The sequence below is a fragment of the Macrobrachium nipponense genome, chromosome 4 (assembly GCF_015104395.2).
Source record: "Macrobrachium nipponense isolate FS-2020 chromosome 4, ASM1510439v2, whole genome shotgun sequence".
Classification (NCBI taxonomy): domain Eukaryota; kingdom Metazoa; phylum Arthropoda; class Malacostraca; order Decapoda; family Palaemonidae; genus Macrobrachium; species Macrobrachium nipponense.
The window spans coordinates 28,424,758-28,713,115 of record NC_061100.1 but is presented as its reverse complement, the minus strand read 5'-3'; the positions used below and the strand labels follow the sequence as shown (position 1 = coordinate 28,713,115).

General features: G+C 40.0%; 7 protein-coding genes across 15 annotated transcripts; 1 reads left to right on the top strand and 6 right to left on the bottom strand.

The window, feature by feature from the left end:
- Positions 1–37,196: 37,196 nt before the first annotated feature.
- On the bottom strand, positions 37,197–70,991 carry LOC135210829 (oocyte zinc finger protein XlCOF15-like). The gene is made up of 2 exons (XM_064243702.1): positions 70,821–70,991; positions 37,197–45,448 (listed from the first exon to the last, which is right to left on the bottom strand). The coding sequence occupies exon 2, from the start codon at positions 44,681–44,683 to the stop codon at positions 44,162–44,164; it is 522 nt and encodes a 173-aa protein (XP_064099772.1). The 5' UTR covers positions 44,684–45,448; positions 70,821–70,991; the 3' UTR covers positions 37,197–44,161.
- On the bottom strand, positions 43,510–44,115 carry LOC135211321 (gastrula zinc finger protein XlCGF57.1-like). Its single transcript, XM_064244638.1, has one exon. It carries the CDS (start codon positions 44,113–44,115, stop codon positions 43,510–43,512), a length of 606 nt encoding a protein of 201 aa, XP_064100708.1.
- A 12,381-nt stretch (positions 70,992–83,372) lies between the features above and the next one.
- Positions 83,373–85,021, bottom strand: LOC135211320 (gastrula zinc finger protein XlCGF52.1-like). The gene has a single exon (XM_064244637.1). The coding sequence runs from the start codon at positions 84,384–84,386 to the stop codon at positions 83,373–83,375; it is 1,014 nt and encodes a 337-aa protein (XP_064100707.1). The 5' UTR covers positions 84,387–85,021.
- A 51,674-nt stretch (positions 85,022–136,695) lies between these two features.
- On the bottom strand, positions 136,696–164,955 carry LOC135210828 (transmembrane protease serine 9-like). The gene is made up of 18 exons (XM_064243701.1): positions 164,783–164,955; positions 158,416–158,456; positions 149,596–149,723; positions 148,320–148,441; positions 147,908–148,011; positions 146,454–146,569; positions 145,350–145,616; positions 144,779–144,950; positions 144,196–144,464; positions 143,089–143,228; positions 142,171–142,291; positions 141,878–142,009; positions 140,290–140,458; positions 139,837–139,930; positions 139,259–139,439; positions 138,577–138,719; positions 138,113–138,242; positions 136,696–137,131 (listed from the first exon to the last, which is right to left on the bottom strand). Exons 1-18 carry the CDS (start codon positions 164,813–164,815, stop codon positions 137,073–137,075), a joined length of 2,421 nt encoding a protein of 806 aa, XP_064099771.1. The 5' UTR covers positions 164,816–164,955; the 3' UTR covers positions 136,696–137,072.
- Positions 164,956–167,727: 2,772 nt separating this feature from the next.
- LOC135210827 (complement factor I-like) lies at positions 167,728–188,172 on the bottom strand. The gene is made up of 11 exons (XM_064243700.1): positions 188,057–188,172; positions 186,879–186,919; positions 185,853–185,941; positions 174,885–174,988; positions 173,615–173,730; positions 172,913–173,093; positions 172,266–172,357; positions 171,970–172,153; positions 169,257–169,396; positions 168,815–168,933; positions 167,728–168,050 (listed from the first exon to the last, which is right to left on the bottom strand). Exons 2-8 carry the CDS (start codon positions 186,883–186,885, stop codon positions 172,140–172,142), a joined length of 603 nt encoding a protein of 200 aa, XP_064099770.1. The 5' UTR covers positions 186,886–186,919; positions 188,057–188,172; the 3' UTR covers positions 167,728–168,050; positions 168,815–168,933; positions 169,257–169,396; positions 171,970–172,139.
- A 2,453-nt stretch (positions 188,173–190,625) lies between these two features.
- Positions 190,626–204,065, bottom strand: LOC135210825 (corrinoid adenosyltransferase MMAB-like). 3 transcript variants are annotated; one of them, XM_064243697.1, is made up of 7 exons: positions 203,966–204,065; positions 202,298–202,486; positions 201,745–201,876; positions 200,620–200,741; positions 199,864–199,991; positions 198,546–198,670; positions 190,626–196,875 (listed from the first exon to the last, which is right to left on the bottom strand). In XM_064243697.1, the coding sequence occupies exons 2-7, from the start codon at positions 202,405–202,407 to the stop codon at positions 196,722–196,724; spliced, it is 771 nt and encodes a 256-aa protein (XP_064099767.1). In that variant the 5' UTR covers positions 202,408–202,486; positions 203,966–204,065; the 3' UTR covers positions 190,626–196,721. The 3 variants fall into 3 exon arrangements, with proteins under 3 accessions (XP_064099767.1, XP_064099769.1, XP_064099768.1); XM_064243699.1 differs by having other exon boundaries at positions 203,982–204,018; XM_064243698.1 differs by lacking the exon at positions 203,966–204,065 and adding an exon at positions 203,827–203,953.
- A 446-nt stretch (positions 204,066–204,511) lies between these two features.
- On the top strand, positions 204,512–264,140 carry LOC135210824 (acylamino-acid-releasing enzyme-like). Of its 7 annotated transcripts, none has more exons than XM_064243693.1 (18): positions 204,533–204,708; positions 209,132–209,348; positions 211,688–211,788; positions 213,807–213,926; positions 214,549–214,664; positions 215,497–215,644; positions 219,463–219,578; positions 220,622–220,700; positions 221,015–221,222; positions 227,896–228,038; positions 247,384–247,558; positions 258,682–258,845; positions 259,725–259,869; positions 260,500–260,731; positions 261,160–261,250; positions 262,004–262,083; positions 263,005–263,214; positions 263,864–264,140. In XM_064243693.1, the coding sequence occupies exons 3-18, from the start codon at positions 211,708–211,710 to the stop codon at positions 263,964–263,966; spliced, it is 2,211 nt and encodes a 736-aa protein (XP_064099763.1). In that variant the 5' UTR covers positions 204,533–204,708; positions 209,132–209,348; positions 211,688–211,707; the 3' UTR covers positions 263,967–264,140. The 7 variants fall into 7 exon arrangements, with proteins under 7 accessions (XP_064099766.1, XP_064099763.1, XP_064099764.1 ...); XM_064243694.1 differs by lacking the exon at positions 262,004–262,083 and adding an exon at positions 261,887–261,966 and having other exon boundaries at positions 204,534–204,708; positions 220,625–220,700; XM_064243690.1 differs by lacking the exon at positions 262,004–262,083 and adding an exon at positions 261,887–261,966 and having other exon boundaries at positions 204,535–204,708.
- Positions 264,141–288,358: the final 24,218 nt, after the last annotated feature.

The following is a 288,358-nucleotide window of genomic DNA, read 5'->3' as shown; positions in this document are numbered from 1 at the left end:
GTTGGCGTGCTGCTGCTGATGTTGGAGGAAGTGTAGCTAGATCAAATTTGGCATGTACAGGCTGTTTAGCTATCGTCCTTAAGTAATTAAAGTACCTTTGTTTATCAAGACTACCTTCTGGCTTTCCTCCATACAGGACCAGAGAAATGCTTCTCCAGCAGCAGCTATATCATCTGCAGAGGCCTGGGGGTCATTAAAAATTCGCATCTTGTGACTTAGTACAGGATCCTCATGTAAACTTTTATAAGAAACCCTTTTACCCTTGCGATACAGAGCAGAGGTTGTATCGCAACCTGTTATTGCATGCAGGAAGAGCAAGCTGTCAGTCATGTCCCCCATTTTGCTCTGAATTCTTTCACTGCTGAATATTTTATCAGGATGTGCTTTGTTTGCTGGGATCATCATTTTGATATCAGTCTGAGGTTTGGCAAGTGCAATTAAGAGGACAAGAAGATCAGTGTCCTCCCCCACAATAACTGATTCCTGTCCTGAATCTCGTAAATGAGTTGCTGTTGTTACTATCAATCTGTCAGCATCTGCCTCTGCCTGATGGACCTTACAGCCAGCAGCTTCCAGATGGGTAGATAGGAGTTTGATCAATTCTATCTTGTTTTTAATATTTCCTAAGAACTCCTGCTGAGACACCGGGACTTGTATGTGGCTTTCTACAGCTATAACTCTAGATGATTGTGTCCTTCCTCGACGAAAGTGTTCTTCATCTTTTGTACTGTGAGTGTCATATCCATCAAATACTGTGTGAGCGTTCCTGTACTTCTGTTTAATGAACGATGTATACTGAGAACATATCTGACTGAATGTAGCAGGACGTTGCCACACAACATGATGTAGAAGGTACCCACCATCTAAAATATACACTGCTCCAGCTGGAGGAACATTTTCACAGGGTGCCAATGCCTCAATGACTGGTACTAGCGCAGATTTTTTTGCTTTTCTCATAGAAAAATCACCAAAGAGGGAGGGTGGTTGAGGTGCAAGTTCATACCCCAGATATGATGCAAGGTCAGAATCACTTCTAGCAACGCATATTATTCGATGGAATAACTGGTTTGCATTGACAGTAATTTGTGTATCATTAATCATAATTGATTTTGTTACAGATGACAACGACCTGATGTTGTTTCTTCGCTGTAGGTGAATATCTCCGAATGCTTTTCCTTCCATTGTTTTCATTGATGCTCTTCCGACAGTATAGGCTTCATCACAATTCACTTTTTCATTGGCAACAATACCACTTGATATGGAGATTAGGATAGATGTTGGTCGGTTGTATGGGTTGTGTACAGCCAGCCAATTTTTGAAGGTATTCATGTCAGTAAGATCACGAGTCTGCCGAGATTCACGAAGGTCAATATGCTGTTCTGAAGTGGTAGCAGTAACTCCACTAACAGACTCAACAGCATTAATGATACTGGCTGTTGCGGGCATTGACTTAACCCATTTAGCGATAACTGATGGCGTTATTCCACGTCCTCAGGTGAGACCTCCAGATGTTTTGATGAGGACTTGCTCAATTGTCATATCGGTCCAGATCCCTGACCAGAACTTGTCAGATCTTCTAATTGTGAAATATCCCTCTGTTGCAAACTTTTCAAACTCCTCTGGTTTCATGACTTTTTCCAGTTTATGCATTTGCTGTAGATAGACTTGAGCAGACTTTGCATAATTCAGGTGTCCTGCTGCATGCAAGTAAGGTAGCATGAGTTTTACACTGTAGAGGTGAAGATTCCAATCACCACAACGCTCTGCCCTTATAAAGAGTTTCACAATTGTAATACACCTAAAATACTGTACCCATAGCTTTTCGGTTCTTCCACATGATTCAACATCTGTAAACTTCATTTCAAGTTGATTCATGATGGACTTTACAGCACTTGAATTTGCTGTTACCTCCAGTCTGCTGCATGTCTTTGTCAAACAAAGACATGCAGCAGGTTTGTAAGTCTTTCTTAAGGGTTTCATTAACCGAAGATGACTCCAACAATAGTACTGCTAATGCAAGTTGAGTTAGGAAATGAGCTCGAAGACTCCTGGCATAAGCACGTCCAGTCATCATATGAACAACACTGTTCTTTGCATACACTGTCTCCCACAGTTCTTCAAGGCCACTTCCAGCCATTATGGTCCCTATAGCTCCTAAAAATGACATAAAAAGATGAAACCCTCCAAGGCGTACAGTGACACGGGAAAGAGGGCTACTGCGACCAGCAGCAAGAACCATATCACAAGCTTTAGAGTAAAGTGGTTGGTCAAAGGTTTCCATGACTGTAGACTGTCTACTCTTTAGACCTTCTTCTGCAGCATTCAGGAGGCAAGTGTAAATCGTAGAAAGGTTGGTAGGATCAAGATTAACAAATGGTACAGGTAGTACAGCTGATGTCTTGTAAGATGAGCTTTTACTGTATATTTTGCTCATAAATCCACTCTAATTCGGGCATGGGAGACCTTGAAGCCATGTGCTACATATCCACAATGTGTCAATTTGTTGGGCTAGTTTGACACTTGCAGGTTCTTGTACAAGTGTTTCTATGTCTTCAGCAGTTAAAAGTGAATAGCCCTTTGCCATAGGCATATGGTACACAATTAATTTGCGAAGTCCCTGAGTTGCTAATGCCTCACTGTCAATTCTCTCAGCCCTGGAAATGGGCGTGTTTTCATGAACTTGATCTACCGGTGTCACACACTTGATTCCTCCCATTGAGTGGAATGTATTATGACCATCTAAAGTTGCAACATTATAGTCAGCATTATCATATACAAATTGGATATATGACCGTGGATCTACTGCAGTTGATGGGTTCATCGTAGCTGATGCTTCATACAGCAATACTTCTCTATATGGGGCACAGAATCCTAGGTTAGAAACGATGTCAATCAGTACTCTAGATCCATACTTTCTGTGTATATGAACACCCAGACCAGTTTGTATGGGCGAGACAAATGATCTAGGACGAACAGCAGCAATGATAGCATGCTGTATACTGATTGACTTTCTTTGTATTTGATTATCATTTTTTTTTCGGTTTCAAGATTCCATCAATTAACATACGAAGATAATCTGGAACAAGCTCACAATTTCCAGAAATGACTTGCTCTGCTGAAGGGAATACCTCACAATTGTAAGCTTTTGAACGAATGGCATTTCGAATGATTAGAGCAGCAGTTTCTATCAGTCTTCTAGCATCTTCAGCAGGATCACTTTTTCGTGCATCATACCATTCATCTGTTAAAATATCTTTCATACATTCAGTGAAACACACCACTCCGCTCTTACCTGTCTTATCAACTATTGTTATTTGATTTCCATAATGTTTCTTGAGTTTCTTCTTCAAGTATTGATTACCGTAATTAATATCAGCGTTTTCATAGGTACTCATAATTGACGTTAATTCATCAATAGAATACTGGCATTCATCATTTTCTTCCAAATACTCGCACAGTTTGATAAATGCTATTGACTTTTCCTTATCCATTTTTCGTCCCTGTAGTGTAGCTGTTCCTGGCTTTGCACTGCCTGGCCTCAAGAAGTATTTGTAGCATGTACGATGGTACCGTCCCTCAGCTGCGACAAGGTCAATGACATTGGACACTCGGAGAAGAACCCCTCTTCCCCAGTTACCATTTCGTTTTTCAGCACTTGTGCGAATGTTGTTAACAAATTCTAGTGTTTCCACGACACTAAAATCATAAGAAGTTGTCTTCCTAAATTTTCTCACATCCACAGCAATTTTCTTCTTGCAAAATATACACTGGGTTTTAAAATCGAACTCTTGCCTGATCTCATGGGTCGTGTGAACTTTTCTAGGTGCGGACTCCAAGCGACGTGTGTAGTCTTTTCTACATTTCACATGGACAACAACGGAGCTCTTGTTTTTCAGTTATTCTTTTACATTGTCCCCTTTTGAAGGACTACTCTCAATTATTTTATCCAAACCTCTAATGACGTGCACAGTTTCACCAAAACAGATATTGCCAGTGGGCTCGCACAATATGCAAAATTTCGATTTGTCTTCCATTTCTGTGCCTTTTCAATAGCTGAATTCGCTGTGTTTCACTCTACCTGAAAAAAATAGAAACATTAATGATCATACAGTACAAAATATTGTATAGTATGTATTATATATTATACTGATTTGTCACATACACGGAAAAAAGTACACCTGCAGATGTAAGTATATGCATATATTCAAACAAAGATACTATGGCAGTGATATGTCATAGAAATGTCCTTTTGGTGTCATTTAAAAGACAAGAAAATTCTGCAGATGATTTATTTAAATAATAATTTTGATATACCAATTATTTTTCCAATAGCAGGAACGGGAATATTCCTGTCAACTGCTAGTAACGGAAATTTTTAAAAATAAAGGCACATAATTTCACACTGATGCTGTCAGTACTCAAGAAATTTATGTAAATAGCTTCTACAAGTATCATATAATAAAAACCTGATGTGTATTTCATTTACAAATTCAATACTTTACCCTTTAGGAGCAATAAATGAGAAAAATTGAAAATTCCAAAATGGCCGCCATTTTGTGGCCTTAACTCAAAAACCCGTCACTGGATTTTTTGGGACTTTTTGGATGAAGATAACACAATTCACCTCTACATATTCCCAAAGTTTCAGTTTGTCATTCTAAATTTTGAGGTTAAACCCTAATTGTACTGTACTAAATGGGAAGCAGCCGTTCTTTTCTCTCTCTCTCTCTCTCTCTCAGAGCACCGAACACTGACTCGAGCAAGCGTTTGTATACCGTATTGCATTTATTTTCATGTTTTATCATTATATTAAATTTATTGTGAAATATGGTTTTTATGTGAATTGGTACTGCTTTTACGTACGTATAATAGAAAAGATTTTACTGTCTCTTCTTCTCTCCTCAACAATACCACAATGCACGATAACTTAAAATCATTCATTCATTATTCCTAAAAAAAAAATATAAACGCTACCTCCCTCTACATCAAGTTAGCTGTGCATCACCGCAATGATGAATGATTTTGTTAATATTGTTCAACTAGACCGTCTCACTCGGAGCACAGAACACTGGCTCAATTAAGACTTTTTTTCTCTTTTTTTCTGTATTGCATTAAATTGTTTTCATATTTTATCATTACGATTGAATTTATAGAGAAATTTTCCTCAACATATCAACACTCCCTCATTCAGGCTCAAGTCAGCTACGTACGATTTTATACATCTTTTATGCTGAATGTTATATTGAAAGCTAAATTTTATATAAAATGCTTTACACTTTTATGTATTTTGTCGAATATTGTTATCATTAAACTATATATTGTTAATGAAGTTTAACTTGTATGACCCTAGTAGGCCATCGAATACAAGTCTAAACTGGATAATCAGTAATATATATACATATATATATATATATATATATATATATATATATATATATATATATATATATATATATATACATATACATACAGTGGGCCCCCTGTATTCATGTTCTCTGGATTCGTGGACTCACTGATTCGTGGATTTCTCTCTGGACCATATCTACCCATTATTTGTGGGTAATTCGTCTATTCGTGGGGTTTTCTGACAATAAATAATCACTAATTAGTGTATTTTGATCTTATTTTCATGCATAAATACATTTTTATGATACAAAAATAATTTACTTATTTTAAAATATTAATACTGATCAATGCTGTATTAGTAAGTTTAATAAGATTAAATGATATCACATAATAACAATAATAATTCTCTCTCTCTCTCTCTCTCTCTCTCTCTCTCTCTCTCTCTCTCTCTCTCTCTTTCTCTCTCTTACAGAGATATGTGTTTTTTGTATGATAAATAAATTATTTACTAATTTTCAAATATTAATATTAATGTAAAGAGCAATCAATTCACTAAAGAAAATACTACAGTGAATTAGGAAGATTTTACTTTATAAATTTTAAAAATTATGTAAGAATGAAGGAAATCCCAGTCTTCACGCATCTTTCTTTCGAACTCCAGGTCCAAGCTGAGGTCCAACAACTGTTAAATATATTAAGTAATGTGACAGGAGGGGAGGGAGTGTGTAAAAATCTCTCTCTCTCTCTCTCTCTCTCTCTCTCTCTCTCTCTCTCTCTCTCTCTTTACAGAGATGAGAGATTTTTATGGTGCATGTATATATAATATGTTTATTAATATTTTCAAATAATAATAATAATAACTGCAGTTACCAAAAATCATATGTGAAAGTATTTTACAGAAATACTACCCTAAAATTTCCATTTCTCTCTCTCGCTTCTCTCTGTATTCTAATGTTTTCTTTAATAATGCTTCCTCTAAAGAGACTACAGCCATGTTTTATTTTTTTGTATGATAAATGATTTACTAATTTTCAGATATCAATATTGATGTAAACAGCAATAATATAAATTCATTAAAGAAAATACTAAAGTGAATTAGCAAGATTTTAGTTTATAAATAAAAAAATTGTGTAAGAATGAAAGAAATCCATTCTACCCCACATCTTGTCTTTGAACTCCAGTTAGCCAAGCTGAGATGGCTGGGGTCCAACAGCTGTCAAATATATCAAGTAATGTCACAGGAGGGGGAGTGTGTTGCCCACACCAGATCATGCAATTTCTCTCTCTCTCTCTCTCTCTCTCTCTCTCTCTCTCTCTCTCTCTCTCTCTCTCTCTTTTACTGAGATGAGAGAATTTCTATTTTACATGTGTATATGTTTATTAATATTTTCTCATAATAATAATAATATAACTAATTTCAAAATTCATTCTTTTGCCACACGAAATACACGTATGTCATAGTGGTAACTCTTGCCCTCTGTTTGGGGAGGAAGTGTATGTATATTTTTAAGGGCATTACTACATTTTATGGTAAAATAATAACACAGTACTAGTTTTCAAATAATATTAAGTTTAGTGAGATTAAACAATAACAATAACATTTTCTCTCTCTCTCTCTCTCTCTCTCTCTCTCTCTCTCTCTCTCTCTCTCTTACATAAGTAGGGAAAAGACCCCATTTCGGCTCAACCTCAACACCCGCCCCCAATTTGGCTCACAGGTGATAAACCCCATAAGCTTTCCTTTATTTTAACCTCACGTAAGTTGACCATTAACGACTCCACAGGAAAACCACCAAATATTTCACTCTAGTTCAGAAAAGAACCCCAAAATCGCTCATGAAGAGAATGGGGAGACCCCATTTCGGTTCATCCTCAACACCTGACCCCCAATTCGACTCACAGGCGATAAACCCCATAAGCTTGCCTTTATTTTAACCTCACGTACGTTGACCATTAACGACTCCACGGGAAAACCACTAAATATTTCACTCTAGTTCAGAAAAAAAGCCCCAAAATCGCCCATGAAGAGAGTAGGGTGAAAAAATTTAAGTCCCTTAACCAAACCTAACATCGCCATTCAAATTCAGATAAGCAGCTGATAAGCACCCACAACAGTCACCGTTTCTGTCACTTGCTGCCAGGTGCACAACATGTCATTTCACGTGATGGTATGAATACGAAAATATTTCTAAACTCCATCCAAATTCAGATGAGCACCTGATAAACACCCACAACAGTCACCCTTTCCCTGTGACTCAGCTGATAAGCACCCTCACCATTTCTCTGTAACTCACTGCCAGGTGCACAACATGTCATATCACGATGATGCGCATTCACACGAGACACCAACACGACACGACTATCACAGCTCAATAATCCGTCTCCATGTCCAGTGACGTATACACACACACACACACACACACAACACGATATACTGCTTTAGCGAAACCTTATACGAGGGTGATAAAAGACGATTGTAACCACCTGCACACATATGCACTGATAATTCCACAGGTTTCGCTGACGTGAGTTAATCCCCGAGACCCGATGTGAAAAGACATTTACGATTGCTACCGCCGGTATATTAACTCGAACGGCAGCAAGACCCACATCAGTTCGCCAACAGGCTGCTCTACCCCACAACATCTCCACAAGCAGACATGGGTAATTCCACCAGCAACAGCAGCGATGAAACTACAAGTGACAGCTCTATTGAAATTCCTTTGCCGTGGCATATATATACGGCACCGAAGGCTCGGACTAGCCAGAAAGAAGAGGAGCGAAAAGGGGCGGAAACAGACCCGACCCGGGATGATCTTTAAAAGGAGGTGCAGCAGGGAGCGTCACTCCCCAGGATAGTGAGAATAATTCTTTTTATTTAGAAGTTTGTCAAGATGTGACATGCTGTAAAAAGAAAAAATGCACAATGTCACCACTGCATTTACATATAAAACAACCTGTTTATTTTTCTTAAATTCTCTACTTGTTATGCCTATTTTTTTGCAGGTTCCACCGTGAACGCTATAACAGCACTAACAAGTGGGGAAAATGCAAGGGAAGCATTGCCAAGAGGAGGTCACTGTCTAGTAGGAGGTGCCAAACAAAAGCAGACACTGCTTAACAGGGAGGGAGAGGAGGCAAACTGAATTGTGAGTACTATCACTTATTCAACTGCAGTAGGAACGCACATTGATGTGAAGGGTGCTCAGAATTAACAGAACGCAGCTCGCCAAAGACGTCTTGCGAACACTCTGAGAGGGGTATAAATTCTGTCATGTTATACCTGTGCATCATCATCACCAGGCAGAAAATGGTGGGTGACAGCGTACCACCCGTGAAACGTTTTTTTTTTACGTTAATATGCAACCTGCGCTAACATTAGTGGACACAGTGCATGAATCGCTAGACGAAGGTATTGAATACGTAGCAAGCAACTTGAAGACAGGCTCAACTTAAGCGAGGGTTCGGGTTGGTGCATCATGTCGCTACACAGTGTACAAATCAACATCTCGCTGCGAGAAATGCTGAACATAGCAAACTTTAAAGAGTATCCCACAGGAATCAGGGGCGGCAACCAAGTCGTCAACATCGAATCCGGGTACAACTGCATCGTTACAGCGCTAGAAGCATATGTGCTACTCAGAAAAAACTGCAATGCACCAGGTAAAAACCTCACCAGGGATGTGAAAAACTGGATAAGGACAAATCAGATCAGCATTAAACACACACCCAAGATGCCACTGAACAGCGACTCCTTCAAGACATTGGAAAAAGACAACAACCTTAACATCTATGTGTACAAATTGTGTGAACTGGTCATGGGAAAACATCAGAAAAAACGATGGACTGTGCATCTCGTTAGAAAGGGGGTTAACACATCATGTCCCCGACTGGTCACTCTACTGTTAATCACAGATGACCACCTCACACTCATCAAAGACATGTACGCCTATGTGAAGACATTCCACCAAGGGGGTAAAGACAATGAGGAGAGAATACACAGGTGGCATGTGTTATCATTGTCTAACTTTGCTTAATACCCCCGCCATTCGCGATGCCCACACCCGAAGTTGTTCAACCCAAAGCACAGTTCTAAACCCAGAGCCTGACCAATTTAAACAGTTTGAAAAAGCGAAAGCACTGAATAAAGCCTCGCATATCGCCTTCTTAGATTTTGAAGCATACAACAGACAGCCTGACACGGATGAAGACCAGAGAGTTGTGTCAAAGCAGAAAGCGTACGCATATTGCTGCGCAATTGTCGAGGCAGAAACAATGAATACTTTATGCACAGAGTAGGTGTAGGTGAACGTTGTGTCGATGATTTTCTGGTAAAAATAGCCGAAGACTGGGCCAGGATACGTGAGACGATGGTGGCACACAAAATCAGTATGATCTCTGAAACAACCCGCCAGTTTGAACAGGCTACACACTGTAAAAGTTGCAACACTACGTTCACCGATAACACTATCAAAGTGCAGCATCACACGCACTACATATTGACGGACAACTATGTGTGTGTATTATGCAAGAAGTGCAATTTTAGTTTGAAATATGCAGACAGAGCCCTACCAGTGTTAGTACACAATTTATCTTACAATGCAGCACTCATCTTCAAAGAAACGGCCACCAAGCATAACTTTGGAATCTTGAAACGTGATGGAGGTACATTTTATTCGCTTAAAACTGGCAAAATCAGATTGATGGACAGTGCCCACATGATCAGAGGATCACTTTCCAGTCTCGCGTTGAGTCACATCAAGCAGAAAGGAGCTTTGGAAATCACACGCCAGATGTTATCTAAATATCCCAACGAGTGCACCAAAATAGTTTTGAGCAGAGGTAAACAGTATTACCTTTATGACTACATCACAGGCTTCGAAGTGTTGCAAAAACCCGGCATCCCTCCCAAAGTGTGTTTCAGTTCCTCACTGACAGGGGAAAGCATACCCTGTGAAGGATATGAACACGTCTGCAAAGTGTGGAATGCTGCAAACTGTTCTAACTTACTGGATTACACGTTTTATACCTTCTCATGGACGTGGGATTATTGGGGGATGTTTACTTAGCTTGGAGGAAGGCTGCTTATACACAGTTTAGACTGGACCCAGTTTACTATTTAATGTCTACCTCCCTCTGATTCCGATGGGGAAACTTACCTACTGATCGCTAACAACATCAGAGGCGGTTTCTGCAGTCTAGTCCAAAGGCACGCTATAGCGAACAACCCCGAGTTAAACACACAATTTAAAGCTGGTGACAACAATCATATATACTGTATGTCAATTTTACCAGTCTTTATCCTACGGTGATGAGCAGATATAAAATGCCTTTGGATGAAATAACGGAGCTCTCCCCCACTGAACTAGAGAGGTTTACCGCCAGCAATATCACATCCATCAATTCGCAGGGGGAACACGGTTATTTCATCCTCCTTGATACTAAGAAGGTTAGAGATGATGTCGCTGTTAGGACGGATGAGTTCCCTCTAGCTATACATCACATGAACGTAACCCTCCAGGATCTATCCCCTTACACTAAAAGCCTATTGGAAATGTTTAATGTGAAGCTCCCTAAACATTAATAAGACTCGGTCTATAAGTCGACGTTATAAGAAAAGTTTACAAGTTCAAACAAGGATTTTATTTAAGGGAATACATCACAGAGAATGCAGAGATGAAAGTGAAAGAATCAGACCCTGACAAGAGGAACACCATCAAAATCTTGATGAACGATCTTTTTGGCATGACCATTAAAAACCCTTTGAACTATTCCACCAGGACAGTTGTCACCACCGATGAACACTCACTACTTAGAAATGTGTCTAAACATACATACAAGTCCTTTGAAAGGTTGAACAATCAATGATACACTGTGAATCACTGCAGAGAGACCGTTACAGCAGAATCCGCGATCTATGTCAAGTTCGGCATGCTGGACCTGGCTAAGGACATGATGTATAAGTTCCGTTATGACGTCCTTCAAAAACTGTATGGTGATGGAGTTAAGCTCCTGTACACTGACACTGGCAGTTTGATCTTCTCCCTGGAGACTGAAAACCTTGCACGCAAACTGAAAGTGTACTTAAACCATATTTGGATTTGAGCAACTTTCCCAAAACTCACGAAGTGTATGATGATACGTGCAAGGGGAACTTGGACTCGTCAAAGTTGAAGCAGGTGTCGAACTTATCAGAGTTCATCGGTGTAAAACCCAAAGTTAATTCATATGAAATGCAAAACAGTCGGTGTGACACTTTAAAGGGGATTCAAAGATGTCGCCAAAAGACTATTAGTCATAGCCAATACCGAGATGTAATTGAGAATAATGAGATTACTTACACCAAGGTTCACAATTTGCAGATGGCGGGAGGAACGATGTGTAACACCCGACAGAGGAAGGTAGCTCTATGTCCTTTAGAAGATAAGAGGTATTATATCCCCCCTTATAAATCCCTCGCCTACGGTCACCCTCAGATCCTGGTGAATGAACGACCTGGGGGAGTGGAAAGAGTTGACAAAGAAGAAGATGAGGAGGTCCTGGCATCCCGCCACCACCACCAGCCATGGCAAGCACATCTAAAGCCTCCACCCAACCTTATGACTTTCAACCCCCAACTCCTTCACACTGCTTCCCCAAGATAAAAGGTTATTCCAAAAGACAGAGAGTGGACAGCAAATTGGAGGTTAAGCAGCAGCAGCAGCGTTCGATAACTGCCTTCGCAAATTCTTGGGTGAAGTTGATGTTTTCTCCCCCTGCTAAGAAAAGTCGACTCGGTCTGAGTAGACGTGTCACACACTAAAATGTGTCCCTTTATATACAAATTTATGTATGAATTTATAGTTTAAATTATTGTGAATGTATGTAAAAAATTATAACTCATAAAATCAATGCACAATCAAATTTGTTTCTCTACAACCCTCACCTGTACATAAAAAAAAATTATGATGAATAAAAAGATTGCACAATCAAATTCATTTCTCAGCAACCCTCACCTGTATATAACGCTTAGGTAAACGTCGCATCTGCTCAGTAGTGTATTAACTGCAACCCTGAAAATGGGTCCCTTCCAGGGAGAAATCTTAAACCTTTTTGCTGTTCCTGCATGAATTATCATAGCGGGTTTCAGCAGCAGTGGAAAATCAATCCTGTCAGAACATAATTGAAATGTATGAGGCCAACTTTCACTGGGGTGAGTGAACACCCTCTGGAAAGACATCACACCATAATGCTAAATTCAAAGTATCCAAAGAGATACTAAACCCATTTGATTACACAGAAAGAGGAATGGAGGATGGAAAAGGTCTATTATTTGTACTGGACGACTGTTTTCTTGAAGCCAGTGACAATAAATTCGTCACCCAGGCATTCACTGCAAGACGGCATTTGGGCATATCGGTGACTTTCATAAGCCAGAACATGTTCCACTCAGGTAAATTCAGCAGAAACATGTCTCAATTGCTCCCATTACATCCTCATGAAGAACCGTGACATTGGACAGATTGGAGCTTTGGGTAGACAGTTGTTCGGCTGGCGAAGGAGTGCGGAGTTTTCGGGCACATACAAAAGAGCTTTAACACATAATCGGTACGGTTATCTGTTACTGGACTTCACTCCGTCAACTGTTACAGTTCAGAACGAATATCCTCAGAGAGACCGAATACCAAATCACGAACAAATATGACTGAAGAACAGTTCCAACTGCTCAGGAATTTATATGAGAATGTAACGCAACCTAGCTGTTTTAGTGGTGTGAATACGCTACTCAAAGCAGCAAAGAATGAGGACAGAAACATAACTAAAGCGGACATCACAGGTTTTTTATGGGGTCAGCCATCATACACCCTACATAAAACCACACGCAAGTGTTTCCTTAGGAGGAAAACCTCGAGCTGTGGCCAGGACAGATCTGGCCGACATGTCAAAACTTGCTCCACACAATGAAGGTTATAAACATCTGCTATTCTTCATCGACCAATTTTCAAGGTATTTACACATCCTCCCTCTGAAAAAAAAAAAGACGGTTTCATAGTACGTGATGCTCTGAAAATGCTTCTAGAATCTAGCAATTTTTCAGGACTGTTCCGTCTGTACAGCGACGAAGGTAGGGAATATTATAACAAACATGTGAGGAAATATCTAAAAAGTAGGAACGTCTTGTTATATAGCATCTATTCGCGGGAAATTAAAGCTTCTATAGCTGAAAGGGTAATAAGAACCATTAAAAACCGAATATACAGAGACCTTACACACAAGAACACATTGAAATATATCAACGTTCTGCAGGACATAGTCGAAAGCTGTAACAACTCACCGCACAAGAGCTTAGGGAATGGGCAGACGCCCAAGGAGGTGCACGCGATGAAGACTAAAGCGGACATTAAAAGTCAGTTCTCGAGAATGTATAAAAACGCCTTTCCAACAACGGGTCGCATCAGTTCAACCTTGAACGTTGGAGACACTGTACGCATAGCTGACGAAAACTGGAACGCTGCTGTCAGGAGAGGATACACAGTTCAAAACACTCTAGAAATTTTTAAAATGAAGAAGCTTGTCACTCTGCAAAATCCCACAGTTTACATCTTAAAAGATTTAGCGGGAGAAGACATAAAAGGTACATTCTACAGAGAAGAATTAATACCTACCGAATTGCCTGAAACCTATGACATTGCCATCTTAGGGGGTAGGAGTAGAGGCAACAGAATGCAATATTATGTTAATTGGAAGGGTTATCCTGTTCAATTTAATTCGTGGGTCGAGGAATCCCAAATTCTGCTGACATGAGTTGTAAAAAGGAAGCTTTGATACGTAAAAACAAAGATTTTAATTTATTCATCTCCCGTTTGTCCCCCTCCGAGAGGAGTAGAGTAATTCCAACATTAAGCAGAGGGTTTATTGCTACCATATCCGAAATATTTAGAAATTTTCTTCACGGTAATCTAACCAGAGAAACAACCCTCATTAAAAAGCTCACAAGGTGTAAGAGGGAAATCCGTCAAGTATCCTTGAAAACGACAACGTAAGCGGGGAAGAAAAACATATTGAAGAGTCGCAAAGGGGGGCACTATTCTGTCCGTATTACTTCTTTTAGCAGTCAGTTTGATAGGAAGTATTTTTAAATAAGAAAATTTTAAAAAATGAGGTTCTACATTTTACCGGCCATCATGTATGAGGTCAGGAAACTTGTGGTAACAGCGTTGGCAATAACAACAACAACAACAACATTAATAACCATAGCATCAATAGTGACTACAATAACAATAATAATAATAATGTTAACAGCATCAATGCAGGCGGTGAAGACAGTAGTGGGGGAGGTAGGGTAAACACAGGTGCGGGTGATGCATACATTCCTCTTAACATGCAGAGAAGCGCAAATTTTCCCACGAATGCTAAAACATTTACACCTCCACCTCCTTTAACCCCCGTTGGGGATGACTGTGCGAAGAAGAAGGGAGAACCGCTAATTTTGAATGTGCTCAACCGCGAAGTTACCCGCAAAAGAGTAAATCCCGACCTGACTAGTGTTATTCCTAGTTAATCATCTGCGAAATTCAGGTGCAATTGAATGGAATGAAGAAGGAGACCTGTCCCACCCGCTTAACGGATATAACATTTTAGATGTGGCTACAGAATTTCAAGCGAATAAGAGGACAGAAGATAGCAACATACCCAGTTATAATTATTTAATCGAACATGGAGGTATTAGTGAACGGATGGTGAGAAATACCGCTATAAAAAGACAAATAGAAACATGGCACAATTCGGTTAAGAAAGGAGGTAGCAGAACAATGAAGAACAGGGTAGCAAAGAAAAAGGGGGATGTTTGGCTGCCGTATTGATGAATCACGAAATTATCAGAGGTGGACCTGTTCATTCCTATGGGTGTGATAAACTTTCGAAGGGGGAGCAGTTGTATCGGCACATCGCAAAATTATCAGAGAAGAACCAGTTCAATCGTGTGGGCACAATAAAATTTCGAAGGGGGGCGGACTTAGAAAGAATCATGGCGATGCAATGGGGAGGAGAGGATGTGGAAACCCTGGCAAATTTAAGAGTGCATTAGCGTATTTAGGCTCGCTGAGTGTTGATGTGCACACTCCCATTCACTGTTCGAGATCACTTTTTCACCCTGCAAGCTGGTTTTGGGAAGTTTATCTGAGACCAAGTTCAAGAAGGAGTGTTGCCTGGTTGTAGCCACTAACTGTGTAACATGTCGAAATTATGGATTAGTTGAAGACTTCGTGAGGGTTTACCCCTACGCTGACATCATGGGTCACTGTTACAACAGAGCCGGGACTAGTTATGCTTCACTCTATCACCGTGGGAGAGAAGGTACTGCCATTCTGACAACACCCGAGGGGGAGAATACATTCAATGCTGAAGAACCCGACCTTCCCATCATCTTCACTTTGTTAACCCAATATGGAAATGGTGTGCCCTTGGAAGACAATGAATTTGCCAAATCGAGTATAATGTATTCTAAGGATGAAGATCATGTGGAAAGGTTGCAGAACGATATGAGAGAAATGAGATACAATAATTTCTATTCAGTGTTGAAGAGTTTAAGAATTCAATTAAAAAAAGTATCGTTTGAAGATGTGAAATACATCCTATTCCCCGCAGGGATAGGACAAAGTGGTCGTGTGAACTGTGTCTGGTTAAATCAATACCTACCCATGATTATCTCCTTTGGCAAGGAGATGAAACACCACGGAAAGGTCACATGTATAGTTGTCCAGGAATCAGTTTTATCCTTCATGGAAGAGAAGTGTGTGGGAGATGTGTGGTTGGAGGATTCATTTTCCAAATGGAGACGTTTGGAAGTGATGGACACAGAGAAATTAAGCCTTGGGATTGAACTAAGCATAGCTGTGTGACCCTCTTATGTAAAAAAAAAAAATAAATGTTTGCCAACCTGTATATGTACATGTGTATGTATGTATGTACCATTATTTTATATAATAAATACCAATGAAATAAATCCCTTCTAAGCTGTGTGGTATATATGACCTTAATAACGTGTATTACCAGCATTGTGTTCAGCATGTGTAGCGATCACACCATATATGTGAATAGCGGAGTGTGTCTAGATTTATTTCCCAAACACCAACCGTGTAAATTTATAAACAGGTTGGCCACTCCCATAGCTCTATCAAAAGATGTAGAATATGAATTAGGTGTCATAGGGGTTACACTCCCAAACGAATACTACGCCGTCACACCAGAAGAGGAAGATTTCACACTTCAGTTTAAAGTCACCTTTAGTCAGAGTTCGACAACTCGCATATGCTTTCACGTATGTTTCCGCTGTTGGCTTATTAGCGGGGGATATGAACAGATTGACTAGAGCACTCAATACAGACATTACAGAACAACTGGGAACGTTTTACGGTGCATTCATTCGGGGTGTTATGTGTAGGGATGGGTTATTTTCATGGGATGAGCCTCACATACGTGAATGCTGAGGTTGCAAAAGTAGAAGGAGTTGTTTCAGTTGTAAAGTTTAATGTTAGGGCTGCACGTTTATTGGGGTTTAACATAGGACTGCAATACATGATTTATGGTGTGAGGGTGTTAAGAAGTAATTGCTCTAAAACTCCCTATCTCGATGATCACAGTATTGGTTACGTTTACTTATATTCCAACATTATTCAACCCCCATCACTGGGTGATAAAACGGTAAATATCCTGGACTGTTTCACGCTGGAATGTGGACAGGGTAAAGGTTCGCATAACGCAGTTTCTAAATCTTTAACGAAAAATGTGGTAGATTACATTTCCATTGGTGTGACGAATCAGAAGGGGGATGATATTAAGTTTATTGAAGGTAAAAGCATGTCATGCACCCTTCATATAAGACCTAGATGAGCGAAATTGTGCAGTACTTCACCAGTATGACAGGCGAACACATCATATATGTGAGCAGTCTAGGCTGCTTGGACAAGTACGTGAATAACTCGGCATCCGCGTTTGTGAATAGGTTACCCACTCCTATATTCCTACCAAAAAGAAGCAAATATGAAGTGGGTCTAGCTTCCATCAAGTTGCCGGGAGTTTATTATGCTGTATTATCAAGAGATGAAGAATTCTCCCTCCAGTTTGTTACTAAAAGTGGTAAAAATAATAAGCACGCCTATATCTATAGACCAGCGACAGCTGTGTTAGAGGGGGACATGAAAAGAGTGGTGAGGGCGCTTAAAAAGGATATTTTTGAATGTTTAAAAGTATATTTTGACAGCGAATACAAAAACGTTTTCAACAGTAACAATGTATTTGGTTGGGATGAAGACAGCAGGAGAATTATTATCCCTCACGTTAAGAGAGGGAAGATTGGGGTGGGGGACATTAAAAGTGTGTCCGTCAAATTTAGTAATAAAGCGGCCAGATTGCTGGGTTTTAAAAATAAAACAGCGTACGAAGTTTACGGCCTTGATGCGGTGAATGCACATCTATTGGTTGATTCCCTACCCGATAATTACGGTGTAGATTATATGTATGTGTACACCGATATTGTTCAACCGACTGTTTTTGGAGGGAAACTAGTAAATATATAAGATTGTTTTACACTAGAGAGCAGCAAAGGGAAGGGGATACACAATATGATATACAAAGTGCTGAACACGAACATTCTAGAGCAAATTTCAATCATCATCACCGACCAGAATGGAAGGCGCATTCATTTCAATAACGACTCGAGCGTTACCTGTGTGCTTCATATAAGGCCAAGATAGGGAGGCATGTATAAAAAATACATTTTTTTCCACCATTACGTTATTCACTTTCATGAGCTCGTGTAATCAAGAATGCTCAAACGAGCGCTCTGCATAATATTCAAACGAGGGATTAAAGGTTTTTTAACAGGTATGAGGGTCATATTCACCCTACCCTCGGAGGTGGAATTTAAAACGTTGTTCTTGTCTGAACCCTTAAGAAAGGGAGCGGGTCTAGAGGACATTTCGGTTTTCTATCCAAGTCATAGAAGAGGTGGAGGTGTATTTTTAGCCATGGCCAGCATTGCACGCAGGGTACTCCCTTTCCTGTTCAATGTTGCTAAACCTTCAGGTAAAGAGTTTTGTAGATCGGTGCTTTCGGATGTAGTGAACGATCAGCGGCCCCTGAGGGAATCTTTAAAAAGGCACAGAGTGACAGCTCTCAAAAGTACGGGTAGACGCATTCTAAGCGGTAGTGGGAGGGTCGACAGGAAAAGGTTGGGTGGAGTGAAACGCACACTCGCTCGGTTGACTACGAAGATGAGGAAGAAGAGGAGAAAGAAGAATGGACGGATTAAATCGAGAAGTAAATATATAACAAGGATGAGTATGATCTTTAATTCATTCACCCTTTCTCAGTGGGAGCGCACATGCATTTCCACCCTCTCGCAATTTTGTGAAATGGCGGGTGTGGTTCCAAATGTGCCAGGGACGGGAAACAAGGTGCCCCATCTCTTCATATATCGTGGGCATTTTAGAATTGTTCCCAAATGTGAACAAGTGTAGGATTATAGAAAGTTTGATTAATTCAAAGGAAAAGTTGGATTTCACACCTAGCAACAATTCTATAGATCAAATCCTTAGTGATAACTATATCGAGTTTCGTATTAACGGTGTCGCAGGCTCCTTGGATGTCGAGTATATCTTTGGAATTATACATCACAGTGGTTAAGGGCGGTGCTCACCTGCTGGATGATGCACATGTTGCACTCGTTAACGGTATAAGAAATACGCTTTTTAAATCCGTCTCTGTGTTCTTGAATGAAAAGTTGGTAGAATCGTGTCCTGTTTTTAACTATCAATCATACATAAAAATGCTCAAGAGTGAAAACCAGCGCGCTACCGACTTTTTTCCACGATGATTTTCACGTCACGCATGGTGTTACACAAACCTATACAGCCACTTCTTTCGGACAGATGAGTAGGTGCGAAACTCAGGTGATGAGCTCCATTAAGACGAGAGGTTCACACATACTTTCCATTCCTTATAGACCTAGTGAGTATAGACATGTATTTGTTGGATTCCGCGGATTTGAGGATAAGGTTCGAAATGGCCAATAACAACTGGGTGATGGGCGCCCACACCAACGCTCACTTAACCGATCTGAATATAGAAAAGTCAAGTTGTGGATTAATTGGGTTACCCCCATTATAATGCCATGTCCGCGGTTAGCTCTATACAATATTTATTTGATAAGACTTTACATATAACATATGCTATTGAGCAGAATGAGGATTCCATTTTAATAGATCAACCTTTCAACACCTGTATACCTGAAAAGATTAAGTTAGCTATGATTGGTATGCAAACGTTTTTAGGGAATTACGCGGCCAATAGTTTGTACTTTGGCACATACGACTTGAATAGCTTACACATCACTGTTAATGGGAATACACTGTATAATATCAACTGTCATTTTCCTAATACTGTCACACAATTGATTTACAAGATACAGAAGTCAATAGGGGGTGGTCATGACAACCTTATCATCTACGAGAGTTTTAAAAACAGAAGGGCTGTCTATTGTTCTAGCTTCGTCACGGAAGAGGTGGACGATTCAATGCCGGTTGAAATTTCAGCAGGTTTGAGAATATATATAAAGCTGGGAACAATCGCGGCTCATCCTTGCATAATTTTATTGTTCGGAGACACCAAGGGTATTTTAATAACTGATTCGGATAGTCGTTTAGTGTGATGTTATGGGTTAGGAGTGATGGATACAAAAGAAATTGAGACTGCTTTACAAGGTTCGCTAAGGAGTGTTATTAAATATTTAGGTGTGTTCGCTTTGGATGAAGTGGTCACGTTCATAATACCTGCGAATAGGAATAAACCGTTAGTTTTTTTATCTAATACTCTGCCTTCAGCTTCAAGTATCAATGTTGTCGGACGCTGGGTGTGTTTTTATATTGACTGTTCACCTAGGTATATAATCTAATTTTTTTACAGTTATGGTATAAACCCTAAAATTTATTCAGGCGGCTTCTTGACTTTTCTCTGAGCAAATTTGGGATTTGCCCTTCGCCAGTTCGTAAGGCAGATACAGCCAGATAATTCTTACAAGTGCGGTCTTTACACTGTTTTCTTCGTTCACTGTATGAGTCATAGAGGGTTAAAACCGGTTTTGTCATTAATAAACGTTGTTTTCTCACCATGTCATTTGGAAAGTAATGACAGGTGGTTAACGGAATACTATTTCAAGTATTTCAAAGGGGTGAAATGTTCTCATTGGAATTCTGGTGGTAAACGGGCTGTCACATACAAGGAGTGTATGCATTCACTAAATAAAAGGTAATAATATACATCATATAATTATTTTTTGTTTCATGCAAGTGTTCGGTTCTTCTAAGTCCCGTTATTTCTCTTCCTTAGGATGAGCAGGAAAGGAGGGGCTGTTCCACACGGCGCACAGGCAGAGGATGTACGTCAAGCGGTACAAGGTAATGAATTTAGAAGATTGTGGTTTTTTATTGTAAAATTGTTAAGGAGTTTGAGGTTGGTGATAAGGAGTCGTAGCAGTATTGTTTTTTAATGCGTCTCGGGAGAAACGTGTGAATCTGACACTTGTTAATGTGTACCAGTTTATGTAATGAAAATATGTGAATGTTCATGATTGGTTTTTATTACCCTCATTCTTTATTGTCCAACCTTCCATAGAATTTCATTATGTTAGGTTATGGAGTTTAGAAAGCTTTTCGCATTCATACTATCACGTGAAATTAAATGTTGTGCACCTGGCAGCGAGTGACAGAAAACCGGTGACTGTTGTGGGTGCTTATCAGCTGTTTATCTGAATTTGAATAGAAATGTTAGGTTAGGTTAGGTTTGGTTAAGGGACTTAGAATTTTTTTCACTCGGTGGGTTAGGTTAGGTTGAGGGACTTAGAATTTTTGGTTTTCCCATGGAGTTATATATACCCTACTCTCTTCATGAACGATTTTGGGGTTCTTTTCTGAACTAGAGTGAAATTTTTGGTGGTTTTCCCGTGGAGTCGTTAATGGTCAACGTACGTGAGGTTAAAATAAAGGCAAGCTTGTGGGGTTTATCGCCTGTGAGCCAAATTGGGGGTCGGGTGTTGAGGTCGAGCCAAAATGGGGTGTTTCTCCCTACTCTTTTCATGAGCAATTTTGGGGTTCTTTTCTGAACTAGAGTGAAATATTTGGTGGTTTTCCCGTGGAGTTGTTAATGGTCAACGTTTTGTAGTATTAATAAATGATTTACCTTATAACTAATTTTCAAATATTAATAAGATTAATAACAAAAATAGCGATTCCCAGTCCTTTTATCCATTTGGAGGAAGGTGGGCTGGGGAGTAAATGACAGTTTGATATACGAATTGGCGGAGGGAAAGGAGTCGGAGTCTAGGAGTTATTCTCTCTCTCTCTCTCCATTATTATTCACTCTGTCTCAGAAATAATTCATAATTTCACTCTTGATGGTCAGATATATGATGTTGCCATTCAATGGTCTCTCTCTCTCTCTCTCTCTGTTATTCGCTGCAGGTATATATTTTTGATGGTAAAATGTTTAAGATGACTTTGAAATTATATTAATAATAAAACCTCAAAGATTAATACAGTAATACGTTAGTAATTTTAGGTATATTTGAAGTAGGATGTTATTTACGGTATATATTTGGTAACTGAACTTTCAAGATAGGCAGTTATAGCATTTTTTGTGGTGGTTTGAACTATTCGCGGGTTTTAACTATTCACGGGGGAGTCTGGTACACATCCCCTGTGAATACAGGGGGAACACTGTATGTGTGTATATATATATGCATATGTAAGTTATATCACATTTCCGTGATTCATATACATATATCTAGCTACAATGTCCTTTAATATCTAATTCACTCTACCTCGGAATTAATATATTTTCATATATGCTTAACCGAAGGGGAATTTTTTTCTCGATAATAGACTTGCCTGGACCGGGGTGCGAACCCAAGGAGCCTTTCAAATCCAGGAACGTCAGTGAAGCTTTACCTACTACACCACCGCAAGAGGCTCTGGCAGTGGTGTAGTAGGTAAAGCTTCACTGACGTTCCTGGATTTTAAAGGCTCCTTGGGTTCGCACCCCAGTCCAGGCAAGTCTATTATCGAGAAAAAAATTCCCCTTAGATTAAGCATATATGAAAATATATTAATTCCGAGGTAGAGCGAATTAGATATTAAAGGACATTGTAGCTCGATATATATATAAATATATATATATATATATATATATATATATATATATATATATATATATATATATATATATGTATATATATATATATAATATATATATATCTATATCCATATCTCTATCGTCTATCTATTATCTCTATATCTCTATATCTAATCTCTATATCTCTAGTATATTCTATAAATATGAATATGTAATATAATATATCATATATATATATATTATATATATATATATATAGTAATATATATATATATATTATAGATATATATTTAATATAATATGTAAATATAATATATTATATATATATAGTATAATAGTATATATATATATATCTATATATATCTATATATATATATATATATATATAATATTATAATATAATATATATATATATATATATATATATATATATATGTATAGCTATAATATATATATAATATATATATACTATAGATATTATATATATATATAATATATTATATATATATTATATATATAAATATATATATACGATATTCTATATATACTACAATATATGGTATTCTATATATATATATATTATATTATATATAGAATATATTATATATATATTATATATATATATATATAATTATGTTATTCATATATATATCTATATAATATATATATAATATATATGTATAGTTCTACTAGATATAATCTATAAATATACTGTATATATATATATATTATACATATATAGATAATAATATCTAATAAGAGGACCCCATAAAACCCACCAAAATGTAGAGAGGAAAAGTACTATATTTCAGAGACTGCTGTCTCTCTCTTCAGGTATAGATGAGAAAAGTTTACAGAAAAGGTGGTATTTATACCAAGAGATCCGTCCACAAGTAAGCCAATTTAGGTCACCCCCGCTGTTAATCTTCCTTTAATCTTCTTAAGCGTTGGTTGAATGAACGCTTAAGAAGATTAAAGGAAGATTATCAGCGGGGGTGACCTAAATTGGCTTCTTACTTGTGGACGGATCTCTTGGTATAAATACCACCTTTTCTGTAAACTTTTCTCATTCATATACCTGAAGAGAGAGACAGCAGTCTCTGAAATATAGTACTTTTCTCTCTACATTTTGGTGTTTTTATGGGCTCCTTTTATTAGATGGAATTCTGTTGTTACAGAACATTTTTACCAGTCATATCATATATATATATATATATATATATATATATATATATATATATAGATATATATCTATATATATAGTATATATATATATAATATATATATAATATAATATATATATGTATCTATATATATAAAATATATATATATATATATATATATATATATATATATATACTATATAATATATATCTATATATATACTCTATATATATATCTATATATTTATCATATATATATATATCTATCATATATATATATATAGTATATATCTATATATATATATATATATATATATATAATATAACATATATATATATATATATCTATATATATATATATATATATATATATATATATATATATATATATATATATATATCTATATATATATATATATATCTATATATATATATATATATATATATATATATATATATATATATATATATATATATATATATATATATATATATATATATATATATATATATATGATATATATATATATATATATATATATATATATATATATATATATATATATATATATATATATATACAGTAGTACCTCGAGATACGAAAGGCTCAACTTACGAAAAATCCAAGTTACGAAAGCCAATGCGAAAAATTTTACTGCTCTACATACGAAAAGTTTTCAAGATACGAAAGGTTTCTGAAAGTCCGAGATTCGCCGCCATCTTAGTGCTAGTAGACTCGCCACCATCCTCCTGCTCTCCCATTGGTTCCTGATGCTAGCCAAGCCATGAGATCCTTCTCTCTGATTGGACAGCATCCCTCCCATCATGCATCTTCTATACGTACGCGCTGGCGTCCCTTAGCTCGGCCACTCCGCACCCGAAACTTTACCGTACGCAATCGGCATTCGTTCGCTCCAACGATTATCGTGTTGTGTGAAGACTGTATTATTACGTATTTGTGTAACTTTACGTAAATTAACGTAGTCATGGGTCCCAAGAAAGTTGAAATTCACGGAAAGAAGCGCATGCTGTCTCTGGAGACAAAGATGGAGATCATAAAGAAGTACGAAGCTGGTATGCGATTAAGTGTGATCGCAAAGGAATACGGCCGTAATCCGTCGACAATAGGCACCATCCTTAAACAGAAGGATGCCATCAAAGCAACTACACCATCGAAGGGCTTCACTATTTTGTCCAGCAAGAGGAGCCATGTGCACGACGAGATGGAACGGCTGCTCCTCATCTGGATAAAAGACAAAGAAATCGCTGGCGATACAGTAACGGAGACAGCAATCGCTCACAAGGCCAGTGCTATTTTCGGCGATTTGATTGCGCAGGCGGAAGACGAGGGAGGGGAAGGGACTTCAACGCCAACCCCAGAGTTCAAGGCTTCGCATGGCTGGTTCGAGAAATTTCGTAAACGGACTGGCATCCATTCCGTGGTGCGTCATGGGGAGGCTGCCAGCTCGGACACGAAAGCGGCCGAAGCATTTAAGAAGACTTTCGACGAGATGATGACCAAGGAAGGCTACAGTTCTCAGCAAGTCTTCAATTGTGATGAGACTGGCCTTTTTTGGAAAAAAATGCCTCATCACGGAGGAAGAGAAGAAGCTACCCGGGCATAAGCCTATGAAAGACAGGCTTACGCTCGCACTTTGTTCAAATGCCAGTGGGGATTGCAAGGTGAAGCCCCTACTGGTGTATCATTCTGAGACTCCTTGAGCCTTCAAGGCCCACAAGGTGCGAAGGAGAAGCTTCCAGTGATGTGGAGGGCTAATGCCAAAAGCCTGGGTAACGAGGCTTTTTGTTCACGGAGTTGGCTAAATCTGTGTTTCGGCCCGACTGTGAAGAGTTTTTTGGAAGAGAAGCGCCTCCCCCTGAAATGTCTGCTGGTGTTGGACAATGGCCCTCCCCACCCTCCTGGCCTCGAGGAAGATATCCTAGCGGAGTATTCCTTCGTTAAGATTCTTTTTCTTCTGCCCAACACCACCCCTCTCCTCCAGCCCATGGACCAGCAAGTGATAGCGAACTTTAAGTAGCTGTACACGAAACATCTTTTCAAGAGATGTTTCGACATCACCGATACCACAAACCTCACCTTGCGTCAATTTTGGAAGGAGCATTTCGACATCGTCATTTGCATCCGACTCATTGACCTAGCTTGGCAGGAGGTTTCGAGGCGAACCTTGAATTCCTCGTGGAGGAAACTCTGGCCTGATGCCGTATCCGCCAGAGACTTCGAGGGATTCGACGTGGGCGAAGCTGGTACTGCAGAGTCGGAAACAGTTGATGATCCCGAAACTGTTTTGGAACCAGATCTTGATGAGATCGTTGCACTCAGCAAGTCCATGGAGCTGGTCGTCGACGAGGACGACATCAACGACCTTCTCGAGGAGCACCAAGAGGAGCTTACGACGGATGACCTGAAGGAGTTGGAGGCCATGCAACTTAACGTCGTTCAAGAGGAGTTCTCTAGCAGCGGCGAGGAAGAGGAGGAGGAGCCTATGACAACAGCAGAAATTAAGGATATTCTAGGCGCTTTCATAAAATGCAAATGTTTATCGAAAAAAGACACCCCGAAAAGGCTCACACAGGTCGTATGCTTGCGCAGTTCGATGACGTTTGCTTGAGTTGTTTCAGGAACATTGTGAAAAGTAGGCAGAAGCAATCTTCCTTGGATCGTTATTTTTTAAAGAGGCCTTCAGCATTAGCAGGAGTAAGCAAAAAGGAAGAACCAAGTGATAAAAAACAGAAAGTTGAAAGCAAAAAGGAAGAACCAAGTGATGAAAAACAGAACGTTGAAAGTGGTGATGAAGTTGAAATTCTGTAAAAAAAAAAAAAAAAAAAAAAGCCTACGTAAAAGTAAAAAAAAAATTAAAAATAAAAAAAAATTAAAAAAAAATGTTTACGTAATTTCTAGATTTTTGTAAGTTAAGTGTTACAGTTTTGTTAAGGTGTTCCGAAATTTTAGTTTTATGGTTTTCCTTAAATTTTTTGTGTTTTCATAAAGTTAAGTGTACGTACGTACGTACGTTATCTGCCGTTTGTCCTCCTCCTCCTCTGCCGCCACTATCGGAGATAGCCTCACTCGAAAGGTAAGCTTCCACATTTTACGTTACAGTAATAATATTTCTTGTACACTAATATACACTTTATTTACAGGTTTTCGATTTTTATTCTTAATTTAGGTATTGAATGGTCCAAATTGTTGTAGTATTTCATTGTTTATAGGTCAATTTAGCTTTATTATGAAATTTAATGGGGTGTTTTTGGAGGGCTTGGAACGGATTAGCCATTTTACATGTAAAATGTGTTCCAAGATACGAAAAACTCATTATACGAAGGCCGCCTCGGAACGGATTAATTTCGTATCTCGAGGTACCACTGTATATATACATATATATATACATATATATGTATAGTGGGCCCCCTTATTCGCGATATCCAGATTCACGGATTTTTCTCTAACCATATCTACCCATTATTTGCCGTGAATTCACCTATTCGCGGGATTTTCCGACGATAAATAATCACTAATTAGTGTATTTTGTTGTTATTTTTAAATACATTTTTATCATACAAAAATGATTTACTAATTTTAAAATATTTATATTGATCAATACTGTATTAGTAAGTTTAATAAGATTAAATGATATAACATAATAACTAATAATTCTCTCTCTCTTTCTCTCTCTCTCTCTCTCTCTTACAGAGATGTATGCTTTTTGTATGATAAATGATTTACTAATTTTAAAATATTAATATTAATGTAAAGAGCAATCACTACAATAAAGAAAATACTACAGTGAATTAGTAAGATTTTAGTTCTTTTGAACTCCAGGTCTCTCTCTCTCTCTCTCTCTCTCTCTCTCTCTCTCTCTCTCTCTCTCTATCTCTCTTTTACTGAGATGAGAGATTTTTATGGTATACGTATGTCTAATATATTTATTAATATTTTCATATGATAATAATAATAATAATAATAATAATAATATAATAATAATAATAATAATAATAATAATAACTGTAATTTCAAAAATCATATGTGAAAGTATTTTACAAATACTACAATAATCTTTCCATTTTTCTCTCTCTCTCTCTCTTAGAGATGTGTTTCTTGGATGATGATTTATTAATTTTCAAATATTAATATTAATGTAAACAGCAATAATATAAATTCATTAAAGAAAATACTAAAGTGAATTAGCAAGATTTTAGTTTATTAAATAAAAAGAATTATGTAAGAATGCATTTTACCCCACGTCTTGTCTTTGAAATCCAAGTAGCCAAGCTGAGTTGGCTGGGGTCCAACAACTGTCAAGTCAGGAGGGGGAGTGTGTGTTGCCAATTCTCAGGATCATGAAAATTCTCTCTCTCTCTCTCTCTCTTTTACTGAGATGAGAGAATTTCTATGGTACGTGTATGTTTATTAATATTTTCGTGTAATAATAATAGTAATATAACTAATTTCAGAATTCATATGTGATAGTATTTTAAAGAAGTACAATAATCTATCCATTTCACTCTTTTAAATAAGGATAACCTCTCTCTCTCTCTCTTTTGCCACACGAGATACTAGTATGTACTAGTGGTAACTCTCGCCCTCTGTTTGGGCTGGAAGTGTATGTATAAGTATATCTTTAAGGACATTACTACATTTTATGGTAAAATAATAATATACAGTACTAGTTTACAAATAATATTAAGTTTAATGAGATTAAACAGTAACAATAACATCTCTCTCTCTCTCTCTCTCTTACGTATGTTTATTTGTTTTGTAGTGTAAATAAATTATTTACCTTATAACTAATTTTCAAATATTAATAAGATTAATTAAAAATAGCAATTACCAGTCTTTTTATCCAATTGGAGGAAGGTGGGCGGGGGAGTAAATGACAGTCTGATATACAAATTGGGGGAGGGGAGGAAGGAGTCAGAGTCTAGGAGTTATTCTCTCTCTATCTCTCCATTATTATTCTCTCTGTCTCAGAAATAATTCATAATTTCACTCTTGATGGTCAGATATATGATGTTGCCCTTCATTGGTCTCTCTCCTCTCTCTCTCTCTCTCTCTCTCTCTCTCTCTGTTATTTGCTGTAGGTATATATTTTTAATGGTAAAATGTTTAAGATTATTTTGAAATGATATTAATAATATAACCTCAAAGATTAATGCAGTAATAGGTTTGTAATTTTAGGTACCATATATACTCGCATATTATGCGACTTTTGAAACCTAATTTTGAAGCTAATTTTAAAGGGGTCGCATCATACACGCGGTATAAAATTAGCGTACCGTCTATGCTTTCCCAAATCGGCAGATTGCGATAGTTACTACTGGAGGAAAACAGTAGATCTTTTAAAAAGTTATGCTTTACTTGTACTTCACTATATCCAATAATATTGTATGCATTCTCATATTACTATTGTATTTTAAAATACAAAAGAGCGATCGTGCGCCATTTGCATTATTTTGGTTTATACAGCATGTTTAACTGTTCTAGACTAACCATCTATAATTTCCAAATCAGTTGATTAAGGCACAATACCGAAGGAATTTTTACTTTTTGTTTTACTCGGTAAAAGAAACATTTGTTACTTGAACTATTATTTTTATTTTAGGATACGCAGTTAAGTGAAAATTTATTAAAGTAAAAAAAATGCATAAAATTAATTAACTATAATCCTCCAAAGTCGCTCTCCGTGTCCGTATCATCAAATACTGCTCTGAATTCTTCGCCATCAAGGCAGTCATATTCGTCATCTTCCAGATCTTTGATAATTTCATCTTCATATGGGAGGTATAGTCTTGTCACCGTGGCGAGCTCTCTGGCGTGGCTTTTAAAGATCTGCCCTTATGCTAATTTTACAAAAACAACAACTGCCCGTGTTTGACAGACCTTTGAATGTCCTTGAGACAAACCCTGAGGCTATAATTATAAGATTATAAGGGGTTTTCATTCCCAGGTACTTTAATCTCCTTCCTATTCGGCCCTGCTCCTGCTCTCTCTCTCTCTCTCTCTCTCTCTCTCTCTCTCTCTCTCTCTCTCTCTCTCTCCTAAATCTTCAGCTGTCCGAGCGAAAGCTTTTTTTATGGGACAACATAGGCCCGCATTTCGCATTTTCCATACCTAATTATTTTGTATATGATTGCCCTTTCTCGGCTGTGAAGTTGATGTTTATCCATGGCTGTGAGATGACCAGGAATAACTTGTAAGTCGATGTCAAAGTCACTCCACACTTCAGTCAGGTCAAAACTTTGCCATATCGCATTCAAGCAATATTCAGTCATTGTTTCCTATCTATTATTTTTGTCAGAGAGAGAAGAGGATGACGAGACGATGAGAGAAGAGACGAGCGAGAGAGAGAGAGAGAGAGAGAGAGAGAGAGAGAGAGAGAGAGAGAGAGCTATACCTACGATATTAAGAAATCAAGATATGTGTAGAAGGGAGATCTGCCTCCAGACTGTACAGTCAGTATGGATTTAAACGCACGTGGAAGTGGTTGAAATATTCGCAACAGCACCAAAATGAGATGCCATGGTGATAGAAAATCTGACTCCGTTTCTTGTTATTGCATAAAAAAACTTTATCAATCGTGAACCTACGTAATTTATTTAGAATTCTGCGTAACGGAAAAGATAATATTTGATATCTGTAATGGGAGAAATGGTTTTATCTCTGTTGTTGTTATAAATTTGGCAGATATGCGAACAAACACGTGGGAGGACCAAAACAGCCAGCCAGAGAGCTCAGCTCATTTTGTAAATACTATTGTTTGGCGTGCTAGGCTTACCCGATTCATTTGGATGTGCGCGGCAGCTGCTGCTACTGCTACTCAAATAATCGCATTTTTCTTACTAATCCCAAGAATTGACCATGGAAACTCCCAAGATTAACCAAAAATCCCAAGATAATAAAATAATTGACACATGCCATGCCTTGGAGTCCTTAATATTTACTCTGTCTGTCTATCAGGAAAAGATACTGATAAATTGAATTGACGGTATCTTTTCTGAGAGAGAGAGAGAGAGAGAGAGAGAGAGAGAGAGAGAGAGAGAGAGAGAGAGTATTGCAGTGTGTTCATGCTTGTTAAAAATGTGCAGTACGGGTAATTCATATCTGGAAGAAAAAAAAAATGAATTTTGTTGCTGTCAGTCGCATGGACTAAATTTACAAAGAGCAAGGAACAAATCTTGACATTCCTCGAGAGATAGAGAGATGAACCTAAGCCATCTAGGATGAACTCTCTCCCCCCTCTCAACTATACTGTAAGTGTTAACTTGAGTCTGAAACCAATAGGTATTAATTAGCACACGCGCAACTGTATGTGTGTGCGTGCGCGTGTGTGTATGGGCATACTGTTAAAAAATGTGCTGTACCTACAGGTAATAAATACCTACATCTTGGAAGATAAAACAAACAAACAAATTTTGTTGTTGTTAGTCGCCGGGGATATAAAGAGTGTGACCAGCAGACAGAAATATTAACATTTTTCCAGAGATTAAAGGGCTGAATTTTGTTTTGAAGCTGTCAACCGCGTTAGTAAATAGGTATCATCTTCTAAAGTTTCTTTTCTTTTTGCGGAAGAATCTTCAAACCATTTTGCATTCAAAGTAATGAGAAGGAATCATTCTATTCTTCATGTAATCAGTAAAATACTTACACTAATAAAAGCTAAAACTACGTATTGTATACAAAACACACACATCATCGTTAGATTCGCGTGTGTAAACGTTCATTCTAAGAAATTCTCAGAGTAGTATAACTAACACCTGATTGGTTGGTTGGTAGCCATGGAGATCTGTTATCCAATGAGTGCCCTCTGCTTCTGTTCTATTTATAGACATGCCGTGGATGGCACTAGTTTTGAACGTTACCATGTTCGTGATTTTCTGACTGCTGACGGCAAAAATTACTCAATAATTTTCTTTATATCATTATTTCTTCGTGAAAACAACGACATAATATGATCATTTCAACTTTAATGTATAGTGGTATGAAAAATACCAGTGTGTCGTAGCGATGCGTCATCAATATAGTGGTATGAAAATACCACATGGTGTTGTAGCGATACGTAATCACGAAGTACAAATCCTTTTCCCGGACCATCATCAAAATTTTACGACTCTTCAACGTCAAGATCGATATGGTGAAATATATTATATATTCATACTTATTGTTAAAATTCACAAGTTGAACTGCAAAACATTATTATATTTTGATTGTCATGGACATATATTTTTTGCGTTTTACGGAATGTTTGTTTTGAAAATAATAGCTATTAGTGAACATATGGTATTAATTGTCCCACTATTTTGTTATAGGTGATCTTAGTTATCTCACATTCATTTAACAGTATTATATTAATATTTATTTAAATAAACTGTAATTAATAAATAACAATAATGAAAAACATAAAGGGAAAAAATGTTTTTGCTGCAGTAGTGATGTTTGTTTGATTATGCATCTGACCTCACATTTCCGAAATCTGAAAAATTCCAAAAACCGAAACATCGGAATGTGTGTGTACTGCACATTTTTTTAAACACGCACACAATGTCTCCACATTTACTGATACCCGTTGGTGAAAGACTCAAATTACAGTATTTATTCCTGAGAGAGAGAGAGAGAAAGAGAGAGAGAATGATTTAGGACTCCAAGGCGTGTTATTTTTACAATTATTTTATTATCTTGGGATTCTTTTTTAATCTTGAGATTTTCTATTCAATTCTCGAGATTAGTAAGAAAATTACCGTAACTTGACTAGCAGCAGCACACATCTGAATGACTCTGCCATTAGCACGCTAAACCACCAACCTTATGAACTGACGCTCTCGGAAAAGGAACTCGCATGATACATGAGATACATGACAAAACCATTGTTTATTGGTGAAAATTTGGGGGTCGCATGATATGCGAATGCGAGATCGCACGTTACTCGAGTATATATGGTATATTTGAAGTAGGATGTTATTAAAGGTATACTACATTTGGTATCTGAACTTTCAAGATAGGCAGTTATAAGCATTTTTAGTGGTGGTTTTAACTATTCATGGGGGTGTCTGGTACACATCCCCGCAAATACGGGGGGAACACTGTATGTATATATAGTTAATTATATATATATATTTATAATATATATATATATATATTTTAATAATATAAATATATATATATAAATTATAATAATTATAATATATATATATATATATATATATATATATATATATATATATATATATATATATATATATATATATATATATATATATATATATATATATATATATATATATAGTATATATATATATATATATATATATATATATATATATGTATATATATAGTATATATATATAGATAATAATAATAGATATATATATATATATATATATATATATAGACAAATATATATATACATATATATATATATATAATAGATATATATATCTATATATATTATATATATATATATATATATATATATATAGATATATATATATATATATATATATATATATATATATTATATATATATATATATATATGTTATATATATATATATATATATATATATAATATATAGTATATATATATATATATATATATATATGTAGATATATATATATATATATATATATATATATATATATATATATATATATATATATATATATATATATAATATATTATATACAGGCGATCCCCGGGTTACAACGGGTCCGGCTTACGACGTTCCGAGGTTACGACGCTTTTTCTTAAATATTCATTGAAAAATCCGCCCTAGGTTACGACGCTTGTTCCGAGGTTACGACGCTGACGCTTCCGACACTCAGAGTTTACGATGCCTTTAAAAAACACATACTATGATAAGATAAGAATCCTTTATAGTTTAGCACAGTTTCTCTCTCTCTCTCTCTCTTTGTATTTTCCAACGAAAATAATCACTATAATTCTCTCTCTCTCTCTCTCTCTCTATACTACAAAGATGTATGTTTTTTAGTATATAAATAAATGATTTACTATTTTCAAATATTAATATTAATTTATACGGCAATAATATCAATTCATTAAAGAAAATACCATAGTGAATTAGTAAGATTTTAGCTTATATTTAAAAAATTATGGAAGAATGAAGGAAATCCCAGCCTTCAAGTAACTTCCAGTAACCTTTTCTCGAGATTCAGGTACTAAAACTGTCAGATATATCAAGTTCTGTGACAGCCAGGAGGGGGAAAATCTGGGGGAAGAGCTGCAGTGTTGCAATCACGTGGTCCTGACATTTTCCCCCCCTTCTCTCTCTCTCTCTCTCTCATTTACTGAGACTCGAGATTTTTTATGTACTTGTACTATTTGTTTTTAATACTTTCAAATAATAATAATAATAATAATAATTAATAATAATAATAATAATAATAATAACTGTAATTACAAAATTCATATGTGATAGTATTTTAAAGAAATACAATACGTACTAATCTATCCATGTCACTTTTAATTAAGGTTAACTCTCTCTCTCTCTTTTGCCACACAAGATAATAATGGGTCATAGTGGTAACTCCCTCCCTCTCTTTTGCTGGAAGCATTATAAGTATTTTTTGAGAGAACAGAGAGAGATAAACACTCTCTCTCTCTCTTTTACCGAGATGAAAGAATTTTTATGGTACTAGTATGTAAAATGTTTATTGATAATTTCGTATTTTAAAGAGATGAAAATGACCTTTCCATTTCACTTGTAAGGATAATTCCTCTTTCTTACTGAGATGAGAGAATTTTTATGGTAGATGCACGTGTTTATTATATTTTCAAATAATAATAATAATAATAATAATAGAAGTAGTAATAATACGATAACTAATTTCAAAAGAAAATTCTTCCCTTTGTCTTTTTCTGTATCAATTTCCCCACCTCAACTGAGTGACACTCGAGCTTAACAATGCCATACAATGGTCAACGAATTTAATGGTTTTATGTAATCTCTCTCTCTCTCTCTCTCTCTCTCTCTTACTGAGATGAGATCATTTTCATGGACGTGTATGTAATAAGTTTATCATTAATATTTTCCAATAATAATACTATAAGTACAAAATTCATATCTGAGTATTTTAAATACAATAATCATTCCATTTCTCTCTTTTAAATACTGTAAGGACAACTCTCTCTCTCTCTCTCTCTCCACAAGATACTTGTCATGCATTTGGTGTTTCTATTTCTTCCTTTTATCTCTCTTGCTCTCAGCAAAAGAATTGATGGACAGACAAACATAATTGCACAGTCCTCTCTTTCTCTCTTCTCTGGAGAAATATATGTATTTATGGGAGGGGGAAAAAGTTGCCTACAGACATTCATTTCAATCTATTGAAACCGTAAGGAGTTATTTCTCTCTCTCTCTCTCTCTTGTATTTTAATGAAAATATACAGTAATTTGTGAATACACAGTGTTGCACATGAAAAAAGTAAATTAGTGATAATTTTAGAGATACGGCCCTAAGAAAAATTGCAAATTAGTAGTGAAATTTTCCCTGTGGACATGTTTTCAAGAACGTCATTCCGGCTTACGACGATTTTCGGGTTACGACGCGTCTTAAGAACGGAACCCCCGTCATAACCCGGGGACCGCCTGTATATATATATATATATTATATATATATATATATATATATATATATATATATAAATATGTATATATATAAATCAACCAAAGGGAAGCTATATAAATATATATATCTTCTTTTTTCCCACCGTTATCCTTACATTAAGGGGTCGGTTGCCTGATGCACCTTCTTTACTGCTTTCTATCAGTGGCATCATGCTCCACCAAACATCTTCTCTCCAGATCTTCCTTCACTTTTATCTCGCCATCTAATTCTCTGTCTCCCTCTCGTTCTTCTTCCTCTAATAGTATCCTCCCAAGCCCTCATCACTCCCTCCTTGTTATCCATCCTCAACACATGGCCATACCATCTTAATTATGACTCTTATCACCTTTGTAATTTTACTAAGCCTACCCTTCTTCTTATTTCATCATTTTCCAATCTCTCAAGCAGTGATATTCCCATAATCCACTTCAACATTCTCATTTCTGTTCTCTCAAGCTTTACTTCCTCTTTTCTTCTTAAAGCCCATGTTTCTGCTCCATATATTAACACTGGTCTTATCACTGTGTTATATATCTTGACTTTTAGCTTGATTGGCATTTTCTTATCACATATTACTCCAGCTACCTCTCTCCACTTCCCCTACTGTCAACTTCAGCCTCACATCCTCCCTCTTGGCTTAAAGTAGATCCTAATTATTTAAACTTTTCTGCCTGTTTTATAACTGAGTCACTTCTTTCTTGTATTACTATTTTGTCTCTTATCTTCAATACTGCTCAGCCAAACCTCTGTTTTATTCACACTAACCTTTAAGCCACCCCTCTCTAAAGACTCCTTCCACTCTCCAACCCTTATCTGTAGGTCCTGATGTTTTTCAGCAGTAATCACCAGATCATCAGCGTACAACTCCCACAGCTCTTCATTCCTGATCTCTTCACTTAACGCATCCATGACGAGCACAAACAAATTGTCTTAATGCTGACCCCTGGTGTAATCCAACACTAACTTCAAAGTTTTCTGTTTCTCCAACTGCTGTTTTTACTCTTGTGCTTGTTCATTGATATATCATCTCAACCAGCCTAACCAACTTTTCTGGGACTTTCCTTTTCCTCATACGCCAGAACTTTACTTCTCTTGGGTTTCTATCGTATGCTTTTTCTAGATCTATAAATGCACACTAGTTTCTGGTATGCAGCCAATCAGGAATATTTACATTTTCTTTCACAATACAAAAAGAATCGGCTACATATCTAACCCAAAGCATCTTAGAAAATAAATTTCTTGGAACAAGTCTAGATTAAACAAAATTGCATGTAAATATTGGACAAGAGTGGCAAAAGAGGGTTACCCATTGCCATGCCAAATATTTGTTCATAAAAATTATCACTGAAAGTGAATTTACAATTTTTTATACAAAGGAATACCAAATTAATAATGGTATTAGTAGGTACGGTAATTCTAGATTATACGAGACCAAATGTTGAAGTAAGTCATCAATAGGTACTATATAGTAAATAAAGGTTGAAGTAAGTCATCAATAGGAACTATATAGTAAATAAAGATATTACAAAACTGTTTTTGTAAATGGGAATTAATCAAGACCCATAAAGAGATTTCCCTATTCATCCCATTATCAGTTCAACTGGTTCTGTTAGCTATAAACTTTCTAAATATCTAATTAAATTACTATCACCTATCCTGGGAAACATTTCAAATTCCCATTTACAAAAGTCTGTTGATTTCAGTGCTAGACTCTCCCATGCTGATTTACCGGGCACTGACAAATTCTGAAGTAAAAGTTGCACCGATATCCAAATAATCTGTGGACAGAACAGACCCCACTTTCTCTATCAATCTGATATTTAAGAGCTTGCTAATATTACCTACCTACAAGAATCATCTATTATAGGATCTAAAATTACATTTTCCATTTTATACATAATTTATTTGTGTGTTTGCAGTACATACAAAACAGTCAGTATGGCTAGCATGAAATAACAATTCAGTATTAGTATTTTTATTGATTAAAGCACTGCCACTGGAGTTTAGTAAAAGGGACAGTTATGACTCGTTAGAATCTTGTCCTGATGTTGTTGCATCTAACAGTATTAACACAATAGTGGATGGAACTGGGGCCCTTTCTTCTTATGGTAGAGCCTTGTTCAAGTAGCACTGTAACATCTGGGCTTCTGCATTGTTTCAGCAAACACTGCTTCCAACCTCCAAGTTTGGCAAATTTTAGTCTGGGAAGAATTGGTGAACGGACATTTTGTCTAAGAAGTTAACAAAAAATGTCACTGAGACTAAAGACATTAGATGTGGTACTGTCCCGAGATGCTTTTGATAACTGCTCACTTAAGTCCTGATATGTGCAACACACATGGTTTCACAAGCAGTCAGTTCCTCAGCATAAGTCAGAATTTTCAAGATTTTCATATGGAATTTTTTAGTTCTCTGTTTGGAAATGACTGGGTCTGCCACAATTTCTCACCAAATAGGTCATTAAAGAGTAACAAAGTGTCCTGAACATGAGTAGTTGGCTATACACTTAAAATTTAAAGGGTAACACAAGGTACATAAAAGAAATACTGTACGGATATATTAATGTGACACAACTTCACACAGGTGAGAAGAGTCAAGTAGTGACTAATACTAGTTATGACAGCTAACTTTCATATGTGTGATAAGAGTCTACAGACCATGTCTCACAGACAATGATAACAACAGATGTTTCAAGGAGTCTGACATCAGTGCCCCTAGGCAAAATGGTGTTCTATCAAAAACTCTTTACTTCATCAATAATAATAATAATAATATTAATAATAATAAAAAAAAACCAGAAACAGAATGCTTTTGTTTTACAATGAGATCCAGATAGTACCTCCCAAATTCTAAAGAAAGAAGATTTTGAGACTAGCTGCACTATCAAGTAGTGGATTTGGCAAACAATAATGTTACTCATTAACCCCCACTGATGGCTTGATGTCATACTGCAAGAAGCACAGGGTGGCTCTGCTTTTCATACACGTGGTTTCTGACCCAAACAGCCATGTGACAGAGACGAGTACTACTGCCAATACATTAGCAATACAAGTCTTGTGAGAACTTGAACACAGAAAATGTAGCAACAATTTTCTTACCAGCAATAGATAAAAAAATTCTTAAGATAAAAAAAAGCTTCTAATTGCCATTGAAACTAAAATAAGTGGAATCATAAAATCAAGACTTTGTAACCTGAAGTTAGGACTCTCTTCTACACAGAACACTTAGTAGGCTGTTGGCCAATACCCACTGGCTGTCTCTTGGCTTTACACAATCTGTAAGTAGTATATGGCCAGACACCTTACAAGTACAAATGGGACCAACTAACTCTTGAAACACCTTTTGATGAAAATGTAAAACGGACTTTTAACTTGTTATATTATACTAATTTGGTACCCTAAATGAGGAAAACAAGGATTTACTGTTACCTTTCTACACAATCTCCTACCAGTCACTTACCAGTGGAACCTCGGTTTTCATACATAATCCGTTCCAGAACCCCCACGAAATTCGAAACGTGCGAAAACTGAAACAAATGACTAATGAAATGAATAAATTAACATTTAACATAACTTTGAACCTTTATGCAAAACAATTGAGGAGGGGAGAGGGAGGAGGAGAGGTTATTGTTTGGAAGGGCAATTTCCCTCCAGAAGGACTTCAGGTATCAAGGAAATATCTGGGGTTACTTCTCTTCGTTTTTTACTGGCACTATCTGACGTTACTTCCCCTCTTCGTTTTTTACTGACACTAGGACCAGCTTGAGTTACTGGACCCCTGTCGCACAACAAAACTGTCCAGAGACATTTGTTTCTGGCGTTTCTATAAAATTTGCCTAAAGTTAAACGGCATTGTCATTAAACATGTTGGAAACACAGATTACAATTTCTTTGTTGGGATGATAATCTCCACAAAATTTTTTACAGCATTGAACTTTGCAAACATTTCCTTAATCCCTGAATTGGCACATTATGTATGCCCATTCGTTTTATGAATTTTCCAAACCAGCCTCTGTTGGCCTTAAATTCACTAACAGCAGTGCTTGTTGTAGGCATTTTCTCACTGAGATCAGCATGCAACTTCTTCCAACACTTAGCTACAAGTTTCTTAAATTCTAGCGTTTCTTGCCTTATTTAGCATTTGCACTCAAATAAAAAAAAGAAGCAAAAAGCACAAAAATAAAAAACACAAAAGCAGATTGGGTAACAAAAGAAAGGATGCTTTGTTTTGACACCTGATACGGGGGTTGGTCATGCGCTGGGCCCTGGCTGGAGCGTTTCCTAGTGTATAATAACTGAGGAAACATATGATAACCAAGACAAAATTTTGTATATCAAAAAGTCTACTTAAAACCGAAAAGTATGAAATGAGAGGTGTACGAAAACCGAGGTTTGACTACATATTTCTTAATAAATATGACTGAAATGATAATGCAAGTCCTGACACAGTTACAATTTTTTCTAAGACATTTAAACTATAAAAAAGTTCCTAACTTTTTATGATCTGTCACATAATTCTTTTTCTCTAGTACATTCTAAATAAATCTGACTGGTATTCTGACGTGCTTTCTAATTACTGTTAATTTAAGTAACCTTGCTGCCAACATTCATTGTAATGGAGTAGGCAAAATTGTTTGGGACAATTATAAAAAATCTGCTGTTTTCAAAATACAGCACATTTTAAAAGTTATTTGTGCATGTATTTCTAACATACAAATCTGAAGTTCATTACATAATTATTTAGCTGGTAAACATAAGATCGAACAGCCGTTCAAACTTACTGAGAAGGCAGTAACTGCCGACAGGCATAGGGAAGCCCCGCCCACCTGTCAGTCTGCATTCCACTTTGCCTTCTGGCCCAGGTAACAGTAAACGTTGGTTGAAGTGGTCCATTGATATAAATTAACTTTTAGAATTTGCTATTTGTTCCTATACAAGAACCAACCTTTGTTCATTACATAGGAGACCTGTCCACAGGTGAGAGGAATCTGGGTATTCTCTGAAACAACTGGTAGGTTCACCCAACTTGGGATGTTACCTTAGTTGTCCATTCAGGAGAAGAGGAAGGTACCCCATAACTCTAGCACACTGCATCTATGGGATGTGGGAATTGCTAGACTTCCAGGCCATTATGTAAAGGGTTTGTAATGCGGTAGGATTCTGAAAAGGCATTGGTTTGTGTAGAGGAATATAAAGTTTTTCTTTTGTTCAGTTGTGTTGTGTTTTTGTGCGTTTGAATTTTGTGGTTGGTTGTTGTAATAGATTTTTTCTTTTTCTGTTTGTTTGATGATCCTGTTTAGAGGCCCTTCTGTGTTCTGTTCTGCTTGCACAAGAGAGGTGGAGGACCAGCGTAAGCAGTATCCTGTTTGTCATAAAAGGCTAACCAAAAAGCAGTATCACACTTTATTCATTTAGGAATCCAGCCAAGCAAGTGTCACAGATGGAGAGTTAGCCACCCTTTATTTATTTAGGAATCCAGCCAATCAAGTGTCACAGATGAAGAGTTTGGCCAAATTATAGGAATACAAACTCCCAGTAGTTAGAAGTTTAAAGTTGATACCTTTTCAAGTACTGTACTGTAAACATACTATACGGAAAACAGAATGAAACCAATGGAAGATAAGACTTCTTTGCCTTGAAATGAACAAAACCCCTAATGTTGGTTGTTTATAATTTGTTTCAGTGGAGTGAATTTGATAGAGAAAGCTTAATCATCATTTTGTTTACATGCTGCAGGAAATATTTAAGTAAAGAAAATGCCACAGAAAACTAATAATGATATTTGTTACCCAGAACTACTTAAAGCTTTACTCTTTGAGAACACAAGTAACAGAATATTACATTAATCATGTTAGTTGCAGTGGTGTTGAAAGTGCTGTGGTTGTTCTACATATGTAAGTGTTTTCGTAGTTTAAGTCTAAAATAAGGTAGTTATTGTGTGTGTATGTGGATTGAATAGGAATTGATTTTGTTGTGTACATATACTGTAAGTTTTCATATATTATAAATATAGAGATTGTGAAGTAATTAGGGAATAAAATAGTTCTAAGAGGTTGGGTTTTTGTGTAAACCTTCTGTATTTCTGGCTCGAGTCATAAACCACAGTTTCTTTTTTGTGAAGCCCCAAAATTACTATGCTATTACTCAATCACGTTCTAAGAACCCCTACTGAAGTGTTGGAGAATAAATTAGACAAATATGATCTACAAGTTGCTTTTATTGCCTGTCCTCCTCTCCATTTGCCAAGAGAGGAGGGGACTTGCATCCCTTCATTGCCAATGAAAAGGATATCTGGGTGTACATTTGCAACTGAGAAGTGTTTTAATAATTTACGGTATGCGAATTATAATATTCAAAATAGGATATTTTTTAAAGCCCAGGGATGCAGTGTTACCATGCGCAAACACCACAGCCGGATGGACAGATGGAAAAAAACTGAGTGTAGTTGAGGTGCTACCTATCCTAAAGGGAGCTACGGTATCCAACTTGTTAGCAGCCACCACTGGTCATTAGAAAGTGTGTCCAAGGCCATTGGGCAATATTCTGTCGGTAAAATATTGCGCAGGTGATCATACCTGATCATGTCTCTGTAAATAATACCTTATAGCCCACAAGTTTCTACTGAAAGTATGGGGTGATGTGCCTACATCATGAGTTGGGCTGCAATTCTCCTTCCACACTAGAGGAGACAATGACTGAGGATCAACTTACAGAGCTGAGAGAAGTATACAAGGTAAACTCCTCATCTCTATTACTACTAACCGAAGAGTTAGTCTGATGTGTTGCATTCCTTAAGGATAGTATTGCTCCACTCAAACAAAACTCAATAGTATCTTGCAAGAGTCACTACTTATTGAAAAGTCCTTCAGAGAGGATAATGAGAAAGATTCAAACTTATTGACTGACAGTCCAGAATGTTGTTACAAAGTTTTGGACATCTCTGAACAAAAAGATCTCCATCCAACCAAGTGCCATACATACATGAGTACAGATGACTTGCCTATAACTATGCTAATGTTCGGGCTAAACGAGACAGTCTCTGGGTTCAGTCCTGTATCTGTCTACCATTGAAAAAACTTGTATAGGCTATGAGTCAAACTCCTAAAGGTGAGAGTCATGAAGATAGAAGGACCGTAATAGCTTCTCAGATATACAAAAGATCTCCCTCAAAAAGCAGAGATCTTCTCCTGGAATCAAACCCTGGTTGAAGGCTGACCAAGTCTGCCACAAGCCAGGGCAGAGAAAAGTTTCACTGCCAAGGTAGGTAAGAACTCTTGTTACCTGCTGACAAGCAGCTATGACCAGAGAGATATCCTGTCTCTACCACCAATGACTGGAGATGATTCTAGTCTTGAAGACAGCCACTCAAGGAATTGAATTACTCCATTCCCTACCCTAAATGGAAAGCTACATAGAAAGAAGCTTAATAAGCCTTCTAATAAGGGGCAGACTCTCTCCCTCTAAACTCACAGGCACAGTCAGAGTAGAGTTGAGGTTCAGAAGAACAATACACAAAAGAATGTCTCTAATCCATTCCAACACTTTTTTTACATTCATTGTCCACTGTTGAAACTTGCCTCGTCTGCCGAGTTATCAAGGTCACAAAGACTAAGCCATAGAAATCAAGAGGAGTAAGGCTACATAGTTTACTCCCAATGAATACAAAGGCAGATCATGCTACCAGGATTATACCGTTAAATAAGGTAAACTTTAACATCACAGAACTTCCAAGTGGCTAAAAATATACCGCACTGTAACTGTAAGGTAAATATACTGTATTAGGAAATACATTAGAGGATGATACATACTTAATTCCTTGCAAGAAAACTTAATAGAATGATGTTTAAAAAACTGCAAAAGAAACATATAGTCCACAATCAAAAAAAAGGAAAAGAATACACAAATCTAATAAAAAAAAATTTGAATGGCAAAATATGGGAAGAGAGTTGTGGAAGATATCTGAACTCGACAGCAGCCAGAAGCAAAGTAGAGTGCAGACCGACAGGTGGAAAGGGCTTCCCCTTGCCTGTCTGTTGTTTACTACCTTCCAAATAAGTTTGAATGGGCATTCCAGCTCAAGTTCAAAACTAAATTCCTATGTAAAATATGAAGGTTTGTATTTGTGGAAACAAAACTTAGTAATTTATTAATAACTTGAATTTAAACAAATATTCAGCACAAGAGAGCAAAATCTCTTACATATGCTTTCTCATGTGACCTTTTAGACCATGTGACTGGGAAAAACTCATATGACATTCACTGCATTTGTAAGGCTTCTCTCCGGTGTGGACTCTCATATGCCTTTTCAGATGACTTGAACTATAAAAACTACTTTGACATTCATTACAAGTATATGGCTTTTCTCCCGTATGAACTTTCATGTGCAATTTGAGACCAATTTTCTGGGCAAAAGCACGTGAACATTCATTGCAAGCATACGGTTTCTCTCCTGTATGAATCCTAATGTGTTTTTTTAAAATGTCAAAGTTAGAAAACCTTTGCTGACATTCCTCGCAAGTGTATGGTTTCTCTCCTGTATGAGTTCTCATATGTGCTTTGAGATGACCAGAGTGTCTAAAGGTAGCCTGACATACAGTGCAAGCAAACGGCTTCTCTCCTGTATGAGTCCTCATGTGTATTTTGAGATGACATGCATAGGAAAACCGACTGGGACATTCCACGCATGCATAAGGCCTTTCTCCAGAATGAGTTCTCATGTGCCTTTTAAAATGAGTTGAGTCAGCAAAAGAAATGTCACACAGTGTGCAAACATATGGCTTCTCCCCAGTATGAGACCTCATGTGTATTTCCAGACCATCTGCTTCACAAAAACTTTTCCCACATTCGTTACAATGGAATAGGCTCTTCTTTTTGTGAGTTCTCATGTGCCTTTTGAGACCATGTGGCTGAGAAAAAATTTTTTTCACATACAGTACAGTTAAATGACTTCTCTCTTGGATGATTTCTCAAGTGTGCTTTGAGACTACTTGATGAGGAAAAGCTTCTCTGACATTCATCACAAGTGTAAGGTTGCTCCCCCGTATGACCCATCATATGCACTTGAAGCTTCTGTGACTGTGAAAAGCCCCTTCCACATTCAGGACAAGTGAATTGATTTTCTTCTTTGTGAATACCAACTTCCACAATCACTTTCTTATCAAGTTCTTCATCGGTAATTGCCGAGTCCTTCTCAATGTCTTCAATTTCATCAAACAAATAATCTTCTGGGTCAGCCTTGACCTCAACCTCAACTGATGGGCCTGAATACAATGAGCCTTCATTATAATCTGTAACTGCAGCTGGGTTATCCAAAAGATTTTCATATTCCTGCTTGACTGGAGAAAATGATAATGGGTCCATAGCTTCCATTTTTGCCTTGATGTTCTGACTTACAACTTCTGAGTCTAGCTTAACCAAAAGGGATGGGCCTAAATACAAAGATTACGTGTTATAAAGTATGTACTCAAAATGTTTTAAGTTCACTGTTCAACTGTCTGAATACCACTCTAAATGAAACTTCAATTATAGTACGTAATGACTCCTTAGCTTTCCTGCTGCTATATAATACAGTGTATTCCCACAGATACTTCCAAACAGGACCAACTTAATCTTGAATTTCACATAATACACATCACTTTTTAACTGAATTGTAACTGTATAGCACTCTCCTCACATTCTCTGTAATCACAAGATTCTACATTTCTCTCACATATGTACAAAAATATCTGGTTTTATTTTGAATATTCTTATAACAAATAATCACCTTCACAGTAAAAGTAACTGCTTTACCAGACATACAAAATAAAATTACAGTTTACCAAATAAAAACCTAAATTTCATGTAGCTATTTACATATGCAACATTCATTAATAATTATACTGTCAGAACTTTAACAGCATTGGAATAATTGAGTCTGATATCTGTAATGGTATCTGATGAGCATTTTCTGTACACCAAATCCTGTATTAAGTCTACAAATTATTACAATTGTACAACAGAAATTTAACGACCTTACACTAGTATTTAGAATATGTCAAGGTTATCCAACTGTTCTTTTCTTGAAGTTTTCCAAGCACTCTGCCTTGCCAACGTTACTAGCTTGCTTACCTCACACTGGTGTCAGGTAGTTTCAACCTGGTCAGAGGGAAGAGAGGAGAAATTAGGCTTCCTGGTTAATACTGAAACAAACAAGTAATAAATTTCATCATGAAATATGATTTCCATATCAGGAGATAAAAAATTATTCACATTTCTACAACTACCCTACATACCACATATCCTGTAGTACCTTAATCTATAGGAAAGTCTCTTATCAGAGTTTTGGTTGATACTACAAACTGTGACCACTTGCCAAGACATCAGCACTGTAAATGTATTATTAAATAACCAATTCAGTGTCTACAAAATTTCTTATAAAATACTATTTACACAATTCAAGAATATCTACTCAACACAGAGTATTTCACCATCTTGGAACCATACAGTTTTATTGGATAAAACTAAATGGGAATATCAATTGCACACATGTAAAATAAATATGTTTATCTTATGAAGAAGACAAAGTTCTTCAACCAACTTGACAGATATTACCTTCAAGAAATCATCCAAGCAATCCAAGAGGAAACTTATTCATCTCCCAAAATAAAAATCTGACCAACATGAACCATACAGTTAAGAGGATCAAGTAATCACATATTGCAAATTGCATTGGCTGACCTGCACTAAAAACCCTCATGTTTTGTATGTGAGACTTTAATATTTACAGTCAGTAACCTTTTATTATTTTTAGTCTACTAGCAACAAGTTTGTTGGATATGAAATGAGAATTATCAAGTAGTTTAATATGACCACTGGACTAATTTACAGCAATCTCCCAATGAACAGCATTGATAGAGCCAAGCCCAGTCATAGAAGGTCAAATAAAACTACATATTGGAGTAGAACGGCAACTCCATACCCTTATTCATCCTAGATGGCTTGATGTCAAGTATGCATGAAGCAAAGGGTGGCTCTGATTTTCACACAATGTGTGGCTACTGACACAATCAGCTTTGTGACATAGAGGAGTGTTACCAATATCTGAACCATAGAAGTCTTGTGAAAATGGCATACATGAACATACAATAAATCTAGTGCTGTTGATGATGCTAACGGCAAGAAGAGGCATCAAGCTGAAAGGGCTTACTGTACTGTAAATTGATACAGCATCATGTTATGGTACCAATAACAGTGATGCAGTAACTTGTGGTGAAAATCAACTTACGCTTGGAGCTGGAACAGATCCTTGTATAAGTTGAGGATGCACTAACAAGTGACAAGTCACAAGAAATCCTCTATTAGAGGATAACTTTGAACTCTCGGGTTTTATGGGCTTTTCCATCTCCCATGTGCACTTCCAGCTGCCTTCAGATGGTCCAGAGTCTTCTAGCCCTTTCGTCTTGCTAGGCTCAACAGGGAATGAGCATACTGGAGAGACTGGCATCTATAGAGATGTTTGTCAGATTAGGCACACTTCATATGAGAATTCTCCAGCTTTATCTGAAGGCCAACTGGGACAGAAAGACACAGCCAGACACTTTTCAGATCACCCAGGAGATCGAATTGGACCTAGAGTGGTGACTGTCATAAGAAAGGCTGTCAACATCTGAGCCTCCACCAAGACTTTTATTCCGATGCTTTACGGTGCTGTAAAATACCACCGGCACTGAAAAGCATCGTAATGATTGGACTGCCGTAAGTCAAGGATGCACTGTAATTACTTTGTTACCAAGCTTTGATGACTTTTAACAAATTTTTCTGAATGTTTAATCATATGAAAAATGTTATTGTTAGTATACAATAAGGTTTTGTACATACTTACCTGGCAGATATATACTTAGCTATACGTCTCTGACGTCACGACAGAATTCAAAACTCGCGGCACACGCGACAGGTAGGTCAGGTGATCTACCTTACCCGCCGCTGGGTGGCGGCTGTAAGAACCAATCTCCCTTTCCAGCCAGAATTTTTCCTTCCACCGGTCTCCTGAGGGGAGGCTGGGCGGGCCATCAATCGTATATATCTGCCAGGTAAGTATGTACAAAACCTTATTGTATACTAACAATAACATTTTTGTACATGACTAATTTCCTGTCAGTATATACTTAGCTGATTGACACCCTTGGTGGAGGGAAAAAGACAGCAATATAAATATGGAAAAAAGGGGAAAAAACACACTAGTTGTAGGATGTAAATACAACCTTGGTTCTTACCTGTTTAGGCAGAAGACTTCGTAGTTACTGTCTATGAGTCTGCGTTGCCTTAAGAGCTTCAGCGAGGGCGTGACCTACAGCTGACAGACTCTTTGGGTCTATAAAAGGGATTTGGTTATCCGCTTACTTGATAGAATCCGAGCAGGATCTGTCAACGGGGATTCGCCCACTTATATGACAGAACCTAACCACTATCATTGCAAGGAGCTCAAACATAAACCGATCACCTAACCAATCTAATCATTGTTAGACTACGAAATGAAAAACATGCGTAACCGCATGTTCTTTCAAACAACCAAAAACTTACAACCTAACAAGGGGAAAAATATATACTACTAAGGATATGTCTCAGCTCCCTGCCCCAGCACCGAATCCGCCGATACGTACGGGCCTAACCCGAAGCACTTTTCATACGTAATTTTGACGTCTCTCAGATAGTGGTTTGCAAAGACTGAGTTGCAACGCCAGAATGTTGCCTTCATAATATTACTCAGGGATATGTTTTTGTTAAAAGTCAATGACGTGGCAATAGCTCTTACCTCATGAGCTTTGACCTTAAGAACTTTGAATTGACTTTCATCACATATCGCATGCGCTTCTTTCACCAGGCTTCTGATAAAGAAAGAAAGCGCATTCTTCGAAAGAGTCCTCCTTGGATCTCTTACAGAGCACCAAAGGTTGACATCATTGCCCTTAAGTTTTTCTTTCTCTGTAGATAGAATTTTAAACTTCGTACTGGGCAAAGCGACCTCTCTGCTTCCTCGCCTACTAATGCAGACAAGCCTTGTACTGCAAAGCTCCTAGGCCAAGGATTTGAGGGGTTTCTCGTTCTGGCCAAGAACGAAGGAAGGAACGAACAGATAGCTGCATCTCCTCTGAATCCCACATTTCCTTCTAGTGCATGGAGTTCACTAACCCTCTTTGCGGAAGCCAATGCCATGAGAAAAATTGTCTTCTTCGTGAGGTCTCTAAACGAGGCAGACTGAGGCGGTTCGAACTTATTGGACCTCAGGTAACGTAGCACTACATCCAGATTCCAACTCGGAATCCCTGGAGAAACCTTCTTGGATGTTTCAAACGATCTTATTAGATCATGAAGGTCCTTATCTTCTGAAATGTTTAAGTTTCTGTGCCTAAACACTGCAGATAGCATGCTACGATAGCCTTTAATGGTTGATACCGCCAATCCACTTTCTTCCCTAAGGAAAAGTAAGAAGTCTGCTATTTGGGTCACAGAGGTACTGGAAGAGGAAAAGTGATGGTTCCTACACCATCGCCGAAAGACGTCCCACTTCGATTGGTAGACTCTAAGGGTAGAAGGCCTTCTTGCTGCTGCGATAGCCGTTGCAACTCTTGCAGAAAAGCCTCTCGTTCTGACCAAACTTTTGACAGTCTGAAGCCAGTCAGATCTAGCGGCGGGGAGGTTTTTTGTGATACCTCTCGAAGTGGGGGTTGTCTGAGCAGATCGATCCTCTGTGGTAATGTTCTCGGAAGATCTACTAACCATTCCAGTACCTCTGTGAACCATACTTGTGCGGGCCAGAACGGGGCTACCAGCGTCATCCTTGCTTGTCCCTTCCGATTCTGCAAATTTCTTTAGAGTCTCTCCCAGTATCTTGAATGGAGGAAAAGCATACATGTCTAGACCCTTCCAATCTAGTAGAAACTCGTCTATCGACACTGCCCTCGGGTCCGATATCGGAGAGCAGTAGTTGGCTATCCTCGCATTCTTGGCTGTGGCGAAGAGGTCTATATGAGGTTTGCCCCAAAGCTTCCACAGGTCCTGGCAAACATCCTCGTGAAGAGTCCACTCTGCAGGCAGGACTTGATCTTTCCTGCTTAGGAGGTCTGCTCTGACGTTCTTTTCTCCCTGTACGAACCTGGTAAGGAGACAAATCTTCCTTTGCTCTGCCCAAAGCAGAAGTTCTTTTGCTGTCTCATACAGGGAGAAAGAGTGAGTCCCCCCTGCTTCCTGATGTAAGCCAGGGCCGTGGTGTTGTCCGAGTTGATCTGTACTGCTGAAGCTAGGACGTGGGGCTCAAAAGCTTTCAAAGCTAGCCAAACCGCCATCAGCTCCTTCTTGTTGATGTGCCAGGTCGCCTGTTCCTTCTTCCAGGTGCCTGACACTTCTCTTGAGCCGAGCGTTGCTCCCCAACCTGTTTCCGAGGCGTCGGAATACAACACTTGGTTGGGGTTCGGAATGTGAAGGGACATCCCTTCTGCAAACCTGAGAGGGTTGGCCCACCAAGAGAGGTCCTTCTTGATTTCCCTTGAGATCTCGAAGGAGAACTCTAGGTTTTGCGAACGACACCTCCAGTTTCGATGTAGAAAGAACTGGAGAGGTCTGAGGTGCAACCTTCCTAGAGAAAGGAATTGCTCCAACGAGGAGAGTGTCCCCAACAAACTCATCCACTCCCTCGCTGTGCATACTTCTTTCTCTAGGAAGGCTTTGACTTTCTCTGACCCTCGGGCTATCCTTTCTGGAGACGGAAAAGCCCGAAAATCCAGAGAAGCCATCCGAATCCCCAGATAGATATGATCTTGACTGGGGATCAACTGAGACTTTGAAAGTTCACAAAAGTCCCAGAGAACTTGCCATGAAAAGGGTCTTTTGTAGGTCCTCCAAACATCTTTTCTGCGACTTGGCTCTGATTAGCCAGTCGTCCAAGTAAAGGGACACTCTGACTCCCTCCAAATGTAGCCATCTTGCTACATTTTTTCATTAGGGCCTTGTTGCAAGACCTGAGAGGGGCTGTTGAAAGGCCGAAGCACAAAGCCCTGAACTGGAATATCCTTCCTCCCATCATGAACCTGAGGTATTTCCTTGAAGAAGGATGGATAGGCACATGGAAGTAAGCGTCCTGAAGATCTAGGGACACCATCCAGTCCCCTGGCCGAAGGGCCGCCAACACTGAGGATGTCGTCTCCATGGCGAACTTCCTCTTTTCTACAAAGAAATTCAGGGCGCTTACATCCAGAACCGGTCTCCATCCTCCTGAGGCTTTTGGAACTAGAAAAAGGCGGTTGTAAAAGCCCGCTGAGCAAGGGTCGCTCACTAGCTCTATAGCCTCTTTCTCGAACATTTGTTCCACTGCTTGTGTTAAAGCAAGGTTCATGATGGGATCCCTGTACCTGGCCACCAACTCCCTCGGAGTCGTTGTCAACGGTGGTCTTTCCGTAAAGGGAATCAGATATCCTTTCCGGATAATCGAGAGGGACCAGTTGTCCGCTCCTCTCTTTGCCCAGGCTTCCGAGAATCTTAGAAGTCTGGCACCTACTGGTGTTTGGAGGACTACTTCCCTACTTCTTAGCTCTGGCAGAGCGTGAGAAGGATCTACCTCTCTTGAAAGGTCTATTACCTCTCGAGGTAGAGGCTCTAGAAGGAGGGCCCCTCGAAAGGGCTCCTGTCTAGCTGGAGTCTCCTTCTTCGTCTTCGTCTGAAGGAGGTCCTAGGCTTCCGTGCCGACTGCGCGAGCATGTCCTGAGTCGCCTTCGCAGAGATAGATCCTGAGATGTCCTGTATTAGCTTCTTCGGAAATAGCAGAGGCGAGAGCTGCGAATACAGAAGAGAGGCTCTTTGGGCATGCGAAACAGACTTAGTCAGAAAAGAGCAGAAGACTGATCTCTTCTTAAGGATCCCTGCTCCAAACAGGGAGGCTATTTCGCTCGATCCATCTCTAACTGCTTTATCAATGCACGTTAGAACACTGTTGAGATCTTCTGGCGAAATAGCATCCGGGTTCTGAGTCTTCTTAGCCAAGACCCCCAAAGACCAGTCAAGGAAGTTGAAGACTTCCAAGATCTAAACATTCCCTTCAGCAGGTGGTCAAGCTCGTTCATAGCCCAGGTAGTCTTAGCAGACAAAAGAGCCGAGCGTCATGCTGCATCTACCAGAGAAGAGAAGTCCGCATCCGCCGATGAAGGAAGACCCAGGCCTAGGGGTTCTCCAGACTCGTACCAAAACCCCAGTCTGCCCGTAAGCTTGGAAGGAGGGAAAGAAAACACAGTCTTCCCTTTCTCTTCCTTAGAAAGCAGCCAATCACCAAAACCTCTCAAAGCCTTCTTCATTGAGATGGTTGGCTTCATCCTCACACAAGAGGAAACTTTCGTCTTCTTCGAAGTCGAGAATAAAGAGAGAGGAGACGGAGGAGCGACGGGAGTAAGGGAGTCTCCAAACTCTTGAAGAAGGAGATCTGTAAGGATCTTATAGGACGAAACTGACGAGTCCTTCACCAAGTCCTCTTCTGAAGGTTCAACTTCATCCACTGAAGAACCCTCCGCTTCTTTACGAGGGCAGTTAGCCTTCTCTAAAGAAGTGCGCCTGTCCAGAGAGTGCCTCGTAGCAGACTGGCGCCTATCAGGGGAAGCCAAAGTTTCTGGAGAGCTCCTCTCAAATGAGTCCTTCCTACTCTGATGAGTGCGTGCTCTTTGATCCTTAATCCTACTCCTAGAAAGCCGGGCTTCCAAAGGGGAGCGCCTGCTAGGAGAGGAGAGCCTACTATGCTCAAGGCGCTTCTCAGGATCCATGCGCCTGTTCAAAGGAGAGCGGCTGCTAGGCGAGCTGCGCCTACCATGAGGTGAACGCCTACTAGGCTCTTGGCGCCTACTTACAGGAGAGCGAAGCCCTGGAGAAGGTCGCCTACTAGGTGACCGGTGTCTACCATGCTCCACAAACTTCGATCCAGACTTGTGTGTCTCTTCAAAAGGTAGTCTCCCAGAAGAGACATATCTTTCAGGCTCTACACGCCTGTCCTGAACAGAGCGGCTAAAAGGAGAGCCGCGCCTATCAGGAGAAAAGCGCCTATCCTCCGCACCACGCTTGGGAGCGGGAGAGCGTCTACTTGGGGAGTAGCGCCTACTAGGCTCAAGGCGCCTAACAAAAGGCGAGATCCTGTCTCTTGACGAATCCATCAAAGAGTAGGCTCTCTTATCCGGAGAATGAAGGATCTTCGGAAATGCGCGAGAAGACGAGGCTGTACGCCTGTCTTTAGACGAACGCCTACTAGGCGCTAGATCCCTTCCTACTGGAGAGATGAAGTCACCAGGAGAAAGCTTCTTGGGCGATTGACGCCTGGAAGACGACAAGCGTCTGCCGAGGGAAGAGCGCCTCCTTCCATCCGCTGATACAGGAGAGAGAACCAACTCTGACTGCGACGGTAACACAGGCGAAGGAATCCTAGACTTCTTGACAGGGAGAGAGACGTCTTTCCGACGCGTTCCTCCTGCCAAGGAGCCCGCCAGAGCCGAAATCTGCGCTTGCAGTCCAGCAAGAATTCGAGCTGGAGATCTTGCAAAATCCTCCACCGGAGAAGAGGCTCGAAGCCTACTATGAGGCGAGAACTCCTGCTCCATCCTGGGTTTCTTGATCTCTACTTCCGGCTCTTCTGGAAAAACTTCCGGGCTGGAAGGAAAGGCGCCAGGAGCCTTCCAGGCTCTCTTCAGCGGACGCGAAGAATCCGAGGCGCTCCATCCTCTTCTAGGCGAAGGTGAGGAAGAAGAAGAGAAGCATTGGCGCAATACCTCCTTCTTCGCGCGAACAAGGGCAGCCTGGGTACGAGCATCAGGATCTACCGAGGGGACGCCTGATCGGTGGGAGTTCTCCCTAAACCTTCCTGCGGCTGTTGACTTTCCTCCTCCACTGGGACTGGGAGTCTGGAAGAGGTCTAGGCCTGGAAGCTTAAGGAGCCGATCAGACGCACCCTCCACTGCACTGGGCGGGGTCACTGCACAATTCACCTTCACTACTCTTACCTTGCAACGAACGAATCTTCTTTTCCATGCTAAGGATCGTGGCTCTCATGGTTGCCACTTCCGTAGTCGTATCCTTAGGTTCGATGCAGGGCGCAGGAGCTGAAACTGGAGAAGGTTCTAATGCTACAACAGGATTTTCTTCTACCTCGCTAATACGAGACTTACTAGAACTCCTAGACGAAGCCTTTCTCACCCTGTCTTTCTCTAACTTCCTCAAGTAGGAAGAAAGAGCCTTCCATTCACCCTCATCCAACTTCTCACACTCATTACACGGGTTAACAAAAGAACATTCTTTCCCTCTACATTTAAAGCAAACTGTGTGAGGATCTACCGTAGCTTTCGGTAGTCTCACCTTGCATTCATCCATAGAGCACACCCTAAACATAGAAGATTTCTTAACCTCTAACTCAGACATCTCGAAATCAAAGAAAAATCCAAATCAATATCCAAAAACAATCCACAAATGCGTATGCCAAGCCAACAAGATCAGGTACTTCACCAAAAGTCAGTCCAAATAAATCCACGGCAACGAGAATCGAAAAAGCTGTCAGGAGGTAACAACCACAGGTGTAGTCGTCACCGGCGACAGAAAAATTCTGGCTGGAAAGGGAGATTGGTTCTTACAGCCGCCACCCAGCGGCGGGTAAGGTAGATCACCTGACCTACCTGTCGCGTGTGCCGCGAGTTTTGAATTCTGTCGTGACGTCAGAGACGTATAGCTAAGTATATATCTGACAGGAAAGTTCATGTACAAAAACCAAAAAACAAAGGTTATATTTTTGTATAAACACATAACCTAGGTACACCAATTGTACCACTTAACCAATGTGATTTTGTTATAGCTTTTATAGCCTTCAAGGTAATATTTCACCTTGAAGTGCTGATAAAAGATAAACATTTACGCAACAGACTTCTAATGTTGGTATACATCTTCTATATAATTAATTGTTAGAGTAATTATTCTTATAACACAAGTACTTACAACTCCGAATATTTAGAAGATTGACGCCATCTTGATGCTTGCGGATCGCTTGTGTCAACAAACTTCCCATTCCATGTGCTAAATCCGCACACCACTTGTACCCATAGACGCTGGGGTACTTTCTTAATAAAAATCGTAAACAATGACTTCCACCCACGACTTATCCAAGGAAACTACGATTTTTTGGTAGAAGAAGAAAAAAAGGCATGCACTAGATAATTATTTAAATAAATAGATAAACGGCAGTATAAGATCATGAACTGCATAAATTTTTTACATATTCATGATTATTAATTTGAAAATATTCGTTGTTGAGAAAGTAACTAGATTTCTGACTCAAATATCAACAATTTTGCTGTGAACGGTATCTACAGCATTCTTCGCGCTCTTCTATTGTTTATCATTGTTTATCAGAGTTGCCACTTGGTAAGTGTTTACCCTCCAAACTGGGTATAAGACTTACACAAAACCAGGGAAATAAGTGAAATTAGCATATCTTTTTGTAGTATATATACATATTAGAGCAATTTTATCATTATTGCATTACGTACTATGACAACTAGAATTCATGGAGTTTGTAAATGCATCGGCATATGTGTGAAAAGTAATTTGGTTGCAAAAACAGGATAATAGACATGAATTACCATGAACATTTTGAAGTAACAAAGTCAAGTTAAACTAAATAATGAGTAAAGTAAACAATTAAGGGAATAAAGCTTTGCACCTCAAAAACCATGTACTCGTGTGCTGCCTGCAACTGTGTTTGTGGAGTGAGCGCTTGGGAACCAGGAACAGCAACGTAGTTCACATGCAACTTGGAGTGAATTAAGACCAAAATGTGAGCACCTCAGTGGCGTGGTTGGTATGGTGTTTGCGTCCCAACTCAGTGGTTGCGGGTTTGATTCTCGGCCATTCCATTGAGGAGTGAGAGATATGTATTTCTGGTGATAGAAGTTCACTCTCGACGTGGTTCGGAAGTCACGTAAAGCCATTGGTCCTGTTGCTGAATAACCACTGGTTCCATGCAACATAAAAACACCTTACAAACAAACAAACAAACAAACAAGACCAAAATAATTTCAGTTCAAACCATAACCTCGGGAATAAGAAGTTTCATACTTTCACTAGTATAGGAAACAAAATGAAGTTTTTATGTTAAAACAAAGTTTAATGTATACTTACCTGGCAGGTATATATATAGCTATATTCTCTGTTCCACCTGGCAGAAATTTTCAAAACTCGCGGCAAACGCTAGTAACCTATTAGTAGTTCAGGCAACCACCACCCCGTTACCGTGGCGCTAGCGCTAGGAACCGTTCCCAATTGGGCCAGATTTTCTCTGAACCCTGTCTCCTGAGGGGAGGAGGGTGGGAATTAAATTATATATACCTGCCAGGTAAGTATACATTAAACTTTGTTTTAACATAGAAACTTCATTTTAATGTATGACACTTACCTGGCAGGTATATATATAGCTGATTGACACATTTGGAGGTGGGTCAAAGACAGCAACATTATTAGAGTATAAAAATATTATTAAAATATTATTAAAACTCTAGGTTCCTTACCTGCTAAGGTAGCTGACTTCATAGGTCCTGCCTCTAAGCCTGCTTAAACCTTAGGAGCTCTCAACAAGGAAGTGTCCTGTATGTTGAAGAAGCTAAGACTGGAACTGACAACTGGACGTGACCAATGTGTTGACAGAACCGTACAGCCCTCTTATGCCACGGCATTCAAGCTAGTAATAGATCATTTACCTGAACTACACACACACCATCACAAGATAATACTAACAAGACTGATAAAAGTACCGAACACTTTTCTCAGACGACCAAAAACACAAACACCATCACCTAATAAAATCAACTAGCTTAAAAGAAGGTTATGGGGTAGTAACTCCTTTGCCCAATACTGTACCAGAGGACACGTTATGGACCTAGCATCTGACAATTATCAAAGGTTGTCTGAATATCCCTAAGATAATGAGACGCAAATATTGAATTAGTTCTCCAATATGTGGATTCAATAATTTCCTTGAGGGCTAAATTCTTTTTAAAAGCTAATGAAGTCGCAACTGCCCTGACTTCATGAGCCTTCACTTTCAAAATACCAAAGCTCTGCTCTTGACACAACATATGAGCTTCTCTAATCAACTCTCTCATGAAGAAGGCTAGAGCGTCTTCGTCATGGGTCTACTGGGGTCTTTAACTGAACACCACAGAGCATCAGAATTCCCTCTGATATCTCTTGTTCTTTCCATATAAAAACGCATGCTCGCACTGGGCAGAGAACTCTTTCTTGCTCGTGACCCACTAACTCAGACAGACCCAAAACTTCAAAGGATCTTGGCCAAGGATTAGCTGGATTCTCATTCTTGGCCAAGAAACCTTCTTGGAATGAACACACTGCGTTGCCATGTCTCCATCCCACCTTCTTCGATATGGCTGAAGCTCACTAGCTCTCTTTTAGCGGTTGCCCAAGCTACTAAAAAGTAGTTTTCCTTTTTTAGGCAACACTCTCATAGAGGATTTCTCTAAAGGCTCGAATTTGCTAGAGGTTAAATACTTCAAGACACATCGAGGTTCCAAGCAGGTGGCCTGCATTGTGGTTGTTTCTTTGTACCAAATGACCTAATCAGATTTCTAAGGTCTAAGTTATTCGAGATGTCTAGATCTCTGTGTCTAAACACTGAGGTTAGCATACTTTATAACCTTTGATTGTCGAAACTGACAACCCAATTCCTTCCTCAAGTATGAAGGAAATCTGCGATTTGGGTCACAGATGGTTTACTGGATGAAGACACTTTTCCTGTTCTTACACCACTTCCGGAAATTCTCCCACTTCGACTGATATACTGTGATTGTGGAGGTTCTTCTGGCTCTAGCCACTGCACTGGCACCTCTCTAGAATATCCCCTCGCTCTGACAAGACTTTCGATAGTCTGAACGCAGTCAGACCCAGAGCGAGGGTATTCTTGTGAAACCTGTCGAAGTGGGGTTGTCTGAGTAAATCTACTCTTAGAGGAAGAGTCCTTGGCGTATCTATTGTCCATTCCAGTACCTCTGTGAACCAACTTTGGGCCAGGCCAAAACGGGGCTATTAAGGTCATCCTCGTTCCTTGGCTCTCTCTGAACTTCTTCATAACTTTCCCCCAGTACCTTGAACGGAGGAAAAAGCGTACACATCTAAGTTTGTCCAATCCATCAGGAATGCGTCGACCGCCACTGCTTCCTGATCTGGAACCGGAGAGCAATAGGTTGGTAACCTTTTTTGTTCTGGCTGTCGCAAACAGATCTACCTACCGGGACGGCCCCACAACTTCCACAGGCTCTGGCAAACCTCCATGTGCAACGTCCACTCCGTCGAGAGAAGTTGTTCTCTTCTGAATCAACAGGTCCGCACTCACATTTTTCTCTCCTTGTATAAACCTGGTGAGCAGCACGACACTTTCCTCTTCCGCCCAAAGCAGAACTTCCTTTGCCAGCTTGTAAAGGGGAAAAGAATGAGTCCCTCCTTGTTTGCGGATGTATGCCAGAGCCGTGGTGTTGTCCGAGTTGATCTGCACTGTCTTGTCTCGAATCAACTCTCTGAAGTGCTTCAAGGCCAAGAAAATTGCCATCAGTTCCTTCCTGTTTATGTGCCAACTTGTTTCTTCCTTGCTCCAAAGTCCCGACACCTCTTGAGGCCTAATGTCGCTCCCCAACCCGCGTCCGACGCGTCGGAATACAAGACGAGGTCTGGGCTCTTCTGCTGAAGCGACATCCCTCTTTCTAACCTGCCTGGAGTTAGCCACCACTTTAATTCCTCCTTCACTTCGGCAGGAATTAGAAACTGGAAGGAATCCGGTTGCAATTTTCTTGGCCATGAATCCTTCAGGAAAAACTGTAGAGGTCTCATGTGCAGTCTTCCTAAAGAAATGAACCTCTCTAGCGAAGAGAGTGTGCCCAGTAGACTCATCCACTCTCTTGCTGAGCATCGGTCTTTCTTTAGAAAGTCCTGCACCTTCCGAATGCATAGGGCTTGCCTTTTCGGGGGACGGAAAAGCCCGAAAAGTCACTGACGATATCTGAATCCCCAAATAAACTATCTGTTGTTGGGGATTCAATTGAGACTTCCCCATGTTTACCACAAGACCTAGGTCTTTTGCTAAGTTCAATGTTTGCTTCAAGTCCTCCAGACATTGACTTCTTGATTGGGATCTTATCAACCAGTCGTCCAGATAAAAAGACACTCTGATCCCTCTTAAATGCAACCATCTCGCCACATTGGACATCATCCTCGGTGAACACTTGGGGGCTGTGCAAAGGCCGAAGCACAGGGCCTTGAACTGAAAGACCCTGTCCTGAATCACAAACCTTAAATACTTCCTGCTTCCTGGATGAATCGGAATATGAAAGTATGCGTCTTGTAAGTCCAGGGTCACCATCCAGTCCCCTGGACGTACCGCTGCCAGTACTGAATCGTTCGTCTCCATAGTGAACTTGGTCTTTTCTACGAAAAGATTCAGTTGACTTACATCCAGAACTGGCCTCCAACCTCCCGAGGACTTTGCAACCAGGAACAACCGGTGTAAAATCCCGGAGATTCGTGATCCAGAACAGGCTCTATGGCTCCTTTCTCTAGCATGGAAGCTACTTGCTCCCACAGAGCCGCTTTCTTCACTAAATCGTTGTAATTTGCCCCGAGGGCTCTCGGAGATGTTGCGAGAGGAGGTCTCTTCAAGAAAGGAATCTTGTACCCTTCCCGAGCTACGTTGACAGCCCAGGGATCTGCCTTCATGTTCTGCCAAACTTCCCAAAAACCTTGAAGTCTGGCTCCCACTGTCGTCTGGAGGACTGATATCTCATTCTTTAGAGGTGGTCTTGGCTCCTCTTTTAGTGGGTACTCTCTTACCCCTAAAGCGGGTCGCGCGAATGGTTCTGCCTCGAAAGGGCTGTTGCGAAGGCCATAGTTTCCTTTGGAGTTTTCTTAACCAACTTGGATGGTAAGAACTTCTTAACTGAAGACGAGAGAAGATCTTGAGTGGCCTTCTGAAGAAAGGGAGAGAGCTATATCCCTAATCACCTCTGAAGGAAACAGCTGTTTCGAAAGGGAGAGAACAGCAACTCCGATTTCTGAGAGTTAGAAACTCCTTTTGAAGCGAAAGAACACACAGCGATCTCTTCTTTAGTACTCCTGCTGTGAACAAAGAAGCCAGTTCATTCATTCCGTCTCTCAGAGCCTTGTCCATGCAGGACATAATGCTCTTAGCTGTTTCTATATCCTGCGAATCCTCTTCTTCTAGGAGTTCGCCAGTGCTCCCAAAGACCAATCTAGGAAATTGAAGACTTCGAAAGTCCTAAAAATCCCTTTAAAAAGATGGTCAAACTCGGACGAAGTCCACCAGACCTTAGCAGACTGTAACGCCTGTCTGCGTGAGCTGTCTACTATACTGGAGAAGTCCCCCTGGGAGGAGGCAGGTACTCCCAGGCCTAGACTTTCTCCAGTAGCGTACCATACTCCTGACTTCGATGCTAACTTAGCTGGTGGAAAAGCAAAAGAGTATTTTCACGCTTCTTTCTTATCCTTCATCCAGTCATTCACACGTTGAAGAGGGCCTTCTTCGCCGAAATTGACAGAGTCATCTTAAGGAAAGAGGACTTCTTTGGAGTCCTAGTCTTGGAAACTGCGATAAGGGAGATAAAGGAGCTGTCGGTTTGAATTCCCCTTCAAAAATAGAAAGAAGACGTGAAGTCAGAACCTTGTACTCTGAAGAAGGTTCCGTATTCTTTTCCTCAACTAATTCCAATTCCTCTTCTGCTGAAGAAATGTCTTGCAAATCACTGTCGTGTTGACGCTTCGCTGACTGAATAACGTCCTGCCGCCTCCTGCCGCCTGCGTCTGCGGTAACGAAGAATCGGCGTCCTGCCGCCTCTCGATGTCCTGCCGCCTGCGTCCTGCGTCCATCGTAGACACCATCTGCTTCCTGTCGCCTGCGTCTTTGCGTCCACAATTGATCCTCGAGTCCTGACGTTTGCGTCCTGCTTCTTCCGAAACCATTTTCTTCTTCCTGCGTTCTGCGTCCTGAATAACCAAGCGATCGCCTGTCCACGTAGCGCCAGTGCGTCCTGCGTCCGCGGCGAACGCGTCCTTGTCTTCCCTCTTAGAAGACTTAACGGGAAGGAAATCGTCCTTCCGCCTCGAAGATGCCTGCACAGGCGCATCCCAAGACTTCACAAGAAACTGCCAGCGTTAGACTGCATTTCCCTTAAGAAACCCTTCATACTATCTTCCTGAATGGCAGAGGACGAAGGAGGAGGATTACGAGCGGGACTGCAACGTAACGGAGAGCGATCTTGTACTCTACCCGACAAAGGAGATAGACTGCAGGGGAAGATAAACAAGAAGATGGAGGAGAGTCTCTCATCGAAATCCAAGGACGAGAAGGCCGTACTAAGTCCTCCTTTAGCACGAAAAAACCTCTTCCTCTTGATCGGAACTGCGTCCCCGTCTTCCGAGGAGGACAACACCTCAGGACTACTCCAAGCCTCACGATCTTGAGCATGTCTCTGCGGAGCGGTCGATGTCCTGAAAGTCCTCTGAGGGGGCGAGACACAACTGCATACCGACGTTCCCGCTCGGAAGTCGAACCATCCGAGGACGCACACTTCCCAGTTACGCCTTTTCTGCGGCGAACTGCAACAGCCTGGGAACTTGCAACAGGACTGTTCGAAGGGACGCCTGACCGCGACAAAACCTCTCTCGCCTCCCTTCGACTGTCGACATGCCTTCTCCCTTGGGGTCTGGGAGCTTGACAGAGGTCTAGGTCTAGGAGCACGAGAGAGACGATCAGACGCCCCCTCCGCTACACTTTCACTGACAATCAAAAGCACTAACCTTTATCCGTAAGTCGCTGTATCTGGTCGCCCATGACGCAAGGGCAGCGAACACCTTCACAATTTGTGTATCGTTCGCCTCCTCCGTACAGCAGCGGGCGCAGGAGATACCTGGGGAGAAGGAACACTACCAATTCTTACGTTAGAAGGAGCTGGAGAGGAAATACATTCACTCCTTTTACTAGAAGAATTCGACTTCTCACTACGAGAAACAGATCTCCTTACACGATCTTTCTCAAGCCTTTCAACATATTTCATAAATATCTTCCATTCCTTCTCTGATAAATTCTCACATTCAAAACACCTATTCTCCCAAGTACACACATTCTCTCTACACTTCTTACAAATGGTATGAGGGTCGACCGAAGCTTTCGGCAACCTTACCTTCACACCTCTTTTACACAAACTCTAAACATACATTCCAGTATCAGACATCTTTAAAGAACAATCCAAAGCGAATGCCAAGCTAACGTTTCCGAGTACAATACCAAAGATCCATGAAAAGTCAGCAACGAGAATGAAAATCCTAGCAGGGAACCACCAACAATGTTGCCGGTTCGGCTGGCAGAGAAAATCTGGCCAATTGGGGAACGGTTCCTAGCGCTAGCGCCACGGTAACGGGGTGGTGGTTGCCTGAACTACTAATAGGTTACTAGCGTTTGCCGCGAGTTTTGAAAATTTCTGCCAGGTGGAACAGAGAATATAGCTATATATATACCTGTCAGGTAAGTGTCATACATTAAAATGTTTTATTGTGCTGATTACAACTGCAATCTGGAGTAAGATCAATAAATGTTACATACATATATACACTAACATTGTTCAAATGAGTGCTGGGAAAGATGGTGGCTCCTCTGTGCCTACGAATGGCACCTCACGCAGGTGCCACCATATTAGATTTCAAAACTGCCTTGAAAACCACAATTTTTGGAAGTAAATTGTATTTCTCCTAACTACATAAACCTGAGGTCCTTTACATAAGAAATTACTTTCAGTAGCTGGAATTACGGCCGTTAAATCTTGAACAAGGTGGTTAGGCAGTAACTACCGTGTGGCAGGTGGGTAGGCTAGCCTGCCCTGGTGTAAACACTCCACTTTGCCTTTCGGCCCAGGTTCAGATTGAGGGGTGGCATAAGGTGGGCATGTATGTAAAGGACCTCAGGTTTGTATAGTTAGGAAAAATGATATTGTTATGATACAATAAAGTTTCATACATACTTACCTGGCAGATATATACTTAGCTATAGACTCCGTCGTCCCCGACAGAAATTCAAATTTCGCGGCACTCGCTACAGGTAGGTCAGGTGATCTACCGCCCTGCCCTGGGTGGCAGGACTAGGAACCATTCCCGTTTTCTATCAGATTTTCTCTCTTCCACCTGTCTCCTGCGGGGAGGCTGGGTGGGCCATTAATCGTATATATCTGCCAGGTAAGTATGTATGAAACTTTATTGTATCATAACAATATCATTTTCATACATTCAACTTCCCTGTCAGATATATACTTAGCTGATTGGCACCCTTTGGTGGAGGGTAAGAGACAGCTAACTACTGAAATAGACAGGTAAACAAAACATATGTTGTAGGTAAATGTAATTTTATAGACCTTGTTCCTACCTGATTAGGCAGAAGACTTCGTGGCTACTGCCTAGGAGTCTGCTTCGCCTCAAGAGCCTTAGCGAGATATTGATCTGTGGCCAAGAGTTCTTGTGGGTCTGTCGATGGGGTCTTATCCACTTACTCAGCAGAGCCTAAACTGGCATTGTCAATGGATGCTAATCCACTAACATGACAACACGCCTTATTTAAGGACACACAATGATCCCGATCACCCGATCCTAACACCCCTGTGTTAGTTCTAAGATGTCAAGAGTTATCCCCCAAACTCCTCACAAACAACCAATAACTCAAATCACACCAGCGGAAGGACCCACCCCGTCCCACCGAGGTGAGACGGGTCCCGAGAAGCTCCTGAGGGAGACTTCTTAGGAGGGAGGAGGCAACCTTCTTCTTCCTCGGCTGTGAAGCCTTGGAAGTTGAAGGGGAAGAGGCGGCAGCCGACGACCATGAAGAAGATGAAGACGATGACGACGACACCTTCCTCCTCTTCTTCGTTAGCTTCCTCAGGACAGACGTAAGATCTGCCACAGGGCCGGACGCACCTGTATAGACAGACCAAATTCTGGGGCAGCACCACCACGAACAGGGACGACGTCAGCAGGTATGGGCATCTCAGGAATGGCAGGAACAGCAGGCACAGCCAGCACAGCATCGGCAGGGACAGCAGCACAGCAACTGAAAGGACAGCTAGCACAGCAACGGCAGGGACAACCAGCACAGTATCGGCAGGTACGGCAGGCAGCACCGGTAACACAGGAGGTGGAGCAGCAGCCAGAGACATCCTGGTACCGGCGGCAGGTCCAGGGGCGAGCTCTAGGCAGTGAAAGTCTGGTCGCGGCAGCGCGGCAACCCCCAGCGGCGGCAGCACGCCCCCCCTCGGTACGGCGAATGGCCCTGCCCAGCGGTTGTAGGCGAGTATACCAGGTGAGGAGGGCAGCATACCTGGAGTCGACAAGGTCGTTGTCGTGGTCACCGCTCCATGTGACCACAGCAGGTCCAGGCAGATAAAGCAGCAGCCCCTGGGACACTAGGCACGCCCTGCAGACCGAAGGACGCCCACACCTGACCAAGGTTATCCCTCGTGGCACTAGTACCTGCGGAAACAATAGTAGAGTGATTGAAGGGGAGACCCCTCGCGGGGGGGGGGGGAGCCCCACCTAGAACGAGCGGCAGACCCCGATACATTGTACGTCGGGGCACCGAGCCCTCCTCCGCGCTCGACAGATTGGGCAAGGAGAAGAACCCGGATACCCCCCCCCCGAAGGGGAAGGGCCATCTGCGGGAGCTGAGGGGGGGGCAGGCCCCGCTCCCCACCCCCGCACAGCACCCATTGCATCCAAAAACAATATACGGCACAGCCCGAGAGCAATCGTGCCCTAGGCACCGAGTGCAAGGGCATAAGGATCAATTCCCGGTCTGAGCGGAATCTTGATCCAAAATGAATATTGATGCAATAATAATATATGAAAATGAAAAAGAATACTGCAATTGCAATTCCATTTCACACAAAAATAAGTGCTCGTGCCGAGCGCATTCGTGCCCTCGGCACCGAGCGCACAGGGCAAAAATATAAATGAAAAAGAGTACTTACTTACAATTTTCACTCACACATTTCCACCCAAATTTTCACATAAATAAAGGGCTCGGGTCGAGCGCATTCGCGCCCTCGGCACCGAGCACAAGGGGAAAGGATCCATCCCGATTATGAGCGGAAACCTTGATCCATGATGAATTGATGCAATCAAAATAATATATGAAAATGAAAAAGAATACTGCACTTGCAATTTCACTTTCACACAAATTTAAAGGGGGAAGGATCAATTCCCGGGTAAGAGCGGAAACCTTGATCCAATAAATATGATGCAATCAAAATAATATATGAAAATGAAAAACAATACTGCACTTGCGATTTCACTTTCATACAAAATAACGGGCTCATGCCGAGCGCATTCGCGCCCTCAGCACCGAGCCGACAGGGCAAAAATATAAATGAAAAAGAGTACTTACTTACAATTTTCACTTACACATTTCACCCAAAAATACACGGTTAGGCGCCGCGGAGGCGCTGGTCTCGCCCTCGGCACCGAGCACACAAAAAATAAGGATCAATTCTGGGAAACTTCTGAATTTCCCGCACTTACGCCCTTCAGTCCCTGCAATCGTCGGTACCGGAGGGCGTAAAGAACTCATGATCCAAAACAAATCACTTCAATGTAATTGAATAATAAAAAAAGAGTGAATAATTGTACTTACAATTTTCAGTTACACAATGTAAACAGAAAAAGAAACACAACTATATGAAAAGCAAACGACGAAAAAGCGGGCAGAGAGCGAAGATAAACACGTCTATCCACCAGCAGGCCGAAAGCAAAAGTGATTCTTCACCTCTCAGTCGCGCAGCGCACACACTGTCGGACAAGCAGTTAACTACCGAACCCCTTGTTCGAAAGCTTACGACTATCCAGCTGCCGCTAGTAACCTTCCTTTGTAAAAGGACGAAAGGTTGTATCCCCTGTCGGAACAATAGGCTATGTATTGGAAGTATATACGTATACATAAATATTAAAGCAATTTTATCATTATTGCATTACTATGACAACTAGAACTCATGGAAACAGTTTATAATAATGCATCGGCGTATGTGTGAAGCCCCACTAATGTGGCAACGATGATTTTGCCATTCTTAGCATGCAAACATTAAAGGTTACATTTATTTCTGGCATACAGTTATTAAAAAAATCAAAATACTAATATAGACTTAAATCAATGAAAAGTCCTAGCAGAAAAAACATTATAATCCACTTATCCGTAGTCTGCTCCTCTATAGTTTTTGGCAGCCAGATGTACGACAAGGTTAGAAACATTGGATTGTATCTGCTTTAGAAATATCTGTAATTTTTCGGGGTAATTTGGTTGCAAAAAAGGGATAATAGACATGAATTAAATTAACATTTTTAAATAACAAAGTAAAGTTGAACTAAATAACGAGTAAAATAAACAATTTAGGGAATAAAACTTTGCAGTGTCGTCGTCTGCTGTTCGTAACTGTGTTTGTGGTGCGTGCACTTAGGAACCAGGAACAGCAACTTAGTTAAAGTGCAATGTGGAGTGAGTTGAGACCAAAATGTGTATAATAACACTCAAATAAGCACTGTGGAGTTTCAGTTGTGATGGCAGTAAGGATAAAAACCACCGATTACAAGGTAAAAATGAATTCAGTTCAAACCATGACCCCGGGAATAACAAGTTTCATACTTTCACTAATATAGGCAACAAAATGTGTTTATTGTGCTGATTACAACTGCAATCTTGAGTAAGATCAACAAACGTTACATATATATGCTAACATTGTTCAAATGAGTGCTGGGAAGGCTGGGAAAGATGGTTTCCATTAGTGAACAGACCCGTCCATCCACACGATAGCCGCCATATTGGATTTCAAAACTGCCTTGAAAACATATTTTACGAAGAGCGTCACGAGCTTATTTTAGTTCGTATGGGGCTTTCATATATCACATTATATGTTGACGAAACTTCAATCTTTTGAATGGTAAGCTTAGAGTTGTAGCTAAATGTATTCTTGTTTCACCAATTAAATATAGTAGAGTAAATAAGACCCGTCCAGTGTGATGATGGTGGGGGATCGTCCGTGATTTAGTACCCTAATAACATTTCCTACCTGAAAATTCACTGGTATTATTTCAGTTTCAACCATTATGGGAAATCTATTATATTGATATTTTTCCCGAGTAAAGCACGTGATAACAAAACACTTCTTCTCAATACATTATTGTCGCTAATGCATACTTACAGAGAAAAAAAAAGATTAAGTTTTTACTCCTTCGAAATTTTTCCTAAAGTCGGGAGAGGTGTTTCCTCTACGGTAATGTTTACTTTAATGAGCCCTCTAACTTACTTTCTTACGCAAACAAAAGCAGTTCCAGTTACTCATTATTGGCTGAGAGGTGTGACATCGTTATGACGTCATGGGTTTCATAACCAATTACGAATGACTTGAGTCGAAAACTAAGTTTCACTAGCATTTCAGCGGAGTAATACAGTTACCTGTCTAGTGTCCACTGGTATCCTTGTTTGACTGAATACTCGAATAATGAAGCAAAAAAACGGCATTTTGTCTTCCTGTACCTATGGCAGAGGTAGGTGGCTGGCCCTTCTGGCATTTAATTTTTGACAGACCTTCGATTTCCTACCGATTGTTTGCAGTGCAATGTGGTCGTCGGGTACCTGGCCACTTCCTACTTTAAGTTGCATGTCAGGGAACCTTGCAACGGCTTCACGTTTTCCTCAAAGCACCAGCACATTTTTATCAACCAACAGTTTAAGGTAAGCTTTCATTAATTTATAGAGTATATTATAATGGTGGTAGTATAACGATGTATACAGCAGTACCATCACTTTGGATTTGGTTTGATGGATGTTAGGTAGTGGCCTTAAGGGGGGGTCGCAGGGGGGGCGGAAGCCCCCCCGCTATGCCTAGGTAGGGGTACAGGGCCCTAGGTAAGGTTAGGTGGTTGTATTAGGTTCGGTAGTGCCCCGAAAATCACTGTGGCCTTAAGGGGGGGTCGCAGGGGGCCCCCCCGCTAGGCCTAGGTAGGGGTACAGGGCCCTAGGTAAGGTTAGGTGGTTGTATTAGGTTCGGTAGTGCCCCGAAAATCACTGTGGCCTTAAGGGGGGGTCGCAGGGGGGCGGAGCCCCCCCGCTAGGCCTAGGTAGGGGTACAGGGCCCTAGGTAAGGTTATTGGGGTGTATTAGGTTCGGTAGTGCCCCGAAAATCACTTTTCTCCTCCTCCCCCCACCCAAAAACCCCGTTTCCCACTGGGATCCCCATAATTGAAGTAGTAGTAGGTTTATGCTTAGATTTTGTGTGTAAGAGTAACTCTCTTTCTTTTTTATTCATTTCCTCATGTTTCTATGCGATGTGCAACACCAATCTGGTCGTTTTTTTGCCGTTTTTCGTCGTAATACTTGAAAACGGGTGCGGCCTTCTCCTGGACATTTACCTTTTCTGGAAAAAAACTTTTTTTTTTTTTTAACTCCAATTAGTACATAGGGGGAAACATCAGTTCAGGCCAACCCTCATCACGGTGGACGGGTCTTATTCACTCGATATTTAATTGGTGAAACATGAATACAATTGCAACTCTAAGCATACCATTTAAAAGACTGAAGTTTCGTCAACATATTGTGATATATGAAAGCCCCATACGAACTAAAATAAGCATGTGAGCTCTTCGTAAAATATGTTTTCAAGGCAGTTTTGAAATCCAATATGGCGGCTACGTTTTTCATGGACGGTTCTCATCAGTGACGGACACCATCTTTCCCCAGCCTTCCCAGCACTCATTTGAACAATGTTAGCGTATGGTATTGTAACGTTTATGATCTTACTCAAGATTGCAGTTGTAATCAGCACAATAAAACAACATTTTGTTGCCTATATTAGTGAAAGTATGAAACTTGTTATTCCCGGGGTTATGGTTGGAACTGAATTCATTCTTACCTTGTAATCGGCGGTTTTTATCCTTACTGCCATCACAACTGAAACTCCACAGTGCTTATTTGATTGTTATTATACACATTTTGGTCTCAGTTCACTCCACATTGCACTTTAAACCCGTTGCTGTTCCTGGTTTCTAAGCAGCTGCGCGCCATAAACACAATTACAAACAGCAGACGACGAAACTGCAAAGTTTTATTCCCTAAACTGTTTACTTTACTCGTTATTTAGTTTAAATTTACATTGTTATTTAAAAATTTTGATTTAATTCATGTATATTATCCCGTTTTTTTAGCAACCAAATTACCCCGAAAAATTACAGATATTTCTAACGTAGATAAAATCAAATGTTTCTAACGTTTTCGTACATCCTTGGCTGCCGAAAACCATAGAGGAACGAATACGGAAAAAGTGCATAGAGGAACGACTACGTTTTTTTTTTTTTTTTTGTTTTTGCTAGCACTTTTCATTGATTTCAGTCTTTATTAGTATTTTGAATTCTTAAATAATCGTATGCCAGAAATAAATGTAACCTTTAATGTTTTTGCATGCTTTAATGTTTGCATGCTAAGAATGGCAAAATCATCGTTGCCACATTAGTGGAGGCTTCACACATACGCCGTTCCATTATTATAAACTGTTTCCATGAATTCTAGTTGTCATAGTAATGCAATAATGATAAAATTGCTTAATATTTATGTATATATACTTCCAATACATAGCCTAATTTCACCAATTTCAACGTTTTTGTGTGTAGTCTTATACCCAGTTTGGAGGGTCAACACATACCGAATGGCAACAGAGAGAGAGAGAAAGGAAGGCGGAGGAACGAAAGAAGAAAAGGGATGGCGGTGGAGGGGGGGGGGGGGGGTGGGGGGGGAGAGGGGTAGGTGGAGCTTTATACGCGTGTTCGTATCCATTTCTGCATAATGGAGTTTTTGTCTCTTGGTACAAGGACAAGTGTCGTTATTCTTTACGATTAGTGATTCACGATACCCTTATAATTACGGCACTGGGTGTAATGCACTATAGCAAAATCTCGTTCTGTTACGAGTGTTCGTTACAGAAATAGGTATTGCCCAAAAAACGTGCTTGCACTGTCTCTGAAACCCATAGTAGACATGCTGCTTAGTGTCAATCAAGTTTTTATAAACCAAGTATTTTTTACAAGCTAGCTATTGAATAAATTTGTATTTTTCTCAGTCAAAAACAAATATGCCCCTCAATGCTAACTTTCCTCTTTTAACGACTTTTCTGGTCATTTGCAAATTCGGCCCCATAATTTCTTATGGTGCGAAAACAGACAGAGGGCCCATGGACCGAAAACGATTGCGTCACACTACGGCGATAATCCAGCAGTAAAACATCTTCATATATCCAAAAAGTAAATAATAAAGATATATATGCGCATTACGATTATAACAATTACATGTATAGCTGATAACAATCTGCACGAATAACTGGTAAACTGTTCTGCAATGACAGTTGAGTATAGCAATTATTTACAATAGGTACGAAAGTCAAGATGTCGTGACGTCATAATACAGAACTTGAAAGAACGTTCTAATTCAGAAAAATAATTACTTAAATTTGAGTCAGAGGCGAGTTACTTTTTCAATAACGAATATTTTCAAATTAATCATCATAAATATGTAAAATATTGATGTTTTACTACTTATTAAAAATTAAGCCAAGAGAACGCTTTTTTTTTCTAGTCATCTTCTACCCCAAACAAAGCTGTTTACGCCTGGCTTGTTGTTGATGAGAAATACGTGTTTCGATTGTTGTGATAAAAGTGCTCCAGCGTCTGTGGGTACAAGTGGTGTGCGGATTTATCACAGGAAATGGTTAGTTTATTGACACAAGCTACTCGTAAACATCGAGATGGCGTCAATCTTCGAAACATTTTTAGTTGTAAGTAAAAATTTCTAAAGCGTTTTTGGTGGGGGATTTCCACTGCCGTGGGCGCCATTTTCAGTACCCTCTGTTTAAATCTGTTTAAATCTTAAAATTTGGCCTTAATTTCTAACTTTGGGGAAAATACTTACTTCGAAAGGAGAGTAGAGGTCTTTAGCTCCGTTTCTCACCAACAACAAGTCGCGACTGATGCCCATCTCGGGTGTCAGGACGCGTTATAATGTACTTTTTCGGAGGGTGGCTTGCACTGATGGTAGCTGGCCTGCGTGGCCTGCTTTGATGTTTTACCCTAGGTAGTAAATCTCTAAATCGGATGGTTTGCAGTCAAAATAAATGTTAAATCCGTTGGAACTACATTATTTCTGATGCAACAAATATATTTTTATTGCATTTTTCCAAATTTGGCTGAAACTAAAAATTTACCAATTCACTTATAGCTAGTTCTCTGATTCTGATTAAGATCAGTTAATGAGGACTTGCACCTTGTGTTAGGCTAGCTAGTACGTCAGGTTGATCAGCTTAGATTTGCTAACACAATAAACATCAGAAAAACATTCAAAGCATACATTAAAATAAAGAAAAACGGTAATTACCAACTTGGTAAAAGGTTTCGGCACCTTATTGTTGTTCCTGTTGGTATTTATCCTTTAGAAGTTCACATATTCTACCTGTAGTGTGTGTGTATGATGCCTTTAATGAGGTGACGTAAAAAGGTAGTAGTAGTAGTAGTAGTAATGGGTGGGATGTACCTTTGAAACGTCTCTTTCCCTTGCTCGTTTTATTTCTCATTTTGTAGGAAAGCTTGACAGTAGTAGTAGTAGTAGCAAATGAGCAATGTCATGTCCCTCGTTCTACTTTGCATACGATTGTGTTCGTTTATTAATAATGATGGAAATAAGATTATTATTAGGCAATCCTACAGTTGCAGGGACCAAAATTCACTGCTCCCTTCTGTGTTAGATTAACTCTGCAGGGAAAAAAATAAAGTATTCCGTTAATGAAGAAAACAGCTGCAGCAAAATCTCAGAAGTGAGGAAAGATTTTTATGTTAATTTATTTTTACCTTAATTTCATTTTCACCCTTTTTCAATCACTCGGTTTATTTCTTCATTGTATTTATTTATTTCATGATTCTATTTATTCTTAATTATTACAATTCTAATCTATCATCTTTAGATATTATTTAGTTTGAAATGATATCAGTAGCAGTTATATCATGATTAAGCAGTGTGGCCAGAACGTTACGCAATTTTGTGAATCTTGCCTGACAAGGATTTTCATATCACAAAAACAAATGGAAATGAAAGTTTTTGTTAAACTCTGTTAACCAAAACGAAAATATTTTCCTCAAATCAATAAATTGAATAAGTCTTTAACAATAATCACAAGTATTTGAGCAAGATGCGTTAAATTTGCTGAATATTGCAATTCAGCCTTGTAATATATATCATAAGTTTAATTAATTGTAAACCAAGCAACTCCATTCACATGAGGAATGAGTTTGTTTACACAAAGGATGAGGTTACAATCCTTTAAGTACCTTTTTGACCGTTTATCCAAAGACAGTATTGAGCTTCTATCTTTTTCCTGTAGGAAAGATGGTCGTTATTGTCGTTTTTGCTGCCTTTCCTGTTTGCGTTTTCAAACATCCCATTCTTTATGCACACAAATTAAGCAACTAGGAGTGATATGGTATATAAAACTTATGCCTTGGGCCAAGTACTGGGAACTATGAGGTCACTCAGTGCCGAGAGGGAAATTAGGAGTAAAAAAAGTTAAATTTAAAGGTTTAACAGAAAAAACATTAGCAGTTGCAATATGATATACAGACTTCCCCCATATCGGTGAGGGATGCGTAACGGAACCCCGCCGAACAGTTGAAACTCCTAAAACAATGCTTAAAACTGTCTATGTACTGTATTTTGTTAGTTAGTACTCAAGAAAAATCCACTGAAAACATTTATATAAACCTGATTTTTTAAACAGTTTTATCACAAAAACTGCATTTTTTGGTGAAATTGATAAAAAGACAAGAGTTTGTGGACATTCCTCATAAAAAAAATACCGCGAATACGTGAATTTCACACAAGTAATGTGTAAATATGGTCCACAGAGGAATCCGTGAATACGCGAGTCCGTGAATGCGATTATACCACTTTTCTGTATCTGCATCTATGTCTCATCCTTTCATCTTATCTTATGCTGCAAATACAATGCAAAAATTACACTTAAAGTTTGTTTTTTTATCCTGTCATTCATATTTAGGATCGACCATTCACTTCCGTAAAGGACTGGTGGCTAAACTCTGTTATATGTCATCCAAACTACATAAGTGTGAAGGATAATGCCTTCTGTTTCTTTCACCATCCATATTAGCATTCATTGCTTCATCTTCCCAGTTTCCATATATAGTGGGCCCCTGTATTCACATTCTCCGGATTCGCGGACTCACACATTCGCGGATTTTTCTTTAGAACATATTCACCCATTATTTGCTAGAAATTTGTATAGTTGTGGTATTTTTCTATGAGAAATATACTATCCACAAATTCCAGGGATTTCTTTTATCAATTTTGTCATGAAATGCACTTTTTGTGATAAAACTTTAAAAATCCAGGTATAAACATTTTTAGTGGAGTTTTCTTGAGTTTTAACTAACAAAATAGGCCATTTTCAGCATTTTTATATGGCCTTGAAACTTAAGTAACCAAGGACTTTTGTAGATGTGGCATGGAAAAGAGATAGAAAAACATTTTATTTAATGAGCTGGAAAAAATTTTATTTAACAAATGACAAAGTTGAATTTACTAAGAATAAAATTCTAAAATTGCTGTATGATGACAGTTTTTTTTTTAGAAATTCCTAGAACTTTAAAGCTTTTTAATATAAATGTCGTTTTCAGTAATATTAATGTCAAGAGTTTAGTCATAAAAAATTCTCCTAAAAATCTTCCCAGCCACATACAGGGAAGGGTTGAAGAGCCTTCCAAGGCAGCCAAAATTTCAGAATGTTTCCATACCTGAGTTGATCCACGATTCTGAAGTAAAAGTTGCACTGATATCCAAATAATCTGTGGACCAAACAGACCCACATTCTCTTTTAATCTGATATTTACAAGCCTGCAAATATTACCTCCCTACAAGGATCATTTATTATAGGATTTGAAATTACATTTTTACATTCTATACATCATTTATTTGAGTATGCTTGCACTACATATGAAACACTGTGACCGACATGAAATAACAATTCGAAATAACAATATATTAGTATTTTTATTGATTAAAGTACTACCAATGGAGTTAAGTGAAAGGGACAGTTATGACTCTTTAAGAATCTCCCAGTTATCACAATTCGGCAAACACTGCTTCCAACCTCCAAGTTTGGCAAATTTCAGTCTGGGAAGATTTGGTGAACGGACATCTTGTCTAAGAAGTTAACAAAAAATGTCACTGAGGCTAAAGACATTAGATTTGGTACTGTCCTGAGATGCTTTTGATAACTGCTCACTTCAGTCCCGATATGTACAACACACATGGTTTCATAAGCAGTCAGTTCCTCAGCATAAGGCAGAATTTTCAAGATTTTCATAAGGAATTTTTTAGTTCTCTGTTTGGAAATGACTGGGTCTGCCACAATTTCTCACCAAACAGGTCATTAAAGAGTAACAAAGTGTCCTGAACATGAGTAGTTGGCTATACACCTAAAACTTAAAGGGTAACACAAGATAAATGAAATGCTGTACAGAAATATTAATGTGACACAACTTCACACAGGTGAGGAGAAGAGTCAAGTAGTGACTAATAGTAGTTATGACAGCTAACTTTCATATGTGTGATAAGAGTCTACAGACCATGTCTCACAAACAATGATGACAACAGATGTTTCAAGAAGTCTGACATCAGTGCCTCCGGGCAAAATGGTCTATTAAAAACCCTTTACTTCAACAACAACAACAACAATAATAATAATAATGCTTTTCTGACCCAAACAGCCATGTGACAGAGATGAGTACTACTGCCAACACCTTAGCAATCCAACAGAAAGGCTGCAGAAGGAAGTGTAGGGGCACAAAAGACCAGCTCCTGATAGACAAAATGGTAATGAAGAACAGTAGGAGAAGGAAAACCAACCTAAGCATGGCATGGATAGACTATAAGAAAGCCTTCGACATGATACCACACACATGGCTAATAGAATGCCTGAAAATATAGGGGGCAGAGGAAAATACCATCAGCTTCCTCAAAAATACAATGCGCAACTGGAATACAATACTTACAAGCTCTGGAATAAGACTAGCAGAGGTTAATATCAGGAGAGGGATCTTCCAGGGCGACTCACTGTCCCCACTACTCTTCGTAGTAGCCATGATTCCCATGACAAAAGTACTACAGAAGATGGATGCCGGGTACCAACTCAAGAAAAGAGGCAACAGAATCAACCATCTGATGTTCATGGACGACATCAAGCTGTATGGTAAGAGCATCAAGGAAATAGATACCCTAATCCAGACTGTAAGGATTGTATCTGGGGACATCAGGATGGAGTTTGGAATAGAAATATGCGCCTTAGTCAACATACAAAAAGGCAAAGTAACGAGAACTGAAGGGATAAAGCTACCAGATGGGAGCAACATCAAACACATAGATGAGACAGGATACAAATACCTGGGAATAATGGAAGGAGGGGATATAAAACACCAAGAGATGAAGGACACAATCAGGAAAGAATATATGCAGAGACTCAAGGCGATACTCAAGTCAAAACTCAACGCCAGAAATATGATAAAAGCCATAAACACATGGGCAGTGCCAGTAATCAGATACAGCGCAGGAATAGTGGAATGCACGAAGGCAGAACTCCGCAGCATAGATCAGAAAACCCGGAAACATATGACAATACACAAAGCACTACACCCAAGAGCAAATACGGACAGACTATACATAACACAAAAGGAAGGAGGGAGAGGACTACTAAGTATAGAGGACTGCGTCAATATCGAGAACAGAGCACTGGGGCAATATCTGAAAACCAGTGAAGACGAGTGGCTAAAGAGTGCATGGGAAGAAGGACTAATAAAAGTAGACAAAGACCCAGAAATATACAGAGACAGGAGAATGACAGACAGAACAGTGGACTGGCACAACAAACCAATGCACGGACAATACATGAGACAGACTAAAGAACTAGCCAGCGATGACACATGGCAATGGCTACAGAGGGGAGAGCTAAAGAAGGAAACTGAAGGAATGATAACAGCGGCACAAGATCAGGCCCTAAGAACCAGATATGTTCAAAGAACGATAGACGGAAATAACATCTCTCCCATATGTAAGAAGTGCAATACGAGAAATGAAACCATAAACCACATAGCAAGTGAATGCCCGGCACTTGCACAGAACCAGTACAAAAAGAGGCATGATTCAGTGGCAAAAGCCCTCCACTGGAGCCTGTGCAAGAAACATCAGCTACCTTGCAGTAATAAGTGGTACGAGCACCAACCTGAGGGAGTGATAGAAAACCATCAGGCAAAGATCCTCTGGGACTATGGTATCAGAACGGATAGAGTGATACGTGCAAACAGACCAGACTTGACGTTGATTGACAAAGTCAAGAAGAAAGTATCACTCATTGATGTCGCAATACCATGGGACACCAGAGTTGAAGAGAAAGAGAGGGAAAAAAATGGATAAAGTATCAAGATCTGAAAATAGAAATAAGAAGGATATGGGATATGCCAGTGGAAATCGTACCCATAATCATAGGAGCACTAGGCACGATCCCAAGATCCCTGAAAAGGAATCTAGAAAAACTAGAGGCTGAAGTAGCTCCAGGACTCATGCAGAAGTGTGGTCCTAGAAACGGCACACATAGTAAGAAAAGTGATGGACTCCTAAGGAGGCAGGATGCAACCCGGAACCCCACACTATAAATACCACCCAGTCGAATTGGAGGACTGTGATAGAGCACAAAAATAAAAAAAAAATGATAATAATAATAATAATAATAATAATAATAATAATAATAATAATAATAATAATAATAATAATAATAAACCCAGTGAACAGAATGCTTTTGTTTTACAATGAGATCCAGATAGTACCTCCCAAATTCTAAAGAAAGAAGATTTTGAGACTAGCTGCATTATCAAGTAAATGGATTTGGAAAACAATAATGTTACTCGTTAACCCCCACTGATGGCTTGATGTCATATTGCAAGAAGCACAGGGTGGCTCTGCTTTTCATACACGTGGTTTCTGACCCAAACAGCCATGTGACAGAGATGAGTACTACTGCCAACACCTTAGCAATCCAAGTCTTGTGAGAATTACATACATCAACACTTGAATATTTGTGAGGGATGATTTTTTAAAAAATGTGACAACAATTTTCTTACCAACAATAGATAAAAATTCTTAAGATAAAAAAGCTTCTAATTGCCATTAAAAAATTAAAATAAATGGAATAATAAAATCAAGACTGTAGCCTGAAGTTAGGACTACAGTATATGAGGATCTCCCTTCTACACAGAAAACTTTGTAGGCTGTAGGCCAATAGCCACTGGCTGTCTCTTGGCTTCACACAATCTGTAAGTAGTATATGGCCAGACACCTTACAAGTACAAATGGGACCAACTAACTCTTTAAACACCTTTTGATTAAAATGTTAAACGGACTTTTAACTTGCTATACTATACTTATTTGGTACCCTAAATGGGACAAACAATGATTCACTGTTACCATTCTAACCAGTCTCCTACCAGTGACGCAGTGGAACCTCGGTTTTCGTACACAATCCGTTCCAGAACCTCCCACGAAATCAGAAACATACGAAAACCAAAATAATAATTCCCATAAGGAGTAATGTAAATACAATTAATATGTTCTAGACCCCAAAATTATTAACAAAAAATACATTTTATAGGGAATAAACACCTTTTTACATAAAGAAAATAATAAGAAATAAATATAAATAACTAATGAAACTAATGGAATAAATAAATTAACATTTAACATAACTCTTACCTTTACGCAAAACACTTGTTAGCATTTGGAAGACAGAGAGGAGGGGAGAGGGAGGAGGAGAGGTTATTGTTTGAAAGGGCAATTTCCCTCCAGAAGGACTTCAGGTATCAAGGAAATGTCTGGGGTTACTTCTCTTCATTTTTTACTGGCACTATCTGAGGTTACTTCCCCTCTTCGATTTTTACTGGTACTAGGACCAGCTTGGGAATTACTGGATCCCTGTCATTTGTTTTCTGAATTTTTCATACCAGCCTCTGTTGGCCTTAAATTCACTAACAGCAGTGCTTCTTGTGGGCATTTTCTCAGAGATCAGCATGCAACTTCTTCCAAAACTTTGCTACGAGTTCTTTCTTAAATTCTAGTCTTTCTCACCTTATTTTACAGGAAGGGCTAGCACTTGGAACCTTCTTTGGCCCAATATGATGGCTTATTTAGCAGTTGCACTTGAACAAAAACGCACATAAAACACAAAAACAATGAACACAAAAGCAAAATGGGCCACGAAAGAAGATGACATGCTTTGTTTAGACACTCGATACAGGGGCCAGTCATGCGCTGGGCCCCGGATGGAGTTTCCTAGTGTTGTATATAAAAAAAGTCTACTTAAAACCGAATAAAAGTACGAAAAGAGAGGTGTACCAAAACTGAGGTTTGACTGTATATATTTCTTAACAAATATGACTAAATGATAATGCAAGTCCTAATACAGTTACAATCTTTTCTAAGACATTTAAACTATAAAAAAGTTCCTAACTTTTTATGATGTCACATAATTCTTTTTCTCTAGCACATTCTAAATAAATCTGACTGGTATTCTGACATGCTTTCTAATTACTCTTAATTTAAGTAACCTTGCTGCCAACATTCATTGTAATGGAGTACACAAAATTGTTTGGGACAATTTTAAAAAATCAGCTGCTTTTCAAAATATACCACATTTTAAAAGTTATTTGTACATGTATTTCTAACATACAAATCTGAAGTTCATTACATAGTTATTTAGCTGGTGAACATACGATTGAACAGCCGTTCAAACTTACTGAGAAGGTAGTAACTGCCGATAGGCATAGGGAAGCCCTGCCCACCTGTCAGTCTACATTCCACTTTGCCTTCTGGCCCAGGTAACAGTGAACGTTGGTTGAAGTGGTCCATTGATATAAATTAACTTTTAGAATTTGCTATTTGTTCCTATACAAGAACAAACATTTGCTCTTCACATAGGAGATCTGCCCACAGGTGAGAAGAATCTGTGGTATTCTCTGTACCAACTCGTAGGTTCACTCAACCTGGGATGTTATCTTACTTGTCCATTTAGGAGCAGAGGAAGGTACCCCATAACTCTAGCATACTGCGTATATGGGATGTGTGAATTGCTAGACTTTGAGGCCATTATGTAAAGGGTTTGTATTGCAGTAGGTTTCTGAAAAGGCGTTGGTTTGTGCAGAGGAATATAAATTTTTTCTTTTGTTCAGTTGTGTTTTTGTGGTTGGTTGTTGTAATAGATTTTTTCTTTTTCTGTTTGTTTGATGATCCTGTTTAGAGGCCCTTCTGTGTTCGGTTCTGCTTGCATAAGAGAGGTGGAGGAGCAGCGTAAGCAATATCCTGCTTGTTGTAAAAGGCAAATCAAAAAGCAGTATCACCCTTTATTCATTTAGGAATCCAGCCAATCAAGAGTCACAGATGAAGAGTTTGGCCAGATTATAGGAATACAAACTGCCAATAGTTAAAAATTTAAAGTTGATACCTCTACAAGTACTCTACTGTAAACATACTAAATGGAAAACAGAATGAAACCAACAGAAGATAAGACTTCTTAGCGTAGAAATGAAGGAAACCCCTAATGGTGGTTGTTTATTACTTGTTTAAGTTGAGTGAATTTGATAATGAAAGATTCATCATTTTGTTTACATGCTGCAGACAATATTTAAGTAAAGAATATGCCACAGAAAATTAATAAAGATATTTGTTACTCAAAACTACTTAAAGCTTTACTCTTTGAGAACACAAGTAACAGAATATTACATTAATCATGTTAGTTGCATTGGTGTTGAAAGTGCTGTGGTTGTTCTACATATGTAAGTGGTTTTGTAGTTTAAGTCTAAAATAAGGTAGTTATTGTGTGTGTGTATGTGGATTTAATAGGAATTGATTTTGTTGTGTTTGTGTACATATACTGTAAGTTTTCATGTATAAATATAGAGATTGTGAAGTAATTAGGGAATAAAATAGTTATAAGAGGTTGGGTTTTTGTGTAAACCTTCTGTATTTCTGGCTCGAGTCATAAACCACAGTTCCTTTCTCGTGAAGCCCAAAAAGTACTATGCTATCACTCAATCAGGCTTTAAGAACCCCTATTGAAGTGTTGGAAAATAAATTAGACAAATATGATCCACAAGTTGCTTTTATTGCCTGTCCTGCTCTCCATTTGCCAAGAGAGGAGGGGACTTGCATACCTTCATTTCCAATGAAAAGACTGGTGTCGAGTTGGTAGTTTAAACAGGAAGTCCCCGTATTACAACGGGTTCGGCTTACTACGTTCCGAGGTTAAAGCTTTTTTCAATTATATTCATCAGAAATTATTTTCAGGGTTACGACGCATGTTCCAGGGTTACGACGACTACAACACTGATCTGGCAGATGAAATATGACACCAAAAATGCAAAATAATCAATATTTGAAGGTTTTTTTAATGAAAAATGCAATAAGAATGCAGTTTACAAAGTTTTCAATGCACCCAAAGCATTAAAAGTAAGGTTTTCTTTGGATTTTTGACGAAATTCCGGCTTACGACGCGTCTCAAGAACGGAACCCCCGTCGTAACCTGGAGACTGCCTGTATATACGGAATGGCATTTCTGACTCTCCATACTAGAGAGGAAGGAAGGAAAGAGAGAGGGAGGAGAACCAGTCACTACTTTCCTCATATGCCAACTGGATACGTACCCAGTCGAGGTGCTACCTATCCCAAAGGGAGATAGGGTATCCAACTTGTTAGCAGCCACCACTGGTCATTAGAAAGTGTGTCCAAGGCCATTCTGTAGGTAAAATATTGCGCAGGTGATCATACCTGATCATGTCTCTGTAAATAATACCTGATAGCCGACAAGTTTCTACTGAAAGTATGGGGTGATGTGCCTACATCATGAGTTGGGCTGCAATTCTCCTTCCACACTAGAGGAGACAATGACTGAGGATCAACTTACAGAGCTGAGAGAAGTATACAAGGAAAACTCCTCATCTCTATTAGTACTAACCGAAGAGTTAGTCTGAGGTGTTGCGTTCCTTAAGGATAGTATTGCTCCTCTCAAAAAAAAACTCAGTAGTATCTTGCAAGAGTCACTACTTATTGAAAAGTCCTTCAGAGAGGATAACGAGAAAGATTCAAACTTATTGACTGACAGTCCAGAATGTTGTTACAAAGTTTTGGACATCTCTGAACAAAAAGATCTCCATCCAACCAAGTGCCATACATACTATCAAGAGCACAGATGACTTGCCTAAACTATCTAAGTTACGGATAAACGAGACAGTCTCTGGGTTCAGTCCTATACCTGTCTACCATAAAAAATCTTGTATAGGCTATGAGTCAAACTCCTAAAGGTGAGAGTCATGAAGAGAGAAGGACCAAAATAACTTCTCAAGATATACAAAAGATCTCCCTCAAAAAGCAGAGATCTTCTCCTGGAATCAAACCCTGGTTGAAGGCTGACCAAGTCTGCCACAAGCCAGGGCAGAGAAAAGTTTCACAGCCAAGGTAGGTAAGACGAACTCTTGTTACCTGCTGACTAGCAGCCTATGACCAGAGAGATATCCTGTTTCTACTGCCAATACTGGAGGATGATTCCAGTATTGTAGACAGCCACTCAAGGAACTGAATGACTCCATTCCCTACCCTGAAGGGTTGGTTGGTTTTATAAAGTTTAGGTGTAACACCAAGCACTGGGGCAGCAAAGGCCATTCAGCGCTTACTGTATAAACTGTGAAATGATAAGACGTTATATCATATAAAGCAGGTTTATTTCTTTGAGATATTTTACTATATTTTGAAGTGGGGCATTTTCTCCCAATAGTTCTTCAAGTGGTATGTTATATATGTTGTTGGATCTTCGTTTTCTTTCGAATTTATTGCATTTAGTTAGTAGATGACGGATTGTGACCAGAGTACGACAATGGTCACAGTAAGGAGCCTGTCTTTCCTCGCCTTGCAACATCAAGTATTTGTGTGTCAAGTATGTATGTCCTATTCTTAATCTTGTTAATATGACATCTTCCCTTCTTTGACATTGTTGTCTATTCCAAGGTTTTACAGATGGTTTAATATGCTTTAATTTATGATTCAATTCTAGCCATTCTTTTTCCCATTTTGATTGACAGTATTCATTTATTGTTGTTTTAATGTCATTGTAAGGTATTTGTATTTTTTTTGATAGACTCCTTTTTTACTGCCTTTTTGGCTTCTTTATCCACCTCTTCATTACCCTTTATGCCCACATGGGAAGGGACCCAACATAGTTTTATATTTATAGATTTCCGTTTTACTATTATATCTATCCACTCCCTTATTTCTTCAATTACGGGATGAGAAACTGTGTATTGTCTTAGCGCTTCTAAAGCACTGTAAGAATCCGTGTATATTACAAAGGTATCGTTTGCCTTTCCCACCATAAAGGTATGTTTTATAGCCTCTAATATAGCATTTATCTCTGCAGTGAATATCGAGCATATTTTTGGAATTTTTTCCCTTATCTTTTATTTATTTTTTTGTTACTACAGCATAGCCTACACCCTCCTTCGACTTGGAACCATCTGTATAAATACTAATATCCCGTTTATGTTTTTCCTGGTGTGAAAGAAATTCACTCTTTAATTGTGCATCTGTTACCTTCTTATTAAATGATTTTTCACAGATTTCTATTTTAGCATGTCTCCACGGAGGTATTTTAGGAGTGGTTATTTTTGATATGCTACTTGTTCCTAATTTTAGATGTTCTATATCAGGTTTTAATCTATTCTCCTACCCTGAAGGGAAAGGCACACAGAAAGAATCTTAATAACCCTTCTAATATGTAGCAGACTCCTCTCCAGCGTGAGCTGAAGTTCAGAAGAACAATACACATTTTGGAGAACAGAAGAATGCCTCTAATCCCTTCCAACACTTTTTTGTTTTTTTTACATTCATTGTCCACTGCTGAAACTTGCTTCGTCTGCTGAGTTATCACGACTCACAAAAACTAAGCCATAGAAATCAAGAGGAATAAGGCTACATAGTTTACTCCCAATGAATACAAAGAATTTCCAAGTGGCTAAAAATATACCACACTGTAACTTAAGATCAATATACTGTATTAGGAAATACATTGGAGGATGATACATACTTAATTCCTTGTAAGAAAACTTAATAGAAGGATGTGTTTAAAAAATTGCAAAAGAAACATACAGTGATCCACCCCCTGTATTCGTGGGGGATGCGTACCAGACCCTCCCATGAATAGTTAGAACCAGCGAATGGTTGGAACCCATATAAAAATGCTAAAAACAGCCTATTTTGTTAGTTAAAACTCAAGAAAAGCCCACTAAAAATTTTTATACTTGGTTTTTTTAATAATTTTATCACAAAAAGTGCATTTTATGATGAAATTGATAAAAAAAACCAGGAATTTGTAGATATTTCTCAAAGGAAAATACCGCGAATGTGCAAATTTTCTGCGAATATTGCGGGGAAACGTTCCCGAGAGAAATCCGCGAATGTGTGAGTCCACGAATCCAGAGAATGCGAATACAGTGGGTCCACTGTAGTCCACAATCAAAAAGAGGAAAGAAATACACAAGTCTAATAAAAAAAAATTTGAATGGCAAAATAAGGGAAGAGAGTTGTGGAAGACATCTGAACTCGACAGCAGCCAGACGCAAAGTGGAGTGCAGACCGACAGGTGGAAAGGGCTTCCCCTTGCCTGTCTGTTGTTTACTACCTTCCAAATAAGTTTGAATGGGCGTTCCAGCTCAAGTTCACAAACTAAATTCCTATGTAAAATATGAAGGTTTGTATTTGTGGAAACAAAATTTAGTAATTTATTAACAACTTGAATCTAAACAAATATTCAGCACAAGAGAGCAAAATCTCTTACAAATGCTTTCTCATGTGACCTTTTAGACCATGTGATTGGGAAAAACTCATATGACATTCACTGCATTTGTAAGGCTTCTCTCCGGTGTGGACTCTCATATGCCTTTTCAAATGACTTGAACTTGAAAAACTACTTTGACATTCATTACAAGTATATGGCTTTTCTCCCGTATGAACTTTCATGTGCAGAAATTTGAGTACTACCATGGAACTGGGCAAAAAAGCACGTGAACATTCATTGCAAGCATACGGTTTCTCTCCTGTATGAATCCTCAAGTGTTTTTTTAAAATTTCAAAGTGAGAAAAACTTCGATGACATTCCTCGCAAGTGTATGGTTTCTCACCTGTATGAGTTCTCATATGCGCTTTGAGATGACCAGAGTTTTTAAAGCTAGCTTGACATACAGTGCAAGCAAATGGCTTCTCTCCTGTATGAGTCCTCATGTGTACTTTGAGATGACATGAATAATAAAACCGACTAGGACATTCCGTGCAAGCATAGGGCCTTTCTCCAGTATGAATTCTCATATGCCTTTTAAGACTATGTGGCTCTGAAAATTTTTTTCCACATTCACTACAGTTAAATGGCTTCTCTCTCAGATGATTTCTCATGTGTGCTTTGAGACTACTTAGTAAGGAAAAGCTCCTCTGACATTCATCACAAGTGTAAGGTTGCTCTCCCGTATGAGTTCTCATGTGCACTTGAAGTTTCTGTGACTGTGAAAAGCCCCTTCCACATTCAAGACAAGTGAATTGATTTTCTTCTTTGTGAATACCAACTTCCACAATCACTTTCTTAGCCAGTTCTTCATCAGTAATCGCCGAGTCCTTCTCAATGTCTTCAATTTCATCAAACGTATAATCTTCTGGGTCACTCTTGACCTCAACCTCAACTGATGGGCCTGAATACAATGAGCCATCACTATCATCTGTAACTGCAGTTGGGTTATCCAAAAGATTTTCATATTCCTGCTTGACAGGAGAAAATGATAATGGGTCCTTAGCTTCCATTTTTGCCTTGATGTTCTGACTTACAACTTCTGGGTCTAGATGAACCAACAGGGATGGGCCTAAATACAAAGATTACATATGCTATACAGTATGTAATAAAAAATTTTTGTTCCCCATCCAACTGTCTGAATACCACACTAATGACATCTTAATTTTAGTAATGACTCCTTGGCTTGCCTGCCACTATATATTTCAGTGTTCCCACAGATACTTCCAAACAGGACCAGCTTAATCTTAAATTTTACATAATACGCATCACTTTTTAACTGAAATGTAGCTGTATTGCACTCTCCTCACATTCTCTGAAATCACAAGATTCTACATTTCTCTCACATATGTAGAAACAATCACCATCACAGTAAAAGTAACTAGTTTCCCAGACATATAAAATACAATTACAGTTTACCCAATGAAAACCTGAATTTCATGTAACAATATACATATGCAACATTCATCAACAATTATACTCTCAGAACTTTAAAAGTATCAGAATAATTGAGTCTGTTATCTTTAATAGTACTGATGAGTATTTTCTGTACACCAAATCCTGTATTAACATTTGGGACAATGAATATATACCTTCAAATAAATACAAAAGTCTACAAATTACTACAACTGCACAACAGAAATTATGACCTTACACTCTAGTATTTAGAATATGTCAAGCTTATCCAACTGTTCTTTTCTTGAAGTTTTCCAAGCACTCTGCTTTGCCAACATTATAGCTTGCTTACCTCACACCGGTGTCAGGTAGTTTCAACCTGGTCAGAGGGAAGGGAGGAGAAATTAGTCTTCCTAGTTAATACTGAAACAAACAAGTAATAAATTTCATCATAAAATATGATTTCCATATCCGGAGATAAAAAAAGTTCACATTTCTACAACTAACCTACATACCACATATCCTGCCGTACCATAATCTATAGGAAAGTCTCTTATCAGAGTTTTGGTTGATACTACAAACTGTGACCACTTGCCAAGACATCAGCACTGTAAATGTATTATTAAATTACATGATGTTTTATACAAATTCAGTGTCTACAAAATTTCTTATAAAATACTATTCACACAATTCAAGAATATCTACATAACACAGAGTATTTTCACCTCTTGGACCATACAGTTTTTATTGGATAACTGAATGGCAATATCAATTGGACACATGTAAAAATGATATTGTTATGTTACAATAAAGTTTATACATACTTACCTGGCAGAGATATACATAGCTAAGACTCCGTCGTCCCCGACAGAAATTCAAATTTCGCGCCACTCGCTACAGGTAGGTCAGGTGATCTACCGGCCTGCCCTTGGGTCTGGCAGGACTAGGAAACCATCCCCGTTTTCTATCATATTTCTCTCTTCCACCTGTCTCCTGCGGGGCGGCTGGGTGGGCCTTTAATTGTATATATCTGCCAGGTAAGTATGTATGAAACTTTATTGTAACATAACAATATCATTTTCATACAATCAACTTACCTGTCAGATATATACATAGCTGATTGGCACCCTTCGGTGGAGGGTAAGAGACAGCTTCTATATGGAATAGACAGGTAAACAACATATGTTGTAGGTATAAATAAAACCTTGGTTCCTACCTGATAGGTGGTAGACTTCGTGGGTGTTTGCCCAGTAGTCTGCATCACCTCAAGAAACTTTAGCGAGATATATGATCTATGGCCAAGAGTTCTTGTGGGTCTGCCGATGGGGTCTTACCCACTTACTCGGCAGAGCCTAAAAGGACTTTGTCAATGGGTGCTGATCCACTTATATGGACAATACACCTTATGAAGGAGCACACAACCAATCCCGACCACCTGATCCTAACCATACGTTAGAACTACAGATTGTTAAGAGTTATCCCCGAACTCGTCACAACAATCGTAACTCAAAATCACTACGCACACATACATAATTTTCAAAAATTATACTCAACTAATTGGATATGACAAGAATTTTACTGAACAACATAGACGGCCGCCCGTGCTAGCCTAAGTCCTCTATTGTTAGAAGAGACTCGACCATATCCAAAAAGAAGAAAAGTATAAACATTTAAGGATTGGTGTCTGCTCCCGTACCCAGAATCGTATCCGCTGATACGAAAGGACCTAGAGAAAAACACTTCTCATATGTCACACGCACGTCTTTCAAGTAATGAGATGCAAATACTGAGTTGCATCTCCAAAATGTCGTATCTATTATGTTTTTAACGACATATTCTTATGAAACAAGAGAGACGTCGCTATAGCTCTAACTTCATGAGCTTCTATTCTCAACAGTTGTAACTGTTCGTCAGGACAGGCCTTATTGCTGACGTCTCGATGACGCTTCGCGCTTGGAAGATGCTCAGCTCTCCAAAGGCGTCCTCCTTGGCGTCATAATATTGGACGGAGCGTCATGTCTATGCTCCGTTTCCAATGACGCTTCGCTTCTAAAAGACGTCTTACTTCTCTCTGGCGTTACGAAACTCTCGTAAGCACCTGTTCTCTCTCTCGCACTAGACGCTTCTGTAAGACGTTTAGCCGTTTCCCGTCTGTATGACGCTTGTCGTTGAACAGGTAAGAGAGGACGAGACTTCTTAATTGGAAGCGACACGTCCTTCCGACGTTGCGTTCGAGATGACAGTTGCTCTTGAACTGCTATAAATGATTCTCTTTGGACGCTTCTCCCACGCCAGTGCCATGACGTCTTTCGTCATCACTTCGGTGGGGAAAAAAGGAAAGGGTACTTCCGCGTACACTTCAGGTGACGCTGACGCCCCCTTCGCTTTCTTGCTAGAAGACGGAGAGTCATCTGAGTGTCTGTAATGACGTTTCTTACAACGAATGCCAGCGCATTCTTGGACATCAGTCTTGTGGGGTCTTTTACCGCGCACCAAAGACCTTGTCTAGAGCCTCCCATTCGATGCTTTCTCTGAAGGTAGAACTTCAGAGCTCTAACAGGGCAGAGAGACCTCTCTGTTTCTCTGCCTACGAGACTTGACATGCCTTTGACTTCGAATGACTTAGGCCAGGGATTCGTAGGATTCTCGTTTTCCGCTAAAACAGGGTCTGAAACGAGCAAATCTCTGATCTCCCTTGAATGCACTTCTCCTGCAGAGCATGCAATGCCCTAATTCTCTTTGCCGTAGCTAAAGATAATAGGAATAGGCATTTTCGGGTAATCGTCTCTAACGATGCCCGATGAGGAGGTTCGAATCTTTCCGATGACAGATACTTTAGAACTACGTCTAGGTTCCAGTTCGGAGGTACTGGTTTCCTTATACTTTTGAAGTCTCAAAAGACCTTATGAGATCGTGGAGATCTTCATTATCTGCCCGATCTAATCCTCTGTTCCTGAATACAGCCGAGAGCATACTTCTATATCCCTCTATTGTGGATACGGCTAGATGAGATTTTCCTCTCAGGAATAGCCGGAAATCCGCAAATTTCCGCTATAGAGGTAGTGGAGGAGGACAACTTCTTGGATCTACACCTCCTTCTAAATACCTTCCACTTCGACTGGTATACTTCGTAGTGGAGGTTCTGCGTTCTCTCGCGATCGCGCTTGCTACTTCGCGAGAAAAGGCTCTCGCTCTGACAAGTCTTTCGATAGTCGAAAGGCAGTCAGAGCGAGAGCGGAGAGGTTTGATGGTTGTATGAGAAGATCCGTCCTTCCGGGTAGGGATCTTGGAAAGTCTACGCTTCACTCTACACCTCCTTGAACCATTCCTGGGCCGGCCAAAAGGTGCTATTAACGTCATTCTCGTCTCCTTTGACGCCACAAAAAACTTTTCATTACTCCCCAACCCCCGGATTTTGAATGGGGGAGAAGCATAAAACGTCTCTCAGACCAATTTAGCAGGAAGGCATCTACCATAAGTGCTCTGGGATCTTCCACGACCGAGCAAAACACTGTGAGCCTTTTTTGAAATAAATGTTGCGAAGAACTCCACCTGAGGAGTTACCCACAGAGACCAGAGATCGAGACACACTTCTTCGTGTAAAGTCCATTCTGTATGAAGGACCTGGTTCCTCCTGCTGAGCCTGTCCGCCCTCACATTCCTTTCTCCCTGTAAGAACCTTGTCATCAGGGAGATGTTACTGTGATACGTCCAAAGTAATAGGTCTCTCGTGAGCTCGTAAAGGAACGAGGAGTGCGTCCCTCCCTGTTTCCGAATGTAGGCAAGAGGGGTGGTGTTGGGCGTCAACTCGTCCCCGTACTCCTCAAGAAGAAGGTTAGTCAATCCCTTCTAGTTAGACAAACCTTCTCTTGCCCACTAATATTCGGTATCCGAGTTTTCCTCTAACTCGGGATCTAAAAGCGTCTCCGCTCTCCTTTCCGAACATTCTTCTTCTTGCGGAAACAAACTCCTAACAGGAGAGGGGCTAAGGGAATGATAATCCTTCCTCTTTGCTCTAATATTCTTGGAAGGCGTCATAAGCTTCGGCTTCTCTAGAATTTTAGAAGACTCTTCATGCTTACATGACGCTTCCCGTTTGCCAAGCGTCATGGATGACGTCTTTGAGAAACTCTCCGGACTAGAATCCCTGTCAGGCGTCATATGGCGCTTCAGCGGTTTTCGACAAGTTCGATTCCCTCCACCCTCGTTTAGGTGAGGGAGAGGGAGAGGACGAGAAACACTCGCGAAGGACGCTTTCTATAGTGGCCCTTGAGCCGCCTGCAACTAAGCAGAGCTAGCTTAAGGAACGTCTGACTGTTGGGGATTCCCCCACAACCTCCTTAAGGCTTTCGACTTTCCTTCTCCTCTGTGTTCGTGAGCTTGGAAGAGGTCTAGGCTTGGGAGTGTCGCAGGAGCCTGGCACCTACTGGTGCTTGGAGGAGAAATGTTTCATTTTCCCTTTTTAAAGGGACGAAAGGGGGACCTACCTCTCTTCTCTGGAGCCTTCCTTCTTGCGGGAGGTCTGGAGATCGGACCACCTCGAAAGGGCTGCGTAGAAGTGCTAGGTCCTTTCTTGTCCGATACTAAAGCAGGTTTCTTCTTCCTAGCTGATTGCGTCAGAAGATCCTGCGTCGCCATTCTCAGTTTAAAGAGTGAGCCACGTCCTTCACTAACTTAGAAGGGAACAAAATAGTTCGAAAGAGGTGCATATAGTAGAGCTGCCCTCTGCGCATGCGAGACTGCTTTGTTAAGAAGGCGCCCTACACTGTCCTTTTCTTCAAAGACCTGCTCCAAATAATGCAGAGACTTCCAAAGATCCATCTTGTACTGCTTTGTCGATGCACGACAAAATGCATAACAGGCTTCAGGTTCGATTCCCTGCGAATCGTGAGCTTTCTTGGACATCACCCCAAGGGACCAATCCAAGAAGTTGAAGACTTCCAATACATGGAAAAGTCCCTTGAGGAGATGATCTGAGTTTCCGAATACTCCAAGTAATGCGGGCAAGAATTAAGACTAGGACGCCTTGAAGCGTCAACTAACGTCGAAAAGTCTGCCTCTGTAGTAGAAGGGAGAGCGATACCCATATCCTCCCCCGTCTTGTACCATAGCCTCTTTTCCCAGCTAACTTGGCTGGAGGCATGCAAAATACTGTCCCTGGTTAAGTCTTTCTTCGACTTCATCCAGGCGTCTAAGGCGTGTAAAGCCCGCTTCATCGAGATGGTGGGCTTCATCTTCAGAAAAGACGAAGTCTTCTTCACCTTCGCACTCGAAAGAGCGAGAGCGGAGAAGGAGGAGCAGCCGGAGTCAACTCGTCTCCGTATTCCTCCAGAAGCAGGGTAGTCAACACCTTATAGTTGGACAAGCCCTCTCTTCCAAGATCGTCATCCTCCGAGTTTCGTTCGAACTCGTGATAATGCTGAGTTTCTGTTCTCCTTTCAGAACTTTCCTCTTCTGGGGGTGGGGAGACAAACTCCTGATCGGAGAGGGGCTAAGGGAATGAAAGTCTTTCCTTTTTCCCGTTCTGATCGACTTGGAAAGGCGTCACAACCTGCGGCTTCTCTCGCGCTTTAGAAGACGTCATGTATGACGCTTCCCGCTCTCCGAGCGTCATGTATGACGTCTCTTGTTGACGTTTAGATGACGCTTCGCGTTTGGAGACGCTTCGCTTTCTAAGGGCTCCTACTCGGCGTCACAATCTTGGACGGAGCGTCACGTCTAAGCTCCTCTTGATTTGACGCTTCACTTCTACAAGACGACTTCCGAGCAGGTGCGAGAGGACGAGACTTCTTAATAGGAAGCGTCACGTCCTTCCGACGGGGCGCTAAAACTCCCACAAGAGATGACAGTTGTTCCTGCACCGCCATAATGATCTTCCTTGACGCTTCTCCTACGTCTAGTGCCTGACGCCTTTCGTCATCACTCGGGAAGAAGCATGATGGGGTACTTCCTCGTAAGCGTCAGGTGACGTTGACGCCACCTTCGCCTTCTTAATAGCCGACGGGGCGTCATCCGAGAAGCGCTCCGGGCTAGAATCAATGTCTTGCTTCATATGACGCTTCAGCGGTCTCGATAAGTTCGACTCCTTCCACCCTCGTTTAGGTGAGGGAGAGGGAGAGGACGAGAAACACTCGCGAAGGACGCTTTTTCTATAGCGCCCTTGAGCTGGCTGCCATGAAGCAAAGCTAGCTGAAGGGACGTCCCCCCCCCTGAACGTTGGGGGATTCCTCCGACCTCCTTAGGCTTCGACTTTCCTTCTCCTCTGGGCATGTGAGCTTGAAAAGTCTAGGCCTGGGAGCGCCGCAGGGACGATCAAACGCCCCCTCCACAACACTGATAGGGCACTTCACTTCACTAAAATTTTCACTAGCCTTACCTTTCGAGTCCGCCATCTTGGACTTCATGTCTCGAATCGTCGCTTTAAGATGGCGATTTCCGATGCCGAATCCGAAAAGACACTCTGAGAATGAGATTTATAGGGAGAATCTACAGTAGTAGGTTTAGAATTATTATTGAAAGGCTCAATAGGCCTGAATTCACACCTTTCAGCCTTCTAACTCTATCCCTCTCTAATTCTTCAAATCAAATAAGAAGTCAAAGTCTTCCATTCTTCTGCATTCAAACTCTCGCATTCCTTACAAGTGTTAATAGCAGAACACTGCACCCCCCTACATTTACGGCATACAGTGTGAGGATCAACCGAACTTTCGGTATCCTCACCCTGCAGCCTACATTCACACACATTCTCACACTAACATTAGAATCAGACATACTGAGAAAAAAATCCAAAAGAGTTATTCCAAAAACAATCCACAGTAGCGAATGCCAAAACACGATCCAAATACGTCACCAAAAGTCGAAAAACGCTGATCAAAAAGTGTTGAAAAAGAATCCAAGTTCAGGAGGTAATACAACAATGTTGATACCACCGGCGACAGAGGAAAATTATGATAGAAAAACGGGGATGGTTCTAGTCCTGACCACCCAGGGCAGGCCGGTAGATCACCTGACCCCTACCTGTAGCGAGTGGCGCGAAATTTGAATTTCTGTCGGGGACGACGGAGTCTTAGCTATGTATATCTGACAGGTAAGTTGATTGTATGAAAATGATATTGTAATGATACAAACAATTAAGTTTGTTCATACTTTACCTGGCAGATATATATATAGCTGTATTTTCTGAAGTCCGACAGAATTTTAAAAACCTACGACACACGCAGTGGGAGTCAGGTGGTTAGTACCCATTCCACCCGCGCTGGGAGTTCGGGTATCAGGAATCATTCCCATTTTCTATTCATAATTTTTATTTCCACTGTCTCCTGAGGGGAGGTGGGTGGGTACTTGATTATATATATCTGCCAGGTAAGTATGAACAAACTTAATTGTATCATTACAATATCATTTTGTTCATGAAACTTACCTGTCAGATATATATATAGCTGAATCCCACCTTTGGTGGTGGGAGTAGACAGAATAGAAGATTTTAGGAAACCATATATATGCAGATAATTGATATCTTGATTCCTTACCTGTTAGCATAGCTGACTTCGTGGTTACTGCCGCGTAAGTCTGCTGTGCTACTAGAGTTGCCAGCGAGGTAGAGACCTATATAGCTGGTGCACTCCATGATTATCTGTCACAGGGGCGAGGGACCACGACGTGACTAGACCATATTGACCATCCATGAGGGCTAAGAAAGTAAAATAAAATATATATATAAAAATTATATCACCACCTGACCCACCTAGCCAAAGTAATGTGTGTTAACTAAGGCTTAGAGTTAAGAAGTCACCGTTATCGGCGACTCAACTACTAAATTAAGAGCTCTTCCTAACCATTTTCTACAGGATAGGATGAGTGGTACTTCTTCCTTGCCCCAAGATTGATTTGTCTGCAGACACGTATGGCCCTAGCGAGCAGCAGATCTCATATGCCATCCTTCACATCTCGCAGGGAGTGTGAATTGAACACAGAGTTGCTTCGCTAAAACATGGTACTCAGGATGTTGCTGAGTGCCATGCTCTGTTGAAATGCTTCCGAGGCCGCGCCCTCACCTCGTGGATCAATTCAAATCCAAAGATTTCAAATCTTTGTGAAACACAAAGAAGAGCTTTTTTTTTTTTGAAAGACCTCCTTAACAATAAAGCCAGGGTGTTCTTCGATATGGGCAAGTCTGGTCTTTTTCGGAACACTGCAGATTGTCCGTACGACTTCGCTTTCTTGAGTTTTTATGTAGATAAAACTTGAGAGACCTGACAGGGCACAGGACTCTCTCTGGCTCCTGCCCCACTAACTTGTGCCATTCCTTGCTTCCAAGCTCCTGGCCCAAGGATAAAACGGGTTTCCATTCTTAGGCCATAACGAAAAGCTTAGAGAGCACACCGCCTTGTGTTCTCTAAAGCCAAAACTTGTGACGATGGCTTAAAATCTCACTAACCCTCCTTTTGTCGTATCTAGGGATGGTTAGAAAAATGCCTTCACTGATCACATGCCAAGAAGTTAACAGGTAGGAGATGTTCGAATGCTTTGACATCAAGAACTTCAGACTATGTCTAAGTTCCATATTGAAAGCTTCGATCTGGACATGCACAGTCAGTCCGTCTGTACTAACGTCAGGTGACCGACCCAGTTTTGACCAGTCAGACGAATCAAGGACAGCAAGGCTGTACCCTGAAGACCATAAGGCACTATTTCTTCGCTGAAGGATGAGTGTTTGGACTGCCTGGGCGATTCAAGCTAAGCAAACCTTGGGGGGTGTATCAACGCAACCCAACGTCGTTAGCGAATCAACTCCTGAGCCACTCCTGACTCGAGCTTCTGGTGCCAGGAGAAAGGAGCGAGGAGCAAAAAGGCGATTCAGTCCCGAAGGACGAATGCCTGACAGTCCAACCTGGTCTCATGTTAAACGATCATCGGGGGTGTATAAAACGCAACCGACTTCGTCAACAAGAAACTCAGAGGGCTACATATGTCTCCTGATCTCGCACGAGTGTCTGACTACGAGAAAACAGGTGAGACAAAAAGTAGATGGTGAGCGAGTTTCGAGATTTCACAGAACTCCAAGATCGTGAAGGGCTTTGGTTTGTGTTTGACAGACGCAAATCTCCTGGCCAAAGCACAAAAGGAACGTCAACACTATTTGCGTATTCTTTAATAAGTTGTGACTGCCAGCTTATCCCATTCTTCAGACGGAAAAGGAAGACGGTAATCTTATTCCTGTCAACATCTCGATAGTCTGAACGTAGTCAGATCAGAGCGGAGAGGTTATAGGTACCTTTCGAGTTAGAGTAGACCGACTCTCTCGTAAAAGGTCCTTGGAAAGTGAACTAGGAAGTATGTGACCTCTGTGAATCCAGGATCCTGAAGGCCAACATGGGGCGATCAGCGTCTTGTCGCTCCCTGTGACGTCATAAATCCTCTTATTACATTTCCTAAGCGATTGAAAAAGGGGAAAAAAGACTAAAGCATCCATCCCCGTTCAATATCATAGGATGGCGTTTAATGGTACCGATCCCGGATCGAGATAAGGGAGCAGAGAAGAAGAAGCCTCTTCGTCCTCAACATATCGAAGAGAAGAATGAAAGGGCGTCCCTAAAGTCTCCACAACTCTCAACTTACTTCTAAAGAAATATTCCACTCGGAAGTCAATAGTTGCTGCCGTCGATCGAGACGATTCGTACGGACTTTTGCAATCCTGTAACGAACCTCTAGAGGATCGTTACATTCTACGCCTGTTGTTATAATAGGCTCCTTCTCGTAAACTCGAACAGGGACCGAGAGAAGATACTTCTTAAGATATGAGAGAGCTGTGGAATATCAGAGTTTGATCTGGACCACTGTTCCCACAAAACTCGTTTCGAGGACTGGAGGGACTACCGAATCGCTTTACTTCTTTCAGATTAAGATGCAGGACATTTGAAAAACCCTATCCAGATATCCGGCACCTTCTTTCCATCAACTCAGGTGATTAGACGCACTGAGAGATGTTCAGAAATCATTCCTAGATCTTGATATATTTCAGTTTCCCGGTCGGAAAAAACTGTGATCTTAATTGCAGTCTATTCGGGGAACAAAACTTCTTCAGGAAGGAAATGGTCCCCCAGCAAGCTCATCCATTCCCTCCCCGAGTATGCTTACTTCCCTAATAAGGCTGCGCTTTGCCTAAGCAGGAGAGCATATAAAAGTGCAATGTTGCGGTAGACTCGTAGTTCTATACCGTGCGGTAACGAGCACCGAAAGGATTAAGAGATAACTCTTGTTGAACATAGTAAGGCAAAACGAATGCAACGTTTATTCATTCACGTAAGAAATCCCTTCAATCTTAGGCTAAAGTCCGTGATTGTAGGACAGAGATACAGTTAGTCAGTCAATCCCGCAGGAGAGACGTAACCGCCAGCACAGAGATACGGTTAGTCAGCCAATCCCGCAAGAGAGAGAGACGTAACCTACCGCGCATGACAGCGCACGATCTGTTACTGGTGGCTCAGTTGGACTGGAGGACAGAGACAGCGTGACAGCAGCAGCCAAGCAGCTTACGAATGTCGTCTCTTAACTTTATGTCTGGGTTGCCAGCTACCCTATTCTACGAAGAAATAGGTCCCGTTATTTTTTGAGCAGATAGACTCTCAAGCTGGTATATTTTATGCGAAACAGAAAATGATATTGTAATGATACAATTAAGTTTGTTCATACTTACCTGGCAGATATATATATAGCTGTATTTTTTCTGAAGTCCGACAGAATTTTAAAAACCTACGACACACGCAGTGGGAGGTCTACGGTGGGTTTAGTACCATTCCCGCCGCTGGGAGGCGGGTATCAGGAATCATTCCCATTTCTATTCATATTTTTATTTTTTCCACTGTCTCCTGAGGGGAGGTGGGTGGGTACTTGATTATATATATCTGCCAGGTAAGTATGAACAAACTTAATTGTATCATTACAATATCATTTTGTTCATGAAACTTACCTGTCAGATATATATATAGCTGAATCCCACCTTTGGTGGTGGGAGTAGACAGAATAGAAGATTTTATGAAACATATATATGCAGATAATTGATATCTTGATTCCTTTACCTGTTAGCATAGCTGACTTCGTGGTTACTGCCGCCGCGTAAGTCTGCTTGTGCTACTAGAGTGCCAGCGGAGGTAGAGACCTAATATAGCTTGGTGCACTCCAAGATGATCTGTCAACAGGGGCGAGACCACGACGTGGACTAGACCATATTGACCATACCATGAGGGCTAAGAAGTAAAATAAATATATATATAAAATATATATCACCACCTGACCCACCTAGCCAAAGTTAGGTGTGTTAACTAAGGCTTAAGAGTTAAGAAGTCACCGTTATCGGCGACTCAACTGCTAAATTAAGAGCTCTTCCTAAACCATTTTCTACAGGATAGGATGAGTGGTACTTCTTGCCCCCAAGATTGTGTCTGCAGACACGTATGGCCCTAGCGAGCAGCAGATCTCATATGCCATCTTCACATCTCGCAGGGAGTGTGAATTGAACACAGAGTTGCTTCGCTAAAACAGTACTCAGGAGTTGCTGAGTGCCATGCTCTGTTGAAATGCTTCCGAGGCCGCGCCCTCACCTCGTGAGCATTCAAATCCAAAGATTTCAAATCTTTGTGCAAACACAAAGAAGGAGCTTTTTTTTTTTTTTTGAAAGACCTCCTTAACAATAAAGCCAGGGTGTTCTTCGATATTGGGCAAGTCTGGGTCTTTTCAGGAACACTGCAGATTGTCCGTACGACTTCGACTTTCTTGAGTTTTATGTAGATAAAAACTTGAGAGACCTGACAGGGCACAGGACTCTCTCTGGCTCCTGCCCACTAACTTGTGCCATCCTTGCTTCCAAGCTCCTGGCCCAAGGATAAAACGGGTTTCCATTCTTAGGCCATACGAAAAAGCTTAGAGAGCACACCGCCTTGTGTTCTCTAAAGCCAAAACTTGTGACGATGGCTTAAAATCTCACTAACCCTCTTTGTCGTATCTAGGGTAGGTTAGAAAAATGCCTTCCTGATCACATGCAAAGAAGTTAACAGGTAGGAGATGTTCGAATGCTTTGACATCAAGAACTTCAGACTATGTCTAAGTTCCATATTGAAAGCTTCGATCTGGACATGCACAGTCAGTCCGTCTGTACTAACGTTCAGGTGACCGACCAGTTTGACCAGTCAGACGAATCAAGGACAGCAAGGCTGTACCCTGAAGACCATAAGGCACTATTCTTCGCTGAAGGATGAGTGTTTGGACTGCCTGGGCGATTCAAGCTAAGCAAACCTTGGGGGGTGTATCAACGCAAACCAACGTCGTTAGCGATCAACTCCTGAGCCACTCCTGACTCGAGCTTCTGGTGCCAGGAGAAAGGAGCGAGGAGCAAAAAGGCGATTCAGTCCCGAAGGACGAATGCCTGACAGTCCAACCTGGTCTCATGTTAAACGATCATCGGGGGTGTATAAACGCAACCGACTTCGTCAACAAGAAACTCAGGGCTACTATATGTCTCCTGATCTCGCACGAGTGTCTGACTCCGAGAAACAGGTGAGACAAAAAGTAGATGGTGAGCGAGTTTTTTCGAGATTTCACAGAACTCAAAGATCGTGAAGGGCTTTGTTGTTTGCAGACGCAAATCTCTGAGCCCAAAGGCCCTCAACAACATATTTGCGTATTCTTAATAGTTGTGACTGCCAGCTTATCCCATTCTTCAGACGGAAAAGGAAGACGGTAATCTTATTCCTGTCAACATCTCGATAGTCTGAACGTAGTCAGACTCAGAGCGGAGAGGTTATAGGTACCTTTCGAGTAGAGTAGACCGACTCTCTCGGAAAAGGTCCTTGGAAAGTGAACTAGGAAGTATGTGACCTCTGTGAATCCAGGATCCTGAAGGCCAACATGGGGCGATCAGCGTCATTGTCGCTCCCTGTGACGTCATAAAGTCCTCTTATTACATTTCCTAAGCGATTGAAAAGGGGAAAAAAGACTAAAACATCCATGCCCCGTTCAATATCATAGGATGGCGTTTAATGGTACCGATCCCGGATCGAGAATAAGGGAGCAGAGAAGAAGAAGCCTCTTCGTCCTCAACATATCGAAGAGAAGAATGAAAGGGCGTCCCTAAAGTCTCCACAACTCTCAACTTACTTCTAAAGAAATATTCCACTCGGAAGTCAATAGTTGCTGCCGTCGATCGAGACGATTCGTACGGACTTTTGCAATCCTGTAACGAACCTCTAGAGGATCGTTACATTCTACGCCTGTTGTTATAATAGGCTCCTTCTCGTAAACTCGAACAGGGACCGAGAGAGATACTTCTTAAGATATGAGAGAGCTGTGGAATATCAGAGTTGATCTGGACCACTGGTTCCCAAAAACTCGTTTCGAGGACTGGAGGGACTACCGAATCGCTTTACTTCTTTCAGATTTAAGATCCAGGACATTTGAAACCCTATCCAGATATCCGGCACCTTCTTTCCATCACCTCAGGGGATGAAGACGCACTGAGAGATGTTTCAGAATCATTCCTAGATCTTGAATAATATTTCAGTTTCCCGGTCGGAAAAAACTGTGATCTTAATTGCAGTCTATTCGGGGAAACAAAACTTCTTCAGGAAGGAAATGGTCCCCAGCAAGCTCATCCATTCCCTCCCCGAGTATGCTTACTTCCCTAATAAGCTGCGCTTTGCCTAAGCAGGAGAGCATATAAAAGTGCAATGTTGCGGTAGACTCGTAGTTCTATACCGTGCGGTAACGAGCACCGAAAGGATTAAGAGATAACTCTGTTGAACATAGTAAGGCAAAACGAATGCAACGTTTATTCATTCACGTAAGAAATCCCTTCAATCTTAGGCTAAAGTCCGTGATTGTAGGACAGAGATACAGTTAGTCAGTCAATCCCGCAGGAGAGACGTAACCGCCAGCACAGAGATACGGTTAGTCAGCCAATCCCGCAAGAGAGAGAGACGTAACCTACCGCGCATGACAGCGCACGATCTGTTACTGGTGGCTCAGTTGGACTGGAGGACAGAGACAGCGTGACAGCAAGCAGCCAGCAAGCCTTACGCAATGTCGTCTCTTAACTTTATGTCTGGGTTGCCAGCTACCCTATTCTACGAAGAAATAGGTCGCCGTTATTTTTTGAGCAGATAGACTCTCAAGCTGGTATATTTAGGCGAAACAGAAAACGCTAAATATATAGATGCGTTTGTGTCGTCAGAACACTACCCTACAACGGTAAAAGATAAATCGGAAACTCCTGGAAGGCTGCAGGGAGTAACGATTAAATGTCCTTAAAATAGACAATAGACCTCTCGGTTTGCCATTCGAAGAGGTAACTACAGCAAGCGTATATGACTTGAACCAACCAGAATAAAATAACGCAAAGCAAAATGATATTGTTATGATACAATAAAGTTTGTTCATACTTACCTGGCAGATATATATAATATATATATATATATATATATATATATATATATATATATAGCTGAATTCGGAAATACAGCTACATACATATCTGACAGGCAAGTTTCATGAACAAAACTTAAGAGAATCGAAGCAGTCAGCTCAAGCTTCTTATGTTATTGGACATAAGCGTTCATTGACGTAGTCTACAAGTCTATTTCTTGTACGAGGTCTGCGAATGACGAATGAGAGCTCTTCCGAATCTTGTCAATAAGAGCTTATTCGCTTACGCAATATCAAGTTAATGAGATGTTTGTCAATGAGAACTAATCCATTTACGGGACAAAGAGATATTTTGTCAAGAGAGGGGGATACCCACTTACTTGACAAAACGATAGTATATGTTTCAATGGGGAAAGTCACTGAATTGACAAAACGTAATCCAGGAAATCGAGCATTTTATTTTTCCGATTCCCGTCTCAAACGAGGAAGGGGCAAGAATCCTGTTAAGAGACTAGGCTTACGGCAGGGTGAACGACGATGTTCAATTCGGCAGCGTAGTCCCGACTAGAAACTAACAAACCTATCATCTGAAAAACCCTTTCAGATGGGCTAAAAAGCTTGCAAAATTATCCTGGGAAGAGAAGAAATTCTCCAACCAGCTTCCTCTCCCGTATCACACAACTAAAGCCTGCTAAAGCTTAAAATTTATTGCAGTATGGCAAAAGAAGTCCTATCTTGCGCTTTCCTGAAGAGCGTCCTTTTGATGAGTACCTTTGCAGAATCCTACTGAACATTGCCGAGAGTCCTGACGTGCAGGACATCGAGCCTTTACCTAACCGTAACTGCCTTATCGCAAAGTCTTGACTGCGGTAGAGAAAACGAGATCTTCCCTATAGCTTTTCCTTATCCATCCACCTTTGCGAAAAGCAATAAAATATTGACAGAGATCTCTTGAATTCACGAACCCAGGTCTTGCTGGGTTTCGAAGACGAAGTTGTCTGTTCACTTTAAGCTTCCTCCGAAGCACTGCTTACTTCACATTCTTTGCATGTGAGGTATAAGGTATCACCGAAGGTAGAGGTAAAAATTCTTGAGGCCCAAATCGTAAACAAGAGCTTGAAGAGTTCAATAGAAACGTTCAGCCAGACGACACACCTGGCGTGCGCTGCGCGCAGCGTGGCGTCCACTGGCGAGCAGTGAGCACGCTCGGCGTCCACTGGCCAGCAGCGAGCACGACTCGGCGTCCACTGGCGCGCGCGGATTTTATGCGCTCGGCGTCCACTGGTGCGCGCATTGGCGTGCACACCGCGCGCGCCTGGCGTCCATCCGAACGTCCCGTCCAAGCCGAGCGTCAAAAAAGAAGCGTGCAGAAAAGCGTCACGCTCCTGACAGGCGTCAAAACAAGCGAGATACATCTCGGAGAGAAATCCGACTGCACGAAACAGTCTCAGGAGAAGGGTCGATCGTGCGAGAATACGAGGGGCGACTGGCGAGGGAACGCCTTCTTATTCTCACAGTAACAAAACTCGGACGTCCGCTCTCAAAAGCGTTCGCGTCCTGCTACTAAGACTTCCATTTCATATTTCTCGGTGGAAAGACGTACACGTGATCAGGCGACGTTCGCCTTCTTACTTCTCACTGGAACGCATAACGAGAGAGAGAGAGAGGACGTTGAAGCGTCCTCCTCTACAAAGCTTCTATTTAGAGGGCGCGAGTCCTTCCGAAAGCTCCAACCCCTGCGCGGGGAGGACGCTTCGGAGGACGAGAAGCAATCCTTCAGGATTCGTGCACGTGCACGCACTTAGGCAGTCTGGGGATTTTCATCAGAAAACTGCGAAGGCACGCCAGATCGGTGGGGGTTCCTCGTACCCTCCTTCGGCTTTCGACATGCTCTCTCCCCGGGTCCTGGGAGTCAAGCAGAGGTCCCGGCCTAGAGGCGAAATAAGGCCGATCTGACGCACCTCACTACACAAGGGGCACTGTCACTGCACTTAGCCACTTTCGCTATTGCTCTCTAAAGCAAGCACTTTCGATTCTAAGATACGAATCGAAAGAGTATTAGAGAAAGGGCAATAACCTCTACAGACACTGTTTAGGGCCCGAAGGCAACATTACAGGGTTATGAGAAACAATAACAGAAGTAGCACTCTTCACAACAATGAAGGAGAGCGATCACCTCTCGCAGACAAATTCATAACCCGTAGGCCATACTCAGGGTTAGGCAAAAAAAAAAAAAAAAAAACCTTCTACAGGAAGGTTAGCAGGTTCACTACCCTGACTTTTGTTTACTGATTAATTGCGTACATACGAATCATAACGTTTTTTCCTTACGGAATTAGACATGTGTTTACTGATTAATTGCGTACATACAATCGAATCATACGTCTTCCTTACGGAATAGACAGTATCACACTCCTCACATGACAAATCTCAACCAAGAAGCAAGACTCATACCCCTCGTGCATACCAAGTGCGGATCTACCGAAGCTTTCGGTAGCCACACCCTATCTTTGCAGACAACACCCTCTGAAACTAGCCTAACTAGATTCAGATATCTTATGCAAAAATGAATCAAATTCAAATCAATTTAAGATAGCGTATGTCTAGCCACAAAATCCAAGTAAATAAATTAAAAGACAATAGGATACTTAGCGGCAATGAAGTTTCCAAAATCTAAGACGGAGGTACTGGAAACAGGTGTTTCCAGCACCGGCGACAGAAAAATTATGAATAGAAAATGGGAATGATTCCTGATACCCGCCTCCCAGCGGCGGGAATGGGTACTAACCACCTGACTCCCACTGCGTGTGTCGTAAGTTTTTAAAATTCTGTCGGACTTCAGAAATACAGGCTATATATATATCTGACAGGTAAGTTTCATGAAACAAAACGCTAAATATATAGATGCGTTTGTGTCGTCAGAACACTACCCTACAACGGTAAAAGATAAATCGGAAACTCCTGGAAGGCTGCAGGGAGGATAACGATTTAAATGGTCCTTAAAATAGACCAATAGACCTCTCGGTTGCCATTCGAAGAGGTAACTACAGCAAGCGTATATGACTTTGAACCAACCAGAAATAAAATAACGCAAAGCAAAATGATATTGTTATGATACAATTAAATTTCGTTTCCATACTTACCTGGCCAGATAATATATATTATATATATATATTATATATATTATATATATATATGATTATATCTATATATATATAATATATATATATATATATATATATATATATATATATATATATATATATAGCTGAATTCGGAAATACAGCTACATACATATCTGACAGGCAAGTTTCATGAACAAAACTTAAGAGAAATCGAAGCAAGGTCAGCTCAAGCTTCTTATGTTTATTGGACATAAGCGTTCATTGACGTAGTCTACAAGTCTATATTTCTTGTACGAGTCTGCGAATGACGAATGAGAGCTCTTCCGAATCTTGTCAATAAGAGCTTATTCGCTTACGCAATATCAAGTTAATGAGATGTTTGTCAATGAGAACTAATCCATTTATTTACGGGACAAAGAGATATTTTGTCAATGAGGGGATACCCACTTACTTGACAAAACGATAGTATATTGTCAATGGGGAAAGTCACTGAATTGACAAAACGTAATCCAGGAAATCGAGCATTTTATTTTTCGATTCCCAGTCTCAAACGAGGAAGGGGCAAGAATCCTGTTAAGAGACTAGGCTTACGGCAGGGTGAACGACGATGTTCAATTCGGCAGCGTAGTCCCGACTAGAAACTAACAAAACCTATCATCTGAAAAAACCCTTTCAGATGGGCTAAAAAGCTTGCAAAATTATCCTGGGAAGAGGAAGAAATTCTCCAACCAGCTTCCTCTCCCGTATCACAACTAAAGCCTGCTAAAGCTTAAAATTTATTGGCAGTATGGCAAAAGAAGTCCTATCTTGCGCTTTCCTGAAGAGCGTCCTTTTGATGAGTACCTTTGCAAGAATCCTACTGAACATTGCCGAGAGTCCTGACGTGCAGGACATCGAGCCTTTACCTAACCCGTAACTGCCTTATCGCAAAGTCTTGACTGCGGTAGAGAAAACGAGATCTTCCCTAGAGCTTTCCTTAACTCCATCCACCTTTGCGAAAAGCAATAAAATATTGACAGAGATCTCTTGAATTCACGAAACCCAGGTCTTGCTGGGTTTCGAAGACGAAGTTGTCTGTTCACTTTAAGCTTCCTCCGAAGCACTGCTTACTTCACATTCTTTGCATGTGAGGTATAAGGTATCACCGAAGGTAGAGGTAAAAATTCTTGAGGCCCAAAATCGTAAACAAGAGCTTGAAGAGTTCAATAGAAACGTTCAAGCCAGACGACACACCTGGCGTGCGCTGGCGCGCAGCGCTCGGCGTCCACTGGCGAGCAGTGAGCACGCTCGGCGTCCACTGGCCAGCAGCAGCACGCTCGGCGTCCACTGGGCGCGCGCGGAGTGCGCTCGGCGTCCACTGGTGCGCGCTTGGCGTGCACCCGCGCGCGCCTGGCGTCCATCCGAACGTCCCGTCCAAGACCGAGCGTCAAAAGAAGCGTGCAGAAAAGCGTCACGCTCCTGACAGCGTCAAAAACAAGCGAGATACATCTCGGAGAGAAATCCGACTGCACGAAACAGTCCTCAGGAGAAGGGTCGATGATCGTGCGAGAATACGAGGGGCGACTGGCGAGGGAACGCCTTCTTATTCTCACAGTAACAAAACTCGGACGTCCGCTCTCAAAAGCGTTCGCGTCCTGCTACTAAGACTTCCATTTCATATTTCTCGGTGGAAAGACGTACACGTGATCAGGCGACGTTCGCCTTCTTACTTCTCACTGGAACGCATAACGAGAGAGAGAGAGAGGACGTGGAAGCGGTCCTCCTCGAACAAAAGCTTATATTTAGAGGGCGCGAGTCCTTCCGAAAGCTCCAACCCCTGCGCGGGGAGGACGCTTCGGAGGACGAGAAGCAATCCTTCAGGATTCGTGCACGTGCACGCACTTAGGCAGTCTGGGGATTTTCATCAGAAACTGCCGAAGGCACGCCAGATCGGTGGGGGTTCCTCGTAACCCTCCTTCGGCTTTCGACATGCTCTCTCCCCGGGTCCTGGGAGTCAAGCAGAGGTCCCGGCCTAGAGGCGAAATAAGGCCGATCTGACGCACCCTCCACCACTACACAAGGGGCACTGTCACTGCACTTAGCACTTCGCTATGCTCTCTAAAGCAAGCACTTTCGATTCTAAGATACGAATCGAAAGAGTATTAGAGAAAGGGCAATAACCTCTACAGACACTGTTTAGGGCCCGAAGGCAACATTACAGGGTTATGAGAAACAATAACAGAAGTAGCACTCTTCACAACAATGAAGGAGAGCGATCACCTCTCGCAGACAAATTCATAACCCGTAGGCCATTACTACAGGGTTAGGCAAAAAAAAAAAAAAAAAGTCTACAGGAAGGTTGAGCAGGTTCACTACCCTGACTTTTGTTTACTGATTAATTGCGTACCTACGAATCATACGTTTTCCTTACGGAATTAGACATGTTTACTGAATTAATTGCGTACATACGAATCATACGTCTTCCTTACGGAATAGACAGTCTCACACTCCTCACATGACAAATCTCAACCAAGAAGCAAGACTCATACCCCTCGTGCATACCAAGTGCGGATCTACCGAACGCTTTGCGGTTAGCCAACACCCCATCTTTGCAGACAACCACCCTCTGAAACTAGCCTCTAACTAGATTCAGATATCTTATGCAAAATGAATCAAATTCAAATCAATTTAAGATAGCGTATGTCTAGCCACAAATCCAAGTAAATAAATTAAAAGACAATAGGATACTTAGCGGCAATGAAGTTTCCAAAATCTACGAACGGAGGTACTGATAACAGGTGTTTCCAGCACCGGCGACAGAAAAATTATGAATAGAAAATGGGAAATGATTCCTGATAACCCGCCTCCCAGCGGCGGGAATGGGTACTAACCACCTGACTCCCACTGCGTGTGTCGTAGGTTTTTAAAATTCTGTCGGACTTCAGAAAATACAGCTATATATATATCTGACAGGTAAGTTTCATGAACAAATAAATGTGTTTATCTTATGAAGATGACCAAGTTCTTCAACCAACTTGACAGATATTACCTTCAAGAAATCATCCAAGCATCAAGAGGAAACTTATTCATCTCTCAAAATAAAAATCTGACCGACACATGAACCATACAGTTAAGAGGATCAAGTAATCACATATTGCAAATTGCATTGGCTGACCTGTACTAAAAACCCAGTCATAGAAGGTCAAATAAAACTACGTATTAGAGTAGAACGGCAACTCCTTACCCTTATTCCCCCTAGATGGCTTCCTGTCAAGTATGCATGAAGCAAAGGGTGGCTCTGATTTTCACAAAATGTGTGGCTACTGACCCAATTAGCTTTGTGACAAAGGAGTGCTACCAATATCTTAACCACAGAAGTCTTGTGAGAATGGCATACATGAACATACAATAACTCCAGCGCTGTTGACGATGCTAACAGCAAGAATAGGCATCAAGTTGAAAGGGCTTACTGTGCTGTAAATTGATACAACATCATGTTATGGAGCCAGTGATGCAGCAACTTACGGCTAAAATCAACTTATGCATGGTGCTGGAACAGATCCCTGTGCAAGTCAAGGACGCACTAACAAGTAACAAGTCACAAGAAATCCTTTATTTAAGGATAACTTTGAACTCTTGGGTTTTTCGGGCCTTTCTATCTCCCATCGTGAATTTCCAGCTGCCTTCATATGGCAGAGGCTGCTAGCCCTTTCACTTGCTAGGCTCAACAGGGAATGAGGCATACTGGAGACTCTGGCATCCATAGAGATGTTTGTCAGATTAGGCACACTTCATATGAAAATTCTCCAGCTTTATCTGAAGGCCAACTGGGACAGAAAGACACAGCCAAACACTTTTCAGATCACCCATGATATCAAATTGGACCTAGAGTGGTAGCTGTCATAGGAAAGGCTGTCAACCTCTGAACCCCCATCTAGAATTTTATTCCAATGCTTTACGGTGCTGAAAAGCATTGAAAGATTGGACTGCCGTAAGCTGAGGATGCACTGTAATTATATTTTGTTACCAAGCTTTGATGAATCGACCAAATTTTTTATAAGTTTTATTCATGTGAAAAACAAAGGTTTGTATTTTTGTACAAATATAACAATTTGTCGAAAATTGTATTTTTCCTTTAACAATAGGAAGATACTTAGCAGCAGCTGAACTGGTCGTAAACTTCAAACAAGGGGGTTCGGTAGTTAACTACTTGTCCGGCAGTTGGCGGTCAGCTCGACTGTGAGGAGAGGAGTCACTTTGCTTTAGGCCCAGGAAATCCAGAGTGAGGGGTGGCATGAGGTGGGACTATGTGTAAAGGACCTCAGGTTTGTATAGTTAGGAAAAATGATATTGTTATGATACAATAAAGTTTTATTTTTTACACACTTACCTGCAGAATATATACTTAGCTTTAGACTCCGTCGTCCCGACAGAAATTCAAATTTCGCGCCACACGCTACAGGTAGGTCAGGTGATCTACCGTCCTGCCGCTGGGTGCAGGAATGGAACCATTCCCGTTTTCTATCAGATTCTTTCTCTCTACCACCTGTCTCCTGCGGGGAGGCTGGGTGGGCCATTAATCGTATATATCTGCAGGTAAGTATGTATAAAACTTAATTGTATCATAACAATATCATTTTTATACATTCAACTTACCTGTCAGATATATACTTAGCTGATTGGCACCCTCAGTGGTGGGTAAGAGACAGCTAAATACTGAAATAGACAGGTAAACAACATATGTTGTAGGTACAAATAAACCTTGGTTCCTACCTGATTAAGCGGAAGACTTCGTGGCTACTGCCCAGGAGTCTGCTTCGCTTCAAGAGCCTCAGCGAGATAGTGATCTATGGCTAAGAGATCTTGTGGGTCTGCCAAAGGGGTCTTATCCTTACTCGGCAGAGCCTAAATGGCCTTTGTCAATGGGTGCTAATCCACTAATATGACAATACACCTGCTTTAAAAGCATATACGAGGAGCAAAAACATACATCCCGACCACCTGATCCTAACACCTGTGTTAGTTCTAAAGATTGTAAGGAGTATCCCCAACTCCTGACAACAACCCAAAAACTCAACACCACCATATACGCACACACACAAGTACCAAAAAAAAATTTTGTACACCCTTATTTGTCGGATATTCCTCAGTTCCTTCTGACAAAAAGCAACGGTCGCCTGTGCGACGCCTAGTGCCCTTGACAGTCGAAAACCAAGAACATCTCTAACTATAGGGTTTACGTACATACACAATAATTAAGGACCAGTCTTTGCTCCAAGTCCCAGCACCGTATCCGCTGACACAAACGGACCGAGAGAGAAGCACTTCTCATAAGTTACCCTGACATCCTTCAGGTAATGAGATGCAAAAACTGAATTGCATCTCCAATATGTTGCTTCAAGAATATTCTTCAGCGACATATTACTTTGAAAAGCTAGAGACGTAGCAACCGCTCGAACTTCATGAGCTTTAACTCTAAGAAGTTTGAAGGAGTCATCTGGGCAATCATTGTGAGCCTCAGTAATTACACTTCTACAAAGAAGGCTAAAAGGCGTTCTTAGACATGGGTCTTTTAGGATCCTTTACAGAACACCATAGACCCTGTTGACAACCTCCCAGCTGCTTCTTTTTACTTCAGGTAAAATTTTAAGGCTCTGACCGGGCAAAGGGACCTCTCAATTTCTTTGCCTACTAAGTTCAACAGGCCCTTTACTTCAAAGTCCTGGGCCAGGCTTGAAGGATTTTTCATTTTTTGCCAGAATAAAAGTCTGGAATGAACAAATGGCAGCCTCTCCTTTAAAACCAACCCTAGAATCAAGAGCGTGTATCTCGCTCGTTCTTTTGGCTGTAGCGAGAGACAACAGGAATAAACATTTTCTCGTAATGTCTCTGAAGGAGGCAAGGTGTGGAGGTTCGAACCGCTTCGAGGTTAGAAATTTTAGGACTACCTCCAGATTCCAGCTCGGGGTTCTAGGAGTATTGATTTTTGAAGTCTCGAAAGACCGGATCAGATCATGAAGATCCTTATTATCAGCTATTTCTAGGCCTCTGTTCCTGAAAACAGCTGAAAGCATACTCCTGTACCCTTTTATAGTGGATACGGAAAGATACGATTCCTCCCTCAAGAAAAGAAGGAAATCTGCAATGTTGTTCACAGAGGTATTGGACGAGGACAGCTTCTTCGATTTACAATATCTCCTAAAGACTTCCCACTTCGATTGATAGACTCGTATAGTCGAAGGTCTACGGGCTCTAGCGATAGCCTTTGCAGCTTTTTGAGAAAAGCCTCTCGCTCTGATGAGTCTTTCGATAGTCGAAAGGCAGTCAGAGCGAGAGCGGGGAGGTTTTGATGATACCTCTCGAAGTGGGGTTGTCTGAGCAGATCTGCTCTGTTTGGAAGAGATCTGGGGAAGTCCACCGTTCATTCCAGTACCTCTGAGAACCAATCTTGAGCTGGCCAATATGGGGCTATTAGAGTCATACGCATCCCATTTGAGGCCACGAATTTTCTGATTACTTCGCCCAGAATTTTGAATGGGGGAAAGGCGTATGCATCGAGGCCCGACCAATCTAGTAGAAGGGCGTCGACAGCGAATGCTCTCGGATCTTCTACTGAAGAGCAGATGTCTATCCTTTTGGAGAGGAACGTGGCAAATAGGTCTATGTGAGGTCTCCCCCATAGAGCCCAAAGATGTCGACAGACCTCTGAGTGGAGGGTCCACTCTGTGGGAAGGACCTGGTTCCTCCTGCTCAGTCTGTCTGCTCTCACATTCCTCTCTCCTTGGACAAATCTCGTGAGGAGGAGGATGTTTCTCTCCTTTGCCCAAACTAAGAGATCCCTCGCCAGTTCGAAGAGGGAGAACGAATGAGTCCCGCCTTGCTTTCGAATGTATGCCAGAGCGGTGGTGTTGTCCGAGTTGACCTGGACCACCCCGTCTCTGACTATTGATTCGAAGTACTTGAGGGCAAGGTGTATGGCTATCAATTCTTTGCAGTTGATGTGCCATGACATCTGCTCGTTCGTCCAGGTGCCTGACACTTCTCTTGTTCCTAGCGTCGCACCCCATCCCGTTTCCGAAGCATCTGAATACAACACTTGGTTTGGGTTCGGCACAGATAAGGACACTCCCTCGTTCTTTTTGAGAGGGGCTAACCACCATCTCAAGTGATTCTTTACCTCGAGAGGTATCTGGAACGAGTCCGAAAGTTGTCCTGTCTTCCAGTTCCATACTTTCTTTAAGAAGAATTGCAGGGGGCGAATATGAAGTCTCCCTAGGGGGAAGAACTGTTCCAGCGAGGAAAGAGTTCCTAGAAGGCTCAACCATTCCCTCGCTGAACTTTGTTCTCTCCCTAAGAAGTTTGAGACTTTCATAAAGCCCCGTATGAGTCTTTCCTGCGAAGGAAAAACTCGAAAACCCTGAGAATCCATCTGAATCCCCAGATAAACCAGGTTCTGGCTGGGGATCATCTGAGACTTCTCGAGGTTCACGAGTAATCCTAGAGATCGAATCATGTCTAAGGTCGTTTTTAGGTCCTCCAAACACTGTGTTTCCGATCTGGCCCTGATTAGCCAGTCGTCTAAGTAAAGGGAGATTTTTATTCCCTTTAAATGAAGCCACTTCGCTACATTCTTCATTAGGTTCGTAAAAACCTGAGGAGCTGTGGATAGGCCGAAACACAAGGCCCTGAACTGAAAAATCTTCCCCTTCATTACGAAACGAAGGTACTTCTTTGACGAGGGATGAATGGGAACATGGAAGTAGGCGTCTTGTAAGTCCAGGGAGACCATCCAATCTCCTGGGACCGTTGAGGGAAGAACATCACCGATGCAGAAGTCTCCATACGGAACTTCTCCTTTTCTACAAATCGGTTCAGAGCACTTACATCCAGAACCGGTCTCCACCCTCCGGAAGCCTTCGGGACTAGAAAAAGGCGGTTGTAAAATCCCGGAGAGTGTGGATCTAGCACCGGCTCGATGGCTCCCTTGTTCCACACATTTCTCTACTCGAAGGAGCGTGTTCTCAGCACATGGTCCTTGTAACGAGCTGACAGTTCCCGAGGAGTTGAAGTCAGGGGAGGTTTGTCCCTGAAGGGGATGCGATATCCCTTCCTCAGAACCAACATCGACCAAGGGTCGGCTCCTCTCTTTGCCCAGGCTTCCGAGTATTCCAGTAGCCTGGCGCCCACTAGTGTTTGGAGGTTCTGCATGCTATTTTCCCTTCTTAAAGGGTCGGAAGTCTTCCTTTTGAAGGGGGGTTGTGTCTTGGGACCTCCACGAAAGGGCTGTTGAAACGGATGTGAGACTTTTTTAGCAGCCGTCGTAACCGTTCTGTTCTTCTTTGCCGATTGGACAGAAGAAGGTCTTGAGTCGCCTTCTCAGTAAGTGAGTGGGATATTTCCTTCACTAACTGAGAAGGGAACAGATGTTCTGATAAAGGAGCGAACAGCAAGGCAGTTCTCTGAGAAGGAGAAACCGCCTTGGTCAGAAAAGAACCAAAAACCGCTCTCTTTTTTAGTATCCCTGCTCCAAAGAGGGAAGATACTTCTCCAGAACCATCCTGGACCGCCTTATCAATACAGGCCAGAATGCTATGAAGCACTTCTGGGCTAAGACTTTCCGATTCTTGAGACTTCTTAGAAATTACCCCAAGGGACCAGTCTAAGAATTAAATACTTCCAGCACGGGTGGAAGGAGTCCCTTGAGGAGATGATCCAAATCAGACATGCTCTAAGTAGATCGTGCAGAGGATAAGGCTTGTCTCCTAGAAGAGTCTACCAGACTCGAGAAATCCGACTCCGCAGAAGCAGGAAGAGCAGGCCCATATTCTACTCCTGTTTCGTACCAAATGCCTCTTTCTACCTGTCAGTCTGGAGGGAGGCATACAGAAGACAGTCTTTCCTAATTCTTTCTTGGAATTCATCCAAGAACCGAGAGATTGGAGAGCCTTCTTCATTGAAATGGCCGGTTTCATTTTCAAGAAGGCAGAGGACTTATATGGCTTATTGCTCGAATAGAGAGACCGAGGAGAAGGCGGTGCGGCAGGGCTCAGCGACTCTCCGTATTCCTGGAGCAGAAGTGCGGATAAAGTCTTATAATTCGACAGTCCTTCATTAGCTGGGGCTTCGTCTTCCGAGATATCCTCTAGCTCGAGCCCAGCTGAAGGAGAACGATCTCTTGCAACGGACAAACACTCCGTAGGTCGCACATATTCTGAATTAGGAGAGCCTCTATTCGGGGAAGGACTGGCGGAAAAAGACTCTCTACGTTCTTTTGTAAGAGACCTGGAAGTCCTTTCTATTCTATTACATGATATCACCGATCTTTCCTTCTGAAGTCCCAAAGAGGAAGATCGCTTCCGAGGAGAAGAACTCTTGGAAGGCGATTCTAGCCTGGAAGGTTCCGCTTTTGTAGAAAGTTCTTCGCGCTTGGAGAGTTCCTCTTGTGCGGAAAAATCCGCTCGTCTGGAAAGTTCCGCTCGTTTGGACTGTTCCACTCTTCCGGAAAAAGATTCCCGCTTGGAAAGTCCCAAGTGTCTTAAAGGCGATCCGCGCTTTGAAGTTCCCGCTTGTTCGGAAGGATCCAAGCGCTTGGAAAATTCCGCTTGAGTGGAATGCTTGGAAAGTTCCGAGCGCCTGGAAGGCGAATCATGTCTGGAAGCTTTCGTGCGTCTGGAAGGTTCCGCGCGCCTGGAAAGTTTGGAACGTTCGGAATGTTCCACTCACCTGGAAGTTCCGCGCGTCTTATGGAAAGTTCTTCCACGGGTAAGGAGAGTTCGGAACGTCCGTGATGTTCCGAGCGCTTGGAAGGAAACTCGTGTTTGGCATGTTCTGTTATCATAGAAGATTCCGTGTGTCTGACCAGTTCCGAGCGCCTAAGGCTCCTCACCTTTGGAAGGTGCCTCTTGCTCGGAAAAATCCATGGAAAGGTCCTTCAGTTCGTCTACTTCTTCGTTCCTAGACATTTGTGTTAATTTTGAAGGAGCCTTACGACTATAAAACTCTTCTCTACTCTCCTCTCTCCCGGAAAGTTCTCCTTGCCTGGAAAGGGCTTCTGTCCTAACTGGCGCTTCTCGCCAAGATGGTTCTTCCGGATCTGAAGAAAACCACTCATCTATAGGAGCTCGTTGCTTGGGAGAAGACGGAACAATCTTAGGAACCTCTCGTTTCGAGGGAGGCACCTCTGAGAGCGCCGCGGACCTCTTTATAGGAAGGGAGTTATCCTTCCTACGAGGTTTCTTGGAAAGAACTCCAACCAATGAGGAGATCTGTTCCTGCATTTTTGTAGGATCTGAGCAGTAGTCGCATCCCTGTCCGTGATGAGGGGAGGGAGATCTGGAAGGTGTCTGAGATTCCCTTACAGCACTTGGAGTCAAAAAGGTTCTCTTTTTTACTGAAGAAGCCTCTTCAGGAAAGTGTTCTGGACTTGAGTCAAGCGCCGTAGCTTTCCAGCTCCTCTTCAAGGGGCGAGAAAGATTCGTGTCTTTCCACCCTCTTCTAGGTGAAGGCGACTCTGACGACGAAAAACACTCACGAAGGATGCTTTTCCTGTAGCGATCCCTGGCAGTCTGGGGCATAACAGAACCTGCCGAAGGGACGCCTGACTGGTGGGGAACCTCTACAACCTTCGTACGGCTTTCGACATCTTCTCCTCCCTGGGCCAGGGAGCTTGGAAGAGGTCTAGACCTGGAAGCGTTGTAGAGCCGATCAGACGCCCCCTCCACTACACTGGGGACACTCACATCACTGTCCACTGTTAATTCACCACTCTTACCTTCTAATGCCGCCATTTTGACCTGCATTCTATGAAGGGTAGCCTTCAGATCCGCAATTTCCGATGCTGAATCTGTAGGATTTAAAATGGGTGAAAGGGCAGAAATAGGGGGAGAAGGATTAATTAATGCATCATGGGGAGAAGCTAGAAAGCTAGAAACTAGTTCGCTAGACCTAGATCTACTTCGGCTTTTGGAAGCTTTCCTCAGCCTATCCCTTTCTAGCTTCTTCATATAAGAAGTAAGATTCTTCCATTCTTCTGCACTCAGGTTCTCGCACTCCTTACAGGTGTTAGAAAAAGAACATTCATACTTTCTAAAACGCCTGCATACAGTGTGAGGATCTACCGAAGTTTTCGGCATTCTCAACCTGCAGCCCTCATTCACATACCTCACAACAACACTCGAGTCAGACATTCTTAGAAAAATCCAAAATCAAGTTCAAGAAATGGTCCACAATAGCGTATGCCAATACAACGATCCAGGTACGTCACCAAAAGTCAGTCAAGATCAATTGCGATGAAAAAAGAATTCCAGCCAGGAGGTACCAACAACAATGTTGACAGTACCGGCGACAGAAAGAATCTGATAGAAAACGGGAATGGTTCCTATTCCTGCCACCCAGCGGCAGGACGGTAGATCACCTGACCTACCTGTAGCGTGTGGCGCGAAATTTGAATTTCTGTCGGGACGACGGAGTCTAAAGCTAAGTATATATCTGACAGGTAAGTTGAATGTATAAAAATATAATTTTTGACAAATTGTTATTTGTTCTGATACGTATACAAACCCTTGGCCCTTTAACAATAGGTAGACTCACTTATTGGTGGGTGGAATCTGAGTCTTATGAATAGACTGGTGTTCGTCCGACCTTGGTTCCCTCCCTGGTCGTAAGAGTAAAGGAGGGATCCTAGCCTCTGCCCAGCTGATAGGGGTGTGCACCGCAGGATCAGTGGCCCTCTGCCCACAGGTGAAGGAGGAAGAACAAAGGAGTAAGAGAAGCCAGTCACACTCTCTTTCACTCGTCCATTCATGCAGTCACACAAGGATGCAATGCTATTCTGTCTGCTCGGGTGCTGGGTGGGCTACACAACTTGTTGAGCAGCCACCATGGGTCCCAAGGAAAAGGTGTCCAAGGACCTGTGGGTAATATCCCGAAGGTAGAAGGAAGTAAAGGTGGTCTAGTTGGGCCAAACCACTGCCTTCAGAACCTGCGCCATGGGGATGTTCTTGCGGAACGCAAGGGTTGGACCAATACCTCTGACTTTGTGAGCTCTCGGACGAAGGGTACGGGTGTCGTCACTACCATCCGCGTTGTACGCCCTCCTGATCACCTTACGCAGCCAGAAGAGGCACTCCTTTTACGAGGTTCCCGTCGTCCAGCCACCAGGCTAGGTCCTGCCTCATCTCCTCCGTGAGAGACACGGGGCAGAAAGGTGGGTCTCTAGTCTGTGACCAACACTCCTATAGTCTCCATTGAAGAGACCGCGGGTGAAGACGCCCGTGAGGGACTAGCTTCTCGAGAGATGACAGGTGACCGATCACGACCTGCCACTGCTGAGCTGGCTGCTCCTGTAGGGACAGGAACCGTCCTGCTGCCTCCCTGAACCTGCTGATCTGTGAATCTGCAGGGAATACTCACCCTGCTACCGTATCGATCAGCATGCCCCGAGATCTGACTTCTCATAATTCACTACGATCCCCAGATCGTAGCAGAATTCGAGGAGTCGATCTCTGTCCTGTAGCAACTGTGAGCGGGAGCTCGCCAGGACTAACCAATTGTCGAGATACCTCAGATACCTACCGAGTGGGTCCAAGCCGACACCAGCGTGAACACTCGCGTGAACACCTGTGGGGCGGTCGAGAGACCGAAACAAAGTGCCCTGAATAGGTACACAGTCCTGTCGAGGATGAAGCGGAGGTACTTCCCGGAGGATTGATGGATGGGTATCCACAGAAAGCATGAAGTCGTTCTCCCTATTGGAATCGAGCACTGATCGTGCTGTTTCCATCATGAACCGAGTCTGGCAAACGAATCGGTTCAAGGGAGAGAGATCTATCACTGGGCACCAGCCCCCCGAGGACATCTCCACCAGGAAAAGTCGACTGTAGAAGCCCGGCAACTGATTCCATATGATCTCCACAGCTCGTTCGCTCAGCATGGCTTCTACTTCCTGCCAAAGTGCCACTTCCTTGGCCGAACCAGGAACGTACGTCTGATGATGGACCGGGTTGGAGGTGAGGGGTGGCCGAGACTTGAAGGGTAGTAAATATCCCTCCCGAAGGAAGTTCACTATCCAGGTCTCCGCCCCGTAGCGCTGCCATGTTGCCCAATGGCTCGCCAGGCAACCCCCCCACTTCCGGCAGCAGGTGAGGGGGAACACCGTCCCTAGTGTTTTCCTCCTCTCTTCAACTTCTTATTCCCGGTTCCTCCTGGAGAGAAGGAGGACTGGGAGGAGGGCTGGTTGTGGTCGCTCCTTACAGTCGAAGTCGAAGGCAGAGTCTTTCCTCTCGGCTTCGACGAAGCGATCTTAGCTGAAGAGGAAGCGCTAGCTAAGCTCTTGGGCTTAGCCGCAGTTGTTCGAGGTTGCCCAGCCACCTTCGAGACTGCCTGGTGGACTAAACGGTCACTTTTATCAGTGCGCCATTGTTCCACCGCAGCGTCCACCATCTCTCTGGGGAGGCAGTCAGGGGACCGGCAGAGTCTGCTGTCGCGGTGGGAGCGAGGCCTGTCCTTACGGTGCGTCACGCTGCTTGGACCAGCCGAGGCTGGTCCAGGCGACCGGGGGGACTGCTTCCTCGCCTCAGTCTGCGGTCGGTCTGGGACCGTCGCGTTAACCCTGGGTACCAGCAGATCGCCACGAGATCTCCCGCCAGTCTTCCGCTTCGTGCCTGGATCCTGGATCCTGGTTGCCTTGGTCTTGGCTACACAGTCATACACTCGGTACCTCTCGCGAACGAGAGGCCGAGACGGTACCTGGCACAGAGGCAGAACCTCTGGCGCCAGGCGAGGAGGTACCGGTGTTAGCCGGCGCTCCTCCGATCCCCATCTTCTTCTTCCTTGTGGAAGGAGAGACGGGCCCCGTTCCCGAAGGAACAGGAGGACCAGCGGATGTCCCAACCGTCCCACCGGAGTGGGACGGACCCTTAGAAGTCTCAGAGCGAGCCTTCTTAGGGGGGGAGGAGGCTACCTTTTTCTTCTTTGGCTGTGGGGCCTTAGAAGACGAAGGGGAAGCGGCGGCAGACGATGACGAAGAAGACGATGAAGACGACGACAACACCTTCCTCAGGACCACCGTCAGGTCTTACATCCAGGACGGAGCCAGGGCAGTTGCCGAAGCAACAGGGCCCGACTGCACCTGTCCAGAAGGACCTAGGGTGGGGGCAGCAACACCACGGGCAGGAACAACAGCGGCAGGAACTGGTACTGGTACTGAAGCGGCAGCAATCTCAGGAACAGGAGGCGGGGCAGGAACCAGCGGCATCCTCTGTGCTGGAGGCAGGTCCAGGGGAGAGCTCTTGGGACACCGGAAGTCAGGGGCTGGAGCAAGAGCGGCAAAACCAGGCGGCGGCGTCACAGTATACCTCTTTACCTCCGGCAGCGGCACCTGAACAGCAGCTGTCGGGGTAACCATAGCAATGTGCTGGGTGTAAACCAGGTGCAGTGGAGCAGCGTAGCCAGGCGTGGTTGTCGTGGTGGTTGGACCATGAGTTAGCGGCCTGGCCCCTCTTGCCAGATGACTCAGCAGCCCCTGAACACTTGGTGTCCCCTGGAGCCCCAGCGAGTACCAGGTCCGGCTGAGATCGTCCCCCGTGGCAAGCAGATCTGAGGAAGGAAGCAGAGTCGGGTTAGTAATTGGGGGGTTTCCCCTCGCCACGGGGGGGACAGTTGCCACCCCGAGTGAACGGAGGACCCCGAATACAACTGAACATCAGGGTACCTAGCCCCCTCCTCCACGCTCGACTGATCGAGAGAGGAGAAGGAGCGAGATACCCCGGCCCCCCCAAAAGGGAAGGAGCCATACGAGGGAGCTGAGATGGAGGGAGGAAGAAAGAAGACATGTCCGTAACCAAAGGGGTAACTGGAGATCCCTTCAATGACTCCCTGGCCGGCTTACGCTGTTTCTTCCTCCCTCCATAGCGCTCCCACTGCTCCTCCGACAATACAACACAAACATCACATGGCTCGGTGCGAGAGCATTCTCACCCTCGGCACCGAGTGCAAAATTCAAGAGGGTCTGCCTCTACAAAGGACTGAAAGGCCCCACACTTACACCCCTCCACACCAGGGCACAATCTGCGGCTGATGGGGGGGCGAGGGGGTCTGTCCGGCTCTCGGGATTCCATGATAATTCACTAATCACTGAGTATGAATACTATACAAAAACAGACATGTACTTACTTAAGCTTTGCACATGCACACTAAGTAAGAGGAAAAGAGAAAAAGCCTTCACGATGTGAAGAAAACCAAGCATATGACTTGAAGCGGGCAGAGAGGCGAGCAGCATTTCTATCCACCAGCGCGGCCGAAAGCAAAGTGACTCCTCTCCTCGCAGTTGAGCTGACCACCAACTGCCGGACAAGTAGTTAACTACCGAACTCACTTGTTCGAAGCTTACGACCGGTTCAGCTGCCGCTAAGTACCTTCCTATTGTTAAAAGGACAGAGGGTTTGTATACGTTTCAGAACAAACATAGCCTAGGTACGCCAGTTATTAATACCGCTTAACCAATGAGATTTTGTTACAGCCTATATAGCCTTCAGGGTAACATTTTACCTTGCAAGTGCTTATAAAGATAATCTACTATGCATTAGACTATTAATGTTGTTATGCATCTGCAATATAGTTAATTGTTAGAGTAGCTAATCATTCTTATAACACAAGAACATGGTATCACATAAAGATGCTGGCAGCACTATCTTACTTTGGTAGCTTGTATCATTAGAACCAGTATTGCAGCATATGTAGCCTACATAAGAACACAGCTCTCCCTACATAAGAACATATGAGAGGTATCCTATCCAAAACATAGGACAAGATCTATGGCAGTAAATTTGCTGTAGCCTACAACAAATTTTCAATAGTTCAGGAAGTTTTTAATATAAATGAGTGACTTTTAAATAAGCATTGGATAGACCTGTATATAGCTTAGAGCTCAAATAAGCAATATGAATAACCGGCATGCTTTGGCTATGGAAGGTCTGACTGGGCCATTTGGATCAAATAATGCCTAACCTAACCTAGACTTTTGAGAATCATTTTTAGTATTTTATTTTAAGCCATTATTACATTTCGGACTTGTCAATTTTACTTCCCAATGTTTAAATGTGTGTTTTGAATGTTTCTAATGTTTATTTCATTAGGAAATGAGTTCTTTTAGAGATATGAGTTGAGTTAAATAAAGAATTTAGGCCAAAGGCCAAGCACTGGGACCTATGCGGCCATTCAGCGCTGAAACAGAAATTGACAGTAAAAGGTATGAAAGTCATAACAGGAGGAAAAGCTCAAAGCAATTGCACTACGAATAAGTACTAGGAGAGGGTGGAAGTATGATGAAGAAAGAGAATACGAAAGGCGGTACAGTACTCATTTGAACAATGTTAGCATATATATGTAACTTTTATTGATCTTACTCAAGATTGCAATTGTAATCAGCACAATAAAACATTTGTTGCCTACTTATATTACGTGAACAGTAGGTTATAATTAACAATTAATTTTTACCTTGTAATCGGTGGTTTTATCCTTACTGCCATCACAAATGAAACTCCACAGTGCTTATTTGATTGTTATTATACATGTTTTGGTCTTAGTAATAATTCACTCCAAATTGAACTTGAACTAGTATACTACATTGCTGTTCCTGGTTCCTAAGCACTAACTCCACAAACACAGTTACGGGCAGCACACGAGTACGCGGTGTATGAGGTGCAAAGCTTTATTCCATTAATTGTTCACTTTAGTACTCATTATTTAGTTTAACTTTACTTTATTCAAAATGTTTATTTAATTCATGTCTACCTACCTAGGTAGTATTAGCTAGGTAGGTATCCCTTTTTTGCAACCAAATTAACCCCGTCGGTTGTTTACCCTAGGCATGTACATACTACATTGGTCGATATGAAATAAGCAACATAAATAACAGTAATTTCATTTAGAACTGGACGAAATTAAATGAGCAGTTAGGTACCTAAATAACAGTAATTTACCTTAGAACTTTACCCAATGGTAAAGGGGACCCGTTGGGAATTCGGGGTTTTGGGTGGGTTAGGTAAATAACTTTGGAAAATTTTTGGCCACGTTAGTGTTGATCTGCTGGTATATAGGTAGGTTATATCCCCTGGAGGTTCACATCTACTCCACCTGTGTTAATCTAAGAAATTATGCTGTTAAAAGCGAGGTGACGTTAACTAGTAAATAGTACTAGTAGTAGTAATATAAGACATATACCTCTGAAACAACTCCCTTCGCCGTGCTCTTGTTGTTGTTGTATTAAGCCAACACTTCTTGTTGGCACGGGCCTTTCCCTTGTTTGGCCCGTAGGTGATCTGAAAAGATTCATTAGGTTCATGATTAGTTTTATAAAATTGGAAATATTTTTAGTTGTAGAGATAGGAGTGAACAGGGGAAGGATGTTGGTGTCAGTAAGAAAGGGCCATCATGTCATATTGTAGTAGAAGTTTGAAAGAATGTAAGGCTTTCGAATATTAGAGAAGCGGTGCAGGTGGGGTTGTCCAACACTTTACTCCCTTGGGTCCCTGCGGGAGGATTTCAGTGGTAGGTAAAGCTTAAAAGAATGATAGTGGATGATGTGGATAGAGCCTTACAGTGAGGGGATGTGATGAGGGTGGTTGATGTCACTTTTAGTTTATTTACCTTGGTGGAGGTAGGTTGTAGAGCATCTAGATATGCTCTTCTAAGTCTTCAATGATTGCCTTTGTGACTGTGGCAGCTGCATGCTCAGCATCTTGTGCAAGTAATTCAATTTGTGCTGCACCTCTTATCTGTGCTGTTTCTCTGCATTCCAGCCGGCAGTGAAGGAGTGGTTGCTGTGTTTCTTCTTGACAGTGTTCACATGGTCTGACACTGTTTTCCACGATTTCCCAGCAGGCTTTATATCCTAGCCTGAGTCTGTGGATGATCACAGCAAGTTTTCTTGGTGTGCGCCTGTCTATGGGAGGAGGCACTAGATCAGTCGATGTCTTACATCATCTGGCAGACGGTGAGTTCTTTTCTACCCAGTCACGATGGTCTTTTAGCAAGTTTTCTTTGCAGAGTGGTTTCATTGCATTCTTGATTTGTTGCAGTGCAGGTTGTATATGTATTTGCACTCTGTTAATGTGTTTTGTACTTTTGGCTAGCTCATCGACCCTCTCGTTGCCTGGAATTCCTATGTGACTGGGTATCCAGTTAAGGTGACAGGTCTTCCTCTTTCGCTGTGCTGGTGCAGCAGTGTTTTAATTCCAGCCACCAGTGCCTTGTTTTCTTTATTTTTCTGTTGTTGCAAGGCTTGCATTGAGGACTTTGAGTCGGTGTGGATGATTACAGGCCCTTCTTCATTCTCCAGTGAACACAGCAGTGCCTTTCTTATTGCTGTTAACTCTGTCTGCATAGTGGAGGCGTGGTTGGAGGTCCTCCAGCAGGCTGTGAAGTTTCTTGAATATACTGCAGCTCCCGTAGTTTGATTCTCAGGATCTACAGTGCCATCGGTGTAGTATGTTTGTGCCCCTATGGTCTCAGTGTTTCTGATTGCTTCATAGGCTGCCGCTCTTAGCTCTTCTCTTGTGCAGTCTTCTTTTGCTCTTGGCAGGCTTGTGTATTTATATATTGCAGTGTCCTTCTTCCAGGGTGGTAGTTGTTGTGTGCCCTGTGTTGTGTCTGGACCTAGCTGCAGCAGTGTCTCTGCCATGCCTAGACTCTTTGGTCCTTACCATAGGAACTCAGACTTTGAATCTCTGGGTGTTTAGCAAGTTCCTCTCTGGCTCTTTTCCTCGAGATGGAGTCTCTTTCTGAGAGGAACATCTTGGCCATTGTGCTTGCATTTCGCTGTGCAATCCTATCCTCTAGTTTTGGCAAGTTAGTTTCAAGCCTGAGGTTGCACAGCCTTGTCCATGTGGGTGCTCCTAGCATGAGCCTCATTGCATTGTTCTGAATGATCTCCAGTGATTCTTCTTGAGCCTCTGTCAGCCTCGTCAGAGTCGGGGCAGCATAGTCCACCAGTGTTCTGTTGCAGGCTAGGTAGTACTTTCAGAGATGACATGTATCTCATGGCAGCCAGTCTTGCATTTGCTCTTTCTCTCAAGTACTTGATTTCCTCCTTGAAAGTTAGCTGCTGGTCTATGACAACTCCCAAGTACATGTAGCTGTCTACCCATTCTATGGGCTCAGCTCCTATTGTCAGTGGTCGCAGCGGTCTGTGGGCTTTTATTGTCATGCATGGCCTTTGTTTCGCTGTGCTCGTTTTAGTCCTCTTTTTGTAGAAAAGCCTGACAGTACTACCTACCTAGTAGTAGTATTAAGTGAGCAATGTCATGTCTCAGTAACGGCCCCTTTTGCTCATTCTACTTTGCATCCGATCGTGTTCATTTATTAATAATGATGGAAATAAGATTATTATTATTATTAATTAGGTAATCCTACAATTATGGGGTCAAAATTCATTGCTCCCTCCTGTGAGAGTTTTAGTTTTCTTTCCCATTTGCAATTTCTTATTTCGACTGATCTGCAAACAGAAGTATATTTTCTGAATAGAGTTAGCATTTTACCCTAACTTACCTGTTATCCAATAAAAAAAAAAAATGGCTGGTCGTGCCTTCACTTACATAAGAGATATAGTTTGTAGGTGGGTGTGTCCACACTGCGCTGCAAAGTGCCATAAATGCACGTCAGCAACTTATTGCACCCACATCACAAACATGTTAAATGCAAGTCAACAACTTATGAGCAGGCGTGATTACCCAGCATTTGCCGAAGATATCGCTCGATCGACTTCTGCTACTTCATGATCGGCGAAAACAACCATTCTTTGATGGCCATTTATTCAGTCTTTGTTATATAAAAAGATATATAAATATACAAATGGCCGAGAATATAGGTCACTGAGTCACGTAATATAGGAAAATGATATATCTGACCACAACAAACTCCTATAAAGAGTGGACATTTTTTCCACAAATTTGTCATATTTTCAAAATGTGCAGCCTGCTTAGTGCCTGAGTTAGAATGTGTGTGTTTAAGAATGTAAGATCACTAATGAATACAATAAGAGTGCAGCAAGCTCACGAAACAAACGTATGGAATGGATGCATGAAAAATCTAGTCTAACCCAGCATGTTCCACTGTCTGCAGACCTAACTGTTCTTTGCAGGTACGTATCAGTGTGATGTAGCTTATTATTTAAGACATACAAACCTGGAGCGGTTAATCCCCAGCCTGTAATAGTAGCAGCTACATTCTCGTACAAATTGCCAGCATCTGGAAGACACACAGGAGCGATCTTGTTGTCAGCTGGGAAAGTAATTTGACTTGTGAGTTTGATCAATGCAATGTCGCTGTCTGAAGTATTATTGTTGTAACCTGTGTGCATGGTGATCTGCAAGGAGTTAGAGGGATTCATATTAATAAAGTATCAACTTAAATTTCTTGTCAAGAGAATTTTTGATTATCAGTTGTTTCACACCAATAACCGGAGATGTAGCGACGTACTTGTGATACTGATCTCTGTGTTGCGCTTGTTTCCGTAGTTGTACCCCAGTTGTGCTCTCCAATGACGACAATGACACTTGATGGCTGTGATCTGAAATGTGGAAAGGACAATTTTAATGAGAAACAAAAGAATTTTCGGTATAAAAATATTATATTATAAAATTCAACTTTCTTTAATGAGGAAATTGCTGTAACGTCTAGAACAGCGTTAGGATTAGAAATATCCACAATGATATTAAAAGCATGTTACTTGAGTTAAGCTCTAAACATAAGGATTGTTTGAAATCTAAAATGCTATTATAAGCTACTTAAACACTGGAATAGCGGTTAAAGGTATTTCTTCGCTCCAGTGCAACATCATAATCACTTCCAGCAGCTTATCATTCACACGTCACAAACAGGCTGAATACAAGGCAACTACTCATTGGCATTCCTAACCATACGATCATCCAGCATTTGCCAAAGATTCGTTTTCCACTGAGATCGTCAACTTGTTTTCAACCTGTCTGTGATATTAATATATTTTAAAATATATATATATATAATAGAATATATATATATATATATATATATATAATATATTAGTATTTTATTATATATCATATATAATATATATATATATATATATATTATATATATATATATATATATATATATATATATATTTGCAGTGAGTTAGCAACACATCTTTATGAAATGTTTTACTGCAGTGTGGACAAACACACTTAGACACAGAATAGATGAAGTCTGTGTGGTTCAGGTGGAAAAAAGCATTGTTAAAGAAAGGGAGACTTCTTACCCAAAGACACAATGAGCTGCAGTCAGGATCCACTGGTCTGAGATGATAGATCCACCGCAGAATGGCCTGGTTTCATTAGGTGATGTCAGTGCAACTTGCCAAGGATATTCATGCAATGTTGGTGGGCTGTCCTCCAATTATCCTATTCACAGGAATTTGTCTGTCACATCCTACATCAATTACAGTGAGTCAGTAACTGGAGTATTCTACTGGTTTGGTTATTTATCTAGTTTGAACCAGAACTATGTAATTTACATGTTTGATATTCATGCATAGCAATATCATCAGTGAAGATAACTTTAGCATTGGTAAATATCACAGACATGAAAACAAAGCAATAGTCAGTCCGAGAATGAAAATCCAATTCATAGGTTATTACACAACATCTTATGACAACTTCAAATAAAAAAAGGGAACTAATGTTCTTCTAAGCCTCAATTATCTGTAAATGTTTTCGAAGTCAGAGACTGGCAAAGAGGTCGGTCTCGGATTTTAAATTAAAATTCTGAGTTCACTGAAACCATGGAATGAAATAGCACCTTTGAACTGTCAGCTTTGTTATATATTGCATTTATTTGGACTTTGGTTATAAAAATGAAGAGAGATTATGTTCAAAGCCTGTGTGTTCACCCAAACAAGCTAAAGGCACCTTTCCCAACTAGAGAGATCCAGCAGAGAAGAGGGAGCTCTACCTCCAGAGAAGTTGAACTGAACCATTTCAAGAAGTCTGATATCTTCAATGTTCACATAGAAAAAGTAAGAGTAATGAGATTAAGTATAATCTTCATTAGCTGATACAAGGGACTTTATTTGACTGTGGTCAGAACTATTGAAAACGCTTGTAAGATACAACCTTTAAATTAATGGCCAAACGGGAACAGGAATCTAATCATGTACAAAAAAACTTAGACCTTCCAAATTCATTTGTGTGCTTTGACATATAAAAACAGGAAGGCTATACCTTTTGCTAATGCTGAAAATAAATGTTACCTCTCTCTTTTTAAAGCCTTTGTCAAAATGAGATTTTCTAAGGGACCTTTCAAAATACAATGAATGAAAAAAAAGAGAACTTGAAGGCAGTCACTGAAATCAACTGCCTTGTGGAAGATTTTGTTCATGGGACAAGGGACCCCTTACTCGGGTTTGGAATCGTCATTCAGGAAGAAGACAATTCATACTCTGTCCTTGAAGAAGCTACAGTGATCCCACCCTCCAGCTGTTCTAATTCACTTTGCCACTGAAGGAGGCAGTCTCACTGGATAGCACAGAGTCCCAGAGATCTTTCCTGGGTGTGTGTGCCAAGAGCTTCTGTCTGATGACCGTTGTTTCCAAAGAGGACAATAAAAGCCACTTGATCCTGCTGAGGTAACACAGTTGTGAGCGCACCATAGGCAATAAGATACCCATGATCAGAGTATTGGTGGCATCATCTTCCCATGCAGTTCTGGACAACTGTTTGAAGAATGAGATAAACAGAATACACAACTCAGGCCGAAGGCCAAGCCCTGGGACCTAAGAGGTCATTCATTTCTGAAAGGAAAATTAAGAGTAAGAGGTTTGAAAGGTGGAACACGAGGAAAACCTCAAAGCAGTTGCACTTCGTAGTTGGTCCTGCTCCAGTGGAGAGAAATAACTTACGAAAAATCAACAGTGTCATGGCTTCTCTTCAGAGGAATGAGTTCTAAACTATGAAAAAAGGGAGTGGAAATATTTAAAAAAGAAGAGAGTATTTGGAAAGAAGTGATATATATGATATAAGACTAAAATATTACTACTAATAATAATAGAATAATAATAAAGTTGGGAAACATAGGAATAGGACAGAGATGGCAGGCTGAGAACAGACAAGACAACCCTCTGTCTCGGTAGAAAGGAGGATCAGAAAAAAACATTTACCTAGGGCAGCAACTTTGCAGAAGTAGCGGTAGTTACCTTTTCTCTTTGGCAAGAACACCACTTCCATCTGGTTGTTTCCACTTACTTCAGTGAAAGGAGACTTTGTTCCGTAATACCTATGGAATAAGAAGAGCTTATGGTTTGAAAGTCCTCGAAACTTGAGGAGCAGAGGAAGATCTCTTTGCATAAGATGATAAAGTCTTCTACCATAAGATATGTCACCTAACAGGAGGTGGGTCCAAAGAAAAAGTATGGGAGTGCTCACTGCCATATTTTCACTTTTAAAGCTAAAATGGGAATAAGGTTCCTTTACTGAATACTTCCACAACTTGGGCTCATCGTGCACTTACGGAGAATGCATATCAGCGGTGCTCTGAACTATCCTTCATTCAAATTGCACATCTCGTCTCTCTCTCTCTCTCTCTCTCTCTCTTGCATGGACTGCTAATCCTTGTAGATATTGACCCTGGATGGGTTTTTCTATTTTGGTAACCCTTTAAAGGTGCGTGGGGTCGAGCTCAACCCGAGCACCTAGAAAAATTTGTGAAAATTCAAAAACTGTAGCTATACTGTACATTTTAATTTCTAAAATCAATTTCACCACTGCTGAACATTACTAAGATAAATCATACCCATCAACAAATTAAATATTTATTACAAATATATTAAAAAATATATACAAAAAAATAATCGATGAAAATATTAAAAAAAAATACAAAATATGCTATATACACAAAAATTGAGAGAATCCTTCCTAAAACTACTATTTATAATATGGGACTGCCAGAAAAGGTATTGAACCCATAGAGCTCAAAATCTGAAAAGAGAAACAAAGGGTAAGTTTTTTTGGAAAAAAAAAATTCACAAATTTTTTTTGCTACCGAAATGAAATAGGAAGTGGCTAATTTTTTTTTATAGAATAAATTCATATTACCCCAGAACGGAATTATTCAAAAAGATCTGCACTAAGATGTAATTTACTGTTATATCAGAAATGTTATTCTGTCTCTCTCTCAAACAATAATTTATGAAAATATAAAAAAAAATACAAAATATGCTATATACACAAAAATTGAGGGAATCCTTCCCAATACTACTATTTACAATATGTGACTGTCGGAAAGTGTTGGACCCATAGAGGTCAAAATCAGAAAAGAGAAAAAAAGAAGTTTTTTGCTAAAAAGAATTTGTCAAAATTTCACGAATTTTTTGGTACCTAAATGAATTAGGAAGTGGCTAATTTTTTTATATAATAAATTCATATTATCCTAGAATGGAATTATGTAAAAACGTCTGCAATAAGATGTAATTTACTGTCATGGTAGAAGTGTTATTCTGTCTGTCTGTCTACAGTGTGTCGATGATTTATTGACATAAGCTGATATAATCTGTCACCAGAAAAGGCACAGACCCACAACTTCCCACATCCTCTCTACCCCTCTTGTCTCATAATCCTTTCAAGGTCATCTTTGCATCCAATCCTTCATTACACAAACTTGAGCTTATTGCCATAGAGGTATCAGCAACCTCTAAATTATCATCAACATCACTTTCTAATTCCATTAGAAGTAAGTTGATGACATCCATGCCCAGAGAATACTGCCTGCTGGCCATTGTTGATGAAAAAAAGGAAAAACTGAGAAAATTGTATCTGAAGGAAATTGGACCAAATGGCAATATAAGGCATCTCAGCCACAACCAATGGCATGCATAATGTACGCACACCATCTACCTACAGTTTCCAACAATACAAAACTATATAAGTGTCAACAGTGTTAGACGGGAAATGACTACTTAATAACTTTGCCTATGTATCCCACACATGTTCAAAACAAACAATTACTCAGAAAAGGGGGAAGGACAAAGACGAGGCAAATGCAGGTTCTGACATGATTGTAGTGTGTTCTGTTGGCCTCTTGCAGGTCGATCACACCCAGATTTAGACAGACGATGATTTATGGGAAAAAAACATGTTTTTTTAAACACTCCTTGGGTCGTGCACAACCCGTTGCACCTTTTCAGGTTCTTCCTTCTGCCTTACACAATCTTTTCCATCTTCTCTCTACATGGGCAAACCACCTCATGACATTATGATCCATCCTTTCATGTCCACTAAAGCTTTCACTACTTTTGTTGTTTTCCTCCATTTTTCCCACCCATTTAATTTTTCATTATATTATATACAAACTAGACAAGTGATTCCTACCATTTTGCATTCGAAGTCTCCAACTGCGCTTCTATAAAAGATTGTTGGTTCAACAATCCCTTCATCCTTCTAAATCTTAGCATGCATAGACAGTTCAGGTCTCTTCCAAATCTTCCTTTGTACTTAATTCTTTGCTTCAGCCTACCATCATCTGCTACATTTACTCCAAAAATACCTATAGAATGAACTGCTTATATTCTATTACTGTCCCCATTAACATTAATTCCCTTATCTTCCCCATTTCTATTCAAATTTAGCCCTGTTCTTGCTCATATTTACTTCAAACTTTCTAACAAATACTTTCATTAGTACTATCTGGTCTTTCTCTTAACTATCTCCAATTCAGATTGTGCTATTTGCAAACATGAGCCATTCTGCACTATTTGCGGCCTATTTACTTATCCCATAACTTTGGATCCAAAGCTAAACAACTTGCCCTTCTCTCTAACCAACTTTCACACAAAATCAGCAATTCTCCTGTTTTCCTGTTCTGACATAATAAAGTCTTGTGAAAACTTCTAAATGCTTTCAACAAAATCCCACCATGCAATTTCCATGGCGTGCAAATTCAAGATTTATCAGTATAATTCACAGTTTCCTCTGTCACCTATGACAGCTATAAATTCTTCTATCTTACGTTTTGCTGAGTCCTTGTCCAGTGATTCTCATGTACGAATAAGGGAAGTTCGACAGTCTAAAATCGGAGCAGGTTATCGATGTGCGTGAGGCAGGATCTGCAGCCTGTAAATGGAGGATTCACTTCAACACTGGAGCAAAGTCAATGATGACGTATTGCTCCCCCACTTTTTCGTACTTCGCGGTTTTCACCTTCGCTTTATCGCGGATTTTTGTGGAACGTATCTTTCACTGTTACGAGGGAACTTTCACCAATTCGCGAATTTCTTTGTAGAGTAATGTTCACTAATTACTGTATTATCATTTTATTTTCATGACTAAATACATTTTTATAAAATGTGATTTACTAATTTTTGAATATTAATATTAATACGAACACAGTAAAGCACCTATAAAATGTTTAATACAAATTAAATGAATCTTTGACACTAATTAAATGAATGTCTTACAGAATTTTTTACCACTAATCAAGTTACCCCTGTATACGGAAGCACAGCCGTTTTCTCTGATAGTATTGAAGTCATTTCCGTTTTGCTGGGTAAAAACAATTAGTGTCAATAGTGTATTAAATATTTTTGATATGCATATGCATTTTTGTTTCTCTCTCTCTCACTGAGATAAAAGAGAGATTGATGATGTTTTGTACAGTATAGTTTTATAGATAAATCGTGATGTTACTTAGCCGATCATTTTGTTCAAATTTTCCTTGCTATAATTAGAGCTTTTTGCTTTTCAATAAAAGCAGACTGGAAAATGAAAATAATTAGTGAACACTTTAGATACTGTACAGTATGGGCTATCATCCAAAGGAAAATGGAAATTACTTCACTTCAATACTAAGAGAGAAAATGGCTATGCTTACATATACTACACGGTTACTTGATTAGCGGTCAAAAGTTCTGTAAAAGAAATTTATTTAATTTGTATTAGAAATTTTATGCATATTTCCCTGTTCGCATCAATATCAAATCTGAAAATTATTAAGGTTAATCTAAGCAATAGTGGTGCATTGGGTATTTCCTTGGAAATTGCAGTTTCCTATAGTATTTTGGTTACTTAACAATTTTCTGTTAAGTGTTTGGCGGTCGATTTTAATTAACGTGTAAGTTACCTTAGAACTCTGTCCTACGGTAAGGGGTATGGATGGATGAAATATTAAATTTAAGGGAAAGTCCAACCTCTGGGACCTAATTTGGTCATTCACCATGTAAGGAAAATACCTTATTGCAAATTCCTCTGTATATAATTCTACAATCGCGTTGTTCTTACTTCCCTCCTCGAGAGCATTCAGCGGGCTTTCCGCCAATGTATATATCTTATAAGATCATGTTTTGTGTACTTTTATATTTTAAGTTACATGTCTTGCAAGAAACACAAATCGGCTCTCGCCGACCCACTTTTACTTTCTCGTGGGTCGGATACCACATTTCCGCCCGCATGCTGCATATTTGAATTTCCTTATCTGTAATAAAGATCAGTACACTTCTACCTGCCTCTTTGTTCACACCTCACAACTGGTGACCTCCCGGTTTGGACGGTGACCCAAGTGGTTTTGGCTAAGCCATTAAGGGACTAACTACCGCCGCTCACCTTCAGAGATCTTTAGCGGACTCACACGGCGCCTCAGTTTAGATCTCTGAAAGTTCCTACCGTGGAAAAAACCAACACCTCTAACGGACTAAATACGGCATACCTTCCCCAGGTGTGTTCAGGCGTTCCTCAAACGGTTTGGCCTGCCATTTACGACTCCTATCGACCGTTTTGTGAGAGTGGACAATGGACGCGGACAGTTCTGCGCGAGAAACCCAGGCCTCCTCTGCCTCAATGGCAGCCTAGCACACAGCTGCCGCTCAAGCTGCTGCTCAAGCTGTCAAGCTGTCCCCCTTCACAACAGCAAACCCAACTGTCTGGTTCATCCGAGATGAAGGGCAATTCTGGGTTGCGGGACTCTCGGACAAGGTACTGCAGGCTGACCTCGTCATGTCAGTCCTCACGGTAGAGGTATTCAACCGAATAACCCCCTGGCTGACCGGTCGGGCACAGACTGAACCTGTCACACTTGACAAATTAAAGACAAGACTCGTGACAGCCTACTCCACTCCCATTGCGCAGAAAGCCGCCCGCGCCCTCGACCTAGTTACAAACCCGATGCGAGGCGCCGACCCACAGGATGCCTGGGACACGGTGATGGGCCTCCTCCGCCTGCCCGAAGTAGGTCCCGACAGGAAGAAGAGGGAAATCTGCCTGGGCCGCGAAATATTCCTGCGGCAACTTGAGCCAGATGTCCGAGGACAGCTAACAGACGCATACACCCTCCCCGACGATGCACTATTGGAAAAAATGCTGACGCTGTCAAGCAAGGCTGCAAGGCTTGCCGCTCCACAATCCTCCATGTGCCTAGCCGCAGAGAAGGGAGAAGAAGAAGAATACGACCCAATGCAAGAGATCGGCGCCGTGACCCAGAGGAAGTCCTCCCACACGCAGCGGGGCAAAAACTCCTGGTGCCACTACCACTGGAAGTTCGGAAGGTACTCCAAGAGATGCAAAAGCCCCTGCACCTTCCAGCAGCCAAAAAATGGCGACGGCAGACAAAATCAAATTCGCCTCTGGCCGGAGGATGATGGTGGACACCGGGGCGATGCACTCGATATTCCTGCCGTCATGAAAAGACCGCAGCCGCAGGCCTGAAAACCCAACCACCCTCATCGCCGAAAACAGGACCCCCATCCACTCCTATGGCACGAAGTCCCTCAAGATATCCATCTTGGGGCGCAACTACATCTGGCGTTTCACCATTGCAGACGTCAGGATTCCACTACTGGGGGCAGATTTCCTGGCGCATAATGGCCTCCTGGTTGACGTGGGTCGCAAGCGCCTCCTCAACACGGGGACATGCCGTTCCCTACTGCTCACAGCAGGCCCAGGCGCCCCCACAATTTGCACCATCACCCCCCACAAGTACGGAAACCTCCTGCAGGAATTCCCCGAAGTTTTCAAACAGGAACTTCGTCAGGTGGCGGGGACGTCGCCCAAGCAAGGAATATCCCACATCACCACCACGGGGCCCCCGACGCACGCAAAGTTCCGACAACTCCCTCCAGGCTGCAAAAAGGGCGTTCTCGGAAATGGAACGAATGGGTATCTGCCGGAAAGCATCAAGCCCTTGGGCTTCGCCCCTCCACATGGTATGGAAACCTGACGGCACCTGGAGGCCCTGTGGAGACTACAGGAGACTCAACCTCGCTACGATCCCCGATCACTACCCCTTGCTAAACATGCAGGACTTGACTGGGGCCCTCCATGGAGCAGAAATCTTCACAAAAATACACCTTTTAAATTCTTATTTTCAGGTTCCGGTGCATCCCAAGGACGTTCCCAAGACCGCCATCATCACGCCCTTCGGCTCCTATGTCTTCCATTACTCCATCTTCGGCCTGAGAAATGCAGGGGCCACCTTCCAGCGCCTGATGGACAGCATCCTGGGTGACCTGCCCTTCTGCATCTGCTACGTCGACGATATTTTGATCTTTTCCAGGTCTCTGGAGGAGCACCTGCACCATATCCGAGCGGTTCTGAAACGTCTGCAGGAAAACGGGCTGGTCGTCCGATTCGACAAGTGCACCTTCGGCGCCGAGAGGGTGGACTTCCTCGGACATGAGATCTCTGCAGCAGGCATGTGCCCCATGGCCTCGAAGGTGGACACGATACGGAAGTTTCCAACCACAACTACGGTCAAGGCCCTGTAAGAATTCATCAGGATGGTGAATTACTACCGCCGGTTCATCCCCAACATCGCCCGCACGATGTCCCCTCTAACACAGGTCCTGAAGGGCAAACCAAAAAACCTGACGTGGGAAGCAGAACAAGCGCAGGCCTTCCACAACACGAAGATGGCTCTCGCCAGAGCCGCAACCTTGTCCCACCAGGACCCCTCTGCGCCTTTACGCCATCAACGTCGCCTGCGGGGCCGTCCTTGAGCAGATGGTCCAGGGCGGGTCCCAGCCGCTCACCTTCTACAGTAAAAAACTGTCGCCCGCCGAGACGAGATACAGCACATTCGACCGCGAGCTCCTGGCGGTGTACCAAGCAGTGCACCACTTCCGCTACCTCCTCGAGGGTGGCCCCCTTCACTATCAGGACAGACCTGCCCCTTGGTGCATGCCTTCACCAAGGCGGGCGATGCCTGGTCAGCGAGACAACATAGGCACCTGGCAGCCATCGCTGAGTTCGGCTGCACCATCCATTACGCCCCTGGCGAGAAGAACCCTGTGGCTGATGCCACCGCCCTCAAGTGGGAGGACGTGCCCTTGAGACCCGCAGGCACGACTCTCCTCTGTGACATCAGCACGGGTCGCCCGCACCCGCTGATTCCAGCCTCCCAGGAGTATTCAACGTCATACATGGACTCTCGCACCCCTCGAGCCGGACGACGATGCGCCTCCTGACGGAGAAATTCGTCTGGCACGGAATTCGGAAGGACTCCCTCGAGTGGGCCAGGACCTGCGTTCCGTGCCAATTAAGTAAAGTAAGTTGGCACACAGAATCGGGCGTGGGGGAGTTCCCGCAGCCGAAACGAAGATTCGGCCACATCCATGTAGATGTCGTGGGTCCCATGCCCCCGTCGGAAGGTGCCAGATACCTCCTGATGATAATCGACCGCTCCACCAGATGGCCTGAGGCGATGCCGATCTCGGAGGCAACCACCAAAGCGTGCGCCGAAGCCCTTCTTGCCAGCTGGATCAGTCGATTCAGAGTGCCGGATGATATTACGACGGACCGCGGACCTGTTTTCCTGTCGGAGCTGTGGACCGCCCTGGCCCGCCTGATGGGGACGTTGCTACACGCCACCACCGCCTACAACCCGGCGGCTAACCGCATGGTGGAAAGGGTCCACCGATCTCTCAAAGCTTCCCAAATGGCATGCTGCACCGGCAAGGACTGGAAGAGCCAACTACCGTGGGTCATCCTCGGCCTCCGGACCGCCCCTCGGGCGAACGGCGAAGCATCACCTGCGGAGAAAGTATACGGGGAACCATTAGCAGTCCCAGGCAAGTTCTTCCCGACCAACGCCGACGACACAGACGACTCCATCACCAGACTTCGGGAATCCGCCGGAAAATTCTTGCCCTGTATCACGACCTTCTTCGACAGAACCAAACACTTCCTCCCGAAAGCCCTATCATCCTGCAAACATGTCTTCATCAGGGACGACACCCGCCACCCGTCACTAACGAGACCCTACTGAGGCCCCTTCCACGTCCTCCGACGCACCGACAAGGCGTACTTCATATTCATAAATGGTCGTAAGGACTGGGTCACGATCGACCAACTGAAACCAGCTTTCCTGATGGACGAAGAGTACGCCGACGTGGATCCCATAGGGTGCCTCACCCCTCCTCCTCAGCAAGAAGCGACTCCATTGATCGCCAAACCACCCAGTCGTAGCCGTGGCCGCCCTCGGAAGACACTTGAACACCCCGAGGATCACCTCAGGGGAGGCATCCCGTCCCCAAAAATCCCAGAGAACTCTGAGGCCGAGGATCTACCACAGCAGCTGGTCTCGCGCGAGTAGCAATCAGAAGCACTCAAACATCCAACAATTACGCCCTAATTATTGTCTTAGGGGGGGAGTATTTGTAAGGACAATGCCTTATCGTCAATTCCTCTGTATATAATTCTAACAACAATCGCATTGTTCTTACTTCCCTCCTCGAGAGCGTTCAGTGGGTTTTCCGCCAATGTATATATCTTATTAGATCATGGTTTGTGTACTTTTATATTTTTTAAGTTATATGTCTCGCAAGAAACACAAATCGGCTCTTGCCGACCCACTTTTACTCTTTCGCGGGTCAGATACCACATTTCCGCCCGCATGCTGTATATTTGAATTTCCTTACCTGTAATAAAGATCAGTACACTTCTACCTGCCTCTTTGTTCATACCTCACAACCGCCTACGGTAAAGGGGACCAGTTGGGAACGGGGGTGTTGAGTGGGATACATCATGGGGAGAATTATTGCCTCAGAACTCTATCCTATGGGAAGAGGGACCAATGGGAAAGTGGGGTTATGGGTGGGGTAAACCATCTGGGAGAAGATTTTGGCATGTTATTGTGGTATTTCCTGTTATATATGACATTTTAGAACGCGATATACAAGTAGAAATAGGCGATGAATAAACCGAGAATGTAGCCATTTCACAGGCAAAATCCACCATCTAGTACTACTATTACTATTTACTATGCTGGATGCTACTGCGCATGTGCCATGTTATAGGGGAGCTTTTGGTTTAGACACCGACTCCTAAGTGAGGGAAATTGTGGTGGTTTTCGCGGGGATAGACCAATGATCATGTATTCAGCTTTCACTTGTGAGTAGTGTAGAAAAGCATTTAGCCCAAAGGAACGTTTGAGGGTACATTTAATAACACAGGAAGGACAAAGGCCTCATAACTGCAGCATTTGCAAAAAAGCCTTTAGTGAAAAGGGGTCTCTTAAGCTACACGAGTCCATGCGGGAGAGAAGCCCTACGATTGCAAGGAATGTGGAAAGTCATTTAGTCAGAGTGGACCTCTAAGAGATCACATGAGATTGCACACTGGAGAAAAGCCGTAGGTTTGTGTAAATTGTGACAAATGTGGGGAGACTTTTAATAGAAGAGGCACAAGAATTGAACACATGAAGAAACTTCATTCCTGAGATTAAACAGGCTGAAAATATGTGAAAGAAAATAAAATCAGACAATGGACTTTGTACTAAACAGATTTTTCACTTCATAGAATATTGTTTTCTATTAACATTCCAGTATTAGTTCTAATGGGACTTCAAAATGAGTACAGTACTCAGTTTACAGGAGATATATTTTATAATAATTTTAAATATACAGTGTAGTGTATGTGCAGCAAAACATGAAAAAATATGACAGGTATTAGGCAAGAAAATGCTAAAGTTTAACTTTAGTTTTTTTGTTGCTGACATTTTCTATAATTATCATTTGTGCATACTAGAGCCAAACTGGAGAAGTGTGGGACCTAGTATAAGGGCAGTATGTATACTGTATTTAGCAAAAGGTAATGCCAAGTTGATTGTTTTTGACAAACTGAAAAAAGTTAACTAATATTGTTATTTTTTGTGATACAATAAATCAGTGAAGTTTCTTTTAATTATTATACTACTTTCAGTACTTTGTTTATTAATGCAAATTATGGTTTGTAAATCAAACATTTTTTGAAAACTAAAGTTGGTCTATTACCATGAACCTCTTGAAAAGCATGCCTGCTTATTTACCAACACTCAAAAATGTATTAAAATGCAACAAGGAGAATCAAATGAGGGTAGTAATGCATTGCATCTTCGCTTGAACTTTTGAGTTCAAGTTGAACAATTTGGAGTTCCAGCTGCACAAGATCCTCTGAAGGGAGACTGTTCCACAGTCCAATGGTGTGAGCAATAAAGGACCCCTGGAACTCGGAAGTTTGACAGCAAGGCATCCCCGTAGGGGGGTAGTTCTGTTAGTGGACCTCGTGCAGTGCACTGTAGGCATTACTTAAGGTTCTTTGCAGCATGCCTTCGGCCCCTAGCTGCAACCACTTTCGTTCCCTTTACTGTACCTCCTTTCATATACTCTTTCTTCATCTTACTTTCCACCCTCTTCTAACACTTGATTCGTAGTGCAACTGCTTTGAGGTTTTCCTCCTGTTACACCTTTCAAACCTTTTACTGTCAATTTCCACGAACAACTCTATCTAAAAAAGATAAATCTCTTGTAGAAGCAGACATCCACACCAGAGAACAGTATTCTGGTAAAGGAAGCACAAATGACATAAAACATCTGGCAGTTGCTGGAATCTTCATTAGATGTTTCTCAAAAATAAGATGCAAGTCAAAATTTATGGCTAGAGTAGTTAAAACTTTAGATTGATTCAGCAAAGTCTCGCCCACCTGAAGGGGAGGATGAGGTGGAAAATCTGTATGAGATTGCTAATCAATAGTTTTTTTTTATACTAGAGTTCAGACCAGGAAGATATCCACAGAGACCCTTACTCCACTGTAAAATGTTTACAACTAGGCAGTGTATTTATGAAGATTTGCTTGTTTCCTTCCTATTTTATGCCAAGTACCGTATGTGCTTTGCCTGTTCCAACACCCAATAAGAAATGAAAGGAAAGTATCAAAAACATGAAAAGTGGCTGAATTCCAAGTGTCCTAATTGTCAATCCTCTTGAAAATAGAGAGAATGGTAATTGTGATTTGAGGGTAAAAGCGGATATGCTCAAAGAAAAAACAGAAAAAAGAACTTCAAGTTATCCCTGATGAGGGAAATAGTAGGCGAAACAAACAAATACCATTACTGGACGCCAGGAACATACAGGTGGAAAATGAAACAAAGACGCATGTTAGCAAAGATGGTAACTTAGAAAATTTATTGGCATATTCTTACATCGAAATCCAAGAAAAAAAATTTTCCTTGTCACTATGTTGAAAATTCTTGTATATGTATTCATGACAACTAGATGAGCGTACTTTTGAACCACCTCAGTTCCTTGAGGATACCAATTACAGAACAATGCTATTAATATCTATAGTTAAAAGAGTGGAAAAAATGATAGATTGGATTGAATACTCAAAAGTTTAATACTATAGGATTGGTTACTGCACATGCGAATCATTATCAGAGTGAATTTTTCATGATCAGCTAGAATAAATATACTATAATCCTCTTGGTACATCTGCCTTTCCTTCTTTTTTGTTGTTATTTTAACAAAATTATTGTGCCTATGGCCTTGGACAAGTTTCAGAGCCTGCAATGTTTGCCGATATCCAGTCGAGATAGTCTGGAATAAAACAACAGAATTGCGTGTTTAAAATCAATTAAGCATCGGTCTTAAAATAATTACAATGAATTGTCATTTGGTCTTCACTGTTTTTCCTTAATTTCAGTGGTTTTACAATTTGAATTTTGTGGCTTTCTTAATCTAAATTTTTCTGACTTTTTACTAGCAATCATACAAATGTGAAAATTTTATTGTAGTGGACTTGGAAATTTTGCTATGATTTTCCTTATCATTTATACAAAAACTTCCTTATAAATTTAATTTTAACTTACACAGCAATAAAAACAAAAAAACTTGACTGGTACAGAAACCTTCCCTGGCAGGTTTTCTTGTAACTTATACTGGACTGTTTTCTTGAAACCATATAGACTTTTTTCGTCTTAATAGTATGAACAGTGTACTACTGTAATTGGATATGGAACATTTCATGTTCATTTGACAATCAATCAGTTTACTGAAAAATTGCCATTTTTTGTCCTTGTCTGTCAATTTGTATAAGAAACACTTCCTACTTTGTTACTTGCTAGACTCTGTTTAAGTTTGTTTTTGTTTGTATGGGTGTTTTTACGTTGCATGGAACCAGTGGTTATTCAGCAACGGGACCAACGGCTTTACGTGACTTCCGAACCACGTCGAGAGTGAACTTCTATCACCAGAAATACACATCTCTCACTCCTCAATGGAATGGCCAAGAATCGAACCCGCGACCACCGAGGTGGGACGCTAATACCTTACCAACCACGCCGCTGAGGCGCTAGACTCTATTTAAGATTGTTGCCATTTTCTTTTATCTGTTAACCTGGTTTTCAAACTGGCATAATAAATCTCTAACACCTAACATATTTGATCTTGAAAACATGGCTGCCCTTGGACTTATCAGTTTTATAATAAATACTGTACTAGGTCAGTTTAATATTTGCCGTGCACTGATGACAGTACGAGAATAAACCAACACCACACATTTCTTTTTATTGTACTTACTGTTCACTCTGGCATACACCCCAGGATAATTGGGGAGGGCACACCCATTGCCCCAGGAGACCACTCCAATCTGAACCATGAATGTTTGGACTGCATTGACCTCAGTTACCAATGGCCCTCCTGAGTCGCCCTGAAAAGAGAGAGAACCATTTAGATTCTCTAATGTAGCAGTGGCACTTGAAAAGTTCTCTGTGGTTGGGACATTTCTTGATTTGTAGAGATTTTAACATGTAGTATGGAGGAAACTGCTTAAAACTTTCAAGACTCTTTCTCCATGCATCTCCTGTTTTATATACAACCTTCCACTGTTTGCAATTTACAGTGGTGTTAAATTTGTCTGTTTGATTCTTAATACTAAATGAAAAAGAGCCTGAAAGTTTTTTTTCCAACATGAAATTGTATTATGTGCATGCTGAATGTATGTCAATTTTTCTATGTCAACTCATTGTTGTAAGCCACCATACCTGACAAGAATCTTTTCCTCCAACATCCACTCCAGCACAAATCATGTTTGCTGTGATGCTATTAGTTCCATAGGATTGTTGGCACTTTGTATTGGTCATTGTTGGCACTACCACCTCATATAATTCTTGAGGTTGGGTACCACCTGTAATGTTTTCAATTTATTGATGTACTGACTGAAGTTAGAGAGAGAAAAATATTTCACTTTACACTTGTTATTTTTTTTGAAACCACAAACTTCTCATAATTCAGATCAAAGTATATTTAAAATAACTGTACATTAGCTATGATAAATAGAATTGTTAGTGACAAGGAATTTTGATAAACAATCTTGTGGCAGTATGTGACAAATGATAACCATTGTATGTAGTACGTTGTTCATTTTTCCTCTGCAAAATGACAAGTATTTGAGTGAATCATATAGTAATTTTATTTTAGATAAACCCAACAGGAAAACCTAATAACAAAGCTCTGCATAACTGGATAAAAAAAATAATTGGACCATAAAATATAGAATACTACAGAACCTATTGTCATGAAATTCCTAAGGGTCCTGGTAATTCCGTATTACCTAACTTTGATTTTAGAAGCCTTTTATTAGTGGAAGGTAATCTGGACCAACATAATTCAAGCTGGTCATCATAAATTGTGTATAATGTACAGTCCTATCTTTCATAAACAAACCTGATGCAGTTGTTCCCCAGCCAGTGACTGTAGCATTCACATTAGCATAGGCATTGCCTGGATCTGGCAGACACACAGGAGCAATCTTGTTGTCTGCTGGGAAAGTAACTGCAGATTCCAGTTTAATCAAAGCCATATCATTGTCTAAAGTGTTACTGTTGTATTGTGGATGGACAATCATCTGCAAAGAGATGGAAGAGTCAAAACTTATCACAAGTCATATTATCCAGAGTTTCTATGATACTTGCCATTAATTGCAGTTAAGTTTTTACTATATCAGAATGATGATGTGGTAGTTATTTAGCCTGTTGCTTCCATTTAAATTACTTTCTATTGATAACCACAGAATTTTGCTGTTATGGATACATATCATAAAATTTACAGTTTAGGAAAATAAACAAAAGGTTGATTAAAATAGCTAACAATGAACCGAATATCAAATCTCTTTTTAAGAGAATTTATTAAACACAGTAAACAAAAGCCGATTTGAATAAGAAGGAATTAACCCATTTTCTGATCTCTTTTCAAGAGTTTCTCATTAGATTTTTATACCTATAACTAGAGGTTTAACTACATACAAATAATGCTTTGATTTTCTGTGTTACGTTCGTCTCGGATGTTGTGGCCCAGTTATGCTCTCCAATGACCACATACAAATTTGACGGGCTGGCTCTGAAAGAGGAATAGAAAATATTGTGAGGAATAAGTCTTTTCTGTATGCAAAAAATTGTTATTTTAAGATTCAGCTTTTTTCAATGAGGAAATTGTTTTGATATTTCTACATTAAAAACATCAAAATGTTTTCATGATTTATATTTTGCAAAAGAACATAATAATCCATACAAATATTTTTATTCAACAACATACAGAGGCGAGAAAATCACTTAACAAAACATTGAATTTAGGTTGAAGTGAAAATGCTACAATGAATTATTAAGAACACTTGGATGAGATTGAAGGCATGCAGTATGAGTGAAGGCTGTTTTTAGAATGTGGTAAGAAAATGATTGCCTAAAGTATATGATTCTTACGCTGCAGCACAGTGAGCTGCTGTTAGGACCCATTGGTTAGAGATGATTGAGCCACCACAAAATGGTCTGTTTGACACTTGAGTTGTTAATGACACCTGCCAGGGGTATTCATGCACTGTTGTTGGCTGCCCTCCAACTATCCTGACCACAGGATTTCGTCGGCCACATCCTGCAACAGAGGCTCGGATCCAAGAGTGAACCAAATATTTCCCTAGTTTGGCTAATATGAGCATTAGACTCAACTTCATAACCTTTGCCTGGACTGGGTACTTTATAGATGTTTTCTCAATTTTCTGAGTTTCATATTTTATTCTTCTGCCTCAATTAAGACTCGCATCAATAGTGTTCAAAAGATTAACTTGGCTTACTATTGGTGTCTGTCAGATATTCAAGTATGGATATTATTATAAGTACTTGCTCATAAGAAGCCTGTGTGTGGAGACAGTAATGTGGAAATGCATACGAGGTCCCAAAGAATAGCTTATATGTATTGTATACTTGGCTTTAATGCTAAGTAACATCATGAATTACAATAATTTCTGCAGAAAACTGTCAATAGAGCCAAAGCTACTTTGCTCATTGTTATGTAGATGTATCAGACTTATTCATAGAAGTTTTCACCATCTCACTTTACGTAAGCTAAGAAGAGAAATGCACCTCAAGAGGCACTTGTAAGCATTGTACAAACACTTTTGATAAAGAAGGTGGCTTAATATATATTTTAGTTCATTCTTTTGAATGCAAATCTTCATTTCTTTTCAGTACTTCTATGTAAAATAATTTACAGCAGTTGCTCTATGAAAAAAACATTTCACATTTTGACAGCTGACTAAATTTATGAATAGTATAGTACTGTATATTACTCTTTGTAACTACTCCAGTGACTCTTGAAGCAAAATAATTTCACGGTCATTCAGTGCACAAAGATGTGATAATTGATGAAAATTGCTCGAAAGACCATAACATAACTTTCTTAATGTCCTTTTTTCATATTCTGATGTAATTTGAATTTAATCGCGCTACAATGGGTATAGTATTGCAGTTTACCTGGCTGCTAATCATGCAAAATTTTGTTCTCCTCTATTCAGCCTTTGTCATAATGTCATTAGATAAAGAAACCTTGAAAACAGATACCACACAAATCTTTTTGAGGCCAAAAGTGAATTTAAAGTTTGCTCCAAGTCTTCTGGTGAGGGAAGGGGTACAGCCATTATTACACTATGTACATGGCAGATTCACATCAACCGTGCATCTGATGTCTAGGCCAGTCCCTTATGACGCTCCTGATTGGCTGTTGGTAAGCCATTCACAGGGCTGGAAACTCAGTCTCTCTCGAGAGAGTTCACATAGGCATGATGTATGTTCCACCTCTCCTGAGTGATACTTTTGAAAGATGTATCCCTCAGGAAAGGTGGAACAAAGATCCTGCCTATGTGGATTCTTGAGAGAGAAAGAGAGTTTCCAGCCCTGTGAATAGCTTATCAACAGCCAATCAGGAGCGTCGTAAGGGACTGGCCTAGACATCAGATGCATGGTTGATGTGAATCTACTATAGTAGTATTCTCATGCAGTTTTGGAAAAGACTTACTGCAGGTGTTTGATGGGAGAGAAGCATTAGTTGATGTTGCCGTTGAGGTTGAAGTTGGCACAGCAGTTGTACCATTACACAGATTATTTGCTCCATACTGATTCATGAGTTCTACAAGGATACTGATATACCCTGTTGAACAATTGCATATCTCACCTTACTAGAATTATAAACAGAATAATTGATCTTTATAAAATGTATATTTTCGATATTAGAAATATATGGCAAGCCTATTTTCTTCCATTGAAAAAAATAAGGATTACATCTCATCAACTGTATTTCAAGAACCTTACGAGTAACTCTGGTATAGACGCCTGGGTTACCGGGCCTGGCACATCCGTTTCCCCAAGAGGTAATGCCCACTAAGACCCATCTGCCACTGTCGTCCACCACTAGAGGTCCCCCAGAGTCACCCTGCGAAGCAAGACTTAACATTGTCATCTAGAGTTGGGGACCACTGAAATAGTAAGGTATATTTCTAGTGACCCAGCAAACGTTCAACTACAGATTTTTAACATAAATGAAATTAATTCCATTGTCAATTACAAAACTGCTGAAGTCATAAGACAGTGTAACAACTCTATCTACATTTTCCGGCCAACACACCACAGAAGACAACACGACAGCACAGCTTCATCAGATAACACATTTTTAAAAAATATTCTAGAAAAACAAACTCATAAGTTATGGTTAACAAGCCCAAAAATATAGCAATACGTACCTTACGAATGGCCAGTTCACCTTGAAGTGGAAGCGAGAAAAGTTCAACAAAGCAGTGAGAGGAAAAGTTGCAGGAATGACAGCCACTTTTGAATACCTAAATCTCTAAAATCGTTGTTCAAATACTAAATTAAAAAATGCATAGCAATTGCAATGCACTGATTCAGAACATTAAAAAATGGAAACCAAATTTTAGTTTAGTTCTTAGTATTTATTTCCATTTATTCTGTTATGCTTTCTCAGGGTTCTTTTCATTTTATACAGAAAACTTATTTTTTCCCTAATCATCATTGTTAAAAAAGAATCTAAAGAAGTTAAGACAGGAAAATATAATGCAAAGCTATAATCTACATCTTTCTGAGATAAATTATGAAAAAGTCATGTAATCCTATACATATCTGTTCCTACCACCTTCCTTACTAAGAAAAACACTTCCAAAGACATTAATCACCTGGAAATCTCTGATATACCCAGCCACTCTGAAAACTAACCTGGCACGAATCTTTACCACCACTTGCATACCCTGCGCAGATCATGTTGCTGGTCACCCAACCATTATAGCTCTGGCTACAGGCTTCATTCGTCAGTATTGGCACATCCACTTCGTTAAGAACAATTGGCTGGGGACCGCCTGGTTGGGACACAGTGACACCATGAGTTTCAGACATGCATGTACTAATTTAAATGACTTTTTCTCTTCTTAACATATTACTGGGTTTATTTTTCACTCTCTCCTCCTCCCTTCAGCCAATAACAGTAGAATGAATAACTTTTCCTCCCCTAATTCATCCACTATTCTATTCGCATAGGACTCCAGATAACATATCTTTCATTTTCTTCCTCGTTAGATGCCAGATAACTCAAATTATTCATTTGCTTCTTGTGAGGAGCCAGGTAATTTATGATCATTACCTAATTCCCTCAAAAAACACTGATACATCTTCCCACTTACGAATCTTTATACGTACTGTAGCTCTACCTTTACGTTTTCTTTACATTCATTTCTATTTTAAAGTCTTTTCCTTCTATACTTTCAACATTTGATTTCTTATGGAATTTTTTTTTATAGAAATTTTAGTTCAAATGGTCTTCTGTTACAAATGCAATTCTTAATGGACATCCATTTCCTCATTCTGGCCAGTCATTCAGCACCCCTTATGAGAAGGAAAAAATGCTTTTCAGAGCATCAAATGAATGTTTTCAGAGACTAAGTCACCACTGTGATAGCATGTGCTCTTTTGCATAAAAAGCTATTCATACACTTTAGTTTTTTTATGCATGGGTAAAAATTCTTTTTCCCCAAGTTGTTGAAGAAGGTTACAAGAATTTATTCTCATTCCTATGTAATCATGAAATTTTCACAAAAAACTTCTGAGTTATTATTTATATCCTTAGGACTTAAGTTTTGCTCTTAAAACTAAATATTTTGCACAGCTTACTTATTTACAGTTATAGTGCACACTGTCTTCCATTCTAAAGTGTTGGATAGATATACATTAATATGATCTTAATTTAACCTCAACTTTCTTTTTATATATAATAATAATACTACTAGTGGTACTAATGATAATGACAATTAATGAGGTACAGTAGTATACCTTCACTCAGTGTTCCCCAGCCAGATGTCACAGCCTGGTAACCACTGTAATCTTTGAGAACATCTGGAAGGCAAACAGGCTTCACCCTTTCACTGAGAAGTACAGAGGAAGAAAGCAGCAGATATCCAATGTCATGATCAAAGGTTGATGCGTTATAATTGGCATGATAACCTGATGCAGCAATCGCTGTCCTCTGTTGGGTTCCCGTTGGGGTAGATAAGTTGTGCGCCCCCAAGAGAACTTCTGCTATGATATTGCTGTTATATATACTGAAAAACACAAAAGAAAATAAACATCCTGGAAGTCAAACATGAAATAAATAAGGTCATGCATCCTACAGGTACAAATAATCGCATCTTCCCTATAATTCTATAAACCCAAGTTTTGATCTGTTACTCAACAATTCTACCACAGATACTCCAATCAATTAAGGCAAGAATAAAAGGAGATGATGATGACGGTCACTAGTGTAACATTGGCTTGGATCATCCAATTTTGTCCTGATGAAGTTGAATGGACAGTAACAGTTTAAGACTATGCTAAAAGTCTTAAGAACCAGATAATGATTATGATCTTTTCTTACGCTAAAATGCAATGTGCCGCTGTCACAACGATTCTGTCATTGAGCAATGAACCACCGCAGAAGACACTGCTTGTTCCAGCATAGACTATGGCGACTTGCCATGGGTACTCGTTCACCTCAGTCTCCACGCCACCTACAATTCGTGACACACGGTTCACAGTGCCACAAGGTTCTGTTTGAATGAAATTAAAATAGATGATAAATGAAAATGAAAAAAAAAATTGGGATGAAAACAGCCATGCACAATTCATTGACAAGATTTTAGGATACAGCTGACTTTATCAGGGTCTGATCCATTTTGATATAATATAAGTTTTGGGTAGCATAGTAGTAGTTCTAAGCAATCAGTTGCCCAGATGGTTTTAAAATAGTACTTCTGAAACTGGTGTCTAAACCTGGTTTCAACATAAAAGCTTAAACTAGCACAACCAAAGGCAAAAATAAAATGGACACGGGTTTCATTTCAAAGGCAAATCCCTACTACTGTTACTATGCGCAGCTGTTGTTTAATTTGACTGAGGAAAACTCAACTTTGGAGATTCTTTCAGATTTCACATGATTCCGTACTTACGGCATGGCCTTTTGGTTGTTGATGATGATGATGATGGAGTAGAGGCTCTTGTTGTTGTTGACGGTGTGGCGGTAGTTGTTCTTGTCGTTGTCTGTGGCGTAGTAGTAGTTGTTCTTGTCGTTGTCTGTGGCGTAGTAGTTGTTGTTCTTGTTGTTGTAGTAGAAGCTGATGTTGATGATGATGATAGAGTAGAGGTTCTTGTTGTTGTTGACGGTGTGGTGGTGGTGGTAGTTCTTGTTATTGTAGTAGAAGTTGTAGTTGATGGAACTAAGTAAGATAGCCTTAATTAATAAATAATTGGCAAAGACATAATACTAATAGACCCTTGAAATGAATGACAAATGAAATGGGGCTTTTTACAAATACATAATAATAATAATCAACTATATACATATATAAAAATGAATGAATGTGTGTATGTTCCAGCATTACTCTGAAACGCATTGAGCAATTTCAACAGAACTTGGCATACATATGACTTACTATTTCGTAAAGAATACTGTAGGGAAGACATCACTAGCACCAAAAAGGGTGGGGGTGAGAAGGGGTGAAGTATTAAATTCAAGAATGTCGGAAAGGAAGAGACAGAGCGAGTGAGAGAGAGAGGGTAGGGGGGGTGTTAGGGAGGGGAAAGAATGAGAGAGGGAGAGAGAGAGAGATTTTATCTGTTGTCATTTTGAGTTTTACCAGGCAGTGCCAGGTTGGTCATCTAATAATAATGATAATAATAATAAATTAACCAGGTGCCCCACTGAATTACCGAGATACGTAATATGAACATGATCCTGAACTCTGCATCATAAAAATATTACATACTATTTCATGTAATTTTTTATGATACTGAGTTCAGGAACAATACATACAAGCAACAATAACATGTTTGGAAAATAAAAAAATATATGATATAATATAGAGGAAGATACTAAAATTGGATGACCTTCAAATGTTTAGGTGAAAAACTTCCCCCAAAGAACCAGAAGTATTCAAGAATAAATAAAGAGTTTTATGAGCCAATGAAATAAAAAAAATTTCCCAGTGTTTCCTTATACATAATACATGCCACTTTAAAACCGAAGTCTCCTCTGAGTCAACAACCAGCTTTACCTGAGGCAGTAACAGTACAGGAGAAGCCATATCCTTGTCGTCTCAATGTTTTGAAAAAAACTTGCATCTGGTTATTTTTACTTGTTTCCGTAAAAGGATCTTGTACCCAACAGTACCTGTGGGAGAGGAAATCTTGATTCACCCACCATACCTGAGTTAAGCTGAAGTTCTTTGCGGTGTCTCTTCATTCCTAGCTACAACCCCTTTCAGTTTTTCTTTTACTGTATACCTCTGTTCACATTCTCTTTCCCCATCTTACTTTCCACCCTCTTGTAACAATTGTTTCATAGTGCGACTGCTTTGAGGTTTTTCTCCTATCACAGCTTTTAAAACATTTTTACTCTTGTTTCCTTTTCAGCGCTGAATGACCTTATAGGTCCTAGCGCAAGGCGGCCTTGGCCTAAATTTTATATTCTAGCCCGTTTTAATACATTTAGACTTGTCTTTGTCATTAGTGTGCCCTATATAAGTGTGCTGAATGAAGGTGCCATGGTATGAGCTTTTGGGACATTGCATACTGTTCTTGGACCCACGAAATGCCATATCAACCATCTCTTACATTACCAAATTTCTGACAATGTTGGTAGACTAGTCTGAAATAAAATTATCTACCTGTAGCCACTGACAGTTGAAGATGTGCTTCTTAAGATAACTGCTTCTATCCATCAGGAATCGAGTATTCTCTATGTTTATGCAAAGCTGTGATGTATGTAATTCATTATGGAAACTTCAGCTTGAGATATGTTTATTTATAGTATCTGTAGATAATGATGAAATCATTATTTGATTGAAAATTCTTTACAGACCTTTCCAATAGCCTTGAGATGTTACAAGCTTTAGAAAATTCTCAGAAAATAGAGTACTGTAATACTACAGCACTGCTCAACATGAATCTCCACAAGTGACCAATCATAAAATTAATGATCAAGTGTGACATGTTATGCTAATCACTGAAGAACCAAATTAGAAATTATGCAAAATGAAAAATAATTTTAAAGTTTCTACTTCTTATAAGCATTATAGCACCATAATTGGTTTTGGAGAATGTATAATATGTACTCATATGCTCACGAAATTTTTGGTTGTCCATTTTCTACGCAACTTAAAAATAAGAGAATAGATATATGTAATGTACATGTATGTGTAACTGAAGCTTAAAGTTTCCAAAATGTGACAGACGACAGTCACAAATGTGGCTGGAAATACATAAACGGTTTGGGTTGTTGCTGTGTTACCATATTGATTTTGAGGACTGTTGGTATTTTACTACAAAACCAACATTTCAGTTTGTTTTCATTAATAATCATTCTGTAACGCAGTCTCCAGTTATCGGTGATCTAGTTTCTATGGCGCTGGTCTAACAGTTTTGCTGATATGCTGCTGAATTACTGAATAAGAAACTTGAAAGTTTCTTATGTAGGTAGTACATATATGCCACAAAACTATCATCTTACTTTTTGTAGAGGTCTTCTCCGGTGATAATCACAAATGAATATTTGCAGTACTGCAATCTGAAGTCAGTACATGTTATGGATATGGATGACTCTGAAGATGTTCCCTGAAAAGATTTATTGCAAATATAGACAAAAACAAGTGAATGGCTAATGTAGCAGTAAGAATAATGATAAAAGTGATTGTTGTTATTGTGGAAACATTTTAAGGAAAATGGCGGATAACGGTTTAACTCTGTAAAATTTCTTTTGGATTCAGGGAAAAGTGGAACAAGAAGGCAAGTCTTTATGTGTTACTAAACATTCATTTTACCCACTGTCATGCAATGATGATAAGCCAAAATGGCCTCTTAAGTACTCTTTGATTGTTGTTGAAATGACAATATAACACCACAGTACTCTCAGTGGAACAAACCTGGAAGGTCCACTGGCAGGAGTAGCCTGCTGGGTATTTATATGGGTAGTTCTGAGACTGAATGGTGACGGTCTGGCCAGGATTCAAATTATAAGTGCCACATGGAAGGGGACCACCTTGGCCTAAGTGAGAAAACGACAAGAATAAGTCACGGAGTAGCCTAAGTGTTCTGTAGTAGAAGATTTATTTACACATGTTGCTATGTTTATTAGGGAACATCACCACACTGTATACAATATTTAGTCTAATATCCTACCACCTGTCTATCTTTTTCATGATAACTTTCTCCGCTAAATGGCGTTTGTTTTATGAAATTCTTTAATCTTAGAGTTGTCTGTTTGGGTCAAGGAACAGATAAATTCCCAATTAGGTTCAAGAAGACGAGGCCACCAGGTTAGGTTAGATTATGTTAGTTTAGGATTAATTAGGTTAGGTTAGGATCAGATGTATTCCAGTACTACTTTACCACGTTTGATTATTATGCCTAGTTCACTGGCATTTCCTTTAATTTTTCTCCAATTCAAAGTGCTTAATTACATCGTAGTTTATTATTGTCTTTTCAAGTATTTTCACTGACTTTGATATTGACCTCCAAATTCAAATACAGGCAGTCCCCCAGGTTATGACAGGGGTTCTGTTCTTGAGACGCGTTGTAAGCCGAAAATCGTCGTAAGCCAGAACATTGTCAAAAATCCTAAGAAAACCTTACTTTTAATGCTTTGGGTGCATTAAAAACTATGTAAACTGCATTCTCATTGCATTTTTCATTAAAAAAAATGCTTCAAATATTGATTATTTTACATTTTTGGAGTCATATTTCTTCTGCCAGATCAGCGTTGTAAGCGTCGCAACCCTTGAACATGCGTCATAAACCTGAAAATAATTTTTGATAAATATATTGAAAAGCGTTTTAACCTCGGAACGTTGTAAGCCAAACCTGTCGTAAGCCGGGGACTGCCTATACACTATGGATTCTCAGCAAAAACCAAAATAAAATTAATTCAAAACAAGAAAACACTAGAAAGCAATAACCATAATCACCACTGTTAGCAATCCCACAATTGAAGTTATTTTCTTACTTTGCAGGAAATATCAAACAGCTTTTCAAAAGCAAGACATTTCCTCAATGACACTGCTATCTACCTATCAACAACCCTTGGTAAGTCTCAATTAATTTTAGTTTTTCATGAACTGAATGATGTGAATCTCTAGATTTTAAGAGTTCACATGTTGAGGGGAACAATTCCTTAGGGACACTACTCTGGACAGTACGTACCTCGGTTATTAATTGTGTCCCTCGAAGACTTGAAGTTACGGGGCATAATCATCCCCGTGGGCCAGGCGCTTGAACCATCTCTTGGTTGTTTGGTGAATGATTCCCCATTTTGCGGTAGCATGATCCATCTGAATAAATAAAGAAAGAAATGGAATAAATAAAGGGCAATAAGGAGGCAGGATGCAACCTGGAACTCCACACTATAAAAACCATCCAGTCAAATAGGATGACTGTGATAGACAAAAAAAAAAATAAATAATAGTAACACTATTTATATTATATATTAATAATAAAATACTGTAGGTGTAAGGGGGAAAATATTCCTTTGATTACTAGTGATTTATTTGGGAATTGATTCATCATCCTCCTCTAATATCTTTACACTACTATTGTAAGAGTGATTGGAACTGTAAAATGTTTTCGATTTTGTTGTGGACACGAGTGCATGGCAATGTAGCCAGTCCCTTGTTTTGTTTTTTTTTTCTCTCACTTTGAGTATGGGAGCGCTGCCCTGAATCTTTCGTCTGCAATTTGGTAACACTGGCAACACATGTAAGGATCACGAATGTTTTCATGTGAGACCTTCATTTTGGCTACTTCACCAAGTTATTAATACAAATGATTATCTATCCCTTGCAAGGTAAGCTTTTAAAGACGTGATATTACCGTTAGTTCATTAGTTGAAACAGATCACTATCATGAAAGAACAGTAGCAGACGAGAATTCAAGTGCAGAGTTGCCTACCCAGTCAAACCTGATTGCAACGCCTTAATGTGGAAAATTTTCATTGTCGAAAGATGCTTCATGTTCATTAGTTGTCATGAGATTTTGCTGTGTTAGTTGAGTTGTAACTTAGCGTTTGATAGGGTTGTAAAACGTTAAAAAAAAAAGTAGTTATAAGTTTTGTTTGTATGAAGTTTTTGCAAATACCAGTGCAAAAGGGTACCACAAAATGGCCATCCTACAGGGCATCTTGGGGTTACCCCTACCTCTCTCATGGAAATTTCCACTCCTGATCATGATCTTAGACTAGGCTATACAATAATTTAAGAAGGCCTACCCTAGAGTAATCCTGTTTGAATGAGGAATTATGACTATTTTTTTATAAATATAGTTAGGCTATATAGTGTAGGTATAAATTCATGGAAAACTTAATTATACATAGGACTTAACCTGTACCCTCATTAAACTAACTCAACTTTGTGGCCTATTGTAACCTAGTCAAAAATCAGCCATGTAAACTTTGCATAGGCTATCCTTAACGATTTCTGAAGAAGCCCAGGCTAGATTATATCCTGTTAAAAGGCACCTTAGCCTAATTTTACCTCATTTTAGGTCAAGTTGTTCTCAGAAATCTTTCAGGTGGCCTTATCCATTGACATATATTGTGTACAAACATTTAGTACTGTGTGGAGTAGGGTATCAAATGATTTACACCTTACTGTAAATTAATTGATTCCAGGGCTGCTCCACGTTTGATACTTATCCTATTATGAAGGAAAAGCAATTCCATAGTGTGTAGTTGATATACTTATTTTTTTTTAGGTCTCAATATAGGCTAGAGTTATTTTTTTTAACTAATTTGTATTGTTTTCTGGAAATAAAAATTAAATAAAATTAATATTTTTATTGTAGTGTCTTACCGAACAATTATAGAGCCGTGATTTCCACGAGCGGCAGGATACTAAATTCAAATTTAGCGCGTCGGCGTCGCCAACACTGGTGGTGATGACGTCATCTCCCTCCACTCGCGGGAGAACCAGGTACAACTGCCCAGGTGAATCCAATTCTTTTCCTGCCGGCGTCCGGTGAACATCGGTGGTCGGTGCGGTTGGATGACTTTGCTTCGCTTTTTTTCTGGTGGAATTGATCTTCGGAATTGGTGAAGTACTCTTTTTTGGCGTTGTTGTTATTTTGCTTTTTATTTAGGCGTTGCCATGTCGGATTCTAGTCCGTCGGGAGTTAGGTTTTGCATCTCAGGATGTAAAACTAGATTATCCAAGTTAGAATATGATTCTCACACTAAATGTGTTAAGTGTAGGGGACAGGTTTGTTCAGCAGATCGAACATGTAACGAGTGTAGTGATTGGACTGATTCTCAATGGAAGTTTTTTAGTTCATACTCGGAGAAATTAGCTAGGGAAAGTAGACTTAGCTCTGCTTCGTCTTGCGATGCATCTGTTCCTTCTGTTTCTCCTCAAATTGTTATGTCTCCTTTAACTACACCTCCTATTCCTCCTACTAATCCCACTTCTCCGGCTTCCCGTGTAGTTTCTTCCGACACCATTGCCAGTCTGGAATCGAGGTTAGATCAGAAATTTTCGGTACTAGCGAATACGGTTTTGCAACTTGGTAATTCAGTTAAGACGTTTTTGGAGAAAGCGACCTCAGGTAAGAGTGTAGTTGAGGGTGCGTCTGTCTGTCCTGACACGTCTCCTAGACAAAGGTCACTGTCCAGCTCCCCCGCACCGGGGAGAAGACATACCGGAAGTCCAAGGGAGTCGATCGGGATTTGCCCACAGACAGGCGCCTCTCTTGTTGAGCCTGTTGCGCCTCAACAGGGCTCGGTTAAGCGTTGGAAAGGTGTTGCGGTCAGACGCTTTTCGAATGATTCAAGCGATTCGTCTCCGGTCGCGCGGCGCTCTTGGCGAGATTCGCCCGTTTCGCGTCCCTTAAAGAGGCGTTCAGGCGCCGATTCTTCGCCTCCTCCAGTCAAGCGGTATAAGGAGCCTGAGAGTAGGGTTGCGCCGCGGCCGTTAGCGGCTCGTTCGTCGCCTCAATCTGTGCCTTTTTCGGCTCCATCTACTAGTAGAGATTGTGGTTTTAGCGCTGTAGCTAGCAGTTCTAAGGGTGTTTCTTTAGGCGCTTTTTCGTCTGTTACGCCTGATGCGCCTGTTTCGCCTCGAATTTCGGCGGCTCCGAGCGAGGCGCAAGTAGTTTTTCCGCCTCCTGCTGAACATTTAGGCTCTTCCAAGCCTACGTTAACTGTTTTTGATTCGTCTCTGGCGCCTTTGCGCAAGCAGTTAGAGATGTTAACCAACTGGATGAATGAGTCCAAGGGTGGTTCGAAACCTTCAGATCCGGTTGTAGTTCCGTCTACTTCTTCGGCGGTATCGGAGAATGAAGAAGAAGTAGAGGAGGAGGATTCACATCACCTCTCGTGTTATTCACGTCTCCTTAGATTTCTTCTGGTATCTTATCCAGATTATTTTGAGAAAGCGGCTCCGCGCTCCCCAACTTCGACTTTTTTGATGAGGAGGAAAACTTCAGACCCTCTCCTCCCAAAACTTGGTCTATCTAAAGCGGTTAGACATTCGTTGAAAGAGACGGAGAAATGGATGTCTATGAAAAGAGACTTAGGGAAGGCTCTTTTTGCTTACCCTCCCTCTAAGTTGCTTCGTAAGAGGTATAGGTTTTATGTAACTGGGAAGCTCCTTCTCTGGGAGTTTCTGCCTCCTCCCAGGGAGACTTCTCCAGTTTAATCGACTCCTCTAGAAGATCTGCTTTCGCCGCAGCGAAAGTTTTCTTTACAGCGCCTGAGTTGGACCACGTTGTAAAGAATCAATTTAAACTTTTGGAAGTCTTTAGCTTCCTTGATTGGACTATTGGCGCTTTAGCGGCCAAGATCGAAGACTGTCCTTCTCTTTCCCAGGAGTTAGCGGAGGATTGGATTGGTGTTCTGTCCTGTGCGGACAAATCCATTAGGGATGGATGTGATGAGTTAGCTTCGCTCATCGCCTTTGGTACCCTTAAGAAAAGGCAACTTTGGTGCTCCTTTGCTTCTAAAAGGGTTACGTCCCAACAGAAGTCTGCTCTCTTGTTTGCTCCTTTTGTGAAAGATAACCTCTTTCCAGACGATGTAGTGTTGTCAATTTCGTCTGCGCTAGATAAGAAATCTACTTCGGATTTACTGGCACAGTCTACTAAGAGACCTAAAGCTCCTGTGGAGACTGTTCCTTCGGTTTCTCCTCTGGCCCAAGCGCCTTTTCGAGGGAGAAAACCCAAGCGCTTCTTTCGGCCGAAATCGAATTTGCGACCTCAGTCTAAGGCCTCGGCCAAGGTTAACAAACCTTCCAAATGAAAGCTCGGTTCTTCATGCACAGTGGGAGCCAGGCTGGCTCTGTTTTGGGAGGAATGGGAAAACAGAGGAGCAGAAGCCTGGGTAGTGCAAGTACTCAAGTTCGGCTATCGTATTCCTCTCGTTTCACCTCCCTCGCTCTCACCTGTGCCAATTCCATTCCAGGCATACTCTCCGGGCTCAGACAAATTTCTGGCGCTAGCCGCAGAAGTGGAAGCGCTTGTTCTCAAAGAAGCGATAGAACAGATAGAAGGGGATTTTCCTCCAGGCTTTTACAATCGCCTTTTTGTAGTTCCCAAGTCATCAGGTGGGCTGGAGGCCGGTTTTGGATGTGAGCGCCCTGAACTTGCATGTCCAGAAAACAAAATTTCATATGGAGACCACTCGGTCGGTTCTGGAGTCCATCAGACAGGGGGATTGGATGGTCTCTCTGGACATGCAAGACGCTTATTTTCACATTCCGATACATCGCGAATCTCGGAAGTACCTGAGGTTCATGTTCGAAGGCAAGGTGTTTCAGTTTCGGGCGCTTTGCTTCGGACTAGCGACCGCTCCTCAAGTTTTCACCAGGGTTCTATCCCCGATAGGAAGCTGGCTACACATATTAGGAGTAAGAATCTCCCTCTATCTGGACGATTGGCTTCTCCGGTCGGAATCAGAGAGTCGGTGCATGAAGGACCTTGGAACAACTCTGGATCTTGCCAGAAAGTTAGGAATTCTGGTCAACAAACAGAAGTCCCAGTTGGTTCCATCTCAGAGCATCCTTTATTTGGGGATGATTCTGAATGCTCAAGTTTTTCGGGCTTTTCTGTCCCCGAAGAGGGTTCAAGGCTGTCTGGAGACAGTTTCAGGAGTTCTTGGACAAAAAGGTAAGTTCTGCCAATCAGTGGATGAGGCTCCTGGGCAAATTGACGTCAGTGGAGAAATTTGTGACGTTGGGAAGACTGCACATGAGACCTCTGCAGTTTTTCCTGAGAGCCTCTTGGTGCAGGAAGACACAACCAGACTCGATTACCTTTCCTGTCACAGATCAAATAAAAGAGGACCTAAGGTGGTGGCTCTCTCGAGCAAGGTTGGAAGAAGGGTTAGATCTACGACCCATCCTCCCGAACCTACAGTTCTTTTCCGACGCATCGGACACAGGTTGGGGAGCCCTACTGGGAAATCAACGGACTTCAGGAGCTTGGTCGGAGAAGGAGAAGAAGTTCCACATAAATGTAAAGGAACTGTTAGCAATTTTCTTAGGGCTCAGACAGTTTCGGAGCTTAGTAGAAGGCCGAGTAGTGGCAGTGCATTCCGACAACTCCACGGCTCTCTCGTACGTGCGGAAACAGGGGGGGACTCAGTCTTTCTCTCTGTACGAAGTAGCCAAGGATCTCCTCCTGTGGTCAAACGAAGCGAAAGGTTCAGCTAGTCCCGAGATTTGTTCCGGGAAAGATGAACGTCCTGGCGGACGAGTTAAGTCGTCAACAGCAAGTGTTACCTCTGGAGTGGACTTTGGACAACAGATTTGTCAGAAACTTTGGCGCCTTTGGGGACGACCGTCAATAGACCTGTTCGCGACATCGAGGAACAACCGTCTTCCTCTCTTTGGTTCTCCAGTCCCAGATCCTCTAGCTTGGTCGGTGGACGCAATGCTGTTGGATTGGTCGGGTCTGGAAGCTTATGCATTCCCTCCTCCGTTCGGTCTAATAAGAGAGGTGCTGAACAAGTTCATGTCGCACAGCAATGTAACGCTAACGTTAATCGCTCCCTTTTGGCCCAGGAAAGAGTGGTTCCCGGACCTTCTCCAGTTGTTAGTAGACTTCCCCAGACTTCTTCCTCCAGAGAAGTGGCTTCTCAAACAACCTCACTTCAAGAGGTTCCACCAAAACTTGTCCGCTCTAGCTCTGACAGGGTTCAGACTGTCCGGAATCTTGTCAGAGCGAAAGGATTTTCAAGAAGAGCTGCAGAAGCTATCGCTCGTTGTAGGAGAGAGTCTTCTAACAAACTCTATCAAGGGAAGTGGAGAATCTTCAGAGAGTGGTGTAGAAGTGCTAAAGTCTCTACTTCTGCGACCTCTTTAACAGAAATAGCAGATTTTCTTCTATTTCTTAGGAACTCTAAGAAACTGGCTCCTTCGACGATCAGAGGATATAGAGCCATGCTCTCTTCGGTTTTTCGACATCGAGGTTTGGATATTTCCTCCAATTCAGATCTGTCGGACCTCATTAGGTCTTTCGAAACCACTAAGCTCCCGCAAGATACAGTGGCTTGGAACTTAGATGTGGTGCTTAAGTTCCTCATGGGGCCACCGTTTGAGCCTTTGAAGTCGGCTTCACTCAGGAACTTGACTAAGAAGGCACTCTTTCTTATTGCACTAGCTTCTGCTAAGCGTGTCAGCGAATTGCACGCTATAGACAAAAGAGTCGGTTTCTCTCAAGGCAATGCTGTATTTTCGGTATCTTTGACCTTTCTAGCCAAAAATGAGAATCCTTCTAATCCTTGGCCGAGGAGTTTTGTGGTAAGGAACTTATCTGATTTGGTTGGACATGAGGAGGAAGAAAGGCTCTTATGTCCAGTCAGGGCTATTAAGCAGTATCTGTTTGCCACTAAGGGTATCAGAGGACAATCTTCTAAGCTCTGGACCTCGGTTCAAAATCCCTCTCGTCCTCTTTCTAAGAATGCTATATCGTTCTTTATTAGAGAGCTTATCAGGGAAGCTCACTCGCAGTCCGAGAACGACAATCTTTCCGTTCTGAGAGTTAAAGCTCACGAGGTTAGAGCAGTGGCAACTTCTTTAGCATTCAGAAAGAATTTATCTTTAGCTTCGATTCTTCAGAGGACGTTCTGGAGATCGAATTCGGTTTTTGCGAGTCATTATCTCAAAGAGATAGAAACGGTTTTCGAGAATTGTAAAACGTTAGGTCCGGTGGCGGTTTCTGGCATGGTGTTGGGAGAAACGGCACAGGGGTCGTCACCTCTATGCTAACTTTTCACCTTGAATAGGTTGTCGAGTTCAAGGGAAGCTGGGGGTACTGAGTACCTGGGATACTCACCAGTCTGTTAGGTCAGATTTTACAATGGTTGGGTATATATGTTTTTAAATCTGGTGTTGGTGACAAATGTTTTGTATGATTGAATTTCTGGTCTTAGCCCAGGGCAAGGGCAATCTTTGTTGTTACTATCCTCCGTCAGTCAGCCTTGACTCGCTTGAACTACGGAAGGATTCCACTCCTGTAGAGGCTAACTTTGGGCAAATTCCAATTCCTCTACAATAGTAAGAAGAGCACCGACCAGAGGCAGTAACAGTCTGCTGTAGCTCTCTTACAAGGTAAGGTACAACAGACACCTTGAGTGTTTACTGGTATTGCAATAAATGTAACCATTTAAAAATACTAGTGGTCCACTGAATCCCACCTTCCCATAAATGTGTAATCAGCTCTATAATTGTTCGGTAAGACACTACAATAAAAATGAAATTTTCATTATTAAAATGAAGTTTTATTGTATACTTACCGAACAATTATGATTATACCCACCCTCCTCCCCTTAGGTGGACGGACGGGCAGAAAGAATTGGATTCACCTGGGCAGTTGTACCTGGTTCTCCCGCGAGTGGAGGGAGATGACGTCATCACCACCAGTGTTGGCGACGCCGACGCGCTAAATTTGAATTTAGTATCCTGCCGCTCGTGGAAATCACGGCTCTATAATTGTTCGGTAAGTATACAATAAAACTTCTTCATTTTAATAATGAAAATTTCATTTTCAGGGATCTAGTCCAGGAGTTCTGAAGACTAGGTAAATTAACCAAATCTAGGAGACTAGGCCTGGGAGAAATTTGGCATGATATAATGAGTAATAGGTAAAGAAACAACCTGAGTACCAGGAATTTCCTTCAATACTAAAATGGAAATCAGCACTTCAATTACTGGCCTCATCAGTAGTAAGACCCATACACACAAGGAATATCATGTAGCTAGTAATAGCAGGTAGGACAGGCCTACCCTAATTCCCAGGCAGCGTAAAGGTCATTAGTCTTCATACCCACCGTGTCAACTACCTACTAGGTATGACTGTGACACAGTGACAGTACCATTCTCTGACCCCTGTCTCCAGGCAAGAAGACTGACAACAGTGCATCAGCGATGCCGTTTTTTCTTCACTTTAGCAGTACTATTACCATAAGCAGTTCTGATTTTTGTGCGTTATTTATGATTTAATGGTTAGAATGGCTATTTTCCGATGCAGAATTATTTTCCTTGACATAAAAATAAAACTACACGTCACTAGCTTAAAATAAATTTTTTTGACGAATAAAAATATGTGATTTCAATCAAATTCATTACTATAAATAAGCAGGATGTTTTATAACTTTTATTTTCATAATAAGACAAAAAGGCAAAGTGAAGAAATTTATTCCTCAGTGCCGTGGCCTGTGGTCGGAAAAGCCACGGAGGGTTGCCAGATGTCACCAGAAAGTCACACTAGTATACGAAATTCCTCAAAACGGCAACCCTGCAGTGCATATGTATAGTAGTACCTAGTTTTATTATTCTTGCGTATCGTAATTCGTAATGTCATGGTGAGGGAAAAATCCTCCCGCGACATAGGAATTACTAAGAATCATGTTCACTTCCATAAGAGAGAAAGTAAAACATGAAAGCATGACTTTCCAAAAACCACTAAAAGTCTTTTAGAAATGACAATTCCCTTTGTTTTTCAAGAAATGAAATGGATATAGAACAATGTAGTACTTACGATTCAGTCGAAGTAGAGTTGGCACTCACATACCAGGAAATCTGAAAAGTTGAAGAATACTTCATGAATAAGAAATGTCAGTGACGTCAAACTCGTGAGTGGAATTTTATGCAAATGAAAATTAGGTTATACAACTAATTATGATTGAGGAAGTGCATAAGCCACTCTGTAAATTCGGGTCACCCTTTTTCTCTAGAAAAAAATAATAAATATATACATATGCAAAAATATTTAATTTTATATGAAGAACTGATATATATATATATATATATATATATATATATATATATATATAATATATATATACCTGATATATATATATATATATATATATATATATATATATATATATATATATATATATATATATATATATATATATATATTCCTTAAAAACCAGCAGTAGTTGATTTATAAATGTAGTTCAACAAAGATGTGAAATGAGAATTTTGTTGGGTTGCCTTTGAAATAAAAAAAAAAAATAAATAAAAAACCTATGTCAAGAAAGCTGCATCAACATTTTTCGTCATCATGTGAGCATTGACGTCAGAGACTGTAATGAAAACCGAGAACAATTTTTTATTAGCTCATTAGCTTGTGAGCCACTTAATGTCCACGGCGGTCATTAACAACCTTGTTAAAGATGTAACATTCTTAGTTGGGGTAGTACTGCGAATATTAGTTAACAATAGTAACAGTAATAACGATACAATAATGAAAAACACCCACTATAGTGAAAACGCTTTAAAAAACGAGTGTGATGAATTATGTCCTTTTTTTTTATAGTAATGAGCGCACTTAAAACAGTCTCGTCTTTCAAATGCAAAACCAACACATTTCCGATTATCATTATTACATTTATTTTACTTACGTATATAACAAACTCTTTAAAACTTTAAAAATACTAAGAATTTCGTCAATTAACTGAAACATGATTTATTTCCTTTAGCAACAAACTTCAGAGTAACTTTCTCTCCGAGAAATCTATTTAAATTATGATTCTGCAGAGGAATGCTTAGTTTTCTCTTCTAACTTGTAGTATTTTGATTGTGGGCAACAATACCATTTTTCAATACTATTTTCCTTTGAATCATTATAGTACTCTGGAATTAAAAATATAATTTTCTTATACTTTAATGTGTGCTTTGAACATTTCAGACATTTTTTTTTTTTGTTCGAAAATGAGTACTTTTATAGATATCGGGCCTCAACCTTATATCCTACAGTTTAGGGGACCACAGTGGTCCCCTAAAAGGGTGGAGGAAACCACAAAATGAGTAAAGTACAAGGAAATGAATCCCATCAATAGTTCTTACTCAGATTAAAGTAGTTTATGGAATGTTTTCAAACTCATATCACGCACTAGGATAAGGACCTCTTACCCTTGGTTAGGTTTGGTTAAATGTGGCAAATTAGGTTTGAAAAGTTCAGAGCAAACATCATATATTTCTAAGTGAAAATTATGGTAAAACTGAAGACTACTACTGTACTCCTTGGAGCTGAATGTAAAAGCATAACCAAAAGGCAGTAATATCATAAACATAAAACATATTTAAACAAAAATAAGAACATAAGTATCAGCAGTAAATTTAAATATCCCAGTCGGTGACTGGCAGGAACCAAGCTGCATAGTACTCCTTAACTTTACCAAAAATACAATAGGTAATGATTTAAAAGTAAAATTGTGCCAATTTTTCAAAAATAATATCCCCTCACATTATTCAAATGACACATGCTGAAAAAATTCGGGGCAACTTGTTTACATAAGTTTCCAGCATACAACTGCAATCCGTCAGATGTCAGTTAAGTTTCTACAGTAAGCTCTTATGAAATTTAGGTACTGTTTCTCTTCTATGGATATAATATGTATACATGTGTAGATTGTATATATATATAATATCTATATATATATATAATATATATATATAAATATATAGCTAGCTATATATGTATATAGTATAGGGGAACAACTGGACTAGCTGATCCAGTTTTGACTGCGTGTAGTTCCACCCTCCGAAAAAGTACTTTAATACGAGTTATCGGTGGTGAAAGCAACAGCTTGAGACCTCTACTATCCTTTTGAAGTAAGTATTTTCTCCAAAGTTAGAAATTAAGGTCATATTTTAAGATTAAGCAGAGGTTAATGATTGTCTAGCCATGCGCAGTGCAAACACCTCCATGACGCTTTCGAAATTTTTACTTAAAACACCAAAAATGTAGAAGATTGACGCCATCTCGATGTTAACGGAGACATTGTGTCAATAAACCTTCCATTCCATGTGCTAATTCCGCACACCTACTGTACCCATAGATGCTAGGGCACTTTCTTCACAACAATCGTCAACAATGACAGCAACCGCTTGGCAGATCCAAGGAAACTACGATTTTTCAGTAAAAGAAGAAGAAGCGTGCGCTAGATAATTATTTAGATAAATAGTTAAACAGCGGCATAAGATCATGAATAGCATAAATATTTTACATATTCATGATTATTAATTTGAAAATATTCGTTGCTGAAAAATTAGCTGGATTCCTGACTCAAATATCAGTAGTTTCGCTGTGAACAGTACCTACAGTGTTGTTCGCACTCTTTTATTGTTTATCAGTGTTGCCTATTGAAATGTGTTTACCCTCCAAACTGGGTATAAGACTTACACAAAATTGGGGAAATAAGTGAAATTAGCGTATCTATATGCAGTATATATACATATTAGAGCAATTTTATCATTATTGCATTACCATGACAACTAGAATTCATGAAAACAGTTTGTAAATGCATCGGCGTATATGTGAAGCTCCACTAAATTGGCAACGATGAAATTTTGCCATCGTCTGCTCGTATCTACTTCAGAAATATCTGTAATTTTCCGGGGTTAATATAGTTGCAAGAAAGGGATACAGGAATTAAGATAAACATTTTGAAGTAACAAAGTAAAGTTAAACTAAATAATGAGAAAGGTAAACAATTAAGGGAATAAAGCTTTGCACCTCATAAACAGTGTTGTCGTGCGTGCCCGTAACTGTGTTTGTGGAGTGAGCGCTTAGGAATCAGGAACAGTAACGTAGTTCAAGTGCAATTTGGAGTGAATTAAGACCAATATGCGTATAATTACAATCAAATAAGCAATGTGGAGTTTCAGTTGTGATGGAAGCAAGGATAGAACCACCGATTACGAGGTAAAAATGAATTTCAGTTCAAACCATGGCCCCAGGAATTAGAAGTTTCACACTTTCACTTATATAGGCAACAAAATGTTGTTTAATATATTGTGCTGATTACAACTGCAATCTTGATTAAGATCAATAAACGTTACATACATGCGCTAATATTGTTCAAATGAGCGCTGGGAAGGACGTGAAACCCCCCATGCCGGTTACGAATGGCACCTCAGTCAGTCGACACGATATTGGCTTTAAAACTGCCTTGAAAACATATTTTACGAAGTCTTCACATGCTTATTTTTAGTTAGAATGGCGCTTTCATATATCAGATTATGTTGACGAAACTTCAATTTTTTGAATGGTATGCTTAAAGATATAATTGTATTCTTGTATCACCAATTAAATATCGAGTGAATAAGGCTGATCCACCCGATGATGATGGATCCAAGGCAGTGTTTCCTACTACTATGGGTTTCAGAGACAGTGCAAGCACGTATTTTGGCAATAACTCTGTAACAAACACTCGTATCAGAACGAGATTTTGCTATAGTGTATTACACCCAGTGCCGTAATTTATAAGGGCATCGTGAATCACTAATTATAAAGAATAACGACACTTGTCTCTGTACCAAGGGGCAAAAACTCCATTAGCCAGAAATGGATATGAACACAACAGTAAAAAGCTACGCCTACCCTATCCCCCCACCTCCACCGCCACCCCCGTCCATCATCCTTCCCTCACCTTCCCTTCTCTCTCTCTCTCTCTCTCTCTGAAGGTTGTTCAGTTTAAATTTATTTTGTATGATTTTTCTATCTATATATTTATCTATCTAATAATAAGCATTGTTGTATATATCCAACCATCCAGTCGGTTTTTAGCTGCCAGTTGACTGATTTATTTATGCGTTGATCCGCTCGTCTCTCCCTCTCTCTGAAATTTACTTCAGTTTAAACATATTTTGTACGAATTTTTCTATCTATCTATCTAATAATAGTTTACATTGGTGTATATATCTAACGATTCACTCGGTTGTTCCCTGCCTGTTAACTTATTTATAATCCGCTCATCTCTCTCTCTCTCTCTCTCTCTCTCTCTCTCTCTCTCTCTCTCTCTCTCTCTCTCTCTCTGTGGTAGTGGTACCTTCTGTAAATGGTTATTAGAGTGAGAGATATCTGAATGTATGGTGAAGCAGTAAAACGATAGACTCTATAATTTATGGTACAGCGACTGTTATATGTGCATCGGTATAATTAAGGGTTTAATTCTAATGAATGTCCGGTAGAAAGGCTCAGTTTTTATTTGTGACACTGAGTAACTATAACCAGTTACCCATTAAAACCAATCTGAAGGCAATTGGCGGCCTTTTCATGGCTAAAAAAAGTGGAAAAGTTTCGTGCCAAACGAATTTCTGCAACCGTGCAGACAGTTAAGTTCCATGGTGGCCATCTCTTCTTCACCTTCGTAATACAAGTAATATATTGCTGATACCCTGAGTCCGCATGAGGATTACAAAGGTAACCAACCACAAGTATAACAGTCGCTTTACCATAAATCACAGTGTCTATCGTTTTACTACACCATACATTCAGATATCTCTCACTCTATTAACCATTTACAGTAGGTCCACTGCTACAGAGAGAGATAAGCGGATTATAAATAAGTCAACAGGCAGGCAACAACCGAGTGAATCGTCAGATATATACACCAATGTAAACTATTATTAGAAAGATAGATAGAAAAAATCGTACAAAATGTTTCAACTGAAGTAATTTTCAGAGAGAGAGATGATCGGATTAACGCATAAATAAATCAGTCAACTGGCATTTAAGAACCAATAGGATCGTTAGATATATACAACAATGTATACTAGATAGATAGAAAAATCATACAAAATAAGTTTAAACTGAAGCAATTTTCAGAGAGAGAAGGGAAGGAGGAAGGTCGGGGGTGGCGGTGGAGGTGGGGGGAGAGGGTAGGCGGAGCTTTTTACCGTTGTGTTCCTATCCATTCTGGCTAATGAAGTTTATGCCTCTTGGTACAGGGACAAGTGTCTTTATTCTTTACAATTAGTGATTCACGATAACCTTATAAATTACGGCACTGAGTGCAATACACTATAGCAAAATCTCGTTCTGATACGAGTGTTCGTTACAGAAATATTGCCAAAAAACGTGCTTGCACTGTCTCTGAAACCCATGGTAGATATGTGTATAAATTTGTTACAAATTGTCGTTTGTTACAAATTGTTTCATTAGGTGTCAACGTTCCTGGTGGGTAGTCATGACACCAGATTATTATAAATCATTCATTCATTCATCTATATAGTTTAAAATGGTAGTGTAACCATTTTGATAATGGTCTTAGTGTTCATTAAAGGCGATTATGATCCGAGACATACTATTAAAGAAAAAATAAATTATGTATTTTTTTTCATCACCTGCTAGTCCCAACTAAGATTAAGTTTCCAATTACTTTATGGCTGAATATCTTGAAGAATTGGCTACACACTGGGTTAACTGAAAACTTTTTCTCATACGTAATCATACGTAAATTGCATTTAAAAATCAATATGGAAATGAATAAAGAAACTGGCTAAGATACAGCAGTTCGTGAATGAGAACTTAGACGACCCAGAAAAAATTTCCACTTACTACTTTTCTGATATTCATTATATCACAAAACATAAACACTTTTGATGAGAGACGTGGCTCAATACGAAACGCATAACCAGCAGCGAGCAACGAATACATTATATAGACTAATTTAAACCTTCCACCACTTGACAAATGCCAAACTGGAATGACTAGTAGTATTAGTAATCGTGTAGGCTAAAATTTGAACCAAGCCCAGCTCCGTGAAACATAGAATAAAATACAATAAAATATTATACAACTCAAATATATTTAAAGTTGTAAAAAGTAACATAGTACAATAAAATGTGATTTCTACGTGAAATATAATAAAAACAAAAACCATATGCTTGGTTGTTATGGCAACACAGAACCTGGGGTGTGGGGCTACCGCACTGTCTATCTTATGTATCGGCACCTCTCTTGCAAAATAAACACAAAGTGAGAATAATTCGAGAAATTAAGAGGCTTTGTGGTTACTACAATTACATTTACATTAAGAATTATTGCAGAACCAAGGAATGTCCTATAAGACGACTACAGTGAAAGAAAAAACGAAATTCTTCAGACTTACCAACAGGACCAGACCTAAAGCAACACAATCCATCCTGGCTCAGTCGAGACAGATGATATTTTTTGCAGCGACGACTGAGTGAAAATGGAATGTCAACCAAAGCAACAGGTCTGAATGCCTCTCCTTCACTGGGGCCAGTGATTTAGAACGAGGAACATAAAATTCTGTTGACGAAATTATGTAGTTCCTCAACACGTTTGGTATTCTTCCAAACACTTGTGACAAGTGGAAGCAATTAGTGCAAAATTAGTTCAGGATATCGGTGAATATTGTGAGATTTCAAAATTTCTGGATATTCTGCCATGAATGTAAACAAACTAAAAAAAGATACGTAAATATGAATACTTTTCTACATAACGAAGATTGGGTTAATCTAAGTAAATCTACGCCGACAAAGTGCCGGCTATTTACTGCGGCTGGCATAATGTAGGTACCACAGACATCACGAGTAATAAGACGAAGATCATCCTATCATGGTCAGACATCGATCTATCGTCCCTTCGTCAGAAGACGGACGAGTGTATGTAATTTGGGTCATACGGCCCAATGTTATGAGATAACATTGGGCCGTATGACAGGGAAACCGATCAACGTCTTACTCTGATACTCTTTCCATTATGTTGATAAAATCGAAATTTTCCTTTGCGAATCTAATTCCGGTTTGATTTTGTTTAGGTTATGAATCAAATTTAGGTTTGCAATCCTTGTTCCATTTTCTTTTTCATGAGGCAAGTGTGTTATATTTATTCACTTGAAGTTTTTATATTTTTTTCTTAAAGATTAAAAACAAACACGAAGAACGTGATTATAGTAGACGGGTCAGCTCTAAGCACTTAATTGTGTACTGCCATGTGAGAGGATTTTTTTCCTGTCTCTGAAAGTGTCGCTCCTCCACACAAGGCAGATTCTTAACTTTAAACATATATTTGAAGACTAAGCAAATTGCCTCATATTGTGAGGAATTCCTCTAACAACGATTTTATTTTCTAATGTTTTTGTATATTCACTAGTTTCCATGCTATTTGTCTTTTATTATAGTTATTAGTGTCTGTCTCATAAGAGATTATTGATTGATTTTCACTGCGTATCACCGTCTGTCAAGTAACCGACAGACAGGAACTATGTTACTGTATTTGTATTCATGTGAAAACCAAATATATTCGCATGCCCATATGTTTTGTAAAAATATGTACGTCTATACTGCATGACATAAGGCTGAAAGAACCACATCGACTCGAGAATGACACTCTTAACATTATTTTATCTGATTTTGCTATGTTCTAGTACGTAGTATCTGTGGTGTGGTTACCACCGAAAAGATGGTTTTACACAAAGACGAAGTCTTTTGACATTAACATCAGTAGACGTTTTAGTAACGAAGTATAATGACTGTTTTAGTTATGATAAATCCTTTGTCCTTATATATATGAAATTGCTCTTGGGGAATGTATTGCGCATATCACGTAAGGTAAGAGTTGAAGGTGTTATTGGGTCCTGTTTGTGCCTCTCGCCAGAGAAGCCATTAGGAGAGGTCAAGAGATCGGAGGGGAAAAGAAGGGTAGTAGTTCGCCCCTCTGGTCGCTCCTTTGCGTGCCCCTCTGTGGGTGTGTATGCGTATGTGCGTAGTTCACTGTATGGGCGTGACATCGCCCAAAATTGTATTGACACACACCACCAATTAATTCACTACATTTAATAAATATGTTGAAGTTGCACACTATTATATTTGGAGTTTATATTTGACAACGAACTTGATAATTATTGTAAAGTTTTATATGTTCATGAAAACCTTGTAAGTCAGTTCTGCATTCGTGGTAATTGTATAACTTCTCTTTTCCCCAACAAAACCCGAATGCATTACTGAACGACCAGCTTCTTGGCTCAACTTTTGAGGTGACCTGTCATCTAGTGTTGTGTAGTGATGTGTGTGGATTTAGAAAGGGCGATTGCCCCGATTCTTTGAATTTTGTCGTAAGTTGTTTCGTTTAAGTGCCATTGATTTACAATTCCCCTTGAGTGATTCATTTCATTTGTCACTTATATGTTATTTACTCTTTGATATGTTTAACTTTTAGTTATTAAATTAATTTTAACTTTACGTTTATCAAATGCATTTCAATATCCTTCGATTTTATCTCATTTTTCCTATGTTTCAGTTTTGTGGATGGTGAATATAAATTGATCTGATAAACCTTTATTGTGTCCATACTTTAAGGTTATGCAAATAACTTAGAAACGAGATAACACAGCAGTCCTCTAAGGTCTGAAAATCAACCCGTGAGTACTCGCAATATTTTGAGAGAGAGAGAGAGAGGCGCGTACCTCTCGTCGTATCTCGTATAGCGATTTATGATCTGAGTTCATGTCTACAAGGACTGCTCAGTAAGTGAAAGTACTTAATTTTGGTACTATTCATTAATGATATTGGTGTGTTATCCTCGTTAATAATGAATTGGGTTGAGAGATATCTCCCCGTAATTTAGAAACCGCAAAGGGAGTTTAGTGGAGTTGTTACGTAAGGCTTTTAGCGGTTTTTGACCAAGTAACAACATTAAGCATAATACAGTCCACTATAAGTCCATCTTTTTCGCCACACACACACACACACACACACAGATAATATATATATATATATATATATATATAATATATATATATAGATATATATATATATATATAATATATGATATATATTAGAGAGAGAGAGAATTATCAATAAAATCCAAGATTTGTTAGTCATTTACGGTTTAAAGAAAACGAATTTCAATGTCGTACATAGAAAATGATCTTGTCTAATATTATGGGTAAATATTATTGAATGAGGAGTTCTTACACTGGTGGTGTTGACAATTGAAAAAAGCATAGAAAGATATTTAAAAAATGATTTACCCAAGAGTGCAATCATTAACGACGCTATGCGCGCAATTAAATAAGCCACTCATTACTTCCAGGTTAAGATGTAATATGTTTCACAAGCTATGTAAAATGGAATAAACTTAAAAATTGAGGGATGGGAAAATAGCTAAATGACCAATGTGTTTGGAAGTCCAAATTTTTATTATGCTTTAATAATTTAAAAGATTTATTTTATGCCATAGCAAATTCCAAATGCAAATAAGTGATAATATCCAATCATGAAGAGAAATTCCAATGACGTCAGCTTTGATTGCTCCACTTAGCAAGTAGCCTATAGGTAGATATAGTAATTTTCATGGCCAGGGGAGGTATGAAGAACCTGCTGTCTTGTCGGCAATCCACTGTAGAAATTCTGAAAGATAAATACAGTAATAGGCTCATATATTCATAACCAATTCGTGATCACAGTAATTAGCAATAATTTTTTTTTATTTTAGTGTTTTTAAGAACTCGACTTTTTGTAAATATGCAGATTTTGACTTTGTCTGTTACCTCACTGTCAAACCCATTGGTTTAGAACCTATAATTTTTGTTAAAATCATGCCTCTGTGACAGTTAATTCATCTTACATTTCCATTTTTACTGTTGATTTGAAATATTTGTTTTTACATGTTATTGATAAACCTCTTCATTTGTCTGTTTTACTTCAAAACCTTACAGTAGATTAAGTTTCCAAGCTCCTTATCTGCTTGTGTTTGACCGCCATGTTTTTGGAAGATTGTTAATCAATTTAGTATTAAAATATTTTTTAAAGTGTCATTATCTGTTTGCTTGATATTGAAAGTTGAAACCTATTCCATCGTTTGATTTGGTCGTCTACTGTTAAAATACTTCCAAAGCTTTTAGTCATCTTCTAGTTAAGTCTCAAATTTAACCTTTAGTCCCTACCCCTGTTTTTAATTGATTGTCCCATGTATCAATTTTCTACTAGGTAGGCCTATAGCCATCACTCTCCTAACAGCTTGACTAACATTATTTAAAATCACCATTAAAAATGACATTTATCAGTTAACCTATCGTGAAAATTTTGTCATTCGTTCAATAAATCCTAGGTCGGGTTTAAATTACTGTCACAGACGCTGTCCAGCCAAACAATTTATCACTTGGTTTACTTACTGCAAACTCGGGCAGTCGCGGTAGGAGGGTCACAGGTTTCATTTCCAAAGGAGATGACTCCTATCTGGACCATGTACCGAGTCGTATTGAAATATGTCACTAGCGGTCCTCCTGAATCACTCTGAAAGCAGGAAAAGTAACAAGATGCGTAAGTCGTAAAGGACAAACTATATAAGTCTTAAAGCAAAGCAGTAACTCTAGCACAAGTTGTGCAATTTTATAAAGAAATTCCATTTAACAAAAGCTGTGCGAGTCTTAAAGTAATCCCTTCTAATACTAGTTGGCAAGTCTTGGAGCAATTCCTCGTGAGATAAATTGTGCAAGTTGTTAAGTCATTTTTCTAAGACAAATTGCCCAAGTCTTAAAGATAAGTCATTGTTACGCAAAAGTGTACATATTCAGATGCTCAATCATGTTAACGTCACAGTGTAAACTTCCGTACATGACAAGCTCCTTTTCCTCCTTTAACCAATCCAGCACAGAGCATATTAGCTGTGATGGGAATCGAAAAAGACTTTTGGCAAAGCGAGTTGTTCATCGTTGGCACAACCACCTCATACAGATCAGCGGGTTGGTTACCACCTGCAATGTTGCAAAGTTATTGATAACACAGCAAACAGATACTGAAGGAAAGTAGTCACAGACAATTTACCCTAACTTACCGGTTGTCTAATAAAAAAAAAATGGCCGTTCGTGCCTTCACTTAAAATACATGGGTGCCCTCCTGAAATCCTGGACATATATATATATATGATATATATTATATATATATATAGATATATATATATATATATATATATTATAAATATATATTATATTATATATATATATATATAACATTTATTACATTTAAACTATATCACTTTCTTTTCCTTACATTTTACGATATATCCTTTCAGTTTAGGTAAATTAAAGGTGTCAATATGTATTGTATAATATTCGTACGTATACTGTATACAATTGCGCTGTTCTTTCCAGAAACATTTGAATTCAGTTGATCAGTACTAAATGGAACTATTGGAAAAAGTCAATTTAACATTGTATTTTTTCTTGATCTCATATTGCTTCACTTAAATTATTGACATCGCAGTTCCGCGCGCGAACACACACACACACCACACACACACACACACACACACATATATATATATATTATATTTATATTATATATTATATATATATATAGATATCTATATATATATATATTTATATATATTATAAAGTGGTATAAACACACGTCAGCAACTTATTGCACTCACATCACAAACATGTTAAATGCAAGTCAGCAATTGTGAGCAGTCGTGACCAGCGTTTCATATGATTATCCAGCGTTTGCCAAAGATTTGTTCTCCACTTGTTTTCAAATGGTCTGTGATTAGTGTTATAAGAGCAGTTTAGTACTAGCCAGGCCCCATCTGATGTCCGATTTTTCTCTGTAGACTCGTTTCTCGTTTGTAAATCTAACCATCTAATATTGTTACGGTTGAGGACACTTCCATCCTCATCTCTGGTCGTTTTCCTTAATTAATAAGGTTCCTTTTTTCTAGACCTCTTTTCCCTGCCGTTTTGTAATGCTTTATTCCGCTCACTGCTCCTGAATGGCTGGGAATGATGGCATTGATGACATTCATTCACATTATTGATGCATATTGTTTAATAATACAATTCCATATGGCTTTCATTACAACAGGTACATTTTTCAGATAGCTAATCGATTATCACTAAGCAACAAAATGAACAAATTAATTTTAGTTGATTAAGATGGTCCAGCCTAACCTGAAGTAACTTTATGTAGGCAACTGGGACACTTTCATGGTTATGTCAAGCACAACTATCACTGAGAAGAGCAAAGATCCTTCTGAAGTCATCTTCCAGTAACTGATGATAAGGAACTGTTCAGGAGTAAGGTGATCTTCAGAGCTAAGAGAATGAAAAATAAGCCAAGAGCAATCATGTGCCTAGACAAAGAACTTGCCATGAACATCATGCTTTTTATCTCTTCTCTCCCAGTTTCCATAGGTTTACCTTGGTCTCGTACAACTCAGCTTGGAATATTGCTTTCACTTTATCTTCTCTCCACCACAGAGTGACTTTTCCGCCCAAGTTCTACAGGTACCTCTCTGGTCTGTGTTCAGTTGAGCTCCTTAGTTGGCTCTTGCATCACCCCTCATACCAACTCTTACCACTTACTTTCCAGAAATGAGACTTTGAATAGCACTTGCAGGGTTCATTGACTTTTCATTCATCCTAAATTTTGGATCCTTTTCCCCACTTGTGTTTACCTGAGTCTTTTAACTTTCATCTAATAAGAGACAAGTCTCACTCTACCTCTATCTTTTTCTTGCTTTTGTTCCTCTCAGCGGTGTTGCCACATTTCCACACCATGACTTCCACGTTCGCATAAATTGTAAACTCATTCAACCATCGGTAAAATCTAATGTATATAAAACGATATATGCTTTCATTCACAAATCATTTTCCATAAACTTCCCTTATCATTTAATAAGCATTTTTAAATAGATTTAAATTAATTTTATTACATGGAAATGTAAAACTGTCACTGATATCGTTGGTATTCAATGCTTCAAACAAGATATCGCTCGATCGACTTTTATTACTTCATGATCTGTGAAAACAACCATTCCTTGATGGCCCTCTATTCAGTCATTATTATATAAAAAGATATATAAATATGCAAATGACCGAGAATATAGTCCAATGAATCATATAAAAACCAATATATCTGACCACAACAAACTCTTCAAAAAAGAGTGGGGAAATTTTGTCCACGCTTGGTGTGGCAGACCGTAAAATGAAGACTCCACTTCTGCACACGATCATCTTGTGCGACAAAACTTCCACATTCTTATATGCTAATAATGTATGCTGCACTGTATAAGATTAAAGACAAATTTGCCACAATTTCAAAATGTGCAGCCTGCTTAGTACTTGAGGGAGAAAGTGTGTGTTTAAGAATGTAAGATCACTAATGAATACATTAAGAGTGCAGCAAGCTCACCCAACAAACGTATGGAATGGATGTATGAAAAATCTAGTCTAGCACAGCACGTTCCACTGTCTGGAGACCTAACTGTTCTTTGCAGGCAAGCAGACAAGTATCAGTGAGATGTAATTATTAATTAAGACCTACAAACCTGGAGATAAATCTCCCCAGCCTGTAAGAGTAGCAGTTACATTCTCGTACAAATTGCCAGCATCTGGAAGACACACAGGAGCGATCTTGTTGTCAGCTGGGAAAGCAATTGGACTCTCGAGTTTGATCAATGCAATGTCGCTGTCCAAAATACTATTACGGTTGAAATCTTCATGTGGGATGATCTGCAAGGAGTTAGCGGGACTCATATTAGAAAGTATCAACTTAAATTTCTTGTCAAGAGAAATTCTGATTATCAGTTGTTTCACACCAATAACCTGAGATGTAGCGACGTACTTGTGATACTGATTTCCTGTGTTACGCTTGTTTCCGTTGTTGTGGTCCAGTTGTGCTCTCCAATCACGACAGTGACACCTGTTGGGTCTGTTCTGAAATGTGGATAGGACTATTTGAATGAAAAACAGAAGTCTTTTTGGCATAAAAAATGATATTAAGATTCAGCTTTCTTTAATGAGGAAATTGCTGTATGTCTACAACAGCGTCAGGATTTCAAACGTCAAAACGATATTAAAAGCATGTTACTTAAGCTCTAAACACAAGGATTGGTTGAAATCTAAAATGCTATTGTGAGCTACTTAAACACTAGAATAGCGGTTAAAGGCACTTTTATGCTCCAGTGCAACTTCATAAGCACTCCCAGCAGCTTATCATTCACACGTCACAAACGGGTTGAATAGAAGTCAATTAATTGGCAGTGCTAACCATACGATCAACCAGCATTTACAAAGATTCGTTTTCCACTGAGGTCGTCGACTTGCTTTCTACCTGTCTATGATGTATGTGCAGTGAGTTATCAATAATAGGTCTATATGAAAGGCTAAACTACAGTGTGACAGACACACACCCTTAGACACATACAGAACAGATGAAGACTGCGTGATTCAGGTGGAAAAAGAATTGCTAAAGAAAGGTAGACTTCTTACCCAGGGAAACATATAACGAAACAATGAGCTGCTGTCAGGATCCACTGGTCTGAGATGATAGATCCACCGCAGCATGGCTCCGTATCCGTAGGTGTTGCCAGTGCAACTTGCCAAGGATATTCGTGCAATGTTGTGGGCTTTCCTCTAATTATCCTACTCACAGGATTTCGTCTGCCACATCCTACATCAATTACAGTGAGTCAGTAACTGGAGCATTCTACTGGTTTGGTTATTTATATGGGTAGTTAGCCATTATGAACTGTAACGTCGTTAGTCTGAATCAGAACTATGCAATTAACATTTTATTCTCCTGCCTCAGCTAATGTGGAGTATAATCAATTTCTTGGATGTGTGTGCCAAGAGCTTTTGTCTGATGACCGTTGTTTTCAAAGAGGATCGATAAAAGCCATTTGATCCTGCTGAGGTAACCCAGTTGTGAGCGCACCATAGGCAATAAAGTACCCATGATCAGGATATTGGTGGCATCATTTCCCCATGCTGTTTTGGACTATTGTTTGAAGAATGAGATAAACAGAATACACAATTTAGGCTGAAGGCTGAAAGGAAAATTAAGAGTAAGAGCTTTGAAAGGTGGAACATGAGGCAAACCAAAGCAGTTGCACTAAGTGGTTGGCAGGCTGAGAACAGACAAGATGGCCCTCTGTTGTCTCGGTGGAAAGGAGGATCAGAAAAAACACTTACCTAGAGCAGCAACTATGCAGGAGAAGGCGTATTTACTTTTTCTCCTCGAGTGGAAAAACACTTTCATCCGGTTGTTTCCACTTACTTCAGTGAAAGGAGGCTTCACTCCGGAATACCTGTGGAATAAAAAGAGCTTATGGTTTGAAAGTCCTAAGAATTTGGGGAGAAGAAGAAGAAGATCTCTTTGCATGAGATGATAAAGTCATCAAACGTAAGACATGTCACCTAACAGGAGGTGGGTCCAAAGAAAAAGTATGAGAGTGCTCACTGCCATTTTTCACTTTTAAAGCTAAAATGGGAATGAGGCTCCTGTACAGAATACTTCCACAACTTAGGCTCGTCATATGCACCTACGAAGAATGCATATCAGCGGTGCTCTGAACTCTCCTTCAGACACGCTGCACCTCTCGTCTCTCACTCTTGCATGGACCGCAAATCCTTGTAGATATTAAAGTTCTTCCTTCTCTCTTACACAATCTTTTCCACCTTCTCTCCACTTGGGCAAACCACCTAATGGCATTATGATCCATCCTTTCATTTCCACTAAAGCTTTCACTAACTTTTGTTGTTTATCTCAATTTTTCCCACTCCTTTAATATTTCATTATATTATGCAAACTAGGCAAGTGATTACCATTTTGCATTCAAAGTCTCCAACTGTGCTTCCATCAAAGATTGTTGGTTCAACAATCCCTTCATCCATCTAAATCTTAGCATGCATTGACACTTCAGGTCTCTTCCAAAAATTCCTTTGTACTTAATTCTTTGCTTCATCCTACCATCATCTGCTACATTCACTCCAAAAATACCTATAGAATGAACTGCTTATATTCTATTACTGTCCCCATTAACATTAATTCCCTTATCTTCCCCATTTCTATTCGAATTTAGCCTTGTTCTTGCTTATATTTACTTCAAACTTTCTAACAAATACTTTCATTAGTATCTGGTCTCTCTCTTAACTATCTCCAATTCAGATTGTGCTATTTGCAAACATGAGCCATTCTGCACTATTTGCGGCCTATTTACTTATCCCATAACTTTGGATCCAAAGCTAAACAACTTGCCCTTCTCTCTAACCAACTTTCACACAAAACTAGCAATTCTCCTGTTTTCCTGTTCCGACATATAATTAAAGTCTTGTGAAAACTTCTAAATGCTTTCAACAAAATCCTACCATGCAATTTCCATGGCGTGCAAATTCAAGATTTATCAGTATAATTCACAGTTTCCTCTGTCACCTATGACAGCTATAAATTCTTCTATCTTACGTTTTGCTGAGTCCTTGTCCAGTGATTCTCATGTACGAATAAGGGAAGTTCGACAGTCTAAAATCGGAGCAGGTTATCGATGTGCATGAGGCAGGATCTGCAGCCTGTAAATGGAGGATTCACTTCAACACTGGAGCAAAGTCAATGATGAGGTAGTGCTGCTCCCCCACTTTTTCGCACTTTGCGGTTTTCACCTTCGTTTTATCGCGGATTTTTGTGGAACATATCTTTCACTATTATGAGGGAATTTTCACCAATTCGCGAATATCTTCGTCGAGTAATGTTCACTAATTACTGTATTATCATTTTATTTTCATGACTAAATACATTTTTATAAAATATGATTTACAATTTTCGATTATTAATATTAATGAGGATGGATGGGAATAGACCCCAGGAGAGCACTGAGAGCAGTACAAATAGGAAGAAGACCGCTGGGTAGGCCAAGAATGAGGTGGATAGATATAATTGTCAGAAACCTTGAGGATGAAATCCAGAACCAGAGGAAGCGAGGGAAATGGCTCGGGATAGAGACAGATGGAGAGGAACTGTATCACCCTTATGCCAGTGGCCAGTGGCGGGAAGATAAAGTAAAGTGAAGTAATATTAATGCAAACACAGTAAAGCTTCTATAAAATTTTTAATACAAATCAAACGAATCTTTGACACCAATTAAATGAATGTCTTACAGAATTTTCAACCACTAATCAAGTTAACCCTGTATACGGAAGCAAAGCCGTTTTCTCTTATAGTATTGAAGTCATTTCTGTTTTACTGGGTAAAAACAATTAGTGTCACTAGTGCATTAAATATTTTTGATATGCATATGCATTTCTCTCTCTTTCTCTCTCAATGAGATAAGAGAGAGATTGATGTTGTTTTGTACAGTATAGTTTTATAGATAAATAGTAATGTTACTTTGCCGTTCATTTTTCTCAAATTTTCATTGCTATATTTAAAGCTTTTTGTTTTTCAATAAAAGCAGACTGGAAAATGAAAATAATTAGTGAACACTTTAGATACTATACAGCATGCGCTATCATCTAAAGGAAAATAGAAATTACTTCAATACTAAGAGAGAAAATGGCTATGCTTACATAAACTACAGGGTTACTTGATTAGTGGTCAAAAGTTCTGTAAGAGAGATTTATCTAATTTGTATTAAAAGTTTTACAAATATTTTGCAGTGCTTGCATTATTTTAATATCTGAAATTTATTAAGGTTAATCTAAGCAATACGGTGGACCCCGTATTCGCGTTCACCGGATTCGCGGATTTCTCTCTGGACCATAATTATCTACCCATTATTCGCAGGAAATTCAACTATTCGCAGTATTTTTTCTATGAGAAATATTCAGAAATTCCTGGGTTTTTTTATCAATTTCATCATAAAATTCACTTTTTGTGATAAAACTTATAAAAATCAGGTACAAGATTTTTGGTGGGTTTTTCTTGAGTTTTACCTACCAATATAGGCACTTTTCAGCATTTTTACTGGGGTTGCAACTAATCGTGGATTTTAACTATACACAGTGGGGGCGGTTCTGGTACACATCCCCTGTGAATACGGGGGATCACTGTAGTGGTGCGTCAGGTATTTCTTTGGAAATTGCGGTTTCCTATGGTATTTTGGTTGCTTGTTAACAATTTTCCGTTAGTTTTTGGCGGTCGATTGTAATTAACATGTAATTTACCTTAGAACTCTATCCTACGGTAAGGGGGATGGATGGATGGATTATGAAATTTAGGGACAAGCCCAAGCACTGGGACCTAATTTGGTCATTCAGCCCCTACGGGACCCGTTGGGAATGTGGGGTTTTGCTTGTGGTACACCATGGGGAAAATTATTGCCCCAGAACTCTATCCTATGGTAAGGGGGACCAATGGGAAAGTGGGGTTATGGGTGGGGTAAATCACCTGGGAGAAGGTTTTGGCATGTTAATGTGGTATTTCCTGTTATATATGACATTCAGACCGCGAAATACAAGTGGAAATAGGCGACGAATAAACCAAGAATGTTGCCATTTCACAGACAAAATCCACCATCTACTACTACTATTACTATGCCGGATGCTACTGCGCATGCGCCATGTTATCGGGGAGCTTTTGGTTCAGACACCCTAAGTGAGGGAAATTGTGGGGGTTTTCAGGGGGATAGACATATGAGCCTTTATTCAGCCAATCATATTGCAATATTAACCCTACATTGTGATAGGACCAAGTGAGGAATGGGTGGGGGTGAGTCATATTATATTCCTTTTTCTCATTTTTTTATAATCGTGTAATATTTCTTCATCTTTTCCTTCTACTCCGTTTCTCTTAGTTTTTGCTTAATTTTCTCCTATACATCTCTCAATATTACCTTACAATTGAGGGCATGCCCCTGAAGAATTGAGGGTTGTTTTGGGGGTATTTCATACATAATTTATACATGATTTGTACAAGTCACTTCCTTCTCTTTCCATTATTCCCGTCCGTCTATTTTCGTTACACTATTTTACAACACATTGCTCACCATAACAATTTCTTTGTTTTTAAGTTAAGTTATTCATTTCATAAAACATTTACATCCATATTATGTTTGATTTTATGTGTTTACAAACATTTCAGGGTTTGAGTTTCCCTTGGCCCCTACCAGAACCCAAACATGGCCGCTTTGTTTACGACTGTTCTCCCCGATACCCAAAACCCCGAATTCCCAAAGTCCCCCATCATTGTTGGGTTACATACAAGGTAAATAACAGTTGACCACTAAAAGTTAGCCACTGCTGCTTCATCAAAAGCACTAAAACTGTCATCATCAGCCATTGCTAGTCCACTGCAGGACAAAGGCCCCGGACATGTCCTTCCATTCTTGCTTGTTTATGGTTTTTCTATGCCATTCTATTTCCGCATGTTGCTCTTTTTCTGCCTCTTAATGTTATTCCCATCATTATTCTTTCCATAGCTCTTTGAGTTGCAACTAGCTTATGTTCTAAGGCTTTAGTAAGGCTCCAAGTTTTTTATGCAAAAGTTAATACTGGTAGGACCATCTGATTAAATACTTTTCTTTTTAGAGAAAGTGGCAGTTTAGTTTTCATAATCTCATTTTGTTTACCAAAAGCTCTAAATCCCACGCTTATCCTTCTTTTAATTTTGGTCTCATGCCCTGAGGAAAATCTTACTGTCTGTACGTACATAAATTCATTAAAAATCTCTAGAGGTTCGTCCATAACCCTTACTTATTGTCTCTGCATTTCCATTAAACACTACTTTAGTTTTACTCGTATTCATTTTTAGTCCTACATTTCTGCTTTCTCTATTCAAATCTTCTATCATCTTTTGTAATTCCTCCCCTGATTCACTGAGTAGAACTATATCATCTGCAAATTTCAAGTTGTTAATGTATTCCCCATTAATGTTAATTTTTACCTTTTCCCAATCTAAATTCTTAAAAACTTCTAGGCACGCTGTGAATAATTTAGGAGAGATGGGGTCTGCCTGTCTAACTCCTTTCTCAATCGGAAATTTCTCACTGTCTTTATGTAGTTTTAGGATTGCTGTACAACCCGTGTTCTAATATAAGATTCATCTATTCCTTGCTTTTGAAGGGCTTTCATTACTGCTGAAGTTTTGACAGAATCAAAAGCTTTCTCATAGTCTACAAATGCCATACATAGTGGTTTGTCATACTCTTGATATTTCCTTTAGCTAAAACTGTAGGATAAATTAATTTCCATGGTAAAATTGGGGGCGCCACCATTACTTAGAAATGCCATTATTAAATCATTGTTATATGCATTTTTGGGGTGCATATACATAAGAGTGAATAACAGCTGTATGGGGTCAACCTAGATGACTGGATGTTTTGGGGTAGTATGGTTCAGGGTGTATTTTTATTTAAAATGATACTGAGTTGTTTTAGTATGATAATTTAAGGTATATTTTTGTTTGAACTATTAAATTACGCAGTGAACTGTTAAAATACGCAGTTAAAAGCATTTTAGTTTAAGGGGTACAGGGTATTTGGCAGTTACAAGCAGTTATAAGCATTTATTAGGGTGACTTTGCGTATCTGTGGATTTTACATTTCTTCGGTGGGTTTTGGAACCTATCCCAGCAAAAAAGTGGGGAAACACTGTAAAGGACCTGTTATGATAAAAAATGTGAAGCATTATACAATGGCAACAAGGTTTTGGTTAAACACAGGACATGGCTGACATGACATTCGGCTGGTTTGATTAAGTGGTTTGATCCAATAGTGACAAAGGGTAAAAGGGTGACTTGTAGAAAAATGCTACATCTTTTGGATTTTTCTTTGACTAACCTGGAAGTTCCACTTGCATTCGTAACATTTTTTTTTGTAGTATGAAGGTCTGGGTAGTTTGGTGACTGGATGGTGGTGGTCTGGCCTGTCTTCAGAATGTAGTAATGGTCACAAGGAACGGTCTCAGCTTTGTTTTAGGTGGGAAGAGAAGTAAGAACGAGACAGTGAATACTAATCTGAAACCATCCATTCTAAAGACATTATGGTGCTCCAAGCTTCACAAATATTTCCTAGAAACAAGCCGGAAGAAGAAGAAGAAGAAGAATCCTCCTTTCTTGATGGAAAGATATCTAAATGGTTCTGCCAGGAAGACATCTGCTTAGTTCTCGTTGTATTTTATAATTCACTGACATTTTTATCAATTTATTTAAAAGTTTGTTAACTTATTTTTTTCTAATAACCAATTTCTTGTCTGTATTTCTTATTACCATCTGTTACTTACTTTAAATGGATGCCAGGTTTTCTTGAATTTCATGTCAATGGCCCCTTTGAGTTTGTTCCATAAGAACAGGCCCATCTGAATAATAATAATAATAATAATAATAATAATAATAATAATAATAATAATAATAATAATAATAATAATAATAATAATAATAATAATTGATGTCGCAATACCATGGGACACCAGAGTTGAAGAGAAAGAGAAGGAAAAAATGCATAAGTATCAAGATCTGAAAATAGAAATAAGAAGGATATGGGATATGCCAGTGGAAATTGTACCCATAATCATAGGAACACTAGGCACGATCCCAAGATCCCTGAAAAGGAATCTGGAAAAACTAGAGGCTGAAGTAGCTCCAGGACTCATGCAGAGGAGTGTGATCTTAGAAACGGCGCACATAGTAAGAAGAGTGATGGACTCCTAAGGAGGCAGAATGCAACCCGGAACCCCACACTATAAATGCCACCCAGTCGAATTGGAGGACTGTGATAAACCAAAAAAAAAATAATAAAAAATAAATAATAATAATAATAATAATAAATGTGGCGCTGTGGCAGAGTGGGTTAGGTCGTCAATGGACTAGTTAAGCAATATTGGGGCTGGCCAGTCGTTGGATGGGTGACCGTTCTCCTCGGCATTGATTCCTTGGGGAAGGATCTTTACCATAATTTCCTCAGTCTACTCAGCTGTAAATGAGTACCTATCCCTGATGGGGTAGGGTCCAGCTATGGGTTAAATAGCAAAACTCAGCAATGATGGAAAGAAATGAAGGATTAAACGACAACGACGTAAAAGGAACTCTCGCAACAGAGGAGCTTTGTCTGGCAGCCAGGTATTCAACCCAATTGAAGGGGAAGACGGTCAGGTACTTGGAGGTCGTGATCCAGCAACTGACCACCACAATGACAGAAACCAACAGAAAGAGATTGGAGCTACAGAAGCAAACCAGAGGAAGAAATGGACAAGAGAAGAAAACAAGGAAATATGGAGATGCTACATCAGAAGCAACCCGACGGAGAGAGGATATAGAAGAAGGTTGGTCAGCATCTGGAATGAGAGGAATAACACCCCTCAAACAGAGCAGAGGCTAGCAGACCAAGTAAGGAACATAAAGAAAAAGAACTGGCTCTCCCCAACAGAAAGAGAGGAACTGGAAAAGAAAATGACACACGACAACGAATTACAAGACGACGAACTGAGAGACGATGCCACAGAAGATGACAGGGATGATGATGTATCAAACAACGACACACAAAGAAACACCGATGAAGTAACAGAGAGGACAGAAAGGGTAGAAAAGATTAGACAATGGATGGAGCCAGATACAGAGAGAACAAAGATCCCCTCCATGAAAGCCTACAACACCAAGAAATTAAGGGAGAAAACAAGTGAGGTCAATGAAATAATGGGAATAATACACACCACCAATATCACAGAAACAAATAACTTGGCATATGCAGGAGCAAGATTAGTAGCAGAACTGATGGGGATACGAACACCAACACCACCAACACAACCAACCCAACAGAAACCAAAACAGCAACCTCCTTGGGAAAGGCGCCGGGAAAAGCAAATCATGGTGATGAGATCTGACTTGAGTCAACTGAAAGAGATGACAGAAAAAAGGCTAAGAAGCAAGAAAACAAGGGAGGAACTCAACGAAAAATACAAAATACAAGAGAGGGGACTAAACAACACAATAGATGTAAAACAGAGGCTTAAGGCCAAAGCACATAAGATCCAACGGTACATGAACAGGAATAAGGGATACCAACAGAACAAACTATACGGAACCAACCAGAAAAGACTATACAGCCAACTAAGAGGGGAAGACAACCACTAAGAAATTCCTGAAGCCGAGCCAAGTAAGAGACTCTGGGAAAACATATGGAGCAATCCGGCATCACACAACAAACAAGCAACATGGCTCCAGGAAGTCAAGGAGGAAGAAACAGGGAGAATATAACAAAGATTCACAGAGATCACGACAGACACAGTCAGACACCAACTAAAGAAAATGCCCAACTGGAAAGCCCCAGGTCCCGATGAAGTCCATGGATACTGGCTCAAAAACTACAAGGCCCTACACCCACGAATAGCAGAACAATTCCAGCATTGTATCTCAAATCACCAAGCACCCAAATGGATGACCACAGGAAGAACATCCTTAGTACAAAAAGACAAGAGTAAGGGAAATATACCCAGTAACTACAGGCCTATCACCTGCCTACGACATAAAGGGTGCAGAAGGAAGTGTACGGGCACAAAAGACCAGCTCCTGATAGACAAAATAGTAATGAAGAACAATAGGAGAAGGAAATCCAACCTAAGCCTTCGACATGATACCACACACATGGCTAATAGAATGCCTGAAAATATATGGGGCAGAGGAAAACACCATCAGCTTCCTCAAAAATACAATGCGCAACTGGAATACAATACTTACAAGCTCTGGAATAAGACCAACAGATGTTAATATCAGGAGAGGAATCTTCAAGGGCGACTCGCTGTCCCCACTACTCTTCATAGTAGCCATGATTCCCATGACAAGAGTACTGCAGAAGATGGATGCTGGGTACCAACTCAAGAAAAGAGGCAACAGAATTAACCATCTGATGTTCATGGACGACATCAAGCTGTATGGTAAGAGCATCAAGGAAATAGATACCTTAATCCAGACTGTAAGGATTGTATCTAGGGACATCAAGATGGAGTTTGGCATAGAAAAATGTGCCTTAGTCAACACACAAAAGGGCAAAGTAACAAGGACTGAAGGGATAAAGCTACCAGATGGGAGCAACATCAAACACATAGATGAGACGGGATACAAATACCTGGGAATAATGGAAGGAGGGGATATAAAACACCAAGAGATGAAGGACACGATCAGGAAAGAATATATGCAGAGACTCAAGGCGATACTCAAGTCAAAACTCAACGCTGGAAATAGGATAAAAGCCATAAACACATGGGCTGTGCCAGTAATCAGATACAGTACAGGAATAGTCGAATGGACGAAGGCAGAACGCAGCATAGACCAGAAAACTAGGAAACATATGACAATACACAAAGCACTACACCCAAGAGCAAATACGGACATACTATATATACATAACACGAAAGGAAGGAGGGAGAGGACTACTAAGTATAGAGGACTGCGTCAACATCGAGAATAGAGCACTGGGGCAATATCTGAAAACCAGTGAAGACGAGTGGCTCAAGGGTGCATGGGAAGAAGGACTGATAAAAGTAGACAAAGACCCAGAAATATACAGACAGGAGAATGACAAGCAGAACAGAGGACTGGTACAACAAACCAATGCCCGGACATTACATGAGACAGACTAAAGAACTAGCCAGTGATGACATGTGGCAATGGCTACTGAGGAGAGAGCTCGAGAAGGAAACTGAAGGAATGATAACAGCGGCACAAAATCAGGCCCTAAGAACCAGATATGTTCAAAGAACGATAGACGGAAATAACATCTCTCCCTTATGTAGGAAGTGTAATACGAAAAATGAAACCATAAATCACATAGCAAGCAAATGTATGGCACTTGCACAGAACCAGTACAAAAAGAGGCATGATTCAGTAGCAAAAGCCCTCCACTGGAGCCTGGGCAAGAAACATCAGCTACCTTGCAGTAATAAGTGGTAGGAGCACCAACCTGAGGGAGTGATAGAAAACGATCAGGCAAAGATCCTGTGGGACTATGGTATCAGAACAGAAAGGGTGATACGTGCAAATAGACCAGACATGATGTTGATTGACAAAATCAAGAAGAAAGTATCACTCATTGATGTCGCAATATCATGGGACACCAGAGTTGAAGAGAAAGAGAGGGAAAAATGGATAAGTATCAAGACCTGAAAATAGAAATAAGAAGGATATGGGATATGCCAGTGGAAATTGTACCCATAATCATAGGAACACTAGGCACGATCCCAAGATCCCTGAAAAGGAATCTAGAAAAACTAGAAGCTGAAGTAGCTCCAGGACTCATGCAGAAGAGTGTGATCCTAGAAATGGCGCACATAGTAAGAAAAGTGATGGACTCCTAAGGAGGCAGGATGCAACCCAGAACCCTACACTCTAAATACCACCCAGTCGAATTGGAGGACTGTGATAGAGCAAAAAAAAAAAAATTAAAATAATAATAATAATAATGGATGCTGGGTACCAACTCAAGAAAGGAGGCAACAGAATGAACCACCTGATGTTCATGGATGCCATCAAGCTGTATGGTAAGAGCATCAAGGAAATATATACCCTAATCCATACTGTAAGAAATGTATCTGGGGACATCAGGATGGAGTTTGGAATAGAAAAATGTGCCTTGGTCAACATACAAGAAGGCTAAGTAAACCAGAAAACTAGGAAACACATGACAGTACACAAAGCGCTAGGGAGGAGTTATGGAGTTCCATTTGGCAATGTCTGTGTGTGTGTGTGTGTGTGTGAGAGAGAGAGAGAGAGAGAGAGAGAGAGAGAGAGAGAGAGAGAGGGGTAATTGGTGGTTGGATGGTTAATGACTGACTTGGATGTTGGTGAGTTCTGGGTTGTCTGTTGGTGCTGTTAGTTGTTAGAGTTCTGTGTTTTAGAGGCAGTTTTTGGTCAGTCTTTGGTTAAAAGCTGTGAGAGACAGTAGTGTGTACATGTGTTTGTGTGTTTTTTTTCTGTGTGTGGGTAGGTCAATTGTCCTGCATATTCCGTAGTGTAAAGAGGAAAGTGTGACTGAGGGTGAGTTGGGCAGCTGGGTTGGTTAAGTTTATGTGGGGGGGATTTTGCCAGCTTTTCTTTTTAACTTATGATCCCGCCACAGCACTACACCCAAGAGGAAATATAGATAGACTAGATATAACATGAAAGGAAGGAGGGAGAGGGCTACTAAGCATAGAAGACTGCGTCAACATTGAGAACAGAGCACTGGGGTAAGATCTGAAAACCAGTGAAGACGAGCAGCTAAGGTGTGCATAAGAAGAAGGACTGATAAAATAGACGAAGACCCAGAAATATACAGACAGGAGAATGACAAACAGAACAGTGGAATGGCACAACAAACCAATGCACGCACAGTACATGAGATAGACTAAAGAACCGGCCAGCAATGAAAAATTGCAATGGCTACAGTAAGAACCAGATATGTTTAAAGAACGATAGATTGGAATAACATCTCACCCATAAAACACATAGCAACCAAATGTCCGACACTTGCACAGAACCAGTACAAAAAGAGGCATGATTCAGTGGCAAAAGCCCTACACTGGCGCCTGTGCAAGAAACACCGGCTACCTTGCAATAATAAGAGGTACGAACACCAACCTGAAGAAGTGATAGAAAACGATCAGGCAAAGATCCTCTGGGACTATGGTGTCAGAGCAGATAGGGTGATACATGCAAATAGATCAGATGTGACGTTGATTGACAAAATCAAGAAGAAAGTATCACTCATTGATGTCGCAATAACGTGGGACACCAGAGAAAGAGAAAATATTGATAAGTATCAAGACTTGAAAATAGAAGAATATGGGATATGCCAGTGGAAATTCTACCCATAATCATAGGAACACTTGTGACGATCCCAAGGTCCCTGGAAAGGAACCTGGAAAAACTAGATGCTGAAGTAGCTCAAGGACTCATGCAGAAATGTGCTTCTAGAATCAGCACACATAGTGAGAAAAGTGATGGACTCTTAAGGAAGCAGGATGCAACCCGGAACCCCATGATATAAAAACCACCCAGTCCAATAGGATGACTGTGATTGACCCCCCCCCAAAAAAAATAATAATAATGATAAGAGTTTGGTTGCTCTCATCCTACTGACACTTATTACCAAATTTAAACAAATTCAGAATCTCAAAAACAACTTAGCTGTGATCTTAAGAAAGTTATAATTCTCACAACTTAACTGAAGCTTTCCAAGGAAGATTTGATTTCGTAAGGGAAGAAAGTCAGGAGATTGATCCGAAATTGATTTATGAACATTTGGGCATGAGGCTAAGCACTGAGGCCTTCAGCCATTCGGTGGTTTTAGGGTAAACAGAGGGACTTGGAGTGGTTACAGCGAGATGGAAGCGAGGAAGTGGGAACAGAGGTAAAGTAAAATGGTAAATAGGGGCTAAATGGACACTACTAACAACATTTAGGAATTCCTACAGTGCACCAAATGAGGTGCACTGACGGCACTACCCCGCTATGTGGGTATTCAGGACTTACCTTGTCTGTCAACTTTGTTTTGGCCAACCAGAGCCTTGGAGTTTCTGGGCGTCGGAGGCCATGTTGGTTAAGTGGATAAAGGTGGTACCCTGAACGAAGGTTAAAAGTTAAAAGAAACTTAGTAAATGAATTTTTAAAAATGTAATTTGAATTTCAAAAAAAGTATAGATACTGACACGCAGATTAGAATCTCTATAGTACCAGTCATATATGTCTAATAGTTCAATGCAGAAAAATCTCTACAATGCTCGCAAGTAACTGAAGAACCAGGGCACAAGCTAAGGTATTGAAATGCATATAACAGTAGACTTTTTGTGATTTTTCAGATTTTAAGAAAATCAACGGATTCACGGAAACTTAAACAAATATACAATGCCTCAAAAACTGCACCAAAAATGTTCTAGTTACTTTTCACAGGCAATTCTCATATGCTTTACTCGAATATTCTTTAGATATCTTACGGCTTACATCAGTTCCACGTAATTCCTAACCTAACTTAATCTGAAGCTTTACACTTTGACATTCAAACTTCAGAGATTGATCTGAAAATGTACCAGATTTGAAATGGGATGCATTAAATAAAATAATCATAATAACGTAGCTGCAACGTACAAAAGTTCGTAAAATTGAGGTCTGTTAACTTAAAGGCATTACAAAAAATAGCGTGTTGTTTCACCAACGAAAATTAAATATACGTACGCTACATTTTATAAGAAATAATTGTTCTGTACTGTTTAACATGAAATTATTTATTTTTTACATTTCCATTCTAATAAATAAATCATAAATATCCTATCCTAAAATTCCTGTATCTTTAACTCAGTGAGAAACACATTTTTTCAGACCTTTTTAGGGTCTGTCATATACCTTTCCTAATCCCCCACAAGAACAACAACAGCATCAAAGTAGTTTGCAGGCTTACTCCCCGAGTAAGCGAGAATTATATTGGTTTCCCTTTACATTGCTATGTTCACAGGCAATTTTTTTAGCACACACTGGTAATTCTAAGAAAAGAAATTTGCTTACGTTCCATTTGGGGTGGGGCTTGCGGTCGCACACCAGAAACTCTGCGGGGGGAAAAATAAAGAAGGGTTCCTTTAGGGAAGAAATCAGCTGGTGCTATGCACTACAAAGATTCAATAAGGGACGGAAGCTTTTTAGGTTAAATGATTTTAACCTTTATTTAATTTGAATGTATTTATCACTATTTATATTTTATTCTTTTACTTATTCTGTTTTGTTAAATATTATCTCTAAATATCATTCAGCTTGAAATTATATCAGTTGCAGTTATATCATGATTCAGCTGTGTGGCCAGAACGATTTGCAATTTTGTAAAGCTTGACTGACGAGGATTTTCATAAAAAATCATAAGAATAAATCGAAAGAAAGTTGTCTTCATAATTGGAAAACATTTAACTAAAAAAGAATATTTTCCTAACACTTATAAACAGTGAATTAATCTTTAACAATAATCTCACGCATTAGAACATAATTCATTATATATATGATGAGTATTGGAATTCATCCTTGTTATATATTTCAAGTACAATTAATTCAAAACCAAGCAACTCGATTCATATGACAGATGAGCTTGTTTGCGCAAGGAATGAGGCTGCTAGCCTATGCACCTTTTCGACCATAGTGAATAGGGTATCGTTTACCCAAAGAAAATATTGAACTTCCTCCTATATCTTTTTCCTGTAGGAAAGATGGTCGTTTCTGCTGCCTTTCCTGTTCGCCTTCTGAAACATCCCATTCTTCATGAGCACGAATTGTGCATTTGGGTGTGGAATGGAACATAAAATTTAGGCCTAGGGCCAAGCGCTGGGACCTATGAGGTCATTCAGCGCTGAAAGGGGAAATTGAGAGCAAAGGAGCTTTGAGAGGTGTAGCAGGAGGAAACCCTTCTGTAGCTGCGCCATGAAGCAATTGTTAGAAGAGGGTTGAGGGAAGTAAGATGGAAGAAAGGGAATGTGAATGGAGGTACAGTAAAAGGAACGGAAAGGGTTGCAGCTAGGGGCAGAAGGGACACTCCAAAGATCCTTAATTAAAGCCTACGGTATACCACATGAGTTGCATTGACGGCACCACCCTGCTGTGGGGCCAACTGTAAAATGAAAACACACACACAGAAAGAAAAAGAGCTATAAAAATGGCCCAGAATACAACAATTGAACACAAAAGCACTTCCTCAAGCTTACCAAGATCACTAGGGCTAAAGCCAGCTGGAAAGATTCCATCCTGCCTTGATCGAGACTCAAGAAAAGCAGAGTCAAACTGAGTCAGATTTCGGCACAACCGTTCTCAGTGGGACTGAACTTCTACCGACTCTGAGGTCAGGCCAGGCAGAGCCGTATATAGACTATACGGCTGTGAGGCCAGGTACTGACTGTATTTTTAAAGACCCTGACTAGACACCCAGGCCCTGTGATGACTAATGATTTGCAAACACTTGTGACAGGTGGGAATCATTTGCATGAAATTAAATCTTATAAGTGAAAAAAATGACTGCTATTTCAAAAATTTTTTGGTAATGTAATATTAACTGCTCTGTATTATCTTTCACATGCACATAATATATTATATATATATATATATATATATATATATATATAGATATATATATATATATATATATATATATTCATGTTTATATCTATCAATAACTTATGGAGGAAAATATAGCATATTTGTACTATATATTAAGAAATGAAGCTCACTCATCGCTAATTAAGACAAGAGACTGAATCATTCGCAAATAGCATTGGTGGCCTCGTGGAGTTTCTGTGTGACAATCACCAATTCGTCCATCAAGCGCGCTTCTCCTTCCATGATTTGTGCCCTCACCTCCTGCGGAAGGTGCCGCAGGAATGTTCCCTGTGACAAGCTGATCTCCCTCCTCCGTCCGTCTGAGTCAAATTAGCCCGGCAGCATCAGACCTCGTAGTTCGTCCCAGGCATCCCTGGGTGATGTGTCCCCCAGGGGCTGGTTCATCGGGTCAGGGGCGCATTGGGATCTTTCTGGGACGGGCATGGAGTACGTGTCAATGAGTGTTTTTGTAGGTCTTCGTACTTGATTTTACCCGGCTGCGAGTCCAACCATGGTGTGATTTTGTTGAAGACCTCCTCCGGCAGCTTCTACATACAAATATATACATGTAATTCTTGTTGCGTTGATAGATGCGGTATATGATCGTAATTAATGGGTAAAAAAGGCGTCTTTACAAAATGAAAATTTAAAAAATAAATAATTTGCATGTTATACAGCACAGAAAAATAATTTCTAATAAAATATAGCGTTATTTTAATTTTAGTTGGTGAAACATTGCACTATTTGACCATATATTTTAACATGCTCCTCGACTAAGCTGGAGGTCAGATCACGCATTTTTCAAGGTGGCATTCCTTTCGGTAAAAACACCATCATTTTGGAGTTTTAAAGTCGTTTCGGTATACTCATTATTTCAAACTAGCTGCCATTAGCCGAAGACGACGACTTTTCATGCATAGCAGAAATAACTTGCATAATCAGGTGGGTACTTACACTTAAAAGACTCGTTTTGGTTAATTGTAGCTTTAGTTACTTGAACAGCCTTCTAACTTCTTTAACAACCTCTTAATTTCCTTAATGCCTACACATTTTTATTTTAAACTTATGTACCGGCTTCGTATGTGTACGATCGAGCCAGGCTGAGGAAAGCTAGCAACCAGCAGCATAAAAAATTTTAAGAAAGTAGATTAAGGTCGCACAGAATCCACGAAAACTTGATTTGGATAAGTTTAAAGGACTTTTAAAACATTTCGAGACTGAAAATTACACATTTCTGTGTTGGCATCTTTTAAAAAATCTAAACTGTTGAGTATACCTAATGTGGGATGGTGACGTTTGACGTCTTGACTCCTCACTCGTAGAATTTGAAAAGTTACTGATGTGGCCTGATACCAAAATCATATGCTGTCATCTGTACATCAATCCAGACAACAGAGAGAGGATCAACAGACGTCCAATCTTTGGACGATTTCGACTAGCCTTGGCAATATGGCAACACCCTGTGGGGTAGAAAATCTACACCGACAAAGTGTGGGCCATTTACAGGCCTGCGGCTACATTTTATACCACAGAATTCACACATAATAAAAGAATAAAAGACGATCATCATCCTATTAGGCCGAGACATCCATCCATCTATGGCCCCTTCATCAAGAGACGGATGACGTACGTAATTTGGGTCATACGACCCAAGGTTAAGGGGGGGTGGGGGCGACCATTGAACACATGCTTTGATAGTCTTTCCATCATATTGATAACTGGAAATTTTCCTTTGCGAATCTAATTTCGGTTTGATTTGTTTCATGAATGTCCTTTGCTTTCTTGAGTTATGCATGCCAATATGGTTAAAAAAAAACTATAAAACCAAGTTTAAATGAATTAAAATATTAAACAGGACCGTAGTAAGTGTCAAAAGCAACTTAAAGTTGGTTTCGATTTTTTTTCCCTTAAAGATTCAAGACAAACACGACGAACGTGTTTATAGTACTGGCTTGCCAGTCTAAGCACACTGAATTGTGTACCATGTCACTACTTTTTTTTCCTGTCACTTAAAAGTGTCGCTCCTCCACTCAAGGGAGATTCTTAATTTTGAACAGTCATTTGAAGACTAAACAAATTGCTTTTATCTTCCAACAAAAAATCTGTGAAAGCCTCTTAATTCTTTGGCATTATTCGTCTGACAGCGTGAACCTAATAGTTTTGACAAAATAAAACAATAGATCAAGATGAAAACGTTTATGTCTGTACACTGTAAAGTTTTTCAGTAATGGCTCTACACTGTATGCGAAAATAAATAAAGTTCCGTGAAAACAATCCTGTTTCAACCTATGCGCCTTTGATATGCCTATACCGCTTCTGAAAAATACTTATTGATAAAATACAAATATGTTAAAATATAAAATTTTCTTGATAGGAAATTTGTGCCCTGAAAGTATTATACGTACCTAAACCTAAACATATAGCGTATTAAGGGATGCAACTATATTATAGTGTATTAGATTTGAACAAGGATTCACACTTATTGTAACAAGGGGAAGCATTTGTTTAATATCAGAATAAATTAATAAAAAATAAACCTCATCAGATGAAGTGTTATGAGTTTTGCAAAGTACAAACAAATAAACAAGCAACTAGCAAAGTCATGGTTTAATCATCACTGTATTTTCTGGCCATTAATACTACACTATTCTGGCACATCTTATTACTATATAGATGTATTATTTTTCTTCAACCTATGAAAGTTATTTAGTACATTTTTATACTGTCATAATTAATAATACTAGTGTCATTCAGCAACGAAGCTAAGTCCTACCTCCTCCCATGTAATTAACAACAAAAAATTTAGTAAATTACATAAATTCTAAGTTCACTTTTATTTCCAGCCCTAGTGCCTCTTTCCTTCTCATGTATCATAGCATTTATTTCTATTCACCAAGACCCTAAAGGCCCGTCCACACGGTCAAGCTTTGCTCGATGTGACGTCAGAAGCGGAGAAACAGCGGATGTTCTGACTTTTCCCGCTTCTAACACCACATCGAGCAAAGCTTGACCGTGTGGATGGGGCTTAAGACAGTTTTTGTGACAAGAACAAGTAAGATCTTGCCTTGTGAAATCACTTACTCTGAGATGACCCAGACCCTTAAGTTTAGAAAGTATGCAAGTTTCAAAACATTTGATGTAAGTTCCCAGGCTTTGAGAGTAGGTTCCCAGGCTTTGAGAGTTGACTATTTTTCAGTAGCATAATTGATATGAAACCGATATATATCATTGTGCGAGAGATGGTTATCACAAAAAAGAAGCAATGAAATGACAGATGAATAATATACTTCTATGTATAGACCTTAAAACGTCATCTCTTGGTGTTAAACCCGGAAATGGAAGTAACATCCAAGTTTACGGGTGCTAAAATGAGACATAATACCCTTTGAATATATACGTAAAGTTAGTTTTGTCTTCAAGGTATGAATTTTCCGCATTTATTGATGCTTTAACAATCAGGAGTGGTGCTAGCTATAATCTTTATAGCTCACTGGAAAAAACATCCAATGTTTCTTATTAACTGTGAGTGAAGTGTATGCATACCTCCACAGGCATCTTACTAGGTCAAGCCTGAAGGATCTGATGAGCACTTGATAGTAAACAAATCTGCTACTGATAAATATGAGTCAAGAAGTAGTGGTTTTTAGCTGGTGGGAAAGCAAGGGATATTCACTAATATTTTTTTGGCTTGTTTCTTTCCTTGTAACTAACTATTTGGCACTTCATGTTTATCCAAAAATATAGGGATTTATAATCTACATAAACACATTTAATGCTAAGAAGTACTATAAATTAAAAGGAACACTAACATACCATACCATTGAAAAATAAAACCACAAAATCACTGTGTATAACTTGTTTACTTGTAAGTATTTACATATTACTTTACTCAATGCTTGAGTACTTTCAGACCCTATCTGTGGCCCTTTCTCAAGAGATGTGTAGGCACATCTATTGAGAAAGGGCCACAGATAAGGCCTGAAAGTACTTGAGTGTTAAGTAAAATATGTAAATACTACTTACAAGTAAACAAGTTATACACAGTGATTTTGTGGGTTTCTTTTTCAATATTCAGAAGAAAACTGAAAGAAGTTTTTGTCCAAAACCATACCATACTGTATTTGGTTTACACATAGTTGACAGTATAAAATGTTAACCCTTTCAGAAGCCAATGACATACATAAACATGTCAACTCACTGAAAATTCTCTGTATGATGTATGCAGCAGGACTGGGAAGGTTTACCCAGAATGTATCTTCCACAGTAAAAAATAACTTTACAATAACCACTCAAAGGGAATTACCGGTTAGCAAATACGTATACCAGACTTTCAATCTGGTGTACACATGGATAAGACTGAAATGGCCATGGCTAGGACCTGAAAGGGTTAAAAGTGACCACACACACACACACACATTTCACATATTCTTCCAGACTACCACAAGGCCAAGAGTGCATTCTGAGACCACTAAAACAACACTCAAACAAAAATCTAAGTTATAAGCCTAACACTCAACCATCATCTGCAAACAGACAACAAGAAATAGAATTTTATGCAGATTTCAATAAAGTCAAATAGTTACAGCAGCACAAAACAGTCTATCAACGTGGTAATATGCTTTGAAATCCTGAATATGAGAAGAACAAGAGGACAGTTAACATTCAAAATGCTAGCTACTTTTAACCATAATGTGAGACTCTGAGTCTCTTATAATGATTATTATCATCATTAGGTAGACTCTGAAAAACTAATGTACCGTATACACTCCCATACCATCCGATCTTGCTGATCTTATATTTCAAAATTCTGACTCCAGTTCCAAACACGTCTGATATATTGTGTAAGTTTCATTTTTGGTATATTAGAATATGCCATGCTTGCCAAACTTTAGCCATAAACAATGCTGTTTAAAAACTTATAGTTTCCTTTCTGCCTTGAATATCAACACAAACACACAAGGCATGATGATACAATAAAACAACTTTCATTTTACTCTTCTTTTCATCATGAATCTTACAACTTGTCCAAAGTGCTCTGGTGCTTGGCTTCATAGCCTAAATTGCATGGTTCATTCAATCATTTAACTATTTACCTTTCGTTAAGGGTATGCACAGCTATCAGTACATAACAAATGTCTGGAAATGTCTTTGCAGGTACAGTACTATCATATTTTACTCAAAATGTCAAGAATTAAACAAACATATATCATCAAAATCTGCTGCTCTTTACATTCACTAATCTAACCCTTGTAAATCCATGCAATTCAAAAGTCAGTAATAAAATGCTGTTTACTTTCATAATATAACTTATTTATTCTTTCATGAGCATGCATATATAAACTGTATATGTCAACATGAATTATCATAGTATTTTATGTGTTTTAAAATTTTATATTACCTAATAGTAATCAAGTTGATGTATGAAGTTGGTGTGTAATATAGCCTACACTTTTGTGCTACAGTTGGGATATGCCACAAACACACACATTGTGATTTTGTACTTAAATGTATGACGCAACTCCCTGAAATTAGGCAGAAAATCAGTCCCCTCAAAATCGCATGATACCAGAGAATATACGGTAAAACCTCACAAACACCATCACAACAACAGTTTTTACAACAATTTTCACTAACAAAGATAATCTCTATTCTGTACAATATAACACTTACAATGACTAGATTAATGCTAGGGTGATCCCTTCAACAGTAGTGCTGTATATTTCTTGACAGTGAGGATAGATATGCAGGAATAATGTTACAAAACACAATGCTGTCAGAGTCAAGGAATCAGTTTAAGTGTCCAATCTTACTATGGTCTGTACACAATTTTCTTTTAAACTTGTAAAACTGACACACAGTTTTCATCATGATATATATTACTCAAATTCAAAACTTCCAGTCCTAATATGCAACAGGCACAAAATGATAGACTATATAACAAGAGGACCTCTTTTAACTGTCACTCAAAGCTGCTGATAATCTTGTACATATTGTGAGGCTTATGCAAGTTTCACAATAACTAAAAACATTTCCCTTAAAAATGTTTCATTAACAACATTTAAAATTGCGATGAGCACATAATCATACGAGTGGACAATACACATTACTTAGTCATCATCACATCAACCAAAACTGCTTCATGCTCATTATGTATCATGCAGGCTATGCTGCAATTTGCAAGATCTTGACAAGACTTCCCACCACGAGCAAGTTATAACTGTTGTCTTCCTGTTACCTTATAAAACTGAAGAGGCTGCAGGCCATATACATGAAAACTTGGCAAAAGTTAAACCAAGAGAAAAAATAAATGGATGAAACCTGAACAATAATCCTTTTACATTTATACAGACAAAATTCAGCATCACAGCTGCCATACACATCGTTATTAAAGTTCACACTGGATTTCCAAATCCTTTCTGAGGAAGAATTGACATACATTCTCTTCCAATAACAAATTCAAATATATCTTTTTTGTATCAATGAAGAAAGACTTCAGCTAGGGACCCTATCTGTTGTGGTCTACAGCATTAAACAAGTAGTATCCTTATTTTCATAACTGTCTTACATATACTTAACAGCACCTAGCAGAGGTGTAAGAAATCTTTTTGCTTCTGTAAATGAGCAATGGTCTTAACTTTGTAAATATAAATGCTTTGTACAAAAACAAGTTAATTCTTCATTGTTAATAAATTCATACAAATTGGAAGAAGGTAAACAGCCTTCTGTACATTTTCAGTTCCAACAAAGATGCAACATGAAAGATATAACCTGTATCAAAATTCTTCTGTTAAGGAAGTCTAAAATAAAACAGCAGTGACTGACTGTAGTTAGTAACAGTCCCAACCACTTACAATCAATAACAGAATGCTTCAAGAAAACTGAAAAGGGTACCAGAGCTGGTAAATTCTTTCATGTTCGACTTAGGGCTTACATTCATCTTAAAAACATATACTTATAAAAATGTCCCTGCTTTGAAGCCTGATGTCTGACAGCAGTAAAAGTTTATTTGTCATGCATCTGATCATGTGGAATGATGGTCAATCCAGAATGAAGGTAGCAAAATATTACTGTACAGGTGCTTTGAATAACAAAGTGGTGACATTACTATTACCATTTTTCTGTTACAGGTCAGCCAATAAGTGCCAACTTCAATGGAACTTAACATTTTCACTGCCTACTAGGCTTATATACAAGCTTTGCCCTTACAAAGTAGTCTACCATGTGGTTTTTATGGTTGTAAAAATGCATTTTCCAAATTTACCTATCATTTAGCCCTTTGAATGTGTCATTATTTGTACACTTTTTAGTTAAGTGTTATTAATAAACTTTTATAATAGGACCACTAATATGACAAATTTTGTATGTAATTTGTATTTTCCCTAACATACAAAATACAAAACTGAGGTCTTTACTAATGCGTCACAGGATTCTCTGAGGTGAGGGAGATGAGACTCCTCCCATTTACTGGCCCTGTTGAATGATGCTATATATTAACTCTGCCATACCATGATTGTATTACACTGAATTTTTTCTTGACTGGTTTCCAGTTGCACTGGAGAATTTGTCACATAGGTGGTAAGTACCAGGATTCAAAATGCAATCCTATTTTTGGACTACTTGTCATTTTGCTGGAAAATGATAATACTGTAACTAGTCCAAGCAGTTTCCAACAATGTTGGCTCCAAATTTTAAGGGCGTCTGGCAAATCAACTTTGGTAGAAACTCCCAATCTGCTGTGTTCATGCTGCTGAGTGCTATACTAATCTAAACTTTTCACCATTGATCTTAAGAACAAATTGCAACAGGGTTAAATTTACAAAGCTGAAGAGACCAGTAATGATTTTCTTTTAAGGATGGTAGAAATGCTGGCAAAGGTTTTAAAAGCATTAAGGAAGGCTATCAGTATCTCTGTGAAATAGTCTTGTTGAATACCCATATTGTATGAAAATTTGTTTTGCTAAGAACGTTTTGAAAATCCTCCCAAAAGGTCTGTATAACTGACTCCATATCCCTCTCCTTTACAAAAGCTTAAAATCATTTAAATAAACATATATTTCCTTATTTAAATTGACCTAGTTTATACTCTACTACATGAACTCCAGCATTAAATTTACTGCCACACATTTTCCTTCAACAGAACAAATGCAGACAACAATACAGCGATTCATAAAATCTCATGTGCATCATCCAAAAGTCTGATGTTTTACTTCTTGGTAATCTGGGACCCAATTTCCCTTAGATGCTAGGCAAACACTTTTACTGAACCTGTCACACACTTTAATTATCACCCCCAATGGCCTGTTGACTTTCCGATACATTTTTGTTCACTTTCCTAGATGATGCTGATGACTGCGGCCGAAAGTATATAGTTTCCTTGTGTCCATCTCTGAGAGAGGCATACCTTGCTATAGTAAACAAATAATCACTCAACCTGAAAGACAAAATAAGATATGAAAAAATAACCTGCAATAACACTAGAAAATGGAATGACCCAGTTTGCTAGATTATACACTGGAACCTAAAGTTCAAAGTGAATCAAAGAATTTTACATGAATTTCAAAGAATACATGAATATTCTGAATATTAAATAAATTTTTACCATAGATGCAAAGCTTTTCATTCAACCTTGACGTTTAGGTAATGGCAGAAATAAGGATACCAAGCAGCTGCTTGAACTGGCTAAACACTCAGTTCCCACACTTGAGGAACCTCCTCTCATGTCTCACTCATCATTTATTTTTATTCTTTGACTCTACCTATGGTGTGGAAGATGTAGTCCCTGCCCATTACCTATTATTAACCTAAATTGTGGGGAAAAAAATAATTCAGTCATTTGTTTAACAGACAAAAGAAAATTGGATGCAAGCTAGCAGCAATGAGCAACCTCTTCATTTACTTCTTGTGCAATGCAACACTGGTAAATGTTGAGGAAAATCTGCAGACACTTTCTGACTTAATTTCTAGGACTGCCTAGCCATTTAAACAACTTATAGCATTCAACTGATTTAAGTTGCTTCCAACTCCCCATCTGGGGATATAAGAGTTTCAGAATGTTCCAAAATATCTCATCTTCCCTAGTTGAAGGATAAATCATCAGAAGAGTAAATATGTTTATAAAGATATCATTTGGTACAGACATATCTAAATTTAATGAATCAATTTAGTCACCCTAGTGCACTGAAGAAATTTTTGTACCAAGACCTTGATAAATGAGGATTCAACATCAAACTGATTTTATTTTGTTCACCAATATTTCTAATTCTATCAACAAACTTGCACCAAATACAAATATCCTTTAAATGTAAATATCCCTTAAATAAGATGACCCAGTGCCAAGATGTAGGGTTCAAAAGGTTCAACTTACAAATTCTTCCTCCAAATTTCTGGAAAGCCTCTTTTTCTAAATGAGCACAAGACTAAGTACAATACAATCTCTTCCTGTTCACACAGTACTTCTACACTCTACTAATTATAAAACTGCCTTTGGTGGTGAATTCTCTGCCAAAAAAGTAAAAAAACCACTTGCTGATCTCAACAAATTTTCTCATTCTCTCATCAACTTCCATATTTTCACAGAATGCCCAAGCAATCTTATTTCTCTATAATTTTCATTCTGTACTGCATAACCTTCATTTATTGTTCTTGTTTATGTATATCCATATTGGAATGGAATGGAATATAAAATCTAGGATAAAGGCCAAGCACTGGGACCTATGAGGTTATTAGCACTAAAAAGGAAACAGAGAAAAAAGGTTTTAAAAGGTGTAACAGGAGGAAAAACCCCTTGCAGTTGCATGACAAAATGGATGTTAGGAGGGGGCAGAAGGTAAGATGGAAGAAAGAGAATATGAACAGAGGTAAAGTGTAAGGAAAGGGATTGCAGTTAGGGGCCCTAGGGATGCTGCGAAGCAATGCCTAACAGAGCACTGCGTGAAGTGCACATATAGAACTACCCACTACAAGGATATACCCTTATTGTCTCTTACTTTTTCCTGATCTAATGGTCCTACCCCTTTGTCAAGTGTTCTTCTAATCTAGACTGTAAACTGGTCTCAACTCAGGTAATACTTGTAAACATATCACCAGAAATAATAATCTTACCTATTAATATAAATCAAAACCTGCTCATCTACCAGACCTGAAGTCGCCAGGGGAACAATGGACCTCTCAGCCCTGCGGCAAACTGTTCGCGCTACGTGTATTGATGCACTAATTCGTCCTCCACCCTTAAGAAGAAAAACAGAGAAAATATAGTGACGAAGTTTACCTGCAATCAAAATGAGACATCAATTGAAGACATGTTCATGTTCATCAGCAAAAAGGGGCACTGCTACAAAGCAAATGATAACTGGCCTGTCTATAGAAACTGTCTGAAATGAGGATAGCTAAAATAACTGTATTAAATTCATTTATTACCGAAAGTGCATGTGGTTTTACACAATCTATATACTGATACAAAGAGTTAGGTATACATAAATAACTGATAAAGGTTTATCTTACAGCCCATAAACATTGACATTCCTCTAAACACCAGGATCTATACTTCATTATTCTTTGACAAAATGTTCCTAGGAAGCTCCCTAAACATCCGAAGAAAAATACTTGTAGACCATAGGGGATAAATCTGCAAAGTCCATTCAATATGTCTAAGATGAAATCTTATGCCTATTGGTAAATCTGAACAAAAGCCTCTCTACTCATAAGAAAAAGAAATTACCAAACATATGTACAACACCATTAGAAAGTTCTCCATCATCATACATGAAGAACAAAGCAAAATCAATAGTGCTTCAACTATAGTTGAAAGCTGTACAACACTGAATTTTCTCTTAATACTTTCACCCTGCAAAGAGGGAGGTTGTCCAATTAGTAATGAGGCAAGTAATTTTGTGATCACTTTATATCTGTACACATCATTAAGCAAAAGGATATAGTAAATTGCCATCTTCCAAATATATCATGTGTCAGTATATTACTACGTAATATTCTGAGCGGAATAAGACTGCTATTTACGTACTTATATAGCTTTTATTCTTTGCTGAGCACTGACCTTGGAGTACTTTGATAACTTCTCAGTGCTTCAAAATAGACTATGCAACTGGGACTTATATCACTGCAGCAATCACCCAAAAGATAAAAGAAAAAATTACACTAACCTTTTCTTTAATACACCTGGAGTTAAATTCTGATACAATTTAGTAAGTTTTCCCTCTGTCCAAAACTTTAATTAAAATATTTCACGAATCCAAAATTAAAATTCTGCTGAACACTAATGAAAACCAGAGAGATTAAGACTCATTAGCATAGTCATCATCTTTCATTTGTTTGAGCAGATGGTCGGCACTTCAAAGTTATAAGGCATTGTTGGTTTGATACCAAGAATTTACAACTAATATAAAGCAAATTTTATTCAACTTACTGGAAGGATAAAATTGCTGAGGGGAGGAAGGAGTGATGTGTACTGATCTATCCAGCTTTCCAGCTCCAGAATGTGTCGAGGATTGAAGGATAATTTCTCTTTAATTCTTTGCTCTCTCACGGGGTCATCTTGATGATGATGAAGCAATAAATAAAGTAAAAATATATAACATGTCAAACAACTGCAAGCCCATACACTAATAAAATGCCATTAGACCGGTTTACTTCATTGCATTAAATAACATTTTACAAAAATAATGTATGTATTATTAATTCCCAAAAAGAAATGTCACTTCAGTAATGGTGAACAATACTCCTCAACTCAATATTCAAAGTTAGTACATAGTCTAATGCTATATTTCTCTCTACTATGATTCTTTTCTTTAGTAAACATATACAGTACACAGAATTCTGGCATATTCCCTACACCTTTTATTTGTACCTACATATTTGACAATGAATACATAGTAACGTTCACTTAAAACATCCCCAGAGTATAATGACAACTCATTTAATTCAGAATCAAAATACTATTGCATTTTGAAGTGCATAAATTATAGGAACTTGAATCATTTGGTAATAAACTTTTAAAAGGAAACTATAAATATCAAGCTCAGAGACAAAGCACGTCTAAACTTCAAAAGTAAAGATATATGAGGAAAAACATGTAATATAACATTCAATTTACCAAAAATAATGGCATGCCTCCTCACTTAGCAATTAGAGTAAAATAGCTTTGTGTAGATTTGGAACTTACCAATTATCTCCTGATTTCTGGGGGTAGCTAGTAATGTGGATATATCCTGCAGAATACACTGTATCCTTTCCAACTGATCAACATAATCGTGACTCTTCTCCTCTGCAAATTCTTTGGCTAACCTATAAATTAAAACCACAAATAAGAGCTTAGCTTGTTACAGCATTTCTTTTAACTTAAAATCCTAAAAACAACTCTTACAGTATATTTAAGAGTAGGCAGTCCCCGGGTATCGCTGGACTTGGTTAATGGTGATCCAGTTTTATGGCGCCTTGTCTAGCACTATACAATCGGCAATTTATGGCGCTATAACGCACTGAATTTTGGTTGGTTATCGACGCCATAAGGCACCGATAATAGAATTATGAAACCACAACATACCTAACAAGAGGCGCCATTAACCGGACATCGGTGCCATAATTGCCATAAATCACCAAGAATGGAACTGCTGCTCATAACCAGGAACTGCCTATAGTTTCATTGTAATTGCCATGTAGTTTAACCAAAACACTGCTGTTTGGAAATCAAAAAGGCAATTAATCGCAACATCACATCATTCCATCCGACTATATGACATCTTTGACAAACCTTCAACCACACCATTGACATGTATGAGGAGCAGAAACTATAAATCCCAATATTTACATAATAAATTTAAAATACATTTCCACTACATAAAATGAAGGTCCTTTGCAACCATTAAAGTCTTTGCTTGCTCTACTAACAGGTAGAGTTAGCTACCTTACTCCATTTATCAATGCTGTTGCTACTTTTTTGTTTTTTCTGATTACATTTGAATTTCTGCTTCACAGTCTTGCATGTCCCAAAGGCTTTACAAATGTTTTACCTCTTCCAATATCTTCCCACCAAAAAAACATGGTACTCCACTCTCTATCATCCCAATTAAAAACTATGAACAATTCACGGCACTATTTGTTACATTTGGTGCATAGTACAGGTAACTGCTGCTAGATGAATGATGAAGGACTGTCTATTTTCCCAGAACAAACTTAATTAAAAACTGAAGTAGTAAGTCAAATTAAAAATCAAATGCGCAGAACATGTTGATGCATAGTAAAACAATACGTAGTAACAAGTGAGGGATAAAACTATACAAAATCTTACCCAATATGAGAAGAAAGTTCGTCTGTTGTGCCCAAAGCCTGGAAAAAGTCACTATCCTTTGGAAGCCGCTGTCCGGAGAAAAGACTTGTCTGGCCTTTATCCCCCGTGCGTGTGTAAATTTTTAGATCGTTGCTGCAACAAAATTTATGGTTTTACAATGAAGGAGAACATGGATGTAGCTGCCTAAATATCCCAGCAATAATGAAAATAACATCTAAACTCTGAATGAATAGATAGGTAAATACTTTTCACCCAAATTATGAACACTTTCTAATACCCACATAAAAACAATGCACTACAGGACTGCACACACAATGAAATAATTTAAAAAACAAGTTCTCTGTTTCAGGCATAAAAAACATTTCCTTAACAGTTTTATTAACATGTTAATGAATATAAACAATGCAAAGAGAGCTTAATATAGCTGAAAAAGTTAAAAAGTAACAAAGTATGTGAAATGTGTGAAAATGAAGACAATGCCAGAGCACTTGGCAAACTAATTAAAATAAGACCACTGTCTATTGTATAAACACAAATTGAAAATTACACTTACCTACAATGTCTTGTGAGATATTGAAAACCCTTGGAGGAACTGCTGCCAAATAATAATTTCTGTGTTCCAACAACAGCTCTGGTACATTGACACAGGATTCTCAAGGACATGCTGACGTTTTACAGTGAAGAAGTCTCCACAATTAAACTTTCCATAAATTAAGAATTTGATTTCTGATTTCTTCAAAATCTGAAATGAAAGTCATGATTAAAATGACATAATACTAGTATTCTTAACTGCGGATTTTATGACAGAACTTAAAAACTATACAATTCTTTTCTTATAAAACTATTTGCAAAGCAAACTTTGGCACTACTATTTGCATACTCTTTAAAAAGAAAAATAGCAAAGCGCCATGGATTAGATATACTAAGTGGTATGCTCAATGTGAGGCTATAGGCTAACCTGTACAGTGGTAGGAGTAGGGCTGTTATACCATTTTAGGTATATTTGGGCTGTTTTGGGTAATTCTGATAAAGGCTTTCGCACACAGGTAATGTATATCTATCAAATTATTGTTAATGAACAATATAGAAATGGGTGTATATGATGCAGTACAGGTGAAATAACTTGAGAAAAATGTACAGAAATAATGTAAACATGATGTTCCGCTGAGCTTTTTTGCGTAAAAAACATACACAAGAGGCGGCAAATTTCTCACATTAGGTATTCCTGTGAATTTTTCAGGTTATCTCACCTTCACTGCATCATATAGGGTAAAATACCAAATGGCCGGCCTCTACCGTAGCACAACCACCTTCCCAAAAAAGTTCTTTAACACGTCCTGTAACCCAGGATAGTAGACATTAATCAAGAGCCACTGTCCGTCAAAGCAACACCTCGAGGCCTCTACTTTCCTCTCGAAGTAAGTTTTTTCTCCAAAGTCACAAATTAAGGCCATAACTTTCGATTTTCGAGAAGGCAGTCGCACCATAGCAGTTGGCCATTCAGTATTTTACCCTGGTAGCCTATAGCCTAGGCTACATCTTATTCTATCTTTTCGCGGAGCTAGTCGAGACTGAAGGGCACAGGTTTAGCCCCTGAAATAGTCTCTCACCTTCCCAAAAATGAAGCGTCCTGACCTAGTACCTAGTAGTAATGAGACATTACCTTCTCACCCTGACTTCCTAGGGCACTACCTATGTCCTGAACTGACCTGTGGGTTATGCAACCCCTACTCCTGTTGTTCTCAAAACTCCCCCTTCTAGTATGTTTTTCCACCAAAAAATTCCATTAGGTAGCTAACAAACAATAGCCCTAGGTATAGCCTATAGCTAGCTACTACCTAGGTATCTCCATGGGGTCACGGCGAAAGGTGGCCGGGGGGAACTTCCCTAGGACAAGTTGGGGATGGGCGAACGATACGGTAATCTGGTTACGTAAAAAATTATATTTTTGTTACTTTAACGTACATATAAAATCAATCTAAGGCTAGCCCTTTTCTATGGGCATCAAATCAGATGTCAACAGTAGGTAGGCCTTGGCCCTAACCATCACTTAACGGTCAAATTACATAAGCCTATATATACCTCTGGCCCTTAATATCCAGTGGAAATCCTATCAATGAGACGCCACTTAATAAACAATAGCTGTCAATGACAATAGGTAAATAGCTATGACAGGTAGATAATCAGTATTTTAGAACAATAACAAAACTCAAATACATACGTATTGGAAGACCTACTTTCCTAACGGTTTCTTCTTCGGTTATGTAACAACAACAATAACAACAACAACAATGAGGATTTTTTTTATTTATGTCATTCATATAGCTTTTATGTAATTCATAAACTGCACTTTGTAATTTATTTGAATGTTTCAGGTCATATAAGTCTTAATTAGTCTTTGAATACTATTTCGATATTGCCATTAAGTGTTCGCATATCTAGTACTTGGTTCCTACAAGAAGAAAGAAGAAGAAGAAGGGTCTCTCTCTCTCTCTCTCTCTCTCTCTCTCTCTCTCTCTCTCTCTCTCTCTCTCTCTCTCTCTCTCTCTCTCTCTCTCTCTCTCTCTATATATATATATATATATATATATATATATATATATATATATATAAATATATATATTAACCGAAACTTTCGCTGTCTTAGCGCCAAATGGTTCTATAGCATAATGACTTGATTAGGTAATAGATAAAATAATAATCTGTAAGAGACCGATAAACAGATAAAATAAAAATCTGTAAGAAATAGATAAACAGATAAAAGCAATGTATACGACGTATATAGCTGAGGTCAATTTGGACGAAGCGAAAGCTATATTCTATACTGAATGGTCGAACGTGTTCGTCCATATAAAAAGGGACTGTTTGTTCTTCAAGGTAGAGAGAATTGTGCCACTAACAATACGAAGGTGTCGGGAAAAGCTGCGAGTTAGTAATCTGTCCAGGGAAGAAGTTCCTATTACTGTAAGTTCTCAAGTTCGTGGTTTTTTTCTTTAAGTAGGCCTATACTTCTCTTTAATATATTTGGAATGTCTCTTTATGTATATCTCTCCAAAGGTCTCTCATTTTAGTTGAAATTATTTCTGTATTTTATTGTTTATCCGTTGACCAGTTCTAGCTGTTACTCCATTTTTTGTTTTTATTGTATTTGTTATTCCTCTCAAGGGTGTTCGATTACATTTCCTCCTCATGTATTGCTCACAGAATCTCAATCACTTTCCCTTTGCTGTACCTGTTTCATTATAGTATACGTCCACCTCTACCTGTCCATTTAATTATATGTACCTATAACTCTTCAAACACATTTCATTTGATGTTCTATGTTAAATAAGTATAATAAGTTCTAATTTTGTGCGTTATTTTTCTGCAACTGTCGTAAATAACTAATTTTTATATATCCTATAGCACTTTTGGTTCAACTGGCTAATTCAGCCTTATAGACCAACAGTCACTTTCCCTGGAGACATGATATATGTCAGTTTGATAATAATAATCAAACCCGCCAATATCTTTACCTACATTATTCAGTATCTAAGTATATGGAATTCATTTTCATCCAACCCGTTTCGACCCTCCAAACTATAGGAATCTTCATAGGCCTCATGATGATTGGAATTTGAGCGCAAAACTCACTATTTTAGGGCAAACAAGTGTTGACTGTATGATGAAACGTATACAGTACATTAATCTCAGTGACATTGTAACAAATAACGAGAATGTTAAGCTGACTAAGAGCCAGACTTAAATAGAACATTTAATTGAATAAATAAATGAGAAAGTCAAATTGAAATACTGAAACATTAAATGAATATAGGTGATTTAGGGGATGGTACCCAGAAACAAGGAAACGACGGCTGAAGCACAAGCAAAAGGCAAGATAAAGTGGGATATATACCCGAGAAAGTAAGAAATCAAGGAAATGTTAGCCTGCAAGAATCAGCCATGTGCTTATACAAGCAAGATAAAAAGAAATGTATGTGAGGCAGTAATAGTGCCAATAATATTTGCTTATGCTGAGAACTGGGGATAAGAAAAAATAAATTAATTACAAGTCAGGCAATGTCAGACAATGAAAGCGTAGATAAGGAAATAGTGGAAGGATTAGGTAAGAGAACCACGACGGTTGCTGACGAGAATGGTTTAGTAATATAAAAAAAATTGGATGTAAGGAAAGCAATTTTGTATAGTATATACTAGATAGCAAAATCTCTGGGAGGAGTTACAATGAAAAATATTGTTTTAAAGTTGAAAATGGTCTAAAAGAAAGAGAAAATATAACAAAGACGAGGTTGGAGGCAGCAGAAGGAGATGGCTAATATTTAAGAAAGAAATATCTAAGAGAACACCATTATTATGAAGATTTAAGGTACCAAAGCTTAAAAAAACAGATAAGCAGAATTGACCACCAATACGTGCTATTTAAGAAATTAGGCATTTGACACCCAGGAGCAATTGTTTAGACTTAAAAGGTTGGAATGAGAAATGAGAAAATTAGAAGATATAGCTTTGATTTCTGTAAGAAATGATACAAAAGGTAGAAATAAAAGATCAATATAAATGGAAGACCTTATGACTGCTATATATATATAATAAAAGAATTGTGAGGCAAACGACGAGGAACCAGGCAGTTCAGATAATAATAAACAATTCATAGTGAATGTTTTAGCTATACTTATTCAGCTCACAGAGGACTTTTATACTTTGTCGAGAATAATGTTCTTTTTATTCAGTAGTAGTAGTAGTAGTGGGTGGGACATGCCTTTGAAACGGCTCCCTTGCTTCTTTTATTCCTCCTTTGTTTGTGTTTGTTTGAGCTTCTTCTCTCTGAAATACCACATTTCTTTTATAAAATCTTTCCTATTCTCCACTTCTTCCCTCATTAGAACTACCAATAAGATTATATTTGCTACTAATTCCTCTTTATTTTCTTGATATAGTTGCTGCATAAAGTTATATCTATTTCTAATTTCATTGTATGCTGGATAGTAAAGTAAGAAATGTTATAAATTTTCATTTTGTTCCTCACAGTACAAACATTTTGTATCTTCTCCTTTTATCCTATTTCTGTCATTTAATCCTAGTATACCTAGTCTGGCCCTACTGATCAGCATTGTTTTTTCAGTGTTGTCATACCAGATTTCTTCTCTTCTGTTTTCTTTATATTTTCTGTAGATTCTTAACGTTGACTTTTCATTCATTTCTTTCTGCCATGTTTTTCTGTCCCAATTGTTTATTATTTCTCTTAACTGTTTGTCTTTAACTGCTTCAATTTTACTGAAGTTTATGTTTAGTTCTTTCATATACTCTTTTACTTGCATTATCCAGGGGTTTTTTGTTCATTTTCATACTGATCTATGGTTATCTCATATAGGAGCCTATTTCCACCATTCTTCAGTGTATGTTTCAGGTAGAATAGTTTATTCTTGATATCTCTAGATTGGCAGGAAGAGGCCCCTATTTCAGATCTTAACGCACAACTTGCTGTGTAACTTGGCGCTTTCAAAATTGCTCTATATACTTTATTGTCTATCTTCTGAAATTTATTTATTGTTTTCCTGTCAAGTTTCATGACTTCCATTGCATACATGAATGAAGGCATCGCTAGTCCTTTCCAGTACAATTTTCCTATTTTTACCCTGCTACAGCTTTTATTGATAACTGCATTAGCCATATTTGCCACCTGCTTTGCTTTAATTTGGGCCCATTTTTATTTGTTCTCTGAAGCAGTCTTTCATGTTGTGTTGATTGTTATTCCCAGGTATTTAATATTCTTAACTATTTTTATTCCTTCTATGTGCTCCATATTCTCCACATCATCGATACTGTACCAGTCGTTGTATATTAGTATGTTACTCTTGTCCTTGTTTATGTTTAGGCCACATTCACTTGCGATTTCCATAAGGGTTTTTATTGATTTTGTTATTTCTTCTAGTGTGTGCCCTAGTATTAATCCGTCGTCTGCATATAGTAGTGCCACTATCCTTATTACTTCATTTCTGAAACCTTCTGGTGTATTTTCTAATTTTTCTATTATCAGGTACGTTATTAATAGAAAGAATATGGTTGAGCCATTGCAGCCCTGTCTTATTCCATTAGTTACATTTAGTTATTTTTGTTCTGTATTGTTAAGGCATAGGCTTGTTACATCATTTGTATATATCTTTGCAACTGTATTTATTACTTCTGCATGTAGCCTGTATTTCATCATGACCTCAATGAGCTTTTTCCTATTAAAACTGAGTCAAATGCTTTTTGGAAGTCTATTGATACTACAAATAATGGGTCCTTTCTTCTGTAAGTTTCTTGTATGCAGTAGTAGTAGTAGTTATGGGTCGAGGCAATGCCTTTGCAACGGCGCCTCTTAGTCTTGGGTATTTTTTTTGTTTGTTTATTTGTTTAGCTCTTTCCTTTTTTTCTCTCTTTTTTTCCACATCAAGTATATGGTTTCTTTTCTTATTTCGTTGTAAGATATATATAAATGATCGATTCCTCTTCTTTGTGCGGTAAAGCCTGATTGCAGTCCATTCATTTTTCCTATATTTCTAATATGTTTTTCTATTTTGGTTCTCAGGATCCCCATGAAGATTTTATATGATGCATTTGTTAGAGCAATTGGCCTTAGATCTTTGACTGTGGGGTTTTGTTTTTTGGGCGTAAGTGTTGTTTTTTACTTAAACCAGCTTTTCTGCGTTTTCCTGCCCTTCAGTATGTTATTTAAACATTCTGCCAATTCTTTTTGAAGGTTGTTACTTTGTAAGAGTAATTTGAACAGTACTGGCTTCATTCCATCTGGTCCTGGTGCTTTATTTTGTCTTCATTTCCTCAAGTTGATTTTTTACATCTTCCTCTGTTATGTTGAGATTTCACGCTAGAATTACACGCCCCCATAACAGAAGTAGCAGGAATCCATTACGACGCCTTTGTAACGGCTCAAGCTTATAACCGTTATTATATGATTTTCAAGTGTGCACTTTTCAATTATTATACATTACTGTGCAGCTTTGTCTTATGTATCTTAATTGATTTCATTTTTATCTTATTAACTTAGTCTAGTCACTGAACATTTCCAATTTCATCTATTCGTAAATTAAGTCATTTTGATAGAGACGTTGTTCAGGATTTACAATCAATGACTCATCTTTGTGTTTCACCATCTTATCAGCACCGGTTAGTTACGTTCATGGCATATTTCTTTCGTGAATTAGTTTTTAAGGCTTAATTATCTCATTTAATTTATTCATTAACTTATCTACCTTATAAAGTATGTAACTGAGATTATCTTTTTCCCTTTATCAGCGCAACATTTCGAATCGTTCGATATTATAAATTATTCTTATATTATAATTAAGGTACTTTTCCTTGTTATCTCTTGACCTTTTATAATCAGGCAGTCATCGTTATCCAAGTCACATCATTTTGACCTTATGTAATTAGGCAATAGTCATCGTCCAGGTCACCTGTTGACCTTATTAAATGGAGGGTAATTTACCTGTGGGCACTTAGGCCCTTCTTCCTCTCACATGCTGATTTCGGACCGAGCGGGCCAGAGGTTTAATCGGAAAGACATCCGTTCCTGCGACTGGACAAAGTAGATTTTGACAAAGGTAAACATATAAAAAGTTAATGTTCTTAATTTTTGATAAAAAATTTTCAGAAAAATAGCCCAGAGCAAGACTGGGGGCCCCTAGGTATGCATCGTTAGGCCGATACACTTAGACCTAACTTCTTTGGTAATTTTGGATTACTACCTAGATAAGCGGATTTAATTGTAGTAGGTAATAGGCGATAAACAGAACATTAATTTCCGTTAGGCATGATGTATCATTTCCTTTATATGCACATTATATCTAAATTTCTTGTCGTATAGCCTACCTAGCATAAGGAAGTACCCTAGTAGGTAGCTAAGCAGCGGTCAGGGAAAATTTAGCAGGGCAGGCTTACCTACTACTATATAGTAGGCCTATGCTACGCCCCTTTATCATGACGTATCATGGAGCAGTTTACCTTTCCAATTCATTTCTTTAAGCCTTTGTTTTTATTGATTGATTTATTTATACTAGGTACTATTGCTGGCGACCTAAGTTCTATCGTAGGATAAGCGAAATATTTGAACATACCCAATGGATACCGTTAGGCCTACACATTGTAATGATAGGTAATCTACGCAGTTTACCTTTCCAATTCATTTATTTAGCCTAAGCCGTTGTTTTATTTATTGTTTGATTTATTTACATCACAGGCGTCCTAAGTTCTTTCGTAGGATAAGCGAAATATTTGAACATACCCAATGGGTACCAATAGGCCTACACATTGTAATAATAGGTAAGCTATGCAGTTTACTTTTCCAATTCATTTATTTAAGTCGCTGTTTTATTTATAGGTTGATTTATTTACATCACAGGCTAAGCGAAATATAGCTAGGCTAGGTATGAGCATATCCAATGGGTACTGATAGGCCTACACATTTTAATAATAGTATAATCTACCTAAGACTATTTTCGTGGGACAGTCTGTCAATAGGCAATTATATAGACCTACGTACGTTTCACATCCAGTTGAATTTGTATATTTATAAACCCTTACTACCTAAGTTTCTGATGGTTACCAAGGCCTACCAATGTCTAGTATGGGCCCTTTGGCCCGAAAGTAATTAATGGTAACATTTTAGTCTAGCTTGTGATTTGAAAATATATATATATATTTTTTAGAATTACTAATTTTTCAAAGTAATATTATGATACTTTTAATTCTTTGCAGAGTATATAGCCTAGTAATTTTTTTAAACAAATTTTTAATATATACCTACTTGTAATTTTCTGGAGAGTATATAGTAATGTTTAAAAATAATTTTATGATTGTTTTAATTTCATACCAAAATTAGGGTGGGCATTCTGGTTGGACCCAGTATTTTAGGTTAGGTTAGGAGAGGGGTGTAAGGTTAGAATGCATTCTTGTAATTCATAACTTGAAGTAGTTTGAGTCAGAATTAGTTGGGGGGGGGAAGGCTAGGGTGGGGTGCTATTTTAAGGAGCTAGGTTTCAGGAGCCATTTTGGTACTAGTGTTCCTCATGTATTCGCAGGGATTGCCTACCAGACCCCCCCCCCCCCCCCCACGCGAATAGCTATAATCAACGAATAGTAATTGAAAACCCTGGTTTTTTTAAAATAGTTTCATCGCAAAAAGGGCTTTTTATAAAGAAATTGATAATAAAACAGTATTTTGTGGATATTTCTCATTAGAAAAACACTGCGAATATGCGAATTCCCTGCGAATAATGGGTAGATATGGTCCATAGTGAAATCTGTGAATATGTGAGTCCATGAATGCCGAGAATGTAAATGCAGGGAGTCCACTGTAGTCTGTTATATTCAAGAAACAAATCTATATATAGTACTTTGGTCTTTTGGCAAAACTAGATTATTTACTGCCATTTACTTATGATTTTGTGTTTTCTCTATGTTATAGGATATTAACATTCCTCTATTTAATGTGTTTATGTTTATCCTATGGGTGCTGGTACTAAAAAAGGTGCCCATTTTGCAAGTAAACTAGTATTTACTGAGCCAATGGGGTGTGGTAGTAGTCTTCAGTTTTATTGCTCCTTCTACTATGCTGTGTTAGCTATGATTTTTTTCACAACGTGTAGTCATTTCTCGAGGTCAGTGGTTCGCAGGATTGATTTTATATATTACTGGAACTGGATGACATTTTAGCTCCAGCAGTTATCAGGGTTACATTTATATATTTGTTGCCTTTATTAGGGATTGATTTGAAATGCGCTAATGGTATCTTGGGAGTCAGGATTCACCATGCTTTAACTTCAGTAGTTATAGAATTATCCCAACTCCTAATTGTTTCTCATTTTTATTTTGAAATCTTCAGCTGAAAACCTGGCTTATCTGTAATATGATGATTATAACTCATGTGTTCTTATAATTTCAGAACCTTGCAGAAAACTGTGAATGCTTAGGGTTTTGTCTAGGGTATGCTATATTAAGCTTACCATTCCTCACCTCAGTCAGAAAAGATATTTCCAGGCAAAGGTAACACATCAGTTTATTTTTCAGTTTTGAAGAGAATGCAATAAATAGTTACCTAGCAACATATTTTCTATATTTGGGTTTGCCAATTATTGTAAAATACATATACATATAGCAGGAACAGATATTTTTACCATGTCTTTTAGGTTGGTTGAGCGTTTGTTTTGGTTTATTAAACAGTAAAACTTGACAAGAAAATATATAAAATCGAATTAGTGTTGGTTGGTAGGTGTAATTTTTGCAAATTGTTTTCAAATATTCTGTGATATCTGTACATGTTATTAACAATGCTATGCATGTAAAAACTGCAATTTATTGTATTGGAATGCATATATTTTAGGCCACAGTCCAAACACTGGAACCTATGAGGACATTCAGCGTTGAAAATAATGTTGAAACAATTATTAGGAGAGGTGGAGGGTAGGTAAATTGATCAAAGGTATAGTACTACAAGGACTGAAAGGGGTTGCAGTTAGGAGCTGAAGGGATGCTGCAAAGAACCTTAAGTAATGCTTGCAGTGCAAGGTGTGTGATGCACTGATGGGACTAAATCCCTATGGCAGCAATGTAATGTATTTCATCAGTAGTATCTGTTCGAAATTAAATAGTGTTTTGGGTGCAAAAGTCCATATAACTTTTGTGATTTAATTTTCTGTTATAAGCAAAAACTGTTTTGCAAAATGGGGAGCTTAAAATAGAACAGGAAAATAATGAAATGAGTGAAGGACAGTGAAGGAATAAAAAACTTAATGAAAATAACATGAATAAAATTGTAAATAATGGAGTAGCGTTTACTGTGTCCTTAGTCCAGGTTAACAGTCATTATAGATACAGTAGTTAAAGATGCATAGATAGGTAGCATGAGAAAATTGGAACTAGTGGAAGAAAAGACAGACAGAAATGCAGGTTTTGATTAGGAAAAGTATGCAGAGAACTCTAAAGGGAAGCTGACACAAAAAGTTTGTATGTAATGTGCACTGTAGAAGTGTAGAAGGATGGTGCTGAAAACCTCAAGTATTAGTGAGAGTGCAATAAAAGTCTTCCTGTAACTGTTGGTTCCTCAGTTTAAAGGAATGTCATGCTTTTATCTGTTAATTGTGTACTTACGTTTTTGTATTCTAAAAGGTACTGCCTTTTACCACAACGATACCTAGAAGTTGCAATTTTTTTGGTTGTGTAAGACTCAATATGTAAATTCTTTAATGCCATTCTTGGTTAAAAGTCAAAGATTTTTCCTGAAAACAGTGTTCCAGTTGCACAGCAGTATAAATTTTTCTTTTCCCAAACCCTTTACTGTAAGTTAGCCGTAAATTCTGCTATAAAGAAATGTGGTTTGTTTATGAAAAACTTGATTACATTGTAGTAAAGACTGGGTATCATGGGGTGAGACATGGTCTTCGACCACATCTCATCACGTATGCGCAGGCGTTGCCAGATCTCACTGATTCCTTGCTTACAATCTCTGATTATATTAAGCGGTTTTCCAGCTGCGCATGGAAATATCTTATTGATAAGACCGAAGATTTGCTTGCTTTGAAAAATACAAATTGATTCTAAAATTTGTCATATTGTATTTCATCATATCAGGCAGTCAGTGTTTAGTAAGAACAAGTAATACTTGATTGCATAATTGAGGTAACATACAGGAGTAATTATAGAACATGACAGGTCCCTTTTTACCAGATACATATGTCATAGTAATAACATCATGAATTCTTCACACTTTATGGGTATGCTTGTTACTACAAAACCTTATATTCAATGCAAGAATATTAAGTAATTCTAGTGGTCAGGTTGGCAATGTGACCTTGTTCTAATACTCTTAATGCAATTAGAATCCATACTACTGGACATCAGAATTACCTAATATTCTTTCATTTGGATTTAAGGCTTTGTAGTGACAAGTGTATCCAAAAAGTTTGATGATTTTAAGAAGTTAAGAGGGCACTGTGGTTATTACAATTATGCCAGGAGTATTTTTGGAACCAAACATAGTCTTTATATACTTTCAATTTTTCCAGATGATTGATTCCGTTGTAGAAGCATATAAATCTGTTGCCAAAATTAGTGATCTCAAGAAAGCTCAGATTTTGAGTGTGTCTTCAAATGAAGAGGTTGGCAGTCATGATGTCGCAGTTCAGGTTGGTTGGCTGACATATGCTTGAATATTTATTTTTAAGAAAAAGTTTATTATACTTGGTAAAATGGCTTGGAAACAGCTCTTTTGTCCTCTATGCATTTAGAGGGTATGCTGTATTTAATAAGGCATTTCATTTCTGAATCCAGGAAAATATCAGAAAACTTTACATGATGGTGTTAAAAATATTTAAGGTCATGTACCATCTGCTTTTGCACAAGTCAGATTTGTCTTAAAATGTTAAGTGATGACTAATTATCAAGTCTTGCTAGTTTACAGTATTAAGTATTGTAAATTGATTAAACTTATTTTATGGTCTTTGGTACAAATTAGAGGGTTATTACATACTTTAAAGTGGTTTTGGTTGCTAACAGAATTAAGTTGCCTTCTGAGGACACTTGAAAACAGGCTTGGAAAGTCATAGATATGACGTAACTTCAGAACTTGCTAGATGAAGATAGAAACCATTTTCTAAATTTTGTAGACATTTTCATGCAAATATATGCCTAATAATTTCTAAAAATTATTAGGAATATATATTTGCATGAAAGTTTTAATTTTGTTCTAATCGTCCAATTCAAAACTACCTTTCTTTGATTCTTGACATAAACTTTGTTTCATGACAGGTTACCTGGAGCTCACGGAATCTGTCTTCCTTGGAGAGGACTTTAACTAATTCAGTATATATGGTTCAAGGAAAAAATGTGATTTCATTCCCACCAAGTCCAGCTCATAAGAATGCGTAAGTATTACTGTATGTATACTACTGTAGTTTGATCATATGAGTTTTTAAATGAGCTCCATCAGAGTTCATCCTAGCCTTGTGAAAGCTCTTGTGAATTAGCTCAGTTGTATGGTAAAACTACTTAATAATGATAATAATTTTTAGTATATATGTCTGAAATATTTGATGTCTATCAAACTACTCATGGTATGAGAAAAAAATAGAGCTACTATGATAATCAAGTGGTCCTTTAGAAACCAAGACATATACTGTTCTGATTACATCTCGTTTCAAGGAGGCATCGACCTCCAGACTATCCAAGGAATGTATCGGAGCATTTATATTTCAGGCTGGACTCAAAATGACTGAGAGAAATATTGTAGTTTTTAGTTTAAGCTGGTCGCTGCTTAGAGTATTTCCAAAAGTGCCCTTGTCCAGAAAGTGACTGCAAAGAGTCGTCTATTTTTGTTTCCTCATGAACAAAACAAAGCTCTCTGTCTCTGACATAACTGAATATACAAGGTAAAATAAATGGCAAGAATATAATATGAACTCATTGTAAGTCCTAATCGAAGGTAGATGTTTTTGGCCAAATGAATAAATACTGTGCATTCTCAGGAAAAACTAGTACATTGTGGTCACAGACTGGGTGCACTGTGTTTAATCAGGTATGGAATAAATACTCTTACATAAATACTCTTACCATGTAGTTAGATTCCTTCCTTTAGAATCTTTGATTATTTTGAACTGGTTTCCAGCTTGTCACTAGAAGATTATCCTATTGTGAAGATCTCAGCTTTGTTAGCAATGAAAAAATACAAATTGATTAAAAATTTGCCATATTTTACAGGATCCTTAGTCAGCATAGTCCAACAGGAAGAAGATCAGCATATGTCTTGACATCTGAAAAGGACAAGGAGGCGGAATGCATAATGATCGTTGAGAAAGATGGGTCAATGGTGTCTTTTGACCTCAAGGCTGCAGAGAAGCATGGCAAGGTAATTCTAACAAAAATGTTTTTTGGATGTTTCAATATTATTTTTATAATTCAGTAATAAAATAGATATTCAAGAAAAATGAATAATTTGTTGTTTCTGGTCACAAGCCAAGAGAAAAGAAAGTGTGATGCAGTCCTTTGTTGCAGTACTATAAACTTATCAGAATTAATTTTTTGATGATATTTGAGACGTGTGATAGATAAGCATAGTTCTGGAGTTCAGTATTGTCATGCTTCTCATTTAATGTGATGTATTGGTTACGTTTTCATTATGTGTTTAAGATAGTGTTCAGGATTGCATTTTGGTTATGTTTCAGATAGCGTTCATGATTACATTTTTGTTGTGTCTCTCATTTCAAGTAGGTCTCAGGACTATGGGTTTTTCCTGGCAATTTTGACTTTCCTAACATTATAAACAGCATTTGAGGATTCAGTAAAAAGAGAGGACTTATGTATGTGTCGCTGACCTAATTTGTAGCAATACAGTGGAAACCCCGTATTTGCGTTCTCGGGATTTGCGGACTCTCATATTTGCCTATTTGCAGATTTCTTTATGGACCATATCTACCCATTATTCGCGGGAAATTCACGTATTTACGATATTTTTCTTTGAGAAATATCCACAAATTACTGTATGTTCATATCGGTTTCATTATTAAATACACTTTTTGTGATAAAACTTTAAAAAACAAAGGTATAAGCATTTTTAGTGGGTTTTTCTTGAGTTTGAAGTAATAAAATAAGCAGTTTTAAGCATTTTTTTAGGGGTTCTAAGCATTCACTGTACAGACAAACTTACAAGCATCAGCATCACACTACTATCAAGGAGAATCTTCGTTATTCATAGTATTTTCATAGCACCTTGACAGGACATGGATTCTGCAGTCAGCAAAGTGAGAAGAGCACATCAAGTCAAGAGGTGCAGTCATGAAAGATGATAGTGAAAATCTTCGTAATGAAACAGAGAAATAAATGTTGGCCAAACAGGATATCTTGTGACACTGGTCTGAATCATAATTAACATAGTTGGAAAAAATCTGAATGGATGTAAGTAGTGGAACTCATATATATATATATAATAATCTTGTTAATCCAGACCAAAAGCAAAAAGGAGATTTTGCGAAGAGATACCGATTGCCTGGCCTTTGCAATTTTTTACACATACCTATGCTTGGGCCAACCCAAATTGTTCATTGTTAACTTACTGATTATACAATTTTGAAGGATTTTAAAACATTCCAAAAGTGCTTTAGAAATACCAAATATTGATTGTTTTACTTAAACAAATTTTACCAATCTGGCTTAGCTTAATTCTTGGCATTCAAATTGCAACAGTTTATTTGGCCTTATTTTAATCTGAAATTGAAATATGTGCATTATGACTTAGGATCTGTAGGAAAATTATCAATTCATTAGTGTCTGCTATTAAGAAAACATGGAATACATTGGAAACACTGAAAAGCTAATAAATCAGTAAACAATGCAACTTGTCTTGACGTCTTAACATAGTAAGTCAAGACAGTTTGCATTGTAAACTGCAAAGTTAATACGTATGTACATAATTTACATAAATACTTTTTTGGTGCTTGTTGTGAGTGTCTTCAGTTTCTGGTTGTTAAAGCTGAAAGATGATCCTGGGTAAGGATTAACAAAAAAAGTGAAGAAACAGGTACCATAGAATAGGTCAGGAGCTTTCAAACTGCAAATTTTGGTAATTGATGCCCATGCAAATGCTTTGGAGTTGATTCCGAATGATTTCTTTCCTAAGCTGTTAAGGTAGGAATAGAATGAATTCTTTTCCATATACTAAGTGATTGGATTAGGAGGTTAGTATACAGTAGCTAAAGGGGATGACTGAATGCGTAAGCCATCAGCATTGTCATCATAATGATTTGGGGCGATAAATTGGTGCTATCAATTCTTGAGGATTACTATAATTTGTATTCATCTACTATATCATGTATCAGTATTCCTATCAAACAGTAGTCCTAAGTAGTGCTAACATCCCATTGGAGTAAGTAGTAAAATGTTTTTGCTAATGAAGTGAAGGAATGTTAGTTACTGTCATTGTCTTTGGCCAAAATTTTCATGTGCAAAGCATTGTGGGTGAATCAGTTTTTTTGCTGACTATTATGACCTTTCTCCAACATAAGCCTGGTGAAAGGTCATTCCTTTTGCCAATGTACTGGGGATGAGTCTACATCTTTTAGTCTGTGAAGTGAGTCAAGTTTCTTTTTTAACTCTTGTTCACGGACGTGGGATTTACTATTATTAACACGGAGGTGGGGTATGTTTTACCCTGTTTTTGGAAAATAAAATAAAAATAGTTATTAACAAAATTTATTGATTCTGAAAAGATAAACAGAAAATACATATCCTCTAGTGTTGTTTACTTAACCATTTTAATGACTAGCAACTGAAACTACATATTTCAAGGACAACTTATAAAAAGTATAAAAAAATACTGAAATTTGTACTTGTGTTGCTAAAATAGCGTGTGTACAATCTAATATTCTTGTAAATGACTTGATCCTTGACCCACACACTCTCAGGGTATCGGGGTATCTCAGCTATGGGTATCAGCCTCCTGGCAGCCACACACACTGTATGGGAGACCATAAAAGAATAACTATAAATTCTTTGGTGAAAATAAATGAAGTTTCTGCAAAAAAAAAAAATTTCGTAGAGGTATTCCTGTCTGTGAACACTAAATGATCAAGAAATGTTATGTTTATGTTTTGACAGTCAAAAGATCATATTTGAGCAAAAAAAAAATCGTGTTTTACAATTATTTACCATTGAAAATGGTAATGACCAATACTGGCAGTTTCAGTGTACAGTACAAACAATTCATATTCTCGGTGATGGACTATGCATGCCCTACGCTTACCAGTATGTAGTAGTAGTAGCAGTAGTAGTAGTAGTAGTAGTAGTAGTAACTAAAGTTCTTACCTGCATTAGTGTGGGCAGTCCACGCACCAAGTGTAGATGTGGCGAGGACACACAGGGCGTTTACAGCCTTGACACCTGTGTCGTGTCTTCCTGTCGCTGGCCCTGTCACACAGTGAGCACCGCACCATGGGAGCCCTGCTGTCTGCCACCACTGTGAGACCTGCTTGATCATCCCTGACAGGTATAGGAATTTTGCAGACTGTGTTGATCACAGTTTTGATGGTTCTGGGAATCCTTAGGTTGAGCATCCTCTTTCCTGCCCATGCTTTGATAAGGGCCTCTGCCAAATGTTGCATATAGAAGCGTCTCTCAATTGGTTTAGAACCTATTGTCTGCTGATTTTCCTTGTAGATTATCCACGAGTTGATTACACAGGAATTTATCATCCCATAGAAAATACTCATGGGCCACCTGCTTGTCTTGCGTGAAACCTATTAGTGTGTTAACACTGCTCTGGGGTACAATATACCCAAACTCCCCCCCACACACCCCCACAAGTGATTGATCACAGAGACACTACCTCCCTCCAATAGACCTGACAGGAAACTGAAGCTACACAGCTGTTATGCTTGCTAAGTGGCCGGACCACTCAGCCAGGATAAAAGAAAATATGGTGGGGAAAACTATACCCCACGTCCGTGAAGAAGGGTTAAGGATAATGTAAATTCTAAAAGAGATATGTTGAGTAAATGTATGCATATTTTTAGTCTGTTTGGAGATTTTCTTCATTTTTCAATATAAGTTTATGCAGATTATATACGCAGCTTTTGTTGTACATGTTCTATGTTTGTCACTCTTCTTATTGTTTTAATGCTTTCATAAAAACTAAGTGCATAACTGTACTATATTGAACACCCTGTATTTCAGGTATATGCAGATGGAGAATTCGCTTGCCTTGAGTGGTCAGCAGATGAAACCAAGCTGATTTACATAGCTGAAAAGAAAAAGCCAAAACCGACTAATTTTCTGGTACAGCCCAAAAGGTATTAATAACAGGTCTTCATATTTGGTTGTATTGTTATCTTATTTAATTCTTGGTTGTTAGATGAAGTAGCGAAATGTACTTGTAGGTTGATAACCAAAATTTCTCTCGGAATACATATTTTTTGTCTTGTGCATTTCTGAATATTATTCGTGGATGCGAATCACTCATATTTGTGTCCCCCCATACAATACCTATTGAACTGTTATGGGGACCATAGTGGAAAACCATGGTTTTTGTTTGGGAAAAATAAAAAATTAGATGGATAGCACTATAAGCAATCATAAGATAGTGTTCAAAATGCAATAGAATTTGGCAGTGGTATGTAATTACATATACCAGGATACATTCTAACAAAACCTTAACATTGCAAGTTGTTTTTTAGGCCGTTGATAGTGAACTTTTCCCAGGATCTTTTGTTGTCTTGTGTGTCTTTGAACCTGTAGAGGGGCTATTGCCGTCAGTGCACCTCATGCATTGCACTGTAGGCATTACTGAAGGTTGAATGTAAAAGACCAAAAATATTGGACTTTGCCTATGATTGATTTTTTAAATACTGACCATGTGACATTATAGTTTTTCATTGTAAGAAAAATGCTTTGAGTATTATGTTTCTTGCTCACATAAATGTCATTGTGACATTAGAGTATTTATGATTAAGGTTGCAGTTTATGTTCATTAGAGTACAGACCAAAACAAACTAATAAGCATCGTGTTTGTGTCCCATTATAGAATATGTGTCCTGATAAGTGTTCATTTTTGGAAGAGATATACTGTTCATACTCTTATTTATACATAATTATCAGCATGTTTCAGATTCACTGTTTAATCTTAGGTTGACTTAATTTCTCCCTGATAACATATTTTTTAAGTAGTATAGTAGGACCACAAATTCCCTTTACATAATTTAAATTCAGACATGTACTAATACAGTATTATGAAGTCGTCAGTTTTTGGCTCTGTTACATAATGAAATTGAGTTATTTGATGTTGTATTAAACCAAGGAGATACTTTATTAAATGTACATTATATTTTTTCTTCAGTAGCAATGGTGAAGACACGAGAGGTCAAGAATTTCAGTTTGTAGATGACTGGGGTGAACAGCTGGAAGGTAAACATAAGGTAAAGTACATTGATTTAGTCTTTGATGGTGCACGATAGGCATTAATTAAGGTTCTTTGCAACAAATATTTGGCTCTTAGCTCCTGCCGACTTTTATATCTTCTACTGTAGCTTTGTTCTTATTCTCTTTCTTCCATCATACTTCCCATCCTTGCCGAGTGCAACTGCGAGGTTTTCCTTCTGTTCTTGGTGGTCTAGTTAAACTGTTTTATTTTAATAATAATAATACACCTTTAAAACCTTTTCTCACTAGTTTTCCTTTGGCTCTCCTCTGTATAAAACCAGTATTAATGTTGAATTTGATTCATTTTCAGGGAGTAGTGTGCATTCTTGATACAGTATCAGGGGAAGTCAAAAGTCATGAGCTTCCAAATGAGCTTTGTCCTGGACAGTTAGTCTGGGCTCCGAGGGATGAGGGTATCATTGGCGTTGCATTTGTCAGCACACCTTATCGTCTTGGTCTCATTTACTGCCCAAATAGGGAGTCCAAGCTCTTCCACATGGATATGGAAGGCAACTTTAGTGAGTAAGATTGTGTCAAGTCTTTACTCTATTTTGTTTTGTTTGTGGATATTTTAAATAACGGATTTTAATCCAGACTTTTTGCAAATATGTGTCGGAGAAGGATAATGTCATTTCAGATTAGTACATAAATTATCTTTTGTTCATGAAACTTACCTGTCAGATATATATATAGCTGTATTTTTCCGAATCCGACAGAAATTTAAACACTTACGACACACGCAGTGGGAGTCAGGTGGTTAGTACCCATTCCCACCGCTGGGAGGCGGGTATCAGGAATCATTCCCATTTTTCTATTCATAATTTTTCTGTCGCCGGTGCTGAAAACACCTGTTTTCAGTACCTCCGTCTTAGGATTTTGGAAACTTCATTGCCGCTAAGTATCCTAATTGTCTTTTGATTTATTCACTTGGATTTGTGGCTAGGCATACGCTATCTTAAATTGATTTGAATTTGATTCATTTTTGCATAAAATATCTGAATCTAGTTAGGCTAGTTTCAGACGGGGTTGTCTGCAAAGATAGGGTGTGGCTACCGAAAGCTTCGGTAGTTTTCGGCAACTTGGTAAATGTAAAAACGAGGGGTATGGGTCTTGCTTCTTTGTTGAGATTTGTCATGTAAGGAGTGTGAGACTTTGTCTATTCCGTAAGGAAGACGTATGATTCGTATGTACGCAATTAATCAGTAAACATGTCTAATTCCGTAAGGAAGACGTATGATTCGTATGTATGCAATTAATCAGTAACAAAAGTCAGGGTAGTGAACCTGCTAACCTTCCTGTAGACTTTATTTGCATAACCCTGTAGTATGGCCTACGGGCTATGTATATGTCTACGAGAGGTGCTCGCTCTCCTTCGTTGCTGTGAAGTGCTACTTCTGTAATTGTTACTCCTAACCCTGCAGTTGTTGCCTTCGGGCCCTAAGCAGTGTCTGTAGAGAAATTGCCCTTTCTCTGATACTCCCTTCGATTCGTAACTTAGAATCGAAAGTGCTTGCTTTAGAGAGTAAAAGTGAAGTGCAGAAGTGCAGTGATACCCCTTGTGTGTAGTGGAGGGTGCGTCAGATCGGCCTCGTTTCGCCTCTAGGCCGGGACCTCTGCTTGACTCCCAGAACCAGGGAGAGAGCATGTCGAAAGCCGAAGGAGGGTTACGAGGAACCCCCACCGATCTGGCGTGCCTTCGGCAGTTTCTGATGAAAATCCCCAGACTGCCTAAGTGCGTGCACGTGCACGAATCCTGAAGGATTGCTTCTCGTCCTCCGAAGCGTCCTCCCCGCGCAGGGGTTGGAGCTTTCGGATGGACTCGCGCCCTCTAAATAGAAGCTTTATAGAAGAGGACGCTTCACGTCTCTCTTTCTCTCTCTCTCGTTATGCGTTTCAGTGAGAAGTAAGAAGGCGAACGTCGCCTGAACTCGTGTCCGTCTTTCCACCGAGAAATACGTAAAAGAAGTCATAGTAGCAGTAAGCTTTTGAGAGCGGGACGCGCCCAAGCCAGGGGCGCGCGGGTGCACGCCAAGCGCGCGCCAGTGGACGCCGAGCCGTGTGCGCCAGTGGACGCCGAGCGCCGGTTCCAATGGACGCCCCGAAGCGCGCTCCAGTGGACGCCGAGCGTGCACCAGCGCACGCCAGGTGTGTCGCCTGGCTGAACGTTTCTGTTGAACTCTTCAAGCTCTTGTTTCAGATTTGGGCTTAAAGAATTTTTACCTCTACCTTCGATGATACCTTCTACCTCACCTGCAAAGAATATGAAGTAGGCAGTGCTTTGGAGTAAGCTTAAAGTGAACAGACAACTTCTTCTTCGAAACTCAGCAAGACATCGGGTTTCGTGAATTCAAGAGGTCTCTGTCAATTAATATTGCTTTTCGCATAGGTGGATGGAGTTAAGGAAAGCTCAAGGGAAGTTCTCGTTTGCTCTACCGGCAAGCTTTGCCATTTTTCTGCCAATAAATTTGAAGTTTGCCACTACCGGCAGTCAAGACTTTGCGATACAAGGCAGTTACGGGTTATAAAGGCTCGATGTCCTGCACGTCAGGACTCTCGGCAACAGTTCAGTAGGATTCTTGCAAAGGCACTCATCAAAAGTACGCTCTTCAGGAAAGCGCAAGACAGGGCTGCCTTTGCCATACTGCCAATAAATTTTAAGCTTTAGCAGGCATTAGTTGTGATACGGGAGAGGAAGCTGGTTGGAGAGTTCTTTTCTCTTCCCAGGATAATTTTGCAAGCTTTTTAGCCCATCTGAAAGGGCTTTTCAGATGATAGATTTTGTTAGTTCCTAGTCGGGACTACGCTGCCGAATTGAACATCGTCGTTCTACCTGCCGTAAGCCCAGTCTCTTAACAGGATTCTTGCCCCTTCCTCGTTTGAGACGGGAAAATCGGAATCGGAAATAAAATGCTCGACTTCCTGGATTACGTTTTGTCAATTCAGTGACTTTCCCCCATTGACAATATACTATCGTTTTGTCAAGTAAGTGGGTATCCCCTCATTGACAAAATATCTCTTTGTCCCGTAAATGGGTTAGTTCTCATTGACAAACATCTCATTAACTTGATATTGCGTAAGCGAATAAGCTCTTATTGACAAGATTCGGAAGAGCTCTCATTCGTCATTCGCAGACTCGTACGAGAAATAGACTTGTAGACTACGTCAATGAACGCTTATGTCCAATAACTAATAAGAAAGCTTGTTAGCTGAACTGATTCGATTATTTCTAAGTTTTGTTCATGAAACTTGCCTGTCAGATATGTATGTAGCTGTATTTCCGAATTCAGCTATATATATGTCTGCCAGGTAAGTATGAACAAACTTTATTGTGATATAATTTCATATTTTGCCTTGCGTTATTTTATTTCTGGTTGGTTCAAGTCATATACGCTTGCTGTAGTTACCTCTTCGGATGGCAACCGAGAGGTCTATGGTCCATATTAAGGACATTTAATCGTTACTCCCTGCAGCCTTCCAGGATTTCCAGATCTTTTACCGTTGTATGGTAGTGTTCTGACGACACAAACGCATCTATATATTTAGCGTTTTCTGTTTCGCTTAAATATACCAGCTTGAGAGTCTCTTTATGCTAAAAATAACCGACCTTTTTTTCTTCATAGAATAGGGTAGCTGGCAACCCAGCATAAAGTTAAAGAGACGACGATGACGGACGATCGTAAGCTGCTGCTGTCACTGTCCTCTGACTCCTCTCCTCCAGTCCGAAACGAGCCAGTTAACCAACTCGTTCGCTGTCATGCGCTGTAGGTTTACGTCTCTCTCTCCTGCGGGGATTGACTGACTAACCCGTAATCTCTGTGCTGGTTCGGATTGTTACGTCTCTCTCTCTCGCCTGCGGGATTGACTGACGAACCTGTATCTCTGCCCTACAATCACGGACTTTAGCCTAAGATTGAGGAGATTTCTTACATGAATGAATAAACATTGCATTCGTTTGCCCTTAATATGTTCTACAGAGATATCTTACTCCTTTCGGTGCTCGTTACCGCACGGTATAGGACTACGAGTCTACCACAACATTGCACTATTATATGCTCTCTTGCTTAGGCAAAGCGCAGCCTTATTAGGGAAGTAAACATACTGTTTGTTGAGGGAATGGGATGAGCTTGCTGGGGACCATTTCCTTCCTAAAAGAAGTTTGTTTTCCCTGGAATAGACTGCAATTCAGACCTCTACAGATTTTTTTCCTACCGGGAAACTGAATTTTATTAAAGATCTAGGAATGATTCTGAACATCTCTCGGTGCGTTAAGTATCTCTTGAGGTGATAGAAAGAAGGTGCCGGACATCTGGAGAGGGTTTCAGATGTCCTGGATCATAATCTGAAAGAAGTGGAAGCAATTCAGTCGTCCCTCCAGTCCTCGAAACGAGTTTTTGGAACCATGGTCACATATCAACTCTGATCTTCCACAGCTCTCTCATATCTTAGGAAGTATCTTCTCTCGTCCCGGGTTCGGGTTTACGAGAAAGAGCCTATATATAACAACAGGCGTAGAATGGAACGATCCTCTAGAGGTTCGTTACAGGATTGCAAAAGTCCGTTCGAATCGTCTCGATCGAAGGCAGCAACTACTGACTTCCGAGTGGAATCTTTCTTTAGAAGTATGTTGAGAGTTGTGGAGACTTTAGGGACGTCCTTTCATTCATCTCTTCGCTAGGTGAGGACGAAGAGGCTTCTTCCTTGCTCTGCCTCTCCCCTTTTTTCTCGATCTCCCGGGTTAGCGGTAACATTAAACGCCATCCGATGATATTGAACGGGGATGGATGTTTAGTCTCTTTATTTTCCCCTTTTAATAAGATGATTTATATCATCACAGGAGCGACAATGACGCTAATCGCCCCATGTTTGGCCTTCAAGACCCTAGATTCACAGAGGTCAACGTCCTTCCAAGGACCTTTTCCGAGAGAGTCGGTCTCCTTTTAACACGAAAGGTACCTATAACCCTCTCCGCTCTGAGTCTGACTACGTTCAGACTATCGAGATGTTGACAGCATAAGATTGCAGTCTTCCCTTTCCGTTTGAAGAATGGGATAAGCTGGCAGTCACAACTATTAAAGAATACGCAAATATGTTGTTGACCTTGGCCTTTGGGCTCAGAGATTTGCTTCTGTCAAACAACAAAGCCCTTCACGTCTTTGAGTTCTGTGAAATCTCGAAACTCGCTCACCTCTCTACTTTTTGTCTCGCCTGTTTTCTCGGAGTCGACACTCGTGCGAGATCAGGAGACATATAGTAGCCCTGAGTTTCTTGTTGACGAAGTCGGTTGCGTTTATACACCCCCGATGATCGTTTAACATGAGACCAGGTTGGACTGTCAGGCATTCGTCCTTCGGGACTGAATCGCCTTTTTTGCTCCTCGCTCCTTTCTCCTGGCACCAGAAGCTCGAGTCAGGAGTGGCTCAGGAGTTGATTCGCTAACGACGTTGGGGTTGCGTTGATACACCCCCCCAAGGTTTTGCTTAGCTTGAATCGCCCAGGCAGTACCAAACACTCATCCTTCAGCGAAGAATAGTGCCTTATGGTCTTCAGGGTACAGCCTTGCTGTCCTTGATTCGTCTGACTGGTCAACTGGTTTGGTCACCTGACGTTAGTACAGACGGACTGACTGTGCATGTCCAGATCGAAGCTTTCAATATGGAACTTAGACATAGTCCTGAAGTTCTTGATGTCAAAGCATTCGAACATCTCCTACCTGTTAACTTCTTGCATGTGATCAGGAGGAGGCATTTTTCTAACCACCCTAGATCACAAAGAGGGTTAGTGAGATTTTAAAGCCATCGTCACAAGTTTTGGCTTTAGAGAACACAAGGTGGTGTGCTCTCTAAGCTTTTCGTTATGGCCTAAGATGGAAACCCGTTTTGTCCTTGGGCCAGGAGCTTGGAAGCAAGGATGGCACAAGTTAGTGGGCAGGAGCCAGAGAGAGTCCTGTGCCCTGTCAGGTCTCTCAAGTTTTATCTACATAAAACTCAAGAAAGTCGAAGTAGTACGGACAATCTGCAGTGTTCCGAAAAGACCAGACTTGCCCATATCGAAGAACACCCTGGCTTTATTGTTAAGGAGGTCTTTTCAAAAAAAAGCTCCTTCTTTGTGTTTGCACAAAGATTTTGAAATCTTTTGATTTGAATGCTCACGAGGTGAGGGCGCGGCCTCGGAAGCATTTCAACAGAGCATGGCACTCAGCACATCCTGAGTACCATGTTTTAGCGAAGCAACTCTGTGTTCAATTCACACTCCCTGCGAGATGTGAAGATGGCATATGATATCGCTGCTCGCTAGGGCCATACGTTTCGCAGACACAATCTTGGGGGCAAGAAGTACCACTCATCCTATCCTGTAGAAAATGGTTAGGAAGAGCTCTTAATTTAGTAGTTGAGTCGCCGACAACGGTGACTTCTTAACTCTTAAGCCTTAGTTAACACACCTTAACTTTGGCTAGGTGGGTCAGGTGGTGTATATATTTTTATATATATATTTATTTTACTTCTTAGCCCTCATGGTATGGTCAATATGGTCTAGTCACGTCGTGGTCTCGCCCCTGTTGACAGATCATCTGGAGTGCACCAGCTATATAGGTCTCTACCTCGCTGGCAAACTCTAGTAGCACAAGCAGACTTACGCGGCAGTAACCACGAAGTCAGCTATGCTAACAGGTAAGGAATCAAGATATCAATTATCTGCATATATATGTTTCCTAAAATCTTCTATTCTGTCTACTCCCACCACCAAAATGGTGGGATTCAGCTATATATATATCTGACAGGTAAGTTTCATGAACAAAATGATATTGTAATGATACAATTAAGTTTGTTCATACTTACCTGGCAGATATATATAATCAAGTACCCACCCACCTCCCCTCAGGAGACAGTGGAAATAAAAATTATGAATAGAAATGGGAATGATTCCTGATACCCGCTCCCAGCGGCGGGAATGGGTACTAACCACCTGACTCCCACTGCGTGTGTCGTAAGTGTTTAAATTTCTGTCGGATTCGGAAAAATACAGCTATATATATATCTGCCAGGTAAGTATGAACAAACTTAATTGTATCATTACAATATCATGTTTGCTGACATAATTAGAGGGGTCTCTCTTTCAAGATAGGTTGTGAATATTAATTAGGTTGTAGAAAATGTTATTATAGTCTTCAGGAATGTTTTCTTTTGTTTTTAGGTGAAATATCAAAAGGTTGTAGCAATATAAGAACACCCAGAGTGAGTCCAGATGGTACGAAAATTGCCTTCTTGCGTTCAGTAGTTGGAGGACCTCATGCCAAATGTGCGCAGCTTTGTCTCGTTTCCTGGCCTAGTAAAGAGGTATGTAATATTCAACTGTTATGAATTGTTTACACACTTTTACTTACTTTACTTTATCTTCCCGCCACTGGCCAGTGGCATAAGGCTGATGCAGTTCTTCTCCATCTGTCTCTATCCAGAGCCATTTCCCTTGCTTCCTCTAAGTTTTGGATTTCATCCTCAAGATCCCTGACAATTATGTCTATCCACCTCGTTCTTGGTCTGCCCAGCGGTCTTCTTCCTATTTGTACAGCTCTCAGTGCTCTCCTGGGGTCTCTATTCCCATCCATCCTCTCAACATGTCCAAACCATTTCAGCCTTCCCCTCTTCAGCCTGGTACTGACTGGCCTTTGCCTCAATCTCACCCTGATGTCTTTATTTCTAACATAATCATCCCATTTAATGCCAAGTATCCTTCTCATCAGCTTCATCTCAAAAGCATCCAACCTTTTCTCCTCTGTTCTGGTCAGTGCCCAGGTGGACGAGCCATACATCAGGACAAGTAGTACTACTGCATTGAATATTCTCATCACTTTTACAGTGAGATGAAAACATTTCCATTCTGAATGATGTTCATATTATCAATTTACTATATTTTAGCAGCATATAAGATGTATCTATATGTAAGAGATCATATTCTTCCCTAATCCTTATGGTCTTTCCTACTTATGAGATATTATGTAGCTTTCTATTGGTGTTCTAGCATTATTTTAAAGGAGGAGAAACAGTAAAACTTGTTTTTTTTTATATTCTAGGGGCATTACCCTTCACATGATTCATTTTTCTAAAGCCTAATGCAGTCACTACCAAAAGGCTAGCCTCTTATGTCATTTTCTTTCTCAGTCTCATTGTTTATATCTGATATTGTAGTTTTAAGCCTATTACGTACAGATATATTGCAGGATTTTCTTGTGATTAAGCCCTTCCCTCTCACATTTTTTATCCCAACTTCCAGTCTTTATGAAGCATTTTTTTTTATTGTTTATTTCTAAAGTATATGCTATAGTTATAAATCACCTCGAATATAACTCCAAAAAATTTTTTTTTGTCAGGATAGTCTTCAACCATTACATAACTTCTCAAGGCCGAGTTTTCTCGGAAATTATAAAAAACAAGGAAAATAACAAATAAAGAATATATTTATTGCATTTTCATCTATATTTTTATTCTTTCATAATTCTTCAATATTACAACAAAATAATTACACATGATAAATTTAAAACTTTATAACATAACTGATCTTCAAAAGAAAATAAAAGGAGCAAAAAATGCAATATGATAAAGTAAAGCCTGGTACTAACATAGAAGAAAAAAATATGATGACAAGAATATAATACTTTCCACAGAAAATGTAAAAGGTCTCATTATCACAAAAAGAGTAAGATTCTTGCCTTTATGAAAGTAATAGAAAAGGACAAATTGAAATGAAAGTTTGTTCATGAAACTTACCTGTCAGATATATATATAGCTGTATTTTCTGAAGTCCGACAGAATTTCAAAAACTTCGGCACACACAGTGGTCGGACCAGTGGTTAGTACCCATTCCTGCCGCTGGGAGGCGGTATCAGGAACCATTCCCATTTTCTATTCATAATTTTTCTGTCGCCGGTGCTGGAAACACCTGTTTTCAGTACCTCCGTCTTAAGATTTTGGAAACTTCATTGCCGCTAAATATCCTAATTGTCTTTTGATTTATTTACTTGGATTTGTGGCTAGGCATACACTATCTTAAATTGATTTGAGTTTGATTCATTTTTGTATATCTGAATCTAGTTAGGCTAGTTTCAGAGGGTGTTGTCTGCTAAGATAGGGTGTGGCTACCAAAAGCTTCGGTAGTTCCGCACTTGATATGCACGAGGGCTATGGGTCTTGCTTCTTTGTTGAGATTTGTCATGTAAGGAGTGTGAGACTTTGTCTAATTCCGTAAGGAAGACGTATGATTCGTATGTACACAATTAATCAGTAAACAAAAGTCAGGGTAGGCTAACCTACCTGTAGACTTTATTTTGCCTAACCCTGTAGTATGGCCTACGGGCTATAAATATGTCTCGAGAGGTAATGCCCTTTACGTTATAGATTCCATCTGTATCTTGGAATCTAAGGTGCTCGCTCTCCTATCATTGTGGTGAAGAGTGCTACTTCTGTAGTTGTTAACTTGTTACTCCTAACCCTGTAATGTTGCCTTCGGGCCCTTAACAGTGTCTGTAGAGGGTATTGCCCTTTCTCTGATACTCTATCGATTCGTAACTTAGAATCGAAAGTGCTGGCTTTGGAGAGCAAAAGTGAAGTGGCTAAGTGCAGTGATAGTGCCCCTTGTGTAGTGGAGGGTGCGTCAGATCGGCCTTATTTCGCCTGTAGGCCGGGACCTCTGCTTGACTCCCAGGAACAGGGAGAGAGCATGTCGAAAGCCGAAGGAGGGTTACGAGGAACCCCCACCGATCTGACGTGCCTTCGGCAGACCTGAAGATACTCCCAGGCTGCCAAAGTGCGTGCACGTGGACGAATCCTGAAGGATTGCTTCTCGTCCTCCGAAGCGTTCTCCCTGCGCAGGATTTGGAGCTTTCGGAAGGACTCGCGCCCTCTAAATAGAAGCTTTATAGAAGAGGACGCTTCACATCCTCTCTCTCTCTCTCTCTCTCTCTCTCGTCATGCGTTGCAGTGAGAAGTAAGAAGGCGAACGTCGCCTGAACTCGTGTACGTCTTTCCACCGAGAAAAGGGAAAGCAAGTCATAGTAGCAGGACGCTTTTGAGCGCGGACGTCCTAGCTTTGTTGCTGTGAGAATAAGAAGGCGTTCCCTCGCCCCTCGTATTCTCACACGATCAACCCTTCACCTGAGACTTCTTCGTGCAGTCGGTTTTCTCTGAGATGTCTCTCGCTCTTCCCTGAAGGCAGTTTCTCTCGCTTGCATTGACGCCTGTCAGGAGCGTGACCCTTTTCTGCACGCTTCTTTTGACGCTCGGCTTGAACGGGACGCTTGGATGGACGCCAGGCGTGCGCGGGTGCACGCTAAGCGCACGCGGATGCACGCCAAACGCGCGCCAATTGGACGCCGAGCGCGAGCCAGTGGACGCCGAGCGTGCGCCAGTGGACGACGCCGAGCATGCGCCAGGCGCCAGCGCACGCCAGGTGTGTCGCCTGGCTGAACGTTTCTTTTAACTCTTCAAGCTGATTTGGGCATAAAGATTTTTTACCTACCTTCGGTGATCCCTTCTACCTCGCCTGCGAAGAATGTGAAGTAAGCAGTGCTTCGGTGGAAGCTTAAAGTGAAAAGGCAACTTCGTTTTCGAAACCCAGCAAGACCACGGGTTACGTGAATTCTAGAGGTCTCTGTCAACGTGAATTCTAGAGGTCTCTGTCAGTTAATATTGCTTTTCGTAAAGTCCAGGATTGGATGGAGTTATGGAAAGCTCAAGGAAAGATCTCTTTTGCTCTACCGCAGTCAAGACTTTCCTGTAAGGCAGCTACGGGTTATGTAAAAGCTCGACGTCTTGCACGTCAGGACTCTCGGCAACGTTCAGTAGGATTCTTGCAAAGGCACTCATCAAAAAGAGGGAAAGCGCAAGACAGGACTTCCTTTGCCATACTGCCAATAAATTTGAAGCTTTAGCAGGCATTAGTTGTGATACGGGAGAGGAAGCTGGTTGGAGAGTTTCTTCCTCTTCCCAGGATAATTTTGCAAGCTTTTTAGCCCATCTGAAAGGGCTTTTCAGATGATAGATTTTGTTAGTTCCTAGTCAGGACTACGCTGCCGAATTGAACATCGTCGTTCTACCTGCCGTAAGCCCAGTCTCTTAACAGGATTCTTGCCCCTTCCTCGTTTGAGATGGGAATCGGAAAAATAAAATGCTCGACTTCCTGGATTACGTTTTGTCAATTCAGTGACTTTCCCCCATTGACAATATACTATCTTTTTGTCAAGTAAGTGGGCATCCCCTCATTGACAAAATATCTTTGTCCCGTAAATGGGTTAGTTCTCATTGACAAACATCTCATTAACTTTATATTGCGTAAGCGGATAAGCTCTTATTGACAAGATTCGGAAGAGCTCTCATTCATCATTCGCAGACTCGTACAAGAAATAGACTTGTAGACTACGTCAATGAACGCTTATGTCCAATAACATAAGAAGCTTGAGCTGTCCGCTTCGATTCTCTAAGTTTTGTTCATGAAACTTGCCTGTCAGTTATGTATGTAGCTGTATTTCCAAATTCATCTATATATATGTCTGCCAGGTAAGTATGAACAAACTTTATTGTAATATAATATTATATTTTGCCTTGTGTTATTTTACTACTGGTTGGTTCAAGTCATATACGCTTGCTGTAGTTACCTCTTCGGATGGCAACCGAGAGGTCTATTGTCTATTATTTTAAGGACATTTAATCATTACTCCCTGCAGCCTTCCAGGAGTTTCCGATTTATCTTTTACCGTTGTATGGTATTGTTATGACGACACAAACGCATCTATATATTTAGCGTTTTCTGTTTCGCTTAAATATACCAGCTTGAGAGTCTCTTTCTGCTCAAAAATAACGGACCTATTTCTTCGTAGAATAGGGTAGCTGGCAACCAGGCATAAAGTTAAGAGACGATGATCGTAAGCTGCTGCTGTCACTGTCCTCCAGTCCAACCGAGCCAGTACCAGCTCGTTCGCTGTCATACGCGGTAGGTTACGTCTCTCTCTCCTGCGGGATTGAGTGACTAACCGTATCTCTGTGCTGGCGGTTACGTCTCTCTCTCCTGCGGGATTGACTGACTAACTGTATCTCTGCCCTACAATCACGGACTTTAGCCTAAGATTGAGGGGATTTCTTACATGAATGAATAAACATTGCATTCGTTTTGCCTTACTATGTTCAACAGAGATATCTCTTACTCCTTTCGGTGCTCGTTACCGCACGGTATAGGACTACGAGTCTACCGCAACATTGCACTATTATATGCTCTCCTGCTTAGGCAAAGTGCAGCCTTATTAGGGAAGTAAACATACTGTGTGGGGATGGATGAGCTTGCTGGGGACCATTTCCTTCCTAAAGAAGTTTGTTTCCCTGAATAGACTGCAATTCAGACCTCTACAGTTTTTTCCTACCGGGAAACTGAAATTTTATTCAAGATCTAGGAATGATTCTGAACATCTCAGTGCGTCAAGTATCACCTGAGGTGATAGAAAGAAGGTGCCGGACATCTGGAGAGGGTTTCAGATGTCCTGGATCATAATCTGAAAGAAGTGGAAGCAATTCGGTCGTCCCTACAGTCCTCGAAACGAGTTTTTGGAACCAGTGGTCCATATCAACTCTGATCTTCCACAGCTCTCTCATATCTTAGGAAGTATCTTCTCTCGGTCCCTGTTCAGGTTTACGAGAAAGAGCCTATTATAACAACAGGCGTAGAATGTAACGATCCTCTAGAGGTTCGTTACAGGATTGCAAAAGTCCGTACAAATTGTCTCGATCGACGGCAGCAACTACTGACTTCCGAGTGGAATCTTTCTTTAGAAGTATGTTGAGAGTTGTGGAGACTTTAGGGACGTCCTTTCATTCATCTCTTCGCTATGTTGAGGACGAAGAGGCTTCTTCTTCTCTGCTCCCTTATTCTCGATCCGGAGGCGGTACCATTAAACGCCATCCTATGATACTGAACGGGGATGGATGTTTAGTCTCTTTTCCCCTTTTTCAAACGCTTAGGAAATGTAATAAGATGATTTATGACGTCACAGGGAGCGACAATGACGCTGATCGCCCCCATGTTGGCCTTCAAGATCCTAGATTCACAGAGGTCACTTCCTTCCTAGTTCACTTTCCAAGGACCTTTTCCGAGAGAGTCGGTCTACCCTAACACGAAAGGTACCTATAACCTCTCCGCTCTGAGTCTGACTACGTTCAGACTATCGAGATGTTGACAGCATAAGATTACCGTCTTCCCTTTCCGTTTGAAGAATGGGATAAGCTGGCAGTCACAACTATTAAAGAATACGCAAATATGTTGTTGGCGGCCTTTGGGCTCAGAGATTTGCTTCTGTCAAACAACAAAGCCCTTCACGATCTTTGAGTTCTGTGGAATCTCGAAACTTGCTCACCATCTACTTTTTGTCTCACCTGTTTTCTCGGAGTCAGACACTCGTGCGAGGTCAGGCGACATATAGTAGCCCTGAGTTTCTTGTTGACGAAGTCGGTTGCGTTTATACATCCCCGATGATTGTTTAACATGAGACCAGGTTGGACTGTCATTGCATTCGTCCTTCGGGACTGAATCGCCTTTTTGCTCCTCGCTCCTTTCTCCTGGCACCAGAAGCTCGAGTCAGGAGTTGCTCAGGAGCTGATTCGCTAACGATGTTGGGTTGCGTTCATACACCCCCCAAGGTTTGCTTAGCTTGAATCGCCCAGGCAGTCCAGACACTCATCCTTCAGCGAAGAATAGTGCCTTATGGTCTTCAGGGTAACAGCCTTGCTGTCCTTGATTCGTCTGACTGGTCAACTGGTCGGTCACCTGACTTTAGTACAGACAGACTGACTGTGCATGTCCAGATCGAAGCTTTCAATATGGAACTTAGACGTAGTCTGAAGTTCTTGATGTCAAAGCATTCGAACCTCTCCTACCTGTTAACTTCTTGCACGTGATCAGGAAGGCCTTTTTCTAACCACCCTAGATACGACAAAGAGGGTTAGTGAGGTTTTCAGCCATCGTCACCAGTTTTGTTTGGCGTTAGAGAACACAAGGCGTGTGTTCTCTAAGCCTTCCGTTGTGGCCTAAGAATGGAAACCCGTCTTGTTCTTGGCCAGGAGCTTGGAATCAAGGATGAGGCACAAGTTTTTGGGCAGGAGCCAGAGAGAGTCCTGTGCCCTGTCGGGTCTCTCAAGTTTTATCTACATAAACTCAAGAAAGTCGAAGTCCTTCGGGCAATTTGCAGTGTTCCGAAAAAGACCAGACTTGCCCATATCGAAGAACACCCTGGCTTTATTGTTAAGGAGTTCTTTCAAAAAAGCTCCTTCATTGTGTTTGCACAAAGATTTGAAATCTTTTTGATTTGAATGCTCACGAGGTGAGGGCGCGGCCTCGGAAGCATTTCAACATATCATGGCACTCAGCAACATCCTGAGTTACCATGTTTAGCGAAGCAACTCTGTGTTCACTTCACACTCCCTGCGAGATGTGAAGATGGCATATGAGATCTGCTGCTCGCTAGGGCCATATGTGTCTGCAGACACAACTTGGGGGCAAGCAAGTACCACTCATCCTATCCTGTAGAAAATGGTTAGGAAGAGCTCTTAATTTAGTTGTTGAGTCGCCGACAACGGCGACTTCTTAACTCTTAAGCCTTAGTTAACACACCTTAACTTTGGCTAGGTTGGTCAGGTGGTGATATATATATTTATATATATATTTATTTTACTTCTTAGCCCTCATGGTATGGTCAATATGGTCTAGTCACGTCGTGGTCTCGCCCCTGTTGACAGATCATCTGGAGTGCACCAGCTATATAGGTCTCTACCTCGCTGGCAACTCTAGTAGCACAAGCAGACTTACGTGGCAATAACCACGAAGCCAGCTATGCTAACAGGTGGAACCAAGATGTAAATCATCTGCATGCATTTGTTTCCCAAAATCCTTCTATTCTGTCCCTTCCCACCTCCAATGGTGGGATTCAGCTATATATATATCTGACAGGTAAGTTTCATGAACAAAATGATATTGTTATGATACAATAAAGTTTGTTCATACTTACCTGGCAGATATATATAATTAAGTACCCCCCACCTCCCCTCAGGGGACAGTGGAAATAAAAATTATGAATAGAAAATGGGAATGGTTCCTGATACCCGCCTCCCAGCGGCGGGAATGGGTAGTAACCACCTGGCCGACCACTGCGTGTGCCGGAAGTTTTTGAAATTCTGTCGGACTTCAGAAAATACTACAGCTATATATATCTGCCAGGTAAGTATGAACAAACTTTATTGTATCATAACAATATCATGTTTTACCTTCATCATAATGAATAATACTTTTCTTTCTGTATTACCTACTTCAGCTTTATATTTTGAAAATAATTGTATTTACTCCTGTACAGAACATAAAATAAAATAAATTCTTTCATCTTTTCCTAAAACTTATCCTTCGTGTGACATATCCTAAAGCAAGAAGTTATACACAGTGCTACATCACACACTAAACAGCAGTATCTGCTTTCTTTCCTTAGCTTTTTTCCATTTGCATCTCGCTTTCTGCTACAAACCACACATTGTCTTGTAGGGTCACTTTTCTGTAGGTGGCGCGACATCTGGGAAATGCCTTTCTGTAAGACGAAGAGGGTGAGGTACACTACTTGGTCGTCCTACTTTTGATGACATCATAGGTGTATGGTACTTTTTTATTGTCTCGTCTATCACTTGAAGACGGTACTTTAGAGCTGTTGCTTCTCCTCCTGATTTGAGATACAAAAGATAAAAATTCCACAATGCAAAGTCGACAATATGAAAGAATATTTTCTTGTAATACCTCTTTCTCCTTTTTCTTGTAAGAGGATAATCCTGGAGACGTAGATCTACTTTATCAACCCCTCCCATTGTGTTATTGTAGTCCATAACTAGTTTAGGCTTCTTCACCAATTTTCCTCTTTTTTTCTGTTTCTACCATTTCTGTGTTATGCACTGTGGAAAGTAATACAACATCTTTCTTATCCTTTCATTTTATTGCTGCTACTTTTCTTCTTTTGTAAGCCACCATACCGCCTTTCTGCAGTTTTTCTTGTTTCAATCCAGAGGGCATTTCCTTTCTACTAACACGGACAGTGCCATATACGTCTGTTTCATTTTCTGTCAGTAAATCTGCTAATTGGGGAGAGTTATAATAGTTATCCATTGTTATGGCTTCATCAGCGTCATAACAATTTCTGAAGACACGGGAAGGTCTTCATAATCATTATCAAACATTGTTCCTTGACCTGTATAAATGACAAAATTCCAATCATATCCCGATTCTGATTCACACAACATGAAATATTTTATCCCAAATCTAGCTCTATTTAGTGGCAAATATTGTACCTAACCAAGACGTCCTTTATAAAGTAAAAGACTTTCATCTATAGCTACATTTTGTGCAGGCGTGTACATACTTTTGAATTTGCTAACAATGCTACTATAAAACTTCCAGATTTTGTTGAGCTTTGGGCAAGGATGAGTAGCAGGGTCAAAATCCTCATTATTTGACAAATGCAAATACTGCTTTATTTTGCAAAATCTGCGATGTGGCATAATTTTAGCAAAAATTGGTGTATGTAACAAAGGCATCTTAGACCAGTATTGCTTTCTTCAGGTTTCTTTCACAATCCTCTGTTGCATAAAGGGATTTTGACGTAAGGAAAAATCTATTTTCTATTTCTGGGTGATTGGCTCGTGTCGCCCTATGAAAGATCCTTAATATCATTTCTTTCTAGGTAAAAATTAGCCTAAAATTACCAGAGAAAAACAAATTAAGAAAATGTCAGTAACGGACTCGCTCACTCTTAAAAAGAAGTGTCGGTATGTAATAGGGGCAGATGTGGAACACTACCACGAGGACAAACACCATTAAAGAAATTCCTATCAGAATCCCCCCAAGAGAGAGCTGATACCAACGGGCGATGCAGCCTCTACTACTACTACTAGAGGACGCCACGGACAGCAGCGCCCCTAGCGGACATCCTTAAATAAAACAACTAAATACATCTTGTCCTGCAAGGGGGGAAATAAACCCATAAAGGGGGGGTTTCATAGGGCGACACGAGCCAATCACCCCAGAAATAGATTTTTTCCCTTCGTCAAAATCCCTTTTCTGGCTCAGCTCGTGTCGGCCTATGAAAGAGTACCAGAGAAACAGACAAGATGAAAAACAAAAAAGGGACAATGAAAAACAGTATGAAAATGATGGATATAATATAAGTAAATCAATTACAGCATACAAACTAAGCACTTAACTAACTTATACTAAAGAGTAAAATAATAGAACGTTAGTATCTTAAAGTACTTAAATGGTAATTACAGTAAATTACAGTGATGCATGTAATATAACGAAAAAAGGGGATTTACTTAACAAATTCAAAATATACAAACTCATGTGTCCTACCCTAGCATAAAATAAGGGTAGGTACACTTGAAATCCATCATTAATCCAAGTATTGCAAAATATATACAACACATTGTGTCCTACCCTAGCATAAAAATAAGGGTAGGTACACTGAAGTTTCATCATAAATACAAAATTGGTGAATATATACAAACATATTGTTGTCCTACCCTAGCATAAAAATAAGGGTAGGTACACTGAAGTACATTATCAGTACAAGTGTGGATGTCCCTAGCAAAAAAAAAAATAAGGGACAATCCACTATATGATTCAACGGCTAAGGCTATGATATTCGAGTAGCCTGGGCGATAGGGTGAGGCATGTTTGGTTGATGTAGGTAGAAAGGAGACCTGGATCTATACTACAACTACTATACAGTATCAGGGGAAACTATGTTTCCCGCTGCTACTGCTGAAAACTTTAAAGATTCCAAGGACTTTAAATAATGCCGTTTAAAGACTGTCGGGGATTTCCATCCAGTATACTTTTTAAGATCCTCAAAATTCATATGTTGAAAATAATTAAATCGAGGTGGCTACTCCCCTGATATCATGTGCTTTTGGGAATGATTCAGGGTTGGCTTGCTTAATGAAGTAAAGGATTTGTTGTCTAATACCTTTTACTGACAAGTACCACCTTTTTTCTCTCATGAAGAGAGCACCTGAGGATCTTGAAGAAGTACGAGATAGAAAGGCTCTAAGAGTTGATACTGGGCAGAGAGAAGGATCCTGTGGAAGTGGGATAACCTTCCAAGGAGCCCACCTTGCAAGAGGATCCTCATTAGCTAAAAAGCTACGATCCGGAGCAAGTAGAACTTCTCCTGATGGGAGGAATTCCACATGACCCGCATCCCTGGATAGAGCCGACAGTTCTGAAATTCTAGCTCCTGAGGCTAGGCTTAATAAGAATAATGTCTTCCTCAGGAGCATTATGAATGTACAAGCTGAGTTGTCAGTATCTGAAGCTAGTTTGAGGACATCATTTAAGAACCATGAAACTGTAGTAGCCTCTGAGAAGGTCTAAGTCTAGCACAGGCTTTGGGGATAGATGTGAAATAAGAATCAGTCAGATCTATCTGAAAACCTACTTGAAAGATTTTCTTCAAAGCCGACTTATGAGTGGTAATAGTGCTAGCTGCTAACCTTTTTCAAACAAGGATCTGAAAAAGGATATAGCCAGGTTAACTGTCATGGTTGTAGTGTTCGATTCTCTCAAGAAAGATGCTAATTTTTTAACAGCTGAGTCATATTGTCTAATGGTTGACTCTCTCTTATCTGATTCCAGGAAGAGAATATTCTGTGGATCAATATCAGCATCTTTATTAGCCGCAAACTTCATGAAGTCCATAAAGTTAGGGTCTGGAGAATTCCTGAGGAAGCGAACACAGTCCTCATTTGTACTGATTGTGATAGCTTGGGATTGGGGATCCGTTGAGGTCGGAGACCCAATTCCAGAAGGAGAGGATACCAGTTGCTCTTTGGCCAGTCCGGAGCAATCAGAGCTACTATCCCTTTGAAAGACCTTAGTTTGCTTAGGACCTTCAAGAGAAGATTCACTGGAGGAAAAATATAAATTCTCCTCTGATTCCAATCCAACGACAGGGCGTCCGTGGCATAAGCCAGAGATCCAGGTTTGGGGGCCACATAGCAAGGAGCTTGTGGTTCGCTTGTGAGGCGAAGAGATCCACTTGAAGACCTGGGACTCTCCGGCCTACCCACTGGAATGACCCGTCGTCCAGAGACCACTCTGATTCCAGAGGAACTGACGGGACAGGGCGTCTGCTATCACATTCCTTACTCCTGCCAGGTGAGTGGCAGACAGATGCCATTTGTGTTTGTTTGCTAGGGCAAAGATGGCTATCATGACATGATTCACATGCTTGGATTTGGACCCTCCTCTGTTGATGCAATGAACTACTACTGCACTGTCCAAAACTAGCCTTAGATGAGACTTCTTCAGGGAAGCAGTCTCTTCAGAGTAAGAAATACTGCCATTGCTTCCAACACGTTTATGTGGAGCTGGCGAAATTGAACTGACCAAGTCCCCTGAACCTGTTTGAACTGAGAGTATCCCCCCACCCGGACAGGGATGCATCCGTGTGAATGGTTAACACTGGGAGGGGATATTGAAGGGGTACTTTCTTGGCTAAGTTCTTTACTTTTGACCAAGGCCGTAGTTGGTTGCGGAGGATCTGTGGGATTACTGGACAACTTGTCTCGATATTTGGAGTTTGCTCTTGACCGCCAAATTCGATTTATATCTTTCAGCCTTGCTTTCAGAAGGATATCCGTCACGAAGCAAACTGAAGAGACCCTAGGATTCTCTCCTGGTTTCTTCTTGACGTTTGCTTGCATTTGAGAAATTGTCTGACAGATTTTGCTATTTCCTTCCGTTTGGCCACTGGAATTGACAGATTGTGGGAAGACAAATCCCATTGATTCCTAGCCACTGAAAACGAGATTCCGGAGTAAGTCTGGATTTCGTTTGTTTATCTGAAACCCCAGATGTTCCAGAAAGTGAACTACCTTTTTGGTGGTCTTTGAGACATTCCTCGACTGTTGGTGCCCAGATCAACCAATCGTCGAGGTATGCTGCTACCATGATTCCCTGAGCTCTCAATTGTTGAACAACCACTTCTGCTACTTTTGTGAATACCCTGGGGGCTACATTCAGACCGAAGGGCATCACTTTGAATGAGAATGTTTGATTTCCTAGCCTGAATCCTAGGAATGGGCGGAAGTGCCTGGCTATAGGGATATGATAGTATGCGTCTGTAAGATCGATGGAGCATGTGACGGCTCCACGCGGAAGTAAGGTCCTTACTTGCGAGAGGGTAAGCATCTTGAACTTGTCGCAAACGAATGAAAGAGTTTAGCTTTGACAAGTCTAAGATTACCCTTCTTTTTGTTGAGCCTTTCTTTGGCACGCTGAATAAGCGACCTTGAAATTTTAGATGTTTGACTCTCGCAATAGCTCCTTTCTGAAGGAGTTCTTCCGCGTAATCTGTCAATTCCTTTGACGGTATCTGATGGAATGATTTGATTGGAGGAGGATCTTTGATCCAACTCCAGCCCAATCCTTTGGACACTATGCTCTGTGCCCAATTGCTGAACCCCCACCTGTGGCGGAAGAGGAACAGCCTCCCTCCTACCTTGGTGGGGAGCCTCATTGTTGATGGGCCGTGTTGGCCACCACGCCCTCCTCTGAACTGTCCTGCTCTCGTAACCCCTTCCTGCGCCACGTTGACGAAAGTAACCTCTCGCCCTACCTCTCGGCTGGAGTGTAGCCTTGAGCCTCATATGCAGGGTTGAAGGCCGGCGAGATAGCGTAGGAAGTGGATGGCTGAGATTGCGGGGCAACAGGAGGATAGGCTGGTTCTGCTTTGAACTGGCAGGTTGTCCCTGTTGGGTAACCGGGACCGCCTGCACAAATTGCTGCTGTTGCTGGAGTTTTTTTATATGGCTGGAACCTCTTACCAGCCTTCTTCTGTTTCTTGCCAGCAGTGGAACGGATTCCTGTTTCCTCTTTGAGGAAATACCCCACCTAGCTCTACTAAAGGCTCTGGTTGAGCCTAGCAGCTTCATGGTGTACCTCGTTAACCGCGGACTCTGGGAAGAGATCCGCTCCCCACATGCTAGCAGGCCAAAGATCTATTGATGGCTCATGCCTAATGGTACACTCTTTGTAGAACATGCTTCCGGCAGTTCCTCCTAGCCTGGAAGAAGTCAAAAGCGTCCGTTTAGAAGCCGTCTGGAACTGAGATTTCGCCCCAGAATCTTGAACAGCGGTTTCCGTAGCATAAGATAGGGCAGCCTTTCCGTGATTATAAGGGAATTGAGGACCTGCCAAACCTGGTTCGCGCATCAAACTCTGCCCCTGGATAGGGAATCCGGCAGCCTTGGTAGTTTTTACTTTCTCGCCGAACTGGTCCATGGCGCAGTCCGGTTTGAGCTTACCAAGCGTGAACGTACTGCTGGCAAGTTTCCTTCTCCACAATTCTCCGAAGGCCGGGAAGAGCGGAGAAGTAGACTCCGACCCTCAACTGTGGGATGGGCTCTCCTTGAGGACTGCCTGAAGGGTACTTCTCCACTAATTTCGTGGCGAACGGAAGAGAAACCTCCTCTTCCGTCGCGAAAATAGTGAAGGGACTCTTGTAGGCCTGGAGTTTGGTGTTCGTACACTCCCAGTCCTCAAGGCAGTGAACCCATTCCCGCTGAGCGTGATCTCTACTATACAGGACCGACTCCTTAGAGATCTTGTCTTCCCTCGTCAGAGCCGTTGGCGTCAGCCTAGCATAACCAATGAAAGGCTGCGTCAGACCCGGAGGGTAAAACTCGAAGTCCTCAATCCTTCGAGTTCCACACTCCGAGATAGAGGATCATTCCATCTTTGAACGGAGCGTAGGCAGCTACTCTCCATGGGTTTCTCCATAGAGAAAGCTGGCAAAGAGTCATATGGCGGGAGTTGAAGAATCCCAGTGCTTGACGCTGGGGAGACTGGGGGAGAACCTGAGATAGCCCAGCTACTCGGTCCCTCATTTTCTCTCATTCTGTTAGAGAGATCTTGGATTGATTGGCCAGATTGAGACGAGTGTTTGACAACTGTGCAAACATCTGCTCGAACCGTGACCCCAGTGCGGAGATTTGCGAGCCCACCAGCACGCCCACCTGTTCCATCACCCCTGCTGGAAGCAGAGGGATCAAAGGTGCTAGTACCTGCTACCCTACCGGCGTAGCCGGAGTGGAAGCGGTGGAGGCGGGAGAAGGCAGTGACTCGGCGGGAGCGCGAGCCTTCTCCTTCGAAGCCTTGCTTCTGGAGCTCTTTGGGTGAGAAGAGCTCGGCCTTGCTTTCACCGCATCGGCGTAGGAAGTCGACGACTTCTTAGCCGAAGAAGACGAAGACGACTTCTTAGAAGTCGTCTTGGCTAGAGTCTTCGGTTCTCTCTGTCCCTTCGCCTTTGGGGGTACAGAGAGAGCGGGAGAGCGGGTAGGGATCTCAGATCCCACAAAGCCTTGGAATGAAGCACTAGAAGAGGGGACAGGAGAAGATCCAGAAGCACCCAAGGAAAGACTTGGGCGCGCCGACACCTACCTCCTCAACCAACAAATCCTCCACCCCTACCGCCATAGGCTCGATGTTAAGGTCCAGGGCAGCGACGTCCGGGACCGACTCCTGGGAGGCTACGACCCCAAAGGATTGCTGGAGGTCTTGCTGGATGGAGGCTATCAGCGGGGGGGGCAGCGGACAAGGGTCAACGTAACCCGTCGACTTGCCCGCGGGGAAGATCTGGACGGCCAGCTTCTTATCCAGAATGTAGGGCTGGCCTTTGGCGGCGTTCTTCCCGAAGCCGCCCACCCACGCTTTCAGGGTGGCGAGGGCGACTTCCCTCACACGTAGCCTGAAAGAAAGGCGAGATTAGCTGCCAATGGTGGAACAGGGTTAACAAACTTACGACTAAAAGTTGTTAGTAAAATGATAAGTAAGCCTATAACGGACTTACCCCATCTCCCAGCTGACCGACCAGGTCGTAGCAGATGGCGCAGGCTTCAGGGTGCCAGACGATCGTCTCGTTGTAGGACGTGGCACAGGGGGCGTGAGACCTACACTCATCATGTCCACAGGGGTCGAACAGCGTCGCGTTACACGCTGGGACCTGGCAGTTGGTAGCCTGTAAGTGGAAAAGTACATGAGTACCAAGTAAACACTTACAGTCTAACAGATGCTCCGCTGGTGCCGGAGCGATAAAGTTAGATTAAACCAGAAGCCCCGCAAAATACGTGTGGTAACCAGGTTGGTATCCTAGCTATGGCTCCGCTGATGGCGGAGACACAAAAGGAAACCAACCAGGAGTGGTGGTAATGGAAACCACGACGGAAAATAGCGGGGATGGTAGATAATAATAATATTACACAATTCATTGTAAAATATTGTACAATTAGGGTATATCCTTAAATTAATAATAATAAAACAAACCTCTCTCCGCCCGTCTACTAGAAGAGTGCGTAGGTAAGAAGTAAGCTCCCTTCCGGTAGCGGGGGAGAGATATAAGGTATAGTAGGCAAGCAACCGACCACTAGTAGTGCCCTGCCCCGCCCGCTAGCGGAGCCAGATACCTATTACCAAAGTGCCCCCGGCTGCGACGGAAGGCTCCTTTCGTATAGCAAGGGAGGTGCTGAGCAACTGGGGAGGGGGGGAGGGATGGTCTCGGCGAAACACGGCGGAGCGAGAGAGGGGGGAGGGATGGCCTAACTCCTCCCCGCCTCACCGGCTACCGCATGGAGACCCTGTACCTCATGAGTGGTCGCCCTATAACCCCCCGCTGGGAGGAAACCCTGCCACCTCCGAGTAGGAGTTGAGAGAAGGCGACTGAGGGTTGTCAAGACAACCAAGGGGTCCCCCAGCTCCTCCCTATACCAGAAAGGGAGGGCAGGGGCAGGGTAAGGTGCGATGGAACACGTGACCGCAAGTGGCCTAGGCCGCGAGCAACACAACCGTGAGAGGGCCACGTGAACCAAGCTGTACCAATACAAGGAACAAGCACCTAGGCTAGCCTATAACACCCTAAATAAAATAAATATACATCGAAAAGATGGAAGAGACACTTTTAGTAAAAAGAGAAAGAAGCCCAGGAGGAGGCAGACTGTTCCAAGAAACAGAAGCCTACTCGGAGCCAGCGATAGCCGATGAGACAAGAGCCGGGATGCTGGGCCGGAATAAAAAATAATAATAGCCCTAAAATACCGAACTAGAGAATGGTAGAGGGCTAAACTAGCTAAAACTCGATGTAAAACAATGAACGTGATAAAGTAAGCCATAAGTATAAGAAGTCCCAGTATGGAGGACCGGGAATTCTTACGAGGCAGCATGGCCGCCACGAGACAACCAGGGGAACCGTATAGACCTATTAAGAGGAAAATACTGGTACCTGGAAGATAAAAAAAGTGGTAAAATATTACTTATGAGTTACTTAACTTAGCCGTGGCAATTGCAGAGCGTTCCATTGTAGAATATAAGGATAAATCCTGAGATAGCACAGCACAAGGAAAAATTTGCGTCTTGACGCTAGCGCTAAAATTTAAGGATGTCCGCTAGGGGCGCTGCTGTCCGTGGCGTCCTCTAGTAGTAGTAGTAGAGGCTGCATCGCCCGTTGGTATCAGCTCTCTCTTGGGGGGATTCTGATAGGAAGTTCTAATTGGTGTTTGTCTCGTGGTAGTGTTCCACACTCGCCCCTATTATCATAACCGACACTTCTTTTTAAGAGTGAGCGAGTCAGTTTTTTACTGACATTTCTTAATTTTGTTTTTCTCTGGTAATTTTAGGCTAATTTTACCTAGAAGAATGATATTAAGGATCTTTCATAGGCCGACACGAGCTGAGCCCAGAAATAACACTTAGGAAAATCCTCATTTCTTCCGATATGTTGGATGCCATTTCTTTTTCTCTGTTTTCTGATTTTTCCACTGAACTTTTGTTCAGCATTCCGTTCGTCCTCTGTAACAATAATGTCCTAAAATATTGTCATCAAGAAGAAAATGACTCAAATACTGAATATAGTAGTTCTTCATCATCTTCAGTATTATATACATGATGAATTATATTATCACCAATAAAGGGAAATGCAGGCTGTGGAGGAGAGGGGGTTTATCATATGTAATTGTTATTCTTTGCCAGCCTTGGTTATCAGGAACATTATCGTCATCATCTTCATCTGAAGTATCAGAGTATTCTGACGTCATATCACCATCACTTTCGCTCCCTGAATCGTCCATTCCATCATAATACTCTGTATCACTGTCACTCTCACTACTCATGATGGTTATATAGTTATAATAAAAGAAAATCCACAAAAAACAATAGAAATCCTGCCTGATGAAAGGACGCATCTCCAATGGCCAACTGGCACCAATGTAGCTGCAATTTTCTAAAAAAAATGCACTTGTATCCATAGAAAACAGCTTTCTATAGTGGGAGACTACTATAAACAACAGCCAAGTTTACTGGAAGTTGCTAGGAAAGATATAACAGAATTTCGAGTATACTCGGGCTTACTGAAATATGAACGTTATCTTAAACCCGAGAATACACAGGGTTGAGCGGGAAGAGGTTAAACTATGTGTTAGTCCCTCTGGGTCTGAGATTGTCCATGGTGGATCATTTTTGGCCACAAGCTGAGCCGAGTGGGATCTAGATCTGCTGAGCCTTCTTGTTGAGGTGCCAAGTCAATTATGCCTGTGGCCCACACTGCTTTGGCAGCCACTCACGGTCACACTTGCTGAGGTATCTCTAGTCCATGCAATCTCTCACACTTCACAGTTGAATATAACCATCTAGCATCTTCTTCCAGAGAGAACCTTTTCATGGAGGTTTACATTGATGATGGGTTCATTGCCACTATTCAGCAGAGCACTGAGTTTCTAGTCTACTGCCTCTGAGATAAACTCCTCTCTGCTTCTGCATTGAAGAGCTACAGCTGGTTTCTTTCCCCGATCTGGCTGAAGGGCATAGACCCCTTTGCTTCAGTAGAGAGTCCATACTCTTGAAGAGCTTTGAACAGTCTTACTTGCCCTGCAAACTCAAATCTCAAGAGTGGGAAGTGTCTCTTGTCCTTTGTACATAAATGTCAAGTTCATTGCACATACCATGTACATTCCCCAGAGTTGGGTGGGTAGGTGGCTTTGCGTGTTAAATGATTTTATTTGTTTCTGTCTAGTTCCTATTCTCCTATGCCTTTCTTTCATTTCTGTTTCATCGTGTGATTTTGTTTTGGTTAAATGGTTTTCTGTTTTATATAATTATGTATACATTACATGTATGGTACCATACAGTACTACTGCAAAGGATACATAAATGTTTTCTATAAATAATTACAAGTGTAATTGGATGTACTCAATATGAATTTTAAATACACGTTAGTGCTCTAGAGTTGCTTGGTAGCTATTTAACGAAAGCATTAAATTTGTTAAGTGGTTAGGAACAAATCCCTGTTAAATCCATGTTAATGCTTGCATATGTGATCTGACACTTGACAATCTGTTTTTGGGGAACATTACTGAATTATATAGGAGAGTTGCATGTAGATATGAATATGGAAAGACTAGTTACCCTTCTTCCCAGATTTATGTTGTGTATTAAAAAAAAATACAATACAGTGTAGTACCAAGTTTAACTTTATAATATTATAATTATGTAATGTCCTAGATCTTATTAATTAGGTATATATTTTAATTACTTTTTCATAAGTTTCAAAATTATTTCTCTATTTTGCAGGAAAAAGTCGTAATTGACATTGTTCCTAGAACAATGGTCATTGAAGAAGGCTACAGCTTCAAAGGCATTTACGGCTACAGTGGCATTCCTCAACGCTGTTGGCTTAGTGATAGCAGACGTATTGCATTTTCATCTTATCACCAAGATAATATACTGCCATATATTGTAAATATTGGTAAGAATTGTGCATTTTTAGTTATTATTATCATTCCAAGGGCCATTAACTTGAAATTTAAGCTTGCAAAGACTATGGTGTTCATATGAAAAAATGATAGAGGTAATAGTAAATGCAGAAAGAAGAGATCATTTATTAAAAGAGATTAAAAAGATGGGTTATTAAACTAAGAAATAAGCAGTTAAGAATAAAAAAATCAATAGTAAAAGGTGAATATTGTCAGGGTATTAGTGCATTGCATCTTTTCTTGAATTTTTGAGGTTCTAATTGCACAATTATCTGTTTGGAACAATACTAGTCATACCATTCATAGAAATTATTTTTAAGAATTCGGTACAGTATCATCAAATTCTTGTTTAGTCTACTAACAGCTGTTATGTCCAGTTCCATTACACTTAGGATCACTTGTGTATTAACTAAATGTGTATAAACTATAAATCTCTAATTTTACTTCTGATCAAATTATTTTATGTTCACATGAGTATATTGTCCAGATATAGAGGAAGCCATCAGCAAAGCCCCTTGGAATTTCAAGTGAGATTTTGTATATGATTAACCCTTAAACGCCGAAGCGGTAAAAAAAAAACGTCTCCCGTGTGCCGGAGACGTTTCAGAGTGAGCGCGGAAGCGGAAAAAATATTTTTTCAAAAATCACAGCGCGCTTAGTTTTTTAAGATTAAGAGTTCATTTTTGGCTCCTTTTTTTGTCATTGCCTGAAGTTTAGTATGCAACCATCAGAAATGAAAAAAATTATCATTATCATATATAAATAATGCGATATATGATAGCGCAAAAACGAAATTTCATAATATAATTGTATTTAAATCTCGCTGTGCGCAAAACGGTTAAAGATAACAAGTTACTTTTTTTTTCGTTGTAATGTACACTAAATTGCAATCATTTTGGTATATAACACATTGTAAAACGACAAAAGCAACACAGAGAAAATATTATCACAAAATAATGCATGAATTCGTAACGCGCGGACGTAAACAAATATTTTTTTCAAAAATTCACCATAAATATAAATATTGTCCTAGAGACTTCAAATTTCTTTCAAAATGAAGATAAATGATTGAATATTACTATACTGTAAGAATATTAGCTTACAAATGCAGTTTTCGACCATATCTGACGAGTTAAAGTTGACCGAATGTCAAAATTTTTTTATATATATTTTTGTTCCGACACGGCATACAACCTTCGTCCTTTTACAATAGGAAGGTACTAGCGGCAGCTGATAGGTCGTAAGCTTTCGAACAAGGGGTTTCGGTAGTTTAACTGCTTGTCCGACAGGCGCGCGCGCGCGACTGGGAGGTAAACAAATCACTTTTGCTTTCGGCCTCGCAGTGGATGGACGTGTGTGTTCGACGCTCTCTGCCCGCTTCTCGTCGTTTGCTTTCTGAGTATTTGGTTGTAATTGTGTATGAAAGAGTTATTGTAAGTACAATCATTCTCTCTTTTCATATTAATTGCTTCAATCAATTATCTATTAATGATGGAATCTCCTCGCCTCGCTACCCCACGGAGACTTTGCCCGGGTATCGAAGGGCGTAAATGCGGGAAGTTCCGATCGTTCCCGGAGATTGACCCTCATATTTTGTGTGCTCGGTGTCGGGGGCGCGAATGCACCCGAGCCGAGCCCTGTGATGTATGTAATGATTGGTCGGGAGGCGCAGTGGACTTTGTATGAGGGCAGGAAGAAGCGAAGGCCCTGCAAAGGAGTCGTCGGAAAGCTCTCCCGCGACTCCTTTGGTGACGGACACTTCGTCTTCTTTCCTGCCGCCCGCTCAACTTCCACGTCTCGCGCCTTCCCCCTTCGGGGGAGGGGTGGTCTAGGTCCTTCTCCTCTCCTGACGTGTCGAGTGTGGAGGAGGGCGCTAGATACCCCTGCGTAGAGTTGTACTCTGGGTCCTCTATCCGTTCGTCTTCTTCGCGCGAGCGGGTAGAGGATCCTTCTAATCACCCGACTTTTGAATTTTGCCTCCTCAGGTGCGGTTGCCGCGAAGGATGACCTTGGACAGTGGTTGGGGCATCGTTGGGGCTGCAGGGCGTGCGAGTGTCCAGGGGCTGCTCTATCATCTCGCTGGCTCCGTGGCGGTCACCCATGCAACGGTCACGACCACCACCACGACCCTTACAACTCCCGGCTACGCTTCACCTCCTCACCTGGTGTACACCCAGCACGCGGTCTCTGTAACACCCACTACATCGGTGCAGGGGCCAGTCGCCGTAACTCGGGGGAGTGTGATGCCGCCACCTGGGTTTGCCGTGCTGCCGCGACCGGACTTCATGTGCCCGAAGAGCTCGCCCCTGGACCTCCCACCGGTACCTAGGACGTCTGTGCCGCTGGTTCGCCATCTGGACCGCCCACACAGTCTGCCGTACCTGCCGTGACCACCGCTGCTGTCCCTGTACCTGCTCCTGCTGTCTCGTCTGCCGTTCCTGTGATGCTCGCAACCCTGCTGACTGTTTGTTGCCTGTTCCTGGCGCCGGATGAGCCCTCCCGATGTTATGGTTCTGGTTCGGACAGGGTTACGTCCGGTGGGCCCTGTTGCTTCGGCAACAGCAGCCCCGGCTCCGTCCTGGATGACAGATTCTGACGTCGGTACCTGAGGAGGTTGACGAAGAAAGAAGAAGAAGAAGGAGGAAGGTGGTCGTCGGTAGTTTCAATCTTCTTCTGTGTCCGTCGTCGTCTTCATCGTCTTCTTCGTCGTCGTCGTCGTCTGCCCGCCGATCTTCCCCTTCTTCTTCTAAGGCTCCCCCGCCTAAGAAGAAGAAGGTCGCCTCCCCCCCCCCTAAGAAGTCTCCTTCGGGAACTTCTAAGGGCCCGTCTCGCTCTGGTGAGACGGGGGGGTTCTTCCGCTGGTCGCCCTGCTCCTTCGGGAGCAGGACCTGTCTCTTCTCCCGCAAGGAGAAAAGACTACGGGGACCAGAGGGGTGCCGGCTACACCGGTGCTCGCGGAAGGGAAACATTTCGGGCACTTCCTCACCTGCTGTCAGTGGTTCGGCCACAGCAGCAGGGTCCGGCTCGGCCGCTCGTTTTCGCGAGAGGTACCGAGTGTACGGTCGCCTACCAGCGACCGTGCAGCCAGGAACCAGACCTCTGAGTCCGCTCAGCGTCAGGTTCACGGCACGGAGCGGAAAGACTGGTGACAGCCGCTCACTGCGACTCTCACCAGGCCCAGCTCTCGCTCTCAGCGCGGCGAGCAGCTGGCTACCCGGGCGGACGTGACGGTCCATGACCGGCCACGGGCTGAGGCTGGGAAGAGGTCCCCCCGTTCGCCGGCACCAGCCACGGCTGGTACCAGCGAACTGACGACACCGTGAGGATACCACCGCACCTCTCACCGTGACAGTGGAGCTCGCCGTCGCCTGACCGTCGCTCTCACAGAGAGCGATCGGGTACGGCGACCAGCAACAGCTCCTCTGACACACGAGACCGGGGCCGCTGTTCTCGGTTCCAGCCGTTCTCCACAGCGAGACGGCTCGACTAGGTCTGCAGCTCGATCGAACGCCACCAGCGGGTTGGCGATCGACCTGCAGTCCTCCAAGCCCGCTGGTTTCTACCAGCGAGCGAGAGAGAGCGTCAGGTCTTCCTCTCCCATACCTTCAACCTCCTCGGGTTACACCGGGAGGGGCGAGGTATTGAGGAGTGATCGTGAGGGTGCGCCCCTCAGGATCCCGCCACGTCGTCGTACGTACCAGGCTCGGTCCTCGGACCAGCAGGTCGTACGCACAGGTGGTTGGAGGAGACCGAGAGGGGGCTGTCGCTGCTCCTCTCCTTGAGGGAGGAGGGTCTCGGGAGGTGCTCCTGTTTGAGGGGACTGGACGGTCCGACTCCGCAGGATGCAGTCACTCCTGAGATCCAGAGGAACTTTGCCGAGGTTATTGCGCTGATTCGTCAGCACAACGACCTCGGGGAAGGATCGCCGCTCCCACCATCCGAGCCCACGTCCCGGGCTCGAGTCGTTCTGGGGCCCGAAGAGGGACCCAGACCGACGGTGGGTTTGCCGCGTTCGGAGTTGCGGACTCAGTGCTGGACCAGGTTGAATCGCTTGTCTCCGGACAAGACGGTTCGCTCAGTCTGGCAGGTCGAGCAAGCTGCTTCCACCTCCTCTGCTACGACAGCGGCGGTTTTACGTGCCATCTGAAGACCCGATGCCGCCCAAACAGTGAACCCGGAGTTAGCTAGGCTGACTCCGGTGTGTCTCTGCAACAGCTCCTGTCCGAGAACCTGTGGTTCTCGCAGCAAGAGGGCACTCGGCCTGGGAATCTACCGCCATGCAGCTTTCCAGGCCGTCTCCTGGCTAGATCTGTGGTCCCTCACAGTATCTAAGGTCGCAGCCAACTCCGGGGGAATTTCTCCCGAAGATGACTCTGCCTTCAGGAGACTTTGCCAGTCTGGGGAAGAGCCATCTCCTTCCTTGCCCACCAGACGTGAACCTGTGGGCCAACCTGGTTCTCCGACGAAGGACGCTGTCCTTACTCGGTTTCCAGGGCGGCCGGGCGTGAAGCGGCGTTGGACTTCGCAACGGACCTTTACGGAGTTCCACGTCTCTCTTCCCAGGAGAGATGGTGGACGCTGCGGTGGACAGACGGCGCACTGACGGACAGTGACCGTCTGGTTCACCAGGCAGTCTCGAAGGCTTCTGGGCAACCTCGACTGCGGCCAAGTCTAAGAGCTCGGCTAGCGCTTCCTCGGTCGGCTAAGGACGGTTGCTGCGTCGAAAAGCCCCCGGGAATGACTCTGTCTTCTTCACGACTTCTGGCAAGGGGAGCCGTAACCAGCCCTCCTCCCAGCCCTCCTCATCCCGTGGAGGCTCTGGGAAGAAGTCGAAGAAAGGGGGGGAAACGCTAGGGACGGCGTTCCCCCTCACCTGCTGCCGGAAGTGGGGGGTGCTGGTTTTTTTCCAGTTATTGGGCAACTTGGCAGCGCTACGGCGCCGAGACCTGGATTGTAGAATGTCCTTCGGGAGGGATATCTATTACCCTTCGAATCTCGGCCACCACCCCTCACCTCCAACCCGGTCCCAACAGCAGTCGTACGTTCCAGGGTCATCGAAGGACGTAGCACTGAGACAGGAGATCAAGACCATGCTGAGCAAGAAGAGCTGTAGAGATCGTCACGGATCAGTCACCGGGCTTTTACAGTCGACTCTTCCTGGTGGAAAAAGTCTACGGGAGGCTGCGCCCGGTGATAGATCTCTCTCCCCTGAACCGGTTTGTTCGCCAGACCCGGTTTCACGATGGAGAACGGCACGCTCAGTGCTCGACTCCATCAGGGAGAACGATTTCATGCTTTCAGTGGACTTGAAGGATGCGTATTTAAACCAATACCCATTCATCAGTCCTCCAGAAAGTACCTCCGCTTCATCCTCGACGGGACGGTGTACCAGTTCAGGGCACTGTGCTTCGGTCTCTCAACCGCCCCACAGGTGTTCACGCGAGTGTTCACTCTGGTGTCTGTTTGGGCCCATTCGCACGGGATACGTCTGATGAGGTATCTCGACGATTGGTTAGTCCTGGCGAGCTCCCGCTCGCAGTTGCTACAGGACAGGGATCGACTGCTCGAGTTCTGTTCACGATCTGGGGGATCGTGGTGTTCAACTTCGAGAAGTCCGATCTCGAGCCCAAGCAGAGGATGAAGTACCTGGGTATGCTGATCGACACGGTAGCAGGGCGAGTCTTCCCCGCAGACCTCGCGGATCAGCAGATTCAGGGGAGGCAGCCAACCAGTTTCCTGTCTCGGCAGGAACAGGTAGCTCAGCGATGGCAAGTCTGATTCGGACACCTGTCGTCACTCGAGAAGTTAGTCCCTCACGGGCGTCTTCACCTGCGGTCTCTTCATTGGAGACTAAAAGGAAGAGTTTGGTCGCAGGCGACGGATTCCCCCAAGCTTTCCAGTGTCACTGACACAGGAGGTGAGGCAGACCTAGCCTGGTGGCTGGACGACAGGAACCTCTTAAGAGGAGTGCCTCTCCGCACTCCCCCCCCTGGACATGCAGCTGTTCTCAGACGCATCGACCGAGGGATGGGTGGGGGCGCACACCTGGAGGAGTTGCTGACTTCAGGAGTGTGGGACGAGAACGACAAGCACCTTCACATCAATGTACTGGACTCAAGGCAGCGTTTCTCGCTCTCCAAGAGTTTCAGACCGCTTGATGGGACACTCAGTGGTGTTGATGTGCGACAACACCACGGTGGTGGCTTACGTCAACAAACAGGGGGGCCTAGTGTCTCTCCCGTTGTACCAGTTGACTCGGCAGGTGCACGAGTGGGCTCAGGCACACTCAATAGAGCTGTCGGCACGCTACATTCCAGGGAAGAGGAATGTAGTAGCAGACACGCTCAGCCGTCGGGATCAGGTGATAGGGACCGAATGGTCTCTACACCAGGACGTGGCGGAAAGGCTCTTCGACCTGTGATGGGGGCGACCAGTCGTGGATCTGTTCGCCACCCGGCACAACAGGAAGCTCCAGGTGTTCTTCTCGGCGTGCCGGACCCATGGGCAAGCTGCAGAGGACGCTCTTACAACACCCGTGGGACAACCTCTTCGCCTATGCCTTTCCCTTTCGTTCAGCCTGATTCGCAAGGTGATCAGTCGAGCACTGGTCACCCCGAATCTCAGGATGATCCTGGTGGCTCCCAAATGTCCACAGGCCATTTGGTATCCGGACCTGCTGGCTCTCTTCTCGCAGGAGAACGAGAGAGATTCCCCCTTGGCACAACCTTCTCCGCCCAGCCACACGTCGAGCGGTAACCACCGAGCAGTCCAGTCCCTACGTCTTCACGGCTGGCTGTTATCCACCATCTCTTGCGAACGAGAGGCTTTTCTCGTAGCGCAGCAACAGAGATGGCTGGAAACGTCCGTCAGTCCTCTGCAGCTGTGTACCAGGGAAGTGGGCCGTCTTCTGTGGTTGGTGTCGTAGACGGGGTCTTATCTCCTCTCAGAGCCACTCTTCAGCAGGTAGCGGATTTCCTCGTTTTTCTTCGCCGAGAGAAGCTCCTCTCAGTCCCCACAGTCAAAGGATACAGAGCCGCCTTGGCGCTCGTCCTGAAACTGAGGGGGTTGGACATCTCGAACTCGTTCGAGATCTCCTTGCTTATGAGGAGCTTCGAAAGGTCTTGCCCACCCAGGGAACTCAGGCCCCCTGCGTTGGGGACGTGACTCTCGTCCTTAGGAGTCTGACTCGAACACCGTTCGAGCCACTCCGGGAGTCGTCAGACAGGGATCTGACCCTCAAGACCCTCTCGTTGCTGGCCCTGGCATCGACGAAGAGAGTAGGGGAACTTCATGGTCTTTCCTATGATGTACGACCACTCCAGGTGGGATGGGGATCCGTGACGCTCGATTTCGTCCCGAACTTCGTTGCGAAGACTCAGAAAACCGTCGGTCCCTGACGACAGGTTCGAGTCAATTCACGATTCCCTCCCTATTGGACTTCACCGATATGTTTTGGCGGATGAGATGCTGCTTTGTCCTGTGAGGGCGCTACGGCGCTATCTGAAGAGAACTCGACACCTCAGGCCTGAGTGTCGACGCCTCTTCGTTAGCACCGGGGTCACCAAGAAAGAAGTATCCAAGAACACTCTTTCATTCTGGCTGCGTGAGGTCATCAGAGGGCGTATGAGGCTGATGGTAGTGACGACATCCGTACGTCCCGTCCGAGAGCTCACGAAGTCAGAAGTATTGGCCCATCGTTGGCGTTTCGTAAGAACTTCTCCGTGGCGCAGGTCCTGAAGGCAGGGGTCTGGTCTAACCAGACCTACCTTTACGTCCTTCTACCTTCGGGATATTGCCCACAGGTCCTTGGATACCTTTTCCTTGGGACCCGTGGTGGATGCTCAACAAGTTGTGTAGCTAACCCAGACCCTCGCAGGCTGAACAGCATCAGAGTCCTGGTGTGACTGTGTGGATGGATGTGTGAGTGAGTGAGTGACTGGCTCTCTCTTCCCATCTTTTCCTCCCCCTCTACCTGTGGGCAGAGGGCCATGGTCGTCACTACGCTGGATGAGGACGAGATGCAGGTGAGCTATATGACAGAGCCCCACATCCGATTCCCCTTTTCACTAGGATAGGAGCAGAATATCCACCACTTCCTTCTACAAGGGGGGGAAGTGGATGCCTACAAGAGTCAAACCCATGACTTTATATTTGCTCCTGTACAGGAACAAGTTCTTACATTGCTGGTACGAAGAGATTTTACGCATTTTTGCCTCTCTCTTAGTACTCGGTCCCAGAGGTCTGACCATTGATCCTGCGGTGCACACCCCCGATCAATCGGACAGAGGCTTGGATCCCTCCCTCGCTCTTACGACCAGGGAGGCTTCCAAGGTTGGGCGAACACCAGTCTGTTCACAAAAGACCTCAGATTCCACCCCCACAAGAAGTGAGTCTTCCTATTGTAAAAGGACCGAAGGTTTGTATGCCGTGTCGGAACAAATGACATTTGTCCAAAAATTGCATTTTTTCCTAACTATACAAACCTGAGGTCCTTTACACATAGCCCCACCTCATGCCACCCCTCACTCTGCAGTTTTTGCTTGGGCCAAAAGCAAAAGTGATTTGTTTACCTCCCAGTCGCGCGCGAAAGCGCGCCTGTCGACAAGCAGTTAACTACCGAACCCCTTGTTCGAAAGCTTACGACCTATCCAGCTGCCGCTAGTACCTTCCTATTCTAAAAGGACTCTAGGTTTGTATAGTTAGGAAAATGCAATTTTGGACAAATTGTCATTTTATATGCAATTATTTCGGAAATAAGAAAAGCTACAACTTTCAAATATTTTTCGTTTTATTCTACATGAAATTGCGCACCATTTTCATATAAAACTATGAAATGCCTAATATGAAATTGAGCAAATATTCCGAGAATGGGACTTACGCATTTCGGAGATTTGTGGCGGAGAATCCGGGCGCGGAGGGAAGGAAAGTTTTTTTTAAAATTCACCATAAATTTAAATATTGTGCTAGAGACTTCGAATTTGCTTCACGATGAAGATAAATGACTGAATATTACTAGACTGTAAGAGTTTTATCTTACAATTGCGTTTTTCGACCATTTCGGTAGAGTCAAATTTGACCGAACGTGGTTTTTTTTCTATTTTATCGTGATTTATATGTAAATATTTCAAAATGAGAAAAGCTACAACCTTCAACTATTTTTGTTGTATTATACATGAAATTGCGCACATTTTCATATAATAAAACTTTATGTAATGGCTAATTTAAAAAAGGTGCAAACATTACCACATGATTTTTTCGGAAGAGTTACCGCGCTGACGTAAAGAAAATGTAATATTTTTTATAAATTCACCATAAATCAAAATATTGTGCTAGAGACTTCCAATTTGTTGCAAAATGAAGGTAAATGCTTGAATATTACTAGAATATAAGCGTTTTAGCTTACAATTGCATTTTTCGTCCATTTCGGTAGAGTCAAAGTTGACCGAAGGTTGAAAATTTGTCACTTATCATTTTTTATATGAAAATATTTCAAAATTGATAAAAGCTACAACCATGGGTTGTTTTTAGTTGTATTGTGCATGAAATTGCGCACATTTTCATATATAAAACTTTATGTAACGGCTAATTTAAAATGGTGCAAACATTACCACAATCGCTTATGTATGATTTTTTCGGAAGAGTTACCGCCGCGGACGTAAGGAAAAAGTTTTTTCATAAATTCACCAAAATCGAAATATTGTGCTAGAGACTTCCAATTAGTTTCAAAATTAAGGTAAATGATTGAATATTACTAAAATATAAGAGTTTTAGCTTACAATTGCGTTTTTCGACCATTTTGGTAGAGTCAAAGTTGACCGAAGGTTGAAATTTTGGCACTTATCGTTATTTATATGAAGATATCTCAGAACTGATAAAAGCTACAATCATGAGTATTTTTTTGTTGTATTTTACATAAAAATGCGCACATTTTCATATATAATACTCCATGTAACGGCTAATTTAAAATGGTAAAAAAATTATGTCAAAGTGACTAAATAATTTCCGAGATGTGTCACAGATACTTTTTAGTGCGGCAAGAAAGAAATTCGCGCTTGCGTGCCTGCGTAACGATTGTAAACAAAAAACACCTTGATTCCCGTGAACTCCCAGCATCCCCCAAGGCGCGTGATTCAAGAGTTTTCGGCTGGTAGGCCTAAAAGTATTTTTCCGCGAATTTTTAAAAAAACTTTTGTATGTCGACGTAAAATACGTCCAGTCGGCACCCGAGAGACAAAAAATGTCGACGTAAAATACGTCCAGTCGGCGTTTAAGGGTTAATAAAGATAGAATGCAGTACTGTAATGATAACTATTGATTTTACATTTTTTGAATGAATTTTTCAGAACTTCAGAACTAGTAAGGTTAATTCTTAAGTGGAGTTAGAATTTTGATGGTTTCACTTGTAAAGTTTCTTAAGTGGAGTTAGAATTTTGATGGTTTCACTTGTAAAGTTTCTCAAGTGGAGTTAGAATTTTGATGGTTTCACTTGTAAAATTTTTTTTAGTAGTTAGAATTTTGATAGCGTATTGTTGATGGAATGATGATGGAGCACACACCAATTTTATTTCATTGACATCCATTAGCAGTATCTACAAAACACCAGAGAAAACCAGTCAAAATTCAAGCTCATTAATTTGAAAGTAAATCATTAAAGTATACATACATATCCTTAAAGTTTTAAAAATAGTCGATGGACAGCAAGGTGTAACAGCGCTCACTTAAGTTTGATACAAGAAATGAAGCCAAAGATTTAAAGACTACAAAAAATGCCACAATCAAGAAACATAATTGCACGACTAAACGAGATGAGACTTATAAAAGTCTTCCAACTCCATAAAATAGTTTTACTTCAGACTTTGTCTTTAAGTGGCATCAAAGTTTTACTTTAGAGCTGGAAGTGTTTATTGAGCAAAGTTTGATTTTACGATAAGATGACAAAACAGTAAGTACTACAGAAAGTCATATTACATAAACAAAAATGATATAGTATTCTGAATTGATTACTAAGCAAATTGTACACAATATGAGGCAACATTTCTTATACGTATTTAGATATGCATGTTTTGATGTGTAACATAAAATTACACATGGTAATGGTCCCTTGCGTCCTTTACAGACACTGGTGCCATTACAGTGTTACCACACATTGGTAGCTATTCTGTGGTAGATGTATGTAATGACTGGTTGCTGGTGGATGCCTCTTTTCTAAATCGTCCAAATCAATTATACCTCGGACACATTCCTGCTGAAGGACAGGAAAGACAGATAAAACTGAATGAGGTAGGTCAAATTTTTGTGCCCATTGTCTGAACATTTTATTACTACACTAGTCTTTATTTTATTTGCTCTTTTCACACAATCCTTTGTCATCTAGTTAAAAACTGCATAATAGGGCCAATGTCATATTGATGTCTGCATGAGTATAAATAAAGTAAGCAAGCACTTAATATATATTATTACAAACAAGACATCAGTTCATATGATATGTTGGAAACCAATTCTGAATCCACTAGTCTCTCATACAATTAGGGTCCATGGATCAGGTTGCTAGTCTACTTTAGGTTATTATACCAAATTTCTTTTATCCTTTGGTGATGTGAACTCACAGCAGTTTGTACAGTTTACAATACTTCATGGGTCTTTTGGAATCCAGGCTATTCAACCTGAAGGCTGCAAGAGATATTAAGAGCAAAGAGGTTGTAAAGGTGTAACAGGAGGAAAACCTCACAGTTGCACTTTGGAAAGCAAGGTGGAAGAAATAGAATTTGAATGGAGGTACAGTAAAAGAAATGTAAGGGGTTGCAGCTAGGGGGGCTGAAGGGACATGCAAAGAATGTGAAGTAATGCCTGCAGTGCACCGCATGAGGTGCACTGATGGCATTATCCCCCTTACAAGTACAAACTGTGTATTCTTGAAAAGTGCTTTCCAGCCTTCTACACACTGTCAGTGCTTTCCAGCCTTCTACACACTGTCAGGTAGAGACTACACAGTAGAATAAGAACCACTGATAAGAACTTGACGTATTAGGGAACTGGCTTAGCAAGTGCCACAGTTACAAGCTATGAATTGGTGTGTATAGAAACTTGTATTATCAATATAGAATACAAGTTTATAAAATGAGAAGACTGCATTACTAAAAAAATTTCCTCTTTTAACAGGTAACTGAGCGACGAGAAATTGATGGAATTCCCATTCACTATCGCAGTCATTTTGACTTTGTGAATGACATTCCCCATCCTGATCCAAAGTATTCTGATATACCAATTTCAGTCATATATTACGGTCCAGTCTCTTTACAAGAAGGTAAGTGTTTTTCAGGTTGGTAAGAGAATTAGCAATAAATGAGTTATTCCCACTCTTCTGTCTTGGGAACTTTCTACCAAACTTCTGATCTTGTCCAGGTCATCTTCTACCTTAACGAGTTTCTGGCATTTTCATTTAAGTTTTCATCGTGCTACTATCCTATTTTTCTGACTAATTGCTCCTTGTATTACATGCCCAAGCAATCAGTCTGTACAGTTAAAAGCATCATGTTATCATTACCATGCTTGAATAACAAATGATTACGTACTGGTAAACAGCCAAGTAAGATAGAACACGAGTCATTCATTTGATAGTTTTATTAGCCTTCATCAGGTTAGGGTTTGTACTTCCATAACTGCTGCCTTTTGACAAATTACTCTTATGTTTTATCACCTACTGAAATATCACTTTGGTCAATTGTACACTTAGCATTACTACAGTATTAACATGCTTGGAAAATTATGATTTGTAAGGTTTAATCATTACAGTAACACTTTTGAAGTTCATTCAATAGCTTTTTCAACTTTTAGATTGGGTATTGGATAATTTAGGTGGCTAGTCATTGTTAAAATACGTAAATAATTACAAGCTAAATTCAAACTGGTGTATGCCCTTTTTTTTTATTTGTAGGCAAACCAAAGAGACCCTTGATATGCTGGCCCCATGGAGGGCCACACTCTACTGCTACCAATGTCTACAATGCATTACCTGCTTTCTTTGTGAAACTAGGGTATTCCATTGTTTTTCCTAATTACCGTGGATCACTAGGATTTGGAGAAGATGGGGTGAATGCTCTGCCTGGCTACTGTGGAACCGTTGATGTGTCTGATGTGCACAAGGCCACTCTTTTATGTTTAGAGAGGTAAGAGTATGGAGAGAGTTGCGCTTACTTGTCAAATTCAGTTCCCAATATTGTATACAGTTATGGTACTTTGTATTTCCGTGGTTAAACTATTACTGTACAGGTTATTAGTAATGATGACATGTCTTCTCACCCATCCAGTTTATCAGATTCTTCATATTAAGATTTAATTTAGCTTTATCTTCTGTCAATTTGCCTGAGAGATATCACTCGGTTTACATGACTAGAGCTACCATTATTTTATCATTTGTTTTCAGCACGACAAATCTTTTAATCAAATGGAGGAGTTTGTAGAAGTTGATAATGAAATAAAAACTTACTTGTTAATCCAGTTTATATCTTGAGTAATTTGTGTAGTCATGACTTCTATTAACCTGCCCTTGGAAGGGTACAAAAATGATGATACCTGTTTTACACTACTATTTCAGGTTCAAGGATGTCCTTGATCCTAACCAAGTATTCCTGTGCGGTGGTTCACATGGAGGTTATTTAGTTACACAATTGGCTGCACAGTATCCAGTAAGTAAAACTATCTATCAACCTCTTGTTTTCATAGAGATTTCTAGATTAATGGTTTTTGTCAGTTACAGATTATTATTATTCAAAATGAACGAGCTTTCTTGAGATTATAATTATTCAAAGTGAACGAGCTTTCATATGAAATAACCCTTAAAGACTGTCAACTCTCAAAGTGGACAATAAAACAGGAAACAGAGAAAGACATGTCCAATAAGTTACAAAGATATATCAACAAGTTGAGAGTTACAAATTGACCATGCAAGTGGTGAGTTAACCAAGAACACCTACATTACTTTCTTTATTAAAATCATCTTAATCTTCATTATTTGGTTTTGGTATGTCACTAAATAAAATAGTGATTTTAGTGGTGAAATATTTGTAAGTTGCAGTTTATCATATCCTCAGTCCCTTGCATTTACTTTTCTTTGGAAATTGGTGATACCTGTGTGTAGTACATTTTAATGCCAGGAATCAAGTGATGTTAGCAGAATGGAATGGTACTGGTAGTATTCCACATGTAAAATTGCATTTTTATATTTTAGTTTTCCAAGAAATCTATTCATGTGAGTACCCAGTAAGAATATAGTAATATTATTCTTTAACACTGATAACATCCCCCTTTTTTCATTCACCTAGGAGACTTATAAGGCTGTTTCAGCCAGGAATCCCGTAACAGATATCCCTGGTATGGCTAACGTCACAGATATTCCTGATTGGTAAGTGAGTGTTGACATTTGTGTTCTGTCTTCTTAGGGTACATATAGTGCCATTGCCAGTAGAAACCCATCCTGTGATTATCCCTCGGCTATAGTCAACAAGGATAATCCTGATTTGTAAGTACTTTGTGGTATGTTAAGTTACTTAACAAAGGTTTTTTGATTTAACATGTAATCTTTGTGTGAAATGATAATGCAAGACTATGTTGTTGTGTTCTCTTTTAACCCTTTTTTTTAGTTTTCTGTGTATCATTTTCTTTGTAGCATCCTGTTAATTATATGGTAGTTGTGAGTGTTGTGTAGTTTGTGTGGCATCCTGTTTCAAAATTACATGACACAGTAATTGTGTCTCTTAATTTTAAACTTTTGATATTTGTTTCGTATTCAGTACAATCTTAAGTTTTTTTCAATCTTAGCCATATGTATAAGAATAAGATAATGATTAGAAAGTGGTTGAGTGTTTCATTTTATTTTATAAGTTTTTCAACAAGACATTAAGATGGTAAAAAAATTGTATTTCAAACAGGTTGGGGATGTGCTTGGTGAATTCTGGTTAGATAGTAGATGGATGAAAAATTTACATTGCATATTTCAACCAACCAGCTTTTATAAGATTGTTTATTAAGTTAACCTTGTGCCAACAATCACTAGCTCAAGACTTATTCATGTGGTCTTAACTTCTTGTCTGCTCTGAAATGTTGGACATTGCGATATGAAAATTTTACAAAAACATAAAGTGCGGAAGTCTCTGTTGTGGAATGACAAGTCTTCAAAGAAACAGGAAACTTTTTAATATGTTTGAGACACTGGATTGTCAAGCTGGTTTTGAGAGGGACATAAAAACAATGGCCTGGATGAAGTTGAAAAAGATTTCTAAACTGTTTACATATCAAAGTAACCCATTAGTAAAAACTGAAGCAGTTGATGTGTTTAAGGCCTGTAATACTCTCCACAGCGCATGCACAATGATTCTCATATATTCACAGGTCTTGTGTCCTTATACTGGACTATAGTATTCATTTAGTTATCTTTTTTCAGGACATTTGTAGAAACTGGCTTCCCATTCACACATGGAAAGATCCCTGATGCAGCAATTCTCGGTAAGATGTTTGAGATGTCCCCTACGAGGCATATTGAAAACTTGAAAACACCAGTGCTGTTCCTCATCGGTAAAAACGACAGGCGCGTTCCTCCTGCTGGTGGCATTTTCTTACACAAAATGTTATTGGCTCGCGGTGTTGAAACAAAGTAAGTTGAAATGATTTCTTTAGTAAGGGGTCTGGCCCCTCTAATAAGTAACACAGATTGTATATTACAACTGCACTTGAATATTTATGTAGATATCTTACAGCTAACTGACATTCCACATAGTTCCTAACCTAAAACAAACTCTGTTTATAAAGAATCCTGAAGCAAGGAAAAACCTGAAGAATTCGAAACTTCAGGATATTGTACCAATACGTATTCAAGAACTTTTCGAAGGATAGACCAGGGAACTACAGGAATATAAGCCTAAATTCAGTTCTTAGTAAATGATAAACTCTTTTAAAACAGATGGGGAACAATTAGAATCAGTAATTTTCGATAACAAGTATTTTATAATGCAAGCTCATAATGCGCTTATAATACAGAACGGTTAGAGCTGTTTTAAATCCTAGACAGCTTAATTCTTTTGGGGTGTTTAAGCTGCTGATACTGTATTATCAAGTAGGCTTTGTATTTACCATCCCATGAATTTGGTTTGTATATTTTCTTTTGTCAGAATGTACCTCATCATTGTTGATAGTGTACAAATACTGCACAGTAATCAGTACTACAAAGGTAGGGTTGTGGTCTCCACATATGACTTACGTGAATCTAATTTAACTGCATTTTGACTTGTTTTCTTACTTTTCAGACTTCACATCTATGATGACTGCCACCCTTTGAGTAAAGTGGATGTGGAACTGGATGGGATGATCCACACTGCCCTTTGGTTTGAAAAGTACAGACAGAAGTAATTTGCTTTCATTTTTCGAACCTTGAATGACTTTTCATTTACCTTTTTTGGGGAGATGGGAGAGATATAATGGGGGCTCTGATTGTTCGTTATACACAGTCCAAATCATGCATATAGATATGTAAAATTTTTTATTTGTACCATTTGAATTTCTAAAAAAGAGTTTTTGGAAGAATTGTTGATTTTATTTTCCTTTTTCACTGTCAGTAAGGTAAGGTTATAGGAATGTGTCATTGGTAACAATTAATACATTGGGTCATTTTCTAATACACAGATCTCTTCCTGTATTTCATATTATTTTCTGTTACTTCTTTCAAACGAACGCCATATTCCCTGGAAGTTTGAATTTCAAGTCAATGGTCCCTCTGATCTTGTTCCATGTGAATACAGTAGTACCTCTACATACTTCGAACTTAATCCGTTCCAGAAGGCTGTTCAAAGTATTTATGATTTGTTCAAAATATGAAACAAATATCTCCATAAGAAACAAAGGGAATGAGGATAATTCGTTCCAGCCAACCCAAAAAGTCCCCCTTTTCACATTTTTTCTATTATTAATGTGTTCAAAAGTTAAATCAAGAGAGTAAAGTAATGAAACAGTACGTTATATGCAGTAAAATTTTCTAGAATTTTTTTTTTTCTGTGTATGATTTACGAACTATTTGGTAAAAATGGCGCCGGGCTTCTGGGGAATGGAGGGAGGAGAGACGGGAACCCTTTGAGGAAACCGGATTGGTTGCAGTATGCAAAGGTTGACAAAATAAATTTTATTCACATTAGGTGCAAAGATAATCAAAGGAATCGATAGTGTCCGATTTTGTCTGAAAGAGAGAGAGAGAGCGAGAGAGTAATCAGCGTGTTTACACTTGGTTCTTAAGTGCACGAAATAGATTAATTATGCCACAATACATCAACTTACTTTTGGCAAACAGCAGACTTTTCAAACATGAGGATTTTACAAACAAATAAGTAATAAGTCAAGAATGCAAGAAAAGGAAAGAGAGATGAAATAACTTTTCACAAGGAAGCCGATTAAACAAACAATCGAAGGCATGAGACAGAAGCTGAAAGCGGAGCCAGTTTTTTATTACAGAGCTGAGTTACTTTTACAATAGTAAAAAAAAATCATAAAATGCAATTATCACTAGATTGGTATTTTACCGTAACAAAACTAAAAGTGATTTGGGCAGATCGAGTGTAAGTGAAAGAAATGGGCGAATAATCATCCCAGATCAGTTGATAAGTCAATGGGAAGCAGAGCTGTTCTCTCTTTCTCTCTCTGTCTCTCTGTCTCTCTCTCTCTCTCAAGCGGTTTTTTTTTACCGTATTGCATTTGTTTTCACGTGTTATCATTATGTTAAATTTATTGTGAAATATTTTTTATGAGAATTGGTACTGCTTTTACGTACATAATATAGTAAAGATTTTACTGTCTCTTCTCTCCTCAACAATACCACAATGCACGATAACTTAGAGTCATTCATTCATTATTCCTAAAAAATATAAACGCTACCTCCCTCTACATCAAGTTAGCTGTGTATCACCGCAATGACGAATGATTTTGTTAATCATCTGTGCTAAGTTGTATAGTGAAAAGCTTTGTTCTTTCATTTACTATTTTGTTAATATTGTTCAACTCAAGGTCCAAAGAGTATAGGAGGTCTTGTCAGCGCTGACCCAAATTAAGCTTCTGCACAGGTTGAGAGCATGACATCAACTCAACCGCGCCTTAGGCTATCACAAGGAAGGTCCGTTATTAATCCATTGGACAACAGCAAATACTATACGTTTGCAGATGCTCTACATCTAGTTAAGCTTTTTAGAAATAATTCTCTTGACCATGGATTCATATTGCCGGATGGTACAGTAGCCTCAAAGTGTTCCTTTACCCTGTCCCCTTCTATTTCATGATAATGGTCTGGTATCACTACTTTAGACAATATGTTCATGATATACGAATAATAGTTCACATTACCAGTGAACTGAGTCACTTTTAAACAAATAGAAAAATAGTATAGTAACAGAGCAATAAAAATAGCAATGGTGAATAGCATATTCAGTCCTCACTAGCCATAATCGTCAACCTTTGTTCCATTCAGGTGTGGCTGCGCATGCGTTTGCTGGGATCCTACTTTTGTTCATGGTAGATCATTATTAGGTGTCAATTTCAAAACGTTATTCGAATGAAAATCCGCTTTGGATTTACACAATCCATCTATTTATAAAGTAATGAAATTATAAACCACAAATACCAAGACCTATAAATATAATTTCATAAAGGCAATTATGATAGTCATTGACAGGTTATGATATGGAAGACTTTGGGGAAAAATGATAGACTATCAGATGTATAAAGGAACTAATGTATCCAGTGTGTAACTCATACTTGTTTTTTATTCGAGCCACTTCTCACCAGAGTAGCCTTGATGGAAATTTCTCTGGCCAGTATTTAACTAGTCATCCGAGTAACAACACACCTTAACTACCCTGATGGTCCTTATATACTACCAACCCAGGAGTGGATAAAAAGTAATAGTTTGCAGTCAATATGAGTTTTCATTTCAGCCTTTCTTCTTGTGGGATTCGTGACTGGATTTCTTGTTGCTTCAGTCTCGAATTTGTCGGCTATTTATGATCCCGTGGATCCCGTGAATTAGATTAGTTTTTTGTGTGTGAAAATGAGCACCAAACTAATCTTGAAAGGAACACGTAGTTCAGTTGGCTACATCCGCTATAATTGTTATTTATTCTTTTTCATGTTTAACAAACATTGTTCCTGATTTCAGTAACTGCAGCTTTGTATTATCCTGACCCTTCCCTGATTAGAGCATCAGTGTCAATATTTGCTTTCCTTCTTGTTAGGATCAAATTAAATGAGAGTCCGTTTAACCAACGGCTCCCCCACCCCCATTACTGATTCTCCAGCCAAGCCCCCCCATCCCTTCTATTCTCCAGTCCCACCCTCCCTCCATCCTCAGGTAGCCCTGCAACTTCCCAGGTCATTCCTCACGAGATGTGGTGTGGAAAAATCAGTAATCCTGATATTTCAACGGTCTCATGACCATTCTTTCCCCTCTTTTACAAAGCTCTGGAACTGCAGTCTAATAAGTTCTGTTTGCCTTTGCTTAAAGGTCACCCCTTGATATTTTAATATTTTGTTTCTTGTTTTTTATTTTTTTGGGAGGGGGTTTTGGTTTGGTCATAGCACCTAACTCATTCATTCTCCTCACGATTAGAAAGCAGCAGTATTTCGGTCTAACAGATTTTAGTGTTGCCCTTGATGTGGTAGCCAAAAGGCTTCTACAAATGATTAACCTGTTATTTAATTTTCTGCGTAAATTTGATTCGACTGGCATTTCATCAAGCTTAATTTTCCTTTCGAAGCAAAGAAATCCGTTACAACCTATTAAATATGTTTATAAGATGCAGGTAAAGCTTTCTGACAGTTCAGGATATAATTGAGATGAAAGTGTTTTTGAAAGTAAAGCAACAGGATGCACAAACTTTTTGTTCCTTCTTTTGGTGCTTTTCCTGTCAATCATGAACATCTTAAGCAGGACAATGCCAACCAAACCTACATATGAGAAGTGAAAGACGTTTTACATACACACACTGCACTGAAAGTAGTGTAGAGACCACGAGGCTGGATTCTTCTGACCTTACCCTAGGGCTATGTCTGACATTGGAATACCATGACTGACACTGACATAGTCTCTTTGTCTTCAGCCCTCGAAAATTTAGGCCTTGGCCTAGGCCTACATCTTGAGCAGGACATTCAATGAATGACTCATTAACTTAGTCTAGGGTTCTATGTCCTTGATGATTTAATCTGAAGCCGCAATATATTTGATGTGTTTTAATAGAGACTAAACACTGTTCTGCATTGAAGTCTCCAGATATATAGATAACTACTTACTGGAGAGCAAGCAGCTTTGAAGTCTCCAGAGATATGGACAAGTACTTAACCCTTATTAGAAAGGTAAATATATCAATATGCAGCTAATCAAGCTGGGTAAACTTTGAGGTGGGCCAGTTTACGAAACAATGCATCAGTGGAAAGAGGAAGATATGCAGGAATATGGATAACTACTTACTAGGGAGTAGCATTGAAGTCTCCATGAATAAAGATAACTACTTACTGGAGAGCAGCATTGAAGTCTCCATGAATATAAAGAACTACTTACTGGAGAGAAGCACTGAAGTCTCGAGGAATATAGATTACTACTTACTGGAGAGAACCATTGAAGTCTCCAGGAATATGGATAACTACTAACTGGAGGCAGCATTGAAGTTTCCATGAATATGGATAACTACTTACTGGCGAGAAGCATTGAAGTCTCAATGAATGTAGATAACTACTTACAGGAAAGAGGTATTGAAGTCTCCAAAAATATGGATAACTACTTATTGGAGAGCAGCATTGAGGTCTCCATTAATGTAGATAGCTACTTACAGGAGAGAAACACTGAAGTCTCCATGAATATGGATAACTACTTACTGGAGGCAGCATTGTAGTTATCTACATCCCTGGAGACTCCAATGCTGCCTCCAGTAAGTAGTCATCAATATCCCTGGAGACTCCAATGCTGCCTCCAGTAAGTAATTATCTACATCCCTGGAGACTCCAATGCTGCCTCCAGTAAGAAGTTATCTATATCCCTGGAAACCTCAATGCTGCATCCAGTAAGTAGTTATCTATGTCCTGTAGACTCCAATGCTGCCTCCAGTAAGAAGTTATCTATATCCCTAGAAACCTCAATGCTGCCTCCAGTAAGTAGTTACCTGTGACCTGGAGACTCCAATGCTGCCTCTAGTAAGTAGTTATCTATATCCCTGGAAACCTCAATGCTGCATCCAGTAAGTAGTTATCCACATTCCTGGAGACTCCAATGCTGCCTCCAGTAACAAGTTATCTATATCCCTGGAAACCTCAACGCTGCATCCAGTAAGTAGTTATCCACATTCCTGGAGACTCCAATGCTGCCTCCAGTAAGTAGTTATCTGTGACCTGGAGACTTCAGTGCTGCCTCCAGTAAGTAGTTATCTATATCCCTGGAGGTTGCAATGCCGCCTTCAGTAAGTAGTTATCTACATCCCTGGAGACTTCAATGCTGCATCCAGTAAGTGGTTATCTGTGTCCTGGAGACTCCATTGCTTCCTTCAGTAAGTAGTTATCCATATTCCCGGAGACTCCAATCCGGTATTTATCATAGCTCCTATGACATCTCCTAAATATTCTCTCTTAAGTCACTCAATCACTCATAGTTAAGAGGAACTTCTAAGAGTGTTTTATCAACGCTCTGAGAGAATCTCTTAGCTATGAAAAATGGTATGTTTAGGAGAAACTTTTAAGCGAAGATCTCGCTAACAATAGCGGAAAATATAGTGCTAAAATCCATGAATATACGATTTTTACCATTATTTTAATTTAAAAAAGTATTTTAAAAATTCAATATATTCATTAATTATGATATTAACCTTGTGATCTGTATATTATTGATGAATTCAAAAGTAGAGATAGATAGATAGAGATAGATGTAGAGATAGAGATAGATATATAGATAGATAGAGATAGATAGATAGATAGAGAGAGATATAGATAGAGATAGATAGATTGAGATAGATAGATAGAGATAGAGATAGATAGATAGAGATAGATATATAGAGATAGATAGAGATAGAGTAGATAGATAGAGATAGATAATGAGATAGATAGATAGAGATAGATAGATAGATTAGATAGATAGAGAAGATAGCTATAGAGATAGATATAGATGATAGATAGATAGTATAGATAGATAAGATAGAGATCGATAGATAGATAGATAGATAGATGATAGATATAGATAGATAGAGATGATATAGATATAGACAGATAGATAGATAGAGGAGAGATAGATAGATAGATAGAGATAGATATAGAATAGATATGATAGATAGATAGATAGATAGAGATAGAGAGATAGACATAGATAGATAGAGATAGAGATAGATAGAGAGAGATAGATAGGTAGATAGATAGATAGAAAGAGATAGATAGACAGATAGAGATAGAGATAGATAGATAGAGAGAGATAGATATAGATAGATAGAGAGAGAGATAGAGAATAGTAGATAGATAAATAGAGAGATAGATAGAGATAGATAGAGATAGATAGATAGATATAGAGAAAGAGATAGATATATAGAGATAGATAGAGTAGAGTTATATGATATATATATATATATACTATATCTATATATATATATAATATATATCTATCTCATCTATCTATCTCTCTATATATCTACCTCTTTCTCTATATCTATCTATCTATCTCTATCTATCTCATCTATCTATCTATTTATCTATCTATCTCTATCTCTCTCTCTATCTATTCTATATCTATCTCTCTCTATCTATCTATCTCTATCTATCTATCTCTATCTCTATCTGTCTATCTATCTCTTTCTATCTATCTATCTATCTACCTATCTCTCTCTATCTATCTCTATCTCTATCTATCTATGTCTAAATATATAAATATATTATATAATATATATATATATATATAGATATATAGATATATATATATATACACACACAAATAAATGAAAGAGGTGAAGCACTAGACTATAGGACTAGTGCTCCTCTCTCGCTACTAACCAAAAAAAGCTCTAAGGATTTTCATTTTCATTCCATTCTTGACCCTTCGTGTCTAATCCTGCGCCAATATATGTGATCAAATTAATTAATCCATGAATTTTGAGAGAGAGAGAGAGACTGATATGTTAGATACCGCAGAAAACCCCTCTGTGCGGTTGGCAATCGCCTCTCTGATCAAGTCAGTCACATACATGAGGCCACTTTGATCAACTCTATATCTTTTTTTAAACTCACTGTCATCATACACATCGAATATATCCAGTCTTGGACGAAAATTCCTATGGTGGCGAACACGGTGTTCTTGTTCGGCTGCTGCCATGTTTACAGTCTGTGACTACCGCTATGAGAAACTCCTAAGTACTTAGGAGACCCCTCCACCACTCTTAAATCTCGGCCTGAGATATGAGTACTCATAGCGCGTAAGAGGCTTCGTAAAATTCTCTTAAGAATTTTCATAACTTTATGAGTGTTTTAATGAGTTAAGAGTACTCTTAAGGATTTGCGAGCTTTGATAAATACGGGCCCTGGAGTCTCCAACGCTGCCTCCAGTAAGTAGTTATCTGTGACCTGGAGACTTCAATGCTTCCTCCAGTAAGTAGTTATCTATATCCCTGGCGATTGCAATGCCGCCTTCAGTAAGTAGTTATCTACATCCCTGGAGACTCCAATGCTGCCTTCAGTAAGTAGTTATCTATATCCCTGGGGACTCCAATGCTGCCTTCAGTAAGTAGTTATCTACATCCATGGGGACTCCAATGCTGCCTTCAGTAAGTAGTTATCTACATCCCAGGAGACTCCAATGCTGCCTTCAGTAACTAGTTATCTACATCCATGGGGACTCCAATCCTGCTTCCAGTAAGTAGTTATCTGTGACCTGGGGACTTCAATGCTGCCTCCAGTAAGTAGGTATCTATATCCCTGGAGATTCCAATGTTGCCTCCTGTTAAGTAGGTTAATCTAATCCCTGGAGACTTAAATGCCTGCTGCCTCAGTAAGTAGTTTATCTAGCATCCCACCTTGGAGACTTCAATGCTGCCATCCAGTAAGTAAGTTATCTGTGGGGCCTTGGCCGACCTTCCAATGCCTGCCTCCCAGTTAATTGTGATCCTATATTCTTGGAGACTTCAATGCTGCCTCCAGTAATTAGTGATCTATATTCTTGGATTCAATGCTGCCTCGGTAAGTAGTTAGCCATATTCTGGAACTTCAATGCTGCCTCAGTAGTATTATCTCTGTACACCTGTAGACTTCAACGCTGGTTCCAGTAAGTAGTTATCCATATCCCTGGAGACTTTAATGATCTACATTCACGGAGGCTTCAATGCTGCCTCCAGCAAGTAGCTATCCGTATTTCTGTAGACTTCAATGGTGCTTCCAGTAATTAGTTATCTACATTCGTGTAGACTTTAATTTTTCTCTCCAGTCAGGTGTTATCCATATTCATTGAGAATGGGCCACAATTCAGGCTTGAAACTACATAAGTTTTAGTAAAATACTATAATAATACTCACAAGTAAACAATTTATACTCTGTAATCTTGTGGGTTTCTTTTTTCAATGTAAGGAATGTTACAAGAATGGAAATTTGACAAAAAAAGGATATGTAGCTACGATCAATCTCTATTGCTTGAGTCCTATAACAAAGGCTAATACGAAATTATGGTTGTGAAAAACACTGAACAAGACAAGTGTGTAGTGCTACATAGTTTTTGGATATTTGCTATAAATTCATTGATGATACCAGCTGATTTTAATAAAGAAAACTCAAAATTATATAATTACAAAAAGCTTGGGTGTTTTACTTTTTAGCAATGATTATGACCAAGGATCAGCTCAAATAAGGGGAAAAATTGAGTCATTTAAACTAAATGTAAAGAAATAAAATCAAAACCTGATGAATACTGAAAGCAAAAGCAATTCAATCCAGCTCTTATTTCTATGTATCTATCCATTTAAGGTGCATTTGGTTACAGGGTCAAATTGCTAATTGTATACATATAAATATTCAGTATTAAAAGTGAATTACCTTACAAAGCACTTAATTATATTACTCAGGGTAATTCCGTTGTCAAGTGGGTCTTTGACAACCGATGAATTCTCGAATTACCACCATAGCTGTCATGAACTCATATGAACCTCACTATTCTGCGAATGATCATCGTGGAGTTTTCTTTCATAAAAATGAAAATAAAATTGATGATTTCTTCTTGATGTTTAGTTAGGTCACATGTGAAGGGAAATTTTAAATATTGAACGAGATATTTGAAAGAGTTAGTTTGACATCAATAACTTGTTTCACACCCTCACTAATATTGCTGTGTCGCCGTCCACGAAGACACAGCGATATCGGTGAGGGTGTGAAATTGACACTGAATAATGATCTGCCATGAACAACAGTATGATCCCAGCAAACGCCTGCAGCAGCCACACCTGAATGGAACAAAGGTTGACGATTATGGCTAGTGAGGACTGAATATGATATTCACCATAGCTATTTTTATTACTCTGTTACTATACAATTTTTCTATTTATTTAACAACTTAATTCACTGGTAATTAAACTATTATTCGTATATCATTAATATCATGAACACATTGTCTACAGTAGTGATTAGAAAATATGTGCATTGGTATCAAATGTCTCGACCATTCACGTTGTCGTTACAAGACAAACAGGCTTCATTGCTGTTACCAGACCATTTTCATGAAACATAAGGGGACGGGGTAAAGGAACACTGCAACTGTATGTAGTACGTACACTCACAATGGCCCAGTTAGCTAATAAAGAGGAATGAAGTGATCTTCGGACAGCTTTTAAACTTTCTGAAAAACATATCAATGTTATTATAGGTATGCAATGAATGAAAGTAAAACTTGCCGTAAATCTTTTGATCACTTCGACAACCAAGGATATTTGAAGAGAAGGGCTGGAAAATTACAAGCCATTTCATTCGGCTTGTTGATAGATAGTTAGGTCCGTTTTATTCTCGACTGCCAACAGATAGAAAATCATCAAGAAAGGCTTATGTAACTAAACCTGTAAATGCAAAACAAAACCTTTCAAGACATGAATAGAACCGCTAGAGAAATGAAAGTGATGAAAAGTACAATTCTTTATCCTTTGTCTAACTTGCTGAAAATGGCAAAAGTAAAACTTGACATGGTGTATACTTTAAATTGCAGACTAAAACAGATTGGGTTGGGGCACTTTTTTGGTTCCAGAAGTTAAATGGGAGCGTACGATCAGTACCCATCACCATTTGCATTTAAACATCGTCTCAGAGCCCACCTTTTAGGAAAAGACAGCACACTTGTAAGCTCAAAGAGGAACGTTTAAAACTGCAACAGTGAAAATGTAACATCCGCCTCATTTTCCCACGTCCCTGACAAGCAAGACGCATCATTCGAAGACGAAGGAAATTCCTTTCAGAAAGAACCCAGTATATCAGCAATTTTATTTTGCTTACCAGAATTTAAAAAGGATGATCAAAGTGGTGACTTCAAAGACTAAGAAGTTGAAGAACGAACATGGGAAGATGCCATAGAAGAAGAAGAATAAGGTTTGTGATATGTTGGCGGGTTCATTGCTCGCAAGTTTCCACAACTAGAACATTTAGGAGCAAAAGTAACAAAGAAAGATGACACAAAGATTGGTGCCATAAGCTTTAGTGAGGAGAAACTAATGATACCTAGTGTTTCTTGATCATTTGAAATGTACGGATAAGATGTTTGATTCTCTTCATAGGAGGGAAATGTTTTAATAGCCTTAAAAGGAGCGATAATTAAACTAGCGGATAAAATTAGCAGTCACATCCAAATAACTTCAGAAGTCGAAATATTTTGTTCCATGCCGTACAGTTTTTAGAATTCGAAATTTGAACAGACACATTAGTAGTTCCAGAAAAGCTATATATGTGCAAAATGCGATTTTATGGAGATCTGTTAGATGTGTATAATTTAGAAAAATATCTATATTATTGTTTAGAATGGTCTTTAGAACTCGTTCATGATTATTTAATATATTGAAATATAGTTTTTATTCTGACTATTATTTTCCTTCAGAAACAGATAATACGTAGTATTTAATAACTGAAAAAAAGAAGAAAGCAAAGGTAGGTTTTCTATAATTTCAATGTTATTTGGCGAAAATGTTCTAATGATCTCTTATGATTATTCTTTTTAACATAGCAGAATGAAGAACCTTCATCTGACCAAATAGAAAGAGAAAGCAAAGGCAAGATTGCTATAGGTTAAGGTGCCTGACTGTGGTTATTGTGACGTCACGCACCTAGCCGTTTAATCCTGTACCCCAGATTAAGCTGCGCGTGACAAGACCTTATATTCTCTAGTGACCTTGGTTCAACTAGACCGTCATACTCTGCGCACCGAGCACTGGCTCAATTAAGACTTTTTATTTTCTTTTTTTTCTGTATTGCATTGTTTTCATATTTTATAATTACATTAAATTTATTGAGAAATTCCCTTTTTATATGCATTGTTATTGCTTTTCCATACACACAATAATATTTTAACTCTCTCTTCTTCTCTCCTCAACATATCAACGCTCCCTCATTCAGTCTCAAGTCAGCTGGGTGTGACGTCACCACGGTTACGTATGATTTTATACATATTTTATGCTAAATGTTATATTGAAAACTAAATTTTATATCTAAATGAAAAAAAATTAATACAGTTTAATTTGTAAGAACCAGTAGGCCGTCGAATAAGAGTATAAACTAGGTAATAATCAGTCAGTTCGAAGTACGAGCTTTTGTGCGACAAACGATACAAAATTTTCTCGAAAATTTTGTTCGAAAAACGGAAAGTTCGACATATGAAACGTTCGACAAACGAGGTACCACTGTATTGTGGTTTATCCTTTGATTAATGATATTGACAATGATAATAATTATAATAACGAATTCATTACCATAATTCAGTCGATGCTAACATCATTAATGATTTGGATATAACCAGAGATACAAGATTTTTACTTTTCCCGACATTGGTGTTACGACTCTGCGTAAACAAGTAAGTAGCATTTTTTGTCTTTGTTGTTAAATTATACCTAATAGTTAAAAACCACTCAAATAAATATGCAGGTGTTACAAGCCTTCATACTAAGATACTGAGATGATGTTGAGAACTCTTTATTTATTAATTATTTTATTATTATCATTCAGGAGATCAACTCTATTCATACGGAACAAGCCTAAAGAGGCCATTGACTTGAAATTCCAGCTTCCAAAGACTATAGGGTTCACTTGAAAGAAGTAACAGAGGGCAATGGGAAATTTATAAAGAAGAGATCACTTACTAAAGAATACATTAAAAACTTAACAAATAAAAATAATACTGAAAGTAAGTGCTTAAGATACAAGGAGAATTGTTTTAAGGTAGTACTCATTCATTGCGTCTTCGCATGAACTTCTGAAGTTCCAATTGCAACTAAAATGCTCTTGCTGCGTGCAAGACCAAATCTCTTGTGCAGACTTGGCCAATGTTCCAGAGCTGAAAATCGTACCATGCATACGACAAGTGTTATTTTGTATTTTCTGATACTTTTCCTCTATTCTGAAATTGTCGTAGGAGAAGACTGTTAAGCAAACTGGAGTATTTTAACTGTCATGGGATGCAACAGAATAGCTATAGGAATTAGGTCGAGCTGTAGGACCTATACGGTGAGGTCATTCAGCGCTGAAAAGGAAATTGAATTAAAGTAAAAGTTGTGTCATTCCTCTTCCGAAAAGCGTAGACTATCGTATGGTCTTCGATCCTGGGCTAACCCATCATCGTTTTACAAATCAGACGGGCGTCTTCAAACTTCCCTTGAATCAAGAGAGACAGAGGGAAATCATTAATATTGTTTTGGGAATATTCCCAAAGGATGTAAGGCGGGAACTCGAGGCCCAGACTATAAGATACAGATGAGAATTGAGAATCCAATTATAAGAGGACCGTAGCTTATTGGAGGAAATCCGCTGTAACAATAATTATTGTAAAGAGTAGTTGGAAGCAACTGGCATCTCAAAGGTTCAAGCTATGATGCAATGCATCGCTATCCTTATCTATCTATCTATCTATCTATCTCTATCTATCTATCTATCTATCTATCTATCTATATATATATATATATACATATATATATATATATATATATATATATATATATATATATATATACTTACGTGATTATACATTAGTGTATTAATCTCTTAATATTTACATTTACATACTCATGCAAAACGACTCTTAATTCAGTGCTTCTCGTAACAGTAAAAGATAATTTCCCTCTTCTTCTTCTCTAAGTTCGGTATTTTTAAGGCCGAAGTTTAGATTACTTCCAGCTGGAGAGAGAGAGAGAGAGAGAGAGAGAGAGAGAGAGAGAGAGAGAGAGAGAGAGAGAGAGAATTTATGAAGTATGTCTTTTAAAGCAGTTACAAAAGAAAATACCAACACGATTATTGCGAAAGCTTGGCAGGTTTCTGTAATTTACGGGGTATTAATTTCGCGAAGTTTGAGATGGAGAAACGAACTTTTAATTAACTCGTGTAAAAATTCTAAAACATCTTTAACTACATTAATTTGCTAACAGAATTCTCTTCTCGAAAGCTCCAATTTCCTTTAACATAATGACATATTATTACCAACAATATGGCAAACAGACTTACTACTTACCGTCAAACATTCATTATAGGCCTAATAATAAGCAAGAAATAGCATCACTGTGAAGGCTCAATATAAGAAACTGCATTTTAAGCCCGCCACTAACGTTCAGTTATCCCTGCACAGTAATAACTGCGCAGTCCAACTGTGCAGGCAAATCTTCGCCACTAACGATACAAGCCGTTTACTCAGTCTCCATAGCATCCATGGCGTCAACACACATGCTCTGGCTGTAATTGTATTTCATTAAAAGAGTTAAATACTTATTTGTTTTCGTTAATGGTTGACTTTCTTATGACGAGTTGCAATGAATGAAAATCCTTAGATTACTATTGTCTTCCTGTGGTTCCTTAGTGTGTTGATTAGTCTAATTTCATTTCCAAGCGAACCTCCGTAGGATGCTAGCAATGAAAAAACATATGGTCCAATATTATTTATTTTGTTAGGTTAGAAAGTGGAATATTATTTTGTTCTCATTTTAAAAACGAATTACAGGCATGGTGCATAATCATGAATAGATGCATATACTAGGCCTATTCTTGTTTTACATGATTTTGTTATAATAAATATTTATTCTCATTTAAAAACTTGTCTTGAATATATGGTTTATAACCACAAATATACATACATAGCTATGCTCAATCTGTTGCGATAGCCTTTAGATTTTACTTGCCAAAGTAATGTCTCATTCATATAGATTTCAATGAAATCTACAAGACATTCAAGAATGATGCTGTCACTTTCAGCCTTCATTATACACCTATTTTTCCCGTGGAAAATGGCAAAATTAAAAGTATATATTATTCTGACTTCCGTATCAATGATTAAAAACAAGTGAATCCAATGTGTCCTCAGTTTAGGTAGAAACACTTTTCAATTCAATAAACCTCAGCTCAATGTTCTTCATCGATAGATGTCATCTGTCCGCGGGGCGCGGACAGAGTCAGACACCGAACTGAGCCAAAAAAGTTGCCTCCAGCACATTAATGTTGCAATGCGCATGCTCAGCCGTTTGGGCTGATGCTCATTAATTGAGATGAACTATTTACCCAGGCCGCCTGCGCAGGCCACAAAAACTGTGCAGGTTGTCCACACTAACGTTCAGTTATAACTGCACAGTCCAACTGTGCAGTTATAACTGCGCAGGCAATGACTGAACGCGTTAGTGGCGGCCTTTACATAACTTCTTTAGCTACTGTTGAACGATACTTAAAGATAATGATTAAATTATGGCTGCCATAAGAGAGAATTTCGTCTGTTTTTAAAAAAAAAAAAAATTGTTCTGGGAAGGACAAAACAATAAAGATACCCGCCGATAAATAAGTATAGGCCTAAAGCTTGCTTGACCAAGATCCTTTTCTTCGTAGTTATCATTCATAAAGGCTATTTTCCCTTGGTATGATGATTCGATAACGTTTTAAATAGAGAAATGATTTTGACATTGAGGAAAAAAAAGTTAAGTATATTTTAGTTTTACCAGACCACTGAGCTGATTAAACAGCTCTTTTAGGGATGGTCCGAAGGATTAGATATTTTTACTTGACTAGGAACCAATGGGTTACCTAGCAACGGGACCTACAGCTTATTGTGGGATCTGAACCAAATTGTATCAAGAAATGAATTTCTCTCACCAGAAATAAATTCCTCTAGTTTCGCGTTGGCCAAGCCGAGAATCGAACTTCCGACCACCGGGTAGGTAGTCGACCGCGAAATGTACTCGGCCAACGTGGAACTTAATAATAAGGAAATCAGATTGTACTTCCAATAAGGTTTAGCATCTTACCAAGGCAGTACTAGTTGTAGGGTATACTATAGTATACCTAGCGTACCGAACTTCTCTCTCTTGATATTGCCAATCTATGAGACAGAACGTTTGAAGGAAACTTGTAAAGAACGCTATTTTTTAATTTATTTTTTTTTTTATTTTGAATCGAATAATAAAAGTTGCATGTTACGCTTGTTTATGCCGTCCTGGAATACCGACCAAGTATGAGGAGTTGAGAAACCACTTTTGATAAAATGAACTTTGACAAACAACTCTATACGCTGACCTTACATGTCTAAAACTGAAAAATTGTGGCATATAACTTCCGTATCATAATGAAAGTTTACAGAGAATAAAGTTTGAATGATAAACAAATATTTTTCTCACAACTGTTTGTGGGTATAGGTCTACGAGTGTAGTGATTCGAATACCCAATTACCCATCGTTCGTTTGTGTTCGATCTGAGTAGACTGTCGTAGAAGGTCGTCTTTCTTGTGCTTGGTACGTTATATGAACGATGCAAATCGGCATGTTTATGATTATATAAAAGAAATTGATATTCTTTGAAGATATAAACATTCAAAACAGGTTGTTGGAGAAATAGTTTAATATTTATCACAACGAGCCAATGAAATCGGAGACGGTGATTGTCAGCAAATGGCGTGTACCTACCTACCTATGAGCGTTGTCACACCAACTATTTTTTCCGTTCATTTTCTTCATGATGGTACAGTACGCGTGTGCTGCTCACAGCTTTATTATGAAGATGGACACAGGAATTCTTCAAAGAGAAAACAGCATTTCACGGGTAAGCAAAGAATTAATAATAATTATTCTTATTATTTTTACTCATAATCTAACAGCCATGTTACAGTAGACAAGCTTTCTCTATCAACTTGTTTAAATTTGCGTCGTTATTGCAGTACAGAAGTCCATGGAGTGGGGATTTCAGTTTAGAAATCATAATATAATTCATCGTTTATATGCTATTAAGTAAAAAAAGATCTCACTCGTTTTTAAAAATTGCCTAGCTATAGGCAATAGGCAACAGGACTATAGGTTAATTGTGTCTACAACGTGTTCTGTGATGCATATAATAACACCAACTGTATTTTGTCTATGACTTAAGATTCTTTGCAATAGGTAGGCCTATAGGATACTGTCAATGCCATCAATTTTTCAGTTTTAGATACGCAAAGTGTGCGTTGAGTTATTTAACAAAAATGCATTTTATCAAACGTGGTCTCTCAACGAAAAGCATTTCAGAACGACATTAAAAAGCCTTAGAAACTCAAAAGGTGCCGATTTTGTCCTGTAGTTTTGTTTTTCTCTTGATAATTGTATATATTGCGCAGCTTATAATTGCAAGAATTGACACAGGAATTGATAGAAAAATAAAAAGATCAAGAGAGCGAAAAATGACGGAAAACAGCGTGCAACTGAAACGAGAAACGGCGATCTTGCAAGCACTTTTGATTAGGCCTATATAACCTCACGAACGGATCTCGGTAGGTATAATGTATACACAGATACTTATGTAACCGAAATGTGTACATGTATTAACGCATACAGTGTTAAAGGAAAATCAACAAACAGAGGTAGACAGGTTATGAGAAAAAGGTGGCAGATATTAAATGAACAAGAGGGAATAAAAAATTAAAACAGACATACCTGAAATTCAGGAAACGTCAGAAACAGCCTATAAAGAGCAGGAATGATTAATTCACTCGCTTAAATATTTAAGAGATCAGAAGATTCCGCAGCGACGCTTGACTTATTTTTCCACATTGTAGTTGTAACCAAGACGAAGCTCCTGGAGAGAAGTGAATAGTATATTAAATTTGATGCTTAAGAATGACATGTTGGAGGGGATGTGACATTTCAACCGAAGGTTATACGACTATATTCTGTTTTTTTCCATCTGTCCATCCGCCTGTGGTGTTTTCGCATGGTAACACTGTGTCTCGGGCTTTAAATAGTTACACTATGTGTACGTTTTAGGGAAATAAAAGGATATCTGGGTGTACATATGCAACTGAAAAGTGTTTTAATAATTTACTGAATGCGAATTACACCGTTAATATTCGAAATAGTATATTATTCAAAGCCCAGGACGCAGTGTTACCATGTGCAAACACCACAGGTGGATGGACAAAAACAGAGTATAGTATAAACACATCTCCAAGTTGATTGCCCCCCCCCCCCCCCCCCCCCCCCCCCCCCCCCCCCCCCCCCCCCTCTCTCTCTCTCTCAGACTTGGGAATTCGCAAACGCCCGGAAAATAAGTTTAAATGCTTTTCACCACCGAGAGATAGTATGACAAGCGTTTCAAACATTTTGGTATCTCTCTCTCTCTCTCTCTCTCTCTCTCTCTCTCTCTCTCTCTCTCTCTCTCTCTCTCAGTGTAGGGAATTCGTAAACGTCCAGAAAATATATTTAAATGCTTTTCACCACCGAGAGATAGCATGCCAAGCGTTTCGAACACTTTGGCGGCAAGTTGGTACGAAAAGTGACTATGTGAAGTTTGGCGATAAACGGCTCGACTTTCTGCTGTGAATGACATATATTTATGATTTATGATTTACGTGGAAATGTTTGTTTGGGAATTGAGGCATCGGGCGACGTTTATGACCGTTGAGGGTGAAGTATACAACCTCGAAATGCCTCTTCTAATTCGTTAGGAAAGTCTGCGCATGCGTAGTTGAAATACTAAACCGTAAACAGAGGACGCGATTACTAACTTTCGTATATTAACAGAATATTCTTCCAATATATTTTCCCTTTTATACTTATTCTGTTTTTTTCCGTGTACTAAAAATAGGGAAAAACATATTTTATACCTAGGGTTTCACAAGAAAAATATTCCGCCATATTCTGTTTTCTTTTTGTTAGCGAATATAGGAAAGCGATTTGCTGTTTGATGGGAGAGATTGACATATCTCTCTCTCTCTCTCTCTCTCTCAAAATTAGACAGTGAAAGGGAACGTGTCTCCCGCCCTTGTAAAGGATAACATTATTTTTATCATTGATAAAGGAGTTTAAAATGAAATTATTTTTACGGGGATTCTAACCACAACTTCACACTCTCTCTCTCTCTCTCCCTTGCATGCACTTTCTCTCTCTCGCGCTTACTTTGTTTCTCTTACACCGACGTTCTCTCTCTCTCTTTTTGTTACTACATACACAGTCTCTCTCTCTCTCTCTCTCTCTCTCTTTCTCGTATGCACTTTCTCTCGCACGTACTTTCTCTTTCTCCCTCTTACACTGACGTTCTCTCTCTGTTACACACGCAGTCTCTCTCTCTCCCTTTCTCTTTCATGCACTTTCTCTCACATGCACTTCCTCTCTCTTTCTCTATCCCTTATATGGACGTTTTCTCTCTCTCTCTCTCTCTCTCTCTCTCTCTCTCTCCCGCCAGCTCTTTAAGGAACATGTCCCTTTAAATCACCAAAACGACACTAAACTTTCTTTTAAATCGTTTTCCTAAAGGAACGACTCTAAACGTTTTTTAAAATCTTTTTCCTAAAGGAACGACTCTAAAGGAACGGCACTAAATGTTCTTTTAAATCTTTACTCTAAAGGAACGACACTGAACGTTCTTTTAAATCTTTATCCTAAAGGAACGACGCTAAACGTGCTTTCAAGTACGGGATTGAATTCAAAAGAGACTTTAGGCGCCGGAGAAAGACTAAACAAAGACGAAATCTCGTTTGTGAAAGAGGAGGTGCTTCATAAAAGGACATAGAATGGTAACGCCTCGTCGAAAATCGCCGGGAATAAAGAAAAGCAAAGTTAAATCTTATCCTAAAGGAACGACACTCAACGCGCTTTTAAGTGGGGGCAGTGAATTCTAAAAGGAGAGTTATGCAGCGGTGGAGAAAGATTAAGTGACGGTCATTTGGGAGATATCTCGAATCGATAAAGGAAGAATGGATGTAGCTGAAATGCTGAATTGCAGAGGTATCTAGAGAGGTGTCTAGATAAGAAGGCGAATGAGGAGAGAGAGAGAGAGAGAGAGAGAGATTAGGGAAGCAGTGCTTGTTTGAGGGGGTTGGGGAGGCAGCGGGTCATTTGTTACGACTGGGGAGTATAGGTAGAGGGAGTGGGTAGCCTACAATTTGCAGTTGCCACCAGCTTCAAAGAAAGTTTCAGAAGAGAAAACTATCGCTAAGTAATGGCGTTTTGATTCTTTCCTCCTGATTTTTCATTTGAAATGAATTACGACGCTTTTTTAAAGCGCTATCGTAAACGCGGGAACCTTTGGAAGGATGTGTGAGCAGAGAGGGAAAACAGAAACAGATGATAAAGAGAAACTGATGGTTATAGGATTTGCGGAAAGTAGTAATGGGCCAATAAATAAATAATGAAATACACGTGCTTTAATTGTTATTATTATTATTATTGTTATTCTCTCTCTCTCTCTCTCTCTCTCTCTCTCTCTCTCTCTCTCTCTCTCTCTCTGTGTGTGTGTGTGTGTGTGTGTGTGTGTGTGAGGGCTGATTTCCCTTGGGAGCTCCCTTGTGTTTATCATAGCTGTTGACTCTGTCCATAAGGGTTTTTAGTCGAGCATTTAAGGAAGGAAAAGATAAGTGGATTTTATTAACCTTAGAAAATTCTACCTTTGTACACGTAAGCTACAAAGTATCTTTTTTTTCCGCCTACTCAGGGAGTAAACCTACAAATTATTTTGTTGTTGTTGTTGTTGTTGTTGTTGCTGGGGGTTAGAAAAGGTCTACGGAAGAGTCTAAAACAGTCTGAAAAAGGTGTTTCGCATTGAATTAAAGATGCAGGAATTCTGGGACAAGATATTTATCATTTATTTATTAGAATGAAAATGTAAAAAATAAATAATATACATGTTAAACTATACAGAAAAATTATTTCTAATAAAATACAGCTTAATCATTTTGATTTTCGTTGGTGAAACAACGCGCTATTTGACCGTAGATTTTAGGACGTTTTTATTTACGTTAAGTTAGGAATATAATTTTTACAATTATGCGCGAGGGGAAAATTTGGCAAGCGTTCCGAGTAAGCTGGAGGTCGGATCACGCCTTGTTTGACTTAAAAATCTTCCCCTATCAGTGACTTTCCAAAACGGAAAGGAAGGTTGCAACACACCCTCTGAGAAAAAGGTCTTTCCTTTTTCCTTTTTTTCCCTTGGATCTCTCCTCTCACTTCTCTCTCTTCTCTCTCCCACCTCCGGTCTCGTCTCACCCCCATCACTCCTCGTCCTTCTCTCTCCTCTCTCTCTCCTCAAGTTCTGTGGTGGTCACTTTAATCTCTGTCCTCGCTCTGTCTCTCTCTGTCTCTCACTTTATATCTCTCTCACTTTATCTCTCCCCATTCTCTCTCTCTCTCTCTCTCTCTCTCTCTCTCTCTCTCTCTCTCTCTTAAATCTGTTCCTCCTCTAATTGAATTCTAAGGGGGGAAGCAGAAAGAATGTCTCTTCTTCTACCATTCGATGTTCTCTTGTTTTCCAACAGTTTCGTGCCTAATTTAAACTAAACCTCCAGAGGATGAAAACCTTTTGACGATACGATAAAAGAGTAAAAAGGCTATACAAGATTTTAATCAGAAGTCTCGGTTGGCAGGAATCTGAAAGTCTGGGACATTAGACACAAGACAAGGACAGTTATTTATGAACGCCAGACTTCCATGGGACTGGATGGATTACCAAAAAATCAGGCAATTCGCGATTGACTCTAGACATTCTTGATTCATTCGCCTCTCTCTCTCTCTATCTCTCTCTCTCTCACACACGTCCTGTATCTCTCTCTCTCTCTCTCTCTCTCTCTCTCTCTCTCTCTCTCTCTCTCACTTTATATCTCACCCGCCCCCCCCCCCTCTCTCTCTCTCTCTCTCACATTATCTCTCTCTCTCTCTCTCTCTCTCTCACGTTCGTGGTATCTCTCTCTCTCTCTCTCTCTCTCTCTCTCTTGCTCTCACTTTATCTCATCTCTCTCTCTCTCGCTCTCTCTCTCTCTCTCTCACACACACACACACTCGTGTATCTCCCTCTTTCTCCTTCTCTCACTTTATCTCTCCTCATTCTCTCTCTCTCACGTTGTGTGTTTCACTATATCGCTATCGCTCCTTTCGCTCTCTTTCTCTCTCACTTTATCTCTTCTCTCTCTCTCTCTCTCTCTCACACACACGTTCTGTGTATCTCCCTCTTTCTCCTTCTCTCACTTTATCTCTCCTCATTCTCTCTCCCTCTCACGTTGTGTGTGTCTCACTATATCGCTCCGCCCCCCCCCACTCTCTCTTTTTCTTTTTTCTTACATTAGGGAAAAGGAAATGAGAAGGGAGCGTACTACACTAGGGTCACGCAGATTACTGTCCACGGAAGTAAATAGATTGACGTTGACGTCAAGAGTGGTTCCAGGTAAAACAGCTAGCATGGAATTCTACAAAGCAGATTGTAATATTGTGCTCTTGTGTTGTATTGTCGTAGTGTTTACATATCACAGAATATGCGCTTAATAATAGCAGTACTTATGGACGGAATGTTCATTTGAAAACAACGCTTTTGACAGACATTCTGAAATGATTATGTGGGGTTGAAATATATATATGTATATATATATATATATATATATATATATATATATATATATATATATATATGTATGTATGTATGAGTTTGCTTACCAAAGGACGAGAGTCGAAAGACTTTGCAGTTGTACTCCATTGTCTCACTTCCTTTGTGGATTTTGCCCTTATTTATATAATTCATCACGTTCTAAATTCTCGTGATTCAGTTATACACACGCACACACACAGACATACACTATTTATCCAGTAAAATCCGTCTTTTTTTGCATTATCCAGGTTTTCATAAAATTCAGAACCATCTTGGATAAGGCCTGGAACCATTTCTCGAGCAATGGGTATCGGGGCAAGAAGGTCATAATTACCGTTCCTGATGACATCGACTGAGACATTTGTGTATTGTTTCCTTTCTCTGGGAATTCGGCCACAAATACTGAGAGTTCGACGGCTGAGACGTTGTCCAATAATATCTCTCTCACTAAGGAGAGCTTTTCCTGAGGACTTTCCCTCCAAATCTAGACAGTTTTTTTTCTGAGTGCTTTTGCTTTTTATTCGCGTTTTTATCCGTTCGTTTATTTTTATTTTTAATTTCTTTTTGTTTGCTTTTTATTTCTCACTTACGTACGTTTGTGTTCTAGGGTTGTCACAACACACACACACACACACACACACACATATATATATATATATATATATATATATATATATATATATATATATATATATATATGTGTGTGTGTGTGTGTGTGTGTGTGTGTGTGTGTGTGTGTGTGTGTGTGTGTGTGTATGATGTTATAACTGGATCACGAAAGTTAGGAACGTGATAAATCCATATATAAAGGAATAAGCAACTAGGGAAAATAAACAACTGATATCCGCGAGATCTTTCGACGTTCAAAAAGTCCTTTACTTAGCAGAAGACTGACTTACATGAGGATATGACAATAAACGAAAGGTCGTATAACTGACAGATAGGGATTATAAGGAGATTAGTACCTAGAATCCGACACACCTGGAAGATGAGTAACCTTCCCAAACAAGCAAACACATGGGTACAATTAAAAGTTTAAGACAATCTGCTCAGACACAAGGGCAAGACAATTAAAGGATTATTATAGGTGACAGCTATTCAGAACTTTGGTAATAAAAACATATTCACAATAAATATTCACAATACATATTAACCCTTAAACGCCGAAGCGGTTAAAAAAAAAAAAAAAATGTCTCCTGTGTGCCGGAGACGTTTCAGAGTGAGCGCGTAAGCGGAAAAAATATTTTTTTCAAAAAATCACAGCGCGCTTAGTTTTCAAGATTAAGAGTTCATTTTTGGCTCCTTTTTTGTCATTGCCTGAAGTTTAGTATGCAACCATCAGAAATGAAAAAAATTGTCATTATCATATATAAATAATGCGATATATGATAGCGCAAAAACAAAATTTCATATATAATTGTATTTAAATCGCGCTGTGCGCATAACGGATTAAAGGTAACAAGTTACTTTTTTTCGTTGTAATGTACACTAAATTGCAATCATTTTGGTATACAACACATTGTAAAACGACGTAAAAAGCAACACAGAGAAAATATTATCACAAAATAAAGCATGAATTCGTAACGCGCGTACGTAAATATTTTTTTTCAAAAATTCACCATAAATCTAAATATTGTCCTAGAGACTTTCCAATTTCTTTCAAAATGAAAATGAGACAAATGATTGAATATTACTATACTGTAAGAATATTAGCTTACAAATGCAGTCTTTGACCATATCTGACGAGTTAAAGTTGCCCCCCGACCGAATGTCGCAGTTTTTATAATATATATTTTTTATATGCAATTATTTCGGAAATAAGAAAAGCTACAACTTTTAAATATTTTTCGCTTTATTCTACATAAAATTGCGCACATTTTCATCATATATTAAAACTCTATGAAATGCCTAATATGAAGCGGAGCAAATATTACCGAGAATGGGACTCACGCATTCGGAGATTTTGTGTGGGGGGAGAATCCGGGCGCGGAGGGAAGGAAAGTTTTTTTTTTTTTTAAATTCACCATAAATTTAAATATTGTGCTAGAGACTTCGAATTTGTTTCACGATGAAGATAAATGACTGAATATTACTAGACTGTAAGAGTTTTTATCTTACAATTGCGTTTTTCGACCATTTCGGTAGAGTCAAATTTGACGAACGTGGTTTTTTTTCCTATTTATCGTAATTTATATGCAAATATTTCAAAAATGAGAAAAGCTACAACCTTCAAATATTTTTGGTTGTATTCTACATGGAAATTGCGCACATTTTCATATATAAAACATTATGTAACGGCTAATTTAAAATGGTGCAAACATTACCACAATCGCACGTATGATTTTTTCGGAAGAGTTACCGCGCGGACGTAAAGAAAATGTTATTTTTTTCATAAATTCACCATAAATCGAAATATTGTGCTAGAGACTTCCAATTTGTTGCAAAATGAAGGTAAATGCTTGAATATTACTAGAATATAAGCGTTTTAGCTTACAATTGCGTTTTTTGACCATTTCGGTAGAGTCAAAGTTGACCGAAGGTTGAAAATTTGTCACTTAACATTTTTTATATGGAAAATATTTCAAAATTAATAAAAAGCTACAACCATGGGTGTTTTTTTTAGTTGTATTGTGCATGAAATTGCGCACATTTAACATATATAAAACTTTATGTAACAGCTAATTTAAAATGGTGCAAACACTTACCACAATCGCATGTATGATTTTTTTTTC

Excerpts from the sequence above, each read along its gene's own strand:
- LOC135210829 (XM_064243702.1), bottom strand. The coding sequence starts at position 44,683 with ATGGAAGCTATGGACCCATTATCATTTTCTCCAGTCAAGCAGGAATAT.
- LOC135211320 (XM_064244637.1), bottom strand. The coding sequence starts at position 84,386 with ATGGAAGCTAAGGACCCATTATCATTTTCTCCTGTCAAGCAGGAATAT.
- LOC135211321 (XM_064244638.1), bottom strand. The coding sequence starts at position 44,115 with ATGAGGTCTCATACTGGGGAGAAGCCATATGTTTGCACACTGTGTGAC.
- LOC135210825 (XM_064243697.1), bottom strand. The coding sequence starts at position 202,407 with ATGTCCTTGAGAATCCTGTGTCAATGTACCAGAGCTGTTGTTGGAACA. Across the intron at positions 201,877-202,297 it reads TATCTCACAAGACATTGTAG|CAACGATCTAAAAATTTACA; the intron begins GTAAGTGTAATT and ends ATTTTGTTGCAG. Across the intron at positions 196,876-198,545 it reads GTTTTGATTTATATTAATAG|GTTGAGTGATTATTTGTTTA; the intron begins GTAAGATTATTA and ends TTTGTCTTTCAG.
- LOC135210824 (XM_064243693.1), top strand. The coding sequence starts at position 211,708 with ATGCTTAGGGTTTTGTCTAGGGTATGCTATATTAAGCTTACCATTCCT. Across the intron at positions 215,645-219,462 it reads CTGCAGAGAAGCATGGCAAG|GTATATGCAGATGGAGAATT; the intron begins GTAATTCTAACA and ends CCTGTATTTCAG. Across the intron at positions 219,579-220,621 it reads TTTCTGGTACAGCCCAAAAG|TAGCAATGGTGAAGACACGA; the intron begins GTATTAATAACA and ends TTTTTTCTTCAG.
- LOC135210827 (XM_064243700.1), bottom strand. Across the intron at positions 173,731-174,884 it reads GGACAAGGACTCAGCAAAAC|GTATTCCGGAGTGAAGCCTC; the intron begins GTAAGATAGAAG and ends TTTATTCCACAG. Across the intron at positions 173,094-173,614 it reads CTGCATAGTTGCTGCTCTAG|GATGTGGCAGACGAAATCCT; the intron begins GTAAGTGTTTTT and ends TAATTGATGTAG.
- LOC135210828 (XM_064243701.1), bottom strand. The coding sequence starts at position 164,815 with ATGGATTGTGTTGCTTTAGGTCTGGTCCTGTTG. Across the intron at positions 148,012-148,319 it reads CCTGCCAGTGGACCTTCCAG|GGAACATCTTCAGAGTCATC; the intron begins GTTTGTTCCACT and ends AAATCTTTTCAG. Across the intron at positions 144,465-144,778 it reads GCGGCACATTGCATTTTAGC|TATATATAACAGCAATATCA; the intron begins GTAAGAAAAGAT and ends TGTGTTTTTCAG.